Source organism: Aotus nancymaae, unplaced genomic scaffold (genome assembly GCF_030222135.1).
Source record: "Aotus nancymaae isolate 86718 unplaced genomic scaffold, 86718_ANA_hifiasm-v0.15.2.pri h1tg000089l, whole genome shotgun sequence".
Taxonomy (NCBI): Eukaryota; Metazoa; Chordata; class Mammalia; order Primates; family Aotidae; genus Aotus; species Aotus nancymaae.
The window spans coordinates 1,074,124-1,300,060 of record NW_026988504.1 but is presented as its reverse complement, the minus strand read 5'-3'; the positions used below and the strand labels follow the sequence as shown (position 1 = coordinate 1,300,060).

Here is a 225,937-nt window from a genome sequence, read left to right as displayed (position 1 = left end):
GTGCGTCCCTGCCCAGATCGTCAGCTGCCACTTGGAAATGCTCTTCCTCACAAAGCCACCCGGCCTGGGGTCCCCTGCTGCCTTTGGGCCTTCCCCGTCTGCAGGCTCCCTCACTCCGACTGCCCCACATCTGCTTTTCCCTTTATGACTTGGAGACTGTAAGGCCGGTTGCCTCGCCAGGAGCCTTGCCAGGAGCACCGACGCAGACCCCCGCCTCCTTCTTTTCAAAAGCTCGGACGAGCCCGGACGAGCTCAGGCAAGCTCAGACATGCTCAGGCTTTCTCCCTTCCCCCCAGCTCACACAGGTGACCCTCCCTTAAAAAAAGCCCAGTATGCAAACAAGGTGTGGTAACCCTAGCGTCTTAACAACCAATAGCAGCCGAGTCTTAATTCCAACCAACAACAAGCCAAGTCCTAGGTAAAGGCTTGTAACTTACCCAATAGCAGTCCTGCTCTCCCGCAACCAATCGAGCTGTTTCACTCCCTATAAAACCCCCTGTCTGAGAGGAGCCCACGCGACTTCTCCGGCCCTTCCTGTCGGACTGCAGAACCTCGTCCGGGAGCCTGAATAGATTCCTTCGCATCAGATCTTCTTGTGCTGGCCTCAGTTTCTTCTCTTTAAACTTAGTGAGAACAGACCTTGCAGAGACTTCTTTATTTATTTAAGGAATCCAATGGGTGTACAGTTCCAGAATCTGGGGGCGCCCTTCGGAGTGCTGAGATTACAAACCCAAGGCTCAGGCTTCCAAAGTTATGCCGCAGTGTGGGTGGCCAGGGCAGTCCTCTGATACCGTTCTCAGAAGACCCAGTCCCTCGGCTCTAGATTGTGCAGGGTCTGGTTGTCCTCAGTGGACTGTGAAAGACTGTCTTTTTTTATTTTTATTTTTTATTTTTTAATTTTTTTTTTTTGAGACGGAGTTTTCGCTCTTGTTACCCAGGCTGGAGTGCAATGGCGCGATCTCGGCTCACCGCAACCTCCGCCTCCTGGGTTCAGGCAATTCTCCTGCCTCAGCCTCCTGAGTAGCTGGGATTACAGGTACGCACCACCGTGCCCAGCTAATTTTTTGTATTTTTAATAGAGACAGGGTTTCACAATGTTGACCAGGATGGTCTCGATCTCTTGACCTTGTGATCCACCCGCCTCAGCCTCCCAAAGTGCTGGGATTACAGGCTTGAGCCACCGCGCCCGGCCTTATTTTTTTATTTTTTTTTATTCTTTTTGAAAAACTGTCTTTACCTTGGCGTAAGGCATGAAAGCCTTGTAGTGTTTAGTCATCTCCAGGTTGGGGAGCGGGAGATTCCTGAAATTTTGTTTTCAAGGTCACAGGCCTTCCCGTGCCTGCTCCCTGAAGGGCACTTAGATTTCCCTTGGAAGAGGATCTGGTGGTGATCAATTGCCAGACCTTCGACCATGGCAATCCAGTCAATCCAGTCCGCTTCGCCTGATGCTGTTATACCTGTAAGATCTTCTTCAACTGTCTTACAACTTGGACCTGGACGACCTGGACATTTCTTTTGAGAAGGAGTCTCGCTCTGTCTCCCAGGCTGGAGTGCAGTGGTGTGATCTTGGCTGGCTGCAACCTCCACCACCCGGATTCAAGCAATTCTTCTGCCTCAGCCTCCTGACTAGCTGGGATGACAGGCACCTGCCATCACACCTGGCTAAATTTTGTATTTTTAGTAGAGACGGGATTTCACCATGTTGGCCAGGATGGTCTCGAACTCCTGACCTTAAGTGATTCGCTTGCATCAGCTTCCCAAAGTGCTAGGATTACAAGCGTGAGCCACCACGCCCGGCCTGGCCCTAAACACTTTTGAAGATGACAGGCCAGTTATTTTGTAGAAAATTCCTCCGTATAGCTTTGCCCAGCGTTTCCTCATAGATTCCGGCTGTGCGTCTTCATCAGGAACGTCATGGAAGTGACAAGTGTTCTCACTGTACCCCACCACCGGTGCACAGTTGCTTTTTGTTTTGGGGGGATTTTTTTGAGACAGGGTCTGTCACCCAGGCGGGAGGGCAGGCTCATTATAGCCCAACCTCCCAGGGGCACAAGTAATCCTCCCACTTCAGCCTGCCGAGTAGCTGGGACTACAGGTGCGTGCCACCATGCCCAGATAATTTTTTATGTTTTTGTAGAGATGGGGTCTTTCTGTGTTGCCAAGCCTGGTCTCAAACTCTGGGGTCAAATGATTCTTCCCCTTCAGCCTCCCAAAGCCCTGGGATTCCAGGCATGAGCCACCATCGGCCTCCCAAAGCACCGGGATTCCAGGCATGAGCCACCATCAGCCTCCCAAAGTGCTGGGATTCCAGGTACGAGCCACCATCAGTCTCCTAAAGCCCTGGGATTCCAGGTACCAGCCACCATCGGCCTCCCACAGCACTGGGATTCCCGGTACCAGCCACCATCGGCCTCCCCAAAGTTCCAGGCACGAGCCACCATTGGCCTCCCAAAGCGCTGGGATTCCAGGCACGAGCCACCATCGGCCTCCCAAAGCTCTGGGATTCCAGGTACGAGCCACCACATGCGTCCAGGTGCATGTTTTTTGTCTCTGCTTATGAAGTTGCTTTGATCACAGGGTGGAAAGTGCGTCCCTGGGGGTTGAGCTTTGACCACTCCTCACTGGACTGATTTCTGGGTATGAAAATAATGTGTCTGCTGCTGCCTCACTCCTGGCCTCCAAACCACCTGCAAATGTGTCTCCAGGCCCATGTGACCGGCAAAGCAGGGAACTGGGAACTGGGGCTCTGCCGGTGTGATGTGTGCTGACCCAGTGCAAGCCCACTGCAGCCCACCTCCTCAAGCTGGTTCCCATGATGCCCTCTTTGTATTGTATATATTTTTCATTTTCTGTGTTTTGATGTCTTTAAAAAAAACAAACCCTTTCCGGCTCCTGGGGCGAGCCAGGACTTGGGGCTAGTAAAGGACTACGCACTGCTCTGCCTTCATCACCCCGGACCAGGGCTGACTCTGCAAACAAGGTTATAGAGACACCACTCACAGGTGGGCACCAGTGTAGAAAACCAGTTAGGGGCCGGGCGCAGCGGCTCACACCTGTAATCCCAGCACTTTGATTAATACATGCAAACAAGGCCGGGCATGACGGCTCACACCTGTAATCCCAGCACTTTGATTAATACAGGCAAACAAGGCCGGGCATGACGACTCACACCTGTAATCCCAGCACTTTGATTGATAAATGCAAACAAGGCCGGGCGTGACGACTCACACCTGTAATCCCAGCACTTTGATTGATTAATAAATGCAAACAAGGCCGGGCGCAGCGGCTCACACCTGTAATCCCAGCACTTTGTGAGGCCAAAGCAGGCGGATCACTTGAGCTCAGGTGTTTGAGACCAGCCTAACCGACAAAGTGAAACCCCATCGCTACAAAAATAGCCCAATTACCTGGGCACCTGTAATCCCAGCTGCTTGGGAGGCTGAAGCAGGATAATTGCTCGAACCTGGGAGGCGGAGGTTGCGGTGAGCTGCATAAATGCCACTGTACTCCACCCTGGGTGACAGAGCAAGACTCCGTCTCAGAACGAAAAAGAAAAAAAGAGAAAACCAGCTAGGAACGGTAGGTCTACGTAAAACAGGAGAAGGGTGGGGATCAATTAGAGGAGAATGCGCCAAGCAGGAAGGCAGGCTCTTAGTCCCGTCCGTGGGTTTACCGGGGACTTGTAGCTTGGCTTTCGGGCTTTAAAAGGTCTTCTGCTTAAAGGTCAGATTTCTTTGGGAACCCGTCCCTATCTGCCTAGGAATTTGTCTACCTCCAGGCACTATCAAAAAAAAAAAAAAAGTATATTTATATATGCTTTTTTTTGAGACAAGGTCTCATTCTGTCACCCAAGATGAAGCATAGTGGTGTGATCTTAGCTCACTGCAGCCTCCAAATTCTGGGCTCAAGTGATCCTCCTGTTAAAACGCGCTCTGAATGAAGAGACCCCCAACGGGTTTTGTGTGAGCAACATGGCTGTTTATTCACCTGGGTTCAGGGGAGCTAAGGCTGAAAGGGCGTCAACGGAGGGCAGTGTGATATGAGTTGGTTTTATAGGTTTGCGGTAAACACTGGAAAGTTGCAGAAGTAACTTTAGGGCGGTTTTTTGTAAGTTGGGAGGGATCCTAGGGTGTGGAGGTTGACCAAGGTCGGTTACAAAGTCCAGTGGCCTTATCAACTGGGGCAGGAATATGGAACAGCAGAGCACGTCTTAAAGGTAAGCAGGTGCCTCAGGGGTGATCATTTCTTCCTCTTTTCATGGTCTTCCAGTCACTTTAGAGTTTCCAGGAACTCCTCTGGAGTGTCCGTGCAGGTCGCAGAGGTCAACATGGCATCTATGGGGCCGTCAGTCGGCTTAAAAGACCTTACGTTCCTGTCTTTTTCTGTTAGTAAAATGAAAAGAAAGGAAGAGTGGAGGACGGTGGAATGTTAGGAGCCGGCAGAGGGGTGATGGGCGGTGCTTCTCGGGGCTTCTCCGACAGGGATTGTGGGCGGCGCGGAGACCTAAAATGGAAAGAGTTTAGGCTGCTGGGAGACCTCGGGCAAGGGGTGGTACTGTGGGGGTGTCAGAAGGAGCGTTTGTCGTATTGACTGACTGGTTATCGCTTGTGTGCGATTTTGTAGGAATTGAGAGATATCGGGAAACACAGGGTCCAAATAAAACAAGGAGAAAGGTGTCGAGGACTCAGGATTGGACGAAGCCTTGACTCCAGTTAAAGAGTTTCCAGCCAGCTCCAGAGCAACCATTTGCCTGATTAGTGAGTTTTTGGGCTCTGTCTTAATTTATCGATGGCATCAGGTACATAAAAACAACATTCTTTAGTTAGGAATAGGCAAAGGCTTCCTTTTTCAGCAGTCGGTAAATCACGGCCTCTGTGGTTTTGGAGGAACAGTGACTGAGTTAATTCCGCAACGCCAGCAGAGAAATCACGAGAGGCTACAGGAGGCGCTGGTTGAAGTGGGAAGGGCTGTGCCGCGTGCAGCAGTAATTCCTAACCCTACAAGTAAGGGTAACAGTGGAATGACCCACTTGTGTCGTGTCGGGACCACAAGGGGACCCGGAGGCTTTAGTCTCTGGCAAACTGAATTTTGGGAGTAAGGAAAGCTAGGGTGCAGGTGCCTGTCCCGTCGGTAGGAAGGCAGACGTGAGAAGAAGAACCACAGGGAAAAACGTCCTTGGCTGAGGCAGAACTGGGAGTGTCAACTGAGAAGGCGAGAAAGCGTTCTGGGGGGCTGGGCCTTGGACCCAGACGCCAAGGGAACCAGCAAGGGCTGCGGCTGTTAAGGGCTGTGGCGGGGCTTGGTGGGGCGGCTGTGGAGGGAGAGCCTTTGTTTTCATGGTGTGGGAGGAAGCACGTGGTGTCTGTAAGTAACCACTCACCTTCCTTAACCAGATTGGGTGTGAGCAGAGAACAGGCGCGACACTAAGAAATATCGGCTGTAATTGCCTGGAGGAAAAGTGGAAACCGGCCACCTGGACAAAAGCAGGGCACGTAAAGTAATCGAGCGGTGATTTTGAGCAGACAGAAAACGGCAGCGGAGGCTTTCTGAGGCGTGGTGTAGGCAGCAGGGGTGACTGCATAATGCAGGAGGAGGCGAGGGCTGGGAGTGAGTGTGTGAGGTGTGGAGGGGAGACTGAACTCTGGAGGCTGTGAGAGCTAGAGGGTAGGTGGGGCAGAGCCTGTGATTTCGAGCCCAGGGTGTGAGGTTTGGAGGGGAGACTGAACTCTGGAGGCTGTGAGAGCTAGAGGGTAGGTGGGGCAGAGCCTGTGATTTCGAGCCCAGGGTGTGCTACGGGCTGTGGGCCGGGCTCCTGTGTGAGAATCCCGACGGCACAGCCCTTTAGTCCTGCTGTGCAGAGGGCGCTGGTGTAGGGCAGCCTCTAAGGCCTTCTTCAGAGAACGGAAGGAAGGATTTTTGGTCTATGGGGTCGGACAGGTATCAACAAGGCCTAGGAAGGAGCGGAGCCGTGGTTTGGTGGATGGGGTTGGGGTTTGGGAAATTAACTGGGTACGGTCGGCAGGGAGCACGTGTATGCTGGCGAGGGTCGTAACAGACGGGGAAGAAGTTTGGGCTTTGGAAGGGGTTATGGATGCTGAAGAAGCAGGAGGGGGAGTTAAAAGGCCATGTTGCAATAGACGGCTATGAGGAGGTTGTCCCCGAACCCTAGGGTTAAGGTAGGGGGACGTAAGGGGAGCTATTGAGGGAGGTTCGGGTTCGGGGAGGAGGGCGGCAGTGAGGTGCGGCTGTAGCCCGGGAGTAGTTAAGGAGGCAGACAGTTCTGCCGGGACATTTCGGCCTAACAGGGGAACTGAACACGTGGGGATGATTAGGAAAGGATGTGGGAAGGAGTGCTGGCCTGATTAACACCAGGCCTGGGGAGTTTTGAGAGGCCTGGAGGCCTTGCCGTCAATTCCCACAACAGTTATGGGGACAGAGGAGACAGGTCCTTGAAAAGAAGGCAGTGTGGGTTGGGTGCCTCCGTGTTCATTAAGAAGGGGACGGACTTTCCCTCCGCCGTGAGAGTTACCGGAACCTTGGCGTGCGTGATGGTCCAGGGGGCCTCGGAGATGTTCAGGCAGCGTCGGTCTTCAGTCGCCAAGCCGATTCGGGTCTGGGAGCTCTGGGAACAGCGACGTGAGTCGGACAGTCCGACTCTCCGTGGGGACCCTGCACAGAAGGGGCAGGGCTTAGGAGGAATTCCGGGCTGCAGGCATTCCTTGGCCCAGTGGCCAGGTTTCTGACACTTGAAGCAAGGTCTGGGCGCCCTGAAATCTCGGTGAGCCGCTGGTGTGGCTGAGGTTGGTCCTAAGGCAGAGGCGGGACCTGCAGTTCTGAGATGCGCGGCCCTTCCCTGTTACCGACCACCTCGAAGGCGAGGTTGGTTAATTCCTGTTGTGGAGTTTGAGGGACGGATTCTAATTTCTGTAGCTTTTTTAATGTTAGGGGCTGACTGGGTGATAAAATGCATGTACTAAACGTTTGCCAGGGGCGAGAGTAGACGTAAAGATGACATTTAAGTCACTCCACGTGAGGTTGTAGGACTGGGTGAAGTATTGGAGGAGCTGATGGAAAGGAGCCTCACCGTGGCCGATTTGGGAAAGGCTGGATAAAGGGAAGGAACGTGCACCCTCGCTATGCCTGTGGCTCCAGCCGCCTCTTGAAGGGGGAATTGCTGGGCAGGGTGGAGGAGGCAGCCGCAGAACGAAACTGTAAGCCAGACCCGGTACGAGGTGGGAGGTGACAGGAGGGGACCCGGTACGAGGTGGGAGGTGACAGGAGGGGACCTGGTACGAGGTGGGAGGTGACAGGAGGGGACCCGGTACGAGGTGGGAGGTGACAGGAGGGGCATGAGACGGTGGTTGTGGGCAGAGGAAGAGGAGGAAGGCTCTGGGGGGGTCTGGGCCTGGATTGGGGCCTGGTTTGGACAGGCGGGGAGGAGAAAGGTCGGAAGGGTTGATCGACAGGGATTCTGGGTTACTGGCAGAGGAAGGAGGATGGACGAAAGGGAGAGAAGGAGCAGAGATTAGGGAAGGATTCAAGTGTTAAAAAAATGCCTGGACATCTGGCACCTTAGACCGTGCCTATTTGTAGACAAAAGTCGTGTAGCTCTTTCAGATAGAAAAATTGTAAGTGCTGCCTTCTGGCCGTTTGGAACCATCGTCTAATTTGTGTTGAGGCCAGGCCACGTTACAGAAAAAAATGAGACATTCAGGTTTCAGATTGGGTGACAGTTAAAAAGTTTTAGGTTTTTTTTTTTTGAGATGGAGTCTTGCTCTGTCACCAGGCTGGAGTGCAGTGGTGCCATCTTGGCTCACTGTGACCTCCACCTCCTGGGCTCAAGCAGTCCTTCCGCCTCAGCCTCCCGAGTAGCTGGGACTAGAGGCACGCGCCACCACGCCTGGCTAATTTTTGTATTTTTGGTAGAGACGGGGTTTCACCACGTTGGCCAGGCTGGTCTTGAACTCCTGGCCTCGTGATCCGCTCGCCTCAACCTCCCAAAGTGCTGGGATTACAAGCGTGAGTCACTGTGCCCTGCCAAGAAGTTTTAGGTTTTTTAGGACGCAGGGTAGAGGTGAAGACAGAGGAATAGAGGGCAGAATATTGCCCATGGCGAAGGAGATTAAGTTTTTTGTTTTTTGTTTTTTTTTCCAACTGCACCTGTCTTGATCGAGTTATAGGAGATTAAGTTTTAAGGAAAGGAGTAGAGACTGTGAGGGAGGAGGGAGCGGTTACCAGGGTTTTCAGGAGGTGTCCCTGATTGCTGGGCTGTAGCGGGTGAGCGATCAAGGCAGGCCTCCCCGCGATTGACCAGACAGCAAGGGAAGAGTCCTGTCTTCTGTGACCAACGTCGGAGTTTTTGAGCGAGAAGAGACTTATCTCCTCTGGCTCCACACAGATAAAGAGGGTCTCTTCATCTCTACTAGAAGGAGAAAGATTTAAAAGAAAAGAGAAAGAGGGAAAGACTTGTCTCCTTGGGATTTGAAGGAAGAGAGAGTGGGGAGAGATTTGTCTCCTGTTCTCTAAAGGAAATGGGGGAGACTGCTTACCCGATCTGAAGGAGGCGGGACAGCTGTCAGCACGCTACGCGTGAGTTGCTAATCTGGTCTGATGTGTGAGGTTCAGGTAGGTCTCTTCCCAGAGGGGGAGCAGCGACGGGGGGCTGGTCTCCCCAAAGAAGTATCCCTGTCCTGGGTTTCTGGCACCAAATGTTAAAATTCATGCTCTGAATGAAGAGACCACCAAACAGGCTTTGTGTGAGCAACATGGCTGTTTATTCACCTGGGTGCAGGTGGGCTGGACTAAAAAGGACGTCAGGAGGGCGGTGGGATAGGAGTTGGGTTTTTTCTTTTTTTTTGAGATGGTATCTGGTACTGCCACCCAGGCTGGAGTGCAATGGCATGATCTCGGCTCACTGCAACCTCCGCCTCCTGGGTTCAAGCAATCCTCCTGCCTCAGCCTCCTGAGTAGCTAGGATTACAGGCCTGCACTGCCACGCCCAGCTAATTGATTTGTATTTTGAGTAGAAATAGGGTTTCACCTTGTTGGCCTGGATGGTCTTGATCTGCCCACCTCTCCTCCCAAAGTGCTGGGATTACAGGCATGAGGCACCACACCCGGCCCTAGGGTGGCTTTTTGCAAGCTGGGAGGGGGTCTTAGGGTGTGGAGTCAGAGGTTGACCAAGGTCGGTTACAAAGTCCGGTGGCCTTATCAACTGGGGCAGGAATATGGAACAGCAGAGCACGTCTTAAAGGTAAGCAGGTGCCTCAGGGGTGATCATTTCTTCCTCTTTTCATGGTCTTCCAGTCACTTTAGATTTTCCAGGAACTCCTCTGGAGTGTCCGTGCAGGTCGCAGAGGTCAACATGGCATCTATGGGGCCGTCAGTCGGCTTAAAAGACCTTACTCTTCCTACCTCAGCCTCCTAAGTAGCTGGGACTGCAGGTGCATGTCATCATGCCCAGCTAATTCTTTTTGTTTGTAGAGATGGGGTCTCACTATGTTGTCCAGGCTGGTCTTGAACTCGTGGGCTCAAGTGATCCTCACGCCTTAGCCTCTCAAAGTGCTGGGGTTACAGGTATGAGCCATTGAGACCAACCTACAAATATATTTATGTTAAAAAAAAAAAAAAAGGATGAAATTATTGACCGAGTGTGGTGGCACATGCTTGTAATTTGATCACTTTGGGAGGCTAGACAGAAGGACCACTTGAGCCCTGGAGTTCGAGGCTGCAGTGAGCTATGATTGCACCACGCACTCCAGCCTGGGCAACAGAGCCAGATCCCGTCTCAGAAAAAATAAAGAACGAAATGTATTCCAGTTTTCTCTTCTGCGGCCGGTCACGCGGCCACCTCACTGTTCATCTCCTTACAGTCGGTCGCGTTCCCCTGCTCTCGGCAAGCGCCTCAGCTTCCGAGCCAGTGCCGGGACCGAAGCCCCACGTGGTCTGCTGATACCGGCTTGTGGCGCTTTTTCATGGGTGTCAATGACACAGGAGGGGCGCACCGAGGTACCTAGTGCCTGCTGCAGTCCAGGCTTCTTCCCAGTTGCCGTGTGTCATGAGTGGCCTGCCTTCCCCGGCAGTCGGTCCAGCAGCCACCCAACAGTCCCTTTCTTTGTCTGTTAATCTACGTGCATAAAGGGTCCCAAGCAGCCAGACGGCTGTCCCACTTGCAGCGTGATGGAGGCCGGCTGTGTCCCCTGATGGAAGCACTCCACCTTGCATACGATGACTTCTATACCAGCCAAGTCAAAGTTGCAGAAATGAGGCCGGGCGCAGGGTCTCACGCCTGTAATCCCAGCACTTTGGGAGGCTGAGCTGGGTGGATCACCTGAGGTCAGGAGTTTTGAGACCAGCCTGGCCAACATGGCAAACCCTGTCTTTTCTAAAAATACAAAAATTAGCCGGGTGTGGTGGCGCATGCCTGTAGTTTCAGCTACTCGGGAGGCTGAGGCAGGAGAATCGCTTGAACTCGGAAGGCGGAGGTTGCGGTGAGCCGAGATCTCGCCACTGCACTTCAGCCTGGGTGACAGACCGAGAACCCATGTCAAAAGTAAATAAATAAAACAAAAACCAGAGTTGCAGAAATGGGAGGCAGACACGTTGCTAATGGATCATTACTGGTAATAATGAGAGAAGGCCAGGTGTGGTGATTTATACCTACAGCCCCATTGCTTTGGGAGGCTGAGGTAGGAGGATCGCTTGAGCACAGGAGTGCAAGACCCAGCCTGGGCAACATGATGAAACCCTGTCTCTCAAAAAAAAAAGGAAAAAAGAAAAGCAAATTAGCCAGGCATGGTGGTGTGTGTCTGCAGTCCCAGCTACGTGGAGGGCTGAGACAGGAGGATGGCTTGAGCCCAGGAGTTTGAGGCTTCAGTGAGCTGTGATCACCTCACTGCACTCTAGCCTGGGCAACACAGTGAGACCCTGACTCACAAAAAAGACACTCCAGAGAGCTCCCTCACCCCTTCTGCCATGTGAGGACACAGTGAGAAGGCACCATTTATGAGCCCTGAAGGGACCCCACCAGATACTGAATCTGCCAGCACCTTGATCTTGGACTTCCCAGCCTCCAGAACTGTGAGAAACAGACCTGTTGTGGGCCGGGCGTGGTGGCTCACACCTGTAATCCCAGCACTTTAGGAGGTCAAAGCAGGCTGATCACTTGAGGTCAGGAGTTCGAGACCAGCCTGGCCAACATGGTGAAACCCTGTCTCTACTAAAAATACAAAAATCAGTCAGGCGTGGTGGTGCAGGCCTGTAATCCCAGCTAGTCAGGAGGCTGAGGCAGGAGAATTGCTTGAACCCAGGAGTTGGAGGTTGCAGTGGAGACAGGGTCTCGCTCTGTTGTCCAGGCTAGAGCGCAATGGCAGATATCGGCTCACTGCAACCTCTACCCTACGGATTCAAGCGGTTCTGTTACCTCAGCCTCCCAAGTGGCTGAGACTGCAGGTGCACGCCACCACGCCTGGGTAATTTTTTCTTGTATTTTAGTACAGATGAGGTTTCACCATGTTGCCCAGGCGGGTCTCAAACTCCTGACCTCAGGTCATCTACTCACCTCGGCTTCCTAAAGTGCTGGGATTACAGGCATGAGCCACCGAGCCTGGCCACATGTTTTCAGTTCTGTGGGTATTTCCCTAGGAGTGGAGTTGCTGGGTCCTACGGTACCTGTGTGTTGAACTCTGTGGAACCACCAAACTCTTCCCGCGCCGGTTTCTGTTCCTGCGGCACTGCCTGGGGGCTCCGGCATCTCCACGCCCCAGCCTACACTTGCTGTCTGTCTTTTTTATTGCAGGCATCCTAGCGGGTGTGAAGTGCGGTCTTGTGGCTTTGATTTGCATTTCTCTAATGACTAATGAAGTTGGACATCTTTTCATGTGCTTATCAGCCGTCTTAATATCTTTTTATTTATTATTATTTTTTGAGATGGAGTCTTACTCCGTTGCCAGGCTGGAGTGCAGTGGCACAATCTCAGCTCACTGCAGTCTCTGAATCCTGGGTTCAAGCGATTCTCCTGCCTCAGCCTCCCAAGTAGCTAGGACTATAGGCGTGTGCCACCACACCCAGCTAAGTTTTGTATTTTTAGTAGAGACAGATTTTCCATGTTTGTTAGGCTGGTCTCGAACTCCTGACCTCAGGTGATCTGTCCGCCTCAACCTCGCTCATTTTAAAAATTGGGTTATTTTTTTCTGTTGGGTTGTAAGATTTTTTTTTTTTTTTTGAAACGGTGTTTCGCTCTTGTTACCCAGGCTGGAGTGCAATGGCGCGATCTCGGCTCACCGCAACCTCCGCCTCCTGGGTTCAGGCAATTCTCCTGCCTCAGCCTCCTGAGTAGCTGGGACTACAGGCACGCGCCACCGTGCCCAACTAATTTTTTGTATTTTTAGTAGAGGCGGGGTTTCACCATGTTGACCAGGATGGTCTCGATCTCTTGACCTCGTGATCCACCCGCCTCGGCCTCCCAAAGTGCTGGGATTACAGGCGTGAGCCACCGCGCCTGGCCCGGGTTGTAAGATTCTTTATATTTTGTGGATACAAGTTTCTTATCAGATATACATACAATTTGTAAAATTTGCAAATATATGGGTTGTCTTTTCTTTTTTCTTTCTTTTTTTTTTTTTGAGATGGAATTTCGCTCTTGTTACCCAGGCTGGAGTGTAATGGCGCGATCTTGGCTCACTGCAACCTCCGCCTCCTGGGTTCAAGCAATTCTTCTGCCTCAGCCTCCCGAGTAGCTGGGACTGCAGGCGCGTGCCAGCATGCCCAGCTAATTTTTGGATTTTTTTTAGTAGAGACGGGGTTTCACCATGTTGACCAGGATGGTCTCGATCTCTTGACCTTGTGATCCACCCGCCTCGGCCTCCCAAAGTGCTGGGATCACAGGCGTGAGCCACCGCGCCCGGCCCGGGTTGTCTTTTCATTTGCTCAATGTCATTTGAAGTACAAAAGTCTTTAATTTTGGCCGGGCACAGTGGCTCCTGTGTGTCATCCCAGCACTTTGGGAGGCCGTGGTGGGTGGATCACTTGAGGTCAGGAGTTCAAGACCAGCTGACCAACATGGTGAAACCCCGTCTTTACTAAAAATAAAAAAATTAGCCAGTCATGGTGGCGGGCGCCTGCAGTCCCAGCCACTTGGAGGGCGGAAGTTGCAGTGAGCTGAGATCACACAACTTGTACCCTCCAGCCTGGGCAATAGAGTGAGACTATGTCTCCAAAAAAAAAAAAAAAAAAGTCTTTACTTTTGGGGAAGTTTCCTTTATCTATTTTTGTTCCTTTGCTGTGTGTGCTTTTGATGTCATGTCTACAAAACCACTGCCCCATCCAGGGCCCAAGAATGAACTCCTGTGGTGGTTGTAGGAATGTATATTTTTAGCTCAGCTCTCCTACTTAGGTCCTTGGTACATTTGGAGCTATTTTAAAAGTTTTTTCTTCTTACAAACAGGTTCTATTGCGTTTGGTCCACAGTTGGGTTTCACATTATCTCATGGAGCAGGGCCCCTGGGTGAGGGTCCCTGTGCAGTACTTGCGGGGTGTGTTGCCTGAGGAGATGGAGCAGTATCGCTGGTCAGGCCCAGAAGGGGAGGAGGAGGAGGGCTGGGGCTCCTGAAAACCTACTGAGGGGCCGGGCGCAGTGGCTCATGCCTGTAATCCTAGCACTTGGGGAGGCTGAGTCAGGCAGATCACCTGAGGCCAGGAGTTCGAGACCAGCCTGGCCACCATGGTGAAACCCTGTCTCTACCAAAAATACAAAAATTAGCCAGCGTGGTGGAGCACCTGCAGTCCCAGCTACTTGGGAGGCTGAGGCAGGGGAATCCGTTGAGCCCGGGAGGTGGAGGTGCAGTGAGCGAAGATTGCCCCATGGCACTCCAGCCTGGGCAACAGCAACAGCTAAAGAAACCCACTGAGGCTGCGGGAGGGCGGGTAGCATGGAGGCGGGGTCAGGCTTGGCCCCAACAGCTCAGAATTCCGCTTCCTTGTACAGGCCGCACTTTCCCCACCAGGCGCCGGGCAGGTCTGAGGGTCCGAGGGAAATCCAGCCACTTGGGAGCCTGAGACATTCAGCTTCCTGGCCAGGCCCCCTTTCCAGGGGACTCATGGCCCAACACCCTCTCCACTGTCCCCGGCCCATTCCTCGTGGGGAAAAAAAACGTATTTTTCTTTTGTTACTACTTTTGCAGGTACAGAAACCACAACCTGATCAGGTGACAAAAGTGAGAAGAGACGAGACAACCGGAAATCTTCAGGGACCCGTTCCCTCCAAGCCCAGGCCTCTTCTCCCAGCACAGCTGAGCTCACAGCCTGGATGTGCCAGCAGGGACCCTGACCCTACAGGTATCAGGATACGGCCTTGACCCCTTCCCATCCCAGCCCGGTGGCTCAGTCCTGCGAAGGACCAAGGCAAGGGGGAGAAAGCCCTGCTGCCTGATCCTAGGAACCACTCATAGACCCTCGGCTGATTGGCAGCACTGAACAGGTTAATACCAAAAAAAGATGGGCCGGGCGTGGCTCACGCCTATAATCCCAGCACTTTGGGAGGCCGAGGCGGGTGGATCACGAGGTCAAGAGATCGAGACCATCCTGGTCAACATGGTGAAACCCCGTCTCTACTAAAAATACAAAAAATTAGCTGGGCATGGTGGTGCACGTCTGTAATCCCAGCTACTCAGGACGCTGAGGCAGCAGAATTGCCTGAACCCAGGAGGCGGAGGTTGAGGTGAGCCGAGATCGTGCCATTGCACTCCAGCCTGGGTAACAAGAGCGAAACTCCGCCTCAAAAAAAAAAAAGAAGAAGAAAGCGACTCAGTAGCCCGCCTCCTCCTGGTAGTAAGGGGGATATTCAGGGACCTCCCCCGGGCCCGGGCAGTCGCCAGCATCGGAGGGAGCCCCGTCGGCCACTGTGCTTTGCGGGCGGTACTTGGGGTCGTATATCTGCCGGCCCAGGCCGAAGACCTGGCCGCTCTGGTTGGCGCCCTGCCTGTAGCCCATCTGCAGGGACATGGAGGAGTTATCACACTTGTCAGTTCCCAGTTTGGTGTCATAGACGTGCCGCCGCGTCCCGGGAGCCGTCATGCCCACCTGGCTGGCACACTTGTTGGTGCCCATCTGGAGGCTGATGGTCGAGTGGTCCATGGCAGGCAGGATGTGGTTCTTGGGGTCAGAGACGCCCCCTCGTGCCGTACGCCGTCACGCTCGACTGGCTGGCGCATTGGTTGGTGGCCATCTGCAGCCCGATGACGCACTGGCCGGCCCTCATGGTTGGTGGCCATCTGCAGCCCGACGACGCACTGGCCGGCCCTCATGGTGGCACCGTCGAAGTTCTGCTCCCGCTTCTCCGGGTACTTGACGCCGATGTCCACCCCGCCCTGCAGCCCCTCAGTCTTGGCCTTCCCCGCCGGGGCGGGAAGAGACATCTGCACCTGCGACGTGTCCCGCTCTCAAACAGGTCGAACAGGCCCACGGGGTTCATGCCGCAGCTGACCGTGGCCTCGATGACGTTGGAGAGGTTTTCCCGCTGGCGCCGGCTCTGCACGGAGCGGCCGATCTCGGGGACTGAGCCTGGCTGTAGCTTGTTCATGAGTGTGCATAAGATAATCCCGTCCTTCAGGCCCTTCTGGAAGTCGGGGCCGATGGAGAGGCCGGTGAGTCCCTCGATCCAGCTGCGGAGCTCTGCCTCCTTCTGGGTCATACTTGGACGGGAGCCGGTCCTTGACCTCGGCCGACAGCCCGTACGAGGGGCCCTTGTTGAACTGCGTGGAGCTCATGGCTGGCGGGCGCGGTGGCGGGATGGGACGGGACGGGACCACGGGGTGCGCGGGGTGGCAAAAGTTTTCTTTTTTTCTTTTGAGACAGGGTCTCACTGACGTCCGGGCCGGAGTGCAGTGGCGCAGTCACTGCTCACGGCAGCCTCCACCTCCTGCACTCAAGTGATCCTCCCACCTCAGCCTCCCAAAGGGCTGGGATTACAGCCCGAGCCACTGTCCCCGGCCCTGGGATCACTTCTTGCGTGATACTCAGTAGGAAATACAGCTTGGTTCTTCAGTGTTTACTTTTGTTTAGGTTACCAGTCTGTTTAATTCCAAACAGTCCGCGCTGTAACAGAATGAAACTTTCCCTCAAATACCCAGATGCGGGCATGAAGTCCGAAGCCGCCCACCTCAGCCGCAAGATGGCACCTGAAATGACGTTTGCCAACCGAGGCAAAGCTCAAACAAGTAAAAAGTCAGAGAAATGTGACAAAATAAGCGTTCGATGGCCAGCCCAAGGCCGTTCCCGGCGGTCCCTGCGCCCTCAGTCCTCCGTGCACACTGCTCGCCCCGATTCGGCTTTTTCTAAGAGGACGCGGCTCCTGCGCCTTCAGGAGACGTGGGGGACTCGGGCCGCGGCCTGGATCGGGATTCCCTCCGGGACCGCGGTGGAGACCGCGCGCGGATCTGGACTCGGAGGTGAACCGAGGGCGAGTGCGGGGCTGAGACCCCGGGCGGCCGCGGCGGGGCGGGCTCGGGCTCCAGGACGGGCCGCGGGCGGGAGGAGCAGCGCAGCGGGTTAGTCCAGGCGCGGGGTGGCGGCCATAGCGCGCCGTCGGCACCCGCAGCGCGCGCCCGCCCGGCACGGCCCCGTCCCCGCCGTCCCCGCGTCCCCGGCGTCCCCGCGTCCCCGCGTCCCCGCGTCGCGCTCCAGGCGGAGGCGAAGCCGCGGGACTCCCGGGGGCAGCGGTTCCGCGGGGGGCGCGCTGGGCCGGGCGGGCCCCGCTTTCCCCCTGGAGGGGCCGCACCCTCCGTGTCGGGAGCGAAGCGGCCGCGCTGAGAGGCCCCGGAGCCCCGCGAACCGGCGGCGGCTTCAGCTCCTCGCTGGCCGTCGCCCTCCACGTGGGGACGCTGCGGGAGGCCTTGGGGGAGGACAGCGCGGATGCGCCCGCGGGCGAGCGCGCCTCAGCGGCAACTGCGTTTCATTTGTATTTTATTATTTATCTTTTGAGAGTCTCACTACGTTGACCAGACTGGCTGCAAACTCCTGGGCTCAAGCGATCCCCCAGCCTGGCCAACATGGTGAGACCCCGTCTCTACGAAAAACACAAAAATTAGGCCGGGCGCGGTGGCTCACGCCTGTAATCCCAGCACTTTGGGAGGCCGAGGCGGGTGGATCATGAGGTCAAGAGATCGAGACCATCCTGGCCAACATGGTGAAACCCCGTCTCTACGAAAAATACAAAAAAATTTAGCTGGGCATGGTGGCACGTGCCTGTAGTCCCAGCTACTCAGGACGCTGAGGCAGGAGAACTGCCTGAACCCAGGAGGCGGAGGTTGCGGTGAGCCGAGATCGCGCCATTGCACTCCAGCCTGGCGTCTGGTGACAGAGTGAGACTCTGTCTCAAAAAAAAAAAAAAAAAAAAATTAGCTGGGTGTGGTCGTGGGTACCTATAATCCCAGCTTCTTGGGAGAATCACTTGAAGCTGAGAAGGAGTCTTTGTCTCAAAAAAAAAGAAAGAAAAATGTCTTTTTTTTTTTTTTTGAGACGGGGTTTCACTCTTGTTACCCAAGCTGGAGTGCAATGGCGCGATCTCGGCTCACCGCAACCTCCGCCTCCTGGGTTCAGGCAATTCTTCTGCCTCAGCCCCCCGAGTAGCTGGGATTACAGGCACGCGCCACCGTGCCCAGCTAATTTTTTGTATTTTTAGTAGAGACGGGGTTTCACCATGTTGACCAGGATGGCCTTGATCTCTTGACCTCATGATCCACCCGCCTCGGCCTCCCAAAGTGCTGGGATTACAGGCGTGAGCCACTGCGCCCCGCCATTTTTTTTTTTTTTTTTTAGATGGAGTCTCGCTCTGTTCCCCAGACTGGAGCGCAGTGGGGCGATCTTGGCTCACTACGGCCTCCGCCTCCCGAGTTCAAGTGATTCTCCTGCTTCAGCCTCCTGAGTAGCTGGGAGTACAGACGAACGCCTCCACACCCGGATAATTTTTGTATTTTTAGTAGAGACGAGGTTTCACCATGCATGTTGGCCAGGATGGTCTCGATCTCCTGACCTCGTGGTCCGCTGGCCTCGGCTTCCCAAAGAGCTGAGATTACAGGCGTGAGCCACCGCGCCCGGCCCCATCTTCATTCTTTGGCATACGGATGTCTACTTGTTCCAGAATCATTTGTTGAAAACACTTCTTTCCCCGTTGAATCATCTGGACACACGTCTCAAAAATCATTTGGCTACAAATGCCAGGCTTTATTTCGAGACCCCGTTTTCCTCAGCTGCCTGTGTTTCCATCTCCCTGATTCCCGCGGCTTCGCAGTGAGTTTGGAAATCCTCCCATTTTGTTGTTTATCGAGATTGTTTTGCCTCTCCTGAGTTCCTTGTACTTCCACGTGAATTTTAGGATAAGTCCGTGTCTGGCCGGGCGTGGTGGCTCACGCCTGTAATCCAAGCATTTTGGAGGCCAAGGCGGGCGGATCACCTGAGGTTGGGAGTTCAAGAACAGCCTGACCAACATGGTGAAACCCTGTCTTAGAAAAATAATAATAATTTTTTTTTTAAAGAAAGAAAGAAAGAAAAAGGGTAAGTCCGTGTTTGTCACCCTCTGCGGAAAAGCCAGTGGGGTTTTGATGGTGACTGTGCCGCGCGTGCGGGGGAGTGTCTGGGGGCGTGGCCATGCCAGCAGTGCTGTCTTCTCATCGCGGCCACAGGATGTCCCTCCATTTATTGGGAATTTCTTCATTTCTTTCTACAATGTTTTATGGTTTTCTGAGTATATTTTGTGCTGGTTTTTGTTAAATTCATTCCCAAGTCTTTTATTCTTTTTGATACCATTGGAAATGGTGCAATGACAGCTCACTGAGCCTCAAACTCCTCAAGCCATCCCCGCCTTCAGCCTCCCTAGTAGCTGGGACTACAGGCACGCACCAACACACCCAGCTAATTTTTTTTCTTTTCCCCCTCCAATTTTTTTTTTTTTCCTAGACATGAGGTCTCAGTATGTTGCCCAGGCTGGCCTTGAACTCCTGGGCTCAAATGATTCTCCCCCTTGGCCTCCCAAAGCACTGGGATTACAGGCATGAACCACCTTGTGTCTGGCCTGGAATTGTTTTCTTGATTTCAATTTAGAGCTATCTGTTGCTTGTATATAGAAAAATAAATGTATTTATTTGTACTTCGTTCCATGCGAGATTAAGAATGGTTTCTGGGCCGGGCGTGGTGGCTCACACCTGTAATCCCAGCACTCTGGGAGGCCAAGGCAGGCAGATCATCTGAGGTCAGGAGTTTGAGACCAGCCTGACCAACGTGGAGAAACTCCATCTCTACTAAAAATACCAAATTAGCCAGGCATGATGGTGCATGCCTATAATCCCAGCTACTCAGGAGGCTGAGGTAGGAGAATGGCTTGAACCTGGGAGGCGGAGGTTGCAGTGAGCTGAGATCACACCATTGCACTCCAGCCTGGGTGACAGAGGAAAACCCCATCTCAAAAAAAAAAAAAAAAAAAAAAAAAGAATAGTTTCTTGTCTGTTGATCCTGCAAGCATGTGAACTCGTTTATTAGTTTGAATAGCTGTCTGTGAGTGCCTCAGGGCTCTGTACGTGTGAGATTGTGTAATTCACACTACTTCCTTCCCAGCGTGGGTGCCTTACTTCTGTTTCTTGCCCGCTTGTCCTGGATAGGTCCCGCAGTGGAAGAGTGAGAGCAGACGACCTCGTCTTCTTTGTGATCTTAGGGGGAGCATCCGCTTCTGCAACATGACGTGTGATTACTTGCTTGTGTGTGTCTGCTTCACGGACCCTCCTTTTTGGGCTGACGGTGCCCCCTTCTTGCCTGGTTCATTGAGTGTTTTCTCGTGGAGGCGTGCTGAGCTTTCTCCGATGCGTTTTCTACATCTCGGATGATCATGTGTTTTTGTTTTTTATGCTGTTGATATGGTGTATTCCAGTAATTTAGTTTATTATTATCTTTTGAGACAGGGTCTGGCTCCGTTGCCCAGGCTGGAGTACAGTGGCACAACCTTCGGCTTATGCAGTCTCCGCGCCCCCGACCCAAGTCATCCTCCCACCTGTGCCTCTTGAAAGTCGTTGGAAACACAGGTGCGTGTCACCAGGTCTGGCTGATTTGGAGAGGGGTGTGTGTGTGTGTCTATTTTGCCGTGTTGCCCAAGCTGGTCTCAAATTCCTGGGTTGAAGCCATCTGCCCACCTCGGCCTCCCAAAGTGCTGGGATTATAGGCGTGAGCCACATGGCCTGTCCCATTAATTGAGTTTTGTGTGTTAAGGCAACCTTGTATTCCCGAAACGAATAACGCACTAGGCTGCGGCATGTCATTCTTTTCTATGTTGCTAGATTCAGTTTGCTAGTACTTTGCTGAGGATTTTGGCATCTATGTTCATAAGAAACACTGGTCTGTCCTTTTCTTGCGATGCTTTTGTCTGCTTTTGGCATCAGGATAACATTGGCCTCATGGTATGAATCGGAAAGTGTTCCCTTCTCTTTTCTTTTTTGAAAAAGTTTGTGTTAATTCTCTAAACTTTTCACCAGCAAAGTTGTCTAAGTTTAAACATGTTTGTGGGAATATATATATATTTAAAATTTTTTTTTTTTTTTTTTTTTTGAGACAGAGTTTCGCTCTTGTTACCCAGGCTGGAGTGCAATGGCGCGATCTCGGCTCACCACAACCTCCGCCTCCTGGGTTCAGGCAATTCTCCTGCCTCAGCCTCCTGAGTAGCTGGGATTACAGGCACGCGCCACTATGCCCAGTTAATTTTTTTGTATTTTTAGTAGAGACGGGGTTTCACCATGTTGACCAGGATGGTCTCGATCTCTTGACCTCGTGATCCACCCGCCTCGGCCTCCCAAAGTGCTGGGATTACAGGCATGAGCCACCACGCCCGGCCGTAAAAATTTTTTTTTTTTAAGACAGGGTTTCACCATGTTGGTCAGGCTGGTCTTGAACTCCTGACCTCAAGTGATCCGCCCGCCTTGGCCTCCAAAGTGCTTGGATTATAGGTGTGAGCCACCATGCCTGGCCAAGGCAATATATTTTTTATTACTAATTCAATCTCTTTGTTACAGGTCTATCCAGATGTTCTATTTTTTGTTTGTCTTTCTTTCCTTTTTTTTTTTTTTTGAGACAGAGTCTCTCTTTGTTGCCCAGGCTGGAGTGCAATGGCGAGATCTCTACTCCCTGCAACCTCCAACTCCTGGGTTCAAGCAATTTTCCTGCCTCAGCCTCCTGACTAGCTGGGATTACAGGCCTGCAGCACCACGCCTGGCTAATTTTTGTATTTTTAGTAGAGACGGGGTTTCACCATGTTGGCCAGGCTGGTCTTGAACTCCTGACCTCAAGTGATCCACCCACCTTGGCCTCCCAAAGTGCTGGGATTACAGGTGTGAGCCACCGCGCCCGGCCTCTATTTCTTCCTGAGTCAGTTTTGGTGGCTTGTTTCTAGGAAGTCGTCCGTTTCATTTAAGTTCTCTAACTTGTTGGCGTACCATTGTTCATAGTATTTCCTTATAGCACTTTGTCCCTCTCTGTCTCTCACATGTGCACACACACAGTTTTGCTTTTTTGATCAGCCTAGCTAAAGGTTTGTCAATTTTGCTAATCTTTCTTTTCTTTTCTTTCCTTCTTTCTTAAAACAGTTTTATTTTCTGATAGAGACGAGGTCTCACTATGGTACCCAGGTTGGTGTTGAACTCCTAGACTCAAATGATCCTTCTGCCTTCAGTCTCCCAAAGTGCAGAGATTACAGGTGAGTCACACGCCTAGCCTAATCTTTTGGAATAACCAACTTTTAGGTTTTTAAAAACTGGGCTGTGCTTGGGTGGCTCATACCTGTAATCCCAGCACTTTGGGAGGCCGAGGCAGGTGGATCACCTAAGGTCAGGAGTTTGAGACCAGCCTGACCAACATGGTAAAACCCCATCTCTACTAAAAAACACAAAACCTAGCCAGGCATGGTGGCAGGTGCCTGTAATCCCAGTTTCTTGGGAGGCTGAGGCAGGAGAATCGCTTGAAGCTGGGAGGCAGAGGTTGCAGTGAGCCGAGATTTTGCCATTGCACTCCAGCCTGGGCGAAAGAGAAGACTCTGTCTCAAAAAAGAAAAAAAAAAAGGTTTTTCTATTCCTGTTCCCTCATCTCTGTCCCAGTCCCTGTTGACTCCTCCTTTCTGCTGGCTTTGCGTTCACTCTTCATTCTAGGTTCTTAACGGAGAAGTTCAGGTCACTGACGAGATTTTCTTCTTCAGGCATCTGCAGCCACAAGTTCCTTGAAAATTCTGCTTCTGCGGCGTCCGTGAGCTCTTGCGTTTCTGTTCTCGTCACCTCAGAGGGTTTTCTATTTTTTATTGTCCCACATTCTTCGACCCATTTGTTATTTCGGAGCACGTTGATTAATTTTCACGTATTTGTGAATCTCCTAACTTCCTTTACTGATTTCTAATTTCACTGTATTGCGGTTGGAGAATGTACTTTGTAAGATTTCAGTCCTCCTAAATGTCCTGTGACTCGTCTCATGGAAGGTCTCCCCAGGAGAATGCTCCACGTGCACTTGAGAAGGATGCGTATTGTGCCGTGGGGCGCGGTTTTCTGCAGACGCGGACGTCTGCGGAAGAGGCTGGGCTACCTGGTTCACAGCGCTGCCTGCTGCTCCCGTCTTCTGTATCCTTACTGGGTGTTTTGTCTGGTGGCTCTGTCCATTACTGAGAGCGAGGTATTGAAATCTTCAACTCCTGCAATTTCTAGAAATAGAAATTGTCTGTTTCTCTCTTCCTTTCTGCCAATTTTTGCTTCATGTATTTTATTTCATTTATTTATACAAATTTTTTTTGAGATAGAATCTCAGTCCATGTCCCAGGCTGGAGTGCAGTGGTGCGATCTTGGCTCACTGAAACCACCACCTGCCAGGTTTAAGCCATTCTCCTGCCTCAGCCTCCAGTGTAGCTGGGATCATAGGCGTGTACCACCACACCTGGCTAATTTTTGTATTTTTAGTAGAGATGGGGTTTCACCTCGTTGGCCAAGCTGGTCTCGAACTCCTCACCTCAGATGATATGCCCGCCTCGGCCTCCCAAAGTGCTGGGATTACAGGCATGAGCCACCGTGCCCGGCCAATTCTTCTTTAAATGTTTGGTAGAATTTACTGGTGAAGCCATCAGGCCTCTGGCTTTTCCTTGTCAGGAGGTTTTTCATTACTGATTTAATTATATTTATAGGCCCTATTCAGATTGTCTGTTTTTTCCTGATTCAGCCTTGGTAGGTTTCACATTTCTAGGGCTTGTTCATTCATCTCGCTTAGCTGACGTTGGTGTGCAGTTGTCCACAGTGTGGCCTCTGTGTGTATTTCTCTAGACTTGGTAGGTAGTAAGGTCTGCACTTCCATTTTAGTGACTTGTCTTCTTTCTTTCTTTTTTTTTTTTTTTTTGAGACGGAGTTTCGCTCTTGTTACCCAGGCTGGAGTGCAATGGCGCGATCTCAGCTCACCACAACCTCCGCCTCCTGGGTTCAAGCAATTCTCCTGCCTCAGCCTCCTGAGTAGCTGGGATTACAGGCACGCGCCACCATGCCCGGCTAATTTTTTGTATTTTTAGTAGAGACGGGGTTTCACCATGTTGACCAGGATGGTCTCGATCTCTTGACCTCGTGATCCGCCCGCCTCGGCCTCCCAAAGTGCTGGGATTACAGGCGTGAGCCACCGCGCCCGGCCCTTTTCTTAGTCATTCTAGCTAAAGGTTTGTCAATTTTGTTAATCTCAAAGGACCAATTTTCAGTTTCATTTTGTTGATTTCCTGTTTCTTTTCTATTCTGCATTTATCTCTGCTCTAATCATTATTATTTCTTCTATTAACTTTGGGTTTTGTTCTTTTTCTAGTTCCTGAGTCATAAAGTTTGGTTGTTGACTGGAGATCTTCCTTCTTTTTTTGTTTTTAGAGACAGGGTCTCACTCTGTTGCCCAGGCTGGAGTGCAGTGGCACCATCACAGCTCACTGTAGCCTCAACTTCCTGGGATCAAGCCATCCTCCTGCCTCAGCCTCCCTGGTAGCTAGGATTACCTCTGTGTACCACCATGCCTGGCTAATTACATTTAAAAAAAAAAATTTTTTTTTTTTTTTTTTAAACGGGGTTTCACCATGTTGGTCAGGCTGGTCTTGAACTCCCGACCTCAGGTGATCCGCCCGCCTTGGCCTCCAAAGTGCTTGGATTACAGGCGTGAGCCACCTCGCCCGGTCCTTTTTTTTTTTTTTCCTTTTAATTATTATTTAAAAACTTTTTGTGGGCACATAGTAAGGATCTATATTCATGGGGTGTCCGAGGTGTTTTGATACAGGTGCGCAGTGTGACGGACGCACGTCATGGAAAATGGGGTGTCCACCCCCTCAAGCGTTTATACTCATTTTAGTATCATTTTTAAGCTGCTCCACACAGAGCAGGGCTATGCCACGGGCAGCACGGCACAGAGGAGCCTTTTTGAATGTCAGCTTCACGATCGTAAATATCTCCTTTACCAACACTGCACCTCCTAAGTTGTTTCTATTTTTCTCCAAGTATTTTGTGATTTCTTCCTTGACCCACTGGCTGAGTGTGTTGTTACATTTCTACAAACTTGTGATTTTTCCAGATGTCCTTCTGCTCTGGATTCAGAGATGACACTTTGTATCATACTTTTATTTTTCTGTTTAAGAAAGAAAGACTCTGGGGGAGTCTCCCTAGGTTGCCCAGGCTGGTCTTGAATTCCTGGGCTCAAGTGATCCTCCCCCGTCGGCCTCCCAAAGTGCTGGGACTATAAGCTTGTGCCACTGTGACAGGGCTTAACATCTGTCTTTTTAAATACATTGAGACTTGATTTGTGGCCTGACATGTGGTCTCTCCTGGAGAACGTCCTGTGTGCGCTTGCGGAGCGCCCGCGTTCCATCGTGGTCGGGAGGTGTTCTCCGAACGTGTTCGAGCTGGTGGCTTCCTGTGCTGTTCGAGGCCCCTAGGGCTGAAGGGACGTGTCCAGAGTGTGGACCCTTCCCTGTCGGCTGCCATGACATGCTTCCTGTGACCTGTCCCCGTTACCACTTCGCTGTCTTGGGGGCCTAACAGCGCCTGCCTGTGGGGCCCTGTCTGGTTTCTTCTCACGAGGCCGGCCCCCTGAATCCCCCCTGCCTCCTCCAAGCCCCGTTTCCTCCAGAGGTGTGGTCGCAACTCGGTCCTCTCCCCACCGGCGTCCACGCTGTCTCTCTGCAGCTGGAGCCAACTGGATCCAGTGGGAACTGGGCCTGGGCTGGCCAGTCTCTTCCCAGAACATCTAAGCAGCAGGGCTGGCCCTGCCTGGGAACGGCTATTGGAATCAAAGTGGAAAATTGCTAGTTTGAAACGTTTATAAACACAGCCCAGCAATACAGAAGGGAGTGGTGTGACTGGTTGCTTAGGAGAAAAGCCTCAGGACATCGTGGACCTAAACAAGGGTCAGGGGTAAATCAGACCTCAACTCAGACCAAAAAAATGGAGAGCATGAATGCAACAGGGTGGCCTCCCAGACTGGACACAACGGAACCTCAGAGCGTGGCGGAAACCAATGGCCATTTCCTTCCCGCTCGACAACAGAATGCTTCAGGGTTTAAGACGAGTGTTGACACAGCTGACGTAAAACAGACACGGCACTGTGTTCTCAGAGGAGCTGCAAGCTGGACTCCTGCAAAGCGCATGTCCAGCGGCATCTGCCACAGCCTCACGGCCTGGAAACAGCCCCTCGGGGCACTGCGTCCCGACAGCCTTTCTGCTGGTGCCAACGCATTCTAGTCCATGTTCCCTACACTCTAAGGACACCATTCGTGGGCACCTGTGTGGACGGGCTTGGGAGGGAGGTCTCAGGAGAGGAGAATGCAACTCCCAAACCCCACATCCGGGAGAGCCAGCACGAGGGACCCAGGGCCACGTGGACACACCCATGGCTGACACGGGATGCCTTCTCTTGGGGCATCTACAATTTGGCAGCAACTTTCAAGAATTCGCTTTTTTCTTGTTTCTGTTGAGATGCAGGTTTCAGATTTGCTGAAATTTACCCCTGACGCTTGTTCTGAGCCCCGGAATTCCTCTCCCTGCCCAGAGCCTGCAGTGGACAGAACCAGGAAACCCGAGGACCCAGTCATGATTAATCTCAAGCATCCTTGGGGCGCCTTCTGCTCCAGGCCAAGCAGGAACAAATGAGACAGAAACCAGCGAGCTCCACGTGCTGCCTCCCTCCCCCTCCCTCCACACGCCCACGCTCGCAGACGCTGCCACGGACACACCCACTCCTGCATACGTACATACCCACTGATGCATACAGACAGGCACACAGGTGTATACTCACCTACATGCACGTACACACCAGCTCGCAATGTGTTCACTCGTGCGTGCACACAACTGTGCACGCATCCACCCACGTGCACACTGGCTCCACACAGCACAGCGAGAAGGCAAGCTGGACACTCAGGAAGGTAGTCTCTCAGGGCAGCGTCCAGTGTCTGTACCTCCCGGCAGGACCCCCACACGCCACCCCTGCTAGGTTTTGGCTTCCAAAGTCTGGTGGGTTCAAGGCTGGGTAGGCAGGTGAGCAAGGATACAGCCCTGCCTGGGACAGTCTTCCTGGAGGAGGAGGGGGCATGCCAGGGACCCAGCAGAGCTGGGCTGGTGCGTGATTAAGACGGGAGCCGCGTGGTGTAAGAACAGAGCCTTTACTCATGCTTGGCAACAGCAAAGCAGGAAACGGGGGATGATGGCCCCTGTCCCATTTCTCCCGTGGAAGCCACCGGTGGGGGGGGAGGTGGGTGTGTAGGGATGGGTCGGTCAGGAGTATCTCAGTCCAGGGAGCCCCAAACAAAAGGCTCCTGCTGTTTATGGGCCCAGGCACAGTGGAGCGGGAGCAGGACCCAGAAAGGAGTCCTGAGCCATAAGTCAGAGCAGAGAAAAGCACGTCTGTGGCCCCAGTCAGGAGGCCTCCGAATGAGGCTTGGGGGCTGGGAGCAGAGCTTGGCCTGAGAGCTTGGCCTTCCTGGGCCTGAGTGCCCACTGCAATGCCTGGCCATGCACCCAGCCTGTGGCAGAGAGGGTGGCATCCCCCACAAACCCTGCCAGGCTAAGCCCTTGCAATGGCCGTGGTTGGACCAGGACCTCAGCCTGGAGCCTGCTCCTCAGCACCTGGCCGGCCTGGCACTCGCCTTTAGCAGTAAGCAGTGGAGCCCAGATGCCAGACTAGCCAGAGGGTCTGCCAGGCGCCTGCATCTCACTGGCGTGGCTGTGGCACCTGATGGAGCCCACTGAGGCCATGGGGGGGCTCCAGCTCCCCACAGCTGGGACGGAGCCCAGGCAGCTGTGGGTCAGGGTCATTGGTGTCACTGAGAGGCCGGGGCGCCCTGCTTCTGCCTGGGACACCAGTCCGTGTCTGGGTAGAGAAGGCAGTGGACAGACTTAAACCTGGGGAGGCAAGAAGTGCGGTCAGGGCTGTGGAGGGGCATGCTGATGCCAGCACCCCACGGGGCCGAGGGCCGCCCATACCACTGCCCACTCACCGTGTGGGGTCCTGCTGCAGGCTGAAGCCTCTGGCCACGTTCACCACGTTATGTGGGTTCTCAGGACCCCCATAGCTCAAGGTCACCTGGGAGGGGATGGTATGAGCAGAGTGTGGCCTGCTCTGGTCTTGGGCCACGCCTCTCCCTGGCCAGGAGCCCTGCTAAAGCTCCCTTGCCCATTCCTTTCTCCCCACGTCCTTGGGGAGGCCAGGCTTGGGAACAGCACTGAAGGGTGGCATGAGCTGAGCGGGGGACACCTCAGGCAGAGTCTGGGGGACGGGCGACCAAAGCTGACCCTCATTCCCTCTCTGATCCATGTGATGAGACCTGCTTGAGTCCTTGTCACCACAAGGACCACGCCCCCTGCCCTCTGCCTGACAGCACACCCACGCCCCAACTGTACGTGAGGACCCCACAAGGACCACGCCCCCTGCCCTCTGCCTGACAGCACACCCACGCCCCAACTGTACCTGAGGACCCCACAAGGACCACGCCCCCTGCCCTCTGCCCTCTCCCTGACAGCACACCCACGCCCCGACTGTGCCTGAGGACCCTGTCCAGCAGGCCAGGAGTCTGTCCAGGATCCACCCCCAGCCACATGCAAATCCCACCTGCTCGCTCAGCTGGGCATCAGGCCGGGCAGTGGGGCCCCTGTGGCAGAAGCACGTGGAGTGGCACCTGTACCTGCTGGAGCAGGGTTTCCGGTGGCAGCCTCTGCAGGTTCTCCAGGTGGGAGTGGAAGAGGGGGCTGTGCAGCAGGCGGGCGCCCAGGAGCCCCTCCACGATGTAGCCCACCGTGCAGTCATCTGGCAGCCGCACCTGCTCAGCCGTGCTCATGAAGCTGCCCAGGCTGGGGGGAGGCCGGTCAGCGCCTTTCAGGTCTCAGCCTCCGCCTCCCAGCCCGGGCAGCTGGACCCCTCACTCACCTGGCCCATGGACTCATCTTGAGGGCGAGGCCTCTGCTGAGACAGAACCCGGCCCCACCAGTAGCAAACCAGAACTTGACTGTGGTCACCTGGGGATGGGGTGCTGGTCAGAGCTGCTGAGACAGGGCTTCTCACCCCTAACTCTTCACAGGACTCCCCAGTCTTCTTTCTTAAGCTGCCCCTTAAGACATCCTACCCAGGTAACAGAAGCTTCCTGGGGCGGGAGGAGCTGGTGGCTTCTACAGGTCATTGATCAGTGGTCTCCAGACCCTCCCACCTGGCCCAGTCCCAGGCTCGCCGTCGGGGTCAGGTCGGGGGCCTGGCCTGCTCCTGAAACACCACGTGTAAACCACGTGGGTGGGTCAGCTTGGGCCCAGCCCTATGCCCTTCTCACCCAGCTTTCCATGCCCTCTGCTGTGCCTCCCGGGCTGGCGTCAGGGAAGGGGTCTGCCCCGGCACTCACAGTTCTGCCACCTTGGACCCTCTCCGTGGCCTCGATGGGGTGGTCCAGGCTGGGCCGCCCCAGGTAGACATCCTGGCTGGGTGAGAAGCTGGAAAGCAGGTGCAGGAGGCTCTTGGGGTTCACATAATTGTCATCATCTACGTGGCAGAACCACCTGTGGGTGGGGGAGTCCCGTGTGTGAGGGCCTGGCACAGGTGGACGGGAGGCCCCCCCGCTTCGTTCGGGCTCTGCAGGTCGGGCAGCGCCGCGTACTTTCGACCGGACTCGATGAACTTGTCGTACTCCACGGACATCTTGCAGCAGAGGGCCTGGCGGGTGCGAACAGCAGAGCAGTTGGTGTTGATGACGCGGCCGCCTGCGATTCGGAGACGGGAAGCAGGTGGAGGCTGGCACGGGGACTGGGGTAAGGCCTGTGCCCACCTGCCCCCTGGGCCAGGGCACAATCTGGCTATCTGACATGCCCGGACACCTTGCCTAGGTCCAACCACAACCCTAGCCCTCACGCGCTGACCCTGCTGGTGCCCCTGGGGCTGAAGCTGATGGCCATTCGCTGGGATATCTTGAGTGGAAAGAGGATGGACGCAGCTCACCCTGACGTGGACTGGACGGGCGGATTCCCTGCTGAGGCTTCTCCAGGGACCTGGCCGTAGCCCCACACCCTGGGAAGCGGCCGGTGTGAGGGGCTGGTGGGGAGCAGAGCTTGGCTGGCGGGGTGGGCCTCCGCAGGCTGTGTGACCTGGGCGGTGCCGTGCGTGGCCTCCCCGGACCTCCTGAACTCACAGCAGCGCAAGGGCCGCCGCTCCGGGGCGAGGAGGGAGCTGGAGGGGGGAGGTCCTGCGGGCGCCGGGGCTCGGGAGACACTCACCGCCCTGGAGCTGGAGCTGGAGCTCAGGGTCGTCTCCGTCGGTGAAGATGAACGTCTGGGGGAGAAACAATCTGTGAGACGTCGGGGGCGCTGCCCGGGCCGGGGAGCCTCCGGGCCTGGGCCGGGTCTAGACCCTGCGAGCCGGGGCGAGTGGACGTGGAGCTCGCCGTCGGGGTCGGGGTCCGGCGCACCTGCCGGCGGGCCCGGGAGATCCAGGTGCGCAGCAGCAACCGCAGGCGCGGCCCGTGGTTCTTCCGGGTGGTCTTGACCGCGATGAAGACGTCGTCGGGCCTCAGGCTGGGGGCGGCGGACGCGGGCGGGGGCGCGCGGGGCAGCGGCAGCGGCAGCAGAAGCAGTGCGGCCAGGGCCGCGGCCAGCGCGAGGCAGGCCCGGCACAACGCCCCGCGCGCGCGGCTCATGCGGCCGCCGGAAGCCCCGGCGCCGGGAGCGGAGGGCCTGGCCGGAGCCGCGGGCGGACTGCGGCCCCTTTAAGAGCCCGGCGGCTCCGCCCCGCCCCGCGCCCCGGAAGAAGAGGCCCCACTGCCCCGGAAGTGGACGGCACGCCGCGGCGGGGTGGGTGCAAGATGCCGCTGCCGGTTCAGGTGTTTAACTTACAGGTAACGAGCCAAGGCCGCGCCAGGCCTCCGTGCCCCCGCGCCCCTCGCCGCCGGGGCCGGGCCGAGGTAGAGCCGGGGAGCGGGGCCTGCGCCAGGAGTCGCCGGGCGCGCTTCGTGCCGGGCCTCGGCGGGCGGCGCGCGTCTCCGCCTCGGCTGCGCGCTCCGGTCGGGGGCCGCAGGCTGCGCCCGCCCCGCCTCCCTCCCAGCAGCTCCCGGGAGCGGGTCCCGGCCGCCCGACGCTAACGCCTTTTCTCCCTTCAGCAGCCAGCCAGCTCTGTGTCAGGGTCGGGGGGTGCAGAAAGTCAGGACAGAATGAGGGATAGCTCGGCCCCCAGCTCGGCCTCCTCGTCAGTGACAGATCTGTACTGCACCCCTCACAGCAGTAGGTCAGACCTCGTCCTGCCCGGCACGGCCGGGGACTTCAGCCTGAGCGCCAGCCTGTCGGCCTGTACGCTGCTCTACGAGGTACCTTCCAGGACAGGGACCCCCGAGCGAGGGAGGGGGGAGCAGGGCCCCGGCCGCCCTCGCTGTGGCCGGGCCCCTGCTGCTCTGCCGGCCGAGGACAGGGACGCCGTGCCAAGCGCAGGAGGGGAGGGCGCCCCGGTGGGCCCGGGGCCTGCGGAGGGAGCCGAGCTCGTGGTGCTTTTCCCCGCGGGTCCGGCGGGGTCTCGGCACGGCGGCTTTTCCAGCCTGCTTTGTTTTAAGCCAGTCCTGGCTCCTCTGTGTCTCCCAGCTGGGAGCCGTGGGGCTCCCTGAGATGACTCTTTCCCCCTTCTCCCGACCCGTGGCGTGACTCTCGGCCGGGTATTGCTGCTCCGCTGCTCAGGACAGATTCCGGGGCCGGCCCTCTTGCCTCGGGGTTGAGGTGGCATCCAGTTCTTTGTGGCTTGGAGGAAACTGCGTCAGGACGGTGGCTGGGAACGTGTAGGGGCCCTCGGGAGCCCCCGTGTCGTTGGCTGTCCCATGTCTGCTTTCTGGCTTTCAGAGATGAGCAGCTAGAATCAGGCGAGGGGTTTCTGCTTCTGAGCTTTGGAGTTTTGTGAGGAGACCCCTCTCTGATGTGGTGGCGCAGGAGCCTGGGTGGGAGTGAGGGTGGCTGGGAGGGCACACCTCGGGGACAGCAGCGGTGGGAGTGTGGTCTGATCAGCCTGAAAGACCTCCGGCCAAGCTGCTCAGAGAACAGTGCAGGTCTCTTGCCCTCCTGGGGTGGTCCCCAGAACGAGGTGCCAGGTGCCTGGCCCATGTTGCAGGGGGCCGTGGAGCCCATGCAGATCGACGTGGACCCCCAGGAAGACCCGCAGAATGCACCCGATGTCAACTACGTGGTGGAGAACCCCACCCTGGTACGGAGCCCAGTGCGGGACCTTGGGTGTCTCAGTTCTGCTGGGGGGTCCAGGGCAGACTCCCCTCCGCAGCCTGCACAGCAGGTAGACTGATCCTTCTCAGTGACCTATGTCGTGTCTTTTTCTGACCCCGAAACCATCAGAGTTTCTGATTGTCCACTCACATCAGGCTTGTGGCTCAGCTTCAGATGCTGCTCACAGAGGAGCCAGGGCCAATCTCCCCCCTGCTCAGCCCAGCGACCAGCAGTCACTAGTGGGCGTCCATCCCTGAAACTGGGTGCTGCCCCAGGCCCACCCAGCCATCTCTGCAGCACCTGGGACAGCAGTCAGTCTTGTACCCCTGTGCCCATGTGCCCGGTTCCTGTTGTGGGCCCAGGGCAGCATTCTGACTGGGAGAAAGTCGGGCTCCAGCTCCTGACCCTCAGGCCTGGGGCCAGGGTCCCACCTCACACACCCTGCCTGACCTGTCTGCGCCCACCCCCAGGATCTGGAGCAGTATGCGGCCAGCTACAGTGGCCTGATGCGTATCGAGCGGCTGCAGTTCATTGCTGATCACTGCCCCACGCTGCGGGCGGAGGCCCTGAAGATGGCCCTCTCCTTCGTGCAGAGAACCTTCAACGTGGACGTGTACGAGGAGATCCACCGCAAGCTCTCAGAGGCCGCCAGGTGGGGCCGGGGCTTGGCCAGAGAAAGCAGAGACCTCCAGGGGAGCAGGGCTCTGGGGCTGGGCCCCCTTCCTGTGCCCCTGCGATGGAAGTTGGGCGGGTGGACAGTGGAAGTGTCCTCTGTGGTGTGGCTTCTGTGTGTGCGCACATGGGGATTTGATTCTGAGGGGAGCTGTTGGAGACGGTGGCTCAGGGCACCCACCCCCCCGCTGGCTTCTCCACCTGGCTGTGGGCTCCTGCCATCAGCAGTTACTGCTGCGGCCCTGGTGCAGACTGGTCCCTGGAGATGGGGCTTGGGGCCAGTGGGAGGGGCCCACCTGCGTGTTGGTTAGGGCTGTGAGGGCAGCCTTAGGCTGGCGGCTTCCTTCTCTCCTCCATGGCGCCTGTGACCATCGCCATCCTGATGGCCAGGTCCTCTCTCAGGGAGCTGCAGAACGCACCTGACGCCATCCCTGAGAGTGGTGTGGAGCCCCCAACCCTGGACACGGCCTGGGTGGAGGCCACGCGGAAGAAGGCCCTGCTGAAGCTGGAGAAGCTAGACACGGACCTGAAGAACTACAAGGGCAACTCCATCAAGGAGAGCATCCGGCGCGGCCACGACGATCTGGGTGACCACTACCTGGACTGTGGGGACCTCAGCAACGCCCTCAAGTGCTACTCCCGGGCCCGGGACTACTGCACCAGCGCCAAGCACGTCATCAATATGTGCCTCAACGTCATCAAGGTCGGCCCGCCTCAGCGGGTGGGCAGGGGCAGCGCGGCGGGGTCATCAGGGCACCCAGGCTTACTTGGCCCCACCCCCGCCCACCAGGTCAGCGTCTACTTGCAGAATTGGTCTCACGTGCTGAGCTACGTCAGCAAGGCCGAGTCCACCCCGGAGATTGCCGAGGTACAGGCTGCCGCCTCAGAGACCTCGCCCCAGGATTCCTGACCGCTGCCGGCCCCTCCTGTCCTCTCCCCACCACCTTACTCTCCCCCAGTGAATCTGCCTTCTGGTCTCAGTCTGGGGGCTGGGCATCAAGCTCCAGGAAATGGGCCTCACGCATGTGGCTTCCCCCTACAGCAGCGAGGAGAGCGTGACAGCCAGACCCAGGCCATCCTCACCAAGCTCAAGTGTGCCGCAGGTAAGGGCCTGGGTTGTGCCCAGCTGGCCCCACGTTCCCGTGTTGCTGAGTCCTCCCAGCCCAGGGCAGTAGCTGGTCCCTACCTCAGCCGGGGAAGCTATCCCTGGCAGGACGCAGGATGTTGTAGGGCACGTGCGCGGGTGCAGGTGGTGCCTAGTCTGCCCCAGGTAAGCCAGGGGTGACATGTTGTCAGGGTCTGGCCGCTGTCACTGTGGGCCTGGGGCAGGTCTGCATCCCGAGCTGCTCTGAGCCCGGTGTCCTCTGCAGCCATGCTGGCAGCCTGAGGCTTCCCTGCACGCCTAGCTTCAGGGAGCCTGCTGGGCACTGGTGAGGCTGTTTCCATCTAGGACTAGAGCATCTGTCCCCAGTGCCGAGGAACAACTCCCGGGCAGGAGAGGCCAGTGAGCCGCTCACGGTCGCCTTCCTCCTGGTCTCAAGGCATTAGCGGCTTCCCTGAGGCTCTGGGTCTCATCCCCTTCTTCCCCCGCCCCACTCCCCCTCCACTAGGCTTGGCGGAGCTGGCCGCAAGGAAGTACAAGCAGGCTGCCAAGTGCTTCCTGCTGGCTTCCTTTGATCACTGTGACTTCCCTGAGGTAAGGGACCCTCTTGGGGACTTGGGAGACTGAGCATGGGCTCATGGGTTGGACTGCTTTTGTGGGAGGGTGGGTTCTCTCACACTGGCGTCTTAGGCATTCTCTGAATGGGTGATGGGGAAGGGGTGGGCAGGGGTGGCCTGGCCCTTCTCTGCCTGTGATGCTGGGTCTCTGCTTCTCAGCTGCTGTCCCCCAGCAATGTGGCCGTCTATGGTGGCCTGTGTGCCTTGGCTACCTTTGACCGGCAGGAGCTGCAGCGCAATGTCATCTCCAGCAGGTGGGCGCCCTGGCCCCGCAGTCCTCGTCCCTCTCCGCAGGCCACTTCTTTGGCCTCGCACATCCTGGCCCCCTGGCCCCACCATCTTCCCAGCTGTTTGTCTGGGGACTGGTGTCCCACCGGCGACTTGGAGGGCAGGGGCAGGCAGAGGACTGAGATCTGAGGGTCTGCCTTGGCAGCTCCTTCAAGTTGTTCTTGGAGCTGGAGCCGCAGGTTCGAGACATCATCTTCAAATTCTATGAGTCCAAGTACGCCTCGTGCCTCAAGATGCTGGACGAGATGAAGGTGGGGCCCGGCCTGGGTGGGGGCGAGACGGGGTCCCGCTTGGCCTCCTGTCCCGGTTCTGACCAGCCCCTTCCCCAGGACAACCTGCTCCTGGACATGTATCTGGCCCCCCACGTCAGGACCTTGTACACCCAGATTCGCAACCGTGCCCTCATCCAGGTAAGCGTGGGGGTCAGGCTGGCACACAGCGGGCGGCTGGGCGGGTGTGTAGGGCACCGTGGAGCTGGCTTCCCTCTGCCCTGCAGTATTTCAGCCCCTATGTGTCGGCTGACATGCACCGGATGGCGGCGGCCTTCAACACCACGGTGGCCGCCCTGGAGGACGAGCTGACACAGCTAATCCTGGAGGGGCTGATCAGTGCCCGCGTGGACTCCCACAGCAAGGTGGCCGTGGGCTGCGGGGCGGTGGGGGTGGCTGTGGGGGAGCCTGAGCCCCACTGAGCCTGTGTCTGTGCAGATCCTGTACGCCCGGGACGTGGATCAGCGCAGCACCACCTTTGAGAAGTCTCTGCTGATGGGCAAGGAGTTCCAGCGCCGTGCCAAGGCCATGATGCTGCGGGCAGCCGTGCTCCGCAACCAGATCCATGTCAAGGTGGGCAGGCGTCAGAGTGGGTGGGCAGGTGCGGGGTGTGGCACGTGGGGCCTGTTGGCATAGCTGCTCCTCGTCTCCTCGGCAGTCCCCACCCAGAGAAGGGAGCCAGGGGGAGCTGACTCCAGCCAACAGCCAGTCCCGGATGAGCACCAACATGTGAGGGGCGGCGCTTGGTCTCCAGGACATCTGCAGCCTGCCCTCACCCCATGGACCTGCTCACTTCCAGGCGGCTCAGTGCTGCCTTCAGCCCAGCTGCGGGCCTGGCCACTGGGTGCTCCCCAGCCTGCGTGCCCTTGCTGGGGCTGGGGAGGCAGGCGGCTGCTAGTTGTGGCCCTTCCTGGAAAGAGAGGCCTAGAGGGCTCAATCCCATGGGTTTCTGTCCCCAGGGAACAGACTGTGTGGCACCCAGGCCCAGTGGCACCACTTCCCAGACCCCTCCTGTTCCCGCCTTGGTTAGACAAGTGGGCAGTATCCATTAAAAAGCAGACTGAGCGTTGCCCTCGGCTGTTCCTTCCTGCTGTGCAGGCTCTGGTCACCCCGGGTGGCCTTGGGTTGCTGAAGGCTGGCTCCCTGGGGCTCAGCTTGGAGGCAGGGGTCCCTTGGGCTCAACAGCCCCCAGCATTGGCCACTGTTGCCCCACAGGCTGTGCTTCCAAGGCTGGTGACATCAGGAAGCTCCCGGAGCTCTGGCCAGAGAGCCTATGGGGGAGGTGGGGTCAGGCCCCAAGTCAGTCCCCACGTTCCTCTGCACAGATGCACGTGCGCTGCCTTCATTTAGATGCATCTTGTTCAGAAGCCCCCGCCGGCCCCAGCAACACCTGCCCTGGCTCTTGCCTCCCTGGGTCTGGGGGGCGGCGCTCACAGGCTATGGCTCTGGCGTCTTTGAAATGATTTATTGTTGGCTTTTGCACACGTGTGCTGAGGACGGGGCAGGTCCAGCTCCCCACGGCAGCATTCCAGGCCCCCAGAGCGGGCCGAGGGGGACGGGGCGCGTCTTTCCACGTTAAGTAAGGGGAGATTCCCTGAGTAAAAGACGTTTCCTTAAAAGTAGGACGTGTTCAGGCTCCAGGAGCAGTCCTGGGGGTGGGGGTTCTAGGCCTTCAGGCCAGAGCACTACTCATGACTTCTGAGAAGCCACCTGGTGTGCTGGGCGTGGCCGTCTGAGGCTCCTGCAGCTCAGGCTGGGTCCCTTTCCAGGCCAGAGACTTCTCCAATTTGGTTTTAAAAAGCAATCCGTGACCTGGCAGAGAGTGAGAAGGGGAGTCGGGGGTCAAGAGGCAGAGGGGTCTGCCTGCTCACTGGGGGCGGGTGGCAGGCAGCCTCACCTGGGCAGTCCGCGGTCTCTCTGGAGGCTCGCTTCTTGCAGCAGCCACGGCACAGGCTGAACACACATCTGTTGCCCTGGGCACAGGAGAGCTGGGGAGCCTGTGGCCAGCATGGCTCCCGGGGACAGGTAGCCAGCAGGGGAGTAGCCCGCCAGGGAAGCCTCCAGCAGATCCCCACAGCCTGGATGCAGCCCTGGGACCCCCTCACCCTAACCCACCCAGACTCATTCCCACTCCAGGCCTGGACAGGGGGCTGGCTGGAAGCAAAGGGCCCTCCTGAGGCACCCATGCCACCTTGGGCCACACTACAAACGCAGCTGGGCGGGCACCAGACCTGCCACCCCAAGCAGCGCAGGGACCACCTTGCCCACCCCCTAGAGGTGAAGCCTTGGCGGCATGCAGCTGGAACACACTCACCTTTGGGTTTCCACACTGGTCACACTTTGCATATTTTGCTGGGAAAAGAAAAGGGTGCTGGTGAGTCAGAGCTGGGTGGCCTAGCTACGGGGGCTGCCCCATCACCTGCATGGAGCCTGCTGACAGCATCCATGCCAGCTGTGGCCAGCCAGGCCAGGAGGCTCTGGGAGGGCAGAGGATGCAGGCTGGCCACGTCTGCTTTTCCCTCAGCAAGGGATGGGTGAGGGGATGTGGGGGGACCATCCTACAGGAAATGGATAGGAAGCGGGTGGGCTGGGGGACCCTGGCAGGATGAGCAGCCTTGTCTGTCCCACTCCCAGGCAGGGACAAGGGGAGGGGTGTTCCCACCCACAGGGTCCAAAGGGGGTTCCATGCCCTTCAGTGCCAGGTCTCCCAAGCAAAAGGGCCAAGGATCAAGAACTCAGCCCAAAGCCCCGTTTCCTGCCTCTCCCAGCTGCCTCATGCAGTGGCCCCGGGGGACAGTCAGGGATTGCTGGCACCAGGCGATGTGGCAGCTGCTTGTGGACTGGCCAGCCCCCTGGCGGTTACGTGGGAAGGTTGCAGGGCTATCAGTGGTCTCCCCTGCAGCTTGTAAAGCTGTCAGAGAAATCTGGGAGGCTGCCACCTGCTGAGGGTCCAGACGGGTTGGCCCAGGATGTAGGGGGCACCAGGATTCTCAGGGGAGACAGCACCGGGCTGAGGCCTTGCCGCTGGTGGACATGAGGAGAGGGGTGAGCACCTTCACCCTGTCTCACCCAGCCTGCCCTGCTGCCACCTCTGGCCCAGCAACAAGACCCATGCACACACTCCTGCGTACCCCTGCTGCCCTCTCAGTGGCTGCTCAGCGTGAGGCAGGGCAGGGACAGCTGCAGCGACCCAAGGCCCTGACCTGCCGACGAGCCCCTCAGTGGCCACCTGGGTGGCACCTGGCTGAGAGGCTTGTCCCACAGCCTCGTCTGATTCACTGAGCCACGTCCCACGTGTGGCCTGCATAGGTTCCCGCACTCAGACCCCAAGTCTGGCTGACCACTCCAAGCCCCCAGGCATCTGCTTCCAGCTCTGGGCCTTGAGCCTCACTGACCACAAGTCTGGGTTCCTGGTACTGGCAACGGGAGAGACGAGGAGGATAGAGGCTGTCGTCTTGGGCCCAGCAGCACTTACGCTTCAGAGAGGGGTCGAAGGTCTTGTGGGGGTTCCTCAGCTGCTTCTTCTGTTTGTTCTTGGACAGGACTTCCGTGCCACATTCCTCCTCCTCCAGGGCCCGCTTGCTGCGCGCACCTGCCTTCTCCTTGCTCCCCGCCCTGGGCCTGCGGGGAGGGCAGCGGGCAGATCCCAAGGACACCATGAGGGGCCCAGGAGCCACAGCCATGTGGGTCGGACCCCAAATGAGGACCCAGGGTGAGGAGAGGCCAGGTGGCTGTGGCGAGTGCGGTCGCTGAGGAGCGTGGGCAGCGTGCAGCCCTCAGGAGTGGCTGCTAGGGAGGCTGGGCCCCCTGGGATGGAGTTTGCAGCTCAAGCAGGCCAAGGTCTGAGCCACCAGGTCCAGGCAGGGCTGTGGCCACAGATGGGCCTCACCTCTGAGAACCCAGTGGAAGCTGGGGTCAACCTCTTGACCCACAGACAAATCTACGAGGATCAGAGGAGCTCAGAGAAGTATCTTAAAAGATTTGAGGCAGAGCGTGGTGGGCCAATGCGGGTGGATCACGAGGTCAAGTGATCAAGACCATCCTGGCCGATATGGTGAAACCCCCCATCTCTACTAAAAATACAAAGATTAGCTGGGTGTGGTGATAGATGCCTGTAGTCCCAGCTGCTTGGGAGGCTGAGGTGGGAGAATCACTAGAACCTGGGAGATGGAGGTTGCAGTGAGCCAAAATTGCACCACTGCACTCCAGCCTGGGTGACAGAGTGAGACTCTGTCTCAAAAAAAAAAAAAAAAAAATTTAAAATCCAAGTGTCCACTGAGGGAGGCTGAACCACCAGCACCCTCCACCAAGGATGCCGAGGGGCACACGGAAGGTGCATGCTGCTGGGATCCGAGGCCCCCCTCCTCCTTTCCCTCTGGGGTGGGAGCTGACCCTGATGGCTGAGGACAAGCGGGGCAGGTGCACTCACCCCGGCCGGACGTAGGGCTGGCAGATCCAGTGGAAGGGCAAGTCGCTGGCGGGCTTCGCTCCCTCCTGCCTGGATATCTCCTCCTGCAAAAGCCCAAGGCCCTGGTCACGGCCCCAGCGCCTCCCCCACGATAAGGCCGGGCTCCCACCAGTCCCAGCACGTGCCTGACACCGCATCTTCAGCTCCTGGCTCACAGCGGCAATGCCCTCCAGGGTCTTCACCTTGGCCAGCTCCTCTCGCAGCTGCTGATGCACCTGCAGCCTGAGACAGAGGCCCTGTCACGCGGGGTGGGCTCCCTGCTCCACCACCAGGCTGCAGGCTGAGTGCCGGGCACACTCCTGCCCAACTCCACTCCTGTGACCCCAGCCCCTCAAGACCTGAGTTAGCAGCAAGTTATTTTGACAAAACTTGCAGAAATACCTCAGACGGGCTCTGAAGATCTCTGCCTGGGCAACCCCCCAACGTGGCTTCTGCCATAGGGATGACTCACGTGTGGTGCCACAGCTTGAAGAGGTGGGCCCGGACGTAGGACAGCGGGCAGGGGTGCTCCCGCACGATGTCCAGGTATTCCTCGGCCAGCTCCCACACGGCAGGGCTCCGGCCCTCAAACAGGGCGGGGTTGTGCAGGTTGCCCTCTGTGGGAGGAGAATGGAGAGGGAAGCCTTGTGGGCTGCTCCAGGTGGATGGTAGAGGAAAGCCTAGAGCACCCGGGACACTCCCCTGTGCCACCTCACACCAGGGACAAGGCCAGCTCAGGCCCAGGAGAGCAGACTGGGACCGAAGAGCACTGTGGGGAGGGCAGTAGGCGGTGGGAGGCGCCGACCTGGGCGGTGGCATCGGGGTACAGGCACAGGCCCCAGGTTTGTCTGGGGCTCTGCTGACCTGCACTCACCTGCACTCATGACGCCCTGTACACCCGTGTCCTGGATGCAGCGCTCCACATCCTGTAGGCTCTGGATGTTCCCGTTGGCAAACACAGGGATGGCCACAGCTTTCCTGTTGGCAGAGAAACACCTGTCCCTCCACCCACCCGGGACAGCGCCCAGGCCCCAGACAGCCCCCCAGACTCTATCCTGGCAGGTAGCTTCTGCTCCCACAGCGATGCTGCCCCCAGCCTCAGCCCCAGCCCCCTTGGTGGTCACAGGTGTCAGGTGTGCCGAGCACCCTGAGGTGTGGAGCTGGGACCCCCACCAAAGCCCCAAGGACCGAGGGCTGCATCACCCACTGCTCTCGTCCATGTCCACTCACCGCACGGCCTTGATGTGCTCCCAGGACGCTGCACCCGACAGGGGCCCCTTCTGCTCCTTGGTGCGCCCATGCACGGTCAGCAACTAGGACAGACCAGTGGTCGTCTGACCCCTCCAAGACCCTCCGCCCCTCCTCTGCCTGCCCTGCTCCTCTAAGCCCCCTCTGAGCCTCCTCTGCCCCTCCAAGACCACCCCACCCCAGCCCCATCTGCCTCTCCAAGCCTCCTCCACCCCTCCAAGCCCGCTCTGAGCCTCCTCTGCCCCCTCCAAGACCCTCTGCCCCTGAGCCCCCGAGCCCCCTCCACCCTTCGTTCCTCTGAGCCCCGTGTCCAATTCCAGGGACTTTCCCTCAGCATCTCAGTTCCTGAAGCAGGGCTGAGGAATGGCCATCCAGGTCCTGCCCAAGGTCTCTGCACTCCAAGGGAGCCCCAGGCTGCATGTGCTGCCCAGACCCACACAACAGCCAGGCTGGGAAGTGGCAGCGTCCCCACTGCCCTAAGCCAAAGGTGTGGGAGAGACTGGCTCCAGGTTGATTCCAGGCTGGTGGGGCACTGGGCCCACAGTCCCTGGGCAAGCCTCATCCCCGGGTGACAGAGGTCGCTGTCTGCCTCCAGGTGAGTGTCTTGAGGGGCATCCCTGGGGACAGCAGCCCATCCAGGCCTGCACCAGGACAGGCTCAGTGTGCAGGGAACACAGGCAGGGGAGCAACTCTGCTGACAGCCAGGTGGCCCCTTCCTGACCCTCTCGGAGACTGGAAGCTGACCATCCCAAAAGGAGGCCCTGCCGGCCTCTAGGATGCTAGGAACGTGGTGAAGACCCCGATATTACTCTCCACAGGGACAAAACCCCGGAGCCAGGAAAGCAGTTTCTGCTGCAGAGGCCTGGGCTGGAGGTGGTGGCACTCAGAGCCAGTGGGGACAGGCCAGTCAGGAGAGCCACTGCCCCTATGAGGCCAACGGTGCACAGTGTCTGAGTGTCCACAGGAAGAGCCTCAGCTGTGTCTTCTGTGTAAAGGCCCAGCCGAGGCCCACACACCCACGCGAGCCCAGGGCTCACCTGGCAGCCGGCCTTCTCCAGCATCTGGGCGTACCTCACGGTCTTGTCAATCTCTGGGAAGACACGGATTTTGCACGTGACAGGAACAGAGAGTTTCTCGTGGGCCAGCAAAACTGGGGAGAAGAGAGGCAGCTTCTGAGGGGGCCATGGTGTTCCCAGAGCCCAGGGCCCCACAGACAGCAAAGCCAGCAGCTTTGCCGGGAGGCCGAGAGGCAGCCCAGGCCACCATCTGAGCATCACCCTCGGGTTGCTGGGCAGGCTCCCTCCGCCATTCCCCCAGCCCTCCCAGGTTCAAACAAGTAGGGCCAAGGCCGGCTCTGTCTCCCAGGACATCTGAGGTTGGGCCTGAGCAAGGACTCTGCCCTGGCTCCTACTGCCTGGTGTTAAGGGGCAAGTGACACAGGACGGGCAACTTCACGGCCACCTCCTTCCAGCAGAGAGCCTGCTGTGGGCAAGAACCCCCAGGGTGCTGCCGGGAGCCCCTGCCAACACCTGTCCTCTCCTGAGCCCCACCAAGTGGACAGTGCCCATGTGTCCCTCTCAAGGGCCTCGGGGCTCCTCGCCGCCCACGCAGCCAACTCACTCATTCTTTGGAGCAGGTCCCACTCATCCTGCAGGAAGGCGCCATAGTGACCTGCAAAGAACAAGCATGGCCTGGCTGACACCTGTGTTCAGGCCGGTGGGGCTGAGGGCTTGCACCCCCCTCCTCTGTCCACCAGGCCAGGAGCTGCCCCGCAAGTCCCCAGAACCAGCAGTGTCTCTAGTTGGGGCAGTGGAACAGTCAGAGTCTAGTGGTTTGTTGGCATCAGACTCGGGCTCTATTTGCCCAGCTGCATAAGCTCAGAAGGTGCTGAATGGAACCCCCGCCCCACAGTCTGGGACCAAGCAACACCTCCTCAGGGGCCCAGTGAGGTAGACAGGCTGGACCCCATGCACAGCAGTGCAAGGGGGTGAGGGGACCCCTGGCAGCAATCATGTTTATGCAGAAGGAGCTCCCTGAGGGAAGTGAGAGCCAGCAGGGCTCCGAGCACAGCCCCGGGGGCCCGAGGACAGCACAGAGGACGACTGGCTCCAGCCTATGCCAGAGGCAGGGCCCGCCGTCCTCCAAGCTCACCACACCTGGGGCTGCCCCGAGCTGGCTCTGGCTCCTGCCCCCAGAGCCCCCATGCTCCACGTGTAGCTCACCTCTCTTGGCTATCATCTGTGGGCAGCCCAGGTTCAGGTCGACGGCGTCACAGTAATCCTGAGCCAGGAGAGCCGCCTGAACAAACACCTCCGGGTCATTGGCGCAGAACTGCAGAAGATGAAGGAGTCAGCCATGAGCCCAGCCAGGCGCCGGTCCCTTGCTGCCCAGCCCTACGAGAGGTCCGGTGTGACCCCATGAGAGTGTGGACCCAGGTTCACTGCAGGAGAGTGCCCTGTCCTGCCGAGGCTTACAATATGACCGAGCCGGAGGAGTGGTGAAACCACCCAGATTTACGGATTTTCTTCTGAACTGTGGCAGAAGCCACAATCACTGACTTCTGAAGAGCAGAGGCATCTCTACTGGTTCTGAAGAGGGAGTGTGAGTGTGAGAGGCAGCAATCACGGGGTGCCAGGAGGGCTGCCTGAGCCAGCTCCTAGGAATGGGGCTGGACTCTGGGAAGTGCACCTGCAGTCCTGGCTCGGCCACAGGAATCACTGCTGTGGCTGCGTGGACTCTCCGCGCCTGGCGCCACCTTCTCCCTCTCCTCCTGGAATTGGGAAGCTGTCTCTGGAAAGGCTGAGAGTGATGTCCCGCCATAGAGGGAAGGGTTCCTCCCCAGGCATTCCAGGGGCTGAGACCCAACACTGTCACAGCCACTGCCCCTCCTGCGCACCTGCACGATGAGGGGCCGGTCCTCGGGGCACACCTCGCAGTACAGGTTCTCTTTCCGGTAGTTGGCGTCGCGGACGAAGACCTGGGCGTGCAGCATGGGCGTGTAGCAGAGCTGTGCCCCGTGGCGCCGGCTCAGCAGCCTCCAGGCCAGCTCGCTCTGGTCCACCATGGGGGCCACCACGTGGCGGGCCCCCCGAAGGGTGTGACTCCAGAACTCGAAGCCCTGCAGCTTTGGCATCGTCTCCAGGCTGGGGGAAAGGAGCAGACCCAGGGCTCAGCCAGGCCCAACGACAGGCGTAAGACTCAGAGGCAGCGGTCACTCTTCTAAGGCTGCTCTGCTACCACCGTTGGGTCACACGCAGGGGGCGCTGAAGGTGGGGGTCGCTGCAGGCCGGAGAAAGACCACTCCAGAGCCGCCACCTCCCAGCGGACCTCGAGGGAGCAGCTGGGCCCCTAGGCCTTGACCCTCCCTGGGGAGGGGGGCTGATGTCGGCCTGGCAGGAATGCCGAGAGGGGAAGAAACCGCTACGCCAGCGTCCCCGCGGGCCTGGCCCTGAGCAGACCGCCCTGCGCTGAAGTCAGGACCCTGGCAGGGCCACGCCGCGGCCGGGCCCTGCACGGACCCCCGGGCCCCTTCCCGGGAGAATCGGCCCCGCGCCCGGCCAGGCGGCCCGGCTGGCCCGAAACGCCACAGGGCGCCCCTCGAGAGCCTGGGCCCGAGCCACGCGGCGCGCAGCGTCCGCGACGTGAACCGACGGGAGCCCCCGCGTCCTCACAGCTCGAGTGCCCCGCCGGGTCCGTCGCGCGCCTTTGGCTCCGGGGGCGCCGGCCTCCTGTGTCCCGGGCCCGCCCCGCTCCGGCCTCGCCGACGCCCGGGGCCCCTGCCGCGCTCGGGCCTCCGGGAACGCCAGCACCGCGCCGGGGCCGCAGCCGGGCCGCAGCCGGGCCCAGGGCTCCCCGCCGCCACCGGAAGGTGCCGCGTCCTGCGCGGTCCGGGCGGCCCACGGTACACCGGGAAACGCGTCCCCCGGAAACCGCGCCCGGCTCCGAGGGGCCCGGCGACAGAGAGCCCGCGGCGCGGGGTCTGAGGTCAGAGGCCGAGGTCGGCACCGTGCCCGGCAGGCCGCGGCCGGAGGGGTCGGGACTCGCCGGGACTCACCGACTGCTCGCTGGAAACGGGGCGCCGGCCGTGCGGAAATCGGGCTTCGCTGAGGTGCGCCTAAGGCCCGGACCGCTGGTAGACCGTGGGCGCTGAGGCCCAGCGCCGCCTGGCGCCTGAGTTCCAAGTCCGGGCCTCATCGGGTTCTCGCCTAAAGCGGCCCCGAGCCCTGCCGCGAACCCGCGCACCCGCGCACACGCGCACCTGCCGCCTCGGACAGCCGCTCCGTGGCGGAAAACCAACCCCAGGGGCCTTGCCCGCCCTGGGTCTCCGCAGCCGCCAGACTTCCATCGACTTTCCTTCGCCCCCTCGTCCCTCCTTGGGTTATTTTGAGCTGTGGGGACCCACTCGGAACCCCAGAGTGGATGTGAAGGTTATTTTAAACCGAAGGCATTTGAGACCTAACAGATGCAAAAATAGGCTTTGTCAGAGCTTTCCACATCTGAGAGCGAAGTCAGAAATTCAACCGGGAGACTCGGTACATATGACATGTGAAAGGGAAGTATCTGGGGCCCCCAAAATCACTAAAAACTCAGGCTGGAAACTGCTTAGGGCAAACCTGCCTCCCATCCGATTCACAGTCACCTCTCTGCTCACTGAGACAGATGTATCTGATTGCCTCCCTTGAAAAGGCTATCAGAAGGCTGGGCTTGGTGGCCCACATTGAGGCCAAGAGTTCTAGCCCAGCCTGGCCAACACGGTGAAACGCCGTCTCTACTAAAAACATAAAATTAGCCGGGCGTGGTGGCGCGAGCCTGTAGTCTCAGCTACTCCCGAGTAGCTGGAACTACAGGCATGTACCACCACACCCGGCTAATTTTTGTATTTTTAGTAGAGACGGGTTTTCACCATGTTGGCCAGGATGGTCTCTATCTGTTGACCTTGCAATCCACCTGCCTCGGCCTCCCAAAGCGCTGGGATTATAGGTGTGAGCCACCGCGCCGGCCCTGGTTCAGGGTTTTTAAGCACCATATCGAACCAGGAATTGTAAAGGGCCAAAGATTTATACGATCTAAAGAGAAACCGAGTATTCGAACCAGTAATTGGCCACTAAGCTGCACTGACCCAGGGGTGAGCCTTAGGAAGCCAGACTTAAATGTTACAGAATGTTTTTTTAAATTTAGCAAATACCTCTGTAGCCACAGCCTGCAGGGGAAAGTTACCCTACAGAATTCATCTGACCAAGTCACTAAGCACCACCACCACCATCACCCAGGGGGGTGCGGAAAGGATTAGAATTCAGAGTTTCTATTCTACAATGCATTATCTAAAATAATATCAATTAGAAAATTATGAGACATACAAAGAAACAAGAATATGGCTGGGCACGGTGGCTCATGCCTGAAATCACAGCTCCTTGGGAGGCTGAGGTGGGCGATCACTTGAGGTCAGGAGTTTGAGACCAGCATGGCCAACATGATGAAAACCCCATCTCTAGTAAAAATACTAAAATTAGCCGGGCATGATGGTGGGCACCTGTAATCCCAGCTACTTGGGAGACTGAGGCAGGAGAATCACTTAAACCCAGGAGTGAGTGAGCCAAGATCATACCACTGAACTCCAGCCTGGAGGACAGAGCAAGACACTGTCACAAAAAAAAAAAAAAAGAAAGAAAGAAAAGAATACATAGGGCATGCCCATAAAACAAAGTGATTCTTAACAACTGTCCCTGGCCAGGCGCAGTGGCTCACACCTGTAATCTCAGCACTTTGGGAGGCCAAGGCAGGTAGATCATTTGAGGCCAGGAGTTCAAGACTAGCCTGGCCAACATGGTGAAGCCCCATCTCTACCAAAACATATGAAAAATTAGCCAGTGTGGTGGCACATGCCTGTACTCCCAGCTACTTGGGAGGCTGAGGCAGGAGAATCACTTGAACCCGGGAGGCAGAGGTTGCGGTGAGGCAAGATTGCACCACTGCACTCCAGCCTGGGCGACAGAGCAAGATTTTGTCTCAAAAAAAAAAAAAAAAACTGTCCATAAGAGGGCAAGATATTGGACACAGCCCACTTCAAAGCAGCTTATGAATATGCCTAAAGAACTAACATATGGGTGGCTCATGCCTGTAATCCCAGCACTCTGGGAGGCCGAGGCAGGAGGATCACCAGCCTGGCCAACATGGTGAAACCCCATCTCTACTAAAAATACAAACATTAGCTGGACATGGTGGTGGGCGCCTGTAATCCCAGCTATTTCAGGAGGCTGAAGCAAGAGAATCGCTTGAAACCGTGAGGTGGAGGTTGCAGTGAGCGGCGATTGTGCCATTGCACTCCAGCCTGGGTAACAGAGTGAGATTCATCTCAATAGAACTAATGATAATCAAAAAATAAATGAAAGAACACTAATAAAGGAAATTATTTAAAAAACAGTATATATTTTTCTTTTGGCCAACTTAAATTTTAAATTGTTATTATTATTATTTTGAGACGGAGTCTCTCTCCGTCCCCCAGCCTGGAGTGCAATGGTGTGCTCTCTGCTCTCCGCAACCTCCGCCTCCTGGGTTCAAGCAATTCTCCTGCCTCAGCCTCCCAGGTAGCTGGGATTACAGGTATGCACCACCACGCCTGGCTAATTTTTGTATTTTTAAGTAGAAATCAGGTTTCACCATGTTGGGCAGGCTGGTCTCGAACCCCTGACCTTGTGATCCACCCACCTCAGCCTCCCAAAGTGCTGGGATTACAGGCGTGAGCCACCTCGCCGGCTTTTTTTTTTTTTAAAGATGGAGTCTTACTATATTGCCCAGGCTGGTCTCAAACTCCTGGGCTCAAGTGATCCTCCTGCTTTCCTGCTTTCAGCCTCTCAAGTAGCTGGGACTACAGGCAGATGTCACTGTGCTTGACCCAGCCTCTTATCCAATTAAAAGATGGCTGTATAACACAATAATTATAAAACCATACTATAATGTATAACATATAAAAATATACCTTATGATGTGTAACTTCTAACTATAAAAAGGTTGTAACATATAAAGACATATAATTATATGAAAAAAATACAGTGAAAAGGAAGGAAGAGGGAATGAAATTACATTGGAACCAAGTTTCTGTGTTTTACTGGAATTAAATAAGTATTCATCTGAAAAAGATTGTGATAAATTAGAATGCTTGTTAAAATCCCCAGAGCAATCGTAAGAAAATAAATACATTTTATATATATAGAAGAAATTAAAATGGTACGCTGGAAAATATTCATTTAACACAACAAAGGCAATGATGGAGGAACAGAGGAATTAAAAAACACAAAACACATAACTTTTGTAAAAATACAGAAATTAGCCGGGCATAGGGCTGAGCACGGTGGCTCATGCCTGTAATCCTAGCACGTTGGGAGGCGGAGGTGAGTGGATCATTTGAGGTCAGGAGTTCAAGACCAACATGGTGAAACTCTGTCTCTACTAAAAACACAAAAATGTGCCACTGCACGGTGGTGTGAGCCTGTAATCCCAGCCTACTCTGGAGGCGGAGGCAGGAGAATTGCTTAAACGCAGGAGGCAGAGGTTACAGTGAGCTGAGATCGCACCACTGCACTCCAGCCTGGGTGACAGAGTGAGACTCTGTTTCAAAGAAAAAAAAAGAAAGAAATTAGCTGGGTGCAAGGTGGCAGGCCTCTGTAATCCCAGCTGATGGGGTGGCTAAGGCTGGGGCACTCTCTTAAACCCAGGAGGTGGGGGTTGCAGTGAGCCGAGATTGCACCACTACACTCCAGCCTGGGTGACAGAGCAAGACTCTGTCTCAAACAAAACTAAACAAACAAAAAAGCAGTGGCATATGCAAATGTGACAGTGTCAATGATGACAAATGATCGTGAATTGAACACTCCAAGTAAAAGGCCAAGGTTTTCAGAGTGGGTGAAGAAATGCACAAATAAGATCCAACTATATGCTCTATGCAATCTATACGCTTTAATTTTTATTTTATTTCTTTTTTTTAGTCTGAGTTTCACTCTTATTGCCCAGGCTGGAGTGCAATGGTGCAGTCTTGACTCGCTACAACCTCCACCTCCCGGGTTCAAGGGAGTCTCCTGCCTCAGCCTCCCGAGTAGCTGGGACTACAGGTGCGCGCCACAAAACCCAGCTAATTTTTGTATTTTTAGTAGAGACGAGGTTTCACTGTGTTGATCAGGCTGACCTCGTGATCCTCCCACCTCAGCCTCCCAAAGTCCTGGGATTACAAGCATGAGCCATCGCACCTAGCCAATTTTTGTATTTTTAGTAGAGACGGGGTTTCACCATGTTGGCCAGGCTGGGCTAGAACTCCTGACCTCAGGTTATCCACCCACCTTAGCCTCCCAAAGTGCTGGGATTACAGGTGTGAGCCACCTCGCCTGGCCACAATCTACACACTTTAGATTCAGAGACATAAACAGGTTGAAAGTGAAAATATAAGTAAAGATACACAATACAAACAGTACCCAAAAGAGAACTGGAATGGCTATACTAACATCGGACAAACAGACATGAAGATACATCTATCGCCAGAGACACAGGCTTTGTTTTTTGAGGCAGGGTCTCACTCTGTCATCCAGGCTGGTGTGCAGGGACTGAAGATTTCAATACCTTACCTCAATAACGAATAAGGCAACTAGACAAGAAATTGGCAAAGATGTAGGAGACTTGAGAAACACTGTCAGTCAATCCGACTTGACAGACATTTATGGGAAACTTCACCCATGTGGCTACTGCATATACTAGACCATTAAATAGGCCAGGCGAAGTGGCTCACGCCTGTAATCCCAGCACTTTGGGAGGCCGAGTCGGGCAGATCACCTGAGGTCTGGAGTTCAAGACCAGCCTGGCCAACAGGGTGAAACCCCATCTCTACTAAAAAAAATACAAAAATGAGCTGGGCATAGTGGCACATGCTTATAATCCCAACTACTCAGGAGGCTGAGGCAGGAGAATCATTTGAACGCGGGAGGTGGAGGTTGCGGTGAGCCACACCATTGCACTCCAGCCTGGGCAACAGCAAAACTCCGTCTCAAAAAAAAAGCGAGTCTCAACTATACGTTGTTAAAAGAGTCATATTTTAAATACAAAGAAACAATTAGTTGAAAGTAAAAAGAAAAATACAAATCCAAGAAAACAGTAAAAATTAAAAAGCGGGTGTAACGATATTTTTCATGGAAAAAGTAGACTTCACGATAAAGCAAGGGCCTTGGTTTATCAGTCAGGTCCCAGGGTCAACCCAGCCAGGCTCTGGCCCCGTGGCTCGTCACCGCCATCGCCTGGAGCAGGTGAGAAGGTGAAATCCGAAGCCGGGTGTCCCATCATGGGGAAGGAAGGTGCCCCAAGCCAGTGGCCTGGTGACTCGCTTTCCATCTTTGTAATTCTGTTATTCCAAGAGCGTTACGTAAATGACTCACACACACCTCTTGAGATCGGCCTTTTTGCTTCACTCAGAATAAATCTGAGAACTAGCCATGTTGCTTCATGTATCCACAGTTTGTGCAAATAGGGACATTTCTACCCTTTCTTTCTTTCTCTTTTTTTTTTTTTTTTTTTTTTTTTTTTTGAGACAGAGTCTCGCTCTGTCGCCCACCTGGAGTGCAGTGGTGCAATCTTGGCTCATTGTAGCCTCCACATACCAGGTTCAATTCTCCTGTCTCCTGAGTAGCTAGGATTACAGGCATGTGCCAGCACGCCCGGCTAATTTTTGTGTTTTTAGTAGAGAGAGGGTTTGGCCACGTTGGCCAGACTGGTCTCAAACTCCTGACCTCATGATTCGCCCGCCTCAGCCTCCCAAAGTGCTGGAATTACAGGCGTGAGCCACCGTGCCCGGCGAGACTTGCTTTTGTATACAATCTGATCATCTTCTTCCTTTTAATTGGAGTGTTTAGTCCATTTACATTTAACACAGTTAGTTAGTGACATGGCTGAGTTATGTCTGTCCTCTCTTCTCGTTTCTACTTGTCTCTTCTGTTTTGTATTATTTTGCTGCTCCTTTCCTGCCTTCTTCTGGGATAATAGAGTAGTAGTATTTTAGTGTTCTATTTGATGTCTTCTATTGGCTTCTCAGTGATACTTCATCTTACTGCTGTCTAGCTGTTCTAGGGCTACTAACGTACACCCTAACTTTTCCACACCTCTTTAGAATTAATAGTATACAATTCATACCTGGCACTGCCCTTTTTCTATTCCTTCCCACTGCAGAAATGTAATAAATTTATGAGGATAGTTTCCTTGAGTCCTTGTTGACATACATTTCCTCGTTCCTTGTTTGTTTTGAGACAGAGGCTCTCTCTGTCACCCAGGCTGGAGTGCAGTGGCTCAATCTCGGCTCACTGCAACCTCCACCTCCCGGGTTCAAGCGATTCTTCTGCCTCAGCCTCCCGAGTAGCTGGCAGTATAGACGCCTGCCACCACGCCCAGCTAATTTTTGTATTTTTAGTAGAGACAGGGTTTCACTGTGTTGGTCAGGCTGGTCTCCAGCTCCTGACCTCCTGATCCACCCTTCTCGGCCTCCCAAAGTGCTGGGATTACAGGAATGAGCCACCGCGCCTGGCTGACAATTACTTATTTGAATGTCTGGATCCAAAAGGCGGGGGGAGTGGGAGCTGTTTCTGTCTCTTTAAATCTTCTGATAGCTGCTGTGGACGGGGAGAGCGGGCAGAGACCTGAGTCTGAGAGGCTGAAACAAGGGAAACGCCTGCTCTGGTTCCTCAGGGAAACTCCGGACCAACCAAAATGCTCAGCCCAGATTTTGGGAGGACAAGGCCTGCCTGCCTGGCACCAGCCAGCTGCTCCAGAGCTGCGGGGTCGGGGTGAGGAGGGAGGCTCAGCGCTGCTTTGCTCACCCCGCTTTCCTGTCGCAGAACTGCCCCGTCTCTTTGGCGCCCCAGGTACCAGAGTCCGGAAGCGCTGGCTTCCGGTCACCCTCCAGCTCGGGGGCTGCTTTGGTGCAGGGACCGACCTCTGCCGGGAGCTTCCTGCTCTGACGGCGCGCACATGACGTCACTTCCGTCTTCAGTGGCTGCCCAGGTGTTGCGTTAGCCATACCTGGCGTAGGCCTAGGTGTCGTTTTCGCGTGGCTCAGGGAGCGCGTACAAACTTTTCCTTCTCTTCGTCTCTCTAGCCTGTACCTCTCTCATGTGTATCATGGTCATCTTCCCCCACGTACGTTTAGAATTACATCACGTGGCCTCGTAATAATTTTACTTCTTCACGTTAAACATAAATTAGAAAACCCAGGACATGGGGAATACCGCATCCTCCAATTTTTCCCCTTTTTCATTGTTTTCTGTCTCCTGATGCTCTGAGATGTTTTTTTTTTTTGAGACAGAGTCTCGCTCTGTTGTCCAGGCTGGAGTGCAGTGATGTGATCTCGACTCACTGCAACCTGTGCCTCCTGGATTCAAGTGATTCTCCTGCCTCAGCTTCCGGAGCAGCTGGGACCACCCCAGCGCACACCACCACGAGTGACTATTTTTAGTAGTGATGGGGTTTTCCCATATTGACCAGTCTGGTCTCGAACTCCTGACCTCATGATCCACCCACCTCAGCCTCCCAAACAGTTTGGATTACAGGCATGAGCCACCGCGCCCAGCCGGGGGTCTTGTCCTTAAGATTTTTTTTTTTTAGGTGGACCAGAGCTAACTAGTAACTAGTTAGCTAATAAGTCTTGGGCCTTGAGACAGGCCCCTCTGAGTACTCAATGTCTTCTGAATTCTGAGGTTTTCTGGTCTGGCTGGTAGGAACAGGCGCTGTTTCCAGCCCTGTGCAGGCACTGGTCCCTCTCATCCTTCTGCCAGCTTCCTGCTCGCACACATGGTTGGTGCTCAGCCTGGTCCTCGAGGGAGAGCCCCTGCAACACTCCGTCTGTCTGTGTGGCTCCTCCTGGGTGCTGTCCTGCAACCCCCCGTCTGTCTGTGCGGTTCCTTCTGGGTGCTGTCCTGCAACCCCTAGCCTCATTTTCTTGCTGGACTCTCAGCTCCACCTCAAGGAGTCTGCTGAGCTCCCCCTCTCCCTGTGGCCAGCCTGGAAGCTGCCAGGCAGAAGGCTGAGGTCACCCCAGGGTTCCCGGCACCTCATTCCCACCCAGGGGTCACTGTCCTTCATCAGCCGAGGCCGGGGATACCCACAACCAGCATCTCATGTTCTTTGCCTGGATTTTCAGCTGTTTCAGGCGGGTGGGTGAATGAAGGCCTTGCTACTCTGGGTCCAAACTCCAATTCATTACATTAATTTTCACTTTAATTCAAAAGAAAAAAAACTGAAGTGAAGATAATTGCATAACTTCAGGTAGCTGCATCTTCATAACAGAGACGTGGTTTCTCTCAGATCTCCCTGAAGGTGATTTGCGACTTGGCTGAGCCCTCCGAAGCCCTGGCAGGAGCTGTGCCTGGACACCACATCCAGGCACCAATGCGCAGGAGGGGTGGCAAAGCCCATGTGCTGGGCACTGCCCGCCTGCCCTGCAGGGCTAAGCAGTCGAGTTCTGAGCCTAGATGAGCCCCAGTCCACCCCCAGATAGGCCCAGACATAGCTCCCACTGGCCGAGGAGCTTCTGTCCTCTCTGGTGGCCCTGAGCCTGTGTGCATGGCTGGGTCAGAGTGGCTTGAGGAGGGGTGGAGAGAGGCGGGAGGGGGCCTCGGCTGATGGGGGCATCTGCCCAACATTGGGGGCTGCAGGAGGGATATGGCTGAGCCTCGATCCAATGCCCGCCTGCCATCCAAACCTGCGCCTGGACACTGCCCACCTGCAGCCACCACACCAGGGCCCTGGTGCTCACTGTGGTCCCGGCCACCGTGCCCATCTCGCCCTCACCCTCCCCGTCAGGCCCGGCCCACTCCACTGCCCTGGGAGGTGTCCCCTGCACGCATTCCTCACCTGCCTGCTTAGCAGGAGCTCTCCCAGCCCCCGCCACCTCTGTGGCCAGCACTGACGCTGGAAAGGCCTCTCCTGTCTGTGCCTTCCGGAACCCTAGGCAAAATCCAGTCCTGGCTCTCCCCGCCTATCTATGCCTCTGCCCCACGATCGCGTCCACCCAGCCACCCCGGCCCAGCTGCCTGTGGGGTGCTGCCCTGTGGGTCCCGGGGGGCTGCATCCACCCCACCCCTTGACGCTGGGGGTCCAGGTGCCCAGGGCTCCCTGCCCCTTGCTCCCTCCTGGCCTCCGCTCCTTTGCCTGAATCCAAGTCTTCGTCAGCCTGGCCAGCCCATGGCCCTATTGCACCGTCTGGTGAGGCTGAGGCATCTTTGGCAGGATGAATGCACGCAATTGGCTGACTTGAAGCCAACTTGCCAATGTCAGCCCCTCCCAGTGTTTCTTACTGGTGCTGTTTCCTTGCCAGAGCCTGGACACACACCTGGCCCTTGTGCCTTCCGGGGAAGCCCGGGGCTGCCCCATGGCTCATCCCTTACTCCCTGGCCCAGCCGCGACTGTGGGACACGGCCTAGGGGTGTGCAGGAACTGGGCTAGGGGATCAGAGGACAGAGGGTGTCCCCTCCACGGCCCGACTGTGGCTTGCGGCTGCCGGTCAGGGAGGAGGAAAGACAAAGGACAGCTGCAGAGACGACGTGTGGTTTAATTGTGGGGAGGCTGAGGCCAACAGCATTTTTACCAAATTGGCGTAAACATGAAATGGGGTCCAGACATGTACGCTGACAGTTATAGTAATTTCAAAATCCGAGCAGCAATTTGAATCATTTCTTGAAAAACAAACACAGACAAACAGTGAGTTGGTGCCCAGCGCGGTCCGCAGGGTTGGAGCCAGCCCTGCATCATGGGTGCAGCTGGGCAGTGGGCCGGAGCCGGGACCCCTGGCTCCTTGGTGGCCTCGCACGGAGTGGGTCCAGCCAGGCCTGGCCCAGAGAGGGCCGCAGCCAGCAGGCCTGGGTGGCCGCCCATGCCCGCAGGAGACATGGCGAAATGAGAGCATGCTGCCTGAGGAGTCTTTGCAGGGGGCACAGGCCTGGGGGTCTCTACCAGCAATGCAATAAATATGCAAATCCAAGCGGAGAAAGACCAAGCGCAAACCCCACAGGCGCACGAGGCCCAGCCCGGTCCCTGCGGGCGTTGCCGGCTCTTCACAGACCAGGAGTCTCCAAGTCGGCGGCTCTGGTGTCCCCGAGGTGCCCTGGGAGGCAGCGGGCGGGTGGGACAAGCCTAACGCCTACGTCTAGTAGCCTCGGGGGGCAGTGGCACTGGGCCCAGTAGGGTCCCACCGGCAGGACCCTTCCAGCCCCGCTGCACAGCGGTGAGGGGAGTGGCGGAGCAGTCTCCGGGGGCAGGCGGGGGTGGGACCTAGCCCTCCCGCACGCTCACACGTGGCTCAGCCAGGGAGCTGTGGATGATGCTGAGGATGGACTCCAGGCCGCGGCCCTCCAGCAGCGTGCGGTGGTCCCCCTCGATGATGTGGACAGACACCTTCCCGTCGCACACCTGCAGGGGACGCCGTCAGCTGCCGCCCTGCCTCCGCCCCGCCCCCGCCCCCGCCCCCATCCCCATCGGGCCCCTCGCGCCTGCGCACCTGGGAGAGGTTGTAGTCCGCGCCCAGGTCTTCGCCGTAGGCGCCGCTCGTCTTGGCGCGCAGCAGCGTCACGTTGCCGTGGTACTTGGCCTTGGGCGTGTACTGCTCGGCGGCGCGCAGCTTGTAGTAAAAGGACAGGGCCGCGAAGCTCAGCTCCTGGCGGTCCAGGCCCTGGTGGCTCTTGGTGATCAGGTCCACGGCGGCCGCCACGCGCTCCTCCAGGCTCTTCAGCGGCAGCAGCACCTCCAGCACCTGCGGGGTTGGGGTCTGACCGGGTGCCGGTGGCGCCCGCGGCGACGGCCTACACTGTCACCCTGTGCTGCGCTGCGGGGTGGGCTCTTTCTCCTTTTTTCCTGATGCATTTTTGATTTCAGATATATTTGTCTTTTTTTTTTTGAGACACAGTTTTTTTGCTCCTGTTGCCCAGGCTGGAGTGCAACGGCACGATCTCAGCTCACCACAACCTCCGCCTTCTGGGTTCAAGTGACTTTCCTGCCCCAGCCTTCCGCATGCGCCACCACGCCCAGCTAATTTTGTATTTCCAGCAGAGACGGGGTTTCTCCATTTTGGTCAGGCCGGTCTCGAACTCCCAACCTCAGGAGATCTGCCCACCTCGGCCTCCCAAAATACTGAGATTATAGGTGTGAGCCACCGTGCCTGACTGGGGTGGGTCCTTAAATGGGTGAAGCTGGCGGAGGTCTTTAATGCTCTTTGCCCCCCACCCCACTCCTGCCTTCCCTTCCCACCCGGCGTTCTGGGTCCTGTGGCCTCAGGGGTGTCTGGGACCCACCCTGCTGTGCTCCGCGTCCGTGAACTGCTGCACGAAGAAGCACATGGCCTCTGTCTCAGCCTCAGCCTCGCAGCCTGGGGTCAGCTTTGCCCGGTAGCTCTGCGGGGAGGAAGGGGCTGCTGAGTGGATGGAAGGGGTAGGGCCTCCTGAGTGACGGCCCCCCTGCCAAAGTCAGGGCACAGGTAGGGGGCTCAGATGTTTGCCGCAGGCCTCCAGTACCTGGCCCGGCTCTCACCTGGGTGTAGGCCAGCACGTAGGTGTGCGAGCCGTCAAACAGGAAGAGGCTGTTGTTGGTAGGGGCTGGGCTCTGCTGGGCCTGCAGCTGGGAGCACATCTCAAAGGCCACGCAGGCCCCATAGGAGTAGCCGGCCACGCGGTAGGGGCCCTCGGGCTGCACCTGCCTGATGCAGTCGATGTAGTAGGCGGCCAGGCTATGGATGCTGTCGAGGGGGGCAGCTGAAACGGCAGGGACGGGCACTCAGCACACACGGGCCGCAGCCACGCCCCCGTGACGGCCAGCCCGGCCACTGTGTCCCGAGGAGGGCCTGGGGGTACCTCGGGTGCACTGCAGGCCATAGGTGGGGATGCTGAGCCTGGAGGCCAGGCTGTGGAACACGACGGTGGAGCCCTCGATTGGGTGCACCAGGAACAGGGGCCGCTCGGAGCTCTGCACCGAGTTGAGCCGCGTCAGGGTGGGGCCCTCAGGGTTCACCAGCAGGGAGCGCAGGTTCAGCTGGCTCTGCTGCTGGGCCGGGCTGCTCTTGGGCGTGGGGGACGCCAGCTCTGTGAGGACAAAAGGGGCAGATGCCGGGCCGGCCTGGGCGCAGGGGTCCGGTGCCACGCAAGGACACGCAGACACACACGCGAGTCCCTGACTCCCCGAGGTGCTACGTCAGGTGGGAATGCTCAGAGAGGCACCCGTGACAAAAAGCGGAACACCTGCTGGGACACGGTCCAGAGGAAGGACCAGGGCAGCCCAGGGACCCCGTCCCGCCCGGCTGTCCATACACACTGCTGGCCGCACCTGCCTTCGAAGACAGCTCCTGCAGCTTCCGGAGCGTGAGCTGCCGCACCTCACGCATGGACAGGGCCAGGTCGTGTTCGCGCTCCAGGGTCTGGCGCACCTCCACGCCCATGAGCGAGTCCAGACCCAGGTCCGCCAGGGAGCTGTCCAGGTTGACGCCAGCCAAGTCGCGGATGCCTGGAAGGGATGTGTGCAGTTGGCAACTCCAGCGGGGGTGTGGGGACGGACGGCCCGGGTGGAGCAGGACTGACACCCAAGGGTGCGCAGGCTGTGTGTCCCCCAAAGCACGGTCACTGCAGTGGCATCTGTGCCCACACCCAGGCTCTGCAGACTACAGTATCCGCCCCAGAAAGCAAGCTCTACAGATGGGGAAACTGAGGCGCACAGAACCACGCCTGCTGTGTTACAGACCCTGATGCCAGTGGGGGAACTGCCTGGCATGGCTCCTGCTGGCAGCGCTCACCCAGGATGTGTGCCACGGCCTTCACCAGGTCCCGCTGGCCGTCCCCATCCTTGCAGGCCGCAGCCTTCTCAGCCAGCACGAAGCTGCTCAGGACGGCGTGGGGCTGGTTCAGGAACAGGTCCAGCACCTCCAAGCAGGAGGCCATGCGCTGGGGCAGTGTGCCCCCGATGACTGTGTCATTGCTGCCCATTGCCTCCACCACGATGCCCACGTCGCCGATGGCGCCCCACTGCACGGCCAGGCCTGCGGGCAAGGGGGCAGGTGGGCAGGGCTGTGGGGAGAAGGTGGGGGTGGGGAGTGGCCACAGGGAGAGGGTGGGGACGGCAGGGCAGAGAGCGGGTGGGGCCCACCTGGGAGGCCGTCGTGCCGGCGTTTCTCGCAGATGCGCTCCATGGCGGAGTTGGCAAAGCCGTAGTTGGTCTGTCCGGCGTTACCGCGCCCACAGCTCACAGAGGAGAAGACCACGAAGTAGTCCAGCTCAGGACACGCCTCCCGGGTCACCCTGTGGTCACATGTGTCACTCCCCACCGGCCGGCACCCACAGAAGCCCCCGGCGTCCCATCCCCAGGAGAGGACAGGGAGGGCTGTCAACCACCTCGGCTCCCAGGCCCTGGCAGAGGTGGGAGCAGGGTGCGTGGTGCCCACCTGTCCAGGTTCAGCGTGCCGCTGTACTTGGGCTTGCTGACGTCCTGGAAGGACTCCGGGCTCTGGTTCTCCAGCATAGCGTCTCTCAAGACCTGGAAGAGGCGACCTCAGCACTCCCGGCAGCTCCAGGGCCTCCCCACCCACCCAGGGGCCACCCCTTGGTCTTTTGAGAGCCCCACCTGGGGGCTTTCTCTCACCATGGCCAGGTTGAAGATGCCGCCCACGGGCCCGAGCTGCGCGGCCTCGGAGATGAGGCCCCGGGCCCCCTCCGGCGAGCTGGCGTTGCTGGTGGACACCTGCACCTGCACGCCCAGATGCCTCCACTCTCGGACCTTCTTGGCCTGGTAGCCTGCAGGACACGGGACTGTGGGCTGCGCCGGCCACAGAGCCCCATCCAGCAATCCCCCTAAGACGGATACAGGCAGGGCCCAGGTGCTGCGATGGCCCAGGCTGGTCTACAGGCACCGCTGCCCACTCACCTGTCCGGATCCCGGAGCGAGCGGTCAGCACCAGCTTCTGGGCCCCGCGCTTTATCAGCCACTGGGCCAGCTCCAGGCCGAAGCCACCCAGGCCACCAGCGATGACGTAGCTCTTGTGGGGCGGGCAGAAGGTCTTGGAGACAGCCGCCATCAGCGTGGGTTTGGCCCCCTTCAGCACAGCCTCTGGCTCCTCCGCACGCACCTGCATCCGAGCAGCACCCACGGCTCAGGCGCTGCCTGGAGACCGGAGACCGGAGGCCGGACGTCCGACATGCCCGAGACCCGTCCCCCACCTGCACGACGACTTTGCCAATGTGCTTCCCCTGGGCCATGTAGCGGAAGGCGTCCTCCACCCGGGTCCTGGGGAACACGGTGCACTTGAGGGGCTGCACCACGCCATCACGGATGCCAGCCTGCAGAAGCGCCGACACCTCCCGCCAGGCGGCACTGGCGTCGTCGAAGAGCGAGTCCAGAAGTATCCCGTGGAAGGTCACGTTCTTCAGGAAGATGGCCATGCCTGCAGGCAGGGGCCACGCTCACCCAGGGCCTTCCACACATCCACCTGCACCCATCCCTGCCCGCCCCCGCCCAGGCGCTCACCAAGCGGGTGATTGTTAGAAAGGTCGAATTTGCCGATTTCCAGGAAGCGGCCGTGCTGAGCCAAGCACCTCACGCTGGCTTGCAACTTCTCTTCCGCCAAGGAGTTCAGGACCAGGTCAACGCCTAGGGGCCAGAGGGCCTGAGAGTCATACCCACTGCAGGCCCAGCCACCGCAGGCCGGAGGGCCGGAGGATGGGAAGGAAGCAGGTGGGGGCTGCAGGGGGCACGGGGGCCGCTCACCCTTCCCGCCCGTGTGCTGCAGCACATGCTTCTCGAAGGACGTGTCCCTCGAGTTGGCGAAGCTGGTGCTGTCAAGCTGGGAGAATCTGGCCTGGAGGTACGCCCGTTTCTCAGCCGACCCTGGTAAGGAGAGGCGGCAAGGGTGAGCCTGGGCGGTGGGGCCAAGAGGGCAGCCGGCTCAGGGGGCAGGGCCTTACCCACGGTGGTGAAGACGCGGCAGCCCAGACTGAGGGCGATGGCGATGGCGGCCTGGCCCACGCCACCCGAGCCTGAGTGGATGAGCACCGTCTCCCCGCGCTGCACCCGCCCGCGCACCACCAGTGCGTAGTAGGCTGTGGTGTAGACCACAGGCACCGAGGCCGCCTCCTCCAGGGTCCTGGGGATGCAGCAGGTGGGTCAGGTGAGGCCTGGCCGCCATCCACGTGGGGCCCAGGCCCACATCCTCGACACACTCACCAGTGGGAGGGCACGTCCCAGAGGAAGTCCTGTGATAGCAGGACAGAGGTGGCCAGGCCCTCGGCGGGCACCAGCCCCATCACACGCTTGCCGCTGGCGTCCCGGCCTGAGAACTCCATACCCAGCAAGCAGTCCTTGGTGGCCCATTTCCCTGGAGGAGATAGCACTGAGCCCTCCGCCACCCACCCTTCCCTCCCAAGGGGCTCCCAGGCAGGTCCTGGCCCACCCCCACGACCCACGGTCGCCTTACCTGGGATGGCGTCAGGGGACAGCTTGCCGGTGGCCAGCATGATGTCGCGGAAGTTGAGGGAGGCGTAGTAGACCGTGCAGAGCTGGGCACCGGGGCTGGTGGGCTGGGCAAGGCGCAGCGAGGAGCAGACCCAGCGGATGGAGGACAGGTCTCCCCGGGTGAGGACCATCACGTAGGCGTGTGCCGTCAGCTCCTCGGGCTTGTCTAGGGAAACGGGAGGTGGAGCCGTGGCAGGGCCTTCAGGCCAGTCTCCCAGGAGGGCGGCGAGGGGCAGGGCAGCGTCGGGGGCTCACCTTGCTCCAGCGGGAAGTGGCGGAAGGCCCCCCAGGCCCCGTCGCGGTAGACGTTTATCACCAGGTCTCCCTGCAGCACCTTCTGCAGTTCTGCGGAGCCGGGGTCCACATCCGGGACGCGGGACGTGCTACTGAGGTTGGAGAGCAGCAGGCACCTGGGGCGGACGCAGTGAGCTCAGGGCGGGGAGGAGGAGGCTGGCGGGGAGGGGAGGTGACGAGAGTCTTCTCCTACCGGATGCGGTGCCCGCCGGGCTCTTGGCGGAGACAGTTCACCAAGCCCACCACGCCGGAGGTGGTGCAGTTGACGGCCTTCAGCCACACGGGTCGGGAGGAGGAGTCGGCCAGGATGCCCTGCAGCAGGACGGGGAGGGTCAGACCACTCACCAAGCTGGGCAGCTGGCACTGGGGCCTGGAGGTGGGGCAGAGCCCGGAGGCGGGGCAGGAACTGGAGGTGGGGGTGGGGCCCGGTGGCAGGGCGGGGCCTGACCTTCAGAGAGTCCACCCAGCGGAAGCTGGTGTCCTCCACCGGCAGGAAGATGGGGCTGTCCTGTGGGGCGGGCCGGCGGCACAGGAAAAGCACGGAGCCGTAGAAGGACTTCTTCAGGCCCACCAGGCGCAGCGACATCTTGGCAAAGAGGCTCTCCCACGCGTCCTGTGGGGGTGGTGGTCAGCACCCTGCCGGCCTGGCCCCCGCCCCCACCCCTGTGCTCCTGCCCCGAGGCTGTACCTGACTCAGGATGCCCTGGGCGTACTGCGGCTCAGCAGAGGTGAGGAAGGCCACGGTCTCCCCGAGGGGGTGCCCCTGGAGCAGCGTGTGCAGCAAGAGAAAGCCCCCCTCTCTCAGGGCAGCCACCATGTTGCCAAGGGCTGAGGCCGGGTCCCCGAGGGGAGCCACTGCACAGTTGCACACCAAGAGGTCAGTGCTGCCCAGGGCGCTGGGGGCAGGGGCCGAGGGGTCCCACTGGCCCTGGGCAATGTCATGCTGCTGCAGCGTGGCCTGGGCAGCCTCCAGGGCCTGAGGGTGGCGGTCAGTGGCCGTGTAGCTCAGCTGCAGCAGGGGCTGCATGTTGAGCAGGCCTGGGATGCGGGAATACAGGTGACCATGGCCAGCCAGCACCTGTGTGCGGTAAATTCTGGAATCAGTCCCAAACCAGGGAGGTGCCCCTGACCTAAGGATGGGCAAAACGTCCAGGAGGCCAGAAAGCCTTCCCCATCAGCCCAATAACGGTGCCAGCTGCAGGCACACACGGATGCCACTAGCCTTGTCCCTGGGGTCCCGCCTGGGGTGTACCTCTTGGAGCCCACAGGCCTTCCACAGCGGCCGTGTAGACTGCACGTGGTGTGTGCACAGAACCACACAGGCAGCTGGCCAGCCCCTCCCATGGCCCAGGGGTCTGCCCTGTGTCTGTGCTGTGTCCTTCTGAGACTGACGTGGGGGTGGGTCCCATGATGTTCAGGGCAGAAGCCTAGCTGCCCAGGAGGCACTCACCTCTACCACCTTCATCTTCAGGCTGGGCATGTTCTCCAGGGCCGTGTCCACACAGGCCTTGAGTGCTGGGGAGTCCAGGAGGCCGCTGAGCAGAGGGTCCTCTGGCAGCTCAGACCTTTCCTGGGCCAGCAACTGTGCCAGCTCCAGCTGTAGGTTCCCATTGAGCTGAAGCCTGCAAGCGGCTGACAGCAGCTGGGGCAGTGCCTGCTGCGGGGAGTCCTGGGGGACCTGGGCCCCATCCAGTCCGGGCACTGCCATCTTCAGCCCCTGCTGGGTCACCTTAGTCTGCAGTGCCTGCACCAGTCCTGGGGAGGAAGGGAGGAAGGCCTGGTATTCCCAGAGGCCAGGGTGTCTGCCTGGCATGGGCTCTCAGACCCACTGTGTTCTTCTGGGGCCACCACCCAGCTCTGCCCACAGGATGAGAAATTGCTGAGATGAGGAGGGGGCTGCCCGCCATCGGGATGTTGACTCCTGCCTGCCATGGACACGGTGAGGGGGCCGCATTCAGCTGCAGGGGCTACTGTGCTTAGCCCAGGTGTGACCTTGGACTGAATCTGTCATCTTTGTCCCCAAGTCCCCCTTCGAGACTGGGGACAGTTACCAGGGACAAGGAAGACTGGGGCCTAGGGGAGGGAGGCAGCTGTTGTGAGCTCTGGCCGGGGAGTTGGGCCAGGGTTGCTGACTTGAAAGGGGCCCTGTGGAGATGCCACTCTGGGGTCAACATGAAGGGGAAGCGATCACTCCCCATCACCCGAGGTGTCCAAAGCCGGCAGGACCGGGACCTCACCCTTGCACAGCTGCAGCTCCTCCTTCAGAGCAGTGTTCCCAGACAGGCACCCGTCCTCCACATGGGGCGTGAAACAAAACTTCTCCAGGATGGGCGCCCGATGTTCCTGTCGCCGCGGGGCCGCCGAGGCGTGGAGCAGGAAGAGGTGGACGCCTCCGGCCACTGTGGTCTTCAGGCACCTGCTCACCACCACGTCAGCCACTGTGGGGACAGGTTGGGTGAGTGCGGCCACCATTGGCTAGGGCATGAGACTGGAGCTGGACAGGGGCAGGGCTACCTTGGGCCTCGTCCTGCTGTGTGTGCAGCTTCTGCCTGTGGGTGGCAGGGTCGATGTAGATGGCAGTGATGCGGGTGGGCAGAAACAGGCTGTGCTGGCCTTTGCTCAGGATGGACATCTGCAGCATGGCATCCAGGAAGGGCACCCAGTTGTCTTTCCATAGTAGCTTACCCGAGTTGCCTGCAACACAGGGCCTGGTTGGTGCTCTGGGAATTCCCAGGTCCCCAGGGCCGCAACTCAGAGCCCGCCGGGCCCTTCTACACCCTCTGGAGCTGCATGCCCGGCCGTGGGTGTCCTCTGTAGCCCTGCAATGACCACCGCCCTCTCCAGTGGCTCAGGCAGCGGTGCGGGCAGTGCCTACCGTCCAGGCTGGCCTCCAGGATGCCCTGGAAGTGAGGGCCATAGTCGTAGCCACGCAGACGCAGGTCCTTGTACACTTCAGCCTGGGCCAGGAAGAATGGCTCCCCGGGGCTGGGGGCAGGGCTTTCCGGGTGGTCAAAGAGCCTGGGGTCAGGGTCCTCCCACTGATACACCTTACCTGCGGGCAGGTGGGTATGGAAGGGCCTGAGGGTGGGTGGCAGGGCCAGTGGGCACAGCCCACCCAGCCTCCATGCCAGTGGCCCTGCTTACCACTCACTATCAGGTGGCCACTCTCTGACACTTCGAAGGTGTGGGAGGCCTCCAGGAGCCGCACCTCCAGGGACACGGTCCCTACAGAGTGGAGGGGTCGAAGATCAGAGGGCAGCACCCCCGCCCCCAGCTGCCCCGGCCTCGGCCCTGGGGTGCCTCTCACCGGTCTTGGGCAGGATGGTGGCCTGGTGCACCATCACGTCCTCAAACACCACAGGCAGCTGTTCCATGGCCAGGCCCAGGGCACGGGCCAGCGTCTTCCACACGAGGCACAGGTAGCCAGTGGCAGGGAAGATGACGCGGCCGTCGATGCGGTGGTCCACCAGGTAATGGTCAGGAGACTCGGGGCTGGTGTCTGCGGGAGGGCACCGGCCTCAGCACTGGCATGGGGAGGGAAGAGCCCGCCCACCGACCAGGCCCTGGCTCACCGATGGTGTAGACGGAGGCTGATGGGGAACCAGAGCCGTTGGGGAAGTCCTCGGCGGCTGGCACGTCCCAGGCCAGGCTGTGGTCCCACTTGATGAGCGGGGAGATGAGGGGCGTTCCTCGGGGAACCGGGAACTCCACAGGTGGGAACAAGGCATTGGGGTTGGCGTCGATGCTGGGGTCGGGGAGACAAGGGCAGCACAGCCGTCACCAGGGTCCAGGGTCTCCGGGTTCAGCCCACCCACTTCCTGTGGGGGACCATCCAGGGCTGCTTCCAGCAGCCTGGGTCGGCGAGGGGCCCGCAGCCCTGCTCACCCACCCCCTGCCATCCCGACCGCAGGAGACGAGGCCCGGGCCGGGAAGGGACCCACCCTGAGAGGTGCAGCTTGCCGACGCCGGCGAGGAACAGCTGCAGGTTGTCCCTGTGGTCCTTCTTCATCAGGGGGATGATGGTGCAGCTTGGCTTCAGGCCACGCTTCAAGACAGCCTGGGGGTGGCAGGGCACATGGGCTCCATCGGTGCTCAGCTGAGCTGCCAGTCCCAGGCTCCCGGCGCCTGAGGCCCCCAGGCTGAACCTACCTGCAGCAGGGCGTGGGGCGCGATCTCTAGCACCACCGCGTGCTCAGGCACGTGCCGCAGGGCCTCCTGGAACAGCACGGGGCTCACCAGGTTGTTGACGCTGTACTCTGCAGAGCACGTGTGTGCCAGGCTGGTGTGCCACTGGGCCTCGGGGATGGAGGTGCTGAGCCAGCGGGCCGAGCGTGGCTTCGGCTCCCGGATCACCTGCACGAGGGGCCGGGTCAGTGCCAGGCTGTGGGGCCCCGCCGTGCCCCACACCCCCCAGGCCGTGTCAGCCCACCTTCTTGAGCGCCTGCAGCAGCGGGGGTGCGATGCCCTCCATGAAGTAGGAGTGGAAAGCCATGCCGCCCGTCCGCACCTCCTTGGCAAACACGCCCTCCTGCTTCAGCTGTTCCACAAACTCGTGTACCGGGTCCTGGGCGTCAAGGGGACCGAGATGAGCGTTCTGGGCTGGGCACCCACCTCAGGCTCCGGCAGGTAGGATGCACCCCAGCTCACCCCGAGGGAATGGCCAGGGGACACGGGGACAAGCCTTCCCCCACGTCCTGGGCCCGTCAGAGCTTGGTGGGGCATAGACCGCGACTGTGTTTCCCCGCCAGATGTGTGACGGCAGGTGCAGGGAACAGGGGAGCCCGCCCAGGCCGTAGTGCCCACCTGAGGTCCCGAGATGGTCACCGTGTCCTCAGAGTTGTGGCAGGCGGGCACCACGCCCGGGGGGCAGCGCTGCTTACACTCCTCCCAGGACAAGCCTATGGCAGAGCCAGCCCCAGAGGCTTAGCGTGGGGACCAAGCCACTCCCGCCCACCTGGGACACTGCCTGCAGCTGGGGGCAGTCATCACAGGCACGGTAATGATAGCCTTGGACCCTTCACGAGGCACGTTCGCCCCTGCTGCGTCTGACTGTGGGTGGAGGTGTCATTACTGAGCTGCCACTCCAGGGAGCTCCTGGGAGCCTGGTCCCCAGACGGCAGCCCCCTCGGTCCTCTGGAGCCCCTGTGCTCTCCAGCCCCAGTCCAAGTGTGGCTTCACCAAAGGCCCTGGGTTCTTGCCGTGCTGGGGCTGTGTGTCCTCGTCACATGGGGGCTCCATGCAGGACTGATGCCTGTGGGTGAGTGCCGGGCTCAAGACTGCCAGGCATGGGGCCAGCAGGGCAGCTGCATGGGGATTCGTGCACGGCTGTCTGAGCTGGGTGTCCCCGGGGCAGCGGGTGAGGGCCCCACAGTGAGAAGGCAGCCTCCTCTCTTGGAGAGGAGGAGGAACTCAGGGACACCTACCCACGGCTGCCATGGCGCCTTTCGGGATGTTGGCTTCTTTGATGCACTGCCCTCTCCAGTAGGCACAGAGGACAGCTTCCTCCTGGGACAGGCAGCCATCAGCGTAGCCACAGGCTACTTCCCCCAGGGAGTGGCCGATGATGCCATCTGGCCTCAGCCCCATGCAGCTCAGCAGGTCTATGAGGCCGATCTGGGGTGGGGACAGGATGCTCAGGCTGCAACCTCCAGCAGACGCAGCTGTTGGGGACGGCCCCTGGCCCCACCAGGCCCTCTCCCTACACTGCCCCATCTACCTACCCTCCCAAGCCTCCTGGTAGGAAAGAAGGCCCTAGAGCCCCAGCACCCAGGCCCTGCGGAGGCCCCTCCTCCCCTCCCGTCCTGCTCCCAGCACAAGGCTCTGCCCAGCAAAGTGGCTGTCAGGGCCCCGGATCCAAGACTGCAGCTCCCGGGCTCCAGAGAAAGCTACAGTCCCGGGACCAGGGTCACACACATGCTGGCGCCCTGGGCCCTACCTGGATGGCGGTCAGGCTCACGAAGGCGTGGACGATGTCGTCAAAGGTGCTCTCGTCTGCGCTGAGCAGCAGCTGTGACACCTTCAGGCCGAGTGGCTTCACAGCCTCGTCAGAGCGCAGGATGGAGTCTCGGAAGAGGCTCAGGCGCATGAGGCTCAGCCCCATCCTGCACCACTGCGTGCCCATCCCTGTCCCAGAGAGCACGACAGGAGGCTCAGCCCCATCCTGCACCACTGCGTGCCCATCCCTGTCCCAGAGAGCACGACAGGAGGCTCAGCCCCATCCTGCACCACTGCGTGCCCATCCCTGTCCCAGAGAGCACGACAGGAGGCTCAGCCCCATCCTGCACCACTGTGTGCCCATCCCTGTCCCAGAGAGCACGACAGGAGGCTCAGCCCCATCCTGCACCACTGTGTGCCCATCCCTGTCCCAGAGAGCACGACAGGAGGCTCAGCCCCATCCTGCACCACTGTGTGCCCATCCCTGTCCCAGAGAGCACGACAGGAGGCTCAGCCCCATCCCACGCCACTGCGTGCCCATCCCTGTCCCAAAGGGCACCTCAGGGGGCCACCAGCTCCAGCTCACCCGCCCTCTCCCCACGGTAGGGACCACCTGGGGGGCAGAGCACAGGCTCACCAGAGCAGATGAACCAGAGCGGGCGCTCGCCAGTGGCCACCTGCTGCACCTCTGAGCCACCGCTCTCGCCACCCAGCACGGCGTAGCCGCGGAAGGGCATGGCAGTGGTGGGGGCAGCTGCAATGTCGTTCAGCATGCTCAGGAAGGCCAGGTCCTGGCTGTGCTGGAGGCCCTGCTTCAGCAGCTCCTGCACGGCCTCGGGGGTGCGTCCGCTGGCCCGCAGCAGATGGGGCAGGGTGGCGTGTGGGGCAGGTGCCGGGGGCGGCTGTGTGTTGGGCTTCAGGATGACGTGCGCGTTGGAACCCCCAAAGCCGAAGGAGTTGACACCCACGTTGCCGCCACGGACGGGCAGGGGCTGCTCCACCACTTGTAGCCGCCCGTCCAGCAGTGCTGGGATCTCAGGGTTGGGGTTGTGGAAGTGCAGGTTGGGGGCCCAGAGCCCATGCTCCAGGGACAGCAGCACCTGTGGGGGGACGTGGCGGGTGGGCAGCAGCCCCACTCCCTGCACTGTTGCCTGAGCCAGGGGCAGGCACCTCCTCTAGACTCTGCGGGGCCAGGGTTCGGGGGCCTCTCCGACACACTTCCCATTCCCAGCCTAATTCTGCCACGGCACAGGGGTCTGAGGACTACCTGCCGTGGCCTTGCCCTCAGCTTGGCCTGAGACCTCCCCTTCAGGCCCTGCTGCCTCCCAGCCTGATGTGGACCCCCTAAAGGCGGGCTGTGGGCCTCAACACTAAGGCCTCCTTGGCCCAGCTGTTCCTCTCCGGGCTGCAGAAGAGTGGGAAGGGCCCGAGTGACAGTGGGTGTTGGGGTCTCCCTGTGCCTGGCCTCCCTGAAGGGCCCCAGGCCCCTGCTAGTGGGTCGGGAAGCTGTAGGGATGGGCGGGTGACACTAGGGAGACCCTGATGCTGCGATGCCCCCTAAGGCCTGCTCCTGCCGAGCTCTTCCCACCCAGGCACTCCTCCAGCTTGCCTCTGTGCCCCGAAGGCCCTCGGCAGGATGTCAGAGCCCCAGGGGAAGTCCCTCGGGCCGGGCCACAAGCTCTCCCTGCCATCAGCCTCAGTGCCTCTGTTCAGACCCGCAGCAGTGCCCAGCCATGGTGCAACCCGGTCCCAGGGAGCAGGGGACTGAGGGACTCCAAACCCAGCCCTACCTACCTTGGCCAGGGCTGCCAGCCCTGAGGCCGGCTCTGGGTGCCCCATGTTGGACTTGGTGGAGCCGATCAGCAGTGGCTCCTGGCGGGTGGCACACAGGGCTTGGACGATGCCTTTCAGCTCCTGGGGGTCACCCACCTTCGGGGAACATGGCAAGTCAGGGGCTCTGACCAGGCCACCTCTTCAGGCATGGGCACAGGTTAGCATCATGGGGTGGTGTGGGGCGGGGGGTGTGTCACCTTGGTGCCCGTGCCGTGGGCTTCAATGTACTCCAGTGACTCAGGGGCCACTCCGGCTGGCTGATACAAGGAGCGGATGAGCTGCTCCTGGACCTCTCCAGAGGGGAAGGTCACACCTGCGGAGGGCTCGGCTCAGCACTGTGGTCCCAGCCCTGGCTCCCGCCCGCCCCTTGGCATCCCAGCACCCCGGCAGAGCCCACCTTGCTCCTTGCAGCCATCTGTATTGGTGCCAGCATTCAGGATGGTGGCATACACCCGCCGGGCCAGGGACTTCTTGGTCAGCAAGACGGCCACCACAGCCTCCGCGCGGCAGTACCCATTCCCTGGACGAAGCGGCACCTCAGGCCCTGGGCTCAGCCCGCCCTGGCCCCCATCCCACCAGGAGGAGCTCTGGGGTGCGGGGCGAGTGCTTGGGGAAGGACCACGAGGCAGGGATCCTGGGAGCTGGCGGGATCGTGTGCAGTGTGGGTCAGAACCGGGCGGGTGCAGGAGCATGGTGGGGGGCGCCATCCTGTTCCATTGTCCTGGCTGCCCCGGACTGGCCAGGCACACACTCACCCGCTTCGTCAAAGGCCTTGCAGGCACCCTCGGGGCTGAGCATGCCCAGCCGCATAAACTGCACGGACGTGTTGGGCTTCAGGAGGACGTTGATGCCCCCCACGATGGCGGTGGGACACACTCCATTGCGAATGGCCTCGTAGGCGTTCTGCAGGGCCACCAGGCTGGAGGAGCAGGCTGTGTCCAGGGCAATGCTGGGCCCTGAGGGCAAGGGCGCTGTGGCTCAGGCGGGGCGACGAGTACAAGACCCCTGAGCACACCTCCCGCCACTGGGCTGGACACACGCTACCCAGCGTGTGGGGACCCCAAGGCTAACCAATGTCGCAGGAGGCCAGGCAGGACCCACCTTTGAAGTCGAAGAAGAAGGAGAGCCGGTTGGCCATCATGGCTCTCTGGCAGCCCACCATGCTGTAGCCCAAGAGCGTCTCAGGGTCTCGGCTCAGGGCCTCCGAGGCCTCAGAGCCGCTCACGCCCACCCAGACGCCAGTGTGTGTCCCTCGGAGCGAAGCTGGGTTGATGCCTGCCACAAACAGTGGTCAAGACCCCTGGCTGGGCCCCACAGTGCAGCCCACCCACCCGCCCAGCTCTGGAGTGAAGACCCCATCTCTTGGCCTCCCTGGCTTGGCGGGGAGTCCATCCCAGTGGGACCCTGGAAGGGGCCTAAGGACGGTGAGGTGACCTGCAACCAGGCCAGGTGAGGCCTGGAATGAGAACCAGGTCACAGAGGGAATGGGGGGGGCATAGGCGGGCCCAGAGGAGGGCACCAGGCGCGGCCACAGTGGCTCCAGGAAGGACAGAGGGCAGCATTGTCCCCAGGCGCTGCCTTTGGCCCCTGGTGTCACCGGCAAGCTCTGATGAGCCCGTTGGCCAGTGGCCACTCCAGCGCCAAGGGCAGCCTGCGCCAGGACAGGCTGTGATAAGGAGCTCAGAAGACAAAGCCCAAGTGTCCAGGCTCGGGAAGGAAGGACAGCCACTGGCCACCCCAGGGAGCAGCACCTCGGTCTTGGGGTGGGGCCTGGCAGCAGGAAGGGCGAGGGGAAGGGCCTCCGCCTCTCGGCCAGCAGGATCCCTCCTTGCCCCTGGCAGGCCAGCTCTGCCCTAGGGTGGGTGGGTGTCTGAACTGCTTACGCCCAAGGACAGCCCCGAGGCTCAGCATCTAGACCTTAAGAATGCCACAGTGCTCACTGGAGGTCAAACACCAACCAGAGTGAGGGCCAGGCTGGTGGGATAGGGTGGGAATGCCTGGCGGGGAGGGAGACAGGAGCTGGTGCTGCCCGCTGCTTGGCTGGAGGGGGTGGGGGCCCAGAGGGCCCCTGGAGAACCTTCTGCCCTGCCTCTTGTCACTCCAGCCCCGGCCAAGGCCCCAGCACCAGCCAGACAGCAGGAGTAAGGAAACTGGTACACCCAGGTTCGGACACACCCTTGACACCTCCAGGGTGCAGTTGTGAAACCTCGACCTACCCAGGGACCTACACCTCCCAGAGCCCATTGGCCAGGCCAGGGACGTGGCCAGGGAAGGCAGGTGGTGCCGGCACCCGGTTCTATCAGCACCAAGGAGAGCACTGCCTGTTCTACGTGGCAGCAGAAACCCTGGACGCAGCATCGCCAATGCCAACCCACCTCCGTCCACGATGGCCTCGTATGTGACTTCCAGCAGCAGCCGCAGCTGGGGGTCCATTGTGTGTGCCTGCTTGGGGTGGACCCCAAAGAAGGAGGCATCGAACCTAGACAGGTCCTTCAGCTTGCCGGACCGCCGGGGCAGGCCGTAGAGCCCTATGGGACAGGCAGATGTTTAACTCTCTGACTGAAGCTGCAGGGAGGTCGGGGCCCTGTGGGGTGCTGCAGGGAATTAAGGAGTCTCTGCTACACCCGGGAGTCCCAAGCAATGGGAACAGGCTCCCCAGGAGGGGAGGACTGTGGCCACAAAGCAGGGACTGGTACAACCAGGTCTCTTGTGCAAGATCCCAGGCCCAACCCTGAGATGGGCCCCAGAGCAGAGAGAGCTCGGTGGGACTGAGGCTGGGGGACCCTCTGCCTGGCCCATGTCTCAGCTCCACCATGCTGACTCACAGCTCGCCCATCAGGTAGAGCTGCTCTGTGGAAGAGCCTACTGGGCGTGGGGGAGTTGGATCAGCCTCCCAGAGCGCACCTGGAATGCAACCTGCCAGCTGAGGACACAGGCGGGGGCAGCCTGGCCGGAAGGGCTCCATCCCCCTGGCGAGAGACCCCAGCCCATCACCCATCCTCTGAGCTTGACTTCTCTGTAACAGGCACGGCCCATTTTCTAGGCCACTCTGGTGCGGTCTCCAGGAAGGAGGCTGCAGCTTGGCCTCGCCCAGGGGTGACCAGTGGCTCTGCAGCTGGGACCAGGCTCAGGCCAGTGCCTAGGTGGTGGGGACACAGCGCAGCAGGGAGGCTGGTGTGAGGGCAAAGGAGGAGCTGACCCCCCCGCCAGAGGGAGCTCCGCAGCCACGTACCCGCCTTCCAGCGCCGGTCATCGTCCGTGACCATGTCCACACCGCCGATGAGGTTGTCCCAGAACTCCTGCAGGTTCTCCGACTCCGGCAACTTCCCGGACATCCCGGCGATCACCACCTCCTCCATGGTTGCTCTGCAGGGCGGAGGTGTGAGTGCCCCACGTGTTCTGGCCGAGACACCCCTGTCAGCCTCAGCACACAGAACGGGTGGCCACCCATGGGGTGAGCCAGCCTGAGGATCTGTGCAAGCCCTGGCCCCGCTGTCACTGGGAGGGGCTGCATGCTCTAGGAACAGGCCCACCTCTGGGCCCTGATCACTCAGTACAGAGTATTGGCCCCGCCGCCCTGACTTCCCAGCAGTCTGAGGTTTCTGTGCCTGTGTGGCTTCCCCTCAGCCAAGCCTCAGCCCTCAAAGGCTCCTGCAGCTTGTCCGGGGCCATCCCTAGGGGCGCCCGGGGGGCTCACAGTGAGGAGCAGGCAGGGCCACCTGAGATCAGGACGAGGCCCCAGGTGGCCAGCCTGAGGCAGGGTCCCAAAGCCGGGGCTGGAAAAGGGATCAGAGGGCTCATGGAGGTGGCAGGGAACCCTAGAGAGGGTACTCAGCACCCATGTCCACCCACACTGGGGTGGAGGCCCACTGTCCAGGCCAGCCCAGGAGTCGCCAGGGACGAAGCAAGGATAGGTTTGTGCTCTGGGGGAAAGATGGCCCTTGCCCCACTGAGGACCAACCCAGCCCGTCCAACCCCTCGAGCAAGGTCTAACCTGGAGAACCGCTCCAGGCCAGAATGGTGCTCCCCGGCACCCCTCACCTGTGCGGGTGAACCCGCGGACACTTGCTTGCCTCCCCATACTGACCCAGACAGCAGCAGGCCCTCCCTGGGGCCGAGGTCCCTAAGACCTCCAACCGGGGCCCAGGCTGTCGGCTCTGGATCCAGCATGGGGCTGGTGCAGCCCGCGGGGAGAGGGCCGGCCTGGCCACTTGCACGAGGCCCCGGGGCCGGATGCGCACGCCGCCCCTAGGCACTGCGGCCTCCCTCAAGCTGCGGAGTCCCCGTGCCGTCCCGGCAGGGAGGTGGCCGCCTTCCCCCCACACCGCGATTCACAGAGGCTGGCGCCGGCTCTAGGCCCGCACGCCGGGTTCTCGCCGCTTGGGACTCACGTAGGGTCGACGGTCAGGTAGCGGGTGGGGACCCCGTGGGGCGCCCGGCCTCCCTTTGCCCGGGGCGGGGGCTGCTTGCGACCCCTGCGCTTCGGCCCGGCGGCGCCACGTGGTGGGGAGGCCGGTCTCGGCGCGGACCCGCACCCACCCCCTTCCTCCCTCGCGGCGTCCCCGTCGTGCTGGGCCTCGGCCACGGGGGGGCCCCCAGAGGATGCGGCGGGCAGGGCCCGGTGGCGCCTTTGTGGGCGCGGGGAGGCCGGGCCGGGGGCTCCTCCAGGCCCTCCGGGGTCCGCGGCCTCCCGCCCGGGAAGCGAGCGTGGCTGCTGGCGGCGCTCCCCGGCGTCCTTCCCCCCCGCCATCCGCCCACCTGCTCCGCGGGGCCGCGGGCGCCTCCGAAGCGGCTCAGACACCGAGACCCGGGCAGGCCGCGCAGACGACCCCTGGATGCGGGCGGGACAGGCCACGCGCGCCGAGACCGGAGGATGCAGCGCCGGCCGTCCCGTGACCCCGCCGGTCCCAGCCCGGACCACGACCCGCGCCTCAGCCCCGCGCCGGCTGCTCGTACCTGGTGAGGGCGCGGGCGGCGGTGCGGGCGGCGGAGAGCGAGGCTGGAGCGCGACGGAGCGGTAGGCCGGGCCGCTGCCGTCTCTCTGGCTCCCTCTAGGCCGGCGCCGACGCTATTTAAACCGCGGCCATCCCCGGGCGGCCACGCCACATGGGCTGACAGCTTGGCTGCGCCGCCCAGGCCAATGAGCGTCGGGGCTGCGCCCCGGGACCCAGCGCGCCGCCGCCGGTGGGGTGATGCCCGTGCGCGCCGCCGCCCAAGCCGGGCCCCTGCGCGGGAACGCGCAGGGGGAGGGGCCGGTCCTGGGCACGCTGGGGGCGGAGCGCGCGGGCAAACCCCCGCCCCCCGACTTCCGCTCCCCGCCCCGCGGGCCCCGACGCGCACGCGGCTGGGACCGAGCTTGCGGCGCGTCCCCGACCCCGGTCTCCGCCGGAACCACGTGTGCGGGATGGGCATGCTTGGGCCACACTGGGGACTGCGCCGCGGCAGCACCGGGGATCCAGCCGGCCGCGCCCCGGCGGGGGGTTTAGGGGGTGCTCGGACCCACAGGCGCGCGGACGGACGGACGCACGAACGTGCCCGCGTGCCCGCAACTCGGCCGCCCGGCTACACGCCGCCGACGCTGCCCGCGCGGAGCTGGCCGAGGGCGTGGCGTGGTGGCCGCAGCGACCAATCGGGCGCCGGGGACGTGCGCGCCGGCCCAATGGAGGCGCGCGGATGGGCGTTGCTAGGCGATAGGGTGATGGGCGGGCGGCGGGGCGTTCCCGGATGCCGCGCGGGCCGCGCGAGCGCGGTCGTTGACCCCGGCCGAGGGCGCCCCGAGCGGGGTTACTGCCGGTCATCGCAGCGCCTCCCCGGTTCTCCTTGCGGAGCCGGCGGGAAACCCAGACGGACGCCCACTCACCCGACGGCCCCTTCTCGGCAGCTTCCCGGGCACCGGGTTGAGCCGCGGGGCCGAACGGGCGAGCGCACCCCCGGCCGCCGGAGTGCATTGGAGGGGTGGGGCGCGGCCACGTGGCGGGCGCTGTCGGCCAGGACACCCACCTGGTGTGATGCGAACAAAGGGAGCGGCTGCCCGGCCTCGCTAGGCGGAGGCTGCGAGTTTTCCAGGCGCACACCCACAGTCGGGGGCTCAGCCCGGCCCTCGCGCCCTCCCTCCCTCCTGAGTGATTCCACTCTAACGGTTGCCGGCTCGGCGGTCTGAGCCCTGACGCGCGCCCTCGCGCCTGCAGGGCCAGGCACCACGTGGGGGGCAAGCGGGCCTTGTGAGGCCACAGGTGTCCCTGGCTGCATGTCCTGCTTTGAGGGATCAGGAAGCCCGGACCGCTGAAAGGAACCAGAGACTGAACCCCCCCACCCCCCGCCCGCCCCTCTGCAGGTACCCGGCCTCCTCCCTCTCCTGGGAGCAGGCCTGAGTGTCAGGCGGCCACTCCACAGTCTTTTCCCTTCTGGCCCTGGGGCTGTGGTTCACACAGTGGGACGGAAGGTCAAGGAAGGACAAGGGGACACAGGGCCAGGGCTGGTCCCACACTGCTATCCCCACTGGAGGGGTTTTTCTGATGCAGGGTGAGGCCCTGTGTCAGCCTCAGGCATGCGGGCACACAGCCCTGGCTCTCCATGCTGCAAACCTCCCAGATGGCCCTAGCTGGCAGTGCTGGTGGTTAGCAGCCAGGGGGGCTCTGCTCTCTGCAGCCTGACGGCGTCTGTGCCAGCTATAGGGAAGCCCTGGACGGCTCCAGAAGCCAGGAGACTCATCCAGCACCCTGAGAGCTTCTACAGAAAGTGACTGGCAGTGGCTGATGCCTGTAATTCCAGCATTTTGGGAGGCTGAGGTGGGCAGATCACGAGGTCAGGAGTTGGAGATCATCGTGGCCAACATAATGAAAACCCGACTCTACTAAAAATACAAAAATTAGGCCAGATGCAGTGGCTCACACCTGTAATCCCAGCACTTTGGGAGGTTGAGGCTGGTGGATCACCTGAGGTCAGGAGTTTGAGACCAGCCTGGCCAACACAGTGAAACCTCATCTTTACTAAAAATTAAAAATTAGCGTGGTGTGGTGGCGTGTGCCTGTAGTCCCAGCTACTTGGGAGGTTAAGGCAGAATTGCTTGAACCTGGGAGGCAGAGGTTGCAGTGAGCTGAGATCGTGCCACTGCACTCCAGCCTGGGTGACAGAGCAAGACTCAATCTCAAAAAGAAAAAGAAAGTGACCAGCAGCTCAACTCACTTTCAGCTAAAGAAAGTCACAGGGGCAGCCGGGCGCGGCGGCTCACGCCTGTAATCCCAGCACTTCCGGGGGCGGGGCGCGGTGGCTCACGCCTGTAATCCCAGCACTTTGGGAGGCCAAGGTGGGTGGATCATGAGGTCAGGTGATTGAGACCAGTCTGGCCAATATGGTAAAACCCTGTTTCTACTAAAAATCCAAAAAATTAGCCAGGCATGGTGGTGGGCACCTGTAATCCCAGCTACTCCTGAGGCTGAGGCAAGAGAATCGCATGAATCCAGGAGGCGGAGGTTGCTGTGAGCCGAGATGGTGCTGCTACACTCCAGCCTGGCCACAGAGCAGACTCTGTCTCAAAAAAAAAAAAACGTCACAGGGCCATGACTCGCTTCCACGGGACAACTGCGGGGGACCCTCCCCCCCACCGCCCATCCCAGTCTCCGTTTGTGGATTCCCATGGAGCCAATGAGGACACTAACTACCATAGCACAGCCTGTGCAGGAGAGTCCTGCCTTGGGGAACCACAGCCTCTATGTGGTGTGGGCTCTGCTTGTCATGTTTATCCGGGGGCACACCTGTGAGCTAGGCAGGCAGATAGGCTCCCTGGAAGCACTGTCTGTATTTTACACGGGTGCTAACTGAAGCGGCAAAGGTCCTGTGATTTGCCAAGGTGACACACAAGGCAGGCTAGTGTTGGGAGCAGCGTTCTCCCATCTTCCCGGAGAAGCTGTCTGCCCGGTTCAGAAAGGTGGCCTGAGGGTATGCAGCAAGGCACTTCACCCAGCTGGGTAAATAGCACCTCCACCCCTGCACTTTATCTGGCAGGGCATGATCAGGCCTGGGTGCCAGGCTGGGGGGATGGAGGCAGGGCTCCGGAGGAGTGGGGGTGGGACATGAGCCCCCACAAGTCACCCTTCTGCTGGTTGCAGAGCACTGTACGTGTGGAGGACTCAGAAGTGCTTTTCGGCAGGCGAGTGCGGTGTGTTCCGGGTGGCTCGGATGGGCGTCACTTGATGTGCATTTCTGTCATTGCAGGTGCATGGCCCCGGGCACCCAGGTGGCAGGAACATCTTGCTGCTGTCCTTTGTAGGGGTGGGGGTGGAAGGCCCAGCAGTGACCGCTATCCTGGGTTGGCCCCCACCCTGTCAGCACCTGACACTCACACCCCAACCTGCACAAGGCCCCGGCGCCCATCTGGCCTCTGGGGGTCACCTTGGCCGGGTTCACTCAGATCCGAGGCTCTCCTTCTGGGAGGGACCCTCCCATGGGGCTCTCAGGAGACACCTGCTTTGTGGGTGGGCATTCTGCTCTGCCCCCCACCAAGCTCTGAGGAAGGCCACACTATCCCCAACACCGCCAACGTGCAGGTGGCTGTGGGTGGTGTCACCATGGCCCGGCCGGGCTCGGGCACAAGCACTTGATACTGCATTTCCCAAGTAGGACAGATAAACAATGCTACGGCCAAGGAGATGCCCCAGGGAGGAGCCTGGTTTTAATGGACCCTGCACTCAGGGAGGCCTTTGGTCAGCATCCCTGCGGCTCTCCGCCCCCACCCTGCATCCTGCGCCCACACACCCCCACACGTAGGTGACAGCACAGGCACTCGTGCAGAGGCCCTGAGCACCCCAGGCGGCGGCGGGGGCATCGAGGAAGTCAGTCCTTGACGTTGTAGTTCCGGATCTTGGGGGGCCTCTGGCAGCCTTTAACTTTTGCGGGATGAGACCGGGAGGCTCCTGTGGGCTTGGCCCCTGCCTGCGCTGCCGTCTTCATCCCTGGGGTGGCAAAGCCCGCCTGCATCTTGACGGGGCTCCTATCGGCTGCTGGAGGAGCCGGGAGCTCTACCGGGTAAAGAGAAACGGGAGAAAAACAGCCTGCGTCAGGAGTGCAGGAGGGGCAGGAGGCTGTGCTCACACGCTCTCCACATGTGCAGCGGTTCTGCTGCCCCGGCCAGCAGGGTCCTGTGACCCTTGGCCTGGCTGCTCCAGGAATCCCTGAAGGCCTGACTGGAGAGCTGCGTCCTCGCCTTGCTCAGTGGGTCCCGCTTGGTAGGGCCTGGGCCTGCCCCTCCGCTGGGCACCTGGACATCTGGCTCTGAAGATGGTCCCAGGAGTGGGAGGGATACTGGGGTAAATGGCTGACCAGAAGCCCCTCCTCCCAGCTGCGCCAGGTGTCCGCACCCTCTGAGACACATCCCCTGCCCCTGCCTCCCCCATGGGCCAGCAGTGCCAGGCTTGTGAGGCCGAAGGAAAGGCCATGCTAGTGGGAACCCCCTGGCCAGGCACAGGCCAAGGGCCTAGAATAGCGCCACACACACAGGCTCGGGCCTCAGCGCCAGGCAGCCCTTCCAAAGCATTGGCTGAGACCATCTTCACACAGCGGTGTCGTAAGGGATCGTCTTTATCTGGCTAGTTTTTCTCTATTTTCCGTTTTTTGAATTAAGAATGTGTTTTTTTGGTAAAACAACAAAATGTTATTTAAAAACCCATGGTGGGATGTGAGCTCAGTGCAGCCCAGTGCGCAGTCCGGACAGGTGGACCTGGGCAGGTCAGCCAGTGGCCAAGGCCTCCCGCTGGAGCCTGGCCCATGCGGCCTGCGTGCCGCCTGGGTGCCTGGGTAGCGTCTGTGCTTTGGGGACACCGGCAATGATGCATGTTGCTTGGCTGGGCTTACTGGGCCCGTCTTCCCCCACCCACTCCACGGTCGGGGTCTCGAGACACCCAGAACCAGCCATCCTTTAGCCCCTGGCCCCCTGCTGGACACTGCCTGCTCCCTTTGCTTCCAACCCCCAGAGGACTTCCTCCTCTTCATACAAAGGCTCCCACTGCGTATCCCTCGACAATAAGCCTGCCTGACCTCGGCACCACGCTCCCCCAGCACTGGCTTGGCTGCCACCACAGAGGGTGCGGTGTCCTGTGGAAAGGGCTTCCCGCTGCGAAGTTGGTCCTCTGACCAGGCCCTAGTGCTCCACGGTGGCCCTGAGGGGTCTCCTCAAGCCCAGAGGCCCTGGTTGTCCCTCTCTAAGACGCAGGAATTCTGGGGGCTCGGCCTGAGTTGATCTTCCTGAGACAACGCCTGTGGGGATTTTCAGAAAAAGTGAACTTGGGGAGGGGGTCGAAGGGGCAGCCTCTCTGCTGGGGAGGCCGGGCAGGTGCTGCTGGGAGGACCGTAGCTGTTTCCCCAGGCAAAGCAGGGAGGTGTGGGTGGGGTACAGTGCCGGGGCAGGGAGGGTGGGCTGGCCCCCTTCCCAGGGCAGGCCCTCCCCTCCCCATCCACCTGGGGCAGGGCTTTTGGGCTGGTCTGGCCTCCCTAGCACGGAATATCCACTTTGCAGGCTCTGGTTTCTTCACCGGCCCCTTTCCTTCCGAGTCCTCCTCGGGGATGGTGGCAGGGAACTGGCCATGAGCCCAGGACTGCAGGGCAGGGGGCAGCCTCAGCCCAGCCAGCCCTAGGCCAGGAGGCAAGGGCTGCCCAGGCGTGACTCCCTGTGACCCCAGGTTCTTCTCCTACCTGATGCTAATCTGAGGTCAGACCAGTAACTGGTTCTAAAAACACTCTTAGCCTTCACCACTCTCTGCCCCTCCTCGCCTGACCTGTTTTGCCGAGCCTGGCTGGGATTTGTCTTTCTGCACTGGGCTGACTGGGCCTCAGGGAAACCATGTGCACAGAGTTTGCCGGGCACAGCATGAGGGACGCACCTCTTGGGCCCTGCAGCCCTCCCCCACCATCTGCTCTCGCTCTGGCCCAGAACAGAGCTTCTGGAAAGTTCCTGAAACATCCAAGGCCTTGCAGCAATTAACCAGGGGAGGAGGACTGGGACCTGCTGGCTCCTCTCATGCTTAACCCCTCCCAGGGGGTTAACTGAGGCAGGGCCCCCTGGGCTGGGCTCTGGCCCCTCAGGCGGTCGAACCATACTTGGAGGTTTGAAGCTGGTGGAATCTCGGGGGAGGACACAGCCTGTCCCATGGCAGGGGAGGTGACGCCATCGCTCTGTCTCTGCCTGTGGGCACGAGAACGCTGAGCAGCGCTGGTCCCCGGCTTTCCGGCCGCCCCGTGCGTTTCTTCTCCTGCGCCTGAGCAGCAGCCCAGCTCTTGTCCCAACTGGGCTCTGGTGGCTCATTCTCCAGGCTACTCCTGGCTCTCTGGGTGCCCCGGGCGCCCCTGGGCACATCTGCCTGGCTTCCTAGGGCTTTGGGAAGGGCTGGACGGTGAGCCTGAGCCTGCCCTGGTTCTCCAGAGCTACCTTGGGGATAGGGAGGGCCTGGCCCTGATGGCAGCTCAGACCTCAAGTCCATTCTGTGGCCTTGGGCCCAGGGCACAGAGGCCCCTCTGTCTCCTTGTGGCCTCTACTGCTCTCTGGGGTACACCCCTGCCATGTCGAGGGCCCTCGTACTGCTGAATCCCCCTAGCTGCCACAGGGGTCCTCATCACCCAAGATTAACCCGTCTCAAATGCAACTAATTGTGTTTCCGAGTCTCTTGGGAATAAGGATTCCTACTGCTGTCGGCATGGCGCCAGGCCTTCTGACGTGCGGAAAGCGACTGCGAACGCGACTTGGCTCCCCCCGTCCAGAATCTCCAGAAGCTGCGTGCACCTTTCCACAGCCCCGATGCCTGTGAAGCTCACAGGCCACGCCAACCCCACCTGCTGATGTCTCCTAAGGGACACCCCCACCCCTGAGCTCCTGGAGCTCAGGCCTGGGGTTTACAGGAGCCCACAGTGGCCACGGGGCTGCCCTTGTGGGACTGTTGGACACCACCTGCCCCTGAGTGTGAGAACAGGAGAGCACAGGGGAAGCCCAGGGGAGGGAGGCCAGGTGATCTGGTCCCCATGGCCACTCCGCAGGGGGACGCCCTGGCCAGCATGAGCCCTGGGCCTGCTCTGTCCGGCTGCCCTGCCCTCCTCACTGGCACATGGAGCCCGGAGCCCCCGACTGGGCAGACGCACAGGAGGGGAGGGTGCTGGGCGCTGCAGGCTCCAGGGCTCTGGGCAGTCCTGCGGGAAACCCCAGATCCTCAGGCCCCGCCTGCTGGCCTTTGGAACAGGGCAGAGGTGAGACTGGGGGTCTGGGCACCGCCCACAGGCTGACCCCTCGTTCCATGCCAGCACCTCCTCTGGCCGCCCTTGAGGCTCCACCCCCTACTGCACTGGCGGGGCCCCTGCTGCTGCTGTGCCCCCCAGGCCTGAATGCTATAGCCTCTCAGTGCTGCCCCATGTTGGCCCCATCCCAGCCCTTGAGATGGGTCACCCAGTAGTGGGCCGCAGGTTGGGGTCCCAAGGAAGGGAATTTAGGGGAAAAATTTTGTGGGCACAAGGCTTTGAGAGAGGTGGGTCTGTCCCTGCTCGAGGCTGCATTGCGGAAGGTGGGCACACAGGCGAGGCCCAGAGACGCATGGCCTTCCTCCGGGGCTGGCTTCCCACCAGGCCCATCCAAACTCAGCCCACAGGAAGGAGGCGGCCGAGAGGTCCAGCACAGGTGGCCGCAGGCTGGTGGGTGCCAAGGAGGCCGCCAGGAGGCTGGGACAGCGAGCGCCAGGGATGGGCAGTGGCCTGTGAGCTGGACAGCTCGGGTACCTCTGCACCCTAGGCGTCTCCTGCCTTTCGGAGGGCAGAGGCACTAAGGCAGGGAGAAGGCCCTGAGGCCCTGGGAGGCTGGGCTGGGGCTGCAGGAAGTGGCAGCGGTCTCTGCTGTTTTGGAGGCATGGGAACTGGTTTCCTGGTCCTGAAGTGAGGGATGCTGGCCTCATGCCCCTCTGGCCAGGACCCTGCGCTGAGTGCCGAGTGCCTGGGGTGGTGTTCAGACAACTCGCGGCCTCTGTTGGCACTGTCTGGGGTCAGCAAAAAACAGCACGGGCACGTGCGGGAGGACGCTAGGTAAAATTCATGAAAAGGGAACTTTCCAAAAGGGCCCGTGGAGCCCTCCCAGGTTCGCCAGGCCAGCTCACAGCTCCAGGTGGGCACCCCAGCATCTCAGGGCCACAGACCGGCAGGCCACAGCCACGGCCCCAGGCACGGCACCGCCTGCCTCTCACTTTGGCTGAGGCCCGTGTCTCAGGGCTGCTCCCTGCATGTCTTGGCAGCAGGACAGCTGGGAAAGAGGCCACGCTCTCCTCCAGGGAGCCCGGCTCAGCAGGAGCTACGCCAGCCACGCACATATCAGCTGCCTGACCACTCGGGACATGGAGAGCCATGAGCCGGGCGAAAGGCCTCCCCTTACTCTCCCCTCCCCTGGAGACCAGGCCCCTGGAGGTGTTCTCCGGAAATCTGGGCAATGGCCCTCTGGATCCCTGGGTTTTGGGTTCCCGTAGAAGGGGAGGCACAGGCCCACATGCCTGCAGCAGGTGGGGGGTGCGTGGCACAGCGGCTTGGTGCTCGGGTGGGGCACAGATGCTGCGGGAGTGGGGCGTGGCTGCCTTGGACCCTGCTGTGTGGCTTGTCGCCCTCTGTGGCATCTCCGTGCTCCCACCCAAAAGGAGGAGGAAGAGGCCCGAGGCAGGTGCTTCTGGCCTGGCGCTCCGCACTGTGGGGATGGGGGGATGGAGTTGGTTTGTAGGTTCTAGAACGAATGGGGCCGTGCCGTGGCAGGAGGACGAGGGCAGCCCGGGTTGAAGAAACACCCAAGGCTGTGCAACAGCTACACCGCCAAACGCCTGCTCCCCTGGCAACACCTGCCCAAGTGGACTGGAGGACGCCACGTCGGCCCCCAGGCTGTAAGTCATACCAATGTCTGCCTGAGACTGGACTCTGGGAGGGGCCGGCCACCGTCTCTCCTGCCTCAGCTGCTCTCAGCTCCCTACAGTCCCCTTGGGAGCCCTCAGGACAGATGCTTCCAGAACAGCCTCTTCTACAGAAAGGGGGTGGGCTCCAGGGCCCAGAGTCACAGCATGGACTAGGAGGCTTTGGGTCACTCTGCACACACCTCGGGATGAAGTCCTGGTCAGAAAATGCATGAGCCTTCCTTGCGGACCCACCTGCTCCTGCAGCAGGCCTGGTCTCTATCCCCATTCCTCGTCCACGTGCCTCCCTGCCTCTGTCCACGTGATGTTGGGGCAGGGAGCCTTCTCTGAGCTCACAGTCAGAGGCCACAGGCCACTGGTCCCTTGGCCAGGCTGCAGTCCTTGACTTTGGGCCACTCAGAGAGCAAGTGGCAGAGATGAGTGACCTGTGGCCGCTCTGGCTGGCAGTGTAATGGCTTGCCCGGGTCCTGGGGTTTTGCTGGGAGAGCGCCTGACCTGTGCTCCCACCCCTGAAAACGGGCTCCTCTATGGACGGCCGGGCCCCTCAGGAAGGAGGTTCAACCCTGGTCACGGACCAGGCGTAACATTCGCACAGGCGTGAGTCTCAGGGAGAGACCTCTCTTGCTTGTGTTGACACGTGCGGTATCACATTGTCACTGGCTCTCAGTTCTAAACTAAAATAAACAGAGTAGAGCGTGTCATGGTGTCCAAGACATGCACGGGAGGATTTTCATTCACAAACCATCTGGCTACAAGAGCTAAACGGAAATCCCTTCCGCTGTCCTTCCAAGTCACAGAGCAAACGCCTCGGTTCCCAGCAGTCGGCAAAAATGAAAAAGAGACAAAAGTCTCTTTGACCTTCTCTCTCTCTCTCTCTCTCTCTCTCTCTGTATGGCTCTTCTTGGTATGATTGAATTTTATTTATAGCAAGACCCATCTGAGGCAATCCTGGTGCAATCTTCCTCACTTTGTCCTTCCATTTTTCCTCTCTTCCTTCCTTTCTCTCTCTCCTTTTTTCTTTCTCTTTCTTTCTTTCCTCTCTTTATCTCTCTCTTCTCTCTCTCTTTCTTTCATTTATTTTTGACACAGCGTCTCCCTCTGTCACCCAGGCTGGAGTGCAGGGGCATCATCTTGGCTCACTGCAACCTCTGCCTCCCAGGTGCAAGCAATTCTCCCACCTCAGCCTCCTGAGTAGCTGGGATTACAGGCTCACACCTGGCTAATTTTTTGCCTTTTTAGTAGACATGGGGTTTCACCATGTTGGCCAGGCTGGTCTCGAACTCCTGACCTCAGTGATCCGCCTGCCTCAGTCTCCTAAAGTGCTGGGATTACAGGCATGAGCCACCACGCCCAGCCAGAACTCTGTATTTTAAAAGGTACAACTTGAGGTGCAGAAAAAATAAAATAAATAAATAAATAAAAGGTACAACTTCCAAACAGGTCAAGTAATGACAGAGACAGCCTCAGGGAAGAGATCACTAAGAGCAGACGAAGGTTTTAAATCACCCATGTTCCTCAAAAACAAACCAATCTGCACACTCCTGGCAAAAGCTCATTCATCAACAGGACTGCTTGGCTTGAGTCAGGAGGCACAGGAGGTCTGGCCTTGCAGACAGATGATGCACTTTGTTTTCTGGCAAACACAGACCATGCCTAGAACGCAATCACATCAGGCCACAGAGCAAGGCTCAATTTACTCCAAACATAATGCAATGAAATTCGAAACCAACATCAAACCCCTCATCCAGCTTCTGCTTCAAAATGGTAAAACCTGCTATTGAATGATCTCGGGTTATAAAGAAAATCATAAAATGAATTATTTATAACTGAAATTATAAATTGCAGTTTCGTAGGGCACAGCGGACACATACCACCCTAACCGTGCTTATCAGGAAACACCACAGTTAAAAAGGTTTTGGCCAGTCGAAGTGGCTCACGCCTGTAATGCTAACACTTCAAGAGGTCGGGGAGTTTGAGACCAGCCTGGGTAACATGGCGAGACTCTCTCTACAAAAAAATTTGAACATTAGCTGGGCACAGTGGCACATGCCTGTGGTCTCGGCTGCTCAGGAGGCAGGAGCAGGAGGACTGATTGAGCCGGGAGGTTGAGGCTACAGTGAAAGCTGTGTTCACGCCACTGCACTACAGCCTGGGCAACAGAGTGGGGCCCTGTTCCTCCAACAAAAACATTAAAAATAAGGTTTAGATGAGCTAAATCTCCAATGTGAGAAGTTAGAAAAAGCAAGAGAATAGACTCAAGGAAACGAGAAGTAAGGAAATCCTAATTTACGAGGTTCAGTGAAATAGAAACTCCAAGGTCGACAGAACCAACGACTGTCTGAAAAAAACGAGATTAACCTTTATCAGCACGATCAAGAAGAACGAAGAGGGCCGCCCGGTGGCTCCCGCCTGTAATCCCAGCACTGTGGGAGGCCGAGGCGGGCGGATCACCTGAGGTCAGGAGGTCGAGACCAGCCTGAGCAACATGCAAAACCCTACCTCTATAAAGGACATAAAAATTAGCCGGGTGTGGTGGCGGGTGCCTGGAATCCCAGCTACTCTGGAGGCTGAGGCAGGAGAATCACCTGAACTTGGGAGGTGGAGGTTACAGTGAGCCGAGATAGGGCCACCGTAGTCCAAGCTGGGTGACGGAGTGAGACTCCATCTCAAGAAACAAAACAGGCACGGTAGCTCACGCCTGGATCCCAGCACTGAACGTGCACAGTGACCACCAGGCACCCGTCACCCCGGCTGCAGCGAGTGTGTCACAGCCCTGTGAGAACTCTGGAAGCGGTTCACCTCACAGGCTCCTTTCTCCTGTACGTGCGCGGCCGGCCCTCAGTCCAGACTCGGGAGAACCCCGTTTTCTCCTGTACATGTGTGGCCGACCCTCAGTCCAGACTCGGGAGAACCCCGTTTTCTCCTGTACGTCTGCGGCCGGCCTTCAGTCCAGACTCAGGAGAACCCCGTTTTCTCTTGTACGTGTGCGGCCGGCCCTCAGTCCAGACTCAGGACCCCACGCAGATTTCTGGAGCTCTTTTCTGCAGTTTCCTCCTCGCTGGATTCTGCCCTGAAATGCCGACTCCTTCTGTCTCCCCAGGCCAGTGCAGTCTCAGCTCAGTGAGGGTGCTCTGCTGTGCTCAGCCCCTGCTCCCCCTGCACCAGCAGCCCAGAAACGGCTTCCAGGGCCCCCGGGCTCGCCTCGCTGGTCTTCCTTCCCACAAGGGTGGCAGTCTTGTCTGGGTCACAGTCCTGTGCAACCAACTGTCCTACGTCTGTAAACGGTTGTTTCATCTACTCTGTCCAGTTTTCTGGTTGATTATGGAGGAGCATTAAAGTCTGATCCTTCAGGGTATAAGGGTGGAAATTAAAAAGCAAAAACAAAAGAAAAAAAGAAGAGAAAACAAGAAACGAACCACAGAAAAGTCTGATCCTCACAGCCACAGCTGGGCCAGAGACATGAGTGCCGGCCGCCTGCGGCCCTAGAATCGATACGCTCCCAAGTAAGCTGAGTTGGTTATTTCTTAATGTATTTACTTTGTTCTAAAAGTTATTTCAACACAAGTTACTTTCCTAAGTGGCAGTCATGGTTTCATCATTACAATTTCAAGAAAAGAGCTAACAAACATCTACTTGACCAGCCGTTTCTCAGAAAGTTCTGAGGCTGCCTGTCCTTCTTTAGAAGCTGCAGGTTGTGACAATCAGTGAGGGCAGGAGGCTGGGGTCGTCCGTGCCATTCAGGACACCCCCAAGCTCCCTCCTTGGCCAGAGCACTGGTTCTTGGATTCCTGGAGCTGCAGTGACAAGGTGCTGTGGGGCCGTGCACCCAGCTTCATAAAGTCAGCAGCGTGGCCTGCGCTCTGAGTCACAGCTTGTCCTGATTACAGCAATGGGGCTAGGAGGATGGGGGCAGGTGTTGAGAAACAAGACGAGGGTCCTTTCCTTCCCAAAAAGCAGGACTGTCCTGATCCCACTGCAGTGCCAGTGAGACACGTGCTGCGTTTCTTTTGCACACTGAGGGGCTGACTCCGTTTCACGGCCCCCTTGCATTCCTGGAGCCTATGTGCTGCTTACCAAGCTCACCTCCTGGTTCCTGTTTGGGTGAAGGGCCCCATGCCAGGCTGGGCTCACAGGGGCTCACAGGGGCTCACAACTGCCATCTCAGCACTTTGGAAGGCCAAGGTGGCAGGATCACTTGAGCCTGGGAAGTTGAAGCCACGGATTGCACCACTGCCCTCTGGGCTGGGCAAAAGTGAGAATAAAGAAAAGAATAAACAGGAGCCCATGGCCACCCTGCTGGCCCGCAGCGTGTCTTGCAGGACTCTCTCGGGCTGTCCATCTCCCTCGGCCACCAGGAGCCCGATGTCCATCTCCTAGTGCAGGTCACCTGGGCCCTGAGGGGTTCTCTTGTCAGTACACGGAGTGAGGCCACAGATGGGAGAACAGGCTGTAACGTTCCCTGTGTGTTTACAGAGGAGCTGTAGACTGTTCTTCACTGTCCCCGTTGGGTGTGATTTTTGCCTTTTCTCACCGTGTCACAGGGAGCTCCTTACCCACTCATGGTGGGGACATCCCAACCTGCTCCCCTGAGCAAAAGCCCTGGGTGTCACAGAAGCAGTGCCTGCGGAGGTGGGGGCTGGAGACAGCATGGGGGCTTCTGGCTGCGGTGGGGGAGGGCGGCGGCGTGAGATGAGCTGGTACTGAGGCCAAATGCTCAGGGCATGTTCACATGTCTTCAGAGCCCAGCTGGTCCTGCAGAGGCCAAGCACACTGAAATGCCATTCCGGAGTTCCACCATTCTTTTAGGAAAGGCCCAGAACAGTCTCAGCTCAAAAGCACAGGACGCCAGGTGGGGAGAGGAGGTGTGTCCTAGGCGCCCACTGGCTCCTGAATGCAGAGACTGGCAGCCCCTGCAGGGCCACCGTGACTAGGTGGAGGGCGGCTGGTGCTCGAGTGTCCTGATCCCTCGCTCTGTCTTCTCAGCTACGACGTGTGGGAGTGAGAAGCACCCACCCACAGCCACCCCATCCCCAGGTGCGGTCCCGCTGGAGCACCCCAAACCTGCCACGATTTGGCCCACACCTTGTTTGGATTTACTTAGTTGCTGATGTTTACAAAGGAAACACTTTCTATATAAAAAGAACAGGACTTCCAGCCTCTCCGGGAAACATGGGAAAACAGGCTGTTGGCCCCACACGGCCATGGAGGGCGGCCCTGCGGTGGCATTGACACGGCCTCAGGAGACCAAGCCCGTCTGCAGGGCCGCCACGCCCCCACCCCACCAGGCTGGCAGTCACCCCGCGCACAGGCGCCTGGGCCCTCTGCAGAGAAGGCTCTGGCCTGGACTGGATCCAGGCCTTGCATCCAGACCCCGACTCCACCAGCTGCGGCTGTGTGGCTTTGCACTTGGCCCACCCGTGAGCAAGGAGCCCCAGTCTGCGGCGACCACTGGGGCCTGGGCAGGGCACAGGCGTACCCGCCCATGTGATCTCCGGCGGAGGCTCCGCCAGCCTTCGGGCTGTCTGGCAAGAGGGTGCTGCTTTGTCCTTCTCACCCTCTGGATCTTGAGATGAGAAAAGCCCGGTCACAAGGTGTGTTCAACACACAGAACTGCCCAGAAATGCTCTGATAATTCTATAAACAGTTTTTAAAAAAGAGTCGGGCGCGGTGTCTCACGCCTGTAATCCCAGCACTTTGGGAGGCCGAGGCAGGCGGATCACGAGGTCAAGAGATCGAGATCATCCTGGCCAACATGGTGAAACCCCGTCTCTACTAAAAATACAAAAAATTAGCCGGGCATGGTGGCACATGCCTGTAGTCCCAGCTACTCGGGAGGCTGAACCAGGTGAATCACTTTAACCCGGGAAGCGGAGGTTGCAGTGAGCCAAGATTGCGCCACTGCACTTCAGCCTGGATGACAGAGCAGACTCCATCTCAAACAAAACAAAACAAAACGAAAACTGAGTTAGTAGTTAACAGGATTATTCAACCTTAATATACCTTTTTTTTTTTTTTTTTTTTTAAGACGGGGTTTCACCATGTTGGTCAGGCTGGTCTTGAACTCCCAACCTCAGGTGATCTGCCCGCCTTGGCCTCCAAAGTGCTTGGATTACAGGCGTGAGCCACCACGCCTGGCTTAATATATATTTTATGGACCAGGCATGGTGGCTCATGCCTGTAAGTAATCTAGCTCTTAGGGAAGCTGACATGGGAGAACTGCTTGAACCCAGGAGTTCAGGACTATCTTGGGCAACATAATAACACCCTGTCCCTACAAAAAACATTTTTTTCTATCAGCTGGGCATAGTGGCTTACACCTCTGGTCCCAGCTACCCAGGAGGCTGAGGCAGGAGGATCACTTGAACCTGGGAGGTGGAGGCTGCAGTGAGCTGAGATCACACCACTGCACTCCAGCCTGGGCGACAGAGGGAGACTCTGTCTCAAAAAATATATATATTTATGCAACTTTTTTTTTAAAAAGAAAACATTTCAAAATCTGTGGAGAAACTAATTTTCAAAAGAACAAATCTTTTAAAGAAAAAGAGCCAGCATTAACACGGGGGCCCCTTTAAAGTTGTGACCCTTTTTGCTCCTAAACCATCCTCTGCAGCTTGAGGGTGGCAGGGAGGGGAGCCTCCACCCAGAACAAAATCACTCACCCGCTACCCACCCAGAGGGTGCATGGCAGGGAGCGCCTCTGACTCCCACCCCCCGGGAGCAGTCCAGGGGCTGTCACTGTCAATGCTAGCTCAGGGCCCACTGAGCGCCGGCCCCAATCTCCGTGAGGCCCCACGTGGCAGCCCCACCCCCTTCTCCTGTGCAGTCTTCCGCACCCCCACAGGCACAGCTGCATTCCTCAGAAGCTCCCGCCCAGCAGCTCCTCTGACCCCAGGACGACCGTGGCCCTCCCCCTGCTCTGATCAGAGGAGGCCCTTCCAGAACTCCAGCGTGTAGAGTGAGGGCTGGGCCTTGCGACCCTCAGGTAAGGGCTCTGTGGTCGTGTGGCCCTGGGCCTCAGTTTCTGCGTTCTGTAGTAGCTGTACAGCCTAGCGTGAACACCTGAGCACAGGTGAAATACCAGGTACAGTGCCTGGCACTGGGTAAGCGCTCAACAAAGATTCCAGGAAAACAAACAGAACCTTTCGGATTGCATGCGTCTGCACAGCAGGCTACAGCCCCACCTCTGGTCTCCAGTCGCGGCCCCCCACAGAGCCAGGCCCTCTCCAAAAAGCTCCTGCTCCCTTGGAGTCTCTGACTTTCTAAAGTCACAACAAACACCCACTGTTTTGCTGCCAGCTTTCCTAGTCCCCTTTGAAAAGGACAAAAATGTCAACAACACATAAACCACACATAAGATGGCCAATTGACAGGAAAAATGAGATTGACTGATTGATTGATTGTTTTTTGAGACGGAGTCTTGCTCTGTCTCCCAGGCTGGAGTGCAAGGGTGTGATCTCAGCTCACTGTGATCTCTGCCTCCCAGGTTCAAGCGATTCTCCTGCCTCAGCGTCCCAAGTAGCTGGGATTACAGGCGTGTGCCACCACGCCCAGCTAATTTTGTATTTTTAGTATAGATGGGGTCTCACCGTGCTGGCCAGACTGGTCTAGAACTCCTGATCTCAGAATTCACCCGCCTTGGCCTCCCAAAGTGCTAGGATTACAGGCATGAGCCACCCCACTCTGCCAATCAACAGGAAATATATGACCAACCTCATTCATTATTTAAAAATGTCAAATTGGGCCAGGTGCGATGGTTCACGCCTGTAATCCCAGCACTTTGGGAGGCCAAGGTGGATCAGCTGAGCTCAGGAGTTCGAGACCAGCCTGGGCTAACAGGGAGAAACCCCATCTCTACAAAAAAAATAAAAAAATTAGCCAGGCTGGTGGCACATGCTTGTAGTCCCAACTACTCAGAAGGCTAAGGTGGGAGGATCACTTGAGCCCGGGAGGCAGAGTGTGCAGTGAGCTGAGACGGCACCACTGTACTCCAGCCTGGGCAACAGAGTGAGATCCTGTCAACAGCAATAACAACACGGCAAATTAGGCCAGGTGCTTGCTCCTGTAATCTCAGCACTTTGGGAGGCTGAGGTGGGAAGACTGTGTGAGTCCAGGAGTTCAAGACCAGCCTGCCAAAATGGTGAAACCCTGTCTCTACTAAAAATACAAAAATCAGCTAGGTGTGGTGGCAGGCGCCTGTAATCCCAGCTACTCAGGAGACTGAGGGAGGAGGATCGCTTGAACCCAGGAGGCAGAGGTTGCAGTGAGCCAAGACTGTGCCACTGCACTCCAGCCATGGCGACAGAGTGAGACTCCATCTCAAAAGAAAGAAAGAAAATGGTCTAAGAAAAAAGGCAAATTAAAACCAGTAATGAGGCCGGGCGCGGTGGCTCACGCCTGTAATCCCAGCACTTTGAGAGGCCGAGGTGGGTGGATCACGAGGTCAAGAGATCGAGACCATCGTGGTCAACATGGTGAAACCGTCTCTACTAAAAATACAAAAAATTAGCTGGGCATGGTGGCGCGTGCCTGTAGTCCCAGCTACTCAGGAGGCTGAGGCAGGAGAATTGCCTGAACCCAGGAGGCGGAGGTTGCGGTGAGCCGAGATCGCGCCATTGCACTCCAGCCTGGGTAACAAGAACGAAACTCTGTCTCAAAAAAAAAAAACAAAAAACAAAAAACAAAAAACAAAACAAACCAGTAATGAAGGATCAGTTTTGACTTATCAGATTGGCCACACACACAAACCCAAAAGGCTGGGCATGGTGGCTCATGCCTGTAATCTCAGCACTTTGGGAGGCCGAGGTGGGTGGATCACGAGGTCAGGAGTTTGAGACCAGCCTGGTTAACATGGTGAATGAAACCCAGTCTTTACTAAAGGTAAAAAAAATTAGCCAGGTGTGGTGGTGCGCGCCTGTAGTCCCAACTACTGTGGAGGCTGAGGCAGGAGAATTGCTTGAACCAGGAGACAGAGGTTGCAGTGGGCCAAGATTGCGCCATTGTACTCCAGCCTGGGCGACAAGCAAGACTCCGTCCCAAAACAAAAAAACAAAAAAACCCAAACCATTTGCTAAATTCACAAGTACTGAGTGAGGGAAGGTACGTCACACCTGCAGCCAGGAGCAGAAGTCAGGCCAGTGCCCCGGGGGCAACTGGGTAACAGCACTCAGAACTCAGACTGCCCCTACCTTTGACCCAGCTATTTCTCTTACAGATACTGACCTAGCAGCAGCCTCCGTGAGCACGCAGGGCTCATGCACAGGACTTCAGTATCTTAAGAGCTGAAAAGGACAGGCCGTCCAAGTGCTCACAAATAACAGGGAGGTGAGCTGAGGCAGTGGCTCACAAAACTACCAGGAAGATCTGTCAGCTCGTGTGTACTGACAGAAAAATACTGCAGACATACAGAAAAAAGCAAGCTGCCCACCTAATATGCAACTGAAAACAAGATAAACACATGTATTTACAAACCACTTCTGTCCTTACAGGGCGGCTGGCGGGGACTGGGCTGCGGCCTGGGCTGCGGCCTGGGGGATAGGGACTGGGCGGGAGGAAGGGAAGAGGGAGAAGGAACGGACGCGGTGTTTCATCAGCGCAGGCCGCCCCATGCACCCGGAGATGGGGCCAGGAGCACCCTTTGCCCCAGCGAGGTGTTCTGGAACTTGTGCTCAGCTGCTCACACATGCGGCACAGACTCTTGGGTGGCTGGTCCCTGTACCAGCTCCTGAAAGGACATTTGGGGTGCTTGATACACACCCATAAGGTGCACCCCAAAAAGGAGGAGGCAGGTCTGCCACAGGGGGTCGACTTCAGAAGGAGGTACTTCTTGGTGGGGGGTGTGAGGTCAGACATCTGACTGGGTGCTCTTCCGGAACTGCCTTAGGGAGGGCTGCGTCCTCACTGGGTGCTACTCACCACGCATGGCTGACTCCTATCGTGCTGCTGAAGAATGTCTTTCCGGTTTGATTACTTTTCAGGTAAAAACACTCACTACCTTAGAAATCTGTGATTTCTCCATTCATATCTAAGGCTAGCCCCCTTCCGGCCGTTTGTAAATACTCCATTCCACTCGTGCGTATTTCTGTGGTTGCCTTGGGGCCCCTCCCTCGGCCTGGAATGCTTGGCAGTGTGCGGCCCCGTGAGAGGAAGCCCAGGAGTGAGCTGTGCTCCCGCCCTGCCACTTGTTGAATGGTTCTTTCTTTTCCTGGCTCCTGGAGAACAACCACATTCTTATCTAACAGGCTCCACTGAGGGGAGGGTGGAGGGGATGGGGGGGCAGGAGTGGTGAGAAATGATGTCTGTATTTTGATATTTTGATTAGAATGAAACTACAGATGACTTAACTCTGGAGAAAATGCTGCCTTTATATATTTAATATTTCTATCCAGAAGTGTCTGTTTTTTCAAGCGTCACATTTTTTTTGGCTAATGCGTGGTGGTTTCTCTAGTTTATCAAACTTTTCCTGAGATTCCTGGATTTAGGAGACTCGGGGTCTCCCATGTCCCCATTCCTCCCAGTTATCTCCCTGTACATGGAGGGGACAGGAATCAAGGACCATGCCCCCTGCCTTGAGACATTCTGAAGCAGACAGATGGAATCAAGATTAGGAAGAAAAATGGCATGGCCTGGGGGCTGGTGCAGGGAGGAAGGAAGCTGGATGGGGGACAGGGCTCCTGTGCAGACTTTAAGGAGGCAGCTGGTGGGCAAACAAGGAGGGTGCCCACAGGTGCTGTCGGGCCAGCAGGTGGGGTGCCCACAGGTGCACAGGGGTGAGGGTGCCCACAGGTGCACAGGGGTGGGGGTGCCCACAGGTGCACAGGGTTGGGGTGCCTGCAGGTGCTGCTGGATCTGCAGGTGGGGTGCCCACAGGCACACAGGGGTGGGGGTGCCCACAGGTGCACAGGGGTGGGGTGCCTGCAGGTGCTGCTGGATCTGCAGGTGGGGTGCCCACAGGCACACAGGGGTGGGGGGTGCCCACAGGTGCACAGGGTTGGGGTGCCTGCAGGTGCTGCTGGATCTGCAGGTGGGGTGCCCACAGGTGCACAGGGGTGGGATGCCTGCAGGTGCTGCTGGATCTGCAGGTGGGGTGCCCACAGGCACACAGGGGTGGGGGGTGCCCACAGGTGCACAGGGGTGGGGTGCCTGCAGGTGCACAGGGGTGGGGGTGCCCACAGGTGCACAGGGGTGGGGTGCCTGCAGGTGCTGCTGGATCTGCAGGTGGGGTGCCCACAGGCACACAGGGGTGGGGGTGCCCACAGGTGCACAGGGTGGGGGTGCCCACAGGTGCCGCTGGATCTGCAGGTGGGGTGCCCACAGGTGCACAGGGGTGGGGTGCCTACAGGTGCTGCTGGATCTGCAGGTGGGGTGCCCACAGGTGCACAGGGTTGGGGTGCCTGCAGCTGCTGCTGGATCTGCAGGTGGGGTGCCCACAGGCACACAGGGGTGGGGGTGCCCACAGGTGCTGCTGGATCTGCAGGTGGGGTGCCCACAGGTGCACAGGATTGGGGTGCCTGCAGGTGCCGCTGGATCTGCAGGTGGGGTGCCCACAGGTGCACAGGATTGGGGTGCCTGCAGGTGCTGCTGGATCTGCAGGTGGGGTGCCCACAGGTGCACAGGGTTGGGGTGCCTGCAGCTGCTGCTGGATCTGCAGGTGGGGTGCCCACAGGCACACAGGGGTGGGGGTGCCCACAGGTGCTGCTGGATCTGCAGGTGGGGTGCCCACAGGTGCACAGGGGTGGGGTGCCTACAGGTGCTGCTGGATCTGCAGGTGGGGTGCCCACAGGCACACAGGGGTGGGGTGCCTGCAGGTGCTGCTGGATCTGCAGGTGGGGTGCCCACAGGTGCACAGGATTGGGGTGCCTGCAGGTGCCGCTGGATCTGCAGGTGGGGTGCCCACAGGTGCACAGGATTGGGGTGCCTGCAGGTGCTGCTGGATCTGCAGGTGGGGTGCCCACAGCTGCACAGGGTTGGGGTGCCTGCAGCTGCTGCTGGATCTGCAGGTGGGGTGCCCACAGGCACACAGGGGTGGGGGTGCCCACAGGTGCTGCTGGATCTGCAGGTGGGGTGCCCACAGGTGCACAGGGGTGGGATGCCTGCAGGTGCTGCTGGATCTGCAGGTGGGGTGCCCACAGGCACACAGGGGTGGGGGTGCCCACAGGTGCACAGGGGTGGGGTGCCTGCAGGTGCACAGGGGTGGGGGTGCCCACAGGTGCACAGGGGTGGGGTGCCTGCAGGTGCTGCTGGATCTGCAGGTGGGGTGCCCACAGGCACACAGGGGTGGGGGTGCCCACAGGTGCACAGGGTGGGGGTGCCCACAGGTGCTGCTGGATCTGCAGGTGGGGTGCCCACAGGTGCACAGGGGTGGGGTGCCTACAGGTGCTGCTGGATCTGCAGGTGGGGTGCCCACAGGTGCACAGGGTTGGGGTGCCTGCAGCTGCTGCTGGATCTGCAGGTGGGGTGCCCACAGGCACACAGGGGTGGGGGTGCCCACAGGTGCTGCTGGATCTGCAGGTGGGGTGCCCACAGGTGCACAGGATTGGGGTGCCTGCAGGTGCCGCTGGATCTGCAGGTGGGGTGCCCACAGGTGCACAGGATTGGGGTGCCTGCAGGTGCTGCTGGATCTGCAGGTGGGGTGCCCACAGGTGCACAGGGTTGGGGTGCCTGCAGCTGCTGCTGGATCTGCAGGTGGGGTGCCCACAGGTGCACAGGGGTGGGGTGCCTGCAGGTGCTGCTGGATCTGCAGGTGGGGTGCCCACAGGCGCACAGGGGTGGGGGTGCCCACAGGTGCACAGGGGTGGGGTGCCTGCAGGTGCTGCTGGTTCTGCAGGTGTGGTGCCCACAGGTGCACAGGGGTGGGGTCGCCCACAGGTGCACAGGGGTGGGGTGCCCACAGGTGCAGACAGGCTGGAGCTGGAGTGCAGGTGGCTGGGGGAAGAAGGGAGGCAGATGAGGTTGATGTGCTGAGCCCCATCAGTCTGTGCGAGAGACCTGTCTGAGGCTGTCATAAAAACGCAGGTGAGAGAGGAGGCTAGGCTTGGAGGTAGGACCTCCAAAGAACTGCATCCAGGGTGTGTGGGGAAGCCCCAGCTCCAGGCAGGTGTTCAGGCCTCAGAGGCTGGGCTGTGGCCATGCCCTGGGACGGGGTGTGACTGCTGGGTCTGGATAGGTCAGCACAGAAGGGGTGTGGACAGAGCCTGAGCAGGAGTGTGGCTGTTCAGCACAGCTGCGTGACATTGTGACTAAACACCACGTCCTACAATAGTTGTTCATGTCATTAATTTAGATGCCACCAAATTGTTAACGGTTTCAGTATAATTTTATTATTATTATTATTATTACTTTGCAGAGACAGGGTCTTGCTATGTTGCCCAGGCTGGTCTTGAACTCCTGAGCTCAAGTGATCCGCTCACCTCAGCCTCCCAAAGTGCTGGGTTTACAGGCTGAGCCACTGTGTCTGGCAACATTATTATTTGAAACTCTGCTCATGAGAGTGCAGTGCTCACACTCTGTTACCCACAGTGCACCGAGTATGTCTGAAAAAGAGGCGGAAACTTCCTCTCCATGTCTAGAATGGAGCCTGCAGACTGCTTGTCGGGAGCAACTCCGGAGCTGCGCTCCATCCTAGAGTCAGTGTGCGATTCTCCTGCCTCAGCCTCCCGAGTAGCTGGGACTACAGGTGTGTGCCACCTCGCCCGGCTTTTTTGTATTTTAGTAGAGTCGGGGTTTTACTGTGTTAGCCAGGATGGTCTCGATCTGTGACCTTGTGATCCGCCCACCTCAGCCTCCCAAAGTGCTGGGATTACAAGTGTGAGCCACTGAAGGTACACTGGCAAAGGAAAGTATCCTTACACGAAGTAAAAATACCAGACAGATAATTCAGTCAAGCACACTCAAATATTCAAAACACGAGGAAAGCATCGAGATACTTCGCAGATCATCACGACAACTCAACTGCATTAAGCACCTACGTCTCCCTAAAGCTTTCACAGCGTGAATCAAAAGCCCCGTGGACTTATGCTGAAATGTATCTTTCTTGCTTGCTTTTTAATCACAAAATTGCTGCTAAGAAATACCAGTCGTTGCCAGGCATGGTGGCTCCCGCCTGTAATCCCAGCTACTCAGGAGGCTGGGACAGGAGGATCGCTTGAGGCCAGGAGTTCCAGCCCAGTCTGTGCAACATAGTGAGACCCTGTCTGTAAAATAAATCATAAAGAAGAAATAGATACCAGCCATCCCATCTCAGCCTAGGCAGGCAGGGCACGGCGGGGCCTGCGTCTGGCCACCTCCTCCACCCACAGAGGCCCTCAGTAGGCCCTCAGTGCTTCCCCGGCTTTCCTGCCAAGAGGCCCCAGTGCTACTGGACTGCAGGCAGCAGGCTCTCAGGGAGGTGGCCTCACTCATGGGGCTCAGGGGCTAAGACTCTGGTAAGGCAGTCTCCTGGAGCCAGGTCACAGTGGGCAACGTGACCTCCACAGCCAGGAAATGGACAGAGGGTCTGCCGAGGGCTCTGGGCAGCTTCTCCCTCTCTGATTAAAAAGCAGGAGAGAGAGGCCCTCCACCTTTTGGCCTTCTGAGGGGATGTTGGGAGCATCTGCAGCCATTGCGGAGCCATTAGGATAAAAGAGAATTCCAGAGGGGCCACCTGAGGCCCGTTTACCTGGGACTGCCGGCTCCGATGAGCTCCTGTGCCTCAGTCAGTGCGTCCTGCCACGCCCCCAGCCACCCCGTGCAGGCCCCCTGCTGAGACCGTTTGGGCGCTCAGGATACAGACCCCTTGGTTCCTCCTCATTCTAGCAAAGCATGTCATTTTCCGCAGTTACCATGAGGAGACAAAGGCTGGGAAGCTGCAGTTCGCGTCGCTTTCATATTGCAGCTAAAAGCATCTTAACTGAACCACACCAGCCCCGCCTTCCCTCCCAGGCCACCGGCATGCTCAGTCTCAGTGGATGTGTGCCGCCGTGTCAGGAACGCTCCTTCCTGCAGCACAGCCTCCGCCCAGGTGACTCCTGCAGTCACCAGCTTCCTGCTTTCACGGAGGGCTTGCTGGCCCTCTTCACTCTCTGTCGGATCTGCTTCCTCTACACCGCTCCTTCCTCCTTCAGAGCCTGTGGTCAGCATCACACGTAAGAGGAAATGAAAGCAATGCCACCACCAGGCCAGCTGCTGGGCCAGGGCCAGCCTCCCTGGGGCCTGTGCACGCCCGCGTGGCAGAGGCTGCCCCGGCTGCTGCTGCAGACCGTTTCCAAGGCTATCTGTCCAGCAAGCAGCTCAGAAGTCAGAGAGAGCGTGTCCCTCAGGCCCAGGGCAGGTGCCTGTAGGGCACTCTAGGACTCAGTCCCCAGGCCTGGGTTCCTCAGCTCAGACTCACGCCCAGTGCACCTGCAGCCGCTGCCTGCCCAGCCGCCTGCTATGTGGACAGAGCCCTTGGTCTCTGACCCAGGAGCCTCCTGTCTCCTGCCAGGCTTTCTTGTCAGCTTGCAGGCAGGGCAAGTGCACAGCGCTGGCTGCCATCAACCTCCTGGCTTTGGAGGCCACCTCTGCCTCTGTCCTGTCAAAGGCCAACCCTGCACACAGGCACCGCGCCCCATCCCCTGCCTCCTCCGGGAATTCTCACCCGAGTCACCCCACTTTCCCACTGCCCACTGGCAGGCTTTACAGAGCAGCTTGTGAGCCTCCCCTCTTGACTCCACATCTTCCCCAAACACGAGCTCTTTTCACGGCTGCTTTTCAGAGCAAAGTCTCTTGGATATATTGTCCATCCCACTCTCTCCTCCTAGGAAGGACTGAATGACAACTCCACCACTCCGCTGAGACCACACTTAAGACCACCAGTGACCTTCACCTTGCTTCTCTGTCCTGACCTAACTGGACCTACTTGCAGCATTCCACTGTGCAATTTGACCATTCCTTCCCTCGTTATAACTTTTTTCTGTAGACACAGGGTCTTGCTCTCTCACCCAGGCTGGAGTGCAGTGTTCAATCACAGCTCACTGCAGCCTAGAACTCCTCCTGCCTCAGTCTCCCAAAGTGCTGGGATTACAGGTGTCAGCCACCTCGCTCAGCCCTTTTTTTTCCTTTTTGAGATGATGCCTCACTAAATTGCCCAGGCCGGTCTGGAGCCGCTGGGTTCACGCGATACTCCCATGTTAGCCTCCCAAATGCTGCAGTTATAGCTGTGAGCCACCGTGCCTGGCCTGGAGCAATCCTAACGTCAGACAAAATTGGCTTTTTGGTGAAATACAACATGGAGGGTTATAAGGGATGTTATATGCTGGTAATGGGAGGAAAAGATCAAGAATGCAAAAAAACTAAACAGATATGCACCTAACAATGCACCTCAAATACATAAAGCAACAGTTGACAAAAACAGATGAGTCGATAATCGTAGTTTAAGAACTGATATTTCCCTCTCAGAAGAATTGACATCAGGGTAATTTAATTCTCTGACCAGAATGTAAAAATGTTAGAAATCAGTAACAGACCAAAAAAAAAAAAATTCCACGAATGTAGAAACTTAAGGAAAAACTCCATTTAAGTGAAAGCAGATGAGTTGAATTGTAAGTCCTACAAGGGAGAGATGAGGGAAACGTGAGGGTGTGGAGACTTACGGGACAGGGTTAAAGCCAAAGCAGCGCTTGGAGGAAGGCGCATTTCTTTGGCTGTACTGACAGATTTCAGACTTGAAGAAGGCATCGCGAAGTTAGCATTCCTCCACTATCAACCAAAAGCAAAAAAAAAAAAGATAATTAAAAGCAAAAATGCAAACTTCATTTTCATTAAAACTAAGAGCTAGAAATGGGGAGGCTCCCAAAGGCCGCAGGAATTGAGCAGGACTGTGTGAAAGGCACACGGAGATGCCCGTTACAGATGCCAGCAACGGCAGGGCGAGGACATTTCTCAAGGTGAGTGCAAGCCCTGAGGGCAGGACCTAATTCCCTATTTCTGAAGCAGGAACATGGGCTGGCAGCGAGTGCTTCCCTGGCCTTGTTTAGTTCCTGGAAGAGAGGAGGGAGAGTGAACCAGGAATAGAACAGGCCTTACTTGTAAAATGCGTATCTTTAGGAAAAGGAAGAGAGAAGCTGTACTTTGTGAAAAGCCTGATAGGTACAGACTTGTATTTAAAGCTAAAATCAACGACGAAACTCTGCTAGATTGGAAAATGGCTGTGGCTTCATTTTCCATACAAACTTTTTCAAATAGCTAGTCAAGTAAAAAGTTACCTGTTTTAAAGATGAGGCTGGGCACGGTGGCTCATGCCTGTAATCCCAGCACTTTGGGAGGGTAAGGTGGGAGGATCACTTGAGCACAGGAGTTTGAGACCAGCCTGGGCAGCATAGCAAGACCTTGTCTCTACAAAAAACTAAAAACGTCTTAGCTGAGCGTGGTGGCATGTGCCTGTGGTCCCTGCTACTTGGGAGGCTGAGGTGGGAGGAGTGCTTGAGCCCAAGAGGTCGAGGCTGCAGCGAGCTGAGATCACGGCACCACACTTCAGCCTAGGTGACAGACTGAGACACTGCCTCTAAAAAGATAAATAAAAAAAAAGATGAGGAAGAAACAAAAGTGCTCCAAGAGGAAACAAGCTGTCTGCAGAAGAACCTCCCATAGCTATGAAAATTCAAACAAAACGTTTTGCTGTGAGTTAAAAACTCAAGGAGGCAGTGCCCTAAGGATCCTGAGTGCAAAGGGGAGCTACAGAGTGCAGGTGGGAGGGCCAGGAAGACAGCAGGACGCGGCTGCGTGGAAGACAGAGGTAAACACATCACAGCCCTGAGCACATGGGGAACAGAAGCCGGTGGCATGAGCCCATTCCTTCCTAAGGCAGAAGGGAAGCTGCGCCAATCCTAAGAACACTTACAATGGCATTTGTGAGGAGGGGCTGGAGTACCAGGCTCAGACAAGCCGAGTCTAAAAATTATGGTGGCCGCGCCTGCAATCCCAGCACTTTGGGAGGCTGAGGCAGGAGGATCGCTTGAGTCCAGAAATTTGAGATCGGTCTGGGCATCATAGGGAGACACCATCTCTATTAGTTTTTTTTGAGGCAGAGTCTCATTTCATCACCCAGAGTGGAGTGCAATGGCGCAATCTCAGCTCCCTGCAACCTCCACCTCCCAAGTTCAAGCGATTCTTGTGTCTCAGCCTCCCAAGTAGCTGGGATTACAGGCACACACCACCAGGCCCAGCAAAATTTTGTATTTTTGGTAGAGACAAGGTTTCTCCATGCTGGCTAGGCTGGTCTTGAACTCCTGACCTCAACTGATCCACCTGCTTCAGCCTCCCAAAGTGCTGGGATTACAGGCATGAGCAACCATGCCCAGTCTTTTATCTGCTAAATTTTAAAAGAAAGAAAAAATAAAATATAAATACAATACAAGAAAGTTCTGAGAGAGAAGGGTAAAGAGGAGATCCTAGATCAGCCCGACATGCAAAGGGACCAGGAAGTGATACTGATTCAGACCCGATGGCACTGCCTGCGAACAGACTAAGAGAGCAGCTGAATGAACAGCCCAGATACAGCCCCAAATGCACATGGAACACTCAGCATCATAACAAAGGCGGGAGTTCAAACAAGCCGGGAAGCGTGAGCGATCGAAAGCTGGGGTTGGGGCATCTCAGGAGCCATCGGGGGTTAATAAGAAGTGGTTCCGGCTGGGCGTGGTGGCTCACGCCTGCAATCTCAGCACTTTGGGAGGCTGAGGCACACCTGAGGTCAGGAGTTCAAGACCAGCCTGGCCAACATGGGGAAACCCCATCTCTACTAAACGTACAAAAATTAGCTGGGTGTGGTGGGGGGGTACCTGTAATCCCAGCTACTTGGGAGGCTGAGGTGAGAAAATCACTGGAACCCAGGAGGTGGAGGTCACAGTGAGCTGAGATGGCACTACTGCACTCCAGCCTGGGCAAAAAGAGTGAAACTTCACCTCAGAAAAAACAAACAAAACCCAGAAGTGGTTCCTACTTTATAACATACACCACGATAAATTCCAAAGGGATCACAGGGTTAACCATAGAAAAATGAAACCAGAGCAGAATCAGAAGAAACAAGGGAAGAAGCCTGGGGTAGCCAAAGATGTCATAAAACCCAGAAAAGATAAAAAAACACGGACATTAAATTACATAAAAATAAAAATATGAACATAAAAAAACAGTGTAAGAAAAATTTAAAAACATGAAGAACTGGGAGAAAACATTCAAACTGTTGTCACAGGAAAGGTCTAATTTGTATTACACGTAATGAGCTGCTACAGATCAGTAAGAAAGACAACAACCCCACGTACAAATGGGCAAAGAACCGAAGAACGGAAAAGGAAGCGTCTGGAAACCCACGTGAAGATGCAGGGCCTCCCGACAAGCGCTCACTCCAGCCCCGCCTGCCACCAGGGAAGGTTCCGTCTGCCACAGGGGACCGTCCTCATTCACTGCTGCGGGGGGCAGCCGCTGGGCGGCCAGTGGAGGCTGAGCCGCCGTCCACCACGCGTGGCGTGCACGTGGTCCTGACTGGGCAAGCCCCCTTGGGCACCTACACGCGTGTTTTCATACACGCTCCGCAGCACGTGTGCAAGGCTGCCTCTCTAACATGATTTCTAATAGCCTAAAGCCACACGAAGGAAAGAATGGTTAAACGAATGATGGAAGTAGTAAGGTAAGAAGGGAACGGCCTCCAAACGGGAACACAGGAGGGACCCTGTTCCCGCCCCATCACATGGCACATCCCGCGTCTGCAGCTGCCTCAAAGCAGCATCTTCTCTCCATGCGTTTTGCTACATCATGGTCTCATGCAGTCCCCCCAAGGTACACCCTTCGGATAGATTTTCCTGAAAACTTCCTGAGACCACCGGCGGGAGCTGCCACTGTAACCCGCTGAGTTTGCCGGGTCTGTGACTTCAGTACAGACAGGAGTCTCAGGGCGGCAATGTCTGCGCAGCAATGCGGGATGGATGAGGGTGTGACATAACACTTGTCTGGCCCGAGGGGCTGAGCACCGCTGGGGTTGGCCTGGCTCTCCCCCAGGAACAGGGCCGTCTAACGTGCACCGGCACCTGCACGTCTCAGCTGGGCTCCATTCCGAGTCAAGTGCGCAGTGTGCACCCGGGTGTACGGTGCTGTGCTACCAGGCACGGTTTCTGCCCTTCGGGGCTTTGCACAATCACCTGGGAAACCCTCAGGCGCCGAATGAGAGGTAAAGAGACTCCATGCATTACTCAGCCAAAGTGCAGGGATTTCAGGGTATGGGAAGCAGGCGGGCGCTGACTCTCCACATGCCCCTTGGAGAGGGTGGCCCCCGCCTGCTACCAGCCGTGGGCAGCTCCTGGGGAGGGCAGTCTCCTACCTGGAGTTGAGTCACCCTGGGAGGTGAGGCCGGAAGGGCTGGATCCCAGGTCTAGCAGCCTCCACGTGTCCTGAATGGTGCCGCTGGCAAAGGAGGAGGAGCTGTGGGAGTGGCGGACGAGCTCTCCAGGGTGCTGCTGAGCCTGGGGTGGCTTTGGAGCCCTGGCTTCTTTCTGCTGGGGTGATTTACAGGTCACTGTGGGAATGCTGTGTTGTGTCTAGAAAAGACATCATCGTCTTGAAAGCCACTCCTCTCCAACCCAGGGGAAGCCACAGGGCTCCCCCAAGCCACTCCCTGGAGTGTGAGGAGACAGTGGGCCTGGCTCAAACGCCCAGGCAGACGCTCCCAGGATCACCCAGGAGAGGCAGCTGCAGACAGTGGTGCATCCGGAGAGTGAGTCCCAGCGCTGGGAACCCTGGGTGCGGGCAGTGCGTAAATCTCAGTGCTTGTCTGAACACTTAGACGACACAAGTCTAGAGCAGAGGCCGCCCTGCTGCGATGCGGAGGGGCTGAAATGCAGGGCAGATGTACTGAGGGGCACAGAAAGGAAGGGCCAGCATGGGCCCCATGCACTTTAGGGGCCCTGGGCCCTCCCAACATCCTTACCACCCTTATGGGACCACCCAGCAAGCGCTCTGCAGCTCACCTGGCCATTGTGAGCGGCCCCTGGTGACAACACAAAGGCAGCCGTGCAGAGCGAAGGCCCTCCGAGAGGCCCAGAGCACCCAGGTCCCGGCTTCCCTGCCAGCCACACCCCACGGCACCACACCTGGACGGGCACTGCCGTTCTCACCTTCTGGCCTCGCAGGGCGCTGTGTCCGCCGCGCACCTGTGCCGAGCCGGGCCGCTGCTTCCCCGGGTGTCTGGAAGGACACTCATCCTCCGCACTCTTGGTGTCCTGCCGTGGGGAGTTAAATGAGAGGACTCTGGCATTCATGTCACTGATGGTGCATGTCAGTGAGCTTTCCCACGAGACTGGGAATAAATGGCTTCCCACATTTCTGGTATTAAAGACTCAGATCATCTGGTCACAACCCGGACTGACGGGACCTGTTCCCGACAGGATGAGTGGAGCAGGCTTCCCCGATCACTCATTCCCAGGAGCCTCCTCAACAAGGCCAGGGCAGCCTTCGCGTGGCCTGCCTGGGGTGAGAGCCCCCAGCCCGGGGTGGCATGAGTGGTTCCCGGTGCCGACACCTGGCTGACCCTGCTTCTTCAGCCCATCACTGGTACCTCTGCCTGCCCCGTGCCTGACGCCTCCCTCCTCCTGGAGGGAAGACTGTGGAAAGGAAGCCCAAAGGGAATACTAGGGAGCAGTGCCTAAGAACACAGGAAGGAAAATTCAAAGCAGTGCGGCCTGGACGGAGCCATGGGCAGTGGGTGGCCCTCAGGAGGCCGTGGAACCAGCCCGGCTCTGCCCCTTCCCAGCATACCATGAGCGTAGAGCTCGGCTCAGCCCACGTTTACCGACGTTTGCCTGTTCACTGAGGAACGTACACGCATGAGGTCTGTTTATGGTGTCTGGTGCCAGTGAGCAGGGCACTGCCTGATGCTCGCTGCCCCCAGGGCTTCATCCTGGTGCTTTCTCATCAGACTCTTTGCCTGTTTTCACAGGGTTATTTGTCTTTTTTTTTTGGAGACAGAGTTTCGCTCTTGTTACCCAGGCTGGAGTGCAATGGCACGATCTCGGCTCACCGCAACCTCCGCCTCCTGGGTTCAGGCAATTCTCCTGCCTCAGGCTCCTGAGTAGCTGGGATTACAGGCACGCGCCACCATGCCCAGCTAATTTTTTTTGTATTTTTAGTAGAGACGGGGTTTCACCATGTTGACCAGGATGGTCTCGATATCTTGACCTCGTGATCCACCCGCCTCGGCCTCCCAAAGTGCTGGAATTACAGGCATGAGCCACCACACCCAGCTGTCTTTTTTTTTTTTTGAGACGGTGTCTTGCTCTGTCGCCCAGGCTGGATCACAGTGGCACAGTCTTGGCTCACTGCAACCTCTAACCCCTGGGGTTCAAGCGATTCTCCTGCCTCAGCCTCTGAGTAGCTGGGATTACAGGCACCCGCCACCACGCCCGGGTAATTTTTGTATTTTTAGTGGAGACAGGGTTTCACCATGGTGGCCAGGCTGGTCTCGAACTCCTGACCTCGTGATCCTCCCGCCTCGGCCTCCCCAAGGGCTGGGATCACAGACGTGAGCCTCTGCGCCCATGGAGCTCTTTTCTGTATTTATTTCCTATTTCTTCTCATATGGCACCATTTACTATTAGAAATAAAGAGGAAGCCCTTGGGAAGCTGAGGCACTTGAGCCCAGAGTTCTAGGCTACAGTGAGCCTGGATCACACTACTGCACTCCAGCCCTGGCAATAGAGCAAGACTCTGTCTCAAAAAATAAATAAATAAAAAACGAGGCTGGGCACAGTAGCTCACACCTGTAATCCTAGCACTTTGGAAGGCTGAGGTGGAAGAACCCCTTAAGTCCAGGAGTTCAATGTCAGCCTGGGCAACACAGTGAAACCCCTATCTGTACAAAAATTTTTTTAAATTAGACAAGCACCGGGCACGGTGGCTCACACCTGTAATCCCAGCACTTTGGGAGGCTGAGATGGGTGGATCACAAGGTCAAGAGTTCCAGACCAGCCTGGCCAATATGGTGAAATCCCATCTCTACGAAAAATACAAAAATTAGCTGGGTGTGGTGGCACACGCCTGTAGTCCCAGCTGCTCAGGAGGCTGAGGCAGGAGAATTGCTTGAACCTGGGAGGTGGAGGTTGCAGTGAGCCGAGATCCTGCCATTGCATTCCAATCTGGGTGACAGAGACTCCGTATCAAAAAAAAAAAAAAAAATTGGACAAGTGTGGTGGCACACACCTGTGGTCCCAGCTACCAGGGAGGCTGAGGTGGGAGGATAATATCAGCCAGGGAGGCTGAGGCTGCAGTAAGCTGTGATGGCACCATGGCACTCCAGCCTGGGCGGCAGAGAGAGACCCTGTCTCAAAACATTTGTTTTTCTTTGAGACAAAGCTTCACTCTTGTTGCCCAAGCTGGAGTACAATGGCGTGATCTTGGCTCACTGCAACCTCCACTTCCCAGGTTCAAGCGATTCTCCTGCCTCAGTCTCCTAAGTAGCTGGGATTACAGGAGCATGTCACCACGCCCAGATAATTTCTTGTATTTTTAGTAGAGATGAGGTTTCACCATATTAGCCAGGCTGGTCTTGAACTCCTGACCTCAGGTGATCCGCCTGCCTTGGCCTCACGAAGTGCTGGGATTACTGGCGTCAGCCACTGCACCTGGCCCACATTTTTTTAAAAGAAAAATAAATTCGCCAGGCGAGGTGGCTCCAAAAAAATGTGGGCCAGGTGTGGTGGCCAGGCCTGTAATCCCAGCACTTTGGAAGGCTGAGGTGGGTGGATCACTTGAGGTCGGAATTCAAAGCCAGCCTGGGCAACATGGCAAAATCCTATCTCTATAAAAAATACAAAAAATAAGGCTGGGAAAAATGGCTCAAGCCTGTAATCCCAGCACTTTGGGAGGCTGAGGCGGGCAGATCACCTGAGGGCAGGAGTTCCAGACCAGCCTGGGTGGGTGTGGTGGTGGGTGCCTGTAATTCCAACTACTTGGGAGGCTGAGGTCGAAGAATCGCTTGAGCCTTGGAGCAGAGGTTGCAGTGAGCTGAGATCACACCACTGCACTCCAGCCTGGGCAACAGAGCGAGACTGTCTCCAAAACAAGAGCTATTTCATGAGATGTAATGAACATATGATAGTTTTGTAGTCTGACAGAGGTTAATAAGGTTTAATAAAGTATTTAGTAAACTGGAAAGAAGTCGAGGTCTAGACAGCCACGTACACAATGCAGAACAGGCGGATCTCTCTACTTAAGCCATGAGAAGTGTAATTAATGCAGACGGCAGCCGACAGTCCTGCCACATCCAGCCAAGCACCTTTTATTTATAGCCTATGAGCTCAAAACAGCTTTTCACTTTTTTTTTAATGGAGTCTTGCTCTGTCGTCAGGCTGGAGTGCAGTGGTGCGATCTCGGCTCACTGCAGCCTCCCCTGCCAGGTTCAAGCAATTCTCCTCCCTCAGCCTCCTTAGTAGCTGGGACTACAGGCACACGCCACCACATCTGGCTAATTTTTGTACTTTAGTAGAGATGGGGTTTCACTGTGTTGGCCAGGCTGGTCTTGAACTCCTGACCTCCAGTGATCTACCTGCCTTGGCCTCCCAAAGTACTGGGATTATGGTGTGAGCCACCACGCCTGGCCTTTGTTTTAAATTTTATGTATTTGAGACAGGATCTTACTCTATCACCCAGGCTGGAGTGCAGTGGCACCGTAGCAGCTCACTATAGCCTCGAACTCCTGGGCTCAAAAGATCCTCCCACCTCATCCTACCCTGGAGCTGAAACTACAGGCACACACCACACCTGGCTAATTTTGTAATTTTTTTTTTTTTTTTTTGAGGCAGAGATTTGCTCTGTCGCCAGGCTGGAGTGCAGTGGCACGATCTCAGCTCACTGCAGCCTCTGCCTCCTGGGTTCAAGCAATTCCCCTGCCTCAACCACCTGAGTAGCTGGGATTACAGGCACGTACCACCATGCCTGGCTAATTTTTTTGTAGTTTTGTAGAGACGGGGTTTCACCATGTTGGCCAGGACGGCCTCCATCTCCTGACCTCGTGATCCACTTGCCTCAGCCTCCAAAAGTGTGAAGATTACAGGCATGAGCCCCTGTACCTGGCCTAATTTTTAAATTATTTTTTTTGAGACAGAGTTTTGCTCTGTCACCAGGTTGGAGTGCAGTGGCGCGATCTCAGCTCACTGCAACCTCCGTCTCCTGGGTGCAAGCGATTCCCCTGCCTCAGCCTCCCGAGTAGCTGGGACTATAGGAGTATACCACCATGCCCAGCTAATTTTTTGTATTTTAGTAGAGATGATTTCATCATGTTGGCCAGGATGGTCTCCATCTCCTGACCTAGTGATTCACCTGCCTTGGCCTCCCAAAGTGCTGGGATTACAGGTGTGAGCCACCGCACCCAGCTGTAATTTTTCTGTAGAGAAAGGGTCTTGCTATGTTGCCCAGGTGTCTCTGGCTCTTTATGAGAAAAGTGTGCCAAAGGCCAAACTAAAGCTACATTGTCAACATGGATCTAAGCCAAAACATAACACGAAGCACATGTGCAGAAAGACATCTACAGCTGGAGGTGACTTACGTGGATTTTCAAACAAATCCAATAAGGAAAAAAAATCCAATATGGAACTAATGAGGGGCTGGGCGCAGTGGCTCATGCCTATAATCCCAGTACTTGGGGAGGCCAAGGCAGGCAGATCACTTGAGGTGAGGAGTTTGAGGCCAGCCTGGCCTACATGGGGAATCCCCGTCTCTACTAAAAATACAAAAATTAGCCGGGAGTGGTGGCGGGCACCTGTAATCCCAACTACTCGGGAGGCTGAGGCAGGAGAATCACTTCAACCTGGGAGGTGGAGGTTGCAGTGAGCCGAGATTGTGCCACTGCACTCCAGTCATGGGTGACAGAGCAAGATTCCATCTCAATAAATAAATAAATAAATAAGAAAGAGCAGCCAAGAAAATGTTGTAAAGGAACAGACACAAGGTCAAGCTTGCTCTAACAGATATTAAAATATGTCCCAAAGCCACAGTATTCAAAGAAGTACAGAACCAGTTCAGGAACAGACAACTCACTGAAATGTGTAGAAAACCCCAAAATAAATGCAGAAGCTGAATTTCTCAAGGTTGCAGTATCAGACAGATCCACAGTCTACAAAACACTGCCTGACTTTTCAAAACTCTGTCTCAGAACTCAAACTAAAAACAAAAAAACAGCAGAGGCTGGGTACGGTGGCTCACACCTGTAATCCCAGCACTTTGGGAGGCCAAGGAGGGCAGATCACTTGAGGTCAGGAGTTTGAGACCAGCCTGCCCAACATGGTAACCCCCTGCCTCTACTAGAAATACAAAAATTAGCCAGGTGTGGTGGTACATTCCTATAATCCCAGCTACTTGGGAAGCTGAGGCAGGAGAAATGCTTTAACCCAGGAGGCCGAGGTTGCAGTGAGCTGAGATCGTACCACTGCACTCCAGCCTGGGCAACAGAGCAAGACTTTGTCAACAAAACAAACCAAAACCAGCAGAAAACACATTGAAATGTTACTGATAACCATGTTTGGATGCTGAAAATTGGAGGCTTCTTATATTGTGTTTATTGTATTTTGAAGTTTATGTAATTAAAACACAATACAAGTAGGGAAATATTTTTTAAAATGCATTTCTCAGATGAAGGGATGTTACCTGAGCTGTAAAATGGGGCTGCACCTGTCCCAAAGGTGGGCCATGATCCAGAGGCTTCCTGGGCTCCTCGCCTGGCTTCCGGGCCTCAGGGGCAGGAGGGAGGGTGTGGTGCAGCGGCCGCCCTGGGAACGGGATGGGGACAGGGCTTGTTCTCTGCGTGCATCACTTCTGGACTCCTCATGTGCTGAGGGCAAATACTCAGAAAGAACAGCATGTTCCTTTTTGAAACCAAACTAACTTTCATTTCATAGATAACGTGGGGAGGGCGGACAGCGGTGAACTGTGACACACAGCACTTCGGCAGAGCTCTCGCACACACAATGCCTTGCCGCTGCCACACACAGCCCTTGCCCTCCTCACAGCAGCGGCAGCGAGCACATCCATAACAGAGGCACAGAGACGCCCGTTCTGTGGCAGGCACACATAAGAAACAAAAGCTTGCCAGGCGCGGTGGCTCACGTCTGTAATCCCAGCGCTTTGGGAGGTCAGGAGTTCAAGATCAGCCTGGCCAACATGGTGAAATCCTGTCTCTACTAAAAATATAAAAATTAGCCAGGCGTGGTGGTGTGCACCTATAATCCCAGGTACTTGGGAGGCGGAGGCAGGAGAATTGCTTGAACCCGAGAGGCAGGGGTTGCAGTGAGCCGAGATGGCGCCACTGCACTCCAGCCTGGGAGACTCTATTTCAAAAAGCAAACAACAAACCAGAAAAAGCAAAAGCTTAAGTATACCAATTAAAACTGATGGTTCTACTCAAAGCTTCGGCGAGCCAGCTTACTTAGAAACGACCCCGCATCAAACAAGACTCTCATCAATTCCATGCGTGTGATGTTACCTAAGATTTGCTCCTTCTCTAAGCACACATCAGAAGACACAATTACTAAAATAACGTTTCCCAGAAGAACACATCAGTTTGGTTAATCAAACTCATTGAGGATTTCAACAAGGTTTTTGGAGGGCGTTTGTAACTGTTGATATTTCACATACTGGAAATTGAAACAGAAAATTAAGTCTTAAAGTGTTTTTATTAATTAACTTGAAGTTGGCAACAATGAACATATTGCTTATTATTAACATCTGAGGAGCATCGAAGGATCAGCTCTGCCCTGTGGACATCTGGAGATGGGCCCTAAAGCAAAGCACCAGTTTCTTCCAGACAATAAAAGAACATAGAGAAGATAACACTTGGAAATGAATGTGTTCCCCTTCGTTTGTAACACCTGCATTTAAAAGCCAGAAGTCACAAGATGCACACGTGGGGAAAAAGCTCACGAAAACATTCGACACCACTGGTCACCAGAAAGTGTGAAATCAAAGCCACAATGGGATTCTACCTCACACTCACCAGATGGCTAGAATCAACAGGATAGAAAACGGCCGGGCACGGTGGCTCACACCTGTAACCAACCTGTAACCCACCTGTAACCCCCGTACATTGGGAGGCCAGGTGGGAGGATCACTTGAGGCCAGGTGTTCAATACTGGCCTGGCCAACACAGCGAGACCCCACCTCTATTTTTTTTTTTTTTTTTTGAGACAGAGTCTCTGTCGCCAGTCTGGAGTGCAGTGGCACAATCTCAGCTCACTGCAACGTCCACCTCCTGGGTTCAACAGATTCTCCTGCCTCAGCCTTCCGAGTAGCTGGGACTACAGGCGAGTACCACCATGCCCAGCTAATTTTTGTATTTTTAGTAGAGACAGGGTTTCACTATGTTGGCCAGGATAGTCTTATATCTTGACCTTGTGATCTGCCCACCTTGGCCTCCCAAAGTGCTGGGATTACAGGTGTGAGTCACTGCACCTGGCCTATTTAAAAATAAAATAAAATAAAAAGTTAGAAAACATGCAATAAAATTATTATTATTTTAAAGACAGAGTTTCGTTCTTGTTGCCCAGGCTGGATTGCAATGGTGTGATCTCGTCTCACTGCAACTTCTGCCTCCCAGGTTCAAGCAATTCTCTTGCCTTAGCCTCCTAAGTAGCTAGGGTTACAGGCGTGAGCCACCATGCCCTGCTAATTTTTTTGTATTTTTAGTAGAGACGGGGTTTAACCATGTTGGCCAGGCTGGCCTCCAACTCCTGACCTCAGGTGATCCACCTGCCTCGGCCTCCCAAAGTGCTGGGATTACAGGAGTGAGCCACCGTGCCTGGCCTAATGAAAGTATTCTTAATTAAAAAAAAAAACCAGAAAATAGCAAGTGCTGGTGCAGACGTGCAGAAACCTTCATGCACTGCTGGTGCGTGCGGGAAGTGTCACCGCCAGGGGAGGCGGGGTACTGGCTCCTCACCAGGTTAGACATAGAATTATCACACGACCCAGCAAGGCCACTGCTAGGGAGGCACCCAAGAGAACTGAACACAGGTGTTCAAACAAAAATTTGAATGTTCACAGCAACATTATTCACAACAGCCCAAAGGCTGAAACCATCCAAATGTCCTCAAACTGACGAATGCATACACGTGGCCTGCACCTCCCCGCCGCCGCCAAGGAACTCTTCCCACAAAAAGGAACCAAGCGGGGATGCCCCAACACGACGGACCTTGAAACATGATACAAGTGAAAGAAGCCAGGCACAAAAGGACAAATACTGTATGATCCTGCTGAAACAAAACGTCCAGAACAGGCAAATGCGTGGAGGCAGAAAGTGGGTGCTGGGTGGGGGACAGGAGGAGACTGCACAGAACTGTGGGGTTTCCTCTGAGGCAATACAGGAATTCTGAACAAACGACGATGGCTGCACAACATTCTTAATGCACTTAATGAACTGTGAGACTCCACCTCAAAAAAATAAAAAGTTTGTTTTGTTTTTGAGACAGGCTTTCTGTCACCCAGGCTGGAGTGCAGTGGTGCGATCACGGCTCACTGCAGTCTCGACTTTGTGGGCTCAAGCGATCCTCCCACCTCAGCCTCCCAAGTAGCTGGGACCACATCCGGCTAAGTTTTTTATTTTTGATAGAGACAGGGTCTCACTATGCTACCCAGGGTGTTCTCAAGCGCCTGTCCTCAAGTGATCCTCCTGCCTTGGCCTCCCAAAGGGCTGGGATTACAGGCGTGAGCCACCGCCCCCAGCTGAAAGCTAGGTGGTGTTTTCGGTTTTCTCAATCCTTGCTTGGTTGAAAGAAAGCGAGTTTTTTTCTTTTCCTGAAAACACATGATTTTGAAAGAAAGCTAGTTTTTTAAAAAGCTATGAAATGTGTTAAAATCTTAGTGGAGTTGGCTCAATTTTGATGGGCTTGTTTCCTTGCCTTTTTTTTTTTTCAGACGGAGTCTCATTCTGTTGTCCAGCCTGGAATGCAGTGGTATGATCTTGGCTCACTGCAACCTCCACTTCCCAGGTTCAAGCAATTCTCCCACCTCACCCTCTTGGGTAGCTAGGATTATAGGCACCTGCCACCATGCCCGGCTAATTTTTGTATTTTTAGTAGACAAGGGTTTCACCATATTGACCAGGCTGGTCTCGAACCCCTGCAGGCCTCAAGCGATCTGCCCTCCGCAGCCTCCCAAAGTGCTGGGGTTACAGGCTTGAGCCACCGCGCCCAGCCTGCCTTCGTTTACTATTTATTGACTTCCCCTAAAATATGAAGGGTTATTCTTTACTTTCTGTGTAATCTGTCCAGACAGCAAAGGTGCTGTCTTACCAGGGTAATTTTCCATGCTTTCTGTTGACTTATTATGTCTCGATGATTTAAGAAAGCAAAGCTTCCCATGCTTATGAAAGAGCTGAGGTTCTCTATAACTGTTCTCTTCTACGTTTAAGTGTTTTATCGTTACTTTCACATGGGTAGCTAAATATGATTTCTCAGGTACCCATGAATCTATCTTACTGTTCAAATCTCCTGGCATCTTTTAATTTTTTTTCCTTATGAAAATTGAATTCTAAACATCAAATAAAATAAAGCTTTCAGAAGATCTTTTATATTTAAAATGATCTATGAGACGTCCCAGAAGTTTCCTGGAAAATCACAAAAAAAATTTCTTATAAAAAGAGAGTTATTTGAAATCATTATAAAAAGAGAGTCCGAGCTGGGCTGTGGTGGCACGCACCTGCGGTCCCAGCTACTCAGGAGGCTGAGGCAGGAGGGCTCTTGCGCTAAGGAGATCAAGGCTGCCGTGAGCTGTGCTCGCATCACTGCCCTCCAGCCTGCGTGACAGAGACTCGGTTTCTATTAAAATAGAAGAAGGGGAAAGAAAACAATTCTAAAGAAATGATCAGGTTTATTTGATGTGTTAGGCTTGATGAATACCGTGGGAAGAACTGCCAAGTCAGGAGAGATGTGTGGCCTGCCTGGGCTGTGTGTGTCGGGTACGCGCTCGTCTGAGGCACGGAGGAATTGTGCACTGTGCTGCGCGCAGACTTCTCAGCTGCCCATGGCGCTTCTCTTCATGAGTCCTGAAGCCGTCTGCCTGATGCTGTCAGCTGGCAGCAGCGCAGAGCTCTCGGGCCTAAGTCCCGTGACTGTCATGACATAAGTTGGGCGTCACCTTACTTTAACGTGAGTCGTGCATCTCTGATGCCAGTGTGTGCAGCTAGGTGAATGTCACTCACTCTGGGGCTGTGCTACTGGAAGACAGCCACCACCTGCCCCACACTTTCTGCCTCTCCACCGGATATTCTTGGTGTAGTTATGGAATAGTCAGCTTCGCAATTATCTGTAAATCATTTCTTCTGTAAAAATGCTGCTCATCCATTTTGAGAAATTAGATGTGCTGTTGCCGGGCATCTCTGAAAACAGCATAAGCATCTTGGATTAACTCTGTCTAGAACTCTTCTTTGGACTCTGTTTCCAGATGTCTACAGGACAATCAAATGTCACTTCTTAGTTACATTATTCTTGCTGTGAAGAGATTTTTTTTTTTTTTTTTTTTTTTTTTTTTTTTGAGATGCAGTCTCACACTGTTGTCTAGCTGGAATGCAGTGGTGCCATTTTGGGTGATTGCAACCTCTGCCTCCCGGGTTTAAGTGATTCTCCTGCCACAGCCTCCCAAGTAGCTGGGATTACAGGCATCCGCCACCATGCCCGGCTAATTTTTTTGTATTTTTAGTAGAGACAGACTTTCACTATGTTGGCCAGTCTGGTCTCGAACTCCTGACCTCGGGGTCTGCCTGCCTTTGCCTCCTAAAGTGCTGGGATTACAGGTGTGGGTCCCTACGCCCAGGCCAGACGTTTTACTTTTGAAAAGTGGCAGTGGTAAGTTAACCACGGCCATCCATGGGCAGTCTTTTGTCATCCACAGTTTTATTTTTTATTTTTGAGACAAAAGTCTTGCTCTGTTGCCCAGGCTGGAGTGCAGTGATGCAATCTTGGTTCACTGCAACCTCTGACTCCAGGGTTCAAGCAATTCTTGTGCCTCAGCCTCCCAAGTAGCTGGGATTACAGTCGGTTGCCACCATGCCCAACTAATTTTTGTATTTTTTAGTAGAGATGAGGTTTTGAAATGTTAGCCAGGCTGGTCTTGAACTCCTGATCCCACGTGATCTACCCGCCTCAGCCTCCCGAAGTGCTGGGATTACAGGTGTAAGCCACCGCGCCCAGCCTCATCCAGTTTTTGTGTTACTCCGATGCTCCCCAGAAAGCTCAGACAGCTTAGAGTGCCTCAACTTGAACAGGGACTGTCTCAGAGCCTGGGGAAAGGACTGGGTAGGCATTACAAGCACAGGCTTCAGAGGCGGCATTTAGACGATGCTGAGACCATCCCAGAACTGAGTATCCAGGTGAGAAGCAGATGGACTGTTAAGAACAAGAACTAGGATGGAGTGGAACAAGAACGGATCTCACAGGCGGGGATGAGCCGATGGGGGAGCTGGACGGCTTTTGCTGAGAATACGGTTGGTGTCTTCTTAATGCTCCACTTTCTGGATATATAAAGAGCTCTTCCTATTTCCTCTCAAGCTACGTACAGTCCATAAAAATTCTGTAGTCTCTGCTCTTGAGAACCACAATAGAACGTGTGTAAGTAATATCTTATTCTCCCAGCCTGAGTCCTCTAGAATTCAGAAAGTTGTTGAGTACTCTTACTCTCAAGGTAATATAGTTATTCGCATAGTTTCAATGAGAATCTTTGTTTTTACCAGGACTTGAACTGGAAATACTTACTGTATAACCACAGCCCTGCATGGAAGGCCAAATCTGAGAATGATGCTCATTTATAAATGTCAGTCACCAGTAACCCCTTGTGAGGAACCACAGGGATGTTACGGAGCCCATGCTCACAAAGCCCTCCCAGGAAACACCTGGCACAGGGCCCAGCTTGCAGGATGGCAGATGCATCTGGAGGGCATTTCCTGGAAGGCCCAGGAACCTGTGCTAATTTGGAAACCTTAAGAAAGGAATTTGTTAGTTTGGGAATCTTAAAAAAGAAAAAAAAAGAAAGGAATTTGTGGCTGGGTGCAGTGGCTCACACCTATAATCCCTGCACTTTGGGAGGCCAAGGTGGGCAGATCACCTGAGGTCAGGAGTTCGAGACCAGCCTGGCCAACATGGTGAAACCCCAGCTCTACTAAAAATACAAAAATTACCTGGGTGTGGTGGTGCATGCCTATAATCCCAGCTATTCAGGAGGCTCAGGTAGGAGAATTGCTTGAGCCCAGGAGGTACAGTTTCTAGTGAGCCGAGATCATGCCACTGCACTCCAGCCTGGGCAACAGAGGCAAAACTCTGTCTCACAGAAAAAAAGAAAGGAATTTGCTCAAATTTATAGGGCAGAAGAAATCTGGTGGGTTCTTGGCTTGTTTTTCTAGCCTCAGGACAGCAAGGAGGGACATTTATTTATTTATTTATTTAGAGACAGAGTCTCACTCTGTTGCCCAGGCGGGAGTACAGTGGTGTGATCTTGGCTCACTGCAATCTCCAACTCCTGGGTTCAAGCTATCCTCCAGCCTCAGCCTCCCAAGTAGCTGGGATTGCAGGTGCCTGCCACCATGCCCGGCTACATTTTGTGTATTTTTTAGTAGAGATGGGGTTTTGCCATGTTGAGCAGGCTGGTCTTGAGCGTCTGACCTTAGGTGATTTGCCCTCTTCAGCCACCCAAAGTGCTGGGATTACAGGCCGAAGCTACCATGCCTGGCCTAAATTATTATTTATTTATTTAATTTTTTTTTTTTTTTTTTTTCGAGACGGAGTCTCACTCTGTCGCCCAGGCTAGAGTGGATCTCAGCTCACTGCAACCTTCACCTCCTGGGTTCAAGCTATTCTCCTGCCTCAGCCTCTTGAGTAGCTGGGATTACAGGCACTTGTCACCATGTCCAGATAATTTTTGTATTTTTTGAGAGATGGGTTTTACCGTGTTGCCCAGGCTGGTCTCAAACTCCTGACATCAAGTGATCTGCCTGCCTCAGCCTCCCAAAGTGCTGGGATTACAGGTGTGAGCCAGCGTGCACAGTCTTAAACTATTTTTTAAAGAGGCTTTTAAAAGTCTAATCTGAAATTCCTTATGGAAACTTCTAAGAAAGCAAACTTTAAAAAGCAGAGATGGTGAATTAGCACTCTTGCTGCACCCATGGAAATAATCAAGCCATCTTCAAATCAGCTCCATTTTGTGAGATCAGGAACAACCTTTCTGACCCTTTGTGGTTCCTGAAGACTCTCTGTGAGCTGCACCTCCCTGAAGCCTTGTTACCACATTCCACACGTTACCTGTCGGATGCACAGGGAAAAAACACCTTTCTTTGAGATGACTTTCCATCAAAAGCAGAGAAACTGTAGGAAAAAAAGTGAGCTTCTGTAGAAACTGCTTTGTCTACTGCAAATTCCCTGGGTTATTAGACATGCAAATTCTATCCTGCCTGCCTCTCCCCTCCACAAGAACCAGTTCTGCCTCTATTTGATTCCTTCACTCCAAACAGATTTGTGCTTTTTTGACTTTTCCTTGAAACTGGTTATAACATCTGTCTGGTTTCCTCATCGTTTAATGAATAGAATAAAATCCTAAACAAATGCTCATTTTTTCATATTTGGGAGCGACATTCTACTTCTTTCTGAAAATTATCTTTTAACATATAATTACATAAATATTATTGGACATGGTTAAACATCAGAAAGGACACTAAATTATGAACCGGAATGAGCTATAGCTATCCTGAATATTTCTGCTCTAAGTAACACAGCACTAAAGTTTATAAAACACAATGGTGAGGGCCAGGCATGGTGGCTCGTGCCTATAATCCCACCACTTTGGAAGGCCAAGGCCAGTGGATCATGAGGTCAGGAGTTTGAGACCATCCTGGCCAACATAGTGAAACCCTGTCTCTACTAAAACTAAAAAAAAAAAAAAAAAATTAGCTGGATATGGTGGCACACACCTGTAGTCCCAGCTACTCAAGAGGCTGAAGCAGGAGAATCACTAGAACCTGCAAGACAGAGGTTGTGGTGAGCTAAGATCGCACCACTGCACTCCAGCCTGGGCCAAAGAGTGAGACGCCACCTAAAAAAAAAAATGATGGTGACAAGAAGGAGAAATGGATACAAACACAGGAGCAACGGAGAATTTTAACACTTTGTGGTTCTTGGCAGTTCAAATTGAGAAACACAAATAAATTTATAAACAATATTAATAAGTATATTTAATATGATTGTTAAATAGGATAAAATCAAAAGTAGTATCTAGCACATTTTGTTTAATAAATAACCAAAGAAATTCCGAAACTCCCTCCTTAACAACTCGCTGGTGAAATGGAAAAACTGAGCCCACAATGGCAGACTACCTAGAAAATAATTATACCATCACGGTTTCCAGCATTTGAACTTGACTCTTCGAAGAGGGATTAAAAGGTGCAAAAAGACAACGAAAATACCCATTTGGACCAAAAGCCACCAGATTGCTTAGTGCCTGACACAGAAACAACTGGGAATTTTGAAAGAGAAAAAAAGCAGACACCATCACAGGCCCCTCTGTTAGAGCATGAGTGACCAAAGCCATCCATCAGCATTTTGTAACGGCGCCCTCACCAGTATAAAATATGACTTCTTCACACCCAGAAAAAAAAAAAAAAGAAAAGAATTATACTAATAATACTACCCCTCAAAATCTCTGATGCTTGGCCAAAGTGATACTCATGAAAATTCTCACCTTAAGAAATGCAATTTCTAAGCAAAAAAGAATAAAAATAAATGCGAAACATTCAATCTAAGAAATCAGGAAAAGAACAATAAAATAAACCCAAGAACAAGAATGAAAAAAGACGGAATGGGAACTAGTTCTGGTCAAGACACCAGAGCCATCCAGTGGCTCCAGAGAGCAACCTTAGGGGAAACCCCTGGAAAGGGGGAGGGTGCTCTTACACACAGGCACACACACACACACACACACACAGACACACACACACAGACACACACACACACATGTCAAGAAGCATGGCTGACATGCCCCGTAAGATCTCCAGAAGAGATCAGACAGAAACAGAAGAAAGCAGTATTTGAAAAACAATTTTTAAGAATTTTTTTTTTTTTTTTTTGGAGACAGAGTCTCGCTCTGTCGCCAGGCTGGAGTGCAGTGGCGCGATCTCGGCTCACTGCAACCTTCGCCTCCTGTGTTCAAGCAATTCTCCTGCCTCAGCCTCCCAAGTAGCTGGGACTACAGGCACGTGCCGCCATGCCCAGCTAATTTTTGTATTTAAGTAGAGACGGGGTTTCACCAGGTTGGCCAGGATGGTCTCAATCTCTTAACCTCATGATCCGCCCGCCTCAGCCTCCCAAAGTGCTGGGATTACAGGCATCAGCCACCACACCCGGCCTTAAGAAGAATTTTTAAGAAGAGAAAAATAATCAGCCAACCAACCTAAAATTTAATCCTAAAATTTAAAAAACATACTGATTCCTGAGCAGGATTCAGAGAAACAAATCCACACTTAGACACAACAATGGTGAAACTGGAGAACCTAACAGATTGAGAGAAAAGTCAAAAAACAGCTTCCCCAGGGTGGGTGTGGTGGCCCATGCCTCTAATTCCAGCACTTTGGGAGGCCAAGGTGTGTAGATCACTGGAGGTCAGGAGCTCGAGACCAGCTTAGCTCGAGACATGGTGAAACTCCATCTCTACTAGAAATACCAAAAAATAAATAAATTAAAAAAGTTAGCTGGGCTGAACCTGGGAGGCGGAGGTGGCAGTGAGCCAAGATCAGGCCACACTCCAGCCTGGGGAACAGAGCGAGACTCTGTCTCAAAAAGAAAAAAAACAAACAAAACAAAACAGCTTCCCCAAAGGAACTGAGATCAGACCGACGGCTGACTTCTCTGAAGACATAATATTACCTTCAAAAGAAGTTGAGCCCAAGGCAGGAAGATTGCTTCAGCCCAAGAAACGGAGGCTACAGTGAGTTACGATGGCATCACCATGCCAGTCTGGGTGACAGAGCGAGACCCCATCTGTTAAAAAAAAAAAGTTGTAGAAAAATGTCGACATATACAAAACTCTATTTCCAGCTTAACCTTCATTCTAGAAAGTGGTCAAACCAAAGTCATCTCAGATATATGAAGATACAAAGAGAGGGTACTGCCCACAGGAAGTGCCAAGGCAAGGCCAGAGATACCTGAACATAAGTTCATTTCCCTTTTCTCTGCCTTAGGAAGCTGGGGTTGCCTTGTGTCTGAGTCTGAGTATAAAGCCTTGTGTCCGACCAACTGCTTTCCAGAGCTCCTGGAAGACCCCATCGGGTGATCAGGTGGTGGCTCACACCTGTAATCCCAGCACTTGGGAGGCCGAGGCAGGTGGAACATGAGGTCAGGAGATCGAGACTATCTTGGCTAACACGGTGAAACCCCATCTCTACTAAAAATACAAAAAATTAGCTGGCCGTGGTGGCATGCACCTATAGTCCCAGCTACTCAGGAGGCTGAGGCAGAAGAATCACTTGAACCCAGGAGGTGGCGGTTGCAGTGAGCCAAGATCATGTCACTGCACTCCAGCCTGGGTGACAAGAGCAAGAATTTGCCTTAAAAAAAAAAAAGTTAGGTATCATGAAGAAGGTTGCTAGAAACAACATTTTAAGGAATCCCATTTTTCTACAGGATCGAGGAAATGTCATGTGCGGCTGATTTCTGGAAGGGTGCAGGAGGGAGGGTGAGCTCCAGGTGACATCCACTCTGCGGGCTGAGGGGCCTGCATGGAGGGTCCCACAGAACCTGCCTCCTGCCTCCCCTGCAGGCCCCTGAGTGGGGCTATGCTCACTCCCCATCCTGGTCTCGGCCTGAACCCCGCAGCAGGCAGGTAAAGCTCCTTGTTTCAGAGGGGGGCCCACCAGGTCACCTGCTGGAGTTGGCTCTACAGTCCAAATAGGTGTTGGCAGGAACTGGTGTCACCAGACCACAGGGGACGCCCCCAGTACCTCCCCCTCAGCCATCTATACTGGTACCCACAGTGCGAGACAGGCTCATGCTTGAAGGCAGCCAAGAGCCAGTGAAGTGGCGGTCAGCTTGCTCCCTGTGGGATAGGGCCCCTTCCCAGAGGTGGACAGGTGAGGACATGCAGTGAGGCAGCTGCAGGTGACCCCTGGGCCACCGGTGCTGGGAACTGCCGTGAAGGGGACTAGAGAAGCAGCCAGAAACAGCCGCAGGCAGACCAGGTCCTGCTCAGGCCCCAGGCTGGCTGGCTCTCACATGTTAAATACTGTTGAATAATGATGATAGGTTTGTCACAGGTGGTCATTCTGTACTACTTAATGACTGTAGCCACATCATTTATGAACCAGATAAGTGATCTTAATAAAAACAATGCAGATAGACCAGTCTTTCCTAAACCTTTGCAATCCGGACTCATCTTTTTAATTAAAAAAATTTTTTTAAGAGACTAGGTCTCCTACGTTGCCGGGCTGGAGTGCCATGACTCTTCACAGGCATGACCATCCGCACTGCAGCCCGGACCTCCTGTGCTCAAGCAATCCTCACATCTCAGTCTCCCAAGCAGCTGGAACTACAGGTGCATGACACCATGGCCAGCCGAGGACTCAGTGTTGAGGTGGGGAGGATGGCCTTCCCCAAAAAGAACCAAATGGAGTATGTTTGGTATAATCAAAGCAAAGCCAAAAGTACCCATTCGTCTCTTCTCATTCTCCTTTCTAAATTTTAGCCAAGAAATGGACAAACTTCCATTGAGTCCTCCCTGTGGGTGTGTGGATGCACACACACAGTCTAACACATAAACACGTGTGCAGTCTCGCTCACAAATGTGTGCACACAGTCTCGCACACAAACACACATGCACAGTCTCACATACAAACACGTGTGCCCACAGTCTCGCATACAAACGCATGTGCACACACACAGTCTTGCATATAAATGCATGTGCACACACAAACACAGTGTCGCATACAAACGCAGGTGTGCAGTCTCGAACACAAACACGTGTGCAGTCTCATACAAATGCACGTGTGCACAGTCTCGCATACAAACGCATATGCACGCACACACACACATGCCCTTTTGTGCGCTGGCTTGCTGGTCTAAACATACTCCCCTGCAGGCTGCTGCTTTTCCCTGACGACACATCCAGGCCTTGCTATGCAGCAGTGTGCTCAGCAGTTATGTCACAGGGGCCTAAGTGCTAGGAGCTTTCGGAGTAGTTAGGAACCGCCCCACACTTTCAGAGTAGTCACCAAAAGCGTCAGTCCACAGCGGACTGGAGCTTAGTGGGCAGCCGGGCCTGCATGGTGACTGCGTGGAAAGCGCTGTGAGGGCATGGCTCACCCTGGCACCTTGACGGCCGCACGGCATTCCAGGGTCTGGACTCCAGCACCTCAGGATGGACTGTTCCCATTCAGATCACTCTGAGTTATGTCCTTGCTACTGCAAACATTCTGCTAAGAATGCCCTTGCACATACATCGTTTCCGTGTCTGTCACGATAGGATTTTTTTTTTTTTTGAGATGGAGTCTCACTCTGTCACCCAGGCTGGAGTGCAGTGGCATGATCTCAGCTCACTGCAACCACCACCTCCTGGGTTCCAGTGATTCTCCTGCCTCAGCCTCCAGAGTAGCTGGGATTACAGTGTGCGCCACCACACCTGGCTAATTTTTGTATTTTTAGTAGAGACGTGGTTTCACATGTTGGTCAGGCTTGTCTCGAACTCCTGGCCTCAGACGATCCACCCGCGTGGCCTCTCAAAATGCTGGCATTACAGGCGTTAGCCACCATGCCCGGCCAGGATCTCTTTTAAATAGCTGATTCAAAGGGTGCAAACATTTAAAAATGGGACCAGTGCAGCCCAACTGCTTTCCAGGAAGGCTTCCTATCGGCATTTGATGGTGCGTGCCCATACCCTCTTCAACACCCCGCATGTCACTCTCCTCTGAGATGCAGAAGAACCTCGCTGTCAGCTGAATTCCTGCTCTCGGGTTCCCAGAGCCCAGTGAGGTCCTCATCAGTTATGGAGGTTTCTTCTGGGACTTGCCCTCCCACCCAGCGTCTGTGATCTCTAGCTGCTCCATCAGAGGTATTGACTCTTTTTATCACCAGGTATCTTACAAATATTTTCTCAGCCCGTTATCTTTTTCTCTTTGATGCTTTTCCTTAGAGATGCTTCACAGTGGAATGATGTTCTAATCTGTGGATAACTGACCTTCCATGCCTTGGTGGTTTGTAAAACTTCAGAAATTTGTTTTTTTTTTTTGAGATGGAGTCTTGCTCCATAGCCCAGGCTGGAGTCCAGGGGCGCGATCTCAGCTCACTGCAACCTCCACCTCCCAGGTTCAAGCAATTCCCTTGCTTCAGCCTCCCGAGTAGCTGGGATTATAAGCGTGCCAATGAGCCCAGCCAAGGAGACATCTCTTTAGCTGGATTTGGGCCTGGTGACATAGGAACTGAAAAAGGCAGAAAGTATCTGGCACCCAGCAGGGGCTCCTCTACTGGATGGGTAGATGGATATACGAATGCGTAGGTGGGTGGATGGGTGTGTGGAAGATTGGATGGATGAACAGATGGATGGGTAAGTGAATGGATGGATAGGTGGGTGGAATAAGTGGTTAAATGAATGGATGGATAGGTGGGTGCATGGGTAGGTGGCTAGATGAATGAATGAATGGATGGATGGATGCATGGATAGATGAATGGATGGGTGGATGGATGGGTGGGTGGATGGGTGGATGGATGGGTGGGTGGATGGGTGGATGGATGGGTGGGTGGGTGGATGGGTGGATGAGTGGATGGATGGGTGGATAGATGACCAGATGAATGGGTGGGTAATGGATGAATGGGTAGATGGATGGATGAATGGGTGGGTGGGATGGGTGGATGGATGGGTGGGTGGGTGGATGGATGGGTGGGTGGGATAAATGGTTGGATGGATGGATGGATAGTAGGTGCATGGATGGGTGGGTGGATAGATGGATGGGTGGTTGGTGGATGAGTGAGTGGATGATTGGATGGATGGGTGGATAGATGAACAGATGGTGGATAGGTGGGTGGCTGAATGGATGGATGGATAGATGAGTGTGTGGGTAGGTAGATGGATGGGTGGGTGGGTGGATAGACACATGAATAGATGGATGGGTGGGTAGATGGATAGGTAGGTGGATGAATGGATGAATGGGTGGATGGAAGGTGGATGGATAGGTGGGTGAGATGGATGGATGGGTGGGTGGATGGATGGGTGGGTGGGATAAATGGTTGGATGGATGGATGGATGGATGGATGGATGGATAGATGGATGGATAGATGGATGGATAGGTAGGTACGTAGATGGACAGATGAACAGATGGGTGACTCACTGAAACACTCAGCCATAAAGCCAGTGTCCCTTGCCTTTCTTAGGAAGTCAGCCCAGGTGTCTGTGTCCAACAGACCCAGCCTCCACCTCAGTCAGGAGACGCTGTTGCCTTTATCTAGAGAAGTCTCCAGCCATCTTCGCTGCTCACCACAGAGCCACACAGAAATGCCAGCTGCTTTGGTAACCTGTGGCGTTGTTCTCACAAATGCTGCCAGCTAAGTGCGTTCCCAGAGCGCCTGTGGCTGAGATAAGGCCCTGCTCTGTGCAGTGGCCTTTGACGAGGCTCCGCTCACACAGGGCTCCTGCGCTCCATCAGGCCTTCCTAAGAAGGCTGCAGTCAGAGCCCACCCGCTGACCCCAGGCACACACCCAGAACCTGGCTGTACCCAGGCCATGGTCCCCCACTTCCTAGACTCACCTTCAGGGCGGCCCATCTCTGCACGGAGCCTGTTCCCCATCTCGATGAGCTGCTCCTTTTCCAGGCGGAGGCTAAGGATTTTTCTGGCTGCCTCCTTCAGCTTCCTCTGGAGTTGGTGCATAGATAAGGTCTGCGGGGGCTGTACCGCCGGCCGGAGGTGCAGGACAAGCTCCCCCTGGTCCTTGGCCTCCACAGGCCCTCCCTTGGAGAGGCTCTGTAACAAAACCCACAGGTAGATAGCCCTGTGAGGCTGCTGTCATGGGAGCACGCCAGGGCTGCCCACCACTGAGCCTCCTCGCCTGCTCGCCCACGGTGGGCACTGCTGGCCACCAGTGGGTGACGTCCTTCCAAAAGAAAGACAAAAAGGGTCACTGCTCACAGTGTTTCAGTGGGTTCCTTCTCTTCCACGAATAGGATATAGGCCCACAAAATCTCCCAGGCCAGGGCGGCCCCCGGGCTCTCACCGCCCTCTGCCTCCTCCCCACCATTCGTGCCTTCTGGCCATCTACGCCTTTGTGTCTTTCAAGTGAACACAATGAGAATCTGAGGACAACCAACCAGCACAGCAGCTCCCCAGGGAGAGCAGAGAGAAGGCCTCGGTCTCCAGCAGTGCCCAGGACCCAGGGCAGCTCCCGCAGGTGTGGCTTAGCCCTCCTCCACTTCTCGGGCTCCCTCCTTTCCCCACCTGCCGGCTGGACACCCCTTAACCACCTTGCAGCCCGGCTGTGGCTTCCCACCCTCCCGAAGCAGGTGCAGGGGGAGCACAGAGGCAGTGGAGAGGGAGGCGGCCAACACAGGGACAGTGGTGGAGCCCCCAGGCCCAGGCCAACCCCAGATCTGAGCCCCCGGGAAGCACTGTGTTGTCCTTGCTTGGCGCAGTCTGAACTCGCGGCCCACACCATGCCAGTGCTACGGAGTGCAGTCCCAACACAAAAAGATGCCTGGACTGAAAATGCGGGCACAGGAAAAACCACTGATGTCCAGGCCCTGGCGAGATGGGAGCCGATGGCCTACTTCCCCCACGCCACTCCCGGCCCCTGTGAGGAGCCAGGCTGCACTGTGCCCTGGCCACTCGAGCTCCCGAGTCCCTGGAACAGGCCAGCACGCCCTGTTCCCGCCAGCTTCCTGGTGTGTCTTTCCAGGGCTGGCAGGCGCTGCTGCCCTCCAGGTGCTACTGTTCTTCGGACGGCCTGGGGCATGGCCACTGTTTGCAGTGCCTCCGGGTGTGTGTCGCAGGCTTGTGTGGGGCACTCGGGGGCCACAGGGATGACACAGCAAAGAGGAGAGACATCTGCCTTCCTCTTGGACAGAGAAAGCTCTGTGGTGCTGCAGGCCCCAGCTGAGGCCAGGTGCAGGGCAGCCCCAGGGAGGGCCTGAGTCCCAACTGGCTTCCTCCGGGGAGAGGGCCTTGTGCCTGCTCTGGGAGCAACTCTCTCTCCCACGGTTGGCAAGTGCGGAGCAGAGGTGCACTCACAGCCCTGCGAGGATGGACAGGAACGGGCTCTTGGGCCTGGGAGAGGCCAAGGCAGATCCGGAGGAAGGGAGGCCTGCTGGAAAAACAGATGGCAGATGGCCCCAAGCTGGGGGAGGGCGGCCAGGCAGGTGAGAATCCCAAGTCTGGTTCTGAAGCTCTGGGTCTTCTACAGGAACACACTGGGTTATTCTATTACTTTAACTGATGAAAGAACAGTCCTGAATACGGACTTTGCAAACCTCAAAACACTTAGAGATTGAAGAGAAAATTTCCTCTTCAAAAGCAGTCCCATCTTCTGGCAAAGACGCCCTGATGTTGCCCCGGGCCCTTGTGGCTGGTACCAGGTTCAAGAGGCTCTGAGTGGCCTTCTTGCCGTTGACCACAGAGGCACACGAAGGAGGGCATGGCTCAGGGCCCACGTCCTAGCCACGTGATTCTGCACACAGTGCCCTGCAGGGCAGGCAGTGAATGCTCCTACCTCTCTTGGATTCAGTTTCTGGTCAAATTTTATTTAGTAAAAGTTTATTTTGATGATTCTCTAAAATCTTTCCACAAAATAAGATTTCTACAGCCTGAGACACACTCAGGAATATCTTAACCACTGTGTGCTCCAGGGGCCACCACCCCCAGTGGGGCAGCGGTAGCCGTCCACCCATCTGCCCCAACACCTGGGACTACCCCTGCATGCCCTGGTGAGGGGAAAATGTCTCCATTTTCTATCTGGACAATTAGAAGGAAATTAAGGAAAGTTTGGTCTGCTGAAATGTCTTCATGTCTTGAGAACATGTGTGAGTGACCACAGAGAAATCCTTCTCAGAGGCTGAGGCCTGAGCCTGGCACAGGGCGTTCCATCAAGCCTGGCCGGCACTCACCTCCCCACGCGGCCACTCCAACGCCATGGCCAATACTGCCCCCCAGTGGACCTAGGGACGTAACACATCGCCCAACTCTGCCAGGCGGCCAGTGCCAGGGAAAGTCTTGAGTTTTAAAGACTAGGGGCAGCTGATGGGGGTGGTACAGCCAGGGAGGCCCAAACCCAGCCTGGTGGGGCCTGCCTGAGAGCAGAGCGCCCCGCCGCCGTCCACAGGTCTCCCTCTACCACGGGAGACGTGGGACGCGCGCCTCCACACACGCCCTGCCGCCGTCCACAGGCTCTCCCTCTACCACGGGAGACGTGGGACGCGCGCCTCCACACACACCTGGCCCCAGCTTTGCACTCATGGCTTCTTGGCTGGGGCCAGGGAAGGGGACCAGTTTTCATCAGCGGTGCTGTGGGACAGTCCCTGGGCCCCCGTGCGCTTCCTCGCCTGCCCTGCACAGGCTTCCTGGACTACAGGAGTTATGAGATGCCAAGATGCCATGCCGAGATGCGTCATGCCTCAGTACTTGGGTGAGTGCACACAACACGTGACCTGGTCCATGGCCCGTGTGCAAATGTCACCAATTGTCCAGATGATGCCCTGATGCCTGTTTCTCGTGTGCAGGATCCAGGGTCCCACGTGACATTTCTTTTTTGGGGGAGGGGGGATGGAGTCTCACTCAGTCACCCAGGATGGAGTGTAGTGGTGCGATCTTGGCTCCCTGCAACCTCCGCCTCCTAGGTTCAAGCGATTCTCCGGCCTTAGCCTCCCAGTAGCTGGGATTACAGGTGCGCACCACCATGCCTGGCTAATTTTTTGAGTTTTTAGTAGAGACAAGGTTTCACCATGTTAGCCAGCTGGTCTCGAACCCCTGACCTCAAATGATTCACCCACCTCGGCCTTCCAAAGTGCTGGGATTACAGGCATGAGCCACCACGCCTGGCCCAAGTGGCATTTCTATGTGGGGTCTCGCAGGTCTCCTAACTGGAGTGGCTCTCCAGCCTCCCTGTGCGTTTCTATGTGGGGTCTCGCAGGTCTCCTAACTAGAGTGGCTCTCCAGCCTCCCTGTGCCTCTGGCTGCCCACTGAGCAACCAGACAGCTAATCTGCACATGCTCCTCTGTTTGGGCCTGTTTGAGGCTTCCTCGTGCTTAAGCTCAGGTTCTGCATTTTTGGCAGGGACCCCAGGAGTGAGTCTGTGCCGTCTGTGTGACCCACCCAGAGGCACGTGACCTCGGGGCATCCCAGCACTGGTGATGGGAGTTCTGACCACTCGGGTAAGCTGGGGTCCAACAGGCTGCTCCACTGAAAGTCAGTATTTCCCTTGGAAAGAAGCAGTCACATGTGGGGAGATGCTGCTTCCCACTGTCCGATGGGAATCCCTCTGAGTCAGCGCCCATCCGTGATCGCCCAGCGCACTGTTCCTGTCTTCGTCCTCAGCTGGTACCCTCGTGTGAGGATCTCCCCGTTCCCTGGACTGATCCGTCCATTGCTATTGGCATGGACCCATGATTTCCTGGTTGGGTCAGTGGACCGTGGTCTTCATCATCACTGCCTGTTGGCCTAGATCTGGTCAGTGGAGACCCCTTTCAGCTAGTTCCTGTGCCCTCCAAACCTGCCTCCATGCTGGAGGCCCGGAGTTCCAGTGAGCAGAGCAGGAACCACCGGCTGAGTCCGGGTTGCGGGCCCTCTCAGGGGACAGAGCTGGGATCAGATATACACGCAGCTCTAACCATGTGTCTCTACACCCAACATAACGGACACATTTATCTTCTACCTGAGGGCCCAGCCCTGATGCAGCCCCAGCAGCACCACCTTCCTGCCTCCCTTCTCCATCTGGGCTCCTTTCCAGCGGCAAGCGGCAAGGACTTGGGCCCGCCCTCGCCTCCAGCTCTGCCATGCTGCTTGGCAGAGGACAGAGCCGTGGTGGGCCACTCATTTCCTGCCGAGGTCACAGGCTGCTCAGACCCAGGAGGAGCCTGGAGCCCGACTGCTGCGTCCACGCAGGTAGACACAGAGGCCCGGAGTGTTGGCCCCGCCTGCGCCTGCGCTCCAATAACCGGAATTGGGCTGCAGGTGGCTTCAGCTCCCAGTCTGCCTGCTGTGGGATTTCATTCCTCAATGTACAATTCTGCTTTTGGGCAAGGCCCGGTGGCCCATGCCTGTAATCCTAGCACTTTGGGAGGCAGAGGTAGGCAGATCACTTGAGACCAGGAGTTCAAAACCAGCCTGGCCAACATGGTGAAATGTCGTATTTACTGAAAATACAAAAATTAGGCAGGTGTGGTGGTGGCCGCCTGTAATCCCAGCTACTTGGGAGGCTGAGGTGGGAGAAATGCTTGAACTCGGAAGGTGGAGGTTGCGGTGAGCTGAGATCATGCCACTGCACTCAAGCCTGGGCGACAGAGCAGACTCTATCTCAAAAAAAAAAAAAAAGGAGAAATTCTGCTTATTTGTATAAACTGTTGTCCCTTCCCTGTAAACAAGTGGGAAGACGTTGGGCTATGAAAGCGTTGCCAGTTAGAGCTCCTGGGGCCCCTCGCTGCCCAAGGGGGCGCCCGCCGTGTCCTAGAACACACGGTGCTCAGCGTGGGAGAACGACATGGCACCTGGGTGGGCGGGAGAGGCGTGGGAGAGTGACACGGAGCCCGGGTGGGTGGGAGAGGCGTGGGCGAGCGAGGGGGCGCCTAGGTGGGCGGGAGAGGCGTGGGAGAGCGACGCGGAGCCCGGGTGGGCGGGAGAGGCGTGGGAGAGCGACGGGGCGCCCGGGTGGGCGGGAGAGGCGTGGGAGAGCGACGCGGAGCCCGGGTGGGCGGGAGAGGCGTGGGAGAGCGACGGGGCGCCCGCGTGGGCGGGAGAGGCGTGGGAGAGCGACGGGGCGCCCGGGTGGGCGGGAGAGGCGTGGGAGAGCGACGGGGCGCCCGGGTGGGCGGGAGACGCGTGGGTGAGCAACGGGGCGCCCGGGTGGGCGGGAGACGCGTGGGTGAGCAACGGGGCGCCCGGGTGGGCGGGAGAGGCGTAGGCGAGCAAGGGGGCGCCCGGGTGGGTGGGAGATGCGTGAGAGAGCGACGGGGCGCCCGGGTGGGTGGGAGACGCGTGGGAGAGCGACGGGGCGCCCGGGTGGGTGGGAGACGCGTGGGAGAGCGACACCGCACCCCACTACAATTATCCCAGTTACCAACAGTCTAGGGTACACAGTCAGGGAGGCTGGGCAGCCTGTCCTTCACAGCCTTTCCCTTTGGCTTTAGGTAGGAAAAAGTGGGCCCTGCTGGTCGGCTCTGCCAAGCAGCAGAATCAGGGCCTGAGGCCCTCTCCACAGCTCAGAGCTATGGCTCAAACCCACCCATGGAGCTGGGGGTCAGTCCCTCGAGGCCAAGGGCCTGACCAGGACCAGGATGGGAGAGCCATGGCCTGGAGCAGCTGCGTGGCTCTTAATGCAGCAGTGAGGGCCATGTGCCCCTGCAACCCAGAGAGGACCCACTGCTCGGCATGGGGCAGGCAGGGCTGTGCACAGATGTCCCTCAGCAGGCCGTCAAGGGCCCTGCATTAAAGCAGACATGAGCTGCCTTCAATGTGTGAGTTTCCAACACAAGATGCTGTTAGCTGGAGGGAGGACTGGGCTGGGCCGCCCCCACCAACAGTGTGTCAAGGTGAAGGAGCAGGAGAAGAGGAAGTGGGCAGGGAAGAAGGTGGAGGAAGAGGGAGAAAGGGTGGAGCAGGGCCCACTTCCAGGCACGGCCTTGGCTGAAGCCCTCGTCCCACCTAAGCTCCCAGGGCACACAGCAGGAGCCCCGAGAGGCGGGTGGCAGGAGGAGCTGGCGGGCACCCACCTCTCTCCCGAGGACCATGGCGTCCGAGGCTGGGGGCCGCTTCCTTCCTGAAGGCTCTGCTCCCCAGTGCTGGGCTATCCTGAGATGCTTCCCCAGCTCAGCCACCTGCTTCCGCAGCTCCAAAACCTCCCGGTGTACCTGGTCCACCTCATGGGGAAGCTCGAGCTGGAGAGCGGCCGGCTCTAGGGGTTCCCGCAGCACCTAGGAGCCATTTCACAGGCAGTGTTAGGAATGAGGCTGTGGCCTGGGCTGGAGCAGGTCCTCGGAACCGACAGGAAGCACTGTGAGTGCGAGCGAAGCACAGGGGAGCCGGGGTCGGGGTCAGGGCCTCCTCCCCAGCTGGACACAAATGCCTGCAGCCCTCCGCCCCACACTGAGGCTGCCGCTGCTCCCACCCTGCCCAGCTGGCCCCAGCGGCTCCCCTGTGCCCTGCTCTGGACTCCCAGGCTGGTGGGGAGGATCCATGCATGGACAGAGGTGGGGCGCCTCAAAACCCCTTCCTGAGTCCTCCTCCCAGGGAGAAACAAAGGCCTCCAGAATTGCAAGTAACCAGCAGGAAGTGTAGATTGTTCTCTTCTGCTAATCAAGGGGACAGAGACGGGGAGGCCAGAGGGAGGCAGGCCAGGAGGTCAGAGGGCTGAGGCTATCAAAAGGCAGGTGGAGGCCGACAAGAGGCTGGGGTGAATGGGGGCAGGGAGAGGGAGGCTGCAGGCTGGCCGTGAGACTGAACCCCACCCTGGGGCCCTGGGCTGGCCTCTGACTCTCACTGACTGCGCCAGTCCTGGCGAGAAGGAAGAAGAGCAGAGCAGGTAAGAAAGACGCAGGCCTCCCCATACCAGAGCCTTCCTGCCTCATTCCCAGGAACATAAAGTATTACTTTCCCTATTCCAGGGACTCCTACGGTGAATTCCTTATGACTATTTTATTTTTGAATTTGTCACCTACACACAAATAAAGGTTATCATTTCATTTACAGACACTGCTAAGTAAAAACCCAACCAAACAAAAATATTTCCAGGTGAATGTTTTTCCCAGGATAATCAAATCATCTGGGATTAACCAAGGCAAAATTAAAAGCTTGTATTTATTTTTATTTATTTACTTATTTTATTCAGACAGCATCTTACTTTGTTGCCTGAGCTGGTCTGAAACTCCTAGGCTCAAGCGATCCTTCTGCTTTGGCCTCCCAAAGTGTTGGGATCACAGGTGTGCACCACTGCATCCAGCCTATGTTTCTTTTTAGAGACAGGGTCTTGCTCTGTTGCCCAGGCAGGGGTGCAGTGGTGTGATCATGGCTCACTGCAGCCTCAACCATCTGGGCTCAAGTAATCCTCAGCCTCCCGAGTAGCTGGGACTACAGACGCACCACCATGCTTGGCTAATTATTTTGGTTTTTAGTACAGATGGGGTCTTGCTGTGTTGCCCAGACTGGTTTCAAACTGCTGAGCTCAAACAGTCCTCCCACCTCACCTTCCCACAGTGTGGGGATTACAGGCATGAGCCACTGTGCCAGCCTTAGTTTATTTTTTGTAGAAAGAGGGTCTCCCTATGTTGCCCAGGCTAGTCTCTAACTCCTGGGCTCATGTGATCTTCCTGCCTCAGCCTCCCACACTGTTGCGATTACAGGTGTGCGCCACTGTGAGCAGCCTGAAAGCTGTATTTAAATGTTTATTTCTTGTCTGTAGCATTTGTGTGGGGAAAATGGGGAATCAGCAGCTGCAAAGCACGAGGGATCTGGAGCCCCTCACAGGCACGTGGAGCTTCACCCCACGGACAGAAATGGAGAGTGGCCACGTGTTTCTGCACTGCAGTAACAAGTCCACATTTCAGTCAAGGTGAGACGCCAGGTGTCACTGGAAAATGACAGATGTGGGGAGAAATGCACATGGCGATCAGCCTCATTTGGCCATTCCACAGAGTGGGCGTGTTTCAAAACATCACGTTGTGTACCATAGACATATACAACTTAAATTTGTCATTTTCTTTCTGTCTTTGTTTTTGAGATGGAGTCTTGCTCTGTTGCCAGGCTGGAGTTGAAGTGCAGTGGCACGATCTCGGCTTACTGCAACCTCCGCCTCCTGTGCAGTGGTTCAAGCGAGTCTCCTGCCTCAGCTTCCCGAGTAGCTGGGACTACAGACATGCACCACCACGCCCAGCTAATTTTGTATTTTTAGTAGAGACGGGGTTTCTCCATGTTGGTCAGGCTGGTCTCGAACTCCTGACCCCAAGTGATCCGCCTGCCTTAGCCTCCCAAAGTGCTGGGATTACAGGTGCGAGCCACTGCGCCTGGCCTATATTTGCCATTTTCGATCAATCAATCAGTCAAATATGTTAGGAAGATTAAAAAAAAACGGCATCAAGTTTCCGGAGCACTGCTCACTCTCTCAGCAGGTGGGAAGTCTGGAATACTTTCTGTTCCCAGAGAGATGTTCTGCACAGGGAAGAAGCAGTGCTTACATATTTATGGATGCGAGAGGCACGCGAAGGTCCCCTCGCTATGTCACCTCACAAGGAATAAAGGCGACAGGATAAGGATGGCACAACTCAGAAGCACAAGCAACAGGAGACATAATCAACTGGACTGGATCAAAACTGGAAACATTTCGTGACCTTCAAAGGACACCATCAAGAAAGTGAAAAGACAGGCCAGGCGCAGTGGCTCACCCCCAAAATCCCAGCACTTTGGGAGGTGGAGGCGGGACAATCACCTGAGGTCAGGAGTTTGAGACCAGCCTGGCCAACATGCTGAAACCCCTTGTCTACTAAAAATACAAAAATTAGCCAAGCATGGTGGCTTGCACCTGTAATCCCAACTGCTCAGGAGGCTGAGGTATGAGAATCGCTTGGACACGGGAGGCGGAGGTTGGAGGGATCTAAGATTGTACCGCTGCACTCCAGCCTGGGCAACAGAGTGAGATTCTATCTCAAAAAAAAAAAAAGAGAGAGAAAGTGAAAAGACGAGTCAAAGAATGAGAGAAAAATGTAGCAAATCATATATCTAATAATGGACTTGTATCTGGAATATAAAAAGAATTCTTACAACTCAACAATACAAAGACAAAAACCCTGCCAGGCACGGTGGCTCAAGGCTGTAATCCCAGCACTGGCCAGGCGCTGTGGCTCACGCCTGTAATCCCAGCATTTTGGGAGGCCGAGGCGGGTGGATCATGAGGTCAAGAGATCGAGACCATCCTGATCAACATGGTGAAACTCCGTCTCTACTAAAAATACAAAAAATTAGCTGGGCATGGTGGTACGTGCCTGTAATCCCAGCTACTCAGGAGGCTGAGGCAGGAGAATTGCCTGAACCCAGGAGGCGGAGGTTGCAGTGAGCCGAGATTGCGCCATTGCACTCCAGCCTGGGTAACAAGAGTGAAACTCCGTCTCAAAAAAAAAAATCCCAGCACTTTGGGAGGCCAAGGCGGGTGGATCACCTGAGGTTGGGAGTTCAAGACCAGCCTGACAAACATGGAGAAACCCCATCTCTACTAAAAATACAAAAAAAAACATTATCTAGGTGTGGTGGCGCATGGCTGTAGTCCCAGCTACTTGAGAGGCTGAGGCAGGAGAGCCACTTGAACCCGGGAGGTGGAGGTTGTGGTGAGCCAAGATTGTTGTACTCCAGCTTGGTCAACAAGAGTGAAATTCCATCTCAAAAAAAAAAAAAAAAAGACAAATAACTGGGCAAGGGATCCAAGCGGACGTTTCTTCAAAGACAAATGACTGACCAAGAAGCAGGTGCAATTATGCTTGACATCATGAATCATCAGGAAAATGCAAATGAAAACCACAAAGAGGTCCCACTCTACTCCCACCAGGATGACCAGCACCACAGCCAGAAAACAGCTGGTGTTGGTGGGGATGGGTAACCGGAACCCTCACACAGCGCTAGTGAGAAGGTAAAACGGTGCGGCTGCCTCAAAGGGTTAAACAGTCACCATCTGACAGGGCGGTTCCACTCCTAGGTGCACCCCCAGGAGAACTGAGCATGTAGTCCACACAGGAACTTGCACGGGAATGCTCATGGCAGCATTGTGCACAAGCCAAACAGCAGAAGCAACCTCAGGGTCCACCAGTCATGAACGAGAAACAAAACTCGGCCCAGCCATACAGAGGAGTATCAATCAGCCGTGGGGCAGGGAGGTTCCGACATGCACAGAGCGACACAACTGCACCCTGAAAACGTTCCACTCAATGAAAGAAGCCAGCCCCAAAGGACAACTGTTTTAAGATTTTGTTACTACGAGGTCCCTACAGTAGACAAATGTATTGGGACGAGAGTGGAATGGTGGTTCCTAGAGGCTGGGAGGCAGGGAAGGGGCGATCCTGCTGTGTGGTTATGCTACAGGGTTTCAATGTGGGGTGGGTAGAAAGGCTCTGGTAAGGGCCGGGCGTGGTGGCTCACGCCTGTAATCTAAGCACTTTGGAGGCCAAGGCGGGCGGATCACCTGAGGTTGGGAGTTCAAGACTAGACAGACCAACATGATGAAACCCCGTCTTAAAAAAAAAAAAAAAAAAAAGAAAGGCTCTGGTAGTACAATGTTTAGACAACACTGTGAATACACTTAATGCCACCGAATGGCACACTTCAACGTGGGAAACTTTGTCATATATTAATACATTTTAGCACAATTTTTAGAGTCAAAACCAAATCGATGTCAGGAATCTGTAGCAATCAAACCGGGGTTGTGAGCCCAGCCCCATGGGAAACAGGGTGGGCTCGCTGCTGGATGCACGCAGATACTGGTCCCAGCAGGCATACGACCTGACCCCCAAAAGGCAAGGGCCCAGGAGGCTGAGAAGAACAGTGCTTGCGAGGCTCTAGCGCCTCAGATGGAGTGCGGCTGTCACTGATGTGGAGCACACGTGCTCAGCTGACCAGGGTCCCTCTAGCGGGCAGCCCTGAGGCATAGCCAGGCCATGCCTTCTGCCCACCACCACTGCCTCCACTGCCTGGACCGTGCTTCCCTTCCATGAGCACGCCCAAGATGAACCAGTTCCTAGGACCTCCCTACAGCCCCTTCCTCAGAAGGAAACAGGCACGTCTGTGCCTGTCAGTGAACTCCCACCAGGCAGCAGCTCAGAGCCCACGCACCCACCCCCACCAGCAGCTCTCTAGCAGGGAGACCCCACAAACTCAAGTGCCTTACCTTCTGTCTGAGTCGTGTCACCAGCAGGTTTAGGAGCTGCACTCTGTCCCCAAGCTTCCTGAGTGCCAGTCCAGAGGCCACTTGACCAGCCTGGACAGACCCTCCTGCAGAGAAGAGTGACTTTGGTCAGGCTCAGATCTGAAAACAGGAAGGCCTTTCTGGGGAGACACACGTCTCTATCAGCTCTCCCTTTCCCAGGACCCGTGGCTGACCCCAACAAGAAGCTGTTCTTCACTGGCGTCAATAGATGCAGGTGCACATGAACAGCAGAGATGCTGTACGGAAAGCATAATGCTTGTGTAAAGAAAGCAAGAATCCTTGTAGGAGGAAGTCTGACCTTACCATGTCGTGTCTGATAGAGACCAACGGCTCCAGTCTGTCCAAATAAAAAGCCACTTGTTTGTAAATCAAGAAAAAAGATGCCACATAACACAGGGCCAAAGAAAAAAATCACAATGGACATCGACAATTATTTTGAATGGAAAGATGACAACAATAGCACTTTCCAAACTTAAGGAATGCATCTAAAGTTGTCCTTCTGAGAGTAATTACAGCTTTAGAGAAATATTTCAGAAGAGAAGGCCGAAAACCTATGAGCAAAACATTCATCTCAAGAAATTACAGGGCCAGGTACAATGGTCCATGCCTGTAATCCCATCACATTGGGAGGCTGAGGCAGGAGGATCCCTCGATCCCAGAAATATCAAGGTTACAGTGAGCTATGATTGCGCCACTGCACTCTAGCCTGGATGACAGAGTGAGACCCTGTCTCTCTCTCTCTCTCTCTCTCTCTCTCTCTCTCTCTCTCACACACACACACACACACACACAGAGAAAAATTTAAAATGACCAAATTAGAGCCAAACAGGGCAGGGCATGGTGGCTCAGGTTGAGATGGGCAGAACGCCTGAGGTCAGGAATTCAAGATCAACCTTGCCATTTCCTGACGTCAGGAGTTCAAGACCAACCTTGTCAATATGGCAAAACCCTGTCTCTGCTGAAAAGATACAAAAATCAGCAAGGCGTGGTGGTGTGTACCTGTGGTCCCAGCTACTCAGGAGGCTAAGGCACGAGCATCGTTTGAAATCGGGAGGCAAAGCTTGCAGTGAGCTGAGATTGCGTCACTACACACTCCAGACTGGGTGACAGACTCTGTTTCAAAAAAAAAAGCCAAATAAAGTAAGAGGAAGAAAGAATAAAGTTAGTATCAGATATTGAGGAAACAGAAAATAAATGTATTGTAGAGAATCAACAAAAGCAACAGTTGATTCTTTGAGAAGGCTAAAATAAATTAAGCAAGGAAAAAATAGAAGCAAATGACCAATATGATGAACGGCAAAAAGGAATCATCACTTTAGATCTCACAGACATTTAAAAACTCATAGGAGGATATTATAAGCAACTTTATGTCAAAAATTTGAAAATTTAGATGAAATGGACAATTTCTTAGTAAAATATAACATCAAAAATGTACAAAAAAGAAAATCTGGATGTCCTATAACTATGAAAAAAAAAACTGAATTCACAACTTTAAACCTTCCCACAAGAAAAACTCCAGGCCCAGCTGGTTTCAAAGTTGAATTCTACCAAATATTTAAGAAAAATTAATGTAAGTCTGATACAAACTTTTTTAGAAAACAGAAAAATAGAGAATACTTTCCAACATATTTATGAGGCCGGAGTAACTTCGATTCCAAAACCTCACATCAACATTATAAGAAATGGAAATTACTGGCCAGTCTTGCTCATGAACAGAAATAATTCTCAATAAAACACTGGCAGACCAAGCTGGGCGTGGTGGCCCACACCTGTAATCCCAGCTACACAGGAGCCAAGGCAAGAAGATGGCTTGAGCTCAGGAATTCAAGAATAGCCTGGTCAAAGAGCGAGACCATGTCTCAAATAAACAAATAACAAAAGAAATATCAGCAAACAAAATCTGTCAATATATAAAAAGAAGAACCTATCATAACATGTTAAATTCACCCTGGAACTGCAAGGTTGGTTTCACAAAATGAACCCACAGTCCACCTCATTTCCCTCATTCATCTCAGCTAAAGGTCCAACCAGAACACAAAAGGCCACATTAGGGGAAAATTCTGAATGGTGAGAAAGAAGGCTGAGCGTCTCGGGGCCTCGGATCCCAGGGGTGGCTAGCAGGGAGTCCTTCATCTCCTTCCTGCACATGCTGAGCTGGTGCTAGGCAGCCACAACCCAGAGCTCAGACCAAAAAAAAAAGCCTAAGAGAAGCTGCTTGTGGGACCAAAGGGACCAAAGAGGCAGGAAGAGGGGACACGCAGGTGGAGCCCTTGAGACCACACCTGCCCTCCTGCCAGCCCACGGCCCCACAGCCTGCTGTAGACAAAGTCCAGTGCGGCTTCCAGGAGAGCATGTGCTGAGGGTCACAGGAGGAAGGGGGTGAAGGCCCCGGGGACTAAGACCAGCCGGAATCAACAGAACCAGCACAGCAAAACCTCTGACAAGTGGGCCCAGTGCAGGGACACTGCCCAGGATTTGATTGGCCACTTGGTGACTCTTGTGTGGGCAGAGCAAAATAGCATCATCAAGGCTCTGGAAAGTAACAGACATTCAAACCTCAGCCCACCAGAGTGGGCCAGGATACAGTGTGAACCCAGAAAGGCTGACTACCTGATAAAATAAAAGACAGAGTTAAAATAGGTTTAATAAGAACCAGAATTTCATAATGTGACACTCAAAATGTTCATGATACATTAAAAAATTACTGGAGGCTGCCTGTAATCCCAGCACTTTGGGAGGCAAGGCAGGAGGATTGCTAGAGCCAAGGAGCTTGGGAATAGCCTTGGCAATACAGTGAGAGCCCATCTCTAATTTTAAAAAAATTAAAAAAAAAAAACTACTCATCATACTGATGACCCAAAAAATCTCAATGTGAATAAAATAGACAACACTAAGATGACACAGACAATGGAATTATGGGATGAAGATTTTAAAGTAGCCATCATAAAAATACTCCAGCAAGTTACTGGGGACGGCGGAGGTGGAAGGCTTGCTTGAAGCCAAGAGTTTAAGATCAGCCTGGGCAACATAGTGAGACCTCGTCTCTACAAAAAAATAACAAAAATTAGCCAGGCATGGATGGTACCTATAATCCCAGCTCTCCAGGAGGATCACTTTAGCCCAGGAGGTCCAGGCTGCCATGAGCCATGATCATGCCACTGTGCTCCAGCCCGGGTGACAGAACAAGACCCTGTCTCTAAAAAAACAAACAAATACACAAACAAAAAATTCTGGCAAGCAATTTGACATACTCTAAAATCATATGGCAAAATGAAAGTTTCAGCAAAGTAACATGTAAAGAAAAGTAAGGCCAGTGTGGTGGCTCACGCCTGTAATCCTAACATTTTGGGAGGCTGAGGCAGGAGGATCACTTGAGGCCAGAAGTTCAAGACGAGCCTGGGCAACATAGTGATATTTCATCTCTACAAATATAAAAAGAAATTAGCTGGGCCGGTGGTGCACACCTGTAGCCTAGAGATCCAGCTACTTGGCAAGCTAAGGTGGGAGGATCCCTTGAGCCGAGGGGGTCAAGGCTGCAGTGTGCTTTGACCACACCACTGTACTCCAGCCTGGACGACAGAGCAAGGACTTGTCTCAAAAACAACAAAAAAAAAAAAAAAGAAAGAAAGAAAAAAGAAAACGAAAATGGAAATTTTAGAAACAGAAACAAAAATCTCACTGAATGGGCTCAACAGCAAAATGGAAATGACAAAAGAAACAACCGATAAACTTGAAGAACAGAGGAAAAGACATTATCCAATTTGAACAGGAGCGAAAACAAATTGAAAAAAAAGAAACAAAACAAAAAGCACAGCCTCAGGGACCAGCAAGACAATAACAAAAGACCAAACGTTTGTGTCCTCAGAGTCCCAGAAAGAAAAATAATGGATGAAAACTTCTGAAATTTGGTGAAAGACATAAAGCCTCAGATTAACGTCAAGAAGGATAAACCAAAGAAATCTATGCCCAGATACAACATAATGACATTTCTAAAAACTAAAGACAAAGACTGGTTTTTTTTGAGATGGAGTTTTGCTCTTGTCGCCCAGGCTGGAGTGCAGTGGCGCGATCTCAGCTCACTGCAACCTCTGCCTCCTGGGTTCAAGCAATTCTCCTGCCTCAGCCTCCCAAGTAGCTGCGATGCGTACCGCCATGCCCAGTTAATTTTTGTATTTCTAGTAGAGATGGGCTTTCACCATGTTGGCCAGGCTGGTCTCGAACTCCTGACCTCAAGTGATCCACCCGCCTCAGCTTCCCAAAGTGCTGGGATTACCGGCATGTGCCACCATGCCCTGCTAATTTTTGTGTTTTTAGTAGAGACAGGGTTTCGCCATGTTGGCCAGGCTGGTCTTAAACTCCTGATCTCAGGTGATCCACCTGCCTTGGTCTTCCAAAGCGCCCGGTCTGTCAACGTAATTTTAAAAATCAAGTGTGAAAGAGTAGTCTATCATATTTACCCTTCCTATTTTCCTGCACTCCTGACGTTCCTAGTTTCCCTCCTTCTGTTGTGTCTAAAGTACTTCCTTTACCGGCCGGGCACGGTGGTTCACGCCTGTAATTCCAGCACTTTGGGAGGCCAAGGCAGGCAGATGACCTGAGGTTGGGAGTTCAAGACCAGCCTGACTAACATGGAGAAACCCTGTCACTACTAAAAATACAAAAAAAAATTAGCCGGGTGTGGTGGTGCATACCTGTAATTCCAGCTATACAGGAGGCTGAGGCAGTAGAAATGCTTGAACCTGGGCGATGGAGGTTGCGATGAGCTGAGATTGTGCCATTGCTCTCCAGCCTGGGCAACAAGAGCAAAACTCCATCTCCAAAAAAAAAAAAAAAAAAGGTACCTCTTTTATCACTTCTTTTGGATCCAGTCGGTTGGTCGTAAACATTTTCTTTATCTGAGAATGTCTTTATTCATTCTCATTCCTGAAGAATATTTTTACTGAATGTGTAATTATGGTTTGACAGTTTTTTGCTTTCAGTACTTGAAAAATATTATGCCACTTCCTTCTGATGAGAAACTTGATGATAGTTGCTGCTGAGAGCCCACCACCGCTCAAGTCACTGTCCCCTGCAGGCTGTGCATCGCTCTCTCTGCGTGCTTTCAAGAGTTTTTGTCTTTAGGCCAGGTGTGGTGGCTCACACGTGTAATCCCAGCACGTTGGGAGGCTGAGGCACATGATCACTTGAGGCCAGGAGTTGAGATCAGCCTGGCCAACATGGTGAAACCCTGTCTCTACTAAAAATACAAATGCCACCAGCTGGACATGGTGGCACATGCCTGTAATCCCAGCTACTTTGGAGGCTGAGGCATGAGATTACTTGAACCCAGGAGGCAGAGGTTGTAGTGAGCTGAGACTGCACCACTGCACTCCAGCCTGGGTGACAGAGTGAGATTCTGTCTCAAAAAAAAAAAAAAAAAAGAAATTCATTTCAAATATAAAGAGAGAGGTAGGTAAAAAGAAAAAGCGATGAAAAAGTTATACCACACAAATGCTAAACAAAAGAAAGCTCCAGTGGATTAGTTAGTAAGAGACAAGGTAGACCACAGAACAAAGAACGACCCTAGAACAAAGAGGAAGATTACGTAACAATATAAGGGTCAATTATCCTAAAAAAAAAAAAAGACCTGGCAGGTTGCAGTGGCTACGCCTGTAATCCCAGCACTTTGGGAGGCTGAGGCAGGCGGATCACCTGAGGTCAGGAGATCAAGACCAGCCTTGCCAACATGGTGAAACTCTGTCTCTACTAAAAATACAAAAATTAGCTGGGCATGGTGGCAAGCGCCTGTAATCCCAGCTACTTGGGAAATTGAGGCAGGAGAATAGCTTGAGCCTGGGAAGTGGAGGCTGCAGTGAGCTGAGATTACAATATTGCACTCCAGCCTGGGTGACAGAGCGAGACTCTCTCAAAAAACAAGCAAACAAAAAACAAAAAACACCCTAAATGTATACACATCTAACAACAGAGATACAAAATATATGAAACAAACACTGGAAGAATCGTGATTTTAAAAACAAAAATCTGTATTAAAACAGGAATAGAAAGAAACTTCCTTAACCTCCCTTCACCTCCCCACTGCAAAAAACCTTCAGCAAAAACTAATCCTAAAAAAGTGAAATGCTGAATGTTCTTCCTCTGGGATTAGGGAGGAAGCCAGATATTATCAACATCATACTGGAGAGTTTAACTTGGGGCGATAACACAAGAAGGAGAAGTAAACAATATCAGCATTGGAAAAAAAATAAAACCTCCCTTATTTTATTATTATTATTATTGTTTTTTGAGATGGAGTTTCTCACTGTCGCCTGTGCTGGAGTACAATGGCGTGATCTCAGCTCACTGCAACCTCTGCCTCCGGGTTCAAGGGATTTTCTGCCTCAGCCTCCCGAGTAGCTGAGATTACAGGCATGCATCACCATGCCTAGCTAATTTTTTTTGTATTTAGTAGAGATGGGGTTTCACCATGTTGGTTAGGTTGGTCTCGAACTCCTGACCTCAAGTGACCACCTGCCTCAAGCTCCCAAAGTGCTGGGATTACAGGTGTGAGCCATCAAGCCCAGCTCTTTTTTTTTTTTTTTTTAAAGACAGAGTCTCACTCTGTCACCCAGGCTGGAGGTACAGTGGCACAATCTTGGCTCACTGCAACCTCCCGCTCCCAGATTCAAGCAATTCTCCTGCCTCAGGCTCCTGAGTAGCTGAGATTACAGGCACTTGCCACCATCTCCAGCTAATTTCTTTGTATTTTTAGTAGAGATGGGGTTTGACCATGTTGGCCAGGCTGGTCTCGAACTCCTGACCTCAGGTGATCTATCCACCTCAGCCTCCCAAAGTGCTGGGATTACAGGCACGCACTCCAGCGCCTGGCCAAAACCTCCCTTATTTGAGACAATCTGATTGTGCCGGTAGAATGTCCTGTCAGGCCTCTCCCTTTCTTTTCCTGCCTTAGGGTTGCAGGTGGGGCCTGCCTCCCCTATGCTAAGTGGGGCTGTGGCTCCAGCAGGGCGAGGGGCATCTCTGTGGAAGGCAGCCAGGCTGGGCTGTCAAGCTCGCTGGTGTGGGGCATCCAGGCAGGAGAGGGGCCTCCAAATAGAGGAAGGAGCTGCAGCAGCAATGGGGGATTGGTTACACCAGGAGGACTCTAAGTAACTCTGTTAGTGACCACTGGTGAAAAGGAAGTTAGAATAATGAAAAAGGAAGTTAAAATAACGAAAAAGAAAGCTAGAATGTTAGAATGAACCTTTTGATGTTGGACTAACCACAATGGAAGAGACTAGCCTAGGAGTTTGTCTTGAAATGAAGACCTTCCATTCACCAAAGACACCAGTGAAGGAATAAAAGGCAAACCACGGGTTGGAAGGAGATAATTGCAACACATATAACTGACGACAGGCTCATATTCAGAATGAAATACCCTAAAAATCTATGACAGAAGGCAGGTAATCCAATAAAAAATGAGCAAAAGACTTGACTGGAGCTTCAAAAGAGAGGCTATCAAAGGCCAATTCTATGGACTGAACTGTGTCCCCTCCAAATTTATAGGTTGAAGCTCTAACCCCAAGCATGACTGTATTTGGAGACAGGGCCTTTAAGGAGGCAGTTAAGGCCACATGAGTTCCCAAGGGTGGGGCCCTGGACTGGAGTCCTTACAAGAAGAGGAAGAGACACCAGGAGTGAGCACACAGGGAGAGGCCACGCTAGGACACAGGGAGAGAGCGCCGTCTGCAAGCCACAGAAGGCCTCAGGAGGAACCCACCCTGCCGGCAGCCTGATCTCGAACATGCAGACTTCAGAAGTGAGACAATAAATCCTGTTTTTTTTTAGCCACCCAGGATATGCTGTTGAGTTATGGCAGCCCTAGCCAATCACACACCAAGGCACACAGGAAGAAATGCTCAATCCCAAGAATTTGCAAATTAAACCAAAACAGGATGGGCTACGTGTTCCCTAGGGGGAACAGAAGAGCCGCTGGTCACGTGGGAGCTGGCACGGATGCGGTACCAGGGGCTTCCTCGCACACCACTGACAGAGTGTGAATTGTATGATGCTTTGGAGAAGAGCCTGGCATTAGCAAAGGAAAGACAATGTAGGTCTGAAGAAGCCAGACAGAAGCACAGGTGCCATGTAATTCCGTTCACACCGACACAGGGAACGCCAGCTGCAGGGAGTGGCCAGCACACATGGGCTCTGCAGGGAGCACTGGGGGCTGCTAGGCCTGATGATGCCACCCTGACCTCCGCAATAGCCTCCAGCTGTACAATTGAGTGAGTGGGCTTTCTGCAAGTGTCAGTCTGTAAAGGGACAGCAAGCAGCCCAGTGAGACGCGCACTCTCACCAGTGGTCTCTGTCGAGGTGCGGACGCTGGGCTGAGACTTAGCACGAGGTGACGACATCGTTAAAGGATCCAACACATCTTCCAGCTGCTCTTCCAGGGTTTTAAACTTGTGCTTTAGATTTCGTATTTCTGCTTCAAGGGCAAGAACATAATCTGCCAAAAAAAAAAAGCCCCGTGAATATAACACATACACAGCAACCTTTCCCACCTCCTGGCCGTGAGCACCAGCTCATGCCCACCAGCTCATGCCCACCGGCTTCACTGTCCCTGTCCTCCCCACACAGCAGCTTCACAGCAGTTTCCACAGCCTTTGTGTGTGCCAGACTGAAAGACCTACCCTCCCCTCACTCGCCAGGGTGTGGCAGCCAGAGACCAGCACAGCCTCTGTGCTCTCCAGGAAGGGCTCGGCAATCAGGAGCAAACGCTCCACCTGCTGCCAGCCCACATGCCTCTGTGCTGGGGAGCCGAGTCCCATCTTGAGAACGGACACTCTGCATCCATCCCGGCATCCACCCACCCACCGCCACTCATGGAGTCCCTGGGCGTTGGGTGGCCCTCAGCAGCTCTGCCATGGATGCTGTGCTGGAGGAAGGGCCCGAGGTCCACCAGCCCCTCTGGGACAGCGTGACACCAAGCCAACCCTGGTCCAAGTCTAAGACTTAGGCTTTTGAGTGTGTCAAGTAGGTATCCTCATTTTTTCCTTCTACTTTACAAACAGAAAAGCTTTTTGGTATAAAACTTAAGATTCTGGCTGGGCGTGGAGGCTCATGTCTGTTATCCCAGCACTTTGGGAGGCTGAGGCGGGTGGATCACAAGGTCAAGAGATCGAGACTATCCTGGTCAACACGGTGAAAGCCCGTCTCTACTAAAATACAAAAAATTAGCTGGGCAAGGTGGCACGTGCCTGTAATCCCAGGTACTCAGGAGGCTGAGGCAGGAGAACTGCCTGAACCCAGGAGGCGGAGGTTGCAGTGAACCGAGATCGCGCCATTGCACTCCAGCCTGGGTAACAAGAGCGAAACTCCGTCTCAAAAACAAAAACAAAAACAACAACAACAAAAAAAACTTCAGATTCTTTCTCTTGGCAAAAAAAGCAGTTTTCATACTTTGAATTTATTTTTATTTTTTAATTAATTATTTATTTATTTTGAGACAGAGTCTAGCTCTGTCACCAGGCTGGAGTGCAGTGGCTCGATCTTGGCTCACTGCAACCTCTGCCTCCCAGGTTCAAGTGATTCTCCTGCCTCAGCCTCCCGAGTAGCTGGGACTATAGGCATACACTACCACGCCCAGCTAATTTTTGTATTTTTAGTAGAGATGGAGTTTCACCATGTTGGTCAGGCTGGTCTCCATCTCCTGACTTCGTGATCTGCCCACCTTGGCCTCCCAAAGTGCTGGGATTACAGGCGTGAGCCACTGCACCGGGCCCATACTTTGAATTTATTACAGGGGATGTTAACTTACAGGACTCTGAAATGAAACCTCCTTGAAGTCAGTCGCGACCTATGCTCCCATCTGTCCTCCTCCCTTCCTCTCCCCCTTCCCCTTTCTGTCCCTGTCTCCACTTCTCCACTTCTCCCCCTCACTCACCAGGAGTGGCGGCATCTCCCCCCGCCCTCGGGTCAGGCTGGTCTGCATCTGTGCTCTCCCCCGCTCTCTGGGAGGGAAGAGGAATCTGACGGCTAAGAGCCTCCATTTCCTTCCTCATCTGTGCAATCACGTTTCGCAAGCTCATGTTCTGCTCTCGCAACCGCTGGATCTCACTGGATGGAAAGTCTTTACTTATTTCTTCTTCATGCTGCCTGAGGAGCACCTGTCAAATACAAGGAAAAATGGCCACAAAAGATGAATGGTTCCCCAGCTGCTCCTGACGGACTGCGCCTCCGCCCTCCCCGCGCCCCTCTCAGGCCACTCCCCTTCTTCAGCTTGGGCTGTGGTCCCTGCTGCCTCCCCATCGAGGCTATGATGTCCCTCCTTTCTGACCTGACAGAAGGACTAATATGACACTCAAATTCCTGAAGCCTTCCATGCTGCTGAGATCCCTAGAGTGTCAAATCCATAGAGGCAGAAAAGTGGAATGGGGTGCTGGGGCTGGGGGCGGGGAGGGGGAGCCAGTGTTTCCTGGGGACAGAGCCTCAGTCTGGGAAGATGAGAACGTCCTGAAGATGGGTGTTGTGATGGCTTTAGAACCGTGTGAATGTGCTTCACGCTGCTGAACTGTGACCAAAAACTAGTTAAAGTGGCCAGTTTTACATTGTGTTTACTTTAGTACAATAAAACATCCACTGAATAGGATGATGAGGAGGTCGGAGAGTGCAGAAGAAAAGGCAGTGAATACAAACACTGGCAGCAGAAAATACCCAAACGGAAGTTCACAAGGAAAGGGGCCAAACAAGGAAAAATGAGCAGAGCTCTGGAGACCAGGGACAAGGTGAAGCAGCGTCCTGCACCAAGAACCAGGGGCTGAGGTGAACGAGAGGGCAAGAGGCGCGTCTACAAGGCCAAAGGTGCTACAATGTGATGAAAACCATGCGACACAGAGCACGACATTCAATGAACCCTACGCAAGATGGACAGAAAATCATACCAAAGAGCACTGCATACTCAAATTGCCGAAAAATCAGTGACAAAATGGAAACTCTGAAAGCAACCAGAGAAAAGAGATGCGTTACACTAGGGTCAAAGGGCAGGCACAGGAAAGACAGACCCCGCAAGGAGCCACCAAGGCGGGAGGACGAGGAGTCAAGGCGGCGCCTCCAGCGCAGGAGAGACAGGCCCCACCCACTCAGCTCCTACAGTGGCAGTGAGGGAAAGGGTCCTTTTCTAACCAAGGGTGAGGGGCACTTCTGCCTCTGACCAGGAGGGACTCACTGCTATGAGTCTTTCCCTCTGGCTGTGAACAGCTACAAAACCAGACACATCAGAGGAAACACCTGCTTCCAGACGCCAGCAGAGACCCCGGATACCAGGCTCTGTCCCAGCTCACCACGAGTCCAGCCAAGACGCGTGCAAAAGGCACAGCCTCCCTCCTGTGGAGGCCACTTTGAGGGAGCCAGAGCCTGCCCCCTCCACACGCCATGGCTGCAAACTTGAAGCAAGACCTGGACCCCTTCCTGGGACTCTCTGACTCCCTGGCCCGCTGGATCCTCCATGCTCACCAGCAAGGCCAGCTGGCCTGGGCTTCCAGGAAGAGAGCTTCACACGCCATGCTGAGGGGTGGAGATCATGTGAACAGAAGGTGAGCTTCAACTGGAAGTTCACAAGCGGAGACAAAAAACCGCCCCCCACAGTGCCGTCGTAACACTTGCCAGCATCACCAAGGACCATTGGTAAGAAGAGCCCTAGTTGCTTACGGTGTGGCCACTTGATAAAATATGTAACCATTTAGATTCTGTTTGTGAAGAATTTTGATGATGTGGGAAAATATTTACAGTAGAACCAAAATGAAAGAAAGAATTCTCAGGCCAGGCACAGTGGCTCATTCCTGTTAGCCCAGCACTTTGGGAGGCCGAGGCAGGTAGATCACGAAGTCAGGAGTTCGAGACCAGCCTGGTCAACACGATGAAACCCCGTCCCTACTAAAGATACAAAAAATTAGCTGAGTATGGTGGTGGACGCCTGTAATCTCAGCTACTCCAGAGGTGGAGGCAGGAGAATCACTTGAACCCAGGGTAGGGGGCTGGGTGGAGGTTGCAGTGAGCCAAGATCATCCACTGTACTCCAGCCTGGGTGACAGAGCAAGACTCCATCTCAAAAAAAAAAAAAAAGAAAGAATTATCCTGGAGAAACAGTCCCAGGAGGGACAGACCCTTGAACACCGTGCTCCACCCAGCCAGTTACAGACTTGGATACCGAGTGCCCACATGCTCACCAGGCCCTGTCCTAGGAAGCGCTGAGGGCACTGCCTGCATGGTGTCACTGGCTGAGCACGTCCACCACAGTGAGAGCAGAGTGTGAAAGGAAAGTAACACTAAGCTAAAGGGAACAGTCAACCCGGGAACTGCTCAGGGCAAACCTGCCTCCCATCTATTCAGTCAGCCCTCTGCTCACTGAGATCAATGCATATCTGACTGCCTCCTTTGGAAAGGCTAATCAGAAGCGCAGAAGAATGCAACCGTTTGTCTCTTACCCACCTGTGACCTGGAAGCCCCTCCCCACTGGAGTCTTCCCGCCTTTGATTCCAGTTGTCCCGTCTTTCCAGACTGGACCAATGTTCACCTTACCTATGTTGATGTCTCCCGTCTCCCTAAAATGTATAAAACCAAGCTCTGTCCCGACCACCGTGGGCACAGCTCTGGACCTCCTGAGCTGTGTCATGGGCGTGCACCCTCGACCAGGCAAAATAAACTTTCTAAATGAACCAAGACCTGTCTCAGATTTTCTGTGTTCACATTTTGGCAACCACGAAGGGATTCTGAGTGGAGATGCCCTTGACCTTTGACAAAACTGCTATCGGTGCTTTGTCCTGAAAGAAGCTAACTTTATGGCTCAAACCAACAGGACAATTTGCTGCCTGGCAGCGCCCCCTGCAGAGAATCCCTGATCTCCCAAAATCTGAATGAGATCTAAAGTTTACGTTGCTATACAACTGCCTTTTATTTTATTTTTTTAAGAGTTTTACTTGTTTCCAACAGGGAAGGCAAGCTTTTCCTGCTTCTGTGACGGCAGAAGGCAGTAACTCCTTTATGGAGTTTGTGCCAGCTCGCAGCAGGGATGAGGTTTCTTTCCCGCCTCTAGGATGGTAGACAGCCTGAGACCCACCCACCCCTAGGGAAGCAGCTGAATTGGCATTTGTCTAGGCTACAGTTAAGATTAACAGCAGCTGGTCTCCGTTGCTCTTACCGCTGGCGCGCTCAGTGACCAAGGATGCTGCGCCATCAGTTGTTTTGCTGAACGGTTTCCGTTGTCACTGTCATTGTCATTGTTTTGGTCATTTTCCCATTGGGTCTGAGCAACTCTATCTGACTTCATCAAATCCAAAGGAAAGTTCCAAATTGTGGGGAACAAGGCATCTGAAGTGGCTAAATTCACACCCACACACGCGCACACACAGACACATGCAGGCACACCCACACACGTGCAGGCACACACGCAGGCACGTGTGCATGCACACCCACACACACGCAGGCACACCCAAACACACAGCCACACGCAGGCACACAGACACGTAGGCATGCGCATACACAGGCACACCTGCACACGCACGCGCACACGCAGGCACACAGACATGCAGGCGCACACACGCAGGCACACTCACACGCACAGGCACGTGTGCGTGCACACCCACACACGCAGGCACACCCAAACACACAGACACACGCAGAGACACGCAGGCACGCGCACACAGGCACACCTGCACACGCGCGCACACACGCAGGCACACCCACAAACACGCACACACACACGCAGGCACACACCCCCATACACACGGTATGGTGGGAGAGAAACATGGCCAGCAAAAGGGAAAAAAAGGAGGGTTGGGCACAGTGGCTCAGCCTGTAATCCCAGCACTTTGGGAGGCCAAGGCAGGTGGATCATGAGGTCAAGAGATTGAGACCATCTTGGCCAACATGGTGAAATCCTATTGTGCTATAGCTGACCTGGAGCCAGAACCTGAGCAATGCCATTTTATATGACAAAGATGAATCTCCAAAAATGAGTTATAATAACTGCCCCATTCTCTTTGCAATAACTGCTGACTTGGTTTCTGTAAATAAGACTGCTAGTCTGCTCTGGATAATGTCTACCAGGTGAAGTTGTTTACCTTTCTCATCAGTAACTGACAGAATTGCTGGCCTTTGCTCATCAGAATGCGCAGCCCAAGCTAATCTCATCTTGGCCCCTGTGAACTAAGATCTGTAAATTCCACTGCTACCCAGATAATGTGCAAACTAATGTTTGTCTTGACTTTTGTGAATCATTTATGTAGCAATTAGAGTGACAATAAGCCCCCGAGCCCTCGGAATGTCCGGAGGCCCCCACCCCCGTCCCTGCCAGGAGATGATTTACAGAATCCACCAGCCCTCGGAATGTCTGGAGCCCACTGATCCCCCTCCCCACTCCTCAACCCCACTTCCAAGGTGGTCTTTCGGGTATAAAAAGCCTTGACACTCTCCCCTCAGGGCCGCGGGTTAGAGAGACGTGAGTCCTCCGCGGTCGCCGGCAATAAAGACCCTGCAATTTGGCATACTTTTGTCTTGGTGAGTTATTTTAATCTCGCATCCCAATACTACATTATTCTGGGGGCTCGTCCGGGATATTCTCTCATCACCAGACAAAAGCCATCTCAGAATCTCGTCCGGGTGACCGCTTCCGCCTCGGGGGTCTCTAGGGGAGGCGCCTCTGAGCTATCTCAGGGCCCCGGAGCGCCACCGAGGAGGCAAAGCGACTGCACGGCCGACATTCACCCAAAATTCCTCAGGGTCCTAAAAACCTCCGGAGGTGAGTTTGATCTGGGAACTAGTTCAGAGGAAGGGCCTGAGTCGGGGGACTGACGAGTCATTGCAACTCTGACCTGGCAAGCCTCACCGAGACGTCGCTTGAGGCTTTTGGTGGCTGGCACAGTGGGTGTCAGCCTTCTGGTGGCTGTCATAGTGGGTGGCAGCTGTCTGGTGGCTGGTGCAGGGGGCATCAGCCTTTTGGTAGCTGGCGCAGTGGGCGTCAGCCTTCGTGTGGCTGGTGCAGGGGGCATCAGCCTTTTGGTAGCTGGCGCAGTGGGCGTCAGCCTTCGTGTGGCTGGTGCAGGGGGCATCAGCCTTTTGGTAGCTGGCGCAGTGGGCGTCAGCCTTCGTGTGGCTGGTGCAGGGGGCATCAGCCTTTTGGTAGCTGGCGCAGTGGGCGTCAGCCTTCGTGTGGCTGGTGCAGGGGGCATCAGCCTTTTGGTAGCTGGCGCAGTGGGCGTCAGCCTTCGTGTGGCTGGTGCAGGGGGCATCAGCCTTTTGGTAGCTGGCGCAGTGGGTGTCAGCCTTCGTGTGGCTGGTGCAGGGGGTACCAGCCTTCTGGTAGCTGATATAGTGGGTATCAGCATTCGATTGTTTTCCGTAACCTCTGTGTGAGTGAGAGAGTGAGTGTGTATATATGTAGTCCCACGGCTGAAAAGCTACGGGGCTTGTGTGGGCCTTCACCCGCGGTTCCACGGGGGCGTCATATGGCATAACGGTGATTCACCTCAGAGCTGTCCTACCCGGACTTCCATCCTGAGGTGACCTGGCCTGGGGCTTATACAGGTACATCTTTCGCTAAGACGCCCCTGAAATATTCCTCCGGGAACGTGGCCGGGCAGGCATCTGACTGGTCTCCCATCTGGGGGGCACCCACCCTTTGTCTGTCACTCTTGTATGTGGTCCTGTCCTGTTTGTAAGTTTGTCAGTTTTATTAGACTCCTGCTAGAAGACATACACTGGTTCAGGCCATCTTCCCTTGAGGTAGAGGATGTTTTACAGTGGTTGATGGACCTCTGGATGCAGGGAACTTTTATTGATAACACCCCAGCAGAAATTACTCTTTTTTCTTTCCTCCTCATCTTCCTCTTCTATTACTGAGGCCTCACTCTTTCTTCTTTCGCCATGTGGCAGATAGTCTTAACTGTAGTTGTCTTTATTCTCTTCCTTGTTATAATCATTGTGGCCTGTAAATTCTCCCAGCCACCTCCCCCGGGAAAAGAGTATCTTTGCCTGTGCTGAGTCTGATTCCATGTCGGGGAGGCAGTTGTGCCCTCAACACCTCAGAAGTAGTTTCTTTGGGGCCGTAGGGAACAAAGCCCTAGATCAGAGTCTACGAGTGTTCTTTCTCAGGCTGGGGTGGAAAAACTGGTAACTGCCTATTCTGCCAGAAAAGTGTCCAATGTTGTTACGGGCAGTGCCCAACGGTACATCACAGAGAGGAGAGAGAGAGAGAGAGAGAGAGAGAGAGGAGAGAAGGAGAGGAGAGGAGAAAGGAGAGGGAGAGAGAGAGGAGAGAGGAGAGGAGAGGAGAGAGGAGAGAGGGAGAGAGAGAGGAGAGAGGAGAGGAGAGAGACAGGAGACAGAGAGGAGAGAGGGAGAGAGAGAGGAGAGAGGAGAGGAGAGAGACAGGAGACAGAGAGGAGAGAGGGAGAGAGAGAGGAGAGGAGAGAGACAGGAGACAGAGAGGAGAGAGGGAAGGAGAGAGGAGAGGAGAGAGACAGGAGACAGAGAGAGAGAGGGGGAGAGAGAGGAGAGAGGAGAGGAGAGGAGAAAGGAGACAGAGAGGAGAGGAGAGAGACAGAGAGAGAGGAGGGAAAAGAGGGATTTGATGTTTTTTTTAGGGTCCCTGTGTGAAGGCGATCAAAAAGCCACAGGGGCGGGAATCTCGCAGCTGGCCTAGCGGCTGCAAGCTCCGTTTTAAACTGACACAAAAAGCATTTTTTTTTTCTCTTTCTCTCCTGTCAGCCAGAAGCCCCCCCCCCGCCCCGGGTGTGAGGCAGGCCACACCGCCTCAGGGTGCAGCATTTGCATCCCAAATCTGGCTGTAAAAAGCTTTCTAACCCTTTATAATGCGAGTGACTTGTTAGTGCAGTTAAAATTGGCTCTCTGCAACAGAACTTTTCCATTTGAGTTGGCTTAAAACAAACAAACAAAAAAAGAATAGCTAATACAGGTTCCAGGACCCTGAGAAAGGAAAAAAAAAAAAAAAAAAAAAATCAATAACAACTAAATGGGCTAGTCACAGTCCCGACCATGCACCCCCCTCCAGTGCATGATGGCAAATTTTAAAACAGGGTTCTCTGGCCAGTATGGGATTAAACTAACCCTACAGAGGCTTCGGACTCTCTGTAAGTTGGAGTGGCCAGCCTTTGGGGTAAGCTGGCCAGATACGGGGACATACGACCCCAAGATAACTCAGGCTGTCTGAGACATCATGACAGGGTCCCCGGGCCACCCTGATCAATTTCTATACATTAATCAATGGCTAGAATTAGTCCAACACCCTCCTCCTTGGCTTAAAAAAATGTACAAAATGGGCCGGACTTCAGGTTATGTTAGCAAGCCCACAGAAGAGCCCCTTGGCACCGGCTATTCTTCCAGCCCCTGCTGAGAACCAAGAGATGCCTCCACCATATTCTCGGCCCTTGGGGACAGGGTCCCGACACCCCTCTCCGGACAGTACTAATGATCGGCTCTTGTCTCCTCTCCACACTTAAAGCGAGGCCCCACACTTGCCAAAGCTGCTGCCCCTCCGGGAAGCACCTCCCGCAAATGGCAGCAGCTGGGGCAGCCCCTTCTTTGTTCATATCCCTTTTTCCTCTAGTGATTTGTATAACTGGAAAGTGATAGAAATCAAAGAAAGGGCCAAACACTAAGTGCTGGCACAAGCTTTATTAAGAGTAAGGGAAAAGCTGCCAGGATGCACCCAAAATTGGTGCGCAGCACCTGTGGTATGGCAAAGGGGATTTTTATGGCCTGCGAGCCAGGAGATGCCTCCAGTGTAAGAGGTTGTGTGTGGGGGGAGGTGCTGGGGAACTGCTGAGTTTAGTAGTTCCTGGGAAGTGTTCGTGCTGGGGAACTGCTAAGGTGGCAAGAGGGGAAGGGTTAGAAACCTGCTCAAATGAAATGTTCCCTGGGAGGGGGTCGTGCTAGGAGGCTGGGGAACTTAAGTTGGTGGCAGGGTTTTACAATAGATAAGTTCCGTCGGAAGGCTCAACATTCCCCATTCTCTAAGAAACCCTAGGCTTTAACAGGGCTCTTAGAATCTGTACTCTAGACTCGTCGCCCCACTTAAGATGACTGCCAACAATTATTACTAATTCTGTTAACAAAGAAGAGAAGTAAAATTAGACAAGAAGCCCATAAAGCAATACTTGGGACGGGGAAAGGGTCAGTAGAAGACCGCCAGGAGCAAATTAATGAAATTTTCCCTTCCACCAGGCCCGAATGGGACCCAAACACCTCAGCGGGCCTGCAGGCTTTGAACATTTTTCACCGGTACTTATTAGAGGGGGTTGGGGGGCAGCCCGAAAACCTACCAATCTCTCCAGGGTAGGGAATGTGACCCAAGGTCCACCGGAGTCCCCAGTCACTTTCCTAGAGCACCTACAGGATGCCTACTGTACCTACACCCCCATAGACCCTGAGGCCCCAGAAAATCAGCGGGCCATCAACCTGGCTTTCGTTTCCCAATCTGCCCCAGATATAAAAGAAAATTGCAAAAATTAGAGGAGTTACAGGGAAGGAATTTAACTCAGTTGTTGAAGATTGCCCAAAAAGTCTTTAACAATAGAGACACCTTAGAGGCTAAACAAGATAAGGGAGTTACTAAGGCAGTGATAGCAGCACTCCAGGAGACCCGAGTTATCTCACGAGGACCAGGAGACCAGCAGAGAGGCCTCGGGGAACAAAGGCCCAAATTAAGGCACAACCAATGTGCACTCTGCCGGTGAGAGGGACAGTAAAAAACGAATGTACTTGATCCAGTAGCCTCCGGATGGCCAGTGTGCCAGAAAGCAGTGGCAGCCACAGCCCTATTAGTCAAAGCTGACTTTGGGACAGGGGTTATACTTAGTGGCACCCCACGCGGTGAAGTCACTACTCCGTGGAGCTCCAGGAAAATGGATGTCAAATGCCCGCGTAGTCCAATACCAAGCCTTACTTTTGGACCAGCCCCGCATAAAATTTTCAAAAACCAGTTTTAACCCCTGCCACATTGCTACCTGACAGCGAGCCAGAGGAGCCCATACATAACTGCCAACAGACAATAGATGTCCTCCACACTGCGCGGCCGGATCTCACCGACGTCCCCCTGCAGAACCCAGAGGAGGTACTGTATACAGATGGCAGCAGTTTCATGGTCGACGGAGTCAGGTATGCCGGGGCAGCTGTGGTCACCCTAGACTGGGTTATTTGGGCTCAGCCTCTTCCACACGGAACTTCAGCTCAAAAGGCAGAACTCATAACTCTGATAAAGGTCTTGAGCTGGGCAGAGGGAAAAACTGTCAACATATATACAGATAGCCGATATGCTTTTGCTACTGCCCATGTACATGAAGCCATTTGTAGAGAAAGAGGGTTGCTTACCTCAAAAGGAAAAATTATCAAAAACAGAGAAGAAATCCTTGCTCTACTAGAAGCTGTATGGAAGCCCAAAGCAGTGGCAGTAATACACTGCACAGGATATCAGAAAGGAGATTCACCAGAGGCAAGGGGAAATAGGGCAGCGGACCTACAAGCCAGACAGGCAGCCTTGGGACCGGTGAAACCTCTAACTCTTCTCGTGACCCTGCCGGCCCCAACCCTGCCCTCTACCCCTATATACTCACCTGATAAAACTTTGCTAAAGAACAGGGGGGACGACAAGATTCCACAGGATGGTGGATTCTACCGGACTCAAAAATTGTGCTCCCTGAGGCTCTAGGATGGACTCTAGTTAAGGACACACACCAGGCCACTCACTTAGTGCAAACAAAACTAACCGAGCTACTGAGGGCCAAATACTACATTCCACATTTATATGAGATTGTTAAGGAAACTACTACTCGTTGTGATATATGTACCCAGGTAAATCCAGGAGGCAGTAGGTTTAGTCAGGCAGGGATAAGGCTTAGGGGAGCTAGCCCAGGGGAACACTGGGAGGTAGATTTCACTGAAATAAAGCCCCCAGCATGTGGCTACAAATACCTCCTTGTGTTCGTAGACACTTTCTTGGGATGGGGCGAGGCTTTTCCCACTAGGTCAGAAACTGCACTGGTAGTAAAAAATTGTTACGGGACCTGGTTCCTCAATTTGGCTTGCCCTTGACACTGGGATCAGATAATGGCCCTGCATTTCCAGCACAGGTTTCTCAGGGTCTGGCCAAGGCCCTGGGTATAACCTGGAAACTACACTGTGCCTATCGCCCCCAGAGTTCAGGGCAGGTTGAAAGGATGAACCGGACCATAAAGGAAACTTTAACAAAATTTATTCTAGAGACCGGTGAGAACTGGGTCAACCTGCTTCCTTTTGTTCTCCTCCATACCCGATGTACTCCCTATAAAAAAAAGGCTTCACTCTTTTTGAAATTATGTTTGGGAGGTCCCCTCCCTTACTCCCCAAACTTATGAACGCCATACATGCTGAAGTCCATAACCATACACTCATTAAGTCCTTGCAGGCACTCCAGTCTGTTCAGTCCCAGGTGCACACGCTCATCAGGGAGACTCAGCCTACCCCAGCGGACCTCGCTGACCAGCCAGTACACCCCTTCCAGCCTGGGGACGAAGTCCTGGTAAAGAGATTCACTGCCTCCGGCCTAACTCCTCGCTGGAAAGGACCCTACACCGTGATCCTGGTCACCCCCACGGCAGTCAAGGTGGACGGACTGACCGCCTGGATTCACCACTCACACGTCAAGACTGCCCCCCCAGATGCAAGATGGGAAGTGGCTCCATCCTCAACGGACCCCCTAAAGCTAAGACTATTGCGCCGTTCTCGGTCATCATCCTAATTTCCCTGATTCCTGCAACCACCCTCCGAAAGGGACCCTCCTTGGCACCCACCTACTACCGATGGGTCATCACCGAGGGCTCCACTGGAGCATATGTTAGTTCCCTAACCGGAAGGGGATCCACCCTAGTCAACCTAACCCTGGAGTACACTCCAGAGACCCCTATTACCTTCTTCCTAGACCTCTGTGCCCTCCTGGGCCCCAACCTAAATTTCAGAACAAGTGGAAATATAGCTGGGTGCGGCAGTTCAGAGGCAGAGCGACAACTCCAGAGGATGGGACTATATTTGTGCCCAGGGTCCACACCAGATAAAAGATGGAATTGTAATGACTTGCACGAGTTCTTCTGCCCCCATTGGGGCTGTGAGTCTATCTCCACTATATTAGGATATACTACAAAAAGGGATTCTTTCATTTCGTTCACCCGAGGCTCTCCCACAAACCCTTGCTCCACCGGTTCTTGTAACCCACTTAAGATAACAGTCCTGTATCCCGATGGGAGGTGGGCTACAGGACGTACGTGGGGCCTCAGAGTATATATGAGTGGGTGGGACATGGGAAACATCTTTACCATCCAGCGTATACCGTTGCCCAGACCCGACCGCCCAGTGGGGCCCATAGCAGAGGTCCTAAAACCCCCACAAACCTTCCCCAAGATCCAAATAGTTCCCACTCTTAGCTCGACTACCCCTACTTCCAACCTACCCAGCCTACCCACCATGCCTAGCTCTGCTACCTCTATTCCCAACCCATTCACGGAAACCAACCCAGACATAGAAGGCTTGAACCTTCTAAACATGTTGTCCTCCACACACCATCTGCTCAACCAGACAAACCCAGACCTAGGCAGAGACTGCTGGCTATGCCTAAACCCACAGCCACCATTTTACATAGGCCTAGCTGCGCAGCTTGATATAGCCCCCTCAAGTACTTCATGTACTGAGAGACAGTTCCACATAACCCTAGGGGATCTAGAGGGAGAAGGCAGATGTTACCATTCCCCTAACTATAACCTCGCCAACTCCCCATACCGACGTTTTTGCAAAAGCACCCTTATTCTGAGTTATAGCCGGACCAGTTTTTACTACTCTGCCCCAGACTCTGCTTGGTTCGCCTGCACTTTTGGCCTTACTAGCTGCATTTCCACCTACCAGTTTAACAACTCCTCAAAACCCATTCTCTGTACCTCCGTATATATATTGCCCAGGGTAAATGTTTATAATGGACCCCAAGGTGAGATTCTCATAGCACCCGATACTGACAAACGTTGGAAACGGGCCCCCATAATTATACCTCTGTTAGTGGGACTTGGAATAGCAGGGTCCACAGCTATGGGAATCTCTGCCCTAGTCACTGGGGACCAAAATTTTAAAACTCTGTCACACCAAATAGATGCAGATATTACCCATCTGGAGAATTCCATCACTAAATTAGCTGAACAAGTGGACTCCTTGGCTGAAATAGTGTTACAAAATAGGAGGGGATTAGACCTGTTGTTCTTAAAGGAAGGAGGGCTATGCGCAGCTCTCGGTGAGCAATGCTGCTTCTATGCAAACAATTCTGGAATCATTAGAGACAGTCTTGCAATGGTTAAAAAAAATGTAGAAACCAGAAAGCGCCTTAGAGAAACTTCAGAGAGTTGGTACCAAAAACTGTTCTCTTGGTCCCCCTGGCTAACATCCCTGCTCACTGGGTTAGCAGGACCCTTGATCCTAATAGTCCTAGGGTTAACATTTGGGCCATGCCTCTTGAACATTCTCCTCAAGTTTATCCAGGAAAGAATAGATTCGGTAAAGTTAATGGTTCTAAGATCCAACTATGGGCCCTTATGTCAAGAAGAGGAAACCTATTAAAGATTTAATACGTGTTAAAAGAACAGGGGGGAATGTGCTATAGCTGACCTGGAGCCAGAACCTGAGCAATGCCATTTTATATGACAAAGATGAATCTCCAAAAATGAGTTATAATAACTGCCCCATTCTCTTTGCAATAACTGCTGACTTGGTTTCTGTAAATAAGACTGCTAGTCTGCTCTGGATAATGTCTACCAGGTGAAGTTGTTTACCTTTCTCATCAGTAACTGACAGAATTGCTGGCCTTTGCTCATCAGAATGCGCAGCCCAAGCTAATCTCATCTTGGCCCCTGTGAACTAAGATCTGTAAATTCCACTGCTACCCAGATAATGTGCAAACTAATGTTTGTCTTGACTTTTGTGAATCATTTATGTAGCAATTAGAGTGACAATAAGCCCCCGAGCCCTCGGAATGTCCGGAGGCCCCCACCCCCGTCCCTGCCAGGAGATGATTTACAGAATCCACCAGCCCTCGGAATGTCTGGAGCCCACTGATCCCCCTCCCCACTCCTCAACCCCACTTCCAAGGTGGTCTTTCGGGTATAAAAAGCCTTGACACTCTCCCCTCAGGGCCGCGGGTTAGAGAGACGTGAGTCCTCCGCGGTCGCCGGCAATAAAGACCCTGCAATTTGGCATACTTTTGTCTTGGTGAGTTATTTTAATCTCGCATCCCAATACTACATTATCTCTACTAAAAATACAAAAATTAGCTGTGTGTGGTGGCAGGCACCTGTAATCCCAGCTACTCAGGAGGCTGAGGCAGAATTGCCTGAACCCAGGAGGTGGAGGTTGCGGTGAGCCGAAATCGCGCCATTGCACTCCACCCTGGGTAACGAGTGAAACTCCGTCTCAAAAAAACAAAACAAAACAAAATAAAAACAAACAACAAAAAAAAGTCAGCTTAATTAAAAGCTACATCCAAGATGTGTGTGTATATGTGTGCATACATGTCTGTTTGTATTTAAAAGGCTTCCCTCCATGTTTTTGTTTTTTTCCTAGGACCTTGTCTTTGTTTTGGGGCAAAAGCTTTTTTCTTCTCAGTTGACTGAATTCTGCTCTTTTCATTTACTTCTGCTGTCTCTCCTTTCTGCCACACCCTCTGTTGAATGAAGGACCTAAAATAGTTTATAATAGCCTGAGGTTCCTTAAAGAAAACCAAGGTGCCAGACTCCCCTTGGGGGAGAAACCTGTTTTTCCTTGTTGAACCCCAAAAATGTAAACAGACAAGTTCATCTCAGCTCTTAAACTGCTTACTTTTGTATTTGTGTTACCTCTTTTTTTTTTTTTTTTTTTTTTTAAGACAGAGTCTTGCTCTGTCGCCCAGGCTGGAGTTCAGTGACATGATCTTGGCTCACTGCAAACTCTGCTTCCTAGGTTCAAGCGATTCTCCTGCCTCAGCCTTGTGAATAGCTGGGATTACAGGCACCTGCCACCATGTCCAGCTAACTTTTATATTTTTAGTAGAGCCAGGGTTTCACCATGTTGGACAGGCTAGTCTCAAACTCCTGACCTCGTGATCTACCTGCCTTGGCCTCCCAAAGTGCTGGGATTACAGGTGTGAGCCATCATGCCTGGCCTTGTTTGCATTTATTAATCAAGCAATTTCATACTTATCCCTGCCAAATACTATAAGGTGTCAAAATTTGGCATAGGGGTTACAAAATTAAACTCAGCCCAAAAAAGAATGATCTTTGCTTATGTAATCTTAATGACATTTATATTGGTTTAATAAAATAGCTACTTCTGGAATTTAGTAAGATTATCATAACTTCTAATCTTGTGGCTTTAGGAAATCTAGTCCACAGGCATTAAGGTTTGTTATTGTCTTCGTTTCAAAGCTAAACTATAAACTAAGTTCCTCCCAAAGTTAGTTTGGCCTATGGCCAGGAATGAACAAGGATAGCTTGGAGGTTAAAAGCAAAATGGAGACTTGGCATGGTGGCTCATGCCTGTAATCCCAGCACTTTGGGAGCTTGAGGCGGGTGAATCACAAGGTCAGGAGTTCAAGACCAGCCTGGCCAACATAGTGAAACCCTGTCTCTACTAAAAATAAAAAAATTAGCTGCACATGGTGGCAGGCAACTGTAATCCCAACTACTTGGGAGGCTGAGGCAAGAGGATTGCTTGAACCTGGGAGGCGGAGGTGGCAGTGAGCCAAGATCGTGCCATTGCACTCCAGCCCTGGGGGACAAGATTGAAACTTCATCTCAAAAAAAAAAAAAAATCCAAAAAGATTCTGGTGAAATCTTTTTCACTCTCTCAGTTATAATTTTTTTTTTTTTTTTTGAAAAGTTAAAAATTCCTTAATTTTTTATTCCTGGTACCACTACCACAATTTACAGGGCAATATACCTGATGTAATGAAAAGAAAAAGAAAAAGACAAAGCTACAACAGATGAAAGACCTCAGGAATGTACATCTAATTGACACTACACTGCATTAATCAACAGCTGCACTTTTTGCAAACTGTGGCTATGACAGTCCTGAACAAGAAGGGTTTCCTGTTTAAGCTGCAGTAACTTTTCTGACTAGGGATCATTGCTCCTTCTGTGGCAGATTTTTACAGTTCCTCTAATGCATTTGGGACGACTGTCTCAAAGTAACCTGCAGCTTTCCTGACAACTCCTCGCTCTCTCTCCTGCTAAGAACTGTAGCCCTTTTCTGCTGCTTTTAGAACCTTCTGCTACCATATCCACCACTTCCACCACCAGATCCATAACCACCACCATAGGGACTGCCCGAGCTTCTTCCACCAAAACTGCCCCCTTTCATGGGTCCATAATTTGATTGCTGTTGTCCACTATAATTTCCAAAATCATTATAGTTCCCACCACCACCATAGTTACCACCGCCAAAATTTCCTCCTTCATTGTAACCATCATATCCTCCACCACCGCCACCATATCCACCACCTTGGTTTCCATATCCTGGTCCACCACCACCATAGCCCCCTCTACTACTATAACCAGGACCACCGCCATAGTTGCCACCATCACCAAATCCGTTATATCCACCATCACCTCCTCCATAACTACCTCTGCTGCCACCACCTCCACCACCATAACCTCCTCTTCCACCAAAGTTTCCACCACGGCCAAAATTACCTCCACCTCCAAAGTTTCCTCCGCGACCCATAAAATTGCCAGATCCACCTCCGCGACCTCTCTGTGATCCAGCAGACTGCATCTCTTGTTTAGAAAGGGCCTTTTTCACTTCACAATTATGCCCATTAATAGTATGGTATTTCTGAACAACAATTTTATCAACTGTATCGTGATCATCGAAAGTTACAAAAGCAAATCCTCTCTTTTTTCCACTCTGCCTGTCTTCCATAACTTCTATGGTTTCAATCTTGCCATACTTTTCAAAGTAGTCTCTCAAATTATACTCTTCCGTATCTTCTTTAATACCACCAACAAAAATTTTCTTCACTGTTAGGTGGGCACCAGGCTTTACAGAATCCTCTCTAGAAACAGCTCTCTTTGGTTCCACTACACGCCCATCAACCTTGTGTGGTCGAGCACACATTGCTGCATCCACCTCTTCAACACAAGAATAAGTCACAAAACCAAAGCCCCTGGAACGTTTGGTTTGGGGATCTCTCATTACCACACAATCTGTAAGTGTGCCCCATTTCTCAAAATGTTCTCTTAAACTATCATCTGTAGTTTCAAAGCTCAGACCACCAATAAACAGTTTTCTCAACTGCTCTGGTTCCTTTGGATCATGGCCCTCCTCCCCCCGGTGGCGACGGCGACGGCCGGAGTCGGGCTGGGGGCGACCGGGCGGCGGTTTTACCTCCATTTTGAGACCGGACTCGCCTCTTCCAACTCGAGTTCAATATCTCAGTTATAATTTTTGAACAGTGGTTATAACTTTAAATGATGACTACTGCAATTTTCATAAATAATCTAGATAAACAATTAAAATAAAATAATTAGGTAAATGTAATAGGATAAATACTTGTAGACAAACTCACCATAATTTAGAATCTAAGGTCATATTAACTAATAGATATTTCATTATTTGAGTATTTTCCAATAAAATATATTTGTAGGAAAACATTCTAAAAAAAAAAAAAGTGTGTCCCTTTAAAAAAGGTCAATAATTTTTGTCTAATTCAAAGCTTACTTAAAAGTCATGTATAAAACAAGGTAAAAGGAACCAGGAAATAAAAGAGATGTAAAGAAAGTTATAAAACTATAAAGGTTTTTTTTTTTTCAGTAAGAAAGCTTAAGGAGAAATAATTTTATATGAGAAAGAATCTTGGATAAATTTTGTCCTAGAGTAAAATGACCGGTTGTTTAAGGAAGAGGGATGTATTCAGGACCAACTAGAAAGTCCAAGCATGTCATGAATGGTCGGTGTAAGTCACAATAAGAGGATTTATATATTTTTAAAAAACCAAAATCTTTTATGATCAAGTTGTCATATTACTAAGTTTTACTTTGCTTAGGAAAAAGCTGAGATTAAAAATTTTTTTCTTGAGACAGAGTCTCTCTCTGTCACCCAAGCTGGAGTTCAATGATGCAATCTTGGCTCACTGCAACCTCTGCCTCCTGAGTTCAAGCAATTATCCTGCTTCAGCCTCCCGAATAGCTGGGATTAGAGGCTCCTGCTACCATACCTGGATAATTTTTGTATTTTTAGTAAAGATGGGGTTTCACCACGTGGGCCAGGTTGGTCTTGAACTCTTCACCTCAAGCAATCCTCCCACCTTGGCCTTCCAAAATGCTGGGATTATAGGCATGAGCCACTGCACCCAGCCTAAAATTATTTTAAAATTAAGATTTAATGTTGTGCTTTTAAAGTACTTGTGACATTGAGTTACAGGGCTTTGACTCCTGGGTCTAAAAAGGACACCAGGCCGGGTGCAGTGGTTTATGCCTTGTATTTTTAGTAGAGCAGTGTTTCACCATGTTGAGCAGGGTGGTCTTGAACTCCTGATCTCAAGTGATTCACCCACCTTGGCCTCCCAAAGTGCTGAGATTACAGGCATGAGCCACCACACCCAGCCTATTTACAGCTTTCAACAATTGACTAAAGTATACTCCTATAAACAAAATGTGGAGCACATCTGTTTCTCTCTACCTGATTTCTCCAGAATTAGGAAACTATTTGTGAGTACTCTTAACTTATGACAATACAGTTATTTGCATAAGTACAATAAGAATTTGCTTTCATTTAAAACAGGACACAAGTGGAGAAACTGGTTATTTTGCCAAGGCTTTGACTGGAATGGTGTGCTTTCCCTTAAGGAACCAAACTTCACTTATGGAGCCAAAAAAATCCCTTGGAAAAACTGGCCTCATACCTTTGTTTACACAGATGCCGTGAGGCAGTAAGTTCTTCTTCAAAGGTTTAACTTTTAACTTCACAGTGTCAGATACCATGAGACAGTAGTTCCTCTTCAAAGATTTAACTTTTAACTTCCTTGTTCTTTGTTCTCAAGATCAACTTCCTTGTCCCTTCTCCTAAGCTACCTGCTCTGCTGTGAACTGCCCACCCCTGCTGAAACAGCTCTTCTGTGAATACCCTTCCTGCATTAGCCGTGTCCTGACATGCCCAAACGTGCCTTGTACTGCTTAGTTCCTCTTCATACGTTGTAAGGTTGTAAATCAACCACCCCAGCCCCCCATTACTTATCCCCTTCTCTGCTTCAGCCTTCAAAGCTTTTATTACCCTATTTAGAAAAGTTTAAGTTTTAGCCACTTGGGATTAGCTTAGATCCCAACCCCAACCAATAGGGGAAGGACACAGAAACAGTAACCGCATTAGGAATAAAAACCCCTTCTCTCCTTTGTTCAGTGTGCTCTTGTAGTGGCTGAAAGTGCAAGCAGCACCCTTCTGCAGAAGTAAATTTGTCTTGCTGAGAAACCTTCTGTCTAAGTGTTTTCTTTGCAACTTTGAGTTCTTGTTTTGAACAACCTGGAGGCTTGTCCAGGATCGCCCTTCTCCTCTCGTGAGGAGACGTGTCCCATTGCCTCACTGTGGTGGCCTCAGGGATGAGAGATTGAGACATCTCCCGGTGTGATGAATAAACTGGGACTCTCAGCAATGTGGGTGGAAAGGAGCTTCACATACTGCATTTATTTTGTGACCAGGAAACTGTGCACAGACCAAGATAAGAAAAGTCAGGGGGGTGACAAAGTATTTCCTTGATGGTCAGGATATCTTGGAGGTTGAAAGTGTGTACATGAGATGCACAACTGAGTGCGAAATGAGTGTGAAGTCCAGATCTGTGGTTCCATGGTCACCTCATATGGCTTAAGGCAGTTTCCTGTTGTGGGGTTTATACTGACCCGCCAATGCTAAGAGGGACCTAAAATTCCCATGAGGGAAGTGGATAGAGAAGGATGAAGTGAAAGCTGAAGACTGCAAGAAACCTCCAGTAAGGGGGATTGGGCCTCTAGATAAGGGAAAGGCAAGAAATCCCTAAAATGAGGGGTTGAGCCTCTAGAGGGTGCAAGAAATCTCTATTAAGAGAGGTTGAGCTAGGCCAGGCACGACGGTTCACGCCCGCAATCCCAGCACTTTGGGAGGCCAAGGCAGGCAGATCATGAGGTCAGGAGATCAAGACCATCCTGGCTAACACAGTGAAACCCCGTCTCTACTATAAATACAATAATTAGCCAGGCATGGTGACATGTGCCTGTAATCCCAGCTACTCAGGAGACTGAGGCAGAAGAATCGCTTGAACTCAGCAGGTGGGGGTTGTAGTGAGCCGAGATCACACCACTGCACTCCAGCCTGGGTGACAGAGTGAGATTCTGTCTCAAAAAAAAAAAAAAAAGAGGGGGGGGTTGAGCCCACAGACACTTTCTCCAAGATAGGAAATACCCCAAGTAAGGCAGGGGATAAAAAAGATAAACCTAGCAACAATAACATTTCCCCTAATAGTCATCTAGGTCTCACGTTCAAATACCGGAAAGATAATGAGAGAACCAAACACAAGAAAAAGCAACAAATGATGAAATACTATTGTTTCATTCAGATTCAGGAACCCATCCTCAAACCCTCAGTTTTCTGGCCAAAGTTTGGGTCAAACAAGGATTGGGTATGTCAACTTTTAATTCAATATGTGAATGATAAAAGTCCAGTTTCTCAAGAAGAAATGGACTATGCTCTTGGCTGGAGACAGGGACCTGTCTTCCTTTTTCCCTTAAAGACAACTGGGGAAAAAATCCATCTGGCACCCTTAAAAGAAAACTCAAACAAATTAGCTCCCATGCTCAAAGATCCTAATGCACGGGACCCTCTAGACCACCTTCCCCCATCCAGCACCCCTAACTCTCTTCCCCTTCCCAGTCTTCCGAGGCTGAGCTGGGCTGGCCCCTGACAAGCGGCGTCTGCATCAGCTTCCCACTCACCCCAAGCGAAGCTGACCTGGGCTGGCCCCCAACAAGTGGTGCCTACATGAGCCTCTGGAGGCTCACTCCAAGTGAAGCTGATCTGGGCCACCCCCGACAAGCGGCATCTGCATGAGTCTCTTGCTCAGCCCAAGTGAGACTGGCCTGAGCCATCCCCCAACTTGCAGCATCTGCATGAGTTTCCCGCAGCTTCCATAACAAACCACCATACACTGGAGGCTTAAAACAACAGGAACATGTTCTTTCCAGGTTCTGGAGCCCAGAGCCTGAAATCAAGGTGTGGGCAGGGCCGGGCCCTGTCTGAAAGCCCTGGCGAGGACCCTTCCTTGCCCTCTCCTAGTTCACAGTGGTGGCCCACCATCCTTGGCACTCCTTGTTGTGTGAACGCTGGCTCCAGTCTCTGTCTATAGTCACCTGGGCTTTTTCCTCACTGTGTAGGAGGACGCCAAGCATTGGATCGGGCCACCCTGTGCCAGCAGGACCCCATCTGAACTAATTATCTGCAACAACTTTATTTCCAATGGGATCTTACTCTGGGGCTCAGGGGGTCAGGACTTAAGCCTGTGAAAGGAAAATATCTTGGGCCCCTTCAAGCTGGAACTTCTCAGGGCAAGTGTGCCTCCATTGTATTCCAAGTCACCCTCTGCTTACAGAGATAGATGCATATTCTGACTGCCTCCTTTGGAAAGACTTACTAGAAACTCAAAAGAATGTAACCCTGCCTTTTGTCTCTCACCAACCTGTGACCTGGAAGCCGGTGGGGGGTTGCTTTGAGTTGTCCCCACCTTTCCGTAGAGAACTAATGTCCTTTTTACATAATATATTGATTGTCTTATATCTCCCTAAAATGTGTAAGACCAAGCTGTGCCCTGACTGACAGGGTAGGAACATCACCATTTTAGACAAGCCCCTCATTCTAAAGTTCACCTTAATAAAAAATCATCTCAATCCAAAGGGCATCAGCCTAATGGCTAAGGTCAGCATGACGATAAAGCATAAGTAACATCTCCAACCAGAAACATTCACACTCCTCCCAGACCAGAGACATGCTAGCCCCAAGATGAACCCACCTCTGGCCGGGAAGATGTCTGCCCCAAGATAACCTCCTCTCCTTCCAAAGAGATTCCAACTCCACCATAAACTTCTCCACACATACAAACATTCCAAGCTTCTGATAAGCCCCCTCACCCTAAAACCAATATATACTCTCAGTCTGTAAGAGAAAGCACTCCTGACCGCAATTGTCCAGGAGCTCCTCTCAGGTTTTAACTAAAGTAAATCTATCTTTAACTGCCAGCCACGTTTCGTGTTTCTTTCCTCTTTCTTTAACTCTTATATTTGGTGCCGAAACCTGGGATGGGTGCTGGGGGCAGAGGGTCTCTTGCAATCCAGGAACCAGTGGGCAACAGCAGCTCATCCTGAGTTAATTCCTGAATCCTGAGCGTCCCTAGACACCTGCCCCATCTTTTCTCTCACTTCACTTTTCCCTCATCCTCCTGTTTTTTTTCTCTCTCTCTTCCTCATGCGGCTGCAGTCCAAGAGGTCTTTTGCCATTTCCAACTAAAACATCCAACACTGGACACTAATCCAGCCAACTGGTAAGATCTCCCCCACCCCCCCAACCAGGCTTTCTCGTGGCGCCCAGGAAAACTCAGGTTGACTATCCCGGTGCTCGGAGGACCAGCGGGACTAAGCTAGAGGAAATCCTGGGGACACCCAGTTTCTTCTCAGCTTGGCTGTCCTCTTTAGAAAGAGAATTCCAGGTCTCTGCCTTTTGTCTGTGGATGCCTAGAACCAAAACAGACACCCTCTGCTTCTTCTCACCAGCCCACATAGGTGCCAAACTCCTTCACAACCTCACCAAACTTGGCTTAAACGTTTAGTCCTGTACTGTAACCCAGCCTGGCCCCAATACACGTTAGATAATGACAGCTGATGGTCCAAAAGTGGCACCTTTGACTTGCAAATTCTCAGGAACCTCAACAACTTTATAACCAGGAATGGCAAATGGCAAGAGGTTCTCTATATTCAGGCTTTCTTCTACTTCTACCTTAAATTGCAATCCTCCCTGTGTCAAGCTTGCACCTCTCATAAAATCTTTCTTCTTAATAAAAACCCTCCCCGGGTCTCTCCTTCCTCCAAAACTGCTTTTGACCCTGCAGATGAATGCCCTCTGTATTCTTATCCTCCGCACCTGCTCCTCACCCATCCAAACCCTCCACCCCAGTGACCCCTCCTGCCTCCAAGCCTCCAGTTCCAAAATCCACTCCTCCTCCTTCTCCACCTGTTACCTGTTCAAAACCCAACTATGCCATTCTCGGCCTCTGAGAAATGGCTGAGGTTAAAGGCATCGTTTGTGTTCATGTCCCTTTCTCCATGTATGATTTGTTACAAATCAAAGCTATAAGTATATTCAAAAGACTTTTATATTTTTCTCTTCATCAATCTTGTTTTCCTGGAAAGAGTTTTTTTCCCAGGTAACCAAATTACGTTTCTCCACTCTGTCTTGCCACTCTTGGTGCATGTATGAAAAACCCAAAAATAACTTCTGGTGGCCCTGGGCTGCTTGGGAAAACTGAAAATGTGCCAATAATTCAATTGGGAAATTAGCAGGAAAAAAAAATCTTATAACTACTGAATCTTCTTCTGGTTGTCTCTGTGGCTATATATGTGTTGTGTGCAATGTCTATTAAAAGAGCTCTAATTAATTGGCCTAAGAAAAATAAGCACTTAAGTCAAATTTTTTAAGGGAAAAGGAAAAGCTGTGGAACCTTTCAGCTCGTGCAACTTTAATTTTGAAACTTACTGGTACATTAAGATTAGAAATGTCTTAAAAGTTGCCAGCATACATTTTTGTTTACATTTATTAATCAAGCAATTTCATACTTATCTCTGCCAAATACTATAAGGTGTCCAAATTTGGCATAGAGGCTACAAAAACTATAACTCTGCCCAAACAAAATAATCTTTGCTTATGTAATTTTTTAATAAATGAAACATTAATATTGGTTTAATGAAGATAGCTACATCTTCAGTTATTTAGTAAAATACCCTGACTTGTAGTCTTGTGGCCTTAGGCAGTCTAGTCCACAGACACGAAGGAAGTTTGTTTTGGGAAATAACGGTTATCATCTTTAATATTAAAGAAAGGGAAACATATATAAAAAGAACCTTATATGGTAAATTCTTGTCCTAAAGTAAATTAACTGTTTGTTTAAAGAAAGGGATGTTTACAAGTCAGAAAGCTAGGGCATGTTGGAAATTGTCTGTGAAAGTCATGAAAAATTTTATAAAAGGGAATTTACACAATAAATGTTGTATAATGTAAAAGTAATTAGGTCTCCTGAATGTTTTATAAAATGTCACTGTAACTCTTAGCTGTACAACTTGCCTGCTTTGCCACTAGGTAAAAACCTAGGACACATGGAGATCAATGCTGGAACAAGCCAAACCTTATCTGCAATTCTGTCTAGGTCTTAGATTGTACACCTAGCACAGAATTAAAATCCCAAACGTACCAAGGTTTTCAACAAAGGTAAAGATTGCTAAAAGTTAACATGTAACATGTATTTAAAACCACTGAAGATCTTTAATGACTTTAGATTGAATCTAATAAAAAGAATTTAAGAAACAGTCTATGTGCAAGGTGTGTAAGGAAAGTAAAATATACTTTTGGTAACAAGATTATAAGGAGGCACAAGAATGTGGAGTTTTTACCTAGATTAAAAAGTTAAAGAATTGTTTTAAAGGTTTAAGCAAGTTTTGAAACATTAATTATAAAGGAAATTCTCTGTGTAAACAAATTGGCTAAAGTTGAAGGGGTATCATCCAGTTTTTCTGTAAATTGAGCATTAAAATAAAAGTACAATGGGTTTTTCTTAAAGCACTAACCTGCTCCTTAACAAAAATTATAAAGGGTTAAAAAGAGTATAAAAAATTTTACCTTATGGTCAGACATTAAAATTGGGTAAATGCATCGAGCTTTTATTAGAAATTAAGTTTAACATTAATAGCACACTAGTACAAAGGTAAAATTTGGCTTATTTGGTATAAAATCATACAGGAAGCATTGTCAGATATAAAATGGTGTTTGGCTTTCTTTGGGCTATATTGCATAAATATGTTATTGGTAGGTGTCCCAAAGTTATGGGAAACTCCTATAATTCTGATATATCTTAGTGTATGTTATCAGTAATAACTATAATGGTTATGTTAAAATTATTGATTGTGTGCCACAGAGGTAACAGATATCCTCGTCAATTGTGTATTTAACTATGGCTACCCTAAAATTTTAGTCATCTATAAACAATTGTCTTGTTTTGGTCCTATAAAAGGTGGTTTTATAATCAGTTATAAAGCTCTAACAGGTGCTCTTGAATGCAGATTTCTGATAATTTTGGAGATTGTAACATCAGAATTGAGGATAAATGTTCAAAACTCTTAAAGAGCTAAAATGTTAATTAACATCAAACAGGATAGGAATTAACTGCATGAACCTAACTAATAGGAGACCGGAGTAATATTTTTAACATTTTCCTTAAAATATTGCTAATCCCTTGTTTTGCTTTTCAGAGTCAAATAAATTTTTCTTTTGAGCTATTAATAGCTTTTAACAATTTAGTATACTCCCATAAACAAAATTTGGAGCACACTTGTTTCTCTCTACCTAATCTTGTCCAGAATTTGGAAACTATCTGTTAAGTATTCTTAAGTTATGGCAATATAGTTATCTGCATAAGTGCAATAAGAATCTATTTTCTTTTGCAACAGGACAGAATTGGAAAAACTGGTTATTTTTACCAAGTTTTTAACCGGAATGGAGTGCTTTCCTTTAAGGAATCAAACTTAACTTATAAAGCAAAAAAGCCCTTGGAAAACCAGCCTCATATTCTGTGTACACAGTCCCTGTACAGGGTTTCTGATCTGTGGTAAGTAAAGAATGTCACTTTCTAGCAGGCCAGGGACCCCAAGTTATCTTGGGACCTCAAGAGGAGAGAAATTCACCAAGTCATAGGTATTTAACGGTACAAATCCATGGCTAGGATTGGCTTTAAAAAGGTCTTACCTCAGATTCCTTCTATGGAACAAAGTTCTATCAAAGCCAGTTTAAAAGGCCTATGTAACAAATAATTATTCTTGCTACACTGTATGCAAATAGTTAAGCCGAGTATACTTAAGCAAACCAATCCTAACATGACTTGTCTTTTAATAAAAATGGGAAACTGGAAAGAGAAAATTTGTTTTAAAAACTATAGCACACCTGCTGTTAAATTCTAGTGTTGCCTAATGTTTTTCAATTTTTATTACTTCCTACTGTTTAATTTAAATCCTATTTTTTCTTGCTAAAATTTTCCAAAATAAGCTGTGCTTTCTTAAAGCCCTATAAACTGAAAACTAGAGGTTTCAGCAGGTGCCGTCTCTAAGCCCCACAACCACCACAGGAGAAAAGCTCTTCACTGCTGGTGCTGACAAGTAATACCTCAGGGTGCCCGGAATCCTTCGCCCCATGTCCAGTGAGTCCACGGAACCCAGGGTAATTATTAAGACCGGCTCTGTTGCAGGGATCAACCTCTAAATACATCACCCTCAAGTCGGAACCTGGAAAACTAAGGAAGCAAACCCTGACGGCCCAAAAAAAGGTCCTGAATATCAATGTAAAGAAATAGGAAATCTTAAGCGGAGACTCATAAAGGGTAAGTAAGTGGGAACTAGGCATTTTACGCAGTCTCACCCCTACCGCACCAAATACTTTTGTCATTCCTACCTCTCCTTTTAAGCCAAATTTTAAAACTTTTTAGTGGGAATTATTTACTGTGCCACCCTTGTGGGAACTGCTTTACTCACTCTACTGTTTGCAGTAGGTCTCAGGGTGAAATATCGGACAGAAAATCTTAATTACTAGAGCGTTTTGCTTAATTATTATCCTCACAGCAGGAATAACGGTTACCAACAGAAAACAACACATGGGCCTTTCCAAACATGTGCCTCTGCCTCTCATTAGGTAAGAAATGTTGTTTCTATATCAACCAATCCGGCCTAGTAAAAAACGCTGCTAAAAACCTTAAAGAAAAGGCTAAAAAGCTAAGGCAGTACCAGAACAACCACAGTGACTCCTGGCTTGAAAACGAAGTCATAGCATAGCTCACCCCGCTCCTGGGCCCTCTCCCAATAATATGTCTGGGCCTAAAGTTCTTACCCTGCCTGATCAACGTTTTTCAAAGATTTTTAACTCACAGGATCATGGCCATTTCACAACTACCCAAACACATCTACAGACAGCATTCTCTTACCGTCAACCCGAGACCAGAAAACTCGCCATGCCCTCGTCAGCAGGAAGTAGCCAGGAAGAACACGCCATCCTTCCTCCTTTTTATAACTAGAGGGTCTGGACTGACAGAGCGGGAGCATCGCCATCTGGGACAAGCCCCTCATTCTAAAGTTCACCTTAATTAAAAAACTGCTTAAATAAATTCAAAGCGCATCAGCCTAATGGCTAAAGTCAGCATGCCCATAAACCACAAATAACATCTCCAACCAGAAACACTCAAACTCCTCCCGACCAGAGACACGCTAGCCCCAAGATAAACCACCCTCTGGCTGGAAAGATGTCTGCCCCAAGATAAACCCCCCTTCTCCCAGAGATTCCAACCCTGCCAGCAACTTCTCCACACAAACATTCCGAGCTTCTGATAAGCCCCCTCACCCTGAAGCCAATGTATATGCTTAGTCTGTAACAGAAAGTGCTCCCGACCACCAACGGCCAGAAGCGCCTCTCAGGCTTTAACTCTTTGACTGCCAGCCGCACTTCGCGTTCCTTTCCTCTTTCTTTAACTCTTACACTGACCACCTTGGGCACATGCCGTCAGGACCTCCTGAGCTGTGTCACGGGTGCATCCTCAACCTTAGCAAAATAAACTCTGAATTGACTGAGACCCGTCTCACATTTTCTGGGTTCACACACATCTTTTTGGAGGACGCAGCTGAGCTGCCAGCATCCCATAGTCGGTGCCAGGTTCTGGTGAACTATTGAGCCGGTGGGGAAGTACTTGTGGAGAGGAAACGGACCCTGGCCTTCGGCTCGGCTCTCGCCGGCTCCGTCAGGGTGCACAAAGACGTCTGTCCTCAGGAGAGCATCCCTGCCTCTCGTTTCTCTGCACCACTGGAGAGACCCAGCTTCAATGATGAAGGCTGCAACCTGAGGCCTCATTCTACACATCTGGCAGCACACTGCATTTCCCAAAATCAGCACTGCACAGTGAGGCAGCCAGCAGGACAGGAAGCGTTATTTCACATTTTAAAAACAGAGAAGGTGGTTCTGTGGCCAGCAATGATGTGGGGCCACTGGCATCCACCTTGGCCTCTCTCACGAGTCTTCCTGCTCCCTCCCGCTTGGAGGCCTGTAGGACCTCCGGCTGCTTACACACCACCCTCCAAAAGGCTGTGGCTGCTGCCCAAATGCCCACATGAACCTCAGATCAGCTTCCTGCATCTTAACCAGCCTCACATCTGGCAGAGGCAGGATCACAGCGTGTGCACTCTGTGTGCCTCGAACAGAGCATTCCTGGGAGAAAAAAAAAACAGTTCCATGGCCTGGTTCTGTATACTCTTAGGAGAATGGACATTGAATAAAAGTACATAAATAAGACTGGGTGTGCTGACTCACGCCTGTAATCCCAGCACTTTGGGAGGCTGAGGCGGGCAGATCACCTGAGGTCAGGAGTTTGAGACCAGCCTGACCAACATGGAGAAACCCCGTATCTACTAAAAACACAAAATTTAGCTGGGCATGGTGGTGCATGCCTGTAATTCCAGCTACTCAGGAGGCTGAGGCAGGAGAATCACCCGAACCCAGAAGGCAGAGGTTGCAGTGAGCCAAGATCGCACCATTGTACTCCAGCCTGGGCAACAAGAGTGAAACTCTGTCTCAATTAAAAAAAAAAAAAAAAATTAGCCAGGCATGAAGATGCACACCTGTGGTCCCAGCTACTGGGGGGCTGAAGCGGGAGGATTTCTTGAGCCTTCGGGGAGGAGGAGGTTGCAGTGAGCTATTACACAACTGTACTCCAGCCTGGGTGACAAAGTGAGACCCTGTCTCAAAATAAATAAATAAATAAATAAAAATTACATGAATGAAGGACGAGCTGGGAACATTCTTCATACCAGTTAGGATCTGACCCCTAAGTACACTTAGCTGCCTTGGTGCCCTCGGAGGAACCCCTGTACACCTAGGCCCTCCATGATAAGCCAAGCCACAGGCAGAGAAGCGAATCGAGGGGGAGAGAATGCACACCAGCGGCCACTTTGTGCGGGGAGCGGGGACCAGCAGGTCGCAGGGACGCTCACTGGGGTGGTCTTGTTAGACCGAGCGTGCATGGGCACACTGAAGTGTCGGCTGCATTGACCTGTGCACTCCAGGCCTGCGCGCTCCACTGCGTGTGCCGCACCCCATGGAAAAAGAAAGGCCATCTGTAGGCCCGGGGCAGTCCTCCCGTGCTGGGCCCTCTGCGCTCTCCCCCAGCCTCCTGCAGCCCCGCCAGCCCGCTCCCCTCTGCCTGTGGATCCAGCTCTGCTCTGACAAGCTGTGACAGTTCAGGCAAGTTCCTCAGTGCCCCTGTGTCTCAGTGGATGTGGTGCCAACCTCAGAGATGAAATGAGTGGAGGGTGTCAGGCCTAAGAGCAGACCTTGGCACAGGCTGACTACTTAACTACTAACCACTAACGTCACTGCTCAACAAAATCAGAAGCGGTGACGACAGATTCCCAGCATAAAATCACCCACTGTGATAGTCCTGAGACAGTAAGATGAGAACAAACTCACATGAACATCTGATACCTAGCAATATTTGGATTTGGGATTTTTAGAGCTTTCAAATGTGAAAGATGAGGAAGCCTGAGTTCACCTTAACTCTCTAAAGCTTCTAACTCACCCGTTTGTGCAACTGGTCATTTAAAAAGAACACAACAGAAAGACCTAACTCCAGCCTTGGCAGGATTTGGGGCTCCAGTTCTATTTTCCTGCCGCTGCTGTCGAGCAATGTTTCAAAGAGCCAGCTGGGCACTCTCACCTGTGCCTCTGGTCTGGGGAGCCCATGCATCCTCAGGGCCTGCACGGCCTGGTCTCGCTCCAGGGTCATGGCCTTCAGCACCACCTCCTGCTCCTGTAGTGCCCGCTCTGTCTCCTGCAGCTTGGCAGCAACCTGGGAAAACACTGGGACTCAGTCCTTGTGTGGATGACGGGCAGCTCCTGCGCCTGCCGAGGCTCCGGTGGCACACACGGGTGGGAGACGCTCGGAGCACGTGCCCCGCTGTGGTCAGGCCACCAACCCTTCCAGCCCAGCCCACACCCCAGGCTGCCCTTACAGGCCAGTGGGGATCATCAAAGCATGCAGTTGGTCAGCTACAGAAACAGCTTATGCAAGAAAGCACTGCCAAGGCGGGTGGACAGGCGGTGGTGCATTTTTATTACTATAACTTCTCTTGCTATACAGCAAACTGCTCAGTGAGGTTGAGTGTTTTCAAATTTAAAGAACAATTTGGTAAGAGCCAGACCTGTCCTGCCCAGCCCCACCTCTGCAGAGGTGCTGAGAAGGCCCCAGACCCTGGTGGCCCCACACACCTGACTTTTTGCCGTGGTCAGACCCTGAATCAGGGCCTCCGATTTTTGGATCTGGTCCCTTTCAACATCGTCACAGCGGCGCTGCCAGTCCAGGCCCAGCTGCACCTGATCACGTTTCAGGCTCCGCTCCCTTTCGACCGCCAGGGACAGCTGCTGCTTGTACCTAAGGACACATCCAACCACCCAGCATTAATGCTTCTTGAGGTCCCTTCCACAGGAAAAGCAGAGGCACGATGGGAAGGGCAGAGCTGCTGCTGTCCCTCCTGCTCTCGTGTGGCCTGTGCTGGCCTGATGTGCTCCTGGGCTCCTGTGGACAGGCACATGGGGATGTCCAGCACAGAGATAAGCAGACACCATGGATGGCCAGATGCCAGAGAAAACCCAACACCTCAGACGAGGGTGAGATGCCTAAAAACAGAAGAACCAGCATGCAGGAAGAGAGGGAGGAAAGCAACGACCTTAGATCATAAACGCAGTTATGCACAAAGGAACCGAGCTATGAAAGCAAACGAGCAGAGCAGGGTGGACCCAGCCATGGGTGGGCAGGGCTGGGAGAACCCCCAGAGTGAATGCAAAGGGACATAGGAGTGGGAACACCGGAGCCTGGGGGTTCCTCCAGAAGACCAGCATCTTAGATCAGAATGGAGGGAGGAAGCCACCCAGGACACAGAGGGGCAGGTCCACCAGGACCAAGCAGACCAGCCTTCAGAGAGCCCCAGAGACCCCACTCGCACACAGTTAAGGGGAAACATTACATACCACGGATGAAAGAAAAGTCTACTGGGAAAGAAGAACAAGAATTGGACTGGGACTAGGCTTTCACCAGCAACTCTGTGACAGAAGGCCATGGGGCCACACGTTGGGGGCAGAATTCCAGGCTGTGGGTGACACTGTGTCTGGGGAGAGGTCCCTCCTATCCCAGGCAGTGACACAGAGATGGAGGCATGGCTCTGCATGAGACTGGAGGGAGATCCCCCCTGCTGGCCTTGAAGATGGAGCCACCACGTTGTGAGAGGGTCATCAGAGGGGCCGCATGGCCAGGACTTGAGGACACCTCTAGGGTGAAGAGCGACCCTGGCCATCAGCCAGCGAGGAAAAGGAGGCCTCAGCCCCACAGCTGCAGGGACTGAATTCTGACAACATCTGGGTGAGTCTGGAAGGGGCCCTGGGCCTCCAAGGAGAGGCAGGCCCGGCCATCATTGATTCCAGCCTGGAGATACCCTGAGTGGGGAACAGCTGAGCCCTGCCCAGGCCCTGCCCCCAGAACCTGAGATAATAAATGGGCGTTTAAAGCAGCTAAACTGCTAAGTTTGTGGTAATTTATACACAATGTGTTCTTGTTTTTGTTTAATTCTATTTATTTATTTGAAACAGTCTTGTTCTGTCACCCAGGCTGGAGTGCAGTGGTATAATCTTGGCTCAGTATAGCCTCCACCTCCTGGGCTTAAGTGGTCCTCCTGCCTCAGCCTCTCGAGTAGCTGGGACTCCAGGTATGCACCACCACGCCCAGCTAATTGTATTTGTTGTAGAAACAGGGTTTCACCATGCTGCCCAGGCTAGTCTTCAACTCCTGGGCTCAAGCCATCTGCCTGCCTTGGCCTCCCAAAGTGCTGGGATTACATGTGTGAGCCACCATGCCCAGCCTCACATACATTTTTAAATCTCTGTAACTGCAAAAATAAACAAATATTTAACACGACAGATCAGCTGTCACCAGGCCTATCTTCCCACTTTAAACAACTGGGACACTGGGCAGAAAATGGGGCACAGCTTTCACTGAGTGGACGATGAACTCATGAGTGGTGCAGGGCCGAGGCCCCTCAGAGAAGGCCCGCACGAGGTGAGCCCACTCACTGCCCGGCTGCTCTCCACAGGGCCTTCTGGATCCCTGCAGGGAGGGCAAACCACACAGAGCATGGCGGTCTTGCTGTGTGGAAGAGACTGCTGGTTGGAGTTTGGAGAAGCTGAAGAGGCTGAAGTGGGCTTCATGAGGCACAGTGGCAGAGAGGAGGGGATCCTGGGATCTGTGCAGGCATCCCCTAGAAGCTGCAGCTGACAGCCACATGCACATACAGAGGAGCAGCCAACATGGGCTGGGCCAAGAGCAGCTCGTGGGAAGGAGCAGCCAGCAGGGAGCTCCACGTGTTCCTCAGGGCAGCCGGCCTCGGAGAATCCTTGGAGCTCTCGCTCCAGGGCACGCAGTGGAGACCCGGGAGTCCTGATGCTGAGTCAGCCCTGGTGAAAAGGCTTCTCTGGACCTGCCAGACCTGCCCTCGCACAGATTTTAAACAAGTCTCAAAAGGATCAAGCTGCCATGTAAATACTTAGCTGCAACCAAACAAAAAGCAACACACCAAACGCGGACACCCGCCAGCATCGTATTCACAGCGCGTGACATCCAGTGAAAACTTACCAGATGGGCAAGCAGGTAGGAAACAACGTAGCTCTCTCCAGTAGAAAAATCAGCCAACAGAAACAGACCCAGAAATAGATGTGATGGAATTAGCAGAAAAACACACCTAGGCAGTTATTATTATAAATCAGTTCAGAGATTTAAAGGCAACCATGCACATAATGAGGAGAGAAATTAAATGTATTAAATATTGCAATACGTGGTGTTTTCTTACAATGAATGGAAGAGTTTAACAAAGAAGGAACATTGGAATCAAGAGCTGAGAACATAAGCTAGATGTAGCAGCTCACGCCGGTAACCCCTAGCATTTTGGGAGGCCGAGGCGGACCAATCACCTGAAGCCAGGAGTTCAAGACCAGCCCCACCAACATGGTGAAACCTCATCTCTATTAAAAATACAAAAATTAGCCGGGCATGGTGGCAGGCGCCTATAATCCCAGCTGCTCTAGAGGCCGACACAGTAGAACTGCTTGAACCCGGGAGGTAGAGGCTGGAGTGAGCTGAGATCACGCCACTGCACTTCAGCCTGGGCAACAGAGCAAGACTCCATCTCAAAACAAAACCAAAAAACTTCAGAATGTTATCACAACATGTTTCTTTTCTTCTGCATCAGTTCATGTTATGAGGCTTTTCTACATACACAAGTAATAGGTAAATTTAAGTGTGCTTTCTTAAAGATATATTACATACTGTTTTATTTCAGTTAATTAAAGTATTTAACAAAAAAAGGAACGCTGGCAGCAAGAGCTGAGAACGTTATTACAACATGTTTCTTTCGGCATTGGTACTTTTTTTTTTGAGATCGAGTCTTGCTTTCTTGGCCAGGCTGGAGTGCTGTGGCACCATCTTGGCTCCTGCCTTAGCCTCCCAAGTAGCTGGGATTACAGGCGTGCACCACCACACCTGGCAAATTTTTTTGTAATTTTAGTACAGACAGGGTTTTACTCTATTGGCCAGGCTGGTCTCAAACTCCTGACCTTGTGATCTGCCCGCCTCGGCCTCCCAAAGTATTGTGATTACAGGCGTGAGCCACCGTGCCCAGCCTCATTTTTATTTTCACAAAGGGTAGTCTGATAAAAGCAAATATAATGACTCCCCTTATGTAAAATATAAGAAAACCATGGTAAAAAGAAGCAGGAATAGAAATTGTACCTTGAACAGAAGCAGAAATTGAATTGAAGGGTTTTATATTATTACACAGAGTGGTAAATATTAAACATAGACTGTGCATCTTATAAACCTCAGAACAACCATGAAACATGGAAGGGAAAGAGGTTTATATAACAAGAAAACTGGAAACAAAATGAAATTCTAAAAAATATTCAATAGATTTTTTTAAAGGTGGAAAAAAAGAAATAAAGAACGGATGAGGAAAATAGAAAGCCGACAGGCCCGGAGCAGTGGCTCATGCCTGCAATCCCAGCACTTTTGGGAGGCTGGGGTGGACCCATCAGTTGAGTCCAGGAGTTCGAGACCAGCCTGGACAACAGCAAAACCCCGTCTCTACCAAAAATACAAAAAAATTAGCCAGGCGTGGTAGTGCATGCCTGCAGTTCCAGCTACTCAGGAAGCTGAGGTGGGAGGATCGCTTCAGCCTGCCTGGGAGGTTAAGGCTGCAAGTAAGCAGAGAATGCACCACTGCACTCCAGCCTGGGTGACAGAGCAAGATCCTGAGGAAAAAAAAAAGAAGGAAAAGAAGGGAAGGAAGGAAGGAAGAGAAAGAAAGAAAGAAAGAAAAGGAGGGAAGGAGACAGACAGACAGACAGTAAGTTGGAGATTTAAGCCCTAATATACAAATATATCAATAATGGCATTAAATTAAATTATCTAATCCCCCTGAGGAACAGGTGGAGTATTACACTAGATAAAAGAAGTAAGATTCAACCACAGGCCACCCGCAAGAATTGCACTCTAAAGACAAAGCAGGCAGGGCATGGCGGCTCATGCCTATAATCCTAACACTCTGGGAGGTCAAAGCGGGAGGATGGCTTGAGTCTAGGAGCTTGAGACCAGCCTGGGCAACATGGTAAAACGGTCTCTACTAAAATAGAAAAATTAGTTGGGTGTGGTGGCATGTGCCTATAGTCCCAGCTACTTGGGAGGCCAAGGCAGGATTGTCAGTTAAGCCTGAGAGGTTGAGACTGCAGTAGGTCCTGATTGTGCCACTGCACTCCAGCCTGAGGAACAGAGCCAGATTGCAGCTTAAAAGAAAGAAAAAAAAGACAAAGCACAGGTTAGAGCAGAGAGTGGGAAACTGAAGCGGAAAAAGCTCGAGCAGCCCGGTTAACAGCAGACAGAGAAGGCTGGGGAAAAAATATTACCAGAAGGGCCAGGCTTGGTGGCCCACACCTGTAATCCCAGCACTTTAGGAGGCCGAGGTGGGCGGATCGCCTGAGGCCAGGAGCTAAAGACCAGCCAGGCAACAAGGTGACACCCTGTCTCTACTAAAAATACAAAAATTAGCTGGGCATGGTGGCGGCACCTGTAATCCCAGCTACGTGGGAGCCTGAGGCAGGAGAACTGCTTGAACCCGGGAGGCAGAGGTTGCAGTGAGCCTAGATCAAGACACTGCACTCCAGCCTGGGCAACAGAGCAAGACTCCGTCTCAAAAAAAAAAAAAAAAAAAAAAAAAAGGGCTGGGCTGGGCTCAGTGGTGCATGCCTGTAATCCCAGCATTTTGGGAGGTCAAGGCAGGTAGATCACCTGAGGTCAAGAGTTCATGACCAGCCTAACATGGTGCGTGCCTACTGGCATCCCTCCAGCAAGGGGAAGCCCAATTGGTGGGCCCATGGGTGGTCTCATACCAGGCAGAGGGGCCATAATGCCTGGAGGTGGGGTTGCTCTGCCGACAGGTGGGGGCAGAGTCTCCCGTGCTCGCAGGTACTGTGCTGGGGCTCCAGCATGCTGGCAGTCGCAGCAACAGCAGCAGTTGCTACAGTGCCTCTTTCCTGTGTAGTCTACCTGCTGGGATGGTCCCCCAACTCTTCGGACAGGGCCTGCTAATCCAGTTGGTACTCCTCTACCAGCTGCCCTACCAACCCCAGGGCCTCCTGAAGCTCCAGCAAGTGGTACCCGAGCAATGCCAGTATCTAACGGCCACCCCCTCCACAGTCATGGATACCAAGTTCTCCCCACGCTGCAACACCAGACCCCAAACCCGCTTTTCTTCACGCTCTGGTTTCTTTGGCTTCATCTTTCTGAACTCATCACAATCACAGAGGATCAAACTCATAAGCCTGTCAAAAGCCTTAAAGGTGTCAGTGAAGATCAGGCCACCTTGTAGGACACATCTCATTCCACAGTCCATGTGCTGCAGCATCCTGCTACGCTTCCCACGGTCACTACTGCTGTTCCACCAAATCTGATGCCTCCGAAGACCTAGGGAAGGCTGGTTTTTGCTTGGAATCAGATTCCTCTCGATTCCAATATGGCTTTGATCACCTCTTGGTGTCAGCTAAGAATGCCTGCCTCAGTTCAGCCTGGAAATCCACCACAGGTACCTGCTGCTGCTGAGAAGGCCTCGGGTACCACTGACACTCCGGGTTGCTCAGTGAGGCAGTCCTGCATTTGACTTGGACTCCCACTCTGGTACGTGCTGGTCTGTAGTCCGTCTCAGGTGGAAGTGATCCCTGCTTGCTCCATCATGTCACTGACTGCTCCTCAGACCAGTGCGGCAGGCATCTCCAGCAGCTGCTCCACTCTGTTTGTTTATTTGAGACAGAATCTCATTCTGTTGCCTAGGCTAGAGTGCAGTGGCATGAGCTTGGCTCACTGCAATCTCCACTTCCCAGGTTCAAGCAATTCTCCTGCCTCAGCCTCCCGAATAGCTGGGATTACAGGCATGTGACATCACACCCAGATAATTTTTGTATTTTTAGTAGAGACGGGGTTTCACCATGTTGGCCAGGCTGGTCTCTAATTCCTGACCTCAGGTCATCTGCCAGCCTTGGCCTCCCAAAGTTCTGAGATTACAGGCATGAGCCACTGTACCCGCCCCACCAAATATTTCATTTATTTATTTATATTTTATTTTTTATTTGTTTATTCATTTTTTTTTGAGATGGAGTCTTGCTCTGTTGCCCAGGCTGGAGTGCAGTGACGTGGTCTTGGCTCACTGCAACCTCCGCCTCCTGAGTTCAAGCGATTCTCCCACCTCAGCCTCTGGAGTAGCTGGGACCACAGGCATGAGCCATTGCACCTGGCCCACAAAACACTTTGAAACCATCAGAACTCACAGACTATCATAAGAACGGCACAAGGAAACTGCCCCCACGATCCAATCACCTCCCACCAGGGCCCTCCCTTAGCACACGGGGATTACAATGTAAGATTAGATTTGGGTGGGGACAGACAGCCAAACCGTGTCATACACGTTCATCAAAGCTCACATACAGCATTCACTAAAATCAAGCGTATAGTTAAAATGGATGAGTTTTATTACACATATTCTTCAATAAAGTTGACTTTAATATATATGGGAAATAGAATGCTATCTTTGTGCAAGTAAGTGTTCATCCCAACGGATAAGAAATAACCTTAAGACATTAACAATCAGACGAGACAGAACAAGAAGACTCTTTTTGTTTTCCTTTTTGCAGAGATGGGGTCTCGTGATGTTAACCAGGCTGGTCTCCAACGCCTGGGTTCAAGCGATCCTCCTGCTTCTGCCTCCCTAAGTCCTGGGATTACAAGTATGAGCCACCGCAACTGGCAAGAGGAGATTCTCAGTGCGGGATCAAATAGCAGGAGCTCTTTTATGGCTCTTAGTACAGACTGAGAAGCACTGTCCTTCTGAGGCCTCTGGCCACGCTCCCTCCAGCAGGCAGCCCCTTCTGCGCACTTTCTCACACCACCCCTCGTGTGAGCAGACATTCTAACTGCCTTGTTCACTGTCTTTCTCCCCCAGGAAAATGTGAGGCCAGGGATTGGATCTGTTCAGTTCTGAATCCTTAGTACCTATAATAGCACCTGCCCATAGGAGACACTCAATAAAAAGATCTGCCTGGGGACAGTTACCTTTCAATGTCCTGCTGGAATCGGGCCACCTGTGCCTTGAGCTTCACCTCTTCTTCCTGCAGCATCTGAATCTGAAGGTCTTTGGAGACCATCTCCTTAGACAGTTGAGCAATCTGAGCATCCCAGGCAGATTTTACAGCTGATGCATCTTCACGAAGTCTAAACACAGACAGGAAGCTATGTGGATGTGGTTCTCACTCACTTACTCACTCAGGTTGTCTCTTACACGGCACTTCCCAGCAAATACACATTCTCACACACACACACACACACACACACACACACACACACACACACAGCTCTCAAAGGAAATCCACATTGGAGCTGAAACATCCTGGCCTAGACGAAGGAGATGGTTCCACCCAGGAAGAAGCAAGCATCCGTCCACCCAACTACCTCCATGCATGCATCCTACCAACCAGATTGTGACTAAGCTCCTGCAGCACACCAGGCCATGTGCCAGGTTCCTAGCGGGGAAGGTGAGGTATGACATGCCTCCCATGCCCAGAGAACCCACAGTCTTGAGGTAGTGCCACCTCTGACCAATTCACCCTCCTATCCTTGCCATGTGTGGAGACATTCAATACACTTTCAAATTGCATAGTAAAATAAGGTTCTACAGAACCCATTAAATTACCTTAACAGCAGGATGCCTCTGGGAGAATGACCCCAAATTGAATAAATTTCCCAGGAAAATGTTCAGGACGATATTTAGAGCTGTTAACCCAGGCAGCCACAGTGCTAACCTCGGCAAGACGACACCTGCCCACTTGCATGGGTGTGGACTTTCTTCCCTAAGAGATGGGGTAGATGGCTCGCAAGAGCAACTGTGACATCATACACAACACTCCTTCAGATGCTCCTGAGCTGATGAAATTCCAAATGATGGACAGTGAGACGCAGAGAGTGAGCTGGCTGTGCCGACAGAGGCCACCCCTCACCATGAGGGGTCAGTTAAACCCAGCATGAGTGGTGCATCTCAAGCCTGGTATTATATAGAATGGAAAAAAAGCCACTCTCCCAACAGTTTTGGACAAATATTTTAGGACGGCTGAAAAGAGACACCATCAAAGGCATCAACCTTTCCAGCCCTCTCTGGCAATTTGGGCTGACATGTGCTCCTTCCACGCTGCAGATGGGTACTGAAGAAACAGACTCACCAATCGCCTCTGGTGCTCTGGGGAGCAGGTTATCTCTGGACCATGAGTCGCCTAATTATGAGGGCCGGCCCTACTCCCAGCATCAGGACAGTGCTGTGACTCTGCCTGGGGCCACTCTGACACACAGTCTCAGGTGTACATCAATGGGCACGGCCACTGAGCCCTCACTGCAGGGACAGAGGACGCCACAACCACGAGCAGGAGTGTCCTGCTCACCACAAGAGCATAAATGCTTTTTGTGAGAGGCCAAGGTGGGAGGATCACTTGAGCCCAGGAGGTCCAGGCTGCAGTGAGCCATGGTCGCACTGCTGCACTCCAGCCGGGGCAACAGAACACAATGCCTTCTCTTTCTTCTGCGTAATGGGATGGTTAAAATAAAAAGAAGGCCAGGCATGATGGCTCATGCCTGTAATCCCAGCACTTTGGGAGGCTGAGGCAGGCAGACTGCTTGAGGCCCAGGAGCTCGAGACCAGCCTGAGCAACATGGCAAAACCCTGTCTCTATTAAAAATACAAAAACTGGCCAGGCGCGGTGGCTCACACCTGTAATTCCAGCACTTTGGGAGGCCGAGGCAGGTGGATAACGAGGTCAGGAGATCAAGATCATCCTGGCCAACACGGTGAAACCCTGTCTCTACTAAAAGTACAAAAAAATTAGCTGGGTGTAGCGGTGCACGCCTGTAGTCCCAGCTACTTAGGAGCCTGAGACAGGAGAATTGCTTCAACCCAGGAGGTGGAAATTGCAGTGAGCCGAGATCATGCCACTGCACTACAGCCTGGGCGACAGTGCGAGACTCCTTCTCAGAAAAAAAAAAATATTCGCCGGGTGTTGTGGCGCACACTTGCAGCCCAGCTACCTAGGAGGCTGAGGTGGGAGGATCACCTGAGCCCACGATATACAGGCGGCGGTGAACTGAGATCATGCCACTGCACTCTAGCCTGGATGACAGAGTGAGATCCTGTCTCAAAAAAAAAAAAAAAACAGAAAGAAAAAAAATGCTTTCACGTTAATCCTACAGGTTTTCTCTGTAGTTCCAAACTCCAAACCAGCACAAAACTGCTGAAAAAGCTATTAAGAACTACAAAGCTGGCCTGGAGTGGTGGCTCATGCCTATAATCCCAGCACTTTAGGAGGCTGAGATGAGAGGATCACTTATGTCCAGGAGTTTGAGACCGTCCTGGGCAACATGGGGAGACTCCATTTCTACTTTATTTAAAAAAATAATAATAACAATAAAGGCCAGGAGTGGTGGCTCATGCCTGTAATCTCAGCACTTTGGAAGGCCAAGGTGGGTGGATCACCTGAGGTTGGGAGTTGGAGGCCAGTCTGACCAACATGGAGAAACCCATCTCTGGTAAAATTAAAAAAAAATACAAATTGGGGCACGTCCCTGCACATCCCTGCTGGGGCTCCAGGAGGGGTGTGGGCAGGAAGCGTGACCCCTTTAAAAAAATACAAAATTAGGCATGTTATGGCACATGCCTATAATCCCAGCTACTCAGGAGGCTGAGGCAGGAGAATTGCTTGACTCTGGGAGGCAGAGGTTGCATGAGCTGAGATCGTGCCACTACACTCCAGCCTGGGCAACAAGAAGGAAACTCCATCTCAAAAAACAACATAAAACAAATAAATAAGATTTTTTTAAAAAAGAAAAAAAGGAACTGAAATAAATAAGGCTTTCATTTATTTATTTCTAATTTTTAAATTTTAAAAATACTAATTTTTTAGAGACAGGGTCTTGCTCTGCCTCCTGAGTAGCTAGGAGTATGTGTGAGCGCCACTGTCTAATTTTTTGCGGGGTAGACATTTGTTGCCCAGGCTCAAGTGATCCTCTTGCCTTGGCCTCCCAAAGTGCCGGGATTATAGGTGTGAGCCACTGTGCCCAGCCGAAGTCATCATTTAATGCTAACTCATATTTAGGATCATGGGATCAGAATGATAACTGAACTCCCCAGAAGTAAAAGGGAAAAGATATAAGCTTTAGAATGGAGAAGTCTGTTTCTTACTGCCAAAATAATACTGTGTATGTGTATTATTTCTTACTGCCAAAATAATTCTTAAAAACCAAAGAGTATTTATGGACAGAAAACGAAGACAATCAAGAACAACATTTAGCTTAAGACTGCGAGGGGAGGCCAAGGCCAGGCGCACAGGAGCGGCGAGGCCCGGTCCCCTCGGCCACACTGCCCGGGACATGGAAGCACCTGCAGCCCCTCTCACCCCACATGCTGGCCGCAGAGGCTGCAGGGGCCTCCCATGCGTGGCGGCTTTAACTCACTCTGCTTGAATCTGACTGATGAAACAACATAACAGCACGTTGAGTCTAGGAAATGACCCTGAATAAGCCTTTGACTTTCCGGTGTACTTCCAAGAGCCATTTCCCCCTTAAACCAAAATACAATTTGGCAGAGAATTCTCTGTTGGCAGTGGCTGACGCCTATAATCTCAGCACTTTGAGAGACCAATGTGGGAGGATCACTTGAGTCCAGGAGTTTGAGACCAGCTTAGGAAACATGGAAAAACCCCATTTCTACAAAAATTAGCTGGGCATGGTAGCGTATACCTGTAGTCCCAGCTACTGGGGAGGCTGAGGTGGGAGGATCACTTGAGCCCATGAGGTCAAGGCTGCAGTGAGCCATAACTGCACCACTGTACTCCAGCCTAGGCAACAGAGTAAGACCCTGTCTCAAAAAAAGAAAGAAAATTCTCTGTAAAAAAGCAACAGAAATTTTCCTAAACAAAGAGAAAAAGCCAGTGGCTAAGTGTGGTAAATACTAGAAAACGACTTATTTGTCTTGAGCGTCATCAGTAAATACAGTCTCTCCATGGATCATGTGTTTAGTGGGAGTCAGGGGTCTGGAACTCAGTGCTAACACTTCACTGTCGCTGCAATGGCATAGCTTGTATGCATCTCACCCTGCACACCAGGCAGGTGGAACAGGGCTGCCCATATGCACCAGCACATGCCCCAGCCTGGCTTAGGTACTAGAAAGGAAACTGGGTTTAAAAAGAAACTAGTGGCCAGGCACTGTGGCTCACACCTGTAATTCTAGCACTTTGGGAGGCCAAGGTGTGCGGATCACCTGAGGTCAGGAGTTTGACACCAGCCTGGCCAACATGGTGAAACCCCATCTCTACCAAAAATACAAAACTTGGCCAGGCGTGGTAGCGGGCACTTGTAATCCCAGCTACTCAGGAGGCTGAGGCAGGAGAATCGCTTGAACCTCGGAGGCGAAGGCTGCACACCAGCCAGGTGCGATCTCGCACCTGCACTTCAGCCTGGGTGACAGTGAGGCTACGTCTAAAAAAAAAAGGAACTAATGAATGAGTAACTGAACTGAATGAGTATTTTAATTTTAAAAATATTATTTAAAAATATTAATGCTTCTCTGGAGGCATTCATCGCCCTGCCTCGGGCACGGGTCCTGCTGTATGTCTGCCTCGGGGCTTCGCAGTAGCCACCAGCTCCTCGTTCCTCACAGGCTAACATGGACCAAGCCACTCTTAGATGCCAGGCCCCTGGCCCACCCTCCAGAGCCCACAGCTCCCCGGAGAAGGACACCAAAAGGAGGTGTACGGAGTACAGCTTGGGCTGTTGGTGGGGATGTGGTACAGCCACTGGAAAGCAGAAATACGGCTCCTCAAAAGCTAAGCACAGAATTATATGACTCATTAATTCCACTCTGTGTCTGTACACGGAAGAACTGGAAGCACAGTCTCAAAGAGATATTTGTAACTGAGGATCATGGCAGTATTATTCATAAGAAACGAAAGATGGAAACAAGCCCCACATCAGCGGATGGATGGATAAACAAAACGTGGTCCATCCAGACAGGGGAATGTGACTCAGCCTTAAAAAGGAAAAAAATTCAGACTTAATGCCACTGAACTGCACACTTGAAAATGGTCAAGATAAAAAATAAAGAAACGAAGAAATGGTGAAGATACTAAATTTTATGTTGTGTGTATTTTGCCACAATTTAAAAATTCAAAGAAAAGGAATGAGATTCTGACACACATTAAAATGTGGACGATCTTTGAGGACATTATGCCAAGTGAAATAAGCAAGTCCTAAAAGGACAAATACTGCCTGATTCTAACTCACAGGAGCTCCCCAGCCTGGCTGAATCCAGAGGCAGCAAGTAGAACGGAGGTGGCCAGGGGCTGGTGGAGGGGGCGGTTCTGGTGGGGGTGTGGGGGAGCTGGCGGGGGCAGGGGGAGCTGGGGGGGGTGTGGGGGAGCTGGCAGGGGCAGGGGGAGCTGGAGGGGGTGTGGGGGAGCTGATGGAGGCCGGGGGGAGCTGGTGGAGGCAGTGGGGAGCTGGCAGGGGTGTGGGGGAGCTGGTGGGGGAGCAGGAGAGAGCTGGCAGGGGTGTGGGGGAGCTAGCAGGGTGGGGGGATCTGGCAGGGGAGTGGGGGAGCTGGTGGAGGCAGGGGGGAGCTGGTGGAGGCAGGGGGGAGCTGGCAGGGGTGTGGGGGAGCTGGTGGGGGGCAGTAGAGAGCTTGCAGGGGTGTGGGGGAGCTAGCAGGGTGGGGGGGATCTGGCAGGGGAGTGGGGGAGCTGGTGGAGGCCGGGGGGAGCTGGTGGAGGCAGGGGGGAGCTGGTGGGGGTGTGGGGAACTGGTGGGGGTCGGGGAGCTGGTGGGGCAGGTCAGAGCTGGCAGGGGTGTGGGGGAGCTGGCAGGGTGGGAAGCTGGTGTGTAATGGGTCAGAGCTTCAGTTTAGGAAGATGGAAAGTTCTGCATATGACAGTGGTTATGGCTGCATGACAATGTGAATGTGCTTAATGCCACTGCCACTGACCTGTACACTAATAAATGGTTAAGATGGGCAAATTTTATGTTATGCATCTCTTACTATAAACAGATGAATGCATACATACATAGAAACTACACAATTTCAAAAAAAAAAAAGAGTGGTTAAGAAAAGTGACCAGAGAGCTACAGAACTTCTCCCTGTCTGCTGCCTGGCCCACTTCCTGTGGTCTGGCACCTAGTGGGCCTGCCCAGGTCAGCACAGCCACGGCCGCCCCTGCCTCGCCCTCTGGGTTGAGTCAAGCACACACTCACTGGTCAATGGCAGCGGCCTTCTCCTTGGCAGCGTCTGCCTGCCTCCACTCTGCCCTGCGGAGCTGCGCCTCCAGGGTCTCGCAGTGGGCCTGCAGCTCCCGCAGCTGCTCCACGTGGGCTCCCTTCACCGCTGCCAGCACCGCATCCTTCTCCCTGGCCAGACGGTCGAGCTCCTCATGCCTGAAACACAGTGAGGGTCCCACGGTGCTCACCCGGCCCCCGACACCCAGGCCCAGACCCTCTCTGGAGGCATTCATTGCCCTGCCTCTGGCACGGGTCCTGCTGTATGTCTGCCTCGGGGCTTCGCAGCAGCCAGCTGCTCCTCATTCCTCTCAGACTAACGTGGACCAAACCACTCCTAGATGCCAGGTCCCTGGCCCACCCTCCAGAGCCCACAGCTCCTGGGAGGACACCAAAGGAGATGCAGAGAGTACAGCTTGGCCACCACCGGCAGGACTCCCATCAACCTGCAGAAGCAAAACAGGTACATGCTCGCTGCCTCGTGTCTGGCAAGCAGCCAGGTCTACCGAGCCGCACCACACCCAGCCCATTTATTTTCCAGTTAGAGACAAAGTCTAGCTATGTTGCCCAGCCTGGCCTTGAACACAAGCAATCCTCTCACCTCAGCTTCCCAAGTAATTGGGCTTACAGGCCACACTACTTTGCCTGGCAAAAGCATTTTACTTTAAAAATATTACATTAGCACTTGGACACAGTGGCTCATACCTGTAACCCAAGCACTTTGGGAGGCCAAGGCGGGTAGATCGCTTGAGCCCAGGAATTGGAGACCAGCCTGGGCAATATGGCAAAACACCCTCTACAAAAAATAAAAAATTAGCCTTTGTGGTGATGGGTGCCTGTAGTCCCAGCTACTTGGGAAGCTGAGGTGGAAGGACCACTTGAGCCTAGGAGGTCGAGGCTGCAGTGAGCCTGATGGTGCACTCCAGCCTGGGTGACACAGTGAGACCCTGTCTTAAAAACAAAACAAAACAAAAAACACCACATTAGCAAAAGTATTGAACAAAAATTTAAAAAAGAAGACTTACCTGTTGGTTCCCTACCGTCTGAGCATATTAGGTTCTAATAAGTAGCGTGCTACCAGGGATACGGAATGTTATGTAAGCCATCTCAGTGAAGTCTTTGATCTAACCCTCCTGGGACTGAGAGAGCGGATGGCTCTGCTAACCGGGTTTCAGGCCCCTTGGCAAGGCCAATGCCAGCTCTCTGCTTCCACCAAGTTGGAGAAGCTCATTCAATTATCAGCTGATGGATGATTTAAAATCATTCTTGGCCAGCCGCGGTGGCTCGCACCTGTAATCCCAGCTCTTTAGGAAGCTGAGGAGGGCAGATCGCTTGAGGTCAGGAGTCTGAGACAAGCCTGGTTAACACGGCAAAACCCAGCCTCCACTAAAAAAAATACAAAAATGAGCCAGGCATGGTGGCGCATGCCTGTAATCCCAGCTACTTGGGAGGCTGAGGCAGGAGAATCGCTTGTACCTGAGAGGCAGAGGTTGCAGTGAGTCAAGATCGTGCCACTGCACTCCAGCCTGGGCAAAAGAGTGAGACATCATCTCAAAATAAATAAATAAATAGGCTGAGTGCAGTGGCTCACACCTGTAATCCCAACACTTTGGGAGGCCAAGGTAGGCGGATCACCTGAGGTCAGGAGTTTGAGACCAGCCTGACTAACATGGTGAAATCTTGTCTCTACTAAAAATACAAAATTAGCCGGGGGTGATGGCGCATGCTTGTAACACTACTTGGGAGGCTGAGGCAGAATTGCTTGAACCTGGGAGGTGGAGGTTGTAGTGAGCCGAGATCATGCCACTGCACTTCAGCCTGGACAACAAGAGCAAAACTCTCAAAACAATAAAATGAGGCTGGGTGCATGGCTCACCCCTGTAATCCCAGCACTTTGGGAGGCCAAGGCAGGCAGATCATGAGGTCAGGAGTTCGAGAGCAGCCCTACCAACATGGTGAAACCCTGTCTCTACTAAAAATACAAAAATTAGCTGGGCATGGTGATGGGTGCACATCACCATGCCCAGCTAATTTTTGTATTTTTAGTAGAGACAGGTGAAGCAGCAGAATTGCTTGAACCTGGGAGGCTGAGGTTGCAGTGAGCTGAGATGGCACCATGACACTCCAGCCTGGGCGACAGAGCAAGACTCCATCTCAAAAAAATAAATGAATAAATAAAATTAAATTTAAAAAATAAAATGAAATAAAATCAATACAAAATAAAATAAACTCATTCTTGAGGGGAAGTCACCAGGTGGCCGCTGGCACGTAACTGGAAAGGAGTTCAGAGCACGCGGGATGCTGCCGAAAGAAGTTGCTCCATCCCGTCTGGTTATGCCTGCGGGGGCTGGGCTCTTGTGAAGGGACTTGGGGGAGGCCCCAAAGGTCTCAGTAGAAGGAGCATTCCCAAGAATATTTTATATTTTACTTAATACTTGCTGACTGTTACGGTATCTTGCATTGTTCTAGAATGTGTATACCAATAATTACAACAGTATCTGAATTAAAAGCCTTCTGAACACTTAGAGCCTTGTGACCCAAGCAAATTTTACTATTTTTAGTTTATATGAACACACCATATCTAGTATATACTATGTCATATAATTTATATGACTATTTTGTTGTTACAGGTGATTGGTTTCAAATGCATTCAAGCACAAAAAAATATATTCATATAAAATTCTGTGGGGAAGTGGACTGGAAACGGTTCAAGGGAAAAGGAATAATGTAAAATTTCTAACTGCTACAGAAAAGCTGGTTCAGGTCGTTTTTTGAAATCAATGATAGTCGTGTTTTGTTTCTGTTTTTGAGATGGAGTCTCATTCTGTCGTCCAGGCTGGAGTACGGTGACGCAATCCCTGCTCACTGCAACCTCCACCTCCCGAGTTCAAGCAATTCTACTGCCTCACCTCCCAAGTAGCTGGGATTACAGGTGGCCCCCACTATGCCTGACTGATTTTTGTCTTCTTAGTAGAGACTTTACCATGTCAGCCAGGCTGGTCTTGAACACCTGACCTCAAGTGAACCACCCGCCTTGGCCTCCCAAAGTGCTAGGATTACAGGCTTGAGCCACCAGCCTTGTTAGTAGGTATTAACTCACTATGGTATTTAGATTAGATTTTATTTTATTTATTTATTTCCTATTTATTTATTATTTTTTTTGAGACTGGGTCTCGCTGTTACCTAGGCTGGAGTGCACTGCTGTGATCTCGGCTCACTGCAACCTTGACCTCCCATGCTCAGGTGATTCTCCTGCCTCAGCCTCCCAGAGTGCTGGGATTACAAGTGTAAACCACTGTGTCCCGCCTACACTAGAAACAGTTTAAAGTAGGAGTAGTGAGGGCTGAGAAATAAAAAAAAGCAAGAAATTATTTTAATTTTTAAAAATAAATATTTTAAAGAGTCACTAAACATTTTTATTTATTAATGCTAGAAATTATACTCATTTTCAACTATAGTTGACCCTTGAACAACATGGGTTTTAACTGCGAGGAACTATTTATATGAGAATTATTTTCAATATATATATTGGAAAGTTTTTTTGGAGGTTTGTGACAATTTGGAAAAGTTCTTAGACTACATAGCCTAAAAATATTGAAAAACTTAAGAAAAAGTTAAATTGTCATGAAAGCATAAAATATATATACTAATTTTATCATGTACTACCACAAAATACACACAAATCGATTTTTAAAAGTTATCAAAATATATCAAAATGTGTGCACACAAACACTTACAGACCTTACACTGAGCTAGCTGCAGTCCAGGGGAATGGATACAAATACAAAGATGCGCTATTAAATAACTGCACACAATTAACTGCAGTCTGAACCACACCACCGTGGTAATTTCACAGCCATTTGAACTTCCTGCTGCTATTCTGGTGAGCTCAAGTGTTTCCAGTATCTGCTTAAAACACCATGTGACACACAGGGCGCGGTGGCTCACACCTGCAATCCCAGCACTTTGGGAGGCTGAGGCGGGCAGATCACTTGAGGTCAGGAGTTCGAGAACAGCCTGGCCAACATAGTGAAACCCCATCTCTACTAAAAATATAAAAATTAGCTGGGCATGGGGGTGGGCGCCTGTAATCCCAGCTACTAGGGAAGCTGAGGCAGGAGAATCCCTTGAACCCAGGAGGCACAGGTTGTGGTGAACCAAGATCGTGCCATTGCACTCCAGCCTGGACGAAAAGAGCAAAACTCCATCTCAAAAAACAAACAAACAAACAATCATGTGACACTAATCACCTCCATGTGAGCAGTTTCTCTCTCTAGTAAATTGCATATCCCAGTACAGAGTGACTTCTCAAGGTTCTTACTTATTTTTCATTGTGTTTCATGTAATACTGTAAACCTTTAATAACACCATGGGACCTATGCAAAGTGCCACTAGTGATGCTGGAAGTGAGCAGAGGAAAGTCATGCATTTACAAGACAGGTCTGCAGCTGCTGGCTGTTTTAAAACACATGAATCCAGTCTGGGTACAGTGGCTCACCCCTGTAATCCCAGCACTTTGGGAGGCCAAGGTGGGTGGATCACTTGCGGACAAGAGTTTGAGACCAGCCTGGCCAGCATGGCGAACTCCATCTCTACTAAAAATACAAAAAGTGGGCCGGGCGCGGTGGCTCACGCCTGTAATCCCAGCACTTTGGGAGGCCGAGGCGGGTGGATCACGAGGTCAAGAGATCGAGACCATCCTGGTCAACATGGTGAAACCCCATCTCTACTAAAAATACAAAAAATTAGCTGGGCATGGTTGCACGTGCCTGTAATCCCAGCTACTCGGGAGGCTGAAGCAGGAGAATTGCCTGAACCCAGGAGGCGGAGGTTGTGATGTGCCGAGATCGCGCCATTGCACTCCAGCCTGGGTAACAAGAGCGAAACTCTGTCGCAAAAAAAAAAAAAAAAAAAAATACAAAAAGTAGCCAGGCATGGTGGTGCACGCCTGTAATCCCAGCTACTCGGGAGGCTGAGGCATGAGAATCTCTTGAACTCAGAAGGCGGAGGTTGCAGTGAGCTGAGATCGCACCACTGCACCATCTGCCTGGGCAACTGAGCGAGACTCTGTCTCAAGAAAAAAAAAAAAGTTCTTCTGATAATGGACAATGCCTCTTGCCACCCAGAACCTATGAGTTCAACAGCAAGGTGTCAACGTGGTCTGTGGAAGGGTTCCTCCACTGAAGAAGCCATCATTGCTATAGAAAAAGCCATGGAAGCTGTCAAGCCCCAAATAATAAATTCCCGATGAAGAAAACTGTATCTAGCTGTCATGCCTGACTTCACAGGATTCTCAAGTAAATCATGAGATCAATTGCAATATGGCAAAAAAAAAAAAAAAAGGTCAGGGTAGGGGGTGAGGGGTGGAGGATTTCACAACATGGATCTTGGAGAAACCCCAGAACTAACTGACACCACACCAGAGGAATTAACGGGAGCTGACTCAGTGGGAACACGCGCCTTGAGGACCGGCGCCAGATGATGAAGCAGTGCTAGGCAAACACACGGACGAGAGACAGGCACTCCTGCAGAAGGGCTCCTGCCATTCACACCTGCTTTGACTTTTTATGACGTGGACCTGTCTATGACACGAGCGCTGAGACTGAGGCGAGAAAGCGGGGTTGGCATCGTATAGAAATATTTTTAGAGAAATGAAAAAGCAAAAGAGTCAGATGGAATTACGATGTGTTTCCACAAAGTTACACCAAGAGTGCCTGCCTCTCCTGTCCTCCCTTCCACCTCCTCCACCTTTGCCACCGCAGAGACAGCCCCTCCTCTACCTCTTCCTCCTCGGCCTCCTCAGTGTGAAGATGATGAGGATGAAGAGCTACAAAATGACCCACTTCCACTTAATGAACAGTAAACATATTTTCTCTTTTTATGATTTCTGTTTTTTAGACAGGGTCTCATTTTGTCATCTAGGCTAGAGTGCCATGGCACTATCTTGGCTCACTGAAGCCTCAACCTCCCAGATTCAAGTGATCCTCCTGCCTCAACCTCCCAAGTAGCTGGGATAACAGGCATGAGCCACCGCACCTGGCTAATTTTTTGTATTTTTTGTAGAGAAGGGGTTTTGCCACATTGCCTCGGCTGGTCTTGAACTCCTGAGCTGAAGCAATCTGCCTACGTTCACCTTCCAAAGTACTAGAATTATAGGTGTGAGCCACTGCACCCAACCTTCTTCTACTTTCTTATGACTTTCTTTTCTTTCTTTTTTTTTTTGAGACAGAGTCTCAGAAACCTCCACCTCCCAGGTTCAAGTGATTCTCCTGCCTCAGCCTCCCAAGTAGCTGGGATTACAGGCATGCGCCACCATGCCTGACTCATTTTGTATTTTCAGTAGAGATGGGGTTTCACCATGTTGGCCAGGCTTGGCCAGGCTGGTCTCAAATTCCTGATCTCAAGTGATCTTCCTGCCTCAGCCTCCCAAAGTGTTGGGATTACAGGCATGAACCACTTAGCCTGTCTTTTATGATTTTCTTTTTTTAAATTTGAGATGGAGTCTCGTCCTGTCACTCAGGCTGGAGTGCAATGGTGCGATTTTGGGTCACTGCGATCTCTGCCTCCTGAGTTCAAGCGATTCTCCTACCTCAGCCTCCCAAGTAGCTGGGATTACAGGTGCCTGCCATGATGCCCAGCTAATTTTCGTTTTTAGTAGAGACAGGGTTTCACCATGTTAGTCAGGCTGGTCTCAAACTCCTGACCTCAGGTGATCCACCCACCTTGGCCTCCCAAATTTTGGGATTACAGGTGTGGGCCACCGCGCCTGGCCAGGTGTTAAAGATTTTGAGTTTGCTTTTTGTTTTGTTTTGTTTTTGAAACAGGGTCTCACTCTACGGCCCAGGCTGGAGTACAGTGGCACAATCATGGCCTACCACAGCCTTAATCTCCCGGACTCAGGTGGTCTTGCCACTGCGCCTAGTCCAAGGTTTAAGTTTTACAGCACAAAAAAGTCTCAACATCACTGAAAAAGTCCAGAGCAGAGCATAAACAGAAATCCAAACCAAGGCTGGGTGTGGTGGCTCATGCCTGTAATCACAGCACTTTGGGAAGCCAAGGAGGTGGGTAGATCATTTGAGGCTAAGAGTTCAAGCCCAACCTGGCCAACATGGTGAGACCACCGTCTTTACTAAAAATACAAAAATTAGCTGGGAATGGTGGTGCTAACCAGTACTCCCAGCTACTTAGGAGGCTGAGGCACGAGAATTGTTTGAACCTGGGAGGAGAGGCTGCAATGAGCCAAGATCACACCACTATACTCCAGCCTGGGTACAGGGGAAGACCCTGTCTCAAAAAAAAAAAAAAAAAAAAAAAAAGAAAAGAAATCCAAAGCGGCAGGTTCCCAGGCCAGACCCCCAGAGTGGGACCCTTCGCTCCCTCGACCATCGGCACAGTGTTTCCCAGGCCCGACCCCCAGAGTGGGACCCTTCGCTCCCTCAACCATCGGCACAGTGGTTCCCAGGCCCGACCCCCAGAGTGGGACCCTTCGCTCCCTCGACCATCGGCACAGTGTTTCCCAGGCCCGACCCCCAGAGTGGGACCCTTCGCTCCCTCGACCATCGGCACAGTGTTTCCTAGGCCCGACCCCCAGAGTGGGACCCTTCGCTCCCTCGACCATCGGCACAGTGTTTCCCAGGCCCGACCCCCAGAGTGGGACCCTTCGCTCCCTGGGCCATCAGCACAGTGGCTCCACTTCCCTCCTCTCCTGGGGCCACTGACATGCTGCATGATGTTGGGAGGTGAACCACTCACTTCCTCTTAAATGTTTCCTCTTCTTTCTTCTTGGTTAGCTGCACAGAGTGAAGTTTGTCCTCTAAGTCCTTTACCCTGAAAAGAAACAAATATTGATGGAAGAAACAGATGAGACGAAAGCAAAGACCAGCCTAGAATGAGCAGAAAAGGCAGACCCTCCCAGACTCCGGTCCAGGCCCGCGACACTGCCACAGAGCGCATCTCAGGAGGAGATGAAGGACTCACGCACCGGGCGTCACTCACAGCCTCCAGGTCCCGGAGCTCCCGGGCGCGGCTCTGGAGCTTCCTCTCCAGCTCGGCGTTGGTGGTCTCTGCCCTCTGCAGACTCTCTGCAGCCTTCGCCCCGGCTTCCTTCAGAGCCTCCAGCTCTTTGTGCAGTAGTTTAACCTTCGAATGATAAAACCAGTTCAAAATGTGGCAATAATTAGAAGACACCACGGCATTAGGGGTACTTACTGCCACTTTAGCAGGATTGAGAGAGAGAAGAAAAATAAAAATTCAGGCAGCAGTAAAACGGTGAGATCTACCAAAACAACTCAGATGAGACTCAATGACCACTTTTTTTTTTTGGAGACAGTCTTGCTCTGTTGCCCAGGCTGAAGAGCAGTGGTACGATCTCGGCTCAACGCAACCTCCGCCTCCCAGGTCAAGTGATTCTCCTGCCTCAGCCTCTTGAGTAGCTGGGATTAAAGGTACCCACCACCACCCCCAAATAATTTTTGTATTTGCAGTAGAGACGGGGTTTCCCCATGTTGGTCTTGAATTCCTGACCTCAGGTGATCCACACGCCTCAGCTTCCCAGTGTGTTGAGATTATAGGCATGAGCCACGACGCCTGGCCTTCAATGACCCTCTGACAGCACTCAGCACCCCACCAAAATCAGTCCCATTAGGGTGCCCCATACATGTCCAAGCCCAATAGACCAATTTAACTGTACTTTTGTTTCTAAGCACATAATTTGCATGTCATTTAAATAAGAAAACTAAACGCAAGCCACTGGAGTCCCAGCTGCACCCTGAGCTCTTCAGTACCTCCCCGGGCCTGCTTCCCAGCCTGTAAGCCATGGGCAGTGACGACGGCTGCTGCGCCCAAGCCCGCTGGTGTGAGGACCGGGCCGCACCCTGCACTAGCAGGCACTGAGTCTCAGCTCTTGCTTTTCCTACTGATGTGCGTATTGTGATGCCCACCACGGGCAGGTGTCCAGGGCTGTGACCAACTCACACAGCAGTTGGAGGCGGAAGTGAACTGGAACCCAATGCCCACCTTTGATGGGAGTGCCCACCCTGCCATGGGGCACAGGGCATCCACATGGCCCACCTGCTCACTGGTCTCGAACTCCTGAGCCCAAGGGATCCTCCTGCCTTGGCCTCCCAAAGTGCTGGGATGACACATGTGGCCACCTCACCTGGCCAAGGAAAAACCAAAAAACTTCAAGACCCAAGGGTGCCCCCAGTTACCCTGAGCTCCTGGGACAAGGCTGTGTTGCTCATGTTGTCAGCCTGCAGACGGAATTCGTGCTCCCTCTTCTGCATTTTCGATTCAAACTCCAGCAGCAGTTCCTGGAACAAACAGGTTTCATGGTGAAAGAACACTGGGAACCCGGCAAAGACCCTCCCACCCATGTCCTAGGAGGTGGGATCCAGAGGTGAGCAGGACACAGTGGTCAACAGAGAAGGACCATACACACTGTCAAGGAGAGAAGTTGGGGTCAGTGACACCAATATCAGTACTCTGAGAGGCTAAGGCGGGAGGACTGCTTGAGCCCAGGAGTTCAAGACCAGCCTGGGCAACATAGTGAGACCCTGTCTCTACAAAAAAAAAAAAAAAAAAAGAGAGGAAAAAGAAATCCTCATCTCTATTGAGTCAATTCTACCTCTAACAATAATAAACACAAAGATCTTTCAAAACAAGATACAAGAAATCAGACTAAAGGAAACCATGAAACTGACAAGCATCTCAGACCCCAGCTTAGTAACTAAAAGGCTGAGATGCCGGCAGCAGAACAGAGCTTCCCGACAGCCAGTGCCAGCATCCCAGAGCCCATACAGGATCAGACTGCCCAAAGCCACACTAGATATGTGCCGCCAAAATTGCCCATAGTAACCAACGCTGCTACATTAAAACAGCACGTTTCCTTCCTTCCAGAAACAAGGCTACTATCTGAACATGATTTAAAAAATCCATATTCCCCACATCTGAGAGGGCTCTCCCTGAACAAGCCCTGCTGAGTCTGAGAAGCTCAGCGTGGACAGCCTGAGAAGTCAGCCAGAGTCACGGCCCAGCCAGAAACCCTGACAAGAATGGCTGTGTCCCGCCAACTACAACCAGCCTCAAACCACCACTGTCCCCAAACGCTGCTGAGAGCTCCCCACCTGCTAGGCAGGACCACCCACAGCTGGATGCTCCTCAAAATCCTTCTTTGAAAGTGAACTGGAGCCACTTGAGAAAGCCTCATTACTTACAAAAGTCATCACTGGTCTCTTCTTGACCACAGATTTTAGATGCTGGCTTCGTGCCTAAAGAACTCTGGCTGTTCTGAAAGTCAAGTCCACCCATAATTGACAAAGCTCTTTGGTCCCTGAGAATTCCAAGAGAAAGTCCTCTCCAGGCCATTTCAGAAGCAGCCTCAGGGACCTGTGAACAAGGGGAGTTACTTCCAGGCACAACTGGACAGCATGTCCACACAAGAGGCCATCATGACATGAGCGTGGCCTCCTTCTCTGCTGACCTGACTGTGGCAAATTCTCAACACAACCAAACTCCCAACATCCAACAGGACAAGAGAGGAAACCCTGTCATATCTGCACAAGGCCCTTCATCACTGCTGCACCTGCACAGAGGCAGCCCCTCATGAGACCTGCGTAGACACAGCCTCTCCTAACACTTGCACCTACCTGCACTGTCAGAGCCACTTATTACACCTGTACAAGCAGAGCCCCATGTCACACCTGCGCCTTCATAGAAGCAGCCCCTCATGACACCTGCAGACACAGCCTCTCCTAACACTTGCATCTACCTGCACAGACAGAGCCACTTATTACACCTGCACAGTGCAGCCCCACGTCACACCTGCACCTGCAGGAACGCAGCCCCTCGTCACACCTGTACCTTCATAGAAGTCCCTCATGACACCTGCACAGACACAGCCCCTCGTGACTCCTGCACCTGCACAGACACAGCCCCTCGTGACTCCTGCACCTGTACAGACACAGCCCCTCCTGACTCCTGCACCTGCACAGACACAGCCCCTCCTGACTCCTGCACCTGCACAGACACAGCCCCTCGTGACTCCTGCACCTGCACAGACACAGCCCCTCCTGACTCCTGCACCTGCACAGACACAGCCCCTCGTGACTCCTGCACCTGCACAGACACAGCCCCTCCTGACTCCTGCACCTGCACAGACACAGCCCCTCGTGACTCCTGCACCTGCACAGATACAGCCCCTCCTGACTCCTGCACCTGCACAGACACAGCCCCTCGTGACTCCTGCACCTGCACAGACACAGCCCCTCGTGACTCCTGCACCTGCACAGACACAGCCCCTCCTGACTCCTGCACCTGTACAGACACAGCCCCTCCTGACTCCTGCACCTGCACAGACACAGCCCCTCGTGACTCCTGCACCTGCACAGACACAGCCCCTCCGGACTCCTGCACCTGCACAGACACAGCCCCTCCTGACTCCTGCACCTGCACAGACACAGCCCCTCCTGACTCCTGCACCTGCACAGACACAGCCCCTCGTGACTCCTGCACCTGCACAGACACAGCCCCTCCTGACTCCTGCACCTGCGCAGACACAGCCCCTCCTGACTCCTGCACCTGCACAGACACAGCCCCTCGTGACTCCTGCACCTGCACAGACACAGCCCCTCCTGACTCCTGCACCTGCACAGACACAGCCCCTCGTGACTCCTGCACCTGCACAGACACAGCCCCTCCTGACTCCTGCACCTGCGCAGATACAGCCCCTCCTGACTCCTGCACCTGCGCAGACACAGCCCCTCCTGACTCCTGCACCTGCACAGACACAGCCCCTCGTGACTCCTGCACCTGCACAGACACAGCCCCTCGTGACTCCTGCACCTGCACAGACACAGCCCCTCCTGACTCCTGCACCTGCACAGACACAGCCCCTCGTGACTCCTGCACCTGCACAGACACAGCCCCTCCTGACTCCTGCACCTGCGCAGACACAGCCCCTCCTGACTCCTGCACCTGCACAGACACAGCCCCTCGTGACTCCTGCACCTGCACAGACACAGCCCCTCCTGACTCCTGCACCTGCACAGACACAGCCCCTCCTGACTCCTGCACCTGCACAGACACAGCCCCTCGTGACTCCTGCACCTGCACAGACACAGCCCCTCGTGACTCCTGCACCTGCACAGACACAGCCCCTCGTGACTCCTGCACCTGCACAGACACAGCCCCTCCTGACTCCTGCACCTGCACAGACACAGCCCCTCGTGACTCCTGCACCTGCACAGACACAGCCCCTCGTGACTCCTGCACCTGCACAGACACAGCCCCTCGTGACTCCTGCACCTGCACAGACACAGCCCCTCCTGACTCCTGCACCTGCACAGACACAGCCCCTCCTGACTCCTGCACCTGCACAGACACAGCCCCTCCTGACTCCTGCACCTGCACAGACACAGCCCCTCGTGACTCCTGCACCTGCACAGACACAGCCCCTCCTGACTCCTGCACCTGCACAGACACAGCCCCTCCTGACTCCTGCACCTGCACAGACACAGCCCCTCGTGACTCCTGCACCTGCACAGACACAGCCCCTCGTGACTCCTGCACCTGCACAGACACAGCCCCTCCTGACTCCTGCACCTGCACAGACACAGCCCCTCGTGACTCCTGCACCTGCACAGACACAGCCCCTCCTGACTCCTGCACCTGCACAGACACAGCCCCTCCTGACTCCTGCACCTGCACAGACACAGCCCCTCGTGACTCCTGCACCTGCACAGACACAGCCCCTCGTGACTCCTGCACCTGCACAGACACAGCGCCTCGTGACTCCTGCACCTGCACAGACACAGCCCCTCGTGACTCCTGCACCTACCGAGACGCAGCCCCACGTTATACCTGCACCTGCACAGACACAGCCCCTCATCACACCTGTACACGCAGACACAACCCCTTGTCATATACCTGCACCTGCACAGAAACAGCCCCTCATCACACCTGTACACGCAGACACAACCCCTTGTCACGTGTGCACACAGTGGCAGCATCTCTGAATGTGGTCTCTGGATATAAATCTACTGGATGTCCTTCCACAAAACCCCAGCACAGCTGAGTCTCTTGGAGGTGTAGGCTTAGTTTCAAGAACCCCTAAGGAGAAATTTGGTGACTGCCAATTGTCAGTTGACGCATCTGTTTTCAAACTTACCATAATTGGAATTCCAAATTCTTTTCTACAGTAAATACCTCATGTTTTAAAAATTATACGTTTTCTAAAAATAAATTTAAAAGTTTCATCATTCTGAGGTATGCCTGTTAATTTCTTGTGGCAAACGCCCAGATAGCTGGTAAAATATTATCTTAGGGAGTTTCTGCAAAGGTGCTTCCAGAAGAGATTAGTGTTTGAATTCATAGACGAAGTAAAGATGATCCTTCCTCCTCAGTGTGGATGGGCACCATCCAATCCACTGAGGGCCTGAATGGAACAAAATGTAAGGAAGGGTGAATTCGCTCTCTTTGCTTGAGCTAAGACATTCACCTTCTCCTGCCCTCGGACATCGGGCTCCTGTGTCTTGGGCCTTCAGGACTGGACCAGGACTCACATCAGTGGCTCCCTGGTGCTCAGGGCTTTGAACCTGGACTGAATTATACCACCAGCTTGCCAGGTTCGCCAGCTTGCACAGGGCAAACTGTGGGATTTCATGGCCGCCATAACTGCATGAGTCAGTTCCTCCAATTTATCTCCTATAATCTACACATCTCCTATTGCTTGTTTCCCTGGAGAACCCTGACTAATCCATGAGGAAAGGAAACACAGGGCGGCTGCATGTAGACATCCCATCCTGTTTCCCTGCAGCCCGTCCCAGAGTGGCGTCTGCCCCAGTGACCCCACTTCACTCCCAAGGAGAATGCAGGCGATGAGCCCAACAGTTGTCTTTTCCTCAACCCCACATGATTTCAGTTTCACAGTGGGCAGGCGGGGAGAGCGCCCAGGAAGGGCCGACCCCCAGAGGCTGTACCTGTCTCTGCAGAGCAAGCTCACTGTCGAGCTCCTCAAGTTTTCTCTCCAGCCTCCATTTGAGATTTTCGTATTGTTCCCGGTGGTGGTCAATCTCACCATTCTTGTCACTATAGTAATAAAACGGCATTAAGAAAAGCTATACCAAATATTTATCAAAGGCATACACATTTCGAAGCAGTGTGCGCGGGAGGCTCTATTTGGGTCCTGGAGATGACACAACAGACTGCCTTAGTGGCTTTCACTTGGACATTCCACTGCATCATCTTCTGTAAGAAATGACCTTCTATGATATACAGTTTACTCCTGTGGCTTTAAAAAGTGCTTTAAAAAGCTGCTTACAGCCAGGCGTGGTGGCTCACACCTGTAATCCCAGCACTTTGCAAGGCTGAGGCCAGTGGATCACCTGAGGTCAGGAGTTCAAGACCAGCTTGGGCAACATGGCAAAACCCTGTCTCTAGTAAAAATATAAAAAGGGGAAAAAAAAGGCCGGGTGTGGTGGCTCACACCTGTAATCCCAGCACTTTGGGAGGTTGAGCGGGTGGATCACGAGGTGAGGAGTTCAAGACCAGCCTGGCCAAGATGGTGAAACCCTGTCTCTACTAAAATTACAAAAATTAACCTGGCGTGGTAGTAGGTGCCTGTTAACCCAGCTACTTGGGAGGCTGAGGCAAGAGAACTGCTTCAACCTGGGCAGCAGAGACTGCAGTGAGCTGAGATTGTACCACTGCACTCCAGCCTGGGTGACAAAGTGAGACTCTGTCTCAAAAAAAAAAAAAAATTAGCCAGGCATGGCGGCAGGCACCTGTAGTCCCAGGTGCTCCAGAGGCTGAGGTGGAAGAATCACTTGAACCCGGGAGATGGAGGTTGCAGTGAGCCAAGATTGTGCCACTGCACTCCAGCCTGGGTGACACGAGAGTCCATCTCAAAAAAAAAAAGGTGCTTATATTAGAAGAATATATAAAACATGAAAAAATATTCAGGATCCTGTGAAGTGCAAACAGAGCATGCAGCCGGCTCTCCTCCTGATGTCTGTGCACACGCATCACACGGGGAAGGGCATCTAACAGCTATGTGCTATGATGAATATGTACTGCTTCCAAAGCGGGGGGACGGAAGAGCTTGTCAGAGAATGCTCCCTCCCTTCCTCCCTCCCTGTCTCCTCAAACTCTCCACAGCATGGCTGGGTGAGTGGAGCTGAAGGGATACCAGGCATGTGGGTGAGTTCCAGGGGCCCCACCAGAGGCTCCACAACAAAGACTTTAGGTTTTATGCTGACTTGCCTTAAGTCAGCTCACTGAGTTTTAAAATTACTACAGACTTCATATTAAAATCATTATAAATTCAATTATGTGTTATTAAGATAATATAAATTTGTAACTAATGAAATTAAATTCCAAATATTTAAAACAATCTCCATTAATTTCAGAGTTGTATCAGAACCCTGAAAAAGACAGCCAGGGCATTCCTGGATCCATGGGATTCACATTCACTCAACATATAGGTGTTCAGAGGCCATGAGGCACTTGGCCACTCAGACCAGCTCCTGTGCCCTGGAATCAGCAGCAGGAGGAGGGGCAGTGAGACTGGACAGCATTCAGGCGGCTCGGCAGAGCAGGAGGCCTGCGGGGCCTCCGCCAGGCGCTGCACAGGAGGCGCGTCTGTCATGGCTCACCTGTGGACGCGCTCCAGCTCCAGGCGATGCTCCTGCCACGCCAGCTGCTGCTGCTGCTGCAGCTCCTCCACCTTCCTGGCCTCTCTGGCTAGCGCCTGCCTCAGCTTAGCCGCCTCTATCTTGAGCTCGCTCACCTCCGCCCGCCGGGCCTCCTCCCATTCCCTGGCCTGGGCGAAGGCGGCGTCATAGCGCTCCAGCTCAAGGTCCCGCTCCTCCAGCACCTGCAGATTGTAGACGAAGTCCTCCTGCAGGCACCGCAGTTTCCCCCGAGCCTCCTGCAGCTGGCTCTGTGTGTCCTGCAGAGCTGCCTCCTGCAGCCGGGTGTGGCGGGCCTGCAGCGCCCTCCATTCCTCCTCCTTTCGAAGCAGTAGCTCGTTCAGGGCCGGCCCCGAGCCCAGCGGCAGCATGGTGGCCACTGCAGTAAAGAAAAGGCAGGTACGGGTACACGGTTAGGGCCTTAACTTTCCCTCTACAATATCCACCTCCCATTCCCTATCAACAGTCACCATGGCTGGACATGGCGGCTCACACCTGTAATCCCAGCACTTTCGGAGGCCAAGGCGGGCAGATCACCTGAGGTCAGGAGTTCAAGACCAGCCTAGCACATGGCAAAAACTTGTCTCTACTAAAAATACAAAAATAAGGCTTGCGGTGTCTCACGTCTGTAATCCCAGCACTTTGGGAGGCCGAGGCAGGTGGATCATGAGGTCAGGAGATCAAGACCATCCTGGCTAACATGGTGAAACCCCGTCTCTACTGAAAATACAAAAAAATTAGCCGGGTGTGGTGGCACGTGCCTGTAATCCCAGCTACTTGGGAGGCTGAGGCAGGAGAATTGCTTGAACCTGGGAGATGGAGGTTGTAGTGAGCTGAGATCTCAGCTCATGCCACTGCACTCCAGCCTGGAAGGCAGATCACCTGAGGTCAGGAGTTCAAGACCAGCCTGGCCAACTACTAAAAATATAAAAATTAGCGGGGCATGGTGGTGGGTGCCTGTGGTTCCAGCTACTCAGGAGGCTGAGCCAGGAGGATCACTTGAATCCAGAAGGCAGAGGTTACAGTGAGCCAAGATCGTGCTACTGCACTCCAGCCGGGGCAACAGTGAGACTCTGTTTCCAAAAATTAAAAAAAAATTTTAATATATATTTTATTGCACTTTAGGTTCTGGGGTACATGTGCAGATCATGCAGGACTGTTGCTAGGTACATACATGGCAATGTGGTTTGCTGCAAAAATTTTTTTAAAAAAAGAAATCCAGGCCAGGCATGGTGGCTCACGTCTGTAATCCCAGCACTTTGGGAGGCCGAGGCAGGTGGATCACGAGGTCAAGAGATCGAGACCATCCTGGCCAACATGGTGAAATCCCGTCTCTACTAAAAATACAAAAATTAGCTGGGTGTGGTGGCACGTGCCTGTAGTCCCAGCTACTCAGGAGGCTGAGGCGGAAGGATCACTTGAACCCGGGAGGCGGAGGTTGCAGTGAGCCGAGACTGTGCCACTGCGCTCCAGCCTGGTGACAGAGCAACACTCTGTCTCAGGAAAAAAAAAAAAAAGAAATCCAGAGGAAATAGAGGAAGGAAAGATGGGAAACATGGTTTGCCCAGCTACAAGAGCTAGGTTCTGTAAAATAGCTTTAATGCAGCACTCTGTCCATTTCATAGCTGAGAAAACTAAGGCTGCTAAGTGACTACATGAGGACTGAAACTCAGGAGCTCCACGCTGCAGCGAGTGGGAGGATCACTTGAACTCAGGAGTTCCACGCTGCAGTGAGTGGTCTACTGAAAAAGAAAGCTTCCTCTGGCTGCTCCTGGCTGCCGCCAACCCTTTAGGGGTCCAAGTATGAGCTCCATTTGGACACAGAAATCCCCAGCAACTCTTCTCTGGTGTCCACATGGGGCACTGCATGGCCTTAAGGAGCCACATCCAGTTGGGGGATAGGAACAAACTTGCGTCCTGGTGGGACATGGCCCAGGTGCTGCTGCCAGAGCAGAAAGAAGCCCCCACCTGTCTCAGGGCACTCTCCATCCCAGGGCACAGCAATGGCTGTGCAAAGTCCCAACTCCCAGGGGGAGCGAGCACAAGGGCAGAGCCAGGCTGAGCACCAGCCATGATGAAGCATAAGAAGGAGGTGGGTAAGGGGCTGCAAGATGCATGGGCCCCTCCAGAAAGGGCTGGTCAGCAGGACACACCCACTGAGGGTACCAGGGCTCCCTGGGGGTCCTGAGACAGCGCTTCTCCAATGCGGCTCCAGAGCAAAGACAGCCTCACTCCATTCCACACACCTCCTGTGATGCAGGTGCCCTCCCCACCCCTGCCCAGTCCTGCTGAGCACCCCAGGCCCATCACAGCACCTCGGCCTGGCTCCTCCAAGCTGCTGTGTGTCCACCCATTGCCAGAGCTAACAGGGTCCCTGCCGACCATCCCGGCACTCCCCCACACTTCTGTTCCTCGTCTCCCTCAGTTCCTAGATGGAGCGAGCCTTGATTTCTGGCCGTCTCCCATCCCCATGCCCATACCTTGGCCAACACCGTGTCTTACCACAAGAGACCTGAACTGGCCTCTCTGCTGTGCATTCCCACTTTTTTGGCTGCCAAAGGAATCTTTTCAAAAATGCTGAACCAGGCTTCCCTTTCCACTGAGGACACCTGGACCCCAGGGTTTTTCTGCCACGTGCCCTCAGAGCCTGGGATGGGCTTGCCTGCAAGGCCCCTCCTAACCACAGGGCAGGCTCCTCCAGCCACTGTGACCTCCACGCAAACATCACTGCAGGAAGGCGATCCTAACTCCCATCTCACGCTGGCACAGGGCCATCGCCCCAGTGTCGGGTGTAGTAAGTCCCACTGTCTGGTACAGTCTTGGGGACTGAAACATTTCGTACATGTAGGCCACCCACACAGCTGTGCACAGCGGAATATTAGCACATACACATTAAATGATGCAACATCACTATGATCTTTGATGACTCAGAATCCTTCGCATGATGCCCCTGAGTCCGCAGAATCTGAAGTCTGTGAGGTCTCGGGGCCTCTTCTCCTCTGAGGACTGCCTGAGGCCCCATCCTGTATCAGGCCCTCTGCCACTGGGCTCGACTCTTTAGCTCATCGGTCACAGCCACCCATGGGGGTTACTCTTCTGAGAATCTGTTCTCTTTTCTTTTCTTTTCTTTTTTTTTTAAGAGACGGGGTCTTGCTATGTTGCCCAGGCTGGAGTGCAGTGGCTATTCACAGTCGCAATCCCACTACTGATCAGCACAGGAGTTTTGACCTGCTCCGTTTCTGACCTGGGCCAGTTCACCCCTCCTTAGGCAACCTGGTGGTCCCCCGCTACCAGGAGGTCACCATATTGATGCCGAACTTAGTGCGGACACCTGAATGGCATAGCACACTACAGCACGGAACTCCTGGACTCAAGAGATCCTCCTGCCTCAGCCTCCCAAGTAGCTGGGACTACAGGCACGTGCCACCGCACCCAGCAGTCTCCTAAGAATCTGATCACGATATCTTATTTGGCCTCAAATCTGCCCAAGACTCCTGGCCATTTTCTAAATAAAGTCTGATCTCGGTCTTTGAGTCCTGGCACAGTATGAGAAGACAGACCAAGGATGGAGCCCAGCCTGTGTGGCTCCGGCGGCTCCCTGCAGCCTTTATCTGCCAGTTCCTGCACACCTGCTATTCCAGACCCAAACAGCCTGCCTCCCCTCACTGGTGAGGTTCCTTCACACTAGGTCTCAGGACACATTGGGTCATCCCGTTTTCAAAAGCTTCAGGCAGCCAGGCCAGGCAGATGGCACGCACTGCCCCCTCTACGTGAGATGCATACTCCCAGGGCGCTGTGCTCTGCACAGAAGAGCAGCCTGATAAATCCACACAGCAAGTGACTTGGCCCACCACCCAGTGGGGGAGCCCAGCTTCTCCACTGCTTTGTGGATCACACTCAGGCCCCATGGCAGGCCCCACACACCAAGGCCCTGTAAGTCGGCCGGCGCGGTGCTTTCCTTCTGACCTCATCATAGAACAGCCTGCCCTGCTTCCATACAAATCCCATCTCCACATGATCCCCAAAGCCCCAAGGCCAAGATTAATCGGCTTTAAACAGCACAGATTCAGCATCTGGATGCAATCTGCCTGTCAGCCAGCAGGCGTCCCTAACAAGCACCTAGTTTCAACAAGGACCACAAGAAGCTTCCGGGTTGGGGAGCAGCAGAAGCCTCCTGGGAGGGGAGGGACCCAGTGCCAAGCAGGCTTCGCTGTGTTCACCCTCTTCCAAGAGAACCAGTGGGGTTGGGAGGCCGGCTCCCAGCAGGCACTGGAACAGCACAGGTGGGCATCTCGTCACTTTTTCTCACTTTAAAAATACTGAGCTGATTTAACAGTGACGATGTAGGCTTCCCTGCTGTGGTATCGTAACACATCATGATGATGTAGGCTTTCCTGCTGTGGTATCATGACACATCATGGTTTTCTCACACAGTTTCTGGCTCGTAACCCCCATCTCCCCATCGGTCTTTTGTTACAATGTTGGGTGTGTCAGGCCTCAGAAAACAGAATCTGTCCCAGGTCTTCACTCTCATCTGACTTTCCACTGTAGGTTATAAGACCCTCCCCAGAGCTCCCGCCCTCCACCCTGGGGGAAGGAATGCTGTCTTCAGGAAGCCTCTCTAAAAATCCACAGAACGGGGTTTGGAGAGGTTCCTGGGGAGTGGCAGGTGGGGTGGGGGGTCCTCCAGGAAGCTCCACGCCCCTTCCCCCACATCTCACCCTACCAATCTTCTCATCTGTAGCCTCTGTAATACCCCTTATAATAAACTGTTAAATATACGTGTTTCCTTGGGTTCTGTGAGTCACCTCAGCAAATCAATTGAACCCAAAGAGGGGTTGTGGGAACCCAACTTGAACCCAGTGGTCAGTCAGACGTTCCAGGGCTGGGACTCGAGACTGGTGTCAGAGGCAGGGCAGTCTTTGAAACCACCATTGCAAACTTATAACCGAGGCAGTGGAAGAGATCTGACCTAACCATTTCCATCCTGCTTCTAACCTCCAAGCTCTGCTTGCTCATTCCTGGGTATAGGTCAAACTAAGCTTGGGAGGAACTTAGTTTATAGTTTAAAACAAAGACAGTAACACCCCTTTCCCAAAACAAACCCCCTTTTTGCCTGGGGACTAGACTGCCTTTGTAGGACAACAAAATAGCCAAAAGATTAGAAATTATGGTTTAGGGCCAGGTGCGGTGGCTGGCCCCTGTTGTCCCAGAACTTCGGGAGGCTGAGGCAGGATCACGTGACCCCAGGAGTTCGAGACCACCCTGGGCAACATGGCAAAACCCTGTCTCTACCAAAAATACAAAAATTAACCAGGGTGTGATGGTGTACACCTGTAGTCTCAGCTACCAGGAAGGCTGAGATGGAAGGACTGCTTGAGCCTGTGAGGTTGAGGCTGCAGTGAACCATGATAGCGCCACTGCACTCCAGCCTAGGTGACAGAGTGAGACCCTGTCTCAAAAAGAAAAAGAAATTATGGTTTAGGAGTCATGTAGCTATAGGCTACAAGATTCTGACCTTCCACAAATTGTTCCTGGGGATAACATCACTATTGTAAAACCTCAGATCAATCTGTGCTTGAGATATTTTGCAGACCCTGTGCTGGATGGATCATCCGGCACCACCCAGACTGACAAACTGGCTCATCTGATCTTGTGGCCCCTACCAAGGAACTGACTCAAGAGGACAGCTTCAACTCCCTACCCTTTCTTCTCCAACTCACTAGCCTCCTACATATCAAGTTGTCTTTAAAAACTCTGATCCCCAAATTCTCGGGAAGACTGATTTGAGTCACAATAAAACTGTTCTCCGCACAGCCAGCTCTGCATGATTCACTCTCTCTGTGGTAATTCCCATAGAGAGAATTGATGAATCAGCTCTGCCTAGGCAGTGGGCAAGATGGCCCCATTGGGTGGTTACATCTTGGGGACTGAGCCCTCACCCTGTGGCGTGACTCTCTCCAGGCAGGCAGTGTTGGGGCTGAAGTGAAGGACACTCAGCAGAACTGACTGTTCACAGGGTGGTGAGAAACTCCCTCCCCCACCACATTTGGTCACAGAAGTCTTCCTCTGTGCTGACTGTTGTGCTGTGAGGGTAGAGGAAAAACAGTTTCAGTTTTCCCGAAATACCTGTGAAGTCTGAAAAGCACTTGGAAATCTCTGGGTTTAGGAAGATGAAAATAACTCTTCACGAAAGCCACGGTTACTCATGCACGGACAGCTTGCAGGCCCCAAAGTGACTTACAAGACAGCAGAGGCCCCATCTCAAAGATATACCTCAGCATGGTGCGGTGGCTCATGCCTGTAATCCCGGCACTTCGGGAGGCCAAAGCGTGCAATTCACATGAGGTCAGGAGTTTGAGACCAGCCTGGCCAACGTGGTGAAACCCCATTTCTACTTAAAAATACAAAAATTAGCCGGGCATGGTGGTGGACACCAGTAATCCTAGCTACTCGGGAGGCTGAGGCAGGAGAATCACTTGAACCTGGGAGGCAGAGGTTGCAGTGAGCTGAGACTGCACCATTGCACTCCAGCCTGGGCGACAAGAGCAAAACTTCATCTGAAGGGAAAAAAAAGATATATCTCTGGTGAAAAAACAAAGACAGTCATCAGTGATGGCTCGTATGTGCGCTGGTGTTAAAGATGATGCCGCAAACACAGTGGAGAGTGGAGCAGCTCCAGAGCGTCGGACTCACTCACCCGAACCCGATGCTGGTCCGCAGTGGTTGCCCTGAGCACGCGGCCCCAGGCCCCTCAGCTGCTGAGGGAGCCACCTGCAGGAGGGTTGGGAGTTGGTGCTTGTCGATAGCGAAGACTGAGAAATCTCAGCAGAAATCACGACAGGGCCAGAGACTGCCAGAGCGGGGAGTAGGACCCATGGCCAAGTCCCTCACATCCGCTGGCGCCATACTTAAGAGGAGAGGGTTCACGACAAAAAGTGCACGCCAGAGGCATCTGAAAAGGAGCTCTACAGGAGATGAAGAAAACTCCAAGCTTGATGAGCCCTGTGGAAGGACTGGCCTTGCCCTGGGGGTGCCCTCATCTCTCCAGCAAGCTTGCTACAGTAACTGCATCCCGGAGAACAGGGGAAGAGCATGCAGTCATCCCACCTGTCGCCAAGACTACCAGACCCTCACTCCATGGGCCACGTGGTCCACAGACGCAACAGAGGAATTAATCACACTCTGTTCAGCTGACTAAACATGTAAAACAATGCTTTTATAATAAACGCTTGATTATTACTTAACTGGAAATATATATATTATTTTTTGAAATGAAGTTTTGCTCTTGTTGCCCAGGCTGGAGTGCAATGACGCGATCTTGGCTCACCACAACCTCTGCTTCCCGGGTTCAAGCGATTCTCCTGCCTCAGCCTCCCGAGTAGCTAGGATTACATGCATACACTACCACACCCGGCTAATTTTGTATTTTTAGTAGTGATGGGGTTTCTCCATGTTGGTCAGGCAGGTCTCAAACTCCTGACCTCAGGTGATTCACCTGTCTCAGCCTCCCAAAGTGCTGGGATTACAGGCATGAGCCATCATGCCTAGCCCAAATATATATATTTTTATGACCTCCGTATATAAATATATTTAATATCCTTAACTTTTTTTGAGACAGTCTCACTCTGTTGCCCAGGCTGGAGTGCAGGGGCATGATCTCGGCTCACTGCAACCTCTACCTCCCAGGTTCAAATAATTCTCTGCCTCAGTCTCCTGAGTAGCTGGGATTACAGGCACCCACCACCACACCCAGCTAATTTTTATATTTTTAGTAGAGACGGGGTTTCACCATCTTGGCCAGGCTGGTCTTGAAATTCTGACCTCAGGTGATCCACCCGCCTTGGCCTCCCAAAGTGCTGGGATTAGAGGTGTGAGCCACCACATCTGGCCTAATACCCTTAACTTATAAAACACTTTCTGGGACTTGAAGACAAGTCCAGGGTGGCTCACTCACTTTGTACTCAGGACAGGGGATTCAATCTCAGCATCCTGAGTAGCTGGGACTACAAGCAAGCACCACCATGCCCAGTTAAATTTTTTTTTTTAATTTCTCATAGAGGTGGAGTTCCACTATGTTGCCCAGGCTAGTCTTGAACTCCTGGCCTCAAGTGATCTGCTCACCTTTAAATGTACTGAATTTAGCTCTTGTGGCCTCTGTTGGATTCCAGAGAGTGCTGCTCAACCCTCTGGGAGGCAAAATTCAGTACATTCGAGAAGAGAGATCCAAGATGGCTGATCACTAGCAGCTCGGGATTGTAGCTCCCAGTGAAAGTGCAGAGAACGAGAAGACGCCACACTTTCAGATGAATTTTTGTTGCTCACGGACCAGGTGATTCCCAGCAGAGGAGCCCCACGGGTCGCCAACGCGACACTTGTGGCTGGCACAGTGGTTTTGCCAGTGCCTCGGCGTGGCAGTTCTTGGTGCAGAGTGAGCGGGACTGGGTCCCCTTTTGGCAGACGTTGTTTGGAGCTCTGGAAAGACAGAGTCGCCTATTCAGCTGATTGAAGGACGGACTCAAGAAGGGAGCTAGACCAGAGATTCCCGGGCAGAAAAGCACCATCAATCTTAACACCGCTGTTTTGGCCGGCGCAGTAGATTGCTCAGATTTCGGCGCTGGGAATCAACAAGTTGGACGTCCATTCAGAGACCTAATTTGAAAGTCGGTAATCACAAAGACGACAGGTGGATAAATTTACAATGATGGGAAGAAACCAGCGTAAAAAGGCCAAGAATACCCAAAATCAGAATGCCTCTCCCTCTACAGGGGATCACAGTTCCTCATCAACAAGGGATCAAGGCTTGATGGAGAACGAGTGTGTTCCATTAACAGAAGTAGGCTTCAGAAGGTGGATGATAAGAAACTTCTGTGAATTAAAAGAACTTGTTCTAACCCAATGCAAAGAAACTAAGAACTTTGAATAAAGGTTTGACAAAATACTAACGAGAATAGACAATTTAGAGAGGAATATAAGTGAATTAATGGAGCTGAAAAACACAACACGAGAACTTCGCAAAGTATGCACAAGTTTTAACAGTCGAATTGATCAAGCAGAAGAAAGGATATCAGAGGTCAAAGACCAACTTAATGAAATAAAACGAGAAGTCAAGATTAGAGAAAAAAGGGTAAAAAGGAATGAGCAAAGTCTCCAAGAAATATGGGACTATGTGAAAAGACCTAATCTACATTTGATAGGTGTACCTGAATGTGACGAAGAGAATGAATCCAAGTTGTAAAATACTCTTCAGGATATTATTCAGGAAAACTTTCCCAACCTAGTAAGGCAGGACAATATTCAACTCTAGGTAATACAGAGAACACCACAAAGATATTCCTCAAGAAGACCGACCCCAAGGCACATAATCGTCAGATTCATTAGGGTTGAAATGAAGGAGAAAATACTAAGAGCAGCCAGAGAGAAAGGTCAGGTTACCCACAAAGGGAAGCCTATCTGACTTACAGCAGATCTCTCAGCAGAAACCCTACAAGCCAGAAAAGAGTGGGGGCCAATATTCAACATCCTTAAAGAAAAGAACTTTCAACCCAGAATTTCATATCCAGCCAAACTAAGCTTCACAAGCGAAGGAAAAATAAAATCTTTGTGAACAAGCAAGTACTTAGAGATTTCACCACCACCAGGCCAGCTTTACAAGAGCTTCTGAAAGAAGCACTATACATATAAAGGAACAACCAGTATCAGCCTTTCCAAAAATATATCAAAAAGTAAAGAGCATTAACATAATGAAGCACTTACATCAACTAATGGGCAAAACAGCCAGCTAGCATAAAATGGCAGTATTAAACTCATATATATTATTAACTGGATAAAAAGCCAAAACCCATCGGTACGCTGTATCCAGACCCATCTCACATGCAACGATACACAAAGACTCAAAGGGACAGAGGAAGATTTACCAACCAAACGGAGAGCAAAAATAAATAAATAAATTAAAAGCAGGAGTTGCAATTCTCACCTCTGATAAAACAGACCTTAAAACAACAAAGATCAAAAGAGGCAAAGAAGGACATTATATAATGGTAAAAGGATCAATGCAACAAGAGCTAACGATCCTAAATATACACGCACCCAATACAGGAGCACCCAGATACATAAGACAAGTTCTTAATGACTTATAAAGACACTTAGCCTCCCACACAATAATAGTGGGAGACTGTAACATCACATTGTCAATATTAGACTGATCAACGAGACAGAAAATTAACAAGGATATCCAGGACTTGAACTCAGATCTGGAACAAGTAAACTTAATAAACATTTATAGAACTCTCCACTTCAAATACACAAAACACACATTCTTATCAGTACCATATCACACCTATTCCAAAAGTGACTACATAATTGGAAGTAAATCACTCCTCAATAATTGCATAGCATTTCATAGGTTTAAATGAAATATTGGTTGGCTGCTTGTTTGTTATTTTCTTCCCTTATTCCTTCCTGTTTCCATTGTTAAGCACAATTATTAGCATAAAAGAGGTTTTCAATTCCCATTTTTAGACTACATTCTAGCCTGGGCAATAAAGCAATATTCCCGTTCTCTCTCCCTCTTTCTCTTCCTTTTTCTCCCTCTTCATTCTTTTTTTTTCTTTCTCTTTTTTTCTTCCTTTTTTTTTCAGTACATTCACTCTTTCTTTTTTTGAGACAGAGTTTTACTCTGTTGCCCAGGCTGGAGTGCCATGGCACGATCACATCTCACTACAGCCTCAAATGCCCATCTAAAAGATATAACTCAAGCGATCCTTCCCCCTGCTTATAGGTTTGAGCCCCTGTGCCCAGCCTCTCATCTACTCTTTAAATGACCCCAAGCTTTTTTTCACTTTCTCCACTGTCTGCCAAAGAGTAGCCACAAACCATTTTTTAAAACTGAAATAAGAGAGATTGGCAGTAGGTGTTAATTCTGTCACTGACACCTCCTGGAGAAGAGGGGCACCACCACGAAGGAACATGAAGGGCTGTTTTCTTTGAATCTGCACTTGCCCCAGAAAATGAGTAAATGGGCCAGGCGCGGTGGCTCATGCCTGTAATCCCAGCACTTTGGGAGGCCAAGGTGGGCGGATCACAAGGTCAAGAGATCGAGACCATCTTGGCCAACATGGTGAAACCCTGTCTCTACTAAAAATACAAAATTTAGCAGGGTGTGGTGGTGGGTGCCTGTAATCCCAGCTACTCGGGAGGCTGAGGAGGAAGAATCACTTGAGCCTGGGAGGCGGAGGTTGCAGTGAGCCAAGACTGCACCACTGTGTGCTCCAGCCTGGCAACAGAGCAAGATTCCGTCACAAAAAAAAAAAAAAAAAAAGTGAGTAAATGAGAAATAGAAGTCTTGTAGTTGAGAGTTGAGTTTAGACTTTGCGGACTTTTAGAACCACGTTTCACATGCCAGAAACAAAAAACAAAAAAACTTAAACTCAGTAAGGAATCAAAATGAAATAGAAACAAGTGAACCAAACGTGATTACAAGTGAAAAACTTGTAATAAACCCACAGGGTTTTTTTGTGTATGTGTTTGTTGTTTGTTGAGATGAAATCTCTGTCACCCAAGCTGGAGTGCAGTGGCACAATTATAGCTCACTGCAGCCTCAAACTCCTGGGCTCAGATGGTCCTCCCACCACAGCCTCCAGAGTAGCTGGACTACAGGCACATGCCACCATGCCCAGCTCATTTATTTTATAATTTTTTATAGAGATGAGTGCCTTACTTTGTTGGCCAGCCTGGTTTCTTTTTTATTTTTATTTATGTATTTATTTTTTTGAGACGGAGTTTCGCTCTTGTTACCCAGGCTGGAGTGCAATGGCGCAATCTCGGCTCACCGCAACCTTTGCCTCCTGGGTTCAGGCAATTCTCCTGCCTCAGCCTCCTGAGTAGCTGGGATTATAGGCACGCGCCACCATGCCCAGCTAATTTTTTGTATTTTTAGTAGAGACGGGGTTTCACCATGTTGACCAGGATGGTCTTGATCTCTTGACCTCGTGATCTGCCCACCTCGGCCTCCCAAAGTGCTGGGATTACAGGCGTGAGCCACTGCGCCCAGCCGGCCAGGCTGGTTTCTAACTCCTCAACCTCAAGCGATTTTCCCCTCTCAGCTTCCCAAAGTGCTAGGATTACAGGCATGAGACACTGCACCCAGCCACAGTTTAATATATACAAACACAGATACAGTTATACTGAAATAGATTTATATGTGTATAGTGTAGAGAACCTAGCTGTATCCATTAAGAAAGCCAAGAAGAAATGGCATCCATAGCAATATATCTATCTGACACCAGGATCTTGGTTTCTAAACACCACCTTCTTTTTTTTTTGACATGGAGTCTTGCTCTGTAGCTCAGGCTGGAGTGCAGTGGCTCGATCTCAGCTCACTGCAACCTCCACCTCCCGTGTTCCGGTTCAAGCAATTCTTCTACTTCAGCCTCCCAAGTAGCTGGGATTACAGGCATGAGCTGCCATGCCCAGCTAATTTTTTGTACTTTTTAGTAGAAACGAGGTTTCACCATGATGGTCAGTCTGGTCTTGAACTCCTGATCTCATGATCCGCCCGCCTAGGCCTGCCAAAGTGCTGGGATTACAGGCATGAGCCACCCCGCCTGGCCGACACCACTGTCTAAACTAAAAGGAACCGGGGCTCCTTGGAGAAATGACTAATTCTGGGATATGTCAAGGCAAGCACAAGACGAGTCTGAATTCTGTGGTGCCAGAAAGAAAGACAATGCTCCAGAAGGTTGGGATGGCTACAGAGAGGCCAACGTGAAGGGGCTCCTAACACCTCAATCTGGACAATGTGAGCAACAAAATACGTGACAGCAATGGATTAGAATCCATGGAATAAAAAGACGTACTAACAAAAATAGTCTGGGCAGGGTGGCTCACAGCTGTACTCCCAGCACTGTGGGAGGCTGAGGTGGGTGGATCACTTGAGGTCAAGAGTTCAAGACCAGCCTGGCCAAGATGATGAAACCCCATCTCTACTAAAAACACAAAAATTAGCAGGGCATGGTGGTGGATGCCTGTAATCCTGCCTACTCAGGAGGCTGAGGCAGGAGAATTGCTTGAACCCAGGAGGCGGAGGTTGCAGTGAGCCGAGATCATGCCACTGCACTGCAGCCTTGGGAGACAGAGCGAGATTCTATCCCCAAAAAAAAGATATACTAACGAAAATTAACAACTGAATAGAAAAATTATGAGAAGAGATGGTTCTTTCTTACAGGAGAATCCTAACTAATAACTGTAGGAGTAATGGAAACAGAAGAATCATTTAACAAATGGCACGCTAATAGTTATTTTCGGGAAACACTCATCGGCGCTAAAATCAGTGATAGGAATATGATCAGAAACAACATCTTGCAGGGCCTGTGGCTCAGGCCTGTAATCCCAGCACTTTGAGGGGCTGAGGCGGGCAGATCACTTGAGGTCAGCAGTTCAACACTAGCCTGACCAACGTGATGAAACCCTGTCTTTACTAAAAATAGAGAAAAAAAAATTAGCTGGGCGTGGTGGCAGGCACCAGTAATCCCACCTGCTCAGGAGGCTGAGACAGAATCGCTTGAACTCAGGAGATGGAGGTTGCAGTGAGCCAAGATCGCGACACTGAACTCCAGCCTGGTGACTGAGAGAGACTCCGTCTCAAAAAAAAAAAAGAAACAAGATCTTTACATAGTCGCGAAATATTTCCCCACAAGATACTTATTATTTACAAAGGGAAGGACCCTAACTTTATGGATACACTTGGCAGACACCACCTCAGTCACAGGGACCTCACTAGCACCGACAGCCATGGCCACCCTGTGCCTTCTGAGACACTGGGAAGGACGCAATTGCCCTTTTGAAGTTTTCTTGCCAAAAATGCATAATATAAAAGCAGTAACTAGAAAACATCAGAGAAACCCAAACCGGGGGCATTTTACAAAATAGCAGACTCATCGTCGGACCCTAGACCACAGCAACGTCATCCATGAGTTAGCTGCTAAGTGAAAATAAATCCTTGTGGGAAGTAGAAAAGTTCCTTTTTAAATTTCCTCTTGCTAAAGAATAAGTGTGCCAATAACTGTGTGAAGCCCTATCCTATGCAGCTGTTAGACACGCCATGCTCACAAGCGCGTGGTACATTCAATGTCCCCGTCCTTTAACCAAGATACCTGTGCTGGAGATGCTCGCAGGCACGTCCCAGCTGTCCAGGCTTCACCTGTTGAGATGCGTTGTAAGTTGTTAGCCAATCGGGTTTTAGTTTAGATCGCGAGGTGTGGCTCCAGCCAAGGGAGATCACACACAGGAGTCAGGACGACCCCACACGCGGAAGGAACACAGTTGTGTGCGTTCCTTGTTCACTGTGCTCTCCAGGCAACACGGCTAGCCCGGGAAGTAGACACCGCAGTGCTGATTCTCCTTTGCAGCAGCGAGCGTCTATTTCCAGCGATCCTGGAGAGCAGATGGTGGCGTTATGTTAACGCGAACGCCGAGGTCTGCGTGTTGCCGAAGGAGCTGTGGTTCTGCTCCGGGAGGTCAGCAGCCTGGGGGCTCCGGGCAACAGGCGCAGGGGAAGCCTTTGTACCCTTTTTCTAAGTTGCGTCTAATTTTTGTTTTGAGGCGGAGCTTCGCTCTGTGGCCCAGGCTGGAGTGCAATGGCGCGCTCTGGGCTCATTGCAGCCTCCGCCCCCCGGGTTCAAGCGACTCTCCCGCCCCAGCCTCCCGAGCCGCTGGGACAGCGGGCGCATGCCAGCACCCCTGGCTTTTGTCGCTTTAGTAGAGACGGGGTTTTGCCGTATTGGCCAGGCTGGTCTCGAACTCCCGGCCTCAAGCAATCCGCCCGCCTCGCCTCCCGAAGTGCTGGGGTTACAGGCGCGACCCACCGCGCCCGGCCTACTTTTTCTTCTAACTCATCCTCAGTGAGGCTGCCTGGGAGCGAAACCGGCGAACTCTCCCGGGGCCACGCGGCCCTGGTCGGCAGCACCCCCCGCCCCAGGTCGCCCTGGGGGCGACCGAGGAAACGCGCCCGCCCCGCCGCAGCCTCCGCGAGGGGTCTCCGGTCCGGCCCGACTGGGGTCTGAGGGCTGACCTCGCGCTCGGGGTCCCCGCCAGAGCGCTGCGTCCTACAGGACGGCAAGTCCCGGCGTTTTCCACAGAAACGTGGTCTGAGCGGCGCCGCCCGCGCCTCACCGGAACGCGCTTCCGCCGCGCTGCCCTGTCCCGCCGCGTTGCCACAGCGACCGGGTCCGTCGGCCGCGTCCGGCTGCGCTCGGTGCAGCGCTCGGGTCCCGCCGGCAGGAAACGGGGTCCCTGGCGCTGGGTTCCGGCCCCTCCCACCCCGCCAGGTTTCGCGCTGCGCGAGCCCGAGACGCGCCACGAGGCCCGCCGGGACCGAGCAGTGAGCCCGGCCTCCTCACCGCTCAGCGGGGCGACCCCGGGCGGGGCTCCGGGCTGAGCCTTCGCCCCGGGACGAGGGGCGCATGAGGGCGCGCGGGGACTGGACGTGCCGGCGTCGACCTGGGGGAGGGGGCGCCGCGCCCGGGACCGGGGTGTCACGACTTCCCGGCGCCGCCCACGGGCTCGGAGACCCCGATGAGGGAACTAGGGAACGGAGGGGGTCGGGACGGACAGAGACCCAGAGACGCCCCCGCCGTCCTGTGGGAACAGTACCCTCAGGCTCAGCCATTCCCAACCGTTCAAACCCTCGGAAAACGGCATCTGTTCTCACCCACGTGCGAGGGATGGACTGAGGCCGGCCCGGGGCGGGGCAGCCTGGTTCCACGCGTGTAGTGCACGGGGTGTCTGGTGTCCGGGAGATCCCCTGGTGGGACAATCACCCACGTCGGTGCCCTGGGTCCCTCCTCTCTGTGCCTGCAGCCAGGCACCCCGCGGCCGTCCTCCCACCCACGCCCGGTGGGCAGCTGGACCACTTCCCGGGACGACTCCGGGTGCCCGTGGCCGACCTCACCATGGGAACCCCCAAAAGCTGTTTGCCTGAGGCCTCCACGCCTCTTTCGGGGTCCTAAAAGCCCAGGGATCCAGGACAGGAGGTGTGAGGGGACCCCACCTGGACGGGCCAGGGCAAGCACTTCCCCTCAGGTTTGGGGAATGCCCGCGTCAGGAGAGGAGCCAAGAAACGAAAGGGGCTGTTGCGTTGGGGCGTGCCCTGCTCCCGGGCCTCCGTGTCCGGTTGCTCCAGGAGGACTCCTGGCCTGGGTCCTGGGGAAAGGAGGGCACGGATCGGAGCTCAGTGGGAGACGTCCGCCACGCACTCCACGTGCCAGACAGCCTGTCCCCAGAAGCCACGGCTGCCCTGCAACAGGGTACTGGTGTGTTGGCTGAGGACTGGGGACAGGGAGGCTCTTCTGGACTGGATGACCCTCCAGGAAGAAACTAGCAAGACTGGCACTGTCCAGATGGGACCGTAGCCGCTTCCCAGAAGTCAAGGCCTGGAGGCAGGGCCAGCGCTGCCAGGGATCCCGGTGTGGACGCGGGCAGGACCAGGGGTGCTCCCTTGAGGCTAGTGTGGGACAGGTGCCCCCCAGCAGGTGGGAACCAAAGGGGGTCCTCCCAAGGCTGGCTTTGTCCAGAAGGAGAGGGTCCAGAGTGCCCTGGCATCCGTCTTCCTCAGCTGTCCTGTCCACTGCAGGGACAGCAGCATGTGAGCAGGAGGTGCTTTGAGGGAGCCGGGGGGACCCCGAGGGACGCATGGCATTTTCACACTGTAACCATGTCCCTTAGAGACCACAAAGTCCACCCTTCTCGGGGTAAAAATGAGGAAACAAGCTGGTAAGCTAAGGGGCTCATGTGGCCCCTTGAAGGGATGGGGCTGGACTCTGGCCCACTGACAGTGTGGAAATGGGGGCCAGTGTCATGGTGAGGGGCAAGGGATAGGCACTGTCAGAAGCCCTATGCCCCTCCCCAATCCCCCAGGAGGTTTTCCGCTGAGTTCCCAGCACTGAGTCATGGGCTAGAGGCCTGCAGTCCTGGCCGGACAGGAAAGTTGGGTAAGGCCTTGCCCTCCCTCTGTGGGGGGAGGCACAGAGCCTGGCATGCAGCCAGGCTGTACTCCCCAGGCCCCCAGCCCCATAGACCTCTAGCCACAGCCTGGCTGCTGTCCTCATGCCCTTGGCTCTGGCCTGGTGAAGGCCAAGGACACCTCAGAACTTCCCCGTGCCTCCGTGTGCCTGGGCTGGGCACGAGACCACAGCAGGGGCTGGCAGGTGGTGACCTCTGCCCCTTGACCTGGGATGCTCCAGATTAAGATGTGGGGTAGCTGCAGTCCCAGCAATGACAAGCTCTGGGTAGGCCTGGCGAGTGATGGGCTTCGTCCAACCCAGTTGGTCACTGGGGCGTGGATGGCCAAGGCGAGGGGAGGTCACTGGAGGAGGAGAAATGCAGGAAGAAGGCGGCCAGCTCCCGGACAGCACAGCCGGTGCCCGGAGCCCTGAAGGAGCCGAGAGTGTGCAGGTAGGGCTTTGCCAGGGAGGCCGCACCAGGACCACCAAAGCATGTGATGCCTGAATGACATTCCAGGCCGGGGAAGAGGGGACGGAGGCCCGGCCAGGGCTGGAGCACAAGCCAGGCTGCTGCTGGCCACGGCGGAAAGGTGGAAGGCCCCTCCAGTTGTACGTGGAACATGGGCAGCAGGGACAAGGGCCTGGGGCCAGGCTGGTAGCACCAGCTGTTCCCGAAGCCCATCACTCACCTGCATCTGCTCCGTCCAGACGCTGGGGTGGGCAGAACACCAGGATGGCAGTGGCTCACTGAGCCTCTGGGGGCACCGCTAGGGCTCGGGGACCACGGGACTTGCCACTGGACATGGGGGTTGAGGATGAGGGAAAGTGAAGCTGAGGCAGCCCCGAGTCAGCCCAGCCGGACTGACGGTCTGGGCCCTGGGGCGTTTTGGGGTTGCCGTGAGAGGAAGTCCCTGAGGGCTGTGAGAGTGGACAGGGTCACCCCGGGGAGGTGTGGGCAGAGAGGAGAGGAGCAGGGATGGGGCCCAAACACTGGGCTCAGGAGGTGCGGGGAAGCCCCTTAGCTGAAGAGGAGACCCAGGACCAGGCAGGGCCCCAAGGCCAGGCAGTGACGGAGCCTTGCTGGGCCTGGAGGCCTAGGGAGGGTGTGCGGGGCAGCAGCACACTTTGCTAGGTGCCACCTGGGAAGGTGCCCACTCATCTCCAAGGGGCAGGGGAGGAGCTAATCTGTGCAGTGAGGGGCTCCCGACGTGACAGTGTCCCAGTCACCCTCCCCTAGAAAGCAGGGAAGGCCCAGTCACCCCCAGGCACTTATAGGCCGTGGGGGCGCCCCAGGAGCCGGTGGCCACCAGCAGGGTCTCGCAGGTCGGAGGCTTTGTTCCCTGGGCCTACTCTGTCTCTGGAAGCCCCGGTGGGCAGGGGGACCAACAGGGCCCTTCCCCACCAGCCTTTCGGGTGCCGGTGGCCCCCCTGAGCAGGGGGGTCTGGGACTCCTGCCTGGGCTGCTCCCACACTGCTCGGCCCCGCCTCTCGGTCTCGGACTTAGGAAGGAGGAGCTAGGAGAAAGGGCGCAAGGAGTGGGTTGAGGGGCTGTGCTGAGAGGCGGGGCTACAGGTGGGCACGGGCCGTGCTGCTCCCACCTGGCCTTGACTTCCAGCCCTGACTCCTCTCCTTCCATACTCCAGTCCATATGCCAGACCCAGGGCCGACGTGGGCTCCAAGGAGGGCAGGACGCATGGCAGGTGGAGTGGAGAAAGGGGAAAAACCACACCCCAGGATGTTCAACCCTTAGGGCCAGAGGCTGCCTTTCATAGCAGGTGGGGTCTCTCAGGGCCACGCTCTGTCTGGCCTCCAAAGGGCTGAGCTGAGCGGAGGGGGCACTGTCCCCACCCATCCAGCTACCTGCCACCTCGATCCTGGGACAGAAACGTCTCTCTTGGCCCGACCTGGGGCACCAGGCTGGGCTTCATGGCCACCAAGGCTCAGACATCCCAAAACCTTCTTGCCAAGGAAGGCCGTTCCTTCCCCAGTGCCCAGGAGGGCTGCCTGCTGCTCCATGCCCACCACTGAGGTCTCCAGCTGATGACGACCTCTGGCCTGCTGAGGCTTGAGTGTGGGGGCCAAGGGGCTGGGGCAGAGCTCCACTGCACCCCAGGAGTGGGAAGGGGAGAGGGGAGATCCAGGGCAACCTCTGGCCCCACGGGAGCTCCTGCTCGGCACACCCACTCCAGCTTAAATGCGGAAGCAGGCTGATCACACTGATTTTTGTCCTTCGGAAAGTAGTAGATTCCGGCCAGGCACGGTGGCTCATGCCTGTAATCCCAGCCCTTTGGGAAGCCAGGGTGGGAGAATCACTTGAGATCGGCAGTTCAAGACCAGCCCGGGCAATATAATGAGACCCTGTCTCTACCTAAAAAAAAAAAAAAATTTTTAAGTAAATAAAAAAAGTAAAGATCTCAGGCTGGGTGCGGTGGCTCACGCCCGTAATCCCCACACATTGGGAGGCTGAGGTGGGTGGGTCACAAGGTCAGGAGTTTGAGACCAGCCTGGCCAGCATGGTGAAACGCCATCTCTACTAAAAATACAAAAAATTAGCCAGGCATGGTGGCACATGCCTGTGATACCAGATACTCGGTAGGCTGAGGCAAGAGAATCGCTTGAACCCAGGAGGCAGAGGTTGGAGTGAGTTGAGATCGTGCCACTGCATTCCAGCCTGGGTAACAAAGCAAGACTCCATCTAAAAAAAAAAAGAAAGTAAAGTATCAATACATTTATAAGTATTAATGTAAAATAGATCAACTAACTAAACGTAAGAGCTAATATCATAAAACTCGCAGAAGAACGCATAAGAGTAATTTTTTTTTGAGACAGAGTCTTGTTCTGTCGCCCAGGCTGGAGTGCAGCGGCACAATCCTGGCTCACTGCAACGTCCGCCTCCTGGATTCAAGCAATTCTCCTGCCTCAGCCTCCCGAGTAGCTGGGATTACAGGCCTGTGCCATCACACCCGGCTAATTTTTCTATTTTTAGTAGAGACAGGGTTTCTACTGGCCAGGCTGGTCTTGAACTCCTGGCCTCAAGTGATTTGCCCGCCTCAACCCCACAAAATGCTGAGATTACAGGCATGAGGCACTGCGCCCAGCCCAGATTTTTGATGATACCAACAACACAAGCAATGTAGGAAACAAAGATAGATAGGATTTTGTACATCGAAGGAGCGTGAAGGCAGCACACAGAGAAGGGAAAACAGCATTTGCAGACCATATATCTACTAAGAGGTTATTACCCAGAACATATAAAACTCAACAAAGGGCTGGGCACGGCAGCTCATACCTGTAATCCCAGCACTTTGGGAGGCTAAGGCGGGCGAATCACTTCAGCTCAGGAGTTCAAAGACCAGCCTGGACAACTTGGTGAAACCCCGTCTCTACAAAAACACACAAAAACATCAGCTGGGTGTGACGGTGGTGCTCGCCTGTAGTCCCAGCTGTACTCGGGAGGCTGAGGTGGGAGGCTCCCGTGAGTCTGGGAGATGAAGGCTGCTTTGAGCTGAGAACGCACCACTGCACTCCAGCCTGGGCAACAGAGTGACACGCTATTCTACACATAGAGTAAAACTAAACAAACAAAAAAGACAACCCAATCTAAAATGGGTAAAGGACTTGAATAGACATTTCTCCAAAGATACAAAATGGCCAATGGGTACATGAAAAGATGCTCAACATCGTCAGTCATTAGAGAAACACAAATCCAATCCCTAATGACGTACTGCTTCACACCCGTGGGGACGGCTTCAGTAAAAACCAGACAGGCCAGAAGTGGTGGCAACGGCCTGGACTCTCAGCCAGGCAGGAGGTGGAGGCAGGAGAATCACCTGAGCCCAGGAGTTCCTTCCTGAGCAACATACAAGACCCTGTCTCTGAAGAACGAACACCTCCCAGAAGACCACAGAAGGTAACAAGCGCTGGGGAGGACGCGGAGAAGCTGGGACGCTTGGACGTTGCTGGCGAGATGGCAAACCGCTGGTGCCTCTGTGGAAGACAGCGTGGTGGCTGTTCACGGAGAGGAGTGTCGCCTCGTGACCCAGCACATCTGCTCCTAGGTTCACACCAAAGAGAAAGGAAGACACCGGCTCACACAAACACTGGCACATAAGCGTCGTTGGCACCACTGTTCACAACAGCCAAAAGGTGGAAATGACCCGAATGTCCATCAACAGATGCGTGAAGAAGCGAAATGTGGTCCATCCACGCAAGGAAACTTTATTCAGCCATAGAAAGAACGAGGAGGCCGGGTGCAGTGGCTCACGCCTGTAATCACAGCACTTTGGGAGGCTGAGGCGGGCAGGTCACCTGAGGTCAGGAGTTCGAGACCAGCCTGACCAACATGGAGAAACCCTGTCAGTACTAAAAAAAAAAAAAAAAAAAAAGAAAAAATACAAAATTAGCTGGGTGTGGTGGACATGCCTGTAATCGCAGCTATTCAGGAGGCTGAGGCAGGAGAATTGCTTAAACTCGGGAGGCGGAGATTGTGGTGAGCCGAAATTGCACCATTGCATTGCAGCCTGGGTAACAGGAGCGAAACTCTGTCTCAAAAAAATAAAAATAAAAATAGGCCAGGCTTGGTGGCTCACACCTGTAATCTCGGCACTTTGGAAGGCTGAATCCAGCAGATTGCCTGAGGTTGGGAGTTCAGGACCAGCCTGGCCAACACGGTGAAACCCCGCTCCACTAAAAATACAAAAATTAGCCAGGTGTGGTGGCGCATGGCTGTAGTCCCAGCTACTCGGGAGGCTGAGGCGGGAGAATCGATTAAACCTGGGAGGCGCGGAGGTTGCAGTGAGCCAACTGCACCATTGCACTCCAGCCGGGTGACAAAAGTGAGACTTTGTATAATAAATAAATAAATAAATAAATAAATTTTAAAAATACAAAAATTAGCCGGGTGTGATGATGAACACCTGTAATCCCAACTACTTGTGAGGCTGAGGCAGGAGAACCGCTTGAACCAGAGAGATGGAGGGCTGCAGTGAGCTGAGGTCAAGCCACCGCACT

The 225,937-nt window shown here is 53.8% G+C and overlaps 6 protein-coding genes, 1 long non-coding RNA gene and 2 pseudogenes across 37 annotated transcripts; 2 read left to right on the top strand and 7 right to left on the bottom strand.

The window, feature by feature from the left end:
- Positions 1 to 9,044: 9,044 nt before the first annotated feature.
- Positions 9,045 to 26,343, top strand: LOC135271686 (uncharacterized). Of its 3 annotated transcripts, none has more exons than XR_010339820.1 (7): positions 9,045 to 9,253; positions 14,181 to 14,334; positions 15,446 to 15,641; positions 15,853 to 16,445; positions 19,947 to 20,066; positions 21,618 to 21,727; positions 25,998 to 26,343. It is a non-coding gene; the product is annotated as an uncharacterized LOC135271686 (long non-coding RNA). The 3 variants fall into 3 exon arrangements; XR_010339821.1 differs by having other exon boundaries at positions 19,943 to 20,066; XR_010339822.1 differs by lacking the exon at positions 25,998 to 26,343 and adding an exon at positions 22,496 to 23,027.
- On the bottom strand, positions 14,803 to 15,764 carry LOC135271685 (calponin-2-like; annotated as a pseudogene).
- A 314-nt stretch (positions 26,344 to 26,657) lies between the features above and the next one.
- RFNG (RFNG O-fucosylpeptide 3-beta-N-acetylglucosaminyltransferase) lies at positions 26,658 to 30,181 on the bottom strand. Of its 4 annotated transcripts, XM_064369480.1 has the most exons (8): positions 29,954 to 30,181; positions 29,763 to 29,817; positions 29,150 to 29,252; positions 28,898 to 29,051; positions 28,435 to 28,523; positions 28,193 to 28,358; positions 27,509 to 27,594; positions 26,658 to 27,413 (listed from the first exon to the last, which is right to left on the bottom strand). In XM_064369480.1, the coding sequence occupies exons 1-8, from the start codon at positions 30,179 to 30,181 to the stop codon at positions 27,332 to 27,334; spliced, it is 963 nt and encodes a 320-aa protein (XP_064225550.1). In that variant the 3' UTR covers positions 26,658 to 27,331. The 4 variants fall into 4 exon arrangements, with proteins under 4 accessions (XP_064225550.1, XP_012308113.1, XP_012308110.1 ...); XM_012452690.3 differs by lacking the exons at positions 29,763 to 29,817; positions 29,954 to 30,181 and adding an exon at positions 29,488 to 29,587; XM_064369481.1 differs by lacking the exon at positions 26,658 to 27,413 and having other exon boundaries at positions 27,512 to 27,594; positions 28,120 to 28,358.
- A 131-nt stretch (positions 30,182 to 30,312) lies between these two features.
- Positions 30,313 to 35,754, top strand: GPS1 (G protein pathway suppressor 1). 16 transcript variants are annotated; one of them, XM_064369479.1, is made up of 14 exons: positions 30,313 to 30,379; positions 30,760 to 30,844; positions 31,630 to 31,722; positions 32,207 to 32,388; positions 32,811 to 33,111; positions 33,199 to 33,276; positions 33,454 to 33,511; positions 34,019 to 34,104; positions 34,287 to 34,381; positions 34,561 to 34,666; positions 34,745 to 34,825; positions 34,912 to 35,049; positions 35,123 to 35,257; positions 35,343 to 35,754. In XM_064369479.1, exons 3-14 carry the CDS (start codon positions 31,645 to 31,647, stop codon positions 35,415 to 35,417), a joined length of 1,413 nt encoding a protein of 470 aa, XP_064225549.1. In that variant the 5' UTR covers positions 30,313 to 30,379; positions 30,760 to 30,844; positions 31,630 to 31,644; the 3' UTR covers positions 35,418 to 35,754. The 16 variants fall into 16 exon arrangements, with proteins under 16 accessions (XP_064225549.1, XP_021522057.1, XP_064225548.1 ...); XM_021666382.2 differs by having other exon boundaries at positions 33,451 to 33,511; XM_064369478.1 differs by having other exon boundaries at positions 32,799 to 33,111.
- A 376-nt stretch (positions 35,755 to 36,130) lies between these two features.
- Positions 36,131 to 43,820, bottom strand: DUS1L (dihydrouridine synthase 1 like). 4 transcript variants are annotated; one of them, XM_012452683.2, is made up of 14 exons: positions 43,276 to 43,816; positions 43,068 to 43,178; positions 42,602 to 42,710; positions 42,000 to 42,050; positions 41,417 to 41,529; positions 40,362 to 40,444; positions 40,006 to 40,109; positions 39,604 to 39,748; positions 39,278 to 39,374; positions 39,114 to 39,196; positions 38,160 to 38,305; positions 36,999 to 37,036; positions 36,582 to 36,657; positions 36,131 to 36,496 (listed from the first exon to the last, which is right to left on the bottom strand). In XM_012452683.2, exons 1-14 carry the CDS (start codon positions 43,510 to 43,512, stop codon positions 36,357 to 36,359), a joined length of 1,533 nt encoding a protein of 510 aa, XP_012308106.1. In that variant the 5' UTR covers positions 43,513 to 43,816; the 3' UTR covers positions 36,131 to 36,356. The 4 variants fall into 4 exon arrangements, with proteins under 4 accessions (XP_012308106.1, XP_012308108.1, XP_012308109.1 ...); XM_012452686.2 differs by having other exon boundaries at positions 36,383 to 36,496; positions 36,582 to 36,649; positions 43,276 to 43,818; XM_012452685.3 differs by lacking the exon at positions 43,068 to 43,178 and having other exon boundaries at positions 43,276 to 43,815.
- Positions 43,821 to 53,932: 10,112 nt separating this feature from the next.
- On the bottom strand, positions 53,933 to 72,718 carry FASN (fatty acid synthase). Its single transcript, XM_021666365.2, has 43 exons — positions 72,702 to 72,718; positions 71,176 to 71,309; positions 70,319 to 70,471; positions 69,045 to 69,218; positions 68,699 to 68,899; positions 68,341 to 68,463; positions 68,141 to 68,256; positions 67,905 to 68,039; positions 66,748 to 67,210; positions 66,112 to 66,299; positions 65,600 to 65,789; positions 64,980 to 65,074; positions 64,606 to 64,740; positions 64,326 to 64,529; positions 64,118 to 64,233; positions 63,749 to 63,921; positions 63,484 to 63,675; positions 63,321 to 63,401; positions 63,052 to 63,228; positions 62,691 to 62,870; positions 62,414 to 62,614; positions 61,627 to 61,931; positions 60,865 to 61,254; positions 60,625 to 60,789; positions 60,370 to 60,488; positions 60,138 to 60,292; positions 59,845 to 60,048; positions 59,595 to 59,745; positions 59,336 to 59,514; positions 59,139 to 59,258; positions 58,899 to 59,021; positions 58,592 to 58,815; positions 58,299 to 58,500; positions 58,017 to 58,168; positions 57,820 to 57,911; positions 57,525 to 57,676; positions 57,175 to 57,417; positions 56,712 to 56,888; positions 56,243 to 56,470; positions 55,923 to 56,143; positions 55,688 to 55,786; positions 54,898 to 55,149; positions 53,933 to 54,809 (listed from the first exon to the last, which is right to left on the bottom strand). The coding sequence occupies exons 2-43, from the start codon at positions 71,300 to 71,302 to the stop codon at positions 54,672 to 54,674; spliced, it is 7,515 nt and encodes a 2,504-aa protein (XP_021522040.2). The 5' UTR covers positions 71,303 to 71,309; positions 72,702 to 72,718; the 3' UTR covers positions 53,933 to 54,671.
- A 3,973-nt stretch (positions 72,719 to 76,691) lies between these two features.
- On the bottom strand, positions 76,692 to 218,549 carry CCDC57 (coiled-coil domain containing 57). 7 transcript variants are annotated; one of them, XM_064369329.1, is made up of 21 exons: positions 218,081 to 218,549; positions 212,052 to 212,402; positions 209,870 to 210,013; positions 203,892 to 204,306; positions 202,218 to 202,326; positions 197,451 to 197,552; positions 196,223 to 196,380; positions 195,994 to 196,068; positions 188,221 to 188,400; positions 181,993 to 182,151; positions 174,564 to 174,726; positions 174,013 to 174,144; positions 144,880 to 145,102; positions 143,290 to 143,442; positions 134,919 to 135,022; positions 129,769 to 129,969; positions 123,606 to 123,819; positions 108,494 to 108,615; positions 102,973 to 103,077; positions 102,180 to 102,396; positions 76,692 to 76,960 (listed from the first exon to the last, which is right to left on the bottom strand). In XM_064369329.1, the coding sequence occupies exons 4-21, from the start codon at positions 204,296 to 204,298 to the stop codon at positions 76,776 to 76,778; spliced, it is 3,009 nt and encodes a 1,002-aa protein (XP_064225399.1). In that variant the 5' UTR covers positions 204,299 to 204,306; positions 209,870 to 210,013; positions 212,052 to 212,402; positions 218,081 to 218,549; the 3' UTR covers positions 76,692 to 76,775. The 7 variants fall into 7 exon arrangements, 5 of the variants coding, with proteins under 5 accessions (XP_064225399.1, XP_064225402.1, XP_064225400.1 ...); XR_010339797.1 differs by lacking the exons at positions 76,692 to 76,960; positions 102,180 to 102,396; positions 102,973 to 103,077; positions 108,494 to 108,615 and adding exons at positions 114,385 to 116,190; positions 116,793 to 116,914; positions 118,741 to 118,854; XR_010339798.1 differs by lacking the exons at positions 76,692 to 76,960; positions 108,494 to 108,615 and having other exon boundaries at positions 102,272 to 102,354.
- LOC105717457 (heterogeneous nuclear ribonucleoprotein A3-like) lies at positions 159,870 to 161,420 on the bottom strand. Of its 2 annotated transcripts, XM_064369250.1 has the most exons (2): positions 161,376 to 161,420; positions 159,870 to 161,309 (listed from the first exon to the last, which is right to left on the bottom strand). In XM_064369250.1, the coding sequence occupies exons 1-2, from the start codon at positions 161,379 to 161,381 to the stop codon at positions 160,248 to 160,250; spliced, it is 1,068 nt and encodes a 355-aa protein (XP_064225320.1). In that variant the 5' UTR covers positions 161,382 to 161,420; the 3' UTR covers positions 159,870 to 160,247. The 2 variants fall into 2 exon arrangements, with proteins under 2 accessions (XP_064225320.1, XP_064225319.1); XM_064369249.1 differs by having other exon boundaries at positions 159,870 to 161,381.
- Positions 175,669 to 180,462, bottom strand: LOC135271694 (small nuclear ribonucleoprotein-associated protein N-like; annotated as a pseudogene).
- Positions 218,550 to 225,937: the final 7,388 nt, after the last annotated feature.

Excerpts from the sequence above, each read along its gene's own strand:
- GPS1 (XM_012452677.3), top strand. The coding sequence starts at position 31,438 with ATGTGGTGGCGCAGGAGCCTGGGTGGGAGTGAGGGTGGCTGGGAGGGC. Across the intron at positions 32,389-32,798 it reads AAGCTCTCAGAGGCCGCCAG|GTCCTCTCTCAGGGAGCTGC; the intron begins GTGGGGCCGGGG and ends CCTGATGGCCAG. Across the intron at positions 33,512-34,018 it reads CAAGCTCAAGTGTGCCGCAG|GCTTGGCGGAGCTGGCCGCA; the intron begins GTAAGGGCCTGG and ends CCCCTCCACTAG.
- LOC105717457 (XM_064369249.1), bottom strand. The coding sequence starts at position 161,381 with ATGGAGGTAAAACCGCCGCCCGGTCGCCCCCAGCCCGACTCCGGCCGT.
- RFNG (XM_064369480.1), bottom strand. The coding sequence starts at position 30,181 with ATGAGCCGCGCGCGCGGGGCGTTGTGCCGGGCCTGCCTCGCGCTGGCC. Across the intron at positions 28,359-28,434 it reads AAGATGAGTCCATGGGCCAG|CCTGGGCAGCTTCATGAGCA; the intron begins GTGAGTGAGGGG and ends GCCTCCCCCCAG. Across the intron at positions 27,414-27,508 it reads CTGCAGCAGGACCCCACACG|GTTTAAGTCTGTCCACTGCC; the intron begins GTGAGTGGGCAG and ends TTGCCTCCCCAG.
- CCDC57 (XM_064369329.1), bottom strand. The coding sequence starts at position 204,298 with ATGCTGCCGCTGGGCTCGGGGCCGGCCCTGAACGAGCTACTGCTTCGA. Across the intron at positions 196,069-196,222 it reads GAGGCTGTGAGTGACGCCCG|GGTAAAGGACTTAGAGGACA; the intron begins GTGCGTGAGTCC and ends GTTTCTTTTCAG. Across the intron at positions 135,023-143,289 it reads CACCTCGACAGAGACCACTG|GAGGGTCTGTCCAGGCTGGT; the intron begins GTGAGAGTGCGC and ends TCTTCTCTGCAG.
- DUS1L (XM_012452683.2), bottom strand. The coding sequence starts at position 43,512 with ATGCCAAAGCTGCAGGGCTTCGAGTTCTGGAGTCACACCCTTCGGGGG. Across the intron at positions 39,375-39,603 it reads TTCAAGCTGTGGCACCACAC|GCTGCAGGTGCATCAGCAGC; the intron begins GTGAGTCATCCC and ends CCTCTGTCTCAG. Across the intron at positions 37,037-38,159 it reads CTTCGACCCCTCTCTGAAGC|CAAAATATGCAAAGTGTGAC; the intron begins GTAAGTGCTGCT and ends TTCTTTTCCCAG.
- FASN (XM_021666365.2), bottom strand. The coding sequence starts at position 71,302 with ATGGAGGAGGTGGTGATCGCCGGGATGTCCGGGAAGTTGCCGGAGTCG. Across the intron at positions 63,402-63,483 it reads CACCATCCTGCCCAAGACCG|GGACCGTGTCCCTGGAGGTG; the intron begins GTGAGAGGCACC and ends TCCACTCTGTAG. Across the intron at positions 56,889-57,174 it reads GGCCGTGGCACACATCCTGG|GCATCCGCGACTTGGCTGGC; the intron begins GTGAGCGCTGCC and ends CATCCCTTCCAG.